The sequence below is a fragment of the Diabrotica virgifera genome, chromosome 6 (genome assembly GCF_917563875.1).
Source record: "Diabrotica virgifera virgifera chromosome 6, PGI_DIABVI_V3a".
NCBI classification, from domain to species: domain Eukaryota; kingdom Metazoa; phylum Arthropoda; class Insecta; order Coleoptera; family Chrysomelidae; genus Diabrotica; species Diabrotica virgifera.
In genome coordinates this window covers 176729848-176940621 of record NC_065448.1, presented here as the reverse complement: position 1 = coordinate 176940621, position 210774 = coordinate 176729848, and the positions used below count along the sequence as shown (strand labels likewise).

The 210774-nt window shown below is 33.6% G+C and overlaps 3 protein-coding genes across 3 annotated transcripts; 2 read left to right on the top strand and 1 right to left on the bottom strand.

Moving 5' to 3' along the window:
- Window positions 1–4445: 4445 nt before the first annotated feature.
- LOC114328621 (kxDL motif-containing protein CG10681) lies at window positions 4446–6518 on the top strand. Its single transcript, XM_028277511.2, has 2 exons — window positions 4446–4734; window positions 6083–6518. The coding sequence occupies exons 1-2, from the start codon at window positions 4589–4591 to the stop codon at window positions 6432–6434; spliced, it is 498 nt and encodes a 165-aa protein (XP_028133312.1). The 5' UTR covers window positions 4446–4588; the 3' UTR covers window positions 6435–6518.
- A 2619-nt stretch (window positions 6519–9137) lies between these two features.
- Window positions 9138–201438, bottom strand: LOC114328617 (unc-112-related protein). Its single transcript, XM_028277509.2, has 9 exons — window positions 201135–201438; window positions 60598–60760; window positions 54014–54347; window positions 46217–46422; window positions 31460–31670; window positions 24393–24583; window positions 23579–23816; window positions 17491–17703; window positions 9138–14219 (listed from the first exon to the last, which is right to left on the bottom strand). The coding sequence occupies exons 1-9, from the start codon at window positions 201274–201276 to the stop codon at window positions 13782–13784; spliced, it is 2136 nt and encodes a 711-aa protein (XP_028133310.1). The 5' UTR covers window positions 201277–201438; the 3' UTR covers window positions 9138–13781.
- Window positions 187658–191054, top strand: LOC126887034 (uncharacterized). The gene is made up of 2 exons (XM_050654340.1): window positions 187658–187972; window positions 188467–191054. Exons 1-2 carry the CDS (start codon window positions 187963–187965, stop codon window positions 190950–190952), a joined length of 2496 nt encoding a protein of 831 aa, XP_050510297.1. The 5' UTR covers window positions 187658–187962; the 3' UTR covers window positions 190953–191054.
- Window positions 201439–210774: the final 9336 nt, after the last annotated feature.

Genomic DNA, 210774 nt, shown 5'->3' with positions numbered 1-210774 from the left:
ATTATAGCGCCAACTAGGGTAAAAGCACCAGTTATTGGCCTCTTAAGGAGAGCACGTCAATATATCTATGAGATGTTTTGTCACTGTGGCCTATTATAACTATTTTTAACATCATGGAATTTTATTATTATTTCTACATATTGCAAAATTTTTATATGTGTTCTTTTGTAAATGTGCAAATGAACCAGTTATTGGCCACCCTGTTCCAGTTATTGACACCATATGTGTTAGTGATTGGCCATCATTTTTTAAAGTGATATTCTACCAAATAATTCGTAAGTTAAAATAGGTAGATAGATAGGTGTTTGGGTAAGCAAGGATTTTGTGTTGAGTGTGGACACAAAAAAAGATAATTCAAAGTAAACTTTTATTTTTTATTCTGACAAGATTCGCAAACATATACTTGATCTGTGTCGCCATAGAATCTTGTTAGGCAAGTTACATGATATTACGTTCTAAGACACATTTGGCATCTAATGCCTTCCTTACACTCTGTGGCATAGTACACATATAAATAACACACACCTTTAGAAACTTTTTGCTTTTTAAAATGTGATCGAATGTTTGATACCAAGTTTGTATGTATTTTTAAAACGCGGAAAAACATTTGATACCAAGTTTAGATTTTCGAAGTGTGAAGGAATATTTGATAATAAATTATTAGACAAAATTGTAATTTTTCTTGAGGACTGATTTGTATTATCATCAAATAATTTCCGTTTGGGTACAATTTTTTTCTCAGGGCTTGGAGATTTAGTGTGAGCGAGAAATATTTTCGGACATAATCTCAAATCCGCTTCTGGTGTAGGTGAATGCTTAAAAATGTCAATATTATCTTGGTTATTTACAGAGCTTGATGATTTTGTGTGAGAATGAAATTCTGGTGTAGGAACTTTGACAAATTCAGGTAGTGGTGGCTCAAAAACCTCAGTATTGTTACTTCTACTTTCCTGGTTTAGAGGAGAACACATTTTCAATGCTTTTTTTGTCTTTTCTTGATATTTTTCAAAAGGAAAGTAAACTTTGAAACCTTTTTTTAATTTTTGCCAACTATTTCACAACATTGTTTATAAGAAATTATTGTATTTGGATCAATAAGTGTTGGTAAATCATTGGGCTCATCCAGATTATCTTCAGTTTCAAATTCTTTCCCAAGACATTTTGAATAGTCAAGAGCAGAAGAATTCCAAGGAAATATACCGCATGCCCTAAACCCACTTCTCATAACATCTGGATTTAACCTATCTATAGCAGATTTTAAAAGAGGGGCAAGCTGTACTTTCGTTAACACTTTTTGGGGGCTGTCTCTCCTAAACTGAAGCACAGATTTGTTCCAAAATGTTTTTAGAGGCTTAAATGCAGTCACATCCGCTGGTTTCATTAATCTCGTGGCATTAGGATATAAAGCCACCTACTAAAATAGTTTTCAAATCTGTACAAAGGTGACTTGTACAGTTAAATGGGTTTTATGCTCATCAACAAAAAGTATCACCAGACGTGTAATATTATCTCGATCTAAATAAGGGTTAAATATATTTCCAATATATTCATAGAAGTTTTTGTTGTCCATCCATCCATTTTCTTTTAAACCAATACCCCACGAATTCGGCACAGCACTTAATATATCATTTGGCAATCTTTTATGGGGATAAATTATCATAGGAGGTAAAATATTGCCTATTGCAGAAAATGTGAACATAACTGTTAAGTTAACCTTTGGGTTATATTCAATTTCATAGACGTTTCTGGAACCCTTCATAGCCAAAACCTTTTTATTTTTGGGACATAAATAAAAACATGTCTTGTCACCATTGAAGATTCTTGTTGGTTCTTGAAGAACGTCTGAAATTCTTTTTTTATCTAGTTAAGATTTTATGTCGTCAAACCATTTGGTAATATCTATTTGATTAATGTTTGAACTTGCTAAAGACATTCCTCTGAAGTCCTTAGCGAAATGTTGGGATTGCGCTTTAGAAATGCTGATAGCCATGTTCTAGCTGGTCTATTTTCAACAAATGGATTACCTCTAGGGTTACTCTCTAAAAATGATTTAACGGAGTTCTTAATGTCGTCAACACGAAAGGAAATCCTCTATTTTGACAATGAAAAATCCAGCGTTTCAGTTGTTCCTCTTCATCCTTCGAAAGAAATGGATCTGGTCCATGCGTTATCTTGTTATGAAATTTTTCACTTTTCCGGTAATCTATGGTGTCTCTGGGAATATTAAAAATTCTTAAGGCTTCTCGCTCACTCATACCATTTTTAATTAACTCTAACGCTTTTTTAACATAGTCTTCGGAATACTTTTTTTGTAATTGTTTTCAGTTTTAGATCGTTTTCACATATTTTCTAAAACAATTTATAATAACTAGTTATTGGCCACACATAAAACACTAGTTATTAACATATGTCAATCACTAGATTCTTACAAAATCTAATGTTTCAGTTATTGGCCATCGAGGCCAATATCTGATACATTGATAATTTCATGCATTAGTAGTTGGCCACCTTAAAATTTACGTTATTTGAATAAATAACGTTATATTCGTTATGCAGTTTGTAGCAGGACATACACTATATTCTCACAAAAACATAAAATATAAAGTAGAAAGTGAATTGCAGTATATAGTACTTACCGACCAACGCAGGTTTTTCTAGGTAAATAACAAAATTTCGGTTGCACACTAGCGGCACAGAACAGTGTCTCGTTCAACATAGAATACTGACCAAAATGTAATGGTTACCTTGAAACTAGATGTGTCATACTCTAGGAGACAAGTTTCCAAACTTAAAAAGAGTAGTTAGAATTAACAAAATACCAACATTTTCCTAATTCTAATCAAAACATATTAGTAGGCCAATAACTAGCACATGGCCAACAACTGGTGCATTTACCCTATCCATAATTCGAAAAAATGTCTTGAATAAAAGTTACTTATTATGACGTAAGGTAGCCAAATCTCCAATAAAAAATGGGGACTCCCATTTAAGATTTAAGATTTTAAAGTACCTCCCACCCATCCTCACCTGTGTGGGGTCGTGTTTGGTGTCATTCGATAGATTTTTCAAAAATATTGAATACGTGTGTTTTTCAGTTTTTCGATCTGATGTTTATTTCGCGAAATATCGCGGCGTTCCTATCTCCTATTTTTAATTTACCCGCCACCCCTCTCCGTGAGACGTCGCGTCGTGTTTGGTATAATTCGATAGATTTTTGAAAAATATTGAAAACGTATTTTTTAGTTTTTTGATCTGACGTTCATTTCGCGAAATATTAGTTTCTTTGTGAAATTCTGTGACTCACCCATCTCTCAAATCGTTAGATTTTTGAAATATGCACTGTTCTGGATATATTTAACTTACCCTATCTTAATCTGACAATTTCGAGTTTTTCTAAGGATATATTTTTTCGGATTCCCTTTCACGAACTCCCCTCTACTAAGACCCAATATATGGTTGAGGTACATTTACACGGTATAAGATTTCTCCCCGTGTGATTTTCTGGCGCACTCGAGTAATTGCAAAAATTCCCGCTTGGGCTCCTCTGCCATAAAGGTTGGTAAAACAATCTTTAGTCACTGACAATGTATTAATTTTAATTATACCTATACAATACATTTATTTGCAGTACTATCCACCAATTTTGGGGCATATGTCTAAAGTATAGTCTTGAACAGAATCATATAGACTTCTCAATCGATGTGTTATTTCTCATATGGATCATACGACTCCGTTTTAAAATAAACACTAAAATAAAGTGAAATTAACTAAATTATATAACTACATACTAAAAATAAAACTTTAATGCTTGGTTGCACCAACAAATTTTAAGGTCCAGCTTAGCCCAGCTCAGCTTATATACCCATAATTTTCGCTTTTATCTAAGCACGTCTTAACTGAGACGTAGTTTAAGATGCAATCCATGTTGCAATCCATTGTGGCAAGCTGAAAATTGATCTAAGACTCAATGGTGCAACGTGCACGTTTAGTAAGCTGAGCTTAAGGCACGTCTTAAGCTTAAAATCTGTTGGTGCAACCAAGCATTAATTACTTACATAAGAACACACCCGTTAGCGAATTGTTTACTTAACTCACTACGCTATAACACGCCTGTTAGCAAAATGCTCAAACAACGCGATTTATTTCCACAAGGAATAACGGTAGACTAGTTTGACCTACCTACGAGCATACTATAGGGTAGGTATAGGATTGAGGAGAGGAATACTCAGCATCACGACTCTTCTTTTACACGAACAATATAATTATTTTAAGAATTTCTGGAATTGCGGCAAGGTGCCGCGGGTGCGTGTAATTGCGTGTTAATTATGCCACATTTTAGTAAATCGTGTGGCAGTGAACGTGTTAGAAAATATTCTTCACGATTATAGTTGGCGACACTGCTACTACTCTATAACTGTCAGACGTCACTGACACTGATGTCATGTCAGTGATATCTCAGTGTCAGTCAAATTTGACGTTTGACGTGACGTAAATTTGTTTATAAATATTAGAATCCTTTCATTTTTCATTAATTTTAATTACTATTAAGGATACAAAAACTTATCCGTATTTATTAGTGTATGTCGTAATGGATGAAAGTAAAGGTACACCAGAAAGCGATTTCAGTATAGAATGTTTTCAGAATTACTCTGCACCAGAAGTTTTCATACAAGGATTAGCTGGAATAGTAGACCAACAAGATGTAGAAATAATGATCAGAGCTCAAAAACAAATGTATGTTGAACACTGTTTTTATTAAATACAATTATAAATATTCAATGATCAACATTTACAATAATTTTCATCTTGTTATTGTAATGCCTTTTTCTGTTTGGCCATAAACTGGCCATATGCTCACTCTCATTTGAGGCACTCAGAGCAACAGTGGCCTAACTCCAGATAAATGCAATATTTGCATTCATATTTAAATTATGCTTATGGTATGGCGCTACAAATTATGTAGCGCCATTTAGCCAAATAAGAGATAGGTTGTGTAGACCCTTGTTAATCCCAAGATTTAATGTTGCTGCTTTTATTGATATATTAATTTAAAAATGCTTAATTTGTGGCTTAGGTCACTGTTGCTCTGAGCGCCTCATTTTATTTATGTATTATTTTATACAGTAGACTCTCTCGAAAACACACAGGGGTATTAGGAGGTTTCGCTTATAATTAGGTACATTAGATGGACATCTATTTCATGAAATTCCTATTGAACTATAACACCTATAAAGAGGGGTATTTGGTTATAATGAGGAAAAATGAAATCAAAAAACATGTTTCTTTGCCTGTTTTTGGCATAGTGATGGCTATAAATAAATACCCCAATTGCATGTATACAGTAATGCCCAAAATATGTGTACCAGTGATGTAATAAACTCCACCGCCTGTAATAAACTTTTTCCTGTTTATCGAACAACCGATATTGAATATTGTAGGAAATTTACAATTTATGATGGTGAAGTGTCATTGTCAAGGTACTACCGACACTTAATAAACTACCTAAGAGGCATTAAAAACATTTCAGTGGTGAGGAACCTCATTTCACAGTTGCCTTTCAACATAGATGTTTATCGTTTGTTTCCTCATTGTTTTGAAACTTGTATTACACAGATTACACAGTATGACTTCTAAAAGAAAGGCATTTACTTTAGAAGAAAAAATTGACATCCTTAAAAATCGTACAGATCCTTAAAAACCGTAAACAGAAAGCAGAAGTTTGCTGTTAAAAAGGAATTTCAAGTTTCACTCTATCTACCATGCTGAAGAATAAAGGATAATATTTTCGAAGTAGGTTCGTCTTTTTCCAGTAAATCGAAAAAACTATGTGTCACAACTAATAAGGACTCTATACTGCAATGGTTAAGTGGTTTTCCCTAAACAGGTCTGTGAATATTCTAATAAGTGGACCACTACTACAAGAAACGCATCACAGTTTTGCAGGCGCTAGGTTGCCAGGCATGAAATTACTTGTGGAAAAATTTGCACTGAAGAGAAATGAGAGTCAAAAATATTGAGTTATGTTGTCATAACTGTGAGTATATTTTTATAATTTATCCTAATTTTGTATTGTATTTTCAAGGTTGCAACGTTTTGAAAAAACAAATGAAATGCTTACAAATTGCAATGCATTGAGTATATCAAGACTCAAGACTGTCGGGCCAGAATTCAAAAAACACATCCAACTCCTGACAGAAACAAAGAAAGATCTGGATTATATATTTAAGAAAATTAGAGTGATTAAAACAAAACTCTCAGCACAATATCCAGATGCATTTGCTGAAGCAGTCAGGAGTAGTTTTGCTGAAGAATGTGAAGAAGATATAAACGAAGAAAAGGGTAAGCAAAAGCCAGAGGATAATAGAAGGAGTCTAAATATTAAAAGTGATGAAGTACAAGCCCAAATTGATGCTAGTAGAAGAGCATCAGAGTAGGAAGCAATTATTGCATTGTTAATGTATATTAATTTATTTTGTAAATTGTTAAAGTTTTGTTATAATAAAATACTGTTTTATTTATCAATGTCATATATTTCAAAGGACACCACCCTATTGCCTTGACACTGAGTTGTTTTTTTTTCTCTACCAGAGTAGAGGTGTAAAATTATCAATAGGAACCTATAAATTTACATTACATTACACAGTTTCCCACATTTAGATGTCTGTGACAGTTGTCATACTCCTCTGATACAGCTAACGGTGGGAAAGTATGTAATGTAAATTTGTAGGTTCCTATCCATAATTGTATATCTCTACTAGTTTCATCTCTTTTTATTTCACATGTTGTTTCCATCTTTTGTGTTATTTTGCCGGTTATTATCGCACTCATCACTGTATATATCACTGTATTCTTTTTCTCATTTTTTCCATTTCTTTCTAACGCATTAAATTGCATGTGACAGAAAAAAAGGCACGTCCGAGATTACAGACATTTACAAATACAAATCAAAGAAAATACCATTTTATAAATGCAAGAAACACATTTGATTTGTTTTTATTCCAAATTGAAAAGAAAATGTGACAACTGTCAGATTTAACTAAAATGTCATGTTAGAATAAATGTCATAAATGTGTATTATCACGGACTTACCCTTTTTCCTATCATTTGTTACGCACTGAAAAATGCTCATGAAAAGGACAATACAGTAGTTACATTGGCTGGTTAACGTTTAAAGTCGGACTGTAGAGTGTACTATTTTTAGACATCCTTCTGTATGAACTAGAACCCTATATTCGTGGTTATCCTTGCTAAAACCTTCTTTCATTTTTCTGACTGTAGTAATTATCGTCCTGGATAAACTGCGTTTCTGCTTGGCGTGTCGTCTTTTTTTATTAAAAGTTGATTTGCTACATGCAATCAATAGATAAAAATTATAAGCTTGTTTTTTGTTTGACCAGTTTGTTCGATTATTATTGAAATGTACCTTTAACGCTAAGTACTTCACTGCTGCTGCTTAGAAGAACCTATATGGTAGCTCTAATGGTTTGTGCCTATTCAGTCTCCAAGTCTGTTCACTATTATCCAGCAGGTTTAGTGCAAGATTGTTTGGGTGGTTTTCCAATTTTATCAAATAGGGGCTGCTGTATTCACTTAATATTTCCTTAACTGTGGCTACTTGGAGATCGTCTAGATTTCCCTGTTTTGTATAAACCAAGCTGCATTTGTTATGATCCGTAGTACCTTCGACTGAAAGCGTTCCAGTATCTCTGTTTGAGTTTGCAGCCGTACTCCATAAGTTCATATTGGTTTTAAAGCTACTTTGTAAACCAATAAATTGTTTTGACTGTCTTCCTAATAGCCAATAGCATTTGCCGAGTTTCAAGCCAAGTTGTTATCTTTTATTGAAAATGTGGTTTCTCCAGGTAAGTCCTCTGTCCTAGTGCATCCCTAAATACTTAACGCTGTCAGATTGAGGCAGATTTTGTCCATTTAGTGGACACAGTTGGCACTATACCTCTGCATTTGGTAAATGTAACCTGCATGGTTTTACTTCATTGACTTTGATTGTCCAATTCTGAATTTTCACTAAATGTTGTTGGCGAATTCTTACAGCTATGACTGGGTCTTTGTGTTTGACCATGATCGCTTTATCATCTCCACAATAAGCTCTGATTATTACAATTAAGCTCTTACAGCTATGACTGGGTCTTTGTGTTTGACCATGATCGCTTTATCATCACAATAAGCTCTGATTGTTTGGTTGTTTACTGGAAGGTCAACTGTGTACATAATATAGAGAAGTGGACCAAGAACACTGCCCTGTGGCACCCCTGCCTTTATCAGTGTGATTTCTGATGTTGTCTGTCCATACTAGTGATGTTGAAAAAGTAACTATTCGTTACAAAGTAATCGTTACTTACGAATACCGAAAGTAACCATTACTATACAGAGAGGCAAATCGTTACTTTAATTACTTCGTACCAATCATACCAGAGTGAGTACCTATTTTGAGTATTGTATCCACAATCGGTTGATATCGGAATCGGACCGGTATTCCACGAATGTTCGGTATCAGTACAGTTAACTAAAATTTTATCTGTTTTGGAGGGCGAAGGCTATTAAGAGTTTTACAGGGCGCCGAGAAGTAGCTGAAACAGAGGGAGGTATATCATTTAACAAAGCATGCACCCAGAAGATGTCTATACGATTTGTCGAGGTAGATCGGTGAAGGTCGTTAGTCGTTGTTATATTATCGGATCTTATACTTATACGAAATACTGAGAAATGAGATTCTCGATATGATTACCGGTACTCAAATACAAAAATAATCATAGTAATAAATGTATCCTACTAATATTAATACAAAATATGTACTGAGAAATGCGATTCTCGATATGATTACCGGTACTCAAATACAAAAGTAATCAAAGTAACGAATACTGTAAATGATTACTTTATACAAAAGTAACGATTTGTAATGAATACTCGGTAACTATAATTAACATCACTAGTCCGTACCACACAGTAAAATATCTTTCTGTTGGGTAGGATTCCATAATGTACAGTGTGTGGGGGAGTGATTTTTTTAATTTAAAGAGTAGACCAGCATACCAAACCTTATCAAAAGCTCGACTCACATCTAAGAAAGCAGTCGTGCAGTAACCTTCTATCTTTGTATGAAAATAAATAAAACACCATTAAACTGTTATACTTTATTAATAACTTTTGTACATAAATCAATTTATATAAAATAGTATATGTACTGTATAGTATTGCATGTAATTTTTTAAAAGTTAAAATATAAACGTGGTAAAAATAGTGTCTAGAATATTTAGTAACATTAATATATACGTAATATATAACATGAAAGGCAACAAATTCGACAGTGTAAATATATAAGCATTACAATTATATTACAATAAATATAATCCAATTAAAAGATTTTAACCTCGAGCGAGTCAAATTCAATATAGTATTACAAAAAAAGACACATTAGTTTCATGGGCTATTTTTATTTGGCGGTGTAAAGCAATATATCTTTAATAAATAATAGCAATTAAAGCGCACAATTTGCTCTCTCTGCAGAAACCCTAACAAGGGTTGAAAGTAGTTAGAGTGCTTTTGGCGCTCTCTAAACTAACTAAAATAAAACGGCTCTTGTTTCATTTCACAACGAAATGATTATTTATTATTTTTATTATAGTCCAAGAGGCAGCGCTGAAAAATCTCTTTGAATTTACTAAAGCTAGATTTTTCACAGTTGATTACTGTGATTGTGTAGAGAAACATACTGCGGTCGGTCAAGCGAAACATAGAACAGGGGTTACTGAGAGGGTATCAAAGTTGCTTTCCTACGAAGGTAATTAAATCCATTTACCAAGGCTGAAATTCAGTACACACATTCTAAATTAAATATAAATAAAAGTTATTATAGTCGTTCAGCTGTATGACGGGACAGAGCCGGTCGGTCGGCCCCAGTGAATGTACAGGGTTATTCACTATATTTTGACCCCCTTGTAAACTGCTTTATTTACAGAACTAGAAAAAATGTAAAATACAAAAGTTATTCAATTTTTAAATTATGATTTTTTGACATATATATCGTACTAATGACGTCATCCATTTGGGCGTGATGACGTAATCGACTATTTTTTTAAATGGGATAGGGGTCGAGTGCTAGCTTATTTGAAAGGTTATTCAATTCCCTATTCAGTAATATATACGTTAACATGATTAATTATACAGGATGTCCAAAAAAATTTTTTTAATTAAATTAATTGTTTAATTAATACAGTAGAGCGTCGATAATTCGAACCCTGGTAATCCGAACGATCGCTAATCCGAACGCAAAAAAAATTATAAAATTAAAAAATATGATCACGGACCGAATTTTTGGATGACAATATGGGCAAAATATGACCGCGGATTTTTGTTTTGTTTATGCAGAAATACATACAATATATTTGTTTATTATGCAGTTGTTTTATGCCTTGTAACTAAAACGTATGTACATAATATGTACTATGTTTATGAGCTTTGTATGGATATTTTGAACATATGTTCGATAATCCGAACTACCCCTGTACCAATTAGTTCGGATTATTGACGCTCTACTGTAGTTCAAAAAAATTTTTGGACACCCTGTATAAATAATGATCTTATTGTTTATAGTACTGTATAGAGAATTGAATAACCTTTCAAATGAGCTAGCACACGACCCCTATTCTCATTTAAAAAAAATAGTCGATTACATCATCACGCCCAGATGGATGACGTCACTAGTACGATATATATGTCAAAAATCATAATTAAAAAATCGAATAACTTTTGTGTTTTACATTTTTTTCTAATTCTGTAAATAAAGCAGTTTACAAGGGGGTCAAAATATTGTGAATAACGCTGTACATTCATTGGGTACGACCGACCGGCTCTGTCCCGTCATACAGCTGACCGACTATAATAACTTTTATTTATATTTAATTTAGAATGTGTGTACTGATTTTCAGCCTTATTAAATGGATTTAATTACCTTCGTAGGAAAGCAACTTTGATACCCTCTCAGTAACCCCTGTTCTACGTTTTGCTTGACCGACCGCAGTATGTTTGTTTACACAATCATAGTAATCAACTGTGAAAAATTTAGCTTTAGTAAATTCAAATAGATTTTTCAGCGCTGCCTCTCCGTCTATTAGTTCCATTCCTATTCTGAGTATTGGGAACTAATCTTTGTTGGAATTTTACCGTGCTGGACAGGCGGGTAGTGAGATGCAACCTGACAGATCTCTCTCGGCCTTCTTAGCACGAATGGTGTAACCATAAGATTAGTTCTAGTAAAGTTTTAGTTTTAATATTGTTACTATTAAAAGTAAAACTTTCGTTTGTCAATATATTTTTATATTATCAATCAAGACTTCCCTATTGTTGTAACACTGTAGCTCTGTCCATTACTGCATTGCAAAACTTTCATTTTTGAAAAAAAAATTATAGGTACAGGTACAATTAAACGTCTCTGTTGAACTTCGAGCTAATCAAGCAGGCTTTAGACCAGAATCCTCCTGCATACACCACATTAATACTGTGAGAGTGATAGTGGAACAATCGATTTAATGAAACACGCGCCTATATAATGGTTTTTGTCGATTTCTAGCGTGCCTTTGACAGCGTATCTCATGCTGCTATATGGAAAATTTTAGAACTAAGAAACATCCCCCGCAAAAAATAATTTCCATTATAAAAGCACTGTATGCTGAGGCGAAATGCAGCGGGACAAACAATGGGATCAGCAGTGACGAATTTAACGTACTTACTGGAGTCAGACAGGGATGCGTACTTTCTCCGCTTCTTTTTAACATAGCTGTAACTATGTTCTCTCTTTTGCCAATCTAGACTCCGACACAAGAGAGATACAATGGATGTTAACTACACGCCTAAGCGATCTAGAATACGCTAACGATATCTGCCTCTTAGGACAAAGGTTCCAAGATGTGGCTGATCAATTGGAAACCACTGAATTTCCACTGAAGCGAATAACAAATTTGAAAATCAGTATCAATAAAGTATGTTAAATATTATCTATCTGGAAATATTTCGATCGCCTTTTTTATTTTACTACAACCCAAACAGTGTAAAATAAAAAGGCATTACATTTGCTCTAAAGGCACATCCAATTAATTACAGATAAAATATTTTTTTACTTTAACATATTTTATGTACCTATATTGGCCAATCTAGACGGGTACCCCAGCGAAATTAGTCGAAATGACAACTGCAAATATAACGTTTGAAATAATCGCAGGTGTCAGACATCTTTATACACTTTAAACTACAATTCTTCGGTCTCAACAGGCTTCAACATTACGAACTCTGACTTAGCCCCGAAACAGACGAGCCACTCTGCAGCGCTACTCTGTGGCGCCACGGAGTGGCATAGACAGGCGATTTTGTAGCGCCAACGATTTTTTTAACGTCAACAGACGATAGTGGCTGGCCACTATCGCTCGTCTGGAATGGCACGTTTAATTTACATAACAATTTACGGCTAATCATCGGAAGCTACTTTGCGGCGCCACAGAGTAGCGCTGCAGAATGGTTCGTCTGTTTCTGCGCTTATGCAACAATTATTACATACTGATATATCATAATTATGTAAAAATATTGATGCGATAGTCGATTCTACAGCTATATATATTAAAAAACATACTGAATTCCACTCGACTCGTCCGAAATACTGACAATATTATTTACAAAAATCAACATATAAAACAATTCCAAAGTAAGCAAATCTGGGTCAATTATTATTAAAACTATTAACTTGAATTAAGTTTATTAATGTTTTAATCTTACACAAAAATTACAATAGATCGTCTTATTAGAAGATAACAAATTCTTTTTTAAAAATACAAAAAATACATTTTAACGGTGTAAGTCGAAAATACTTTTCAGTATAGTAAACTATATAAATAGTGTTGGAAAATATTTGTCCTGAAAATGCTTTTTGCTCCGATTAATTAACGTTAATACTAAAATTTTAGCATTTTTTTGTCCAATCTGTATATAACTTTCATAAGAATTGTATTTACCACTTCGAGAACTGCGTCTTAAAATCTGCCAAGAGAATAAGCATAATCTAAATGTTTATTTACACTGCCATGATGCCAGATTCCTCTAACGAGATCTGTCCTGTCCTTCTAGAGATATTGGTCCTCTAGCGGGCGAACAATTTCGTTTGTCCGCCATGAGAAAAGGACTGGAGTTAGAAGGTTGTGTGATTTTATTGTTGAGGAGCTATAATATGGTTTTCTTAATTTCTGGCAATATGGCATTTCCCTTAATGCCATGGTTTCCTATGACAACTTTAGTGTGGAACATCTGGAAAGCAGTTCATCCATTTATTCGTCATTAAATGGTAAATTCAGACACCCCCTTGGGTTAATTTTTACGTTGCACAAAATAGCACTCAATTTCTGTACTCCTTTTACCCATACAGTGGCACGTATGTGACAAAACTTGTGCCCAGGATCAATAATAGTAGTGATAATATAATAAGATGGAAGACCTAATTATGGAACTGAAACATGCAAGTTGAAACTTTATTGAATCTTAAAGACACGTCAACCGTTTTAAAATATTTGGTTTGTTAATCTATCATTTCTAAAATGAAAAATATCTATAAACCGACGTAATAGACTATTTGGCACCTATACTTATTGTGTGGTATATCATTGACAACTTATTGTATTGTAAGAGATTCAATAATCTTAATAATAAGAAGATCTACTGAGAGAAGCGTGCTCTAAAAATATTAATTGACACATTTCATTAAAGGCACTAATTTTTATAATCTACGACCACCCCCCTGTTAATTTATGGAATAACTCCTCGTTAAGCGTTTGGCTGGCATCTTTCGACCGAGTCGACAAGAATATGTACCCTCCGATAAACTCATGGATGACCTTGCAATCTGCCGATAAGCAACTAAAAATTATGTTTTCTTCTTCAAATTGGACCATCATGTGTTTGTGTTCCCAGTTGACGTTCCAGGCTTTCATCGTGTTAAATCTCCACGTCTTTTGGTGGTCTCCTGTGTTGATGTCCATCTTCATAATGCGGTTGTAGCCGACTCCTAATAGTTCTTCCTTCTTGGAGTTCATGAACTTAACGACGAACAGGCTGATTCCGAATTCTGGGAGGAGTTGCCAGGCTTTAATGTAGTTCATTTTGGCGTCGATAAGGCTGAGATCCTTAACGTTGGCATGGGCTTCTAGGATTCTCTGAGTCAACTAAAATAAAAAACAATGTTATAAGCATGACAAAATTATAAGCAAAACAAAATTATAAGCATGTTTTTTGTTTGTGCAAAAGGGTGTATGTATAAATTCGGAATTGTTATCCAGTGATAACAAAAACTCCACTAGTCTCTTTGATTGTTGAAATGTGCCTTTAACGCTAAGTACTTCACTGCACTTCACTTCACTGCTGCTTAGAACCTATGTGGTAACTCCAATGGTTTGTGCTTCTTCAGTCTCCGAGTTTACTCACTATTATCTAGCAAGTTTAGTGCAAGATTGTTTGGGTGGTTTTCCCACCCAAACAAGTGGTTTGGGGAATTTTACCAAATATCGACTGCTGTATTCACTTACTATTTCCTTAACTGTGGCTACTTGGAGATCGTCTCGGATTTCTCTGTTTGGTATACACCAAGGTGCATTTGTTATGGTCCGTAGTACCTTCGACTGAAAGCGTTCCAATATCTCTGTTTGAATGTTGAATGGGTTGCATATGTGAGTTCTTTTTAAATGAAGTAAAGAAACACAGACTTACTCACAATCATGCGGTTTATGACTATTTGTTAAATTAAGTTAAGTTTTAAAATTATTAAAAATTTCTAAAAAACTAAAAAACTATATAATTTTGATCCACTTACATGCCGTTACAAGGGATGCTTTGTAAGTTCATCGATAACATGTTTAAACGTCCAAATTATGCTAATAGGATAGCTAATAGGTGAGGGACTGGGTAAGCGGACATGCTTCGTAGGTCAAAACACAGTGAATTGGAATGGACCCTGAAGGCAGATGTGTTATGTGAAACAGAGACAGATGTATTAGTTATGAGAAAGACATCGTTCGGGTGGGAATGTTCATAAATGCAGCTAAGGTGTAAATTGACTTATTGTAAACACTTGTACGATTGTGAAGGTCTTTGCTCTTAGGTGTTTTGAGCTATGGGCAGAGGTCGAAGTAAGGAAAATGACAAATAGGAATAAATTTCAAGTTTGCATTGTTCCCGGTCACAGAACTACGGGATGTCAGCTAGTTTGTATCATTGTAGGTGCCTAACACTAGGAAATCTATGAAATGTAGAGAACTATAAGAAAATTAATTAGATAAAAATAATGTCAAATTAAAATTGGTTGAAAAACTGTAGAATATTAAAGGTGATCTGAGAAAGGAAGGGGTTTGTTTAAACTATTGTATGATAGTGTATGTTCAGAAAGAAATATTGAATAGAAATAAAAATATTCAATATTTCTATCTGAACATACACATACAATAGCTTAAACAAACCCCTTCCTTTCTCAGATCACCTTTAATATTCTACAGTTTTTCAACCAATTTTAATTCGACATTCTTTTTATCTAATTAATTTTCTTATAGTTCTCTACATTTCATAGATTTCCTAGTGTTAGGCACCTACAATGATACAAACTAACTGACATCCCGTAGTCCTGTGACCGGGAACAATACAAACTTGAAATTTATTCCTATTTGTCATTTTCCTTTCTTCGACCTCTGCCCATAGCTCAAAACACCTAAGAGCAAAGACCTTCACAATCGTACAAGTGTTTACAATAAGTCAATTTACATCTTAGCTGCATTTATAAACATTCCCACCCGAACGTTGTCTTTCTCATAACTAATACATCTGTCTCTGTTTCACATCACACATCTGCCTTCAGGATCCATTCCAATTCACTGTGTTTTGATCTACGAAGCATGTCCGCTTACCCAGTCCCTCACCTAGCTATCCTATTAGCATAATCTGGACGTTTAAACACGTTATCGATGAACTTACAAAGCATCCCTTGTAACGGCATGTAAGTGGATCAAAATTATATAGTTTTTTAGAAATTTTTAATAATTTTAAAACTTAATTTAACAAATAGTCATAAACCGCATGCATCTATGTACGTAAGCGTGCTTATGAGTACCTGTTTCTCATATGTGTGCATACGTATGTCCAGTTTGTTGTTCTGAAATGTCAACAGTTGCATACCTTTCAAAATGTTTGGGCTTTCTATTTGCAATTTGATACAACCAGACAATGTTCTAACTCTGGCTTTCTTTAATTGTACCATTTAACTACTTGTAACGCGGACCTGAAGATTATCGGAATAGTGTAGAGATCGAAACCGGTCGTCGAAGTATTATTAAATGATTGTGAGTAAGTCTGTGTTTCTTTACTTCATCTCTGTTTGAGTTTGCGGCCGTACCCCATAGTTGTACACCATAGGTCCATATTGGTTTTAAGGCTACTTTATAAACCAAAAATTTGTTTTTCAAGCTAAGTTTTGACTGCCGTCCCAATAGCCAATAGTATTTGCTGAGTTTCAAGCCAAGTTATTTTCTTTTGTTGAAAATGTGTTGTTTGTTCCAGGTCCGTCCTTTGTCCAAGTGCATCCCTAAATACTTACCGCTGTCAGAATAAGGCAGATTTTGGCTGTTTAGTACATAACTGTGCCTCTACATTGGGTAAATGTAACCTGCACTGATTTTACTTCGTTGACTTCGATTCTCCAGTTTTTTGTCCAATCCTGAATTTTCACTAGATAAAAAAATAAAAACCTTATCTTGTAAAAGGTATATATTAAAATCCCTAAAAAGGGTTATGTCACAATAACACGTTTTCGGAATCAATACTCCATCATCAGTGTTATCATAGGTTTACATGTTTTAAGCCACCAAAATATACGGAAAAAACCCCTAGAGTTGTTTAAAATTGTTAAGGTTACATTATATTATAAGATTTTTAAAGGATGTTAAAAATATTTCCAGATTAACACCTGGCATCATCTGACATCAACCATACTGATTGGAACAGTTAAAGATATGGCTGACTTTACATGGCAGAGTTTAGGTGACAACATGCTTAGTTCTACTAGACTAACATCTACTTGCTTTGCAAACAACGTGATGGAAGAGTCTTACTGTGCCCAAGGGCCTAATTCTTTATAAATATTATCCATCCTATGGAATTTTAAGCAAATATGCGATTATAACATATTTTCATACCAATTTAAAGGGTTCACTCTGGTATTTCTTTGGTGGCTCAGCTTGCAATTAACCTGTTCTTAACACTGATGATGATTTTGTTAAAAATCGAAAACGTTCTGTGATATAGCCCTTAAAGGGATTTAAAAAAATTGTATACCTTTTACAAAGGTTTTTTCATTAAATTTTAAACACTCTTTACAGGGTAGTTCACTGACATGATGGCTGCTAAAAGTCCACCAAAATACTTCAGTTGTAATAAATTAAAATACGTTCTTACCTTTCCTCTAGACTTCTTCAGATATTTAGGAGCAATGTAATCCTCTATCTGCAGATCCAAGCCATTAGGATTCAGAACTGGTTGCTCTGAAGGCCTCTGTAAGTGGAGGAAATCCAATATGGTCTTCTTTTCGGTTTCATAAGAACTATCAGCTAAAGATCTACCCTTCGCTGCTAATCTACAGCAAGCCATCCATCTTGCGTATTGGGTTTCCTAAAATAAAAAATGGTCCATTATATTAAGTAGTCAGGTAGTATGCGTCTTCGAAAAGAGAAGACGAAATACACGCTTCTTCTTCTTCTTAGGGCGTCTGTCAGTTCCGAACGTTGGCGATCATTCTGGCTATGATGATTTTGTTGGTTGCTACACTAGACCAGGGCGGATCTGTTTTGAGGTGGATGTGAGAGGTGGCATTCGAATTTTTGCAGATAAAGTTAGGTGACAACTTCAATAATTATAATTGATTTATGCTCCTTCTCAAATATGCCCGGAACATTAATAAAAAAATTTAAATATTTAAAAATTTCGAAAAATATCGATTTTTTTCTACTTTCATTGCTTATAACTTTAAAACGATTCATTTTGGAAGAAAGTCGTAGAGAAAGAAAATAAAGATAATTGAATTTTGTATAACATACGACTGGTTTAAAATGTCTTAAATTATTATCCTTTCTGCAAAATAGCAATAAATACAAAATAAGGGGACAAAAAAGACTGTTTTTATTCAATGTTTTTCAACCACTTTGGTTGCACTTAGAACCTTCATAATTCGCTTAGAAAATTCTTACAACATACTTAAATCGTCCACCAAATTTCATTAAAATCGACCTAATAGATTTTGCATAATAATTCTACAATCTAAATTTTTTTAAAAAAGTTCAAATTTTTTAAAAACTTTCTGAACAAAAAGTAAACCATTTAGAAGTTTGATAATTTTTTTACATATAAAAAGGTTCTCTACCTATCTAATACACTTTACAGAATTAAAATAGGATTATTTAAGCGGTCTCAGCACTGTTTTAAAGTTATAAACAATTAGATCTGGATCCCGCGTATGAAAAAAAAGTTGATTAATAGCAAGCTGAAAATTTGTTAATAGCTTAAGGGTGTCTAGTCGGACTAACTTTGATATATGGGAACACTGGAACAGGGGAAGTTTTAAGTGTGGAACAGGATAAAAATTTGGAACTGTCAGACCACGAAAACGGCACAAACTGTGTTTGATGAGGTAATGAGTAGTAGATCATCTTGCCTCCAAATAAGTATTTTCGAAAGATTCAAGACAGCTGGGCAATTATAGACAAAAGTACTTTTGAACTGGCTTCCAAAGAAAGGGGTTCGTTTCTATTATCCTAGAGCCATGCAGAGGCGAGATAGATATGGATGTCTAAAGTTATCTATGCTATAAAGATGTGGTTGTTTCACAGCCAATTAATGTTCACAGCTTCGGAGCTGAAGGGAATTGTAAATCAGCGCTCTTCGCAGTCAGCGCATACTTGAGGGACTAGATACAAGCACCATTAGCTATTGAAGCGCCATTCAATGATTTCGACTTAGGAAACAGCTCCTTAACTACCCGCACCAAAGAAGTGCCATCGTAACGAGCCAAAAACTTCAAAAACACTTATGATATATATCTGAACATCTCATTCCGATGAGTCTTTTTGATGCCAGGATACTTCCAGAATCTAAAAGATTAATGGTTGCAGCTATGGAGAATCAAGCTGCTGAACACCCTCTAAAACGTCCTACTGATATGAAATCTTGTGCATTTTTGGAGAGCAAAGGTCTGGAGAAGCTTTTACTGTAAATTCCAAACAACTCTTCAACATGCTTGGACTTCTTGATGACTTTTTAAAAAGAGATCCGTTTTTTCAGAATGGAAAGATGATGGAAGTTTCAAGGCAGCTTAAAAGATGGTGAAGAATTTCGTGACGACAAATGATAAGACAGAAAGAGGAGTTGCACTAATTGAAGATCTTCTAGCACACAATCTTCTCAACAACCAACAAGCGAAGAGATTGAAGGGATGCGTGGACCTACCTAACCGATCCTGACAGAGCCTACAGCAGAGGAAGCTGCGCCTTCAATAGCGCCCAGCCATTGTGTTTTGTGCCAGTTTCAGTTTTCGTGCTCGCGTATCAGTGTATGTGCGCATCTCACCGGTAAACAAGCTAGTGTCGTGATGCTTTGGTCACTGGACCTTACATCTCTCTGTCATTGTAAAGACAAACAATTTTACTTATTGTTTTTATTGTAAAACAGATTGTAAAAAATCTTGGATGTTAATAAAAAAAATGTATGTTTTATATTTTACATTATTATATGTTTTTGTACACACTTATAACAACTGACTGAATGGGGAAAGAAAAGTATTTTTGAAGTGTGTAAAATGTATCAATTCCTAGCTGAGCGTTTTCGGCTTACAAAGCCATCTTCAGAGAATCTGCCGCTGCCGGTTGCTTCTACTTAAGATGGTAGGTTCTTAACTTTAGCATGATCAAAATATGTTTTAATGTGAATAATTTTTTGTGAAAGTCCTATGTGCTGTTTTTTAAGAATTAATAAATACACACTTTAAAAATACTTTTCTTTTCCCATTAATTCCGTTTTTAAACACATGAAAACAAACCTATGCCATTGTTTAAAAAGAATAGTTGGTCAACGCAATGAACAAATTTGTTCGATTTTAATTGAGGCAGTCACAAGATGTCACCACCATTTATGTCAGGCTCGCAACTACGATAAATCCAAAATGCATAGACACCAAGTTGGATACGATCATATTCATAACACACCAACTCGCATACATATTAGGAAAAATAAATAGATGGAAATAGTATATTACTTTATGAGCCGGAGAAGCATGACTTTTCTTGACGCGCCCGATATTACGCGCCGAACGAAGTGAGGCGCGTAATAGAGGGCAAGTCAAGAAAAGTCGTTTCTTTGCCGAATAAAGTATACTATTTTTTCTTCAAACGTAGCAATTTTCAACCATAAATAGTACAATTCATACGCTATTTTTACTCGAAATTAACTGTGACAACTATCAAAGTCGTCTGGATGTTAGAAATTAAAATAATTAAGTCGTCGGTGGGATTTGCGTCTCCCTGATTACAGTTGTTTGACAGTTGTTTGCAATTATTAAAGACAGCTTATTGTTATTGCAACCGCAAGCCCAAATTTAGTGCGAAAATGGAAAACCTAAACGAAATTGAGTCCGCGGCTAATGATGCAGTAGCACGTTTGGGGCCCTCCAAGTCCGGAATAAAGTATCGGTTAGCGTACAAGCACTTCCAAGAGTGGTGCGATACAAGAGGAGTACGGCAAGTTACCGAAGACGTTTTACTGGCATATTTTAATATAATGGAAAATGAAAATAAATGGAAATCTTCTACAATGTGGTCACGATACTCTATGATAAAATCCGAGTTAGTTATTAGAAAAAATGTGGATATAAGCAAATTTTTAAAGTTACGTGCCTTTCTGAAAAAGACAAGCGAAGGATATACTGCAAAGAAGTCTAAAGTTTTCACTAAAGACGAGTTTGATAAATTTTTGTTTGAAGCGCCAGATAAGTTGTATTTAGGATTAAAGGTAAAAAAAATTATATTGCAAAGCATGTAGTATACTCTACTAAATTATAAAAATATTTCAGATTGTTTTGTTAATTGGGGTTACCGGCGCCTGTCGATGCGACGAAATGGTAAAAATGAAGACTGTGGACATTGAGGATAAAGAAAATGTAATAATTATCAAAATCCCAGACAGTAAAACACGACAAATTAGATCTTTTACGATAATTGGTCAAAACTACATTAAACTGTATAAAAAGTATGCATCACTGCGGCCTGAAAATTTCACAGAAAACCGATTTTTTATCAAGTACCAAAATGGAAAGTGTTACCGAAGCGTCATGGGAATACATTCGATCAGCGCAGTAGCCCAAAAAGTAGCTAGTTATTTAAATTTAAACGATGCAAGCGCATACACGGGTCACTCTTTACGACGAACTTCAGCAACACTTTTAATTGATGGAGGCGGAAATCTAGAATGCCTCAAACGACATGGGGGCTGGAAATCAAGCACGGTTGCTGAAGGATATATAGAGGATTCAATAAGAAATAAGAACGATAATGCTCAAAAAATTTTAAACCCTCATGATTCGCCAACATCGGGAATGATTGCTGAAAGTTGTGCTCGACCATCAGTATCATCAACAATTACCAATGCGTATCAAGAGTCGGGAACATTTTTGCACGGTTTCAATTTTGAAAATGCCTCATTAACTAATTGTACTTTTAATATTACTATAAATAAAAATGATGTTTAATTGTTGTTAATGACATTTGTATTGTTGCTTTGTGACATGTTTCATATTGTTGCCATGACAACATTTTTCCCTCCGCCGTAAAGAAATGGGAAAAAAACTGCTGCCGGCGGAGACATCAAACTTTGACAGGATCAAGTTAGATAAGTAATGTCATCATTATTTGACGTTTGAAGAAGAAATATATTTATAGAAATTGAATTAATGATGTCATGCAATTATATATTATACATATCATTAATATGATGCATGACATCAATAATTCAATTTCTAAATATATTCTTCCATATATGTATTTTTCTTAATATGTATGCGAGTTGGTGTGTTATGAATAGGATCGTATCCAACTTAGTGCGCACCTACATTGGATCCGTTTTTCTCCGATCCGATCAGATCAGATCAGATCCGATCCGATCCGACAGGCGGCACCTACATAGGGCTTTTCATTCACAGTCATTTGTTTCGAGCTTCTGTCATATGTCGTATAATCCGTGTATATTAATTTATACACAGATTATACAACATATGACAGAAGCTCGAAACAAATGACAATCGATGAAAAGCCCTATTGGATTCGTATTTCTCCGATCAGATCAGATCCGATCAGACCGGTTTTCCGGCGAGGGTGCCTACATTGGTTCAGTAATCTTCCGACCACCGACAATGATGAAGATGTGTTATTAATTTGTTGGCTGTTGTTGGAAAACAACGTTCTTAAAAGACGCAGAAAAAAAACGTAGATGGATGCATACATTTAATAAACACAGATCCTTAGGAGAATTTGATATAAACAAAAATCTACGTAGCTATCCTGATAAATTTAAAATCCTATTTCCCATTTTTTCGTCACAAGAATGTAAAATAATTCATGAGAAAAGAAAAAATGTATTGATTTATTACAAACTAGTATCCATCCCAATAAAACTATTTACCTAGAGGCACAGAATAGGGTGTTTCCTATTCTGTGCGAGAGGTATTGTAAAGAGATTTTGTAACCATTATATTCAAGACAACATTATAAAATATCTATCTTGTAGAGATACATTATTACAAAATTTTAAGATTTGGAAACTATTTATTGTTGATTTATTTCATGAAATAATTAAAACAAAAAATTCAATTAATTATGTGCAAAAACCGGAATGAAACCAAACACTTCTCGATGAGAACAGGAGAAGCTACTCCCGACGTCGGCCGATATTGGATCTGATCTGTTCGGATCGGAGAAAAACGGATCCAATAGGGCTTTTCATCGATTGTCATTTGTTTCGAGCTTCTGTCAAATGTTGTATAATCTGTGTATAATATTAATATACACGGATTATACGACATATGACAGAAGCTCGAAACAAATGACTGTGAATGAAAAGCCCTATGTAGGCACTCCCATTTAATACTATGGGTTTATTTTTTATTCCGACGTCGGATCTGATCTGATCGGAGAATAACGGATCCAATGTAGGCACCCTCATTTAATACTATGGGTTTATTTTTTATTCCGACGTCGGATCTGATCTGATCTGATCGGAGAAAAACGGATTCAATGTAGGTGCAGCCTTAGTGTCTAAGCATTTTGGATTTATCGTAGTTACGCGTGACGTTGCGACCCTGACAGAAATGGTGGTGACATCTGGTCTGATGACTGTCTCAGTTAGAATTAAACAAATTTATTTATTGCGTTGACCAACTATTCTTTAAACTCTTACCAACTCTTTTTTAAACAATGCCTATTATATACACTGATATCATACTTACATCATCACAGCGTATATACATTTCGGACATTCCTTCAGGACTAGGTACTTCCAGTTTTATAACATATTTGTTTTGTGTAATGTTCACATCGGGAGTGACCTCGCAACCCTTCAAACTGGTTTTGAACACTTGATTCTGGGAGCTGAGCATATCGTCCCTAGTTTTATACATGAAGAGATGGAGGTCTCGACAAGTGAACCAGTATTTCTTGTAAGCCTTTAGAGTAAACCGCTTAGGCCTAAAATATTACATGGAACACCGTTACTAAACAGTCTAAAATTATCTTAATGACTTAAGAGCAAACAGTAGCGATCAACAGGTAGCAACAAACGCGTTCCAAGATTGCGGCTCTAATTTTGAATATTTTGTCGAGATATTTGGCACACATATTCGTAATATAATAAAGAATGGCGGCACAGAGCCCAATTTCAGAAATATGTTAGTATGTGGAAATTACTCCACAACTAAATAAAATATTGAAAAAAGGAACCTGTACCGCCATTAAGAAAGACAAAAAAAATACACTTTCTTCAAATAACTTTTTTATCCCGTGCCTAGATTTTGTGTCACATTGGAACTACTAAAAATCGATTTTTTTATAACAAGAAATCGAACGTCACTGACTTGGCAACATTTCTCGCCTATGTGTATAAAAATTATTGTTTTTGATAGTATAAACGTCACTGTCAGTGTCGAATTACCGACGCACTGTTGCCTCACTTTTGAAAGTTCGCAGAACTTTCGCAATCTTGGACTGCGTTTGTTGCTAGCTGTTGATTGCTACTGTGTGCTCTTAAGAATTATTTTTACGTACTTTAAGAACCGAAGTTGATCTCTCAATTCAGGCACTTGTGTGATGTCGTTAGAGTAAGTATTAAGACTGGACCCCTCTAAAGTTGTCTGAAGATTATTCAAAGCGGCATCTATATCGTCTTCTATAGGAGATGGAGCGCTTCCGTTATCCAAAGCAGGTTGCGGTTGATTTGCTTGTAACTTAATTTGCAACTGAAAAGGAAATATCTTTACTAGACAACTGTGTAACATAAATCTAAATCTCGAAGAACCCTCCGACTAACGGTCTTCCAGTAAAGCCATAGCACACCAAGGCTAAAAACCATGACCTGGCAGGCATCAGCCCTGCACGTGTATCTACCAGGTGAATCTAAAAGTGCATAGTTTAGGGGGAAAATAAACTTTCTCCTGTAAAGTTTAAATTTAAGTATGTGTTTGAGTAAGCATTTAGAAGAAATGGGCGCGTTCACCAGATGCAAACGTTGGCAATCAGTTTGCGCTTTATGCTTCTGAACGACTTGCTAACGTCAAACATGTTTGGAAAGCGGTCGCCATTTTTGCAAACATAAAATATTTAAGGCTATGGGTACATAATTCGCAAATATTTTACATGTATCCCTACTTTTTCTGTCTTTACACGGCAAATTACGTGTAGTAAAATGCACACTGGTATGGATATGTAAACATTACTAGAATGTCATTCTACTTGAAAATGTCATCATTAATTTAAAGAGATGGCTTTTGAATGTTCTTGGATAACTGTTATTTTTATAATTGCAAATTATTAATTCAGTTAATAATAAATGCGATAATTTTTTCACTAACTATGTATTCAGTGATTATAATAATTTATTTGTACAACAAAAACTAATACTCAATCGAGAAAAGAGGAAAAGTGTTAAAGTAATTTTTCAATAATATATTGTTATGGAACGCTTACAATTTTGAACATCTTTAACAACAAAATACTTGGATCACAGAATATATTATCCTGATGTATTCTCTGCTTGGATCTTGAACAAATAATACACAATAAATAACTTTTTATTAAGTTCACGTCTTAAATCAATTATTTATCAAATACACTATATATCAATAATATTTAATCAATAACTTAAAATATTCCCGATGCAATGTCAAATATTTAAAATTGTCACTGATTGTCAGTGTCTGACTGACAATATATGCTGACAATATTATATTCGGCTGAGTGCGTTGTAAGACAAAGATAGATTTGGAAAATATTACCACGGCATTGTGTTAATTTTTTTCGAATCCTGAAAAAACCAATAAATATTTTTGAAAAATTTTAACGCAGAATGAAAGATTAAATTATTACCGAGGGCCGAAAGTCCCTTAGAATAAATAAAAATTTTATTTTGAATGAGATATTTGAAATTAAAAATCACACTAAATTTTCGCTTAGTTTTTCACCCCTGTAACTTATTAAAATAAACATTATAGAAGTTCTCAGGGACTTTCGGCCCTCGCTAATAACGTAATCTTTCATTATGCGTTTAAATTTTTCAAAAATACTTATTAGTCGTCTCAGGATTCGAAAAAAATGAATCCCCATTTGAATAGCATTGCAGCCGAAAATACGTACCGATCCTCTTAAGTTGAACTTTGCAAACGTGTTGAATATTGAAAAAATATGGCGGGAATTTAAATTTTATATATTGTAGAATATATTGATAAGGGTTTTATATATAAATTAAAGGCTACTGAAGACATTCTGCTACGTTATTATCTATTAAATAAATTTTCTTTTTTCCTTTAATAAAAAAAAATAAATTCAAAAACGTATTTATTGAGAAAATTTATTTTAGGTTACGTTCAAACCAAGCAAGCAAAATGTCAAATTTTAACCTAAACAACCAACCGTTCAGCTCGCTGTCAACAAGTTTAGAATCAAAGCGCAAACATTTGTGAACGTGTTTGCATCTGGTGAACGCAGTCAATGTGTACAATGACAGGCGATTCTGAACAGCATAAGACCTTGCCAGGCGACGGGAAATATTAGGGGTTTTTCCTAAAATTATTTTTTTTTGCATCGAACAAATTAGGTTTTTTGAATCATTCCAAACAGAAAAGGTCTTTAGTGATTTTTTTCTTAGGTTAATAGTTTTTGTTATATAATCGATTAAAAATTTTGAAAATTGCGAAATCGGTCATTTTTCACCCTAAATCGGACATTTAACTAAAAATTTCAATGTTGCCAAGGTAGGTAGATATTCTTTAAACATTGATTGATGAAATCTAGAAGTTTTTTGCAATGCAATATCGAAAACCCCTTGTTTTTTTAATTGCTAATCAAGCGGACGCGACACTGTAGTATAAGTGAGGACGTGTGAGTTTGCATAAATTCATTATCTCGAGAAAGGGCAAATTTGAAGAGAAATCCTCAGACAGGTCGATTTTTATTCTTAAATTAGGACTTTTTGGCATATATTTAATACTAGTGACGTCATCCATCTAGGTGTGATGACGTAATCGATGATTTTTTTAAATGAGAGTAAGGGTTGTGTGATAGCTCATTTGAAAGGTTTCTATTCAGTAATATAAACATTAACATAATTATTTATAGAGTGTGTACAAAAAAAATTTTATTAAATTAATTTAGACAAAAAGAAGAAAAAAATTTTTTGTACACCCTGTATAAATAATTATGTTAACATTTATATTACTGAATAGAGAATTAAATAACCTTTAAAATGAGCTATCACACAACCCCTACTCTCATTTAAAAAAACCTTCGATTACGTCATCACGCCCAAATGGATGACGTCACTAATATTATATATATATAAATATGCCAAAAAGTCCTAATTTAAAAATAAAAATCGACCTGTCTGAGATTTCTCTTCAAATTTGTCCATTCTCGAGATAATGAATGTATGCAAACCCAAACGTCCTCACTTATACTACAGTGTCGCGCCCGCTTGATTAGCAATTAAAAAACAAAAGGGGTTTTCGATATTGTATTGCAAAAAACTCTTCGGGATTTCATCAGTCAATGTTTAATGAATAGCTACCTAACTTGGCAACATTGAAATTTTTAGTTAAATGTCCGATTTAGGGTTAAAAATGGCTGATTTCACCATTTTCAAAATTTTTAATCGCTTATATAACAAAAACTATTAACCTAAGAGAAAAATCACTGAAGACCTTTTCTGTTTGGAATGATTCAAAAAACCTAAAAAAACTGTATTCGATGCAAAAAAAATAATTTTAAGAAAAACCCCTAATCTTTCCCCTCGCCTGGCAATGTCTTATGCTCTTCAGAATCGCCTGTCATTGTACACATTTCTTCTAAATGACTTACTCAAACACATACTTAAATTTAAACTTTACAGGAGAAAGTTTATTTTTCCCCTAAAGTATGCACTTTTAGATTCACCTGGTAGATACACGTGCAGGGCTGATGCCTGCCAGGTCATGGTTTTTAGCCTTGGTGTGCTATGAATTATCACTATACAAATTTCTAGCCTTACAGGAAGACCATTAGTCGGAGGGTTCACTAGCTCTTAGACTAAATGCTGTTGAAATTAAATTTCAATTTATTTCTTAAGCCGACATCCGATGGAGTGTGGCGTGGCACTCGTCACCAGTTTACGTCGGCAAAGAAAAATAGAAAATATATAATAGTAAAAAAGAAAAAGAGCACAGTTGGCGCCCAACGTTACTCTGAAGTTAATAAATATTTCATCATCATCATAAGTGGCTCGACAAACCATTGTGGATCTTGGCATGCTCGCAAAGAAGTCGCCACACCTGTCGATTCCTCGCAACGTCCCTCTATCTTCTGACCCCTAGAATCTTTAGGTCTTCTTCCACATCATCAATATATCTTCTTCGTGGTCGCCCTCTGGTTTTAAAAATGTTAATTTCTTAGTATATTTGTGATCTGACAACGAATTTCACAATATCTGGATCGGTCTATAACTGGGGTGTGTGACAGTTTAAAGTGGTATCTTCGACACCATAGCCCATTTTGATTTACGGCCCAAAAATCTTTCTAAGAATTTTTTTCTCAAAAATAGCAAGAAGTCTTTCATCATTTTGAGATAAGGTCCACGTTTCAACACAATATGTATATCAAAACCTGTCTTGTATATATTGAGCTTAACTGCCCGTTTTATATTTTTATTTTTTAAATGTTTCTGGAGACCGTGAACAGTTCTGTTTTCTATTGTTATGTGTCTTTTTATTTCGTCCCTTGTCGTGTTTATTGAGTTTACTAACGATCCAGATATGTTGTAAACTTCTTGACTTGCTCAAAGCAAATTCTCTGTTGATATTTCGGGAGTTTCTAGAAACCAACATATAAGTACTTGGTTTTTTTCTCGTTTACCACAAGTCCTATTTCTCTCATACTTCTGCCCACTATAACGATATCGTCAGCGAATGCGAGAGTTTTCGTCGATCTATGAAAAATAGTTTCATTCATCATTCATTCTAATAGATATACGTAATAAATATTTCCTTTTTGATAAATTCGGTCGAACCGTTTCGAAGGAACGTGACCAATAGAGTATCAAGGGTATACCACCCGTGTTGGCTGATTTCCTTTGCACCGTATTCTATACCGATAAACGATGGGAGACTTTGCTCCGATCCACGCCGGCCATAAATAGAAGGTTCGGTCCTAGCCCAAGGATCTACTTCTTCAGCCTTAAGGAATCCAACTTTGGACATAGACCTCCCCCAGTTCAATCCAGTGTTTTCTAATCTGCGCCACTTGTTTCCAGTTGTGTCCTCCAATCTTCTTAATGTTATCAGCCCATCTCTGTGGCCTTCCTCTTCTTCTCCTTCCTAACCATGGTCTCCATTGTTGTAGTTCGTGGTTTCATATATTCTTCAGTCAGGCATTGTGTCCTGCGAAGCTCCATTTTAATTCCATTTATTTGTTTTCTTGTCTGTGTCTGTAAGCTTCACCCCGAGCATTGATCTTTCCATCGCTCTCTATGATTTTACTATCTTATCCATATTGGCCTTGGTGAGTGTCCATGTCTGTAAACCATACGTAAGTAGAGGGAGGATACACTGATCGTAAACTCTGGTTTTCAAATATTGTTCTATTTTAGTGTTTTTCAAGATCCAACTCAGTTTTCCAAATCCTCCCCATTCCAACCTTATTCTTCTGGTAATTTCGGCAGTTTGATTTTCTTTGTTAACTTTCATTATCTGTCCTAGGTAGATGTATTCGCTTACTGTGTCTAAATTTATGTCATTCAACGTTATTTTTCTAATGTTAGGTGCATTCGTCATTATTTTTGTTTTTTCCAAGTTTACCTTAAGACCTACTTTTTCCGAAGCTTGAAATAGTTGCGGCATCATGGTCTTCAATTCTTCAAAACTTGTAGCGAATATTACAATGTCGTCAGCATATCTCAAATGACTCAGTTTTCTTCCATTAACAGTTATTCCTTTATCTACCCAGTTAATGTCTTTGAACACGTCTTCCAGCCCCAGTGTGAATAGCTTCGGTGAAATAATGTCTCCCTGGCGAACTCCTCTGTCGATTGATATAACTTTGGTTTTCTCATCTATTTGTATTTTCATTGTAGCTTTTTTGTAAATATTATGTATGAGCATTCTGTATCGAGAATCTATCCTGCAGTTGTTCATAGCTCTATCTAGCGAAAGGATAGTAAATCACAAATTTTGAGGGAAATAACGCTATTTCATTGCGTTGATTCCCTTCTTTAGTTTTTATTACATACATATTTTCTATGTCTCTTGGTCACGCCACATTCTGCTGGATCCCAGCTTTAATATTCCCTCCGATGTTGGTAAGTATGTATATATATATATATATATATATATATATATATATATATATATATATATATATATAAGCAGTGGGGTTCCTACGGTCTCCTCCGCATCCCACATTTCGCTCGCTATCGTTTTCTATCCACCCATTCGTTTTCTTCAATAGCTCTATCTGCCATAGACTGTTCTATGCCTTTCTTCCATATTTCTGTAGGCCTTCCTTTTCTTCTTCTATTTATGGGTGTGTATTTTAATGCTCTTTTTGGCCATCTTTCCTCTGACATCCTCATAACATGATCATACCATAGCAATTTCTTTGTTTCTATATGGTCAACCGTGGAATATACACTCTTTGTCCGTCGTCTTATTTCCTCTTTTGGTACGTGTTCTAATCTAGATACCCTGCATGCTCTACGTAAGTAATCCATCTCCGCTACTTCTATATTTTTTCTTTCCTTTCCTGTGAGTTGCCAACACTCTGCTCCATAAGTTATAATAGGTTCCACAATTGTTCTGTAGATTGTTAATTTTGTGTCCAGATTCACCTTGTTAGATCATAGTAGACCATTTAAAATACGAGTTGCTTTCCTTCCTTGCTGTATCCTATGCTGTATGTCTCTTTTTGTAGTTCCTTCTTCCGGTATTATGCTTCCTAAATATCTATATTCCTTACATTTTCTTATACTTCTTAACTCTAGTTCCGGATCTTCGGTTTCCTCTCCTATTCTCAAATATTCCGTTTTCTCCATGTTCATACATAGTCCCCATTTTTCATATTCGATCTGTAACTTTCTTAGCATATAATCCATATCATGTTTATCGTTGGCCAGAATTACTTGGTCATCAGAAAAAAAAAGTTGTTAAGCAGTTTTCTTTAATCATTATTCCCATCTCAGCAACTGTTTTCCTCCATTGCTCCAGAGCTTTCTAGATGTCTATTTTAAATAGTGTTGGCGATACGCAGCACCCTTGCCTTAACCCTTTTGTAACAGGGAATGGTTTCGACATAGATTTTCCCTGTCTAAGACAGCTTTTCGGGTTTTGATGCATATTTTGAATTGCTCGCACATATGCTTCACTTATGCCTATGTCGTCAAAATTTCAAAGAGTTTATTTAAAGGTACCTTGTCGTAGCCTTTTTCCAGATCAATAAATGTTAGGTGAGTAGACAGATTTCTTGCTTTTCCTTTCTCTATTACTTGTTGCATCACGAATATGTTATCTGCGCACGATCTACCGGCGGTAGCGGTGCTGTTGGTAAGTAACCAGCTGAAAAAGAAAAGTAAATAGAAGAAATTGATTTATATTTACCTGTAATGCGGCGAACAACAACATTTCTTCCTCTGTACAATCAATTTCTTCGTTCAACAATTGCCATTTGGCTTGTTCAAAGATTTGATTGATCCTTGCAGCATCGTATTTAGGATTTAAGTCATAGAAGGAGTAGAACTTGAATTTTAAGCACAGTGTGTCATGTTCTCTAACTCCTTGCTCCATGATTGAGAGTGAGGAATCCAACCACCTAAAAGATAGACATCAATTCATATATGTAAAAAGTAGTGCATAGTTTTTATGTTTCAAATAGAACCAAACAACACAAACAAATAGAACACAATAGGTCAATATAATAAAGCGACGCAAGCTGTAACACTTCTTTCACATTATGAGACACCCTGAAAATATGATCTTTTACATCTGATCATTCAGGGAAAGATCCAAGGTAAACGTGGTCCTGGCGGAAGAACAACATAATAGCTGAAAAATCTAAGGCAATGGTATGGAAATCTACTACATCATTATTCAGAGCTGTTGTCAATAAAGTCACGATCGCGAATATGGTAGCCAACCAACGTAGCCAACATAATATCCAACGATCGATAACGGTCATGGAACTAGAAGTAGAAGAAGAAATAAAAATTGTTGAAAGACTGATAACTTATGTACACACTTGAATGAATGAGGAAAGTGAAAAAAGAAGTATATTAAAGTGTGTAAAAATATTTAATTTCCTTAGCTAAGCGCTTTCGACATATGTGTCATCATCAGAGCTAATGGTCAAAGTATATAAAAAAGTACCGGCTACTTCGGGTTGTAGGTGTTTGCATTACGAACATTGGTCTGCTGTGCAACTCCGGATGATGAAATATTACTTCTTTGATTACTGGATTTTATTTAAAAATAAATAATAAGACAGTAAGAACAACCACTTACACGTTACAAACATATAAATTTTGGTCATGGTACGGTATCACCGAACCATTTTTAAGTGATGCGAGCAGTTGACTGACTCGTCAGTTTTCTCAGGATTCGAAAAAAATTAATGCATTTAAAACACATTGGAGTGACATTTTGCGCCTATGCCCTTAGCCAAAATAAATTAATCAACTCTTGCCATTATTTATGTATTACCAATATAGCTAGGTAATTCATAATTTGTAGAATACATAAATTGGTAATTTTAGAATGTTCGACCATGAAAGAACCTAAACTACAGAGTAACATTCCCTGTGTTAGTACAAAATACTGAAAGGGATTTAGAGCCAAAACTGGAACAGTGGAGAAAAGCACATCAGGAAAAATATTTAAAACTTAGTAGGACAAAACTTAGTAGTAACTGTGAAGCAGAAGTTCGAAGACGTATTAATTGGTATGGCAAAAAATGCGATGAGTCGCCTAACTAAAGTTTGGAAAGAGAGATCGATCTCTCAAAATATCGAGATGAGACTGGTGAATGCATAGATATAACCCAAAAGATTAGGCCAGGTCCGAAAAATAGCGTAACGCGCAGCAGTTCGGGTCGGTGGTCTATCTATCTCTATCTACCGGCGCTTAGCTTTCTCTCTCTAGACTCTAGCATATGATGGCCGCTACCGCTGTGTCTGTGTCGTTCCATTACTCCCACCTCTTGGTAGATACGCTCACACTCGCACGACAGACAAAGATAGCTAGACCACCGTACTTGATATTGGCGTTACACCCCGATGCATTGATTGGCATATCCCTAGCCTGATCTATTGTTGACATATCTCTGGGTGAATGCCCTTGTATTCTCAATATTTCTATACGGAGCAGAGACTTGGACTCTTCGCGCATGCGAGCGCCAAAAATTGATGTCTTTGAGATGTGGTGCTGGAGAAGAATGCTGCGCATACCTTGGACAGATCATAGGACAAACGTTTTCATTCTAAACCAACTCAATATTAAAAAAGGCTGTCCACAATATGTCTGCAACGAATTCTGCAATTCTTTGGTCACGTGGTTCGCAGAGGTGACAGTTTGGAGATTAATTGTTTCTGGAAACGTTCCGGGGAGAAGATCAAGAGGACGATCACCAACTAGATAAAGCATTCAGCTGGAAACTCATTCTGCGAAGCTCTTAGAGCAGCTGAAGATAGAGACCAATGGAGAAACATTGTTAGGAATATTGGAAGAAATCACGATCCTCAGTAATGGGGAAGCGACAAGAGAGAGGGAGAGAGGACAAAACATAAAATTTGGAATGTTCGTTCAAAGATTTAGTTACTACAAATGACATGATAACTTTGGATGGTGAAATGATTTTGAAAACTACCCACAATCGATATTACAGATTAATAGGGAAATACATGGAGATATATAGTAGAATTAGGACGGGATGGATGAAGTGGAAGGAAACCAGTGGTATATGGTGTGACAGAAAGATTACTATGAAACCGAAGCAAACTGTCATAAGATCAGCTATAATGCAGAGGAAAGTCTACAGATATATGTAGTAAAATTAGGGTGGGATGGATGAACTGGTGTGAGGAGTGTCAGAAAGACACAAAGAACTGCCATAAGACCAGCTATGATGTAGAGGGAAGTCTAGAAGTGGCACCAATTCATGCCAAAATGACAAAGCATAGGTTAAGGTCGATCGGACATGTTCAACGTGCGTCGTGATGTTAATCACCCAATACCAAGAATAGCTGATTTACAATTTCCTGCTACGGGTAGCAGAGAACGACCAAAGAAGACCTGGGGGAGACGCTTAGGCAAGATATGTCAGTAAAAGGAATTGATATTGATATGTTCCGTTGGTGGTTTACGGAAACAATTAAATGCAATTAAAATACATAAGTGTAAGACAACGAACAATAATATATTTATTTATTTTTGGTTAAAAAGGCGTGTTTATATCTCGTAAGAGGGTTTGTTATTCTTTGCGGGACGAGGGTTGGTGTCAGACTGCTGTGGCTGAACTAAAAACATTAGTTTTATATTTCTGTGGTTTTTAAAGAAGTTGAAGACTGATTTATTGACAAAGGAGGCTGGCCCTTTATCGTCCCGTAATATATTATGGAATTTGCGTTTCCCATACATAAACTGAACAGGCCATCAACATCTGGTGTTTTAAAAGCTGAGAAGGCATTTTATCTGAATACTGATATATTTCGTTTCTTAAAATTTAACAAACCCTTTATGCATATGGTTTGTGAATTTTAAAATGCGACGTATTATTTCATTTTGAAAAAGTTATTAAAAATTAAAATTAGCAAAATAGTAATTGAAGCGTGTCGCCACAGATATGACTTAAAATAGAAACTTGTGGAAAAAATGTAATTAGGGAAGACCCCGCATAGATATAAAGGCAAAAAGAATGATACTATAATGATAATTGTTCAGTGTTAAAATTCAAGGTTACATGTGTTTTATTATTTGTTCCACCTCTGTAGGTCAATATTTTAGAGTTATTAATTTGTTATTAATTGGTCATAAACAAATCAAATTAGTTCTCATGAAACTAATGAAAAGATAAAACCTCAAAAATAATTTTTTTTAGTTTTGTTTAAAGTCGATAACCTGATAATTTTCTAATTATGTACAAGTAAATTTAATGAAAAAATTTGCTCTTAGTAAAAGGTATATTTATTTAAAACCCCTGTTATGGTTCACTTTTTATTTTTCAAATATTAAATAAATAAATAAAATCAGCCATAGAAAATAATAATAATCATTTAAAATAATAAATAAATTTCATTTATAATAGTAATGTTTAATTTAAAACGCTCAATCTTTTGCTCACGGCAAAAAGGTCTTTTCTGTTTGAACATTCAGTCAGCCACTTGACCATGACCCAACGAGGTAAATGTCAAAAATCCGTAACTTGACCTTTCAAGGCCGTTACAACAGGTGACTTCCGGCAGGTGAATCCATCTTGGTTTTGTCACGTTTTGGGCTTAAGTCGCATTGTAAAATTTTGATTTTTACCTTCGTATATTTTATGGATCTGTAGACTTAAGTGAGAAACAGATCAGGGATTTCCTGAAGATTACAGGATTAATGTTTTATGGATAAAAGTTCCCGATCGACATACCACATAGAGGTCACACACCATCTACGATAAGTCCTTCAGATTTATTCTACCGTAAAACTGTTAAAGCCACGGTTGTAACGACAAAGTGTATAACATTATTAATTCTTTTTAGACCTTTTCTTCTTTCTTCTCCTTCTTTTGGTTCCGATACCAACAACATTACCATACAAGATCATATGGGACACATGGTAAATTTCTGACAGCTTGTACTTTGGTCACCATCTTCCACCTTACGATAATATTTAAGTCCAATACCGTCTATGGTCGCAATGGACGACTTAGCTGTTCAAACGGGAGACTGAACAGGGAGCAAGGAATAAATCAATATATGTATAACCAACATCAGAAACTCAAGTAAGACCTTTCCTGTTTTCTTGATATAAACGTTACGAGATCTAAAGTGTATTGTTGTTCACTTACACAGTGAAAATCAGTGAGGAACATTTGGCTTACCTGGCAAATTATATCCTTATTTATTAACATCATATTTTATATTTTAACATCCTTATTTATAAACATATTCGAATCATACATCGAATTCATTTAGTCATAATATCAATATATAATCTACAATAGACCAGTGTAATCCCAAAAGTACTATGAGGAACATACCATATTCACATAACCTCCTTTTCGTATGTAAATAACACCATTAGGAATCAGGTATTATTGTCATTCTTCTAAGTACATAATATTATATATGTAAATTGTAATAATATAGATCATACGTTCAATTGAACTACAGTCTTTTACCCACCCACTCTCCGCGAATAAATAAATTCAATAATAGTCTAGCCGGTAGCATAAAACTTTTAAGATCCATCAATTTTATTTTGAATAATTTTCATTCTTCTTGCTACTTGCCTAGGAAATTTACCGAAGGTAAAAAGAGACCTCTAAACGTTCTGTGATATTTGTGGCTCTTTTAAGGGTTTTTATATAAATATACCTTTTACTAACAGAAATTTTTTTCATTAAATTTACTTGTAATTTAATGGTAGGTATACAGTCAGCTACAGGGAATTTTTGTTGTGGATTTTTCTAATTATTAATCTTTATATGCCCTGTACGTTTCAACATGTACACAACCTTTTGTGGTCACTGTTTAAATAGAAATTTAGTAAAGAACAAACTCGCATATTTATTTCTTTATCTTGCGCAATAAATTTAGTAATATTTATTCTTAGTTTCGCAAAATGTGTGATAACAATAAAATGTACAAATAATTATAAAAACCGCCGGTTTCGTAAATGACCAAGTTGGGAGAGTGATTTGTAATATAGGTATATGGTATTGAGGCTGAATTTTTAAAGACAGGCAAAATATAAGCTTGTTCAATTGAAACATATCGCTCATCTGGAAGAAAAGTGACATAACTCAAAAAATGCATAAATCGAGTAATTTTGTTAAATTCACTCCAAATATCCTATATTTTTATCAGGAAAAATGTCACATATATCGCACCCTCGGTAATATAGAGGCACAATTCAAAAAAGTAGATTTTTGGGAAATCGCGTTTAAAGATTCTGGTTTCCAACATTACAGCTATTTTTTCAAATAACATGCTTATTATTTAAATTATAAATGTGAAATTTGGCAGATTTGTTACTTGATAATTGCACTTTAAATAGCAATGAGAAAAAATATTAATAGTATAGTATAGTTGATCCAAAAGATGGCATAACCCAGACATCCAAAGTGAAAGTTATCCTTCAACACCAAATTGTTCTATATGGTCCACACAATGTCCAGAAAAAAGTCACACCATTTTGAGCGTCGGGTTTGGGGGGGAGAGGGGGGAGAAATCGGTAAATTCGTAGTTTTTTAAGTTTTTCGCCAATATTTATAAAACTATGCGGTTTAGCATGAACAACCCTCTATACAAAATTGTTCTACATTAAATTAGAAATAAAAAAGGCCCTATACATAATCTTTCTAAAATGAATGGTTCCAAAGTTACGGAGGTAGTATAGTATAACTGGTCCAAAAAAAGGCCTAACCCAAACATCCAAAGTAAAAGTTTTCCTCCAACACCAAAATGTTCTATATGGTCCACATATTGTTCAGTAAAAAGTTACACCATTTTGAGCGTCCGGTTTGGGAGGGAGATGGGAGAGAAGCCGGTAAATTAGTAGCTTTTTATGTTTTTCGTCAATATTTCTAAAACTATGCTTTAGCGTAAACAATGTTATATACCAAAATGTTCTACATGAAATTCAAAACAAAAAATATTCTATACATAATTGTTATAGAATCAACGGTTCCAGAGTTACGGAGGGTGAAAATCGAGGTTTTCGATACTTTTTATATTTTTTGGGCAATATTTATGATATAACTATACCAAAAACCCAGACATCCAAAGTGAAAGTTATCGTCCAACACCAAATTGTTCTACATGGTCCACATAATGTTCAGAAAAAAGTCACACCATTTTGAGCGTCGGGTTTGGGGGGGAGAGGGGGGAGAAATCGGTAAATATAAAAAGTATCGAAAACCTCCACTTTTCACCCTTCGTAACTCTGGAACCGTTGATTTTATAACAATTATGTATAGAAACTTTTTTATTTTAAATTTTATGTAGAACATTATTCTATAGAACATTCCTTACGCTAAAGCATAGTTTTAGAAATATTGACGAAAAACGTAAAAAAAACTACTAGTTTACCGATTTCTCCCCCATCTCCCTCCCGAACCGGACGCTTAAAATGGTGTAACTTTTTACTGAACAATATGTGGACCATATAGAACAATTTGGGCTTGAAGGAAAACTTTTACTTTGGATGTCTGGGTTAGGCCTTTTTTTGGACCAATTATACTATACTACCTCCGTAACTTTGGAACCGTTCATTTTAGAACGGTTATGCATAGGGCCTTTTTTGTTTCAAATTTAATGTAGAACAATTTTTTGTAAAGGGTTGTTCATGCTAAACCGCTTAGTTTTAGAAATATTGACGAAAAACGTAAAAAACTAAGAATTTGCAGATTTCTCCCCCCTCTCCCCCCAAACCCGACGCTCAAAATGGTGTGACTTTTTTCTGAACATTATGTGGACCATATAGAACAATTTGGTGTTGGAGGATAACTTTCACTTTGGATGTCTGGGTTTGGGTCTAACTATACCATACTATAATATAAATAAATCGATTTTATAAATAAAAGCGTTCTGGAGCTATTTAAGAAAAACTAACTTCATGGCGCCATCTTCAAAGAGCTCTAGCTCCCTTAAGAAGCATTTTCGGACTAGGTGAATTGGGTCTTAAAATTATCTGAGGAATCTCCTGTCTTCGTTTGTCGGTAGAGTTTCTGGACACCCTGTATTTTGCATAATATAACGGCTCAACTAAAAACTGTTCTATATAATACAAAATGTTAAAACACAAACTGACCAGGATTTTCGTCATAGAGAGCCATGTTATGGACTGCTCCCTTGTAGCAGTAAAAACCAGAGGTGACCGGGGAGAGAGTGAGAGAGAGACACAAATATATTTACCCAACCATTCATGTTCATTTTCTCTTTCTGTCAACGCTAACCGGTAGAGAATTTTATTCTGTGCCCATATCATTTAAAATCACAGTTAACACAAATTTTTTGTTGAGCCCTTATATTACTGAGGGTGCGATATGTTTATTTCCAACTTCGAAAGATGGCGGTAGTGTCATTATTCTGTTGGTGGTAAAATTAATATTTTTATTCCGGAACAATGACACTTTTCAGTTATGCTCTGACATTCGATGTGAACTTATCGTTATTTAACATAAAAACCGTTGTATTTCAAGAAGTGTCCTAGGTATTTTTCGTTAAGTTTAAAAAAGTGACTTCAAAAAAGTGAAATTCTTACTTTTTTTCTTTGTTAAATCAGATATCATAGTTTTTTTTTTTGTTTTTCCTCTTACACAATTAGAAACATTTACTTATCCACATTCTTCGTTTTTAATTTATAGCAGTTACCGTTTAAAACTTATAGTTAAATTAAGGTCTACAAAATATATTTTGTCTCCCCTGAAAAACGTGGCTTTTGAGTTGGGACACTGTTATTCCGGATGAGCGATATCTTTGGTCAGGTTAGCCTTGGAAACAACTACAGTAATCACTCAACTGACGTTCTGAAATGTTAATTATGTTTGTATACGTCACACTGATTCAGTTCTTATCATTTTTATGTGACTACTATTTTAAGCATAATAACTTCAAAATGGCGTTTGTTGTTAACAATCCCTCCAAATATAATAAGCGTGCGGCGATACCAATTTCAACCTTCTTCGGGCAAGGTCATGTTAACATGTTTTTTCAACCACGAAAGACCCTTGCTCATGAAGTTTTCGGAACCTAAAGTGCATATTAACGAAAACCTTTATAAGGAAACTTTAAACAAGGTTGATCAAGCCATATAATCAAAACTTCCAGAAAAGCTTGTTATTCTCCTGCACGACAATGCTCTGCTTTATGTACCCGAAGGAATGAAAAAATCTACAACGAAAGAAATGATGATATTTGATGGTAGGGGAGCCCAAGCGGGGATTTTTGCAGTTACTCGAGCGCGTCAGATTATCATATGGGGAGAAACCTGGTACCCTGTGGATGTACGTCTACCATATATTGGCTCTAAACACAGGGGAGTTCGTTAAGGGGGGCCCGAAAAAAAAATCTATCCTTAAAAAAACTCCAAATTGTCAGATTAAGATAAGGTAAGTTAAATACATGCAAAAGAGTGTATATTTTAAAAATCTGACGATTTGAGCCGGGCGTAAGGAAATGGGCGAGTCCCAAAGTTTCACAAGAAAAAAGCGAATATTTCGCGAAATAAATGACAGATCGAAAAATTAAAAAATTTGTGCTCAATATTTTTTCAAAATCTATCGAATGATACTATACACGACCTTCCATATCCCGCTATATTTCGCGAAATGAACAACAGATCGAAAAACTGTAAAATACACTTATTCAATATTTTTGAAAAATCTATAGAATGGCACCACACACGAGCTCCCACGGAGGTGGGGTGGGGGGTTTCCATATTTGGATTCCTTACTTAAAAATAAGTAACTTTTATGCGAAACATTTTTTCGAATTATGAATAGATGGCGTTATAATCAGAAAAAACGATTGTTGGAAATGGAAAATTAAATTAAAAAATGGCAAGCGCCCACTAAAATGAAAAACTTTACTTAACTTTTTTTGGTTTTGGGACCTACTCTTCACAACCCAATAGGTCCCAAAGCGCTCGAGTGACTGCACATTTAGCATACTTTGCTCCCCTACGTATCCACTCTATATTTCCAATTTATCGCTCTACGATTTTCACATCTTTGGGCCACTGAAAATGGCGTTAAAAGGTAATCGTTTTCAGATGAACAAATTACAGCGACAAAAATTCTTTAAACAGGGTATGCATTGTTTGGTAAAACCGATAAATTTTTCTGGATCAAAGATACGTTTCAATTGAACAAGCCTATTAAAAATGTACTGATGGAATTATTTTTTACCTATTTATCTTAATAATATCACTATAACAGGGCAATGTGTCCACGAAGTCCGCCAGACTTGGACCATAGTTCGGGGGCTATAAACAACTTTTTGCACGAGTTACATACAAAACCTAGGGCCGGCGTAGCTCAGGCGGCAGTATGCTTGGCTCGCGTGCTGGTAGGCCGGGGTTCAAATCCTAGCGCCGACAAGAACAACTAGACATTTTTAAAATGTCTATAGGCCCCAGGTCGACTCAGCCTGAATAAAATGAGTACCTTGGGTAAAACCAGGGGTAATAATAGGCGGTTGAAGCGTAGCACTGGACCTGTTACCTTCCTTGTATACCGTAGGCCCTAGATATAGCAGACTACCCTGCTATATTCCCAAAGCCGCGTCAGCGGTATAAAACGGGAGACTATTATTATTACATACAAAAGATAAAAGTATTGCATATAGTATATTATGCATATTATACTATGGTGCATATTACGCTGCCATGTATAAACCGAATTACAGACATTCGTTTCTGAATGATAGTTTAAAGATGCTGAGTGGTGCCTATTATTTTCTGTTATCCAAAATAGATGGCGCTACATAGCGGCATCACTCAATGATGGGAAATTTGCTTAAAAATCCTGTCTTTCTTTGAGTCTATCTTGGATCTGGCATTATCTGATGAGTCTCAAAAAAAAACGAAACATTACGAACACTACTGATATTTCTGGAAGATATAATCATTTGGAGTCTCATCATAACTCTGTACGTATTTAATGGTTTTCCAATCATCAGAACTTTGTGAGACTAGAGGTAAATAGAAATGAAACATTCACCTGGCCATTAGTATCAAATTAATAATGTGTCCGTGAAGGCTTGTAGTGAACTCTATAGCAAGAAACACGACGTCAAAAGATTTCTCGTCGACGGTGATTTAAGGAAATTGCAAAATGTGTGCCTGTTAATAGCTACAAGATGATGTTAAGAATGCACTAGCAGTTTACCCATACAAACAGTCACCTTCTTCACTATTTACGTAGTGCACCATCTCTCACCGCTTGTTTCTGCTGGTGTTATACAAAACCCTAATTTAAAAGAACCTAAGGGCGCCTATGCTAGTTTTGCAGACGGGCACCTTATGCCCTAGCGGCGGGACCGTTCTCCATCTTGCATCTCTGTCTCGTATACCTGTACTTCTAGCTCTGTATAGTGTCTTACCAACGATTTTTCTGAGGGTTTTTCCCTCTGCTGTTTCTAGCATTCTATTTTGTTCGCTCTGTGTCGGGTCGTCGCACTCGTTTCGTCCTTATTTATTTTCATTAGTCTTTGACTAGATAATAGCAAAACTACATAGGTAATAACATCCCTGGTGCTTAAGGTATTCTGATCATATAGAACATGCATAATAAGAAATACTGAAAGGTAAACAAAAGAAGAAAGACTGGAACAGTGGAGATAAGTTCTTGAAAGAAAAAGTATGAACCAAGATAGGAACTTATATAAAAATGTACATAGAGAAGACAACCCCTCATAGATTTAAGGGAAGTCTGTAACGTTACAAACGCCACATCTTTACTATTTTATTTTTAAATAATTATTTTATTGTATTTTCTTTAATATTTAATTAATAATTATCTTCTGTATTCGTTTTAACTTGTCTTCCCGTTAAAAACCTGTTTTGCGCCCTCTTTCGTTATCATCTACATATTTCCTATCTCTCTTTTCATCTAACATCTAAGTCATACTGAATACATTCCAGTATCTGATCTAATCTTGTGTTCCATGATCGTTATTTTAAATTTCATGTTCTGTGTTATATGTTTCGCTGACATGACAGTGAGACTTCATCCCCGCTCGCTGACACAAACTGAAAGTGGAAGGGAAGAATTAATTTATAAAAGCCATGGCTTTCAAATAAGGCCCCATTTATTCATCAGACCAACATCCCTTGGGGTAAGAATTCAATATTGTATTTTCTGGTATTCATTATTGTCCGATACATTCATAGTTTTTTTATAATCGTTTTTTGTTTTGTCTCTAACCTCCAAATCTCCAATCACGTGTGCTGTCTCCATATTTTAATTTTTAACTTACATATATGCACTCAGATAATTTAACTAGTAATCATCACTATTACTTTTATCTTATTCCTTTGCCATTTGCTACTTTTTACGATTATTTGGCAAAGCTCGTTTTGTTTTTACTTCTTGATGTTTGATATGTATTTTGTCTTCTAGGTTTTGGGAATAAAATCAACTTTTCTCCCTTCGGGAGCTTCAAGCCTTCATCGCCGGTGATGCCACTACAAGGCAGGACATAATGGATACATCTCCACTAGACTACAGCTAGACTGCAACGACGAACATCTTCAGCTGCAGGGATCTGAGGCCAAACGTCTGCCCAGGTCTACAAGAAGTCTACAGTAGTACCATTCGACATCAAGAAGTTACCATGGAACCAATAACTACCAAAAGCCATAAGTATAATCCAAAAATTGTTAGTTTTGGCAAGAATCTGAATATAGATTTGTTATTGAATTTACTAAGTCATATTTTATTATATATTTTTGAACAATAAACATGAATAGTTAAAGTATTGTTTTGTTTGCTTCCAATCCAGATTTCCATAGTTCATATTTAAGATTAGGACAAGACGAACACACACCTTGGGAGACTGAGCTAGGCCAGGGTGAACGATAGCTATCTTGGATGATTGAGGTATGATTATTCAATATTATTACAATTATCTGGGGTAGTTTACGTTATCGTTTCAAGTTATGGACCAAGAGCTAGCAACGTCGGAAAAAAAATCATTTTAAGACGGCTGATTCTTTCATATATTGTTCCCTATGCTTCCTCGAACACCGTACCGGCCATCTGGCTACTGATACAGGTTGCGTTCATTACTGCGCAGCACACTTGTACTGGTAAACATATCGAATTTAAAATTTATTGTAAGACGAAAAATTTTTTTGTCATTACTTTTTAAACATTATTAGAAATATGAACTGTAATTGCCAGACATTTCTGTGGTTTAAAAAGTAATGACAAAAAAATGTTTCGTCCTAAAATAATTTAAATTCAATATACAGGGTGATTGATGAGTGTGATAAAGCTCAGTAGATCCGCTATATAGTAATAGATAGCAATAAAAGTTAATAATAAAAATTGTGGCCAACTTTCAGCATCGCATTACGAAATTAGTTAGATTGTTACAGGGTGTTCGATAACATAGTGGCAGACCAAACTTATGTTTTTTTAATGGAACACCCTATATTTTATTTTATATTCGAAATCCTCTTAACTTATCCATCACAAAAATATAAAGGTTTGTTATATTATATAGGGCTTCTACAAAGTTATAACCAATTTTTTATGAAAATCGTAACAAGTTCAGCTCCCTGTATAAATAAAAAAAGCACAACAGCGATGGTTTATTGGTGCCATATTTTTTTGTTGATTGTGAAAATTTTAGAATTGTTGATATTGCTAATTTTCCTTATACCGAATACAGGGTGAGTCAAAACGCAAGTACATTCTTTTCTCAGAAATTTTAAATGGAACACCCTGTATTTTATATTACTATGAATATATCAAAAATATCATTACCGTACTCTAATTTTTGTATAATATTCCCTATGCCTAAATTTGTCAGTTTTCGACATATTGTCATTTTTCAGAGCAAGTTATTAATTAGGGTGTTCTATTTAAAATTACTGTGAAAATAATGTACTTGCGTTTTGACTCACCCTGTATTCGATATAAAGAAAATTAGCAATATCAACCATTTTTATACATTTTGACAATCAACAAAAAAATATGGCACCAATAAACCATTGCTGTTGTGCTTATTTTTATTTATACAGGGAGCTGAACTTATTACGATTTTCATAGAACATTGGTTATAACTTTGTAAATACCCTGTATAACATAACAAACCTTTATATTTTTGTGATGGGGAAGTTAAGAAGATTTCGAATATAAAATAAAATATGGGGTGTTCCATTTAAAAAAAACAAAAGTTTGGTCTGCCAATATGTTATCGAACACCCTGTAACATTCTCACTAATTTTGTAATGTGAAGCGCAAAGTTAGCTACAATTTTTGTTATTAACTTTTATTGCTATCTATTACTATAGCGGATCTACTAAGCTTTTTCACACTAATCAATCACCCTGATTTTGTGTTTACCTGTACAGGTGTGCTGCGCAGTAATGAACGCAACCTGTATCAGCAGCCAGATGGCCGGTACGGTGTTCGAGGGAGCATAGGGAACAATATATGAAAGAATCAGCCGTCTTAAAATGATTTCTCGAAAACGTTGTTAGCTCTTAGACCATTAAGGAGAAATATACAGTGAGGACGTTTGAGTTGGAATAAATTCATTATCTCGAGAATGAGTGAATTTAGAAAAAAAATGCGGAGACAGGTCGATTTTTATTTTTTAATTATGACTTTTTGGCATATATATCATACTAGTGACGTCATCCATACGGGCGTGAAGACGTAATCGATGATTTTTTTTAAATAAGAGTAGGGGTCGTGTGATAGCTCATTTGAAAGTTTAATAAATTCTCTATTCAGTAATATAAACAATACCCTAATTATTTATACAGGGTGGCCAAAAAATATTTTTTTTAATTAAATTAATTGACATAAAAAGAAGAATGTAAGCAATTTATTTATTTCACAATACATTTTACTGCTGTCAGAAAATAGATAAAAACGTTTATTTCACAAATAAAAGTTGCTTTTCGCTTAAATTCAATGTTCAAACTGCTAAGAGACAAGTGGGTTGCAGCTTTAACTTGAGTTTAAGCGAAAACAATATTTTTTGTCAAATAAACATTTCTTTCTGTTTTCTGACAGCACTAAAATGTATTTTGAATTAAATAAATTACATACATTCTTCTGTTTGTCTCAATTAATTTAATTCAAAATTAATTTTTTTGGACACCCTGTATAAATAATGATGTTAACGTGTATATTACTGAATAGAGAAATAAATAACCTTTCAAATAAGCTATCACATGACTCCCACTCTCATTTATAAAAAACATCGATTAAGTCATCACGCTCAAATGGATGACGTAACTAGTATGATTTATATGCCAAAAAGACATAATTTAAAAATAAAAATCGACCTGTTTCAGGATTTCTCTCCCAATTCGCTCATTCTCGAGATAATGAATTTATTCCAACTCAAACGTCCTCACTGTATATAAAATGATAGAAACTTTTATATGTCAAATAGTTAAAATATGAATACTTACGCAACATTCATTCGAGCCTTTTCTATTAATGATTTCGGTCTAATAAGATGCCTCTTGGCTTCTTGACTGGGTGATGGTGGACTGTGTGCTAAGGAATTATCAAAAGATCCATCAAGCTGTTCGAGACTTGCGCTATTAGGTACGTATCCAGAATAATTTAATGATCCATTCATGTCGTTGCCGAAACCATTTCTGTTCCATGTTCCCTAAAAATTACACAATAACACTTTATTCACAATACACAAATAAAAATACAATCAAATAATAACGATTGTCAATCTCAAAGTGAAACCACAAATTGTAAAACAAAATTTATTAAAACATTTCAGTAAATTTATTAAAAAGTTTCGGTGTATGTCATCTTCACCTTTATAAAATTAGGAGAAGTCTATCTAAAATGCGTAATATACTACTTTAATAAAGATTTTTAAGTATGTATACTAAATCATTTCAATGTCACTTGATTTGGCTCTACTATATAAGATTAAAGATTTCATAAGATTAGTTTTGAGTGTATAGATTCTGCCATTTGAACCAATTGATCATTATCATCATGCAATCTCATCCGTTTACTACTGGACATAGGTCTCTCTCATTTTTCGCCACTCTCCACGGTTCTGTGCGTCTTGTTGCCATTTCTTGGACATTCGTTTAATGTCGTCCAACCAGCGTGTTGGTGGTCGTCCTCTGCTGCGTTTGTCTTCTCTTGGGCGCCAGTCAATTAGATTTCTGGTCCATTAGTCTCGCTACGTGACCTGCCCAATTCCATTTCAGCATGGCTATGCGTTCGACGACATTAGTGATACCTGTTCTTTTCCTCAGGTCTTGGTTCCTTATTTTGTCTTTTTTTTTGTCACACCGAGAATCGGTCTTTCCATGCCCCTTTGCCCCACTCGCATTTTTAGTGCTGTTGTTTTTGCGAGCGTGAGAGTTTCTGCTCCGTATGTCTGAGTATGTCATAATAGGAAGAACGCATTGGTCAAATGTCTTCCATTTCATAGCTATCGGGATCTTGCTCTTAAAGATGTTCCTTTAGTGAACCATACGCCGCCCAAGCAAGTGTTATTAGTCGTTGAAATTCACAGGTCTGATTAGAGCTGTGCTGAGCATTGGAGCCTTACATTTATCCTGAACTAAAACTTGTAATATAGGTGAATAGAGCAGTTCAACTGAATCTCCTTACTAGATTTTTCCAGACTTCATTTGTGATGTTCATTAGGTGAGTTTCCACTTTTATCCTTTTATTATTATATATTTGACTAATTTATACTTTCGTTTACATTAGGTACTCGACCGGTCTTGTTACCAAGCTTACTTTAAGTAGATATACTGTAAGGGATGCGCTGGAATACAAAACAATTTATAAGAATTTAATACCTTACCACATCTATCATATGCTTCTTTTCATGAGCATTTTTCAGTGCGTCGCAAATGATAGAAAAAAAGGTAAGTCCGTGTTAATATACATTTTAGTAACATCACATTTTAGTTAAATCTGACAGTTGTCACATTTTATTTGCAATTTGGCATAAAATCAAATCAGTTGTGTTTATTGCATTTATAAAATGGTATTTTCTTTGATTTGTATAGTCTTATAAATTGTTCAGATTATATTCGTATGTCTATTATATAATTCGCAAATTATTTTATTTTCGATTATGACGCCATCTATTGACAACTAGAATAAATGTTATAAATGTTACCGACGAAAGGCAATCACCGACGTGCGTTTTCTTCTGTCACATACAATTTAATGCGTTAGAAAGAAATCGAAAAACTGTGACGCACTGAAAGATCCTCATGAGAAAAAGATTAGCATTAACTGTTACATTGCTCCAGTGCCCCATTGCCATTGGGAGACTTCTAAAAACACAAGATTAGCATTAACTGTTACATTGCTCCAGTGCCCCATTGCCATTGGGAGACTTCTAAAAACACTAACACTTTTAAACTATACCGTCAACGTCAAATTCAAAGTAATTTTGGTGTCCTATATAATAATAATAATTGCCTATACGCTGTGAGCTCGTACGTAGAGGGGATATTTATAAATTCGCGAGCGCCAGTAGTGGAAAGTCTGTAAACGTTTACCGGAAATTTGACATAAATGTCAAAGTGATTAATTTAAAATTAAAATTAAAAACATTTATTATAAAAAATATTAGTTGGTCAAAGCTGTGGTATATATTTTTACCTTAAATATACTTACGTTTTAAATACTGAATTTACGTTTTTTTAATGTTCCGTAATATGTAATTATAAATTATTCCATTAATCTTAGCGCCATCTACACGATAATTGTGAAAGTATCCGAAGTAAGAAATTCATATTTTATCAATAGAACGTCAAAATGATTAGCAAAATCTTAAAAAAATCGATTACAATTTAATTACTTTTTTGCGTTGTAAATATTAAACGATAAGAATTAAATAATAAATTTAAAAATTACCGGTGAAAGTTGAAATAGTAATCCGCCAGGAGCGACACCAGCGAAGCTCAGAGCGTATACGCTGTGAGCTCGTACGTAGAGGGGATATTTACAAATTCGCGAGCGCCAGTAGTGACAAGTCTGTAAACGTTTACCGGAAATTTGACATAAATGTCAAAGTGATTAATTTAAAATTAAAATTAAAAACATTAAATATAAAAAATATTAGTTGGTCAAAGCTGTGGTATATATTTTTACATTAAATATACTTACGTTTTAAATACTGAATTTAAGTTTTTTTAATGTTCCGTAATATGTAATTATAAATTAATCTATTAATCTTAGCGCCATTTACACGATAATTGTGAAAGTATCCGAAGTAAGAAATTCATATTGTATCAATAGAACGTCAAAATGATTAGCAAAATCTTAAAAAAATCGATTACAATTTAATTACTTTTTTGCGTTGTAAATATTAAACGATAAGAATTAAATAATAAATTTAAAAATTACCGGTGAAAGTTGAAATAGTAATCCGCCAGGAGCGACACCAGCGAAGCTCAGAGCGTATAATCTCTACAATTTAAGCGTTCTGTTTTAAAACATATCACACTATCAAACTACACATTTTGTTTTTTAACAGCTGATTGTCTTACATTTAGTTAATATCCATTAATTTTTTACATCAATTCCATATCCTTTTAATGTTATAATAATTAGTAACTGTATCGCCAAATAGTTTTGATACCGATTGTCAGTACGACTAAGATGACACTTGTCACTACGTACAAACTGTCACTGGTACAAACTTGTACATATTTTCAAAAGAGGTAGCGTACCAACTTGTAATTTTTTCAAAATGATACCCAAAGGAGTATGTTTGAAGTTGTTTGGGTTTCTAATAACCCAAATAATAAAATAAATAATAAAATTGTGTATTCCAGAGGTTCCTAAATGAATAGGGCTTTTCATCGATTGTCATTTGTTTCGAGCTTCTGCCATATGTTGTATAATCTGTGTATAATATTAATATACACGGATTATACGACATATGACAGAAGCTCGAAACAAATGACTGTGAATGAAAAGCCCTATGGCGAGGATATCGCAGCCACCCTCCCACTCTCTTTTAAACTAGATTCAGTCAGTATCAGTTTTTTCATTAGGAACGTTGTGTATAATAAACTCTTTCTTAAAGTTGTGTATTCTTACGAATTTCAGATATACATACTTCTAATTTTATATAGCTGAAGATGACATACAGTCGAAAAAAAAGAATACCCATGAACGATCACATCAATCACTTATTTTGTATTTGCTGTCTTTTTCTATAAATAACAAACGTTTGTTAGGTTATAGGCTCTGAGCTTCGCTGGTGGCGCTCCTGGCGGATTACTAATTCAACTTTCACCGGTAATTTTTAAATTTATTATTTAATTGTTATCGCTTAATATTTACAACGCAAAAAATTAATTAAATTGTACTCGATTTTTTTAAGATTTTGCTAATCATTTTGACGTTCTATTGATAAAATATGAATTTCTTACTTCGGATACTTTCACAATTATCGTGTAGATGGCGCTAAGATTACCGTTTATTTCAATCAACGATATTACGGAACATTAAAAAAACTTAAATTCAGTATTTAAAGCGTAAGTATATTTAAGGTCAAAATATATAACACAGCTTTGACCAACTAATATTTTTTATAATTAATGTTTTTACTTTTAATTTTAAATTAATCACTTTGACATTTATGTCAAATTTCCGGTAAACGTTTACAGACTTGCCACTACTGGCGTTCGCGAATTTGTAAATATCCCCTCTACGTACAAGCTCACAGCGTATACGTCATAGGTTATGAACGATCACATCAATCACTTATTTTGTATTTGCTGTCTTTTTCTATAAATAACAAACGTTTGTTATAGAAAAAGACAGTAAATACAAAATAAGTGATTGGCTTTTCATTCACAGTCATTTGTTTCGAGCTTCTGTCAAATGTCGTATAATCCCTGTATATTAATATTATACACAGATTATACAAAATATGACAGAAGCTCGAAACAAATGACAATCGATGAAAAGCCCTATTCTTTCATTTTTCCGACTGTACGTCGCGTCGGTCGAAAAGCCTCCTGAAATTTTTTAAAGATTTTTTTTACAATTTGTGGTTTTACTTTGAGATTAACAATCATTATTACATCACAAGCCACATTTTCATTATTAATACTTAATCACTTATTTATTATTAAAAACATTTAAAAAATTCAAGGTTTCCATATTTTAATGGTGAAAATAACAGGGATTTTGAATGTATTAAAATAAAAATATAATCTTCCCGCAAAACGGCAGTTTCCTTAAAAAAACCTCAGAACGCAGTATTTTTGTTTATTTTTAAGGAATAATTGATAATTAAAAGGTATTTAAATCACTCTCAAGTCACGTTACAACAAACATCAATCAAGTTGCATGACGTCACGTGTTCACAGATAAATACAATTTTAAATCACTTTTTAAAAACCTTTTGGCAGGCTTATTTGTTCTTATTAGTTAAATTATAAATGATTGATGGAAATAAAAAAATCTTTATCGTAACTAAATTAATTATAAATGATTAATGTATGAAAACTTTTATTATCAATACATAGGTCATTATGCAACAAAAGAAGTTATACTGGAAGTGGGAAACGAGTTTATCATCGCATCATCATCTGCCGTTTTCAGTCCACTGCTGAACATAGGCCTCCCATAGATAATTCCATTGCATCCAATCTGGGGCACCCTGAATCCAGTTGTGCTCGATGCGCTTGATATCCATATTTGAATCTGGCAACATGTCCCGCCCAGTTCCCGTAATACATAGTTTTAAGTTGCTTTTTTAGTTTTTGAACTCATGCATTTGTCGGCTCCCGCCAGGTAGCTGACAACTTTTTTAGTTATTGTTGACCTATAGGATGAAAACCTACATGTTTCCTGCCTAGAGTTCGCGTCCATTTTTTAATTATTAACAATTTTGTGCAATCAAAGCAGTAGCAGCCCCTTCACTTACCATGACTAGTCACCATTTGAACAACATTTTTAAAAATTCGAGTAAAATATCACCTTTTCGAATACGTAAAAAGATGTTTTCTAGGGACAATATTTTTAAAGTTATTTTAAATGTTTATAAACTAGGATTTTTTACTATAATAGATAATTTTTTATCTTTTATTAATACATTTTGATAGTATCACTTTTCTACTTTCATTTGGCATACGCAGAATTCTCCTATCTTCATTATTTTCTGTAATTTGTTATTGCAAAACAAAGGTCTCTGGGATAAACAAATAGAATAACTTTTAAACTAATTAATGGATCGGTCTCAAATTTTGAGGGTTTGTTATGTACCCCAATACCCAACTTTGAGTGAAACACTACAGGTCTAAGTTAGTTTTAGTAAAAGTTATTAATAAATAACGATATTCAGTTATTTTGCAGTTTACGAAGCAACAAATTAACTTTTTGACTTTCAAAAATCGTCATTTTGAAGATTTTTCAATGTTCTAAAAAAATAAATTTTGTAATTTTATGTCAACTATTTAGTTTTTTATTTGAGTGCAAAAAATGGAAATAATCGCGTTGATTGCACTAAATTGTTAATAATTAAAAAACGGACGCGAACTCTAGGCAGGAAACATGTAGGTTTTCATCCTTAAGGTCAACAGTCAACAATAACTAAAAAAGTAGTCAGCTACCTCGATATTTCAGTGTCCCGAACATGGTCTATTTCTTGCTTATCTACTTGTAATAATACAGTTTGAAAATCCCAACTCTAACTCGACGTCCTACTGTAGACAAATCAAATCTTTAGTTTCTGCAAAATGTACAATATTGAAGTGTTCAGTGGCCCACCGCCTTTGCCCAGCTGCCGTCGATCTAATAATCACTAAATTTATGACTTCCGTGCTTTTTGAATGAATAGTGTTAAGATAACAGAATGCTATGTTTGTTTTATTTTTGTTATGAATGCAATTTGTTTTATTCTATTTAGAAGTGAATGCCCACTTCTATTTCATTGATGGATGAACATACATACAATTCTTGTTATTCGATTTTAATTTTATATACAAATATTTTTTTGTACAGTATTTTCTCCGCCGTCTCACAATTTGCCGCCCTAGGCAACTGCCTATATTGCCTAATGGATAAAGCAGCCCTGGTCATAACTAACAAGAAAATTTTTGTTCTTGTCCTACACTAGCACTATGGTAGGGGAGCCCAAGCGGGGATTTTTGCAGTTACTCGAGCGCGTCAGATTAGCATATGGGAGAAACCTGGTACCCTGCAGATATACCTATACCATATATTGGCTCTTAACACAGGGGAGTTCGTTAAGGGGGGCCCGAAAAAAAAATCTATCCTTAAAAAAACTCGAAATTGTCAGATTAGGATAAGATAAGTTAAGTACATGCAAAAGAGTGTATATTTCAAAAATCTGATGATTTGAGCCGGGCGTAAGGAAATGGGTGAGTCCCAAAATTTCACAAGAAAAAAGCGAATATTTCGCGAATTGAACGACAGATCGAAAAACTAAAAAAAATGTGCTCAATATTTTTTAAAAATCTATCGAATAATACCAAACAAGACTTCCCACGGAGAGGGGTGGGGGCTAAATTTAATATTTTAAATACGAATCCCGCGATATTTCGCGAAATAAACATCAGATCGAAAAACTTTAAAATATACTTATTCAATATTTTTAAAAAATTTATCGAATGGCACCAAACACGACCCCCCACAGAGGTGGGGTGGGGGGTTACTTTAAAATTTTAAATAGGAACCCCCCATTTTTTATTACAGATTTGGATTTCTTACGTAAAAATAAGTAACTTTTATTCGAAACATTTTTTCGAATTATGGACAGATGGCGTTATAATCGGAAAAAACCATTATTGGAAATGGAAAATTAAATTAAAAAATGGCAAGCGCCCACTAAAATGGAAAACTTTACTTAACTTTTTTTGGTTTTAGAACCTACTCTTCACAACCCAATAGGTCCCCAAAGCGCTCGAGTGACTGCACATTTAGCATACTTCGCTCCCCTACTACTATTAAAATATATTAATTAACTTAGTACTACCGAAGTACTATTCCATAAGATTATTGATGTTGTACTGATACTAGTAATGGGGAGTTATTCTTCTATGACTGATAATACTTTAGGTTCCAACCTCAATATTATTATGTGATTTGTCTAGCTAGCAACTTCCACTGCCAGATCACTGTCATTAAATAATATTGTTAGGAACAGAAAAGGATACAGAAAAATCATTACTTATACTTTTGACAAAAACGATAAAAAAAATTAAAGCAAAACAAATACTTACATTTCCACTAGGACTATTTACAGGCGTTGAACTTTGCGGTCCTCTAGATGGAGTTACTGGAGCACACATGTAAGACTTATCCAAACTTCCGTTACTGCCTCCCGGACTGCTATTCGCTATAAACGTGTTGGTATCCGATGGAAGGTGTCCGTTCCTATTCGTTCCATTTTCGTATTTTTTCTTTGGCAGGTCTTTATAATTGTATTTTAAATGATTGGGTTCCAGTGGCTTCGAAAGAGACAATTCTTCTGGGTGCCTTAAGCCTAAATCTTTGCAAAGTTGAGCTACAGCGGAGAAAGTTTTGATTGAAAAGTCAACCCGCATATCCAAATACCTGAAAATGTATAACAAATTTATATATAACAACAAGCTACTTCTTAAGATAATTCTTAATAGAATCATGCAGAACTGTGAAGAGATAATGGGAAACAAACAATTCGGTTTTAGAGAAGGATTGGGAACAAGGGAAGCTTTGTTCTCAATGCTAACATTACTTCAACGATCATGGAAAGTACAGAACCCAATTTACGTCTGCTTTATAGATTTTAACAAGGCGTTTGATAGGGTTCAACATGATAGGCAGTTTGAATATATAGAAATGATTGGAATAGATGATAAAGATCTGAGACTTTTACAACATCTATACTGGAATCAAGAAGCTTCTATTCTGGTAGACGGCAAAGAAATAGACAAAATTTACATTCAAAGAGGTGTCAGACAGGGTTGTGTGCTATCCCGTGACCAGACATCTCGAAACGCGACAGTTCGTAACCGGACAACTGGTAATGGACAATTCGTAACAGCGACAGTTCGTAACGGCGACACTTCGTAACAACGACAGTTCGTAACTATACAAATTCGTAACGGACAATTCGTAACGTCCAAATTGAATTATTCTGTTTATTTTTGTTAACGTGGAAACTATTAACTGTTATTACAGTTATAATTGAAATTATGTTTATCAATTTAACGAATTAGTACCGGGATAAACATGTTTAACACATATTATGATTCGTGTTTTAGAATATATTAAAAGTCTTTAAAAACAAACAAATATTTAAATACGTACAAACTTTTAACAATATTTTTCTATTCTCATTCTATAATATATCAATTATGATGTCACTACCTGTATCATAATGAACTTCATTATGATACAGATTTTTAACCAATAGAATCGCGATATGGCATTCGCGATAAAGGTGGTACACGCGCAGTGACCAATGGCGAGTCAAATACATACGCTTTGACAGTTCTCAATATGTAAACAAACCGTCAAACTGACAAACTACTGAATTTATTTGTGTCATAGAAAAAATAGTGTATACAACTTGCATTTAATTATCATCATGAAGCTCGTACTCTGTACGAAACTCGCCCCATAAGGCTCGTTTCGTAACCCTCATACTCGCTTCATAATGATCAGCATTAAATGCTCGTTGCATAATATACTATTTTAAAAGTTTATCCCTCTTATTGTTCCTTAAATTTGCTTATACCTAGAAAAAGGAATAATGAAGTAATTCGTAAAATCTTTAACCCAACAACCGTCTTTAGATACTCCCAATTTTCTAGTAGTTTGTAAAGGAAAGATTGTAATTATTACCTGTTATTATAATAAACCTTGTGATTGGTTACAGCGTTGGGGTATTCAATCAACGATTATAGTTGATACGAGGGATGGCTTTTAATACTTTAATACTTGGTTTAAATACTTTGAATATACAGTACAACCTGCCATATCCGGACCTGTCATATCCGGACCTCCCCATATCCGGGCGGTTCTGCCGTCCACATCTACCGAAATATACCGAGAAAGTCAGTCCTGCTGTTGGACAACATCTCGACCCAAAATAACTAAAAGATGGCAAAATAATGTATAATAGAATCTATAAAACGTGTCTATCGACGAAAGTTATTGACGGCGTTGATTACTGGAATGTATGAAGGAGAAAACGTTTCAGTGACTTTAAAAGAAGTGGTCTTGATTGATATCCGGATTTTTTCATATCCGGATCGGTTTGTCGCCACATTGATCCGGATATGACAGGTTTTACTGTATTCTGAAACACGAAATATGAAATGCCTTAAAAATGTTTATCCTGATACTGATTCGTTAAATTGATAAACATAATTTCATTTATAACTGTAATAACATTTAGTTTCCACGTTAACAAAAATAAACAGAATAATTCAATTTGGACGTTACGAATTTGTATAGTTACGACCTGTTGCCGTTACGAACTGTCGCTGTTACGAATGGTCCGTTACCAGTTGTCCGGTTACGAACTGTCACGTTACGAGATGTCATGGAACCGTGCTATCCACAACTTTGTTTAACGTTTACTCAGAAATAATTTTTAACGAAGCCTTGGAAGGGCCAATATATAGTTCGAATCGGGGGAGAAACTATTGACAGTATCAGGTATGCAGATGACACCGCGGGCATAACTGAAAGTATCGAAGATATTCAATTCCTTATAGATCGAGTAACTAGAGAATGCTTTAATAACGGACTTAGCATAAATACAACAAAGAATAAGTTACTTGTAGTTAGTAAACAAGATGTCGCGCGTCGGCCTTATTCAATTAATTGTCAGTAATGAACCGATAACAAAAGTTAACCATTTCAAATACCTAGGATGTTGGATAAACGAGACACTATATCCAGGTGAAGAAATTAAAACTCGTATAGAATTTGCAAGAGGGGCATTTATGAAAGTTAGATCGATTCTGAGCAATAGATGTGAAACCTGGATCATGAAGGCTAACATGATGAACAAATTAGAAGCCTTCGAGTCCGTGTATGGAGAAGAGCAGCCATAGACAAGCAAAGGTGGAGGCAAAAAATAAAGGAGGCCAAGGCTCAATTTGGGCTGTAGTGCCGTAGAAGAAGAAGAGATGTGGTCACATCGTAGAATGCTCAGAACATCTTCGGTTCAACGCATTTCAAACAGAGAAGTCTTAAACAGAGTAGGTCAAGGCGAAGGTGACTTAATGAACATGATAAAAAAGAGAAAACTTGAATATCTGTGGCATATAATGAGAGGTAGCAGATACAGGATACTGCAGTTAATAGTCAACGGAAAGATCGGTGGAAAAAGAGGAATTGATAGGAAGAAATATTTATGACTCCGAAACTGGTTTATCAGCAGATCAATTGTTACATGCCGCGCAAGATCGAGAACGATATCGGCAAATTGTCATGGAAGCTACCCACGCCTAAAATTTGGGCCCGATACTTAAAGAAGAAGTTAGATTTTGCCTGAGAGTCTCTTACTGATCTTGTTTGTTTAGAACAGAATTATTTGTTCTATGGTCGGCCCATAGAATTCTCAACATTCTTCACGGTAGAACATTTCAGTGGAGTATATCGTTTTCCTTTCTGATTGTTTGAGTGTCCAAGATTCGCAGCCATATCAGTACTGGTACTGGAAATTTAAGGAGTTAATCAATCTCATTTTTAGAGTTTTTGAAATATTGTGGTCTTTTCATATTTTGGTCATCTTCCCCATAACGATCTTGGCTAGATCATATCTACTTATTTTCTCCTCATGGAGTGCCCCTGTGTTTGTGATCAATGATACCAGATACAACAATCAGTTTACATCATTCCGGGCAATTTTTAGTTTTTATATGTGGCTGATTGTTGTGTTGCCTATCCACTATCATGATCTTTGTCTTTGCTATATTTAATTCCAGACCAAACTTTTACTCTATTTTCAACCAGCCATATGAGATTCAGGTATTCTTGGTAGTTGACAAGAAGGGCTGTATAGTCGGCGAAGCGTAGATTGTTTATTTTTCGGCCATTTATTGTACTGCCTTTTTCCCATCCTTCAGGCGCTCTCCTCATAATATGTTCTCCGTATACAGGGTGTTTGGTAAAGAATGGGCCATAGCTTAACCTCAGGTTCCTGAGGTTAAAATAGGCTGATTTAAGCTAACTTACCTTAGTACAAAGTTTATAATAACCGAGATCCAGGGTGTCAAAGTTAAACTTTTTTTTTATTTATTATTGAATATTCCTGACAGGTATGAGATAACAACATGAAATTTGGTATGTGGTGATTTTTTGGGTCGAGAAAACTAAATTCCCTACCAAAAATTATGTATTGCTCAGAGGGCGCCACATACGCCTTTCAGCACTCATTTATTACGTTCAATTTTTTTTATCTCTTACTCTGTATAATTTTGACATTAAAATTTTTATTCTCCTATTAGTTTTACTTAAAAAAGGTATACTTCTTTCATCTCCCTAAACTCAACCGTTTTCGAGATAAACGCATTTTAAATCTGCGATACACCATCATTTTTAGCATAATATCATTGTAGTTACACCCGAAAAATAACTTAAAACCATAAAATTATCCAAAAATGTATCGCAAATTTCTTCAAATGGAATTTGCGATGCAATGAGATAAATTTGAGAACTGGCACAATTATTATGGTTTTTAGTTATTTTTCGCGTGTAACTACAATGATATTATGCTAAAAATGATGGTGTATCGCAGATTTAAAATGCGTTTATCTCGAAAACGGTTGAGCTTAGGGAGATGAAAGAAGTATACCATTTTTAAGTAAAACTAATAGGAGAATAAGAATTTTAATGTCAAAATTATACAGAGTGAGGGATAAAAAAAATTGTACGTAATAAATGAGGTCTGAAAAGCGTATGTGCCGCCCTCTGTGCAATACATAATTTTTGGTAGGGAATTTAGTTTTTTTCGACCCAAAAAACCCCCACATACCAAATTTCATGTTGTTATCTAATACCTGTCAGAAAATATTCAATAATAAATAAAAATAAATAAGTATTTGACACCCTGTATCTCGGTTATTATAAACTTTGTACTAAGGTAAGTTAACTTAAATCGGCCTATTTTAACCTCAGGAACCTGAGGTTAAGCTATGGGCCATTCTTTACCAAACACCTTGTATATTAAATAGTTGCGGATATAGTATCAATACGTGCCTGACACCTTATTCTGGATGGGTGTCATTTGAAAATGTGTCAAGTACTTTTACTGATCCCGTGGTATTGTTAGGTATATTAGTTATAAGAGAAATCAGGTGCGCTGTGGAAGGCCAGTTCTTTAAAGATCAGCCATAAATTATGCCATTTAGCTTTGTCGGGCGCCATGCGATAATCTATAAAGAAAATGTATAAAGGGATATTGAATTCTCTTGACTTCTTGATTATTTGTCTAATCGTGTTCTTGCGTACCTCTACCATTAGCAAATCCAGCCTGCTCTTCTGGTATTTCTTCTGGCCTCACATTGATAACTTGTAGCATTATCTTGCTGACATATGAGATAACAGAAATAGAGAATAAAAGGCCCGGCGCAAAATGAACCTAAGCGAGACACAACCTGCGCCGGCGGGACGGGTGACCCGTGCATTTATTTTTCTAGCGTGCCGCATATTGGACACAACCCAACCCAACCGTTGGCTATCGACGTGGATAATAGTGACGGGCAAAACCAGTGCGGACATGTAACGGTTACTTTTGATACCGGTTCTCAGTGGTACTGAGTACAAATACTGATTACAAAATACTTATGTATCTGATCCTTGTACTGAATTGAGTAGGCAACATAAAATCGGTATTTCCGTACTTGTAAGTAGTAACGTTTTAAAAATATCTTACACGTCCCTAGTAGTCGTAGCGGTATGACTTTCGAAAACATCGAATTTGATCATAAGCGGGTGCATAAAAAAATATCTTACACTGAGTATTTTATTTCTGCACATAATACCTACATATTTAAAATAATCCCTCAATCCCTCCGCTACTAATCGGTCATAAAAAATAACACTATCTGCATATTTCGTTTTTAATTTTTAAGCATAAACAAAAATGTAATATGCCGAAAAGTTTAATTTGAGGGTAATACGATATTTTTATCGATCACGGTTTTAAGTAACATGAATCATTTTTCACCTTATTTTTCTAATAATGTGTTATTGTAAACTTTGTTTATTAATTTCGTATCGCCGCTTATTTAGTCTACCAAAAGTTATCAGAATTTGATGACAAAGACAAAGCAGTTTTCATTTGAGGTTTTCACTATGCTAATATTTTTATTTATCACAATAAATTGTACTTCGGTACCATCCGTATTCATTTCAGATACGTCCATCTCGCAAACAAAAACAAGTAAAAATAAATATCTGGCAGTGAGTCATGCGTCCCACCACCCAAGAAAACTGTACACCGATGTGCAGTTTGATAGTAGGATGCGCAAAACTGTCTACGCAGTTCGCCGGAGCAGGTTGTGTCTCGCTTAGGATCAATTTGCGCCGGGGCTTAATTGATTAGTTTTCACAAATTTTAGCAGAAATTGTTTTTCAAATGTTTACATTTTGGCAAAAGCAGATTAATTATATGCTTATTTAAATAAAAAACCAAAATATATGTATTTTATATAAAAAAGGTCTATTAAATATGTGAAAATTTTAATACGATGGGTAATGCATAACTTTTGAAACTATGTGGATTTTTTTCATTTATCAGACATTTAGACATTTATCGATGACATCGAAGTTGAAAGTGAAGTTTCTCCTTTTCTTCATTGCTTACCTAAGATCGGGTAATTGTAGCCTGAGAATTTTGTGCATTGGAGTAAAATGAAGTAAGGCATCTGCGTGGACTCCGCATTGGTCGAGAGTAGATCTTGTTCTTGTCAGCCATATATTTTTATCGGGCCACCAAAGCGCATGGTCAGACCAATCCATTGAAATTTCTGAAAACAAAAAACATAATTTTAACAGATCGTCAAACGAGAGTCAAATCTTAAAAATATTGATCACAGCTAAAAAATAATATATAGATGAGTAAATTTAGACGCGAAATACAGTAAACCTGCCATATCCGGATCAATGTGATGACAGACCGATCCGGATATGAAAAAATCTGGAAATCAAGACCACTTCTCCTTCATACATTCGCGGGGAGGTCCGGGTATGACAGGTCCGGATATGGCAGGTTGTACTGTATTGACATATGCAATCAAGTTTCAACAAGATTCTTCATGATTCAAAGCCATTGTCCAACCTTCACAGCCATACAGCAAGACAGAGAAAACGTAACATCGTTAACGATGTACATCGTAACGTAAAAGTAACACGAAAAAAATGTTTTCACGTTCGTAAGTGTTTCCCTCGCTTGTTACATTCTTGATAGGATTTTACTGTACCTTCTGTACCTATAATTATTTTGTTACTATTATTTTTTTAATATTGTTTCTTGTCTCTTTCTGTGTCTACTTGTCATTTACTTCACTTTTTTATGGACATTAAAGGTGTCGCATAGATTTCCTGAAGGTGTTCAATTGCTAGGCATTTTGTTGACATCTAGTTTTATTTAGCTTCTCTGTACTTTTTCTAATGCTATTATTGGATTGTTTGTATTCTATTGAGTTTATTTTATGTTTTCATCGTTCGTGAGGTCCATGATATCTTGCGTTATCAATTCTTGTTTTCTGTTGTTGTCTTCTTCTTGTATGTTTTTATTTTCGTATGATTAGGTATATCTTATAATATATGCAGATCCATCTACATCTTAAAATATAGCAAAGAGGGACAAGAAGGTGGCCAATGGTTATGTTTTATGGCTTGGTTAAGATTGCAGCTATAAACTCATTAGGGAGCGTTCAAGTATTACGTAACGCATTTTTTGAGGATTTTTGACCCCCTCCCCTCCATGTAACGCACCGTAACGTTTTTCTGTACCCCCTCCCCCTACCTAAACGTTACGTAACACCCAAGTGGCCATTTGAACCTAAATGGAAAACGAGGTTGCGAAAAGTACCGGACACTCGGTAAAAGAACTTTCGTTATTATTTTAATGGCATCTGAGGTAATAATAAAAACTTACAATCATCATTCAGCCTTAAATGTCCACTGCTGAACATAGGCCTCCTCCCCTCGTTTCCAACCACGTCTATCCTGCGCCGCTCTCATCCAGTTTTTATTTAGCTTTCTTAAGTCGTCAGTCCATCTTGTAGGCGGTCGACCGACGTTTCTTTTGTCTTCGCTTGACCTTCATTCCAATAACCTTTTTGTCCATCTCCCATCTGTCATTCTGGCAATGTGTCCTGCCCATCTCCACTTCAACCTGGCTAGCCTTTCGATGACGTCAGTCACCTTTGTTCTTCTCCTGATTTCTTCGTTTTTGATTTTGTCTTGCAGAGTTATTCCTAACATTGAGCGCTCCATTCTTCTCTGCGTTACTCTTAGTTTGGTAGCCGAGGCTTTAGTTAAGGTAAGTGTTTCTGATCCGTACGTCAAGACTGGGAAGACGCACTGATCAAATACCTTTCTCTTTAGGCATGTGGGCTCACTTTTAAAAGTTTCTCTCAGTTTTCCAAATGATGCCCACCCAAGAACGATTCTTCTATTCAGTTCATGTGTCTGGTTACCCCTGCCACTCGTAATTTCATGTCCCATGACATGAAATATGTTCAAAACTTACAATAATAATCTTTTATTATTAATTTTACATTTACATTTAATTTACATTTACATTTTCCCTACTTGGCCCCATCCTTACATACATTTTTGGTTTCATTCTTTATTGTTCTTCTCATGCATTTTTCTATTTTATCTTTTTTAATAAAGGCTTAAAATAAAATAACATATTTATAATTTCAACATTTTATTTTGCTTAGTAAAAATTTTTGTATAACGAATAATATACGATGTTAATACCAGTAGTTTCGGAAAAATAGTGAAAAAAATGTGTAAAACTTTTTGTTCTTCAACGCCCTGTATAGTGAAACCAAAATTATTTAGTAAGCAAACCCCAATTATTTTTTAATTTTTCACCTATCCTAGAGATCGTGTTACCTTTTTCTGAAACACCTTGTATATATATAAGAAGGCACTTATGGAATAAAAATATTTCTGTCCTTAACGCTGGGACAGCTTAAAAAACGCTGGGACCCGTAGATTTTCATATATAAAAATGTGTGCTTTTTAAACATAAACTTAAATGTACAGGGTGATTCATGCAAGCCTAGCGTAGTCCATTATCTTTAATTTTAATTAAACACCCTGTATATTTTTGTTTTTAGAAGCTGCTTAACAACCTCATCTCCAAAATGTGTATTATGTAGAGTCTATTATGAATAATGCAAGGTGAAATTTTGAAATTATGTATAATTTTCGTAAAGATGTTAATCACATAAAACTTTGAAATTAATAATGCAGGATCACACAACTAAGTATCAATATAGTGGGTTTTGTATTGAATGCTTTTTATTTAAAGACATTTTAAAATAATTTGAAAATTTGCGTACATATTTAAAACATTAATGAATACTTACCTACTGCTGAAAACGATACTGCATGTTATGGACTTAAATTGCCCATTTCATTTTTACCAAAATATAAAAGTACCTACCTATCTATTCATCAGATAAACCCATAAATAACTCCGAGGGAACAGTTCCGAATAGTGGAAACATATGGTCTTTTGAAAAGAAAACAATTCTCAACGAAAGAATCCCTTTAGGTTAGGCACTTGACATCATTTTGACTTGACCCTGAAAATCCTATGTCGCTAAACCATCAAATATAATTTAGGTGAAGTGAAACGAAAGAAGATTATGCGCTGTTGGATGTTGAGCTTTGGGTTGTATAATATAAATGAGAAATGGTTTACATTTGAGCAATGAATTTTTTTTATTTTTTTTTTAGAGTTTTCGGTTGATTTTATACAGTTTTCAGTAGATAAGTAGATTGGAGTTCAAATCAGTAGGTTTTATACAGTTTTCAGTAGATCGGAGTTCAAATCAGTAGGTCTACTGAAAAATCAGTAGACAAATCATAATACAATTCAGGGTCTATGTAAAACATAAAAGAAATTATGTAGTTTTTTTTATTTAAGTTAAAAAAGAATGTTACGTAACGCGCTGTTCGAACCCCCCTCCTCCCCCATGTAACGCGCCGTAACGTTTTACAAAACCCACCTCCCCCCCAAACTGCGTTACGTTATACTTGAACGCTCCCTTACTAGTCTAGTCGCAACATAGGGGGTCCCGTGGGCAATTCTAGCTCGCCATGATTTGATGGTGGTATTATAGGTTTTTTGGGAAGCTGAATCCAATGGAAGTGGCCTGGAAGCCCAAAATGGTGAATTTAATTGTTATTAACAAATTATGGTAAAATTAGGTATTTTTCAGGAATTATTAGAAGCCCTGTAAATAAATTGATGATATTAAGGTCTTCTCTGGTGTATTTTTGGTCGCTGAATCGAATACGACTAGTCGCGATTACTCAAAATATGTTCTTATTCGCCGAAAAGCTCCAAATAATGCTCTATCTACAGCAAGTTTGTAGTCTTTTCATAGTATTTTTATACGCTAAATCGATTGCCACTACTCGTGATAGCTTAAAGCACGTTCCGACTTTGTTATTAATAAATTATTGCAAAAATAACGGTTTATAGTACGTTTACTCACGGTTTTTGCTCTAAATTTTAAAAAACAACTTGGATTGGCATACACGTAGCTAACATATCAAACAAAACAAGTGATATTGTACTGATCTGTGCTTTTATCATGGGGGTGAGTTTCACCCCTTTTCGGGGGTGAAAAAAGAACACCTTTAAAATAAGTCCGGAAGTGGATAAACTGATTTATTCTAAGCAACTTTTGTTCTATACAGTTTTTTCGCTAAGTCAATACTTTTCAAGTAATTTGCGAGCGAATATGTTCATTTTTTAACAAAAAACCCACGTTTTAGACGGTTTTTCGCAAATAACTCATACAGACTAAAAAGTGAAAAAAATGGTGTAATTGTGAGGTCCGTAGACCCAGTAGAAGCGGAGTTGTAGCTAATGAAAAACAGGTTCATATTTGTCAAATTTCCAATCGAATATTTCAACATAAAATGAGCACTTTTTGAGGAAAACTTATTACAACTTTTTTTAAATCTTGTAAAAAAACTTTATTCTTGTTTTTTGAAAAAATATTTAGTATATAAAAAAGCAAGTTACGCTTAAAACAAAATTGGTCCCTATTATTTAGAAAAAAAGCGGGAAAATCACCCCCTAATTAGCATCTCAAATGAAATTAATCGTTACCGCTTCCCAAGTTGCTTTACTTATGTCGTATTTATATGATCTGTAAGTTTCATCAGTTCGAAAGTGCTTATAAAACCACCAAAAACGTGGTTTTTTGTTGATAAATGAACATATTTACTCGCAAATAACTCGAAAAGTATTGACTTAGTGAAAAAACTGTATAGAACAAAAGTTGCTTAGAATTAATCAGTTTATCCATTTCTGGACTTATTTTAAAGGTTTCTTTTTTCACCCCCGAAAAGGGGTGAAACACCCCCATGGCAAAAGCACACATCAGTACAGTTTTGTTTGACATGTTAACTACGTGTATGCCAAATTTCATGTCAATCCAAGTGGTTTTTTAAAATTTAGAGCAAAAACCGTGAGTAAACGTACTATAACCCGTTATTTTTGCAATAATTTATTAATAACAAAGTCGGAACGTGGTTTAAGCTATCACGAGTAGTGGCAATCGATTTAGCGTATAAAAATACTATGAAAAAGACTACAAACTTGCTGTAGCTAGCGCATTATTTGAAGCTTTTCGGCGAATAAACAATTATTTTGTTATTAACAAAATAAGAACATATTTTGAGTAATCGCGACTAGTCGTATTCGATTCAGCGACCAAAAATACACCAGAGAAGACTTTAACACCATCAATTTATTTACAGGGCTTCAAATAATTCCTGAAAAATAACTAATTTTACCATAATTTGTTAATAACAATTAAACGCACCATTTTTGGGCTTCCAGGCCACTTCCATTGGATTCAGCGACCCAAAAAACCTATACCTAATACCACCATCAAATCACGGCGAGCTAGAATTGCCCACGGGAGCCCCCATGTTGCGACTAGACTACATTATACAGATCGAATAATACAAATGCAGAATTTCTATCTTCTCGTCGTTTGTTTCTGAAGTCTTTAGGAATTGCGTTAGTCCAGAAAAATATGAACATTTGAGTACGCATATACCGAGAACATCGCGGTTGCTTGCTGAAAAATTTTTGGAATTGAGCAAAGGACGCTGGCTTATCCAGCCTCAGGAAAACGGGGATGCTGTAAGTATGTATTGTAAAAAAGAAAAACTAGGTATTTTGCCAATTATGCAAAAACTGTTATGTACGAAACATACACGTATAAAAGCATGTTCTGCCGATTTTGTAAAATGAACGCCCCCTATTTTCTGTTCCCAATTTTTGAAGTGAATATCACTCGATACTTCGTCTCACTCGGTATGATGTTTTGCACGGGCCCGAAATCCTATTTAGCATCATTCGAAAAAAAGTGACGCGTGCAGTTACCTCGCGGTATAAAGTAATACAGAGTTGGGATAAAGTATGGAACCAAGCAAATATCTTTGAAACGAAAAGAACAATATTTATGAAACTTTGCATGCAAGTACAGTGACGCAAAAGGCATCTGATGCCATATTTTTTGTTACTACTCCACTTCCGGTTTCACCGGAAATACCCTTAACTTATTTACTTTAAATGGGACACCCTGTATATTTTTGCATATTTTAAAAGAACTTGTTATTTTTAATTCATACATACCAAGAGTTAATAAATAGGTTAATTTATTTACGTTAGACCAATTTTCAACATTTGAAAATAATTTCAAATGTTGAAAATGTTTGCTGTTCACCTCCTGACAACGTGCAAGCCTATAAATAAATTCGTGAGTCACTTTTTGCAAGATTTCTCCACGTATTAGTTCACACTCATCAATTATTATTCTTTGTCTCAAATCCTGCAAGCATGTTGGTCGCCTAACGTAAACACGTAATTTTAGATAACCCAAAGAAAAAAATCTAACGGGTTGAGGTCCGGAGAACGAGCGGGCCACTCTATGAATCCTCTACGTCCAATCCATGGATTTGGAAAATTCACTTCCAAAAAATGAAAATTCATCATAACCGATTATCATCAAGATTTCAATACGATCTTTTCCACTTAATGAACCTTTTTTAATACAACTTATTTCTGTCAATTAGTTCAGTAACAGTTTTACCTACTATACTAAATTCAAATAAGTCATGCAGTGCATGTAAACAACAATTTTAGTCTACAGTCACAGTATAAAGAGGGACAGTAAAACCACTCTCCGAAAAATTGGAAGTAAAATCTGTAGTCGCGCATGGCGACCGCGCAATGTCCTTAAACGCTTTTGCCCCACTCTCGCATTGCTAGTCGCATAGAAACGTACGGGTTTTAACAGGGAAAACCCGCATCCACCACTGGTGAATTATCAAATGCGTACTGCCGGTATTACTTCTTGAGATCAAAGTGCCGACAGAGAAGTGGTTTTACTGTCCCTCTTTATACTGTGCTACAGTATAGATGGTACTCGTTTATTTCCTATTACGTTGTATTAATACAAAAAATTATCTACAGACACTTTTTAACAAATTTTCTCTACCAAATTTGGTATGTATGAATTAAAAATAAGTTCTTTTAAAATCCGCAAAAATATACAGGGTGTCCCATTTAAATCAAATAATTTAGGGGTATTTCCGGTGAAACCGGAAGTGGAATAGTAACAAAAAATATGGCAACAGATGCCTTTTGCGTCACTGGACTTGCGTGTAAAGTTTCATAAATATTGTTCTTTTCGTTTCAAAGATATTTGCTTGGTTCCATACTTTATCCCAACCAACCCAGTATACATAATTCTATACATGCATTCATATACACTTTATAATTTTTTATATATTTTTTATAACAACTTGAGAACAACTGGATCGATTTGACTAATTTTGGTTTTAAAATGTTTGTGTAAATAAAATAAATTAAATAAAATTAAAAAAATAAATAAAATTAAATAAAATAAAATCAAATCGAAACGAATCGAATAAAATATAATTTTATTATAATTATAAGAAGTATTCACTTGTGTCGGCACTCCCCAAATGCCACGCTCTTTTTTTAATTTCAATATTTAGTTTTTTCTTCTTTTACTGTAAGTATGTAGAGTAATAATATTGTTTTTTATTAGTTTTCTTTTTATTTCGCCGTTTATTAATTTTTTTATTAAACTCTTGTAAAAAACTAAAAATTTTGGTACAAAATTAAATCAGTAGATCAGTTTCCTTAACCTTTAACTACACGCGCTGGCGTACTTTGTACGCCAGATATAAGAAGTCTACTGGAAATATATTTAAAAATTTAATTTTTGACCTTGCTTATTTTTCTAACCTATCACTGGAATGTGCTTTACAATTTGGTTTTAGTTTCGTTATAATCGGCGTTCTGGAAAGATCGTAATTTACATTTTATTATTTGTTGTTTCCGGTGGTGGACAATATACCCCAGGATTATATTACTATAAGTCGTAATATAAGTAAATATTTTAATTGTTTTTTAGTCATTATGGCAAAAAATATATTTTTCTTTGTAAACAATACTTTTTCTCCTGTAAAAAATCACATTTAAAAAATTTTTTATTAGTAATTTTATTTATCATGGAATCCAGTTATTCTATGATTCCAGTTATAAATCCCAATTGGCTTACTGAAAAGGAACTCCAAGTATTCACTGATGCCGAATAAGGTTTATAACAAACAACTAAGTGTATTTTTTCAAAAAAAATTAAACAAATCCGCTGTTTTTAAGTGTATTTTCTTGTGGCGTACAAAGTACGCCACGCGTGTAGTTATGTTATAACTTGATGCGCGGGTAGTTAAAGGTTAAAAATATTTAAAAAAATAATAATAGATTTTTAACTTTATTTTTGTTCTAATTATGGCTGCCTCGTACTTCTTCTGTAGTAGAAAAACATTCATTTAATTAACCAAAATCGTCTTATCAAACTTCCATTTTTGCAAAAAAATCTCGCATCAATAATAATTAAGTAAGTACTCGTTTATTTAATTATTATAAAATTCCTGTCAAGGCCGACTGCTTTCAGAAAAGTAGCGAATTACAGCGACAGAAATAATTATATAAATGTCAATATTTATTTTAAGATTAAAACACTAATTAGCATACGAAACTGGAGACTTGTTTGTTTTATAATTTCTCAAATTAGAATTCGCTCTGTTGCCAAGCCGCATTGTGAAATTTAAAAACCGAGTCAGCACGAATCTAGACAAAATAAATAAAACTTTGTAAAAGCTGGAAACAAAGGAGTCTGGGTCGATTTATTTTCGGCACTTTTGAATAACTCGTGTGTTGTAAATTTGTAAACAAGTGGAAATAGCGAAATAGCGGCTTTAATCTATTTAATAGATTAGAACAGGGCATTTAGCACTAAAAACAGCGGAATAAATCGATTTAAATACAGCAACCTATGGCCGTTTTCACCAACGACAAATAGTATTTTATTCTATGATTAAAGTTATTCGACCAATAAACTGACATTTCTCCATTTTACTAACGTCAAATAAGACTTATTTTATTTATTTATCAAATAAATATTTACTCTTCTGATAAATTGGCAAGTTAATCTCGTTGTAAATACAGTGGAACCCCGATAAGTCGGCCCTAGATAACCCGGAAGTCCGGCTAACCCAGACCGATTTTCATCAGACAAACATTTCAACAATAAAAATGTATGTAATATAATATTTGAGATATAATGGGTATTTGTGTAATTTGAACTACATATACGATATGTAAAAATGACTCATGGCACACGGCGACGTTTATTGTCGTGTTATCGGAAACAACAGGCACCTGTAGTATCCTTTATTTATTTCAAACTGTTTAAGCATTGTTTAAAAAAACTAAAAGGCTATTAAAAAATTCTATGGGCTTAGTCTTCACTGTTATTAAATAACATAATATCGTTGCGATTGAGACCGTATTGTGTGTAGTACAGTCTTATTGTTCGCTTCCGTTCTGTAATCATTCGTAAATCTATTCAGATTTTGTGTTTGCGTCTGCAACAAAACGTAAAAATGTTGTAGTGACAATATAAAAAAAGCTAGAAGCATTAGGTTGAATTGATAAAGGCGTAATTGATACGTAATTTAGATGTGTACTGTGCATATCATGTTATTTCAATTATAACGGAGTTTATCTGTAAGTATGCCGCATTTTATTAATTTTTACCATATTCTCCGGCTAACCCGGATTTTCGATAACCCGGACAGATTTCATTAGATTAGAATATAGATTGCAATGGGCTGGACATGTGATAAGAATGGGAGAGGATAGGCTACCAAAAAAGCACTGAACGCTAGAATGCAGGGAAAGAAACCAGTTGGAAAGCGCTGGGAAGATACAGTATACAGTATACAGTAAGCAGCGACGCCCTAGCCCTTTTAGAAGTCCGAGTATGGAGAAGAGCAGCCACAGAGAAACAAGGGGGAGGCAAAAAATAAAGGAGGCCAAGGCTCAATTATTTGGGCTGTTGTGCCGTAGAAGAAGAAGAAATTACAAATATGTAAAACGATTTATTGACTTTTTTACACTTTTGTGTTTTTCTTTGATTGCTTTGCTTATTGCTTTGTTGAAATGCAATGTTTAAATTATTAGACAAATATTAAAACTCCGTTAGCAGAAAAAAGTCATTTCCTCTTCAAAGAAAACAATATGTAGTTGTCGGAATTGTAGGATGTTTGTCTTGAGAGATAATTACTGGCGTCAGCTTAAATGATTCACAGTCGCTGCGAAGATATTATGTCCGTCTTTAATTAGTCACTGATAGGTGAAGCGAAGACCATATACGGTTTATTATAAATACAATATAATAGGCATTGTTATTCCAAAAAAAGATTTCATTATCGCATTTATATGTTTTATACATTTCTTGAAAGTTGTGGCTGTAGGAATTTATGACGAATAACAACGAATTTGAAAGTTTCTAATAAGCGAAGAGCGAAGACTGATAACAATAACCACAAATTATTATTTAAACAACGTAGTAAATATAGGATGATTGTAAACATTGGAAATTTTTCGACAATATTGAGTACGTTGCTGTTGTCTCTGTCCTTTTATTATTTTAGTTTTGCGTATTTTCTACTTACTTTTTTATAATTTCCGTAAAGTTTTTACCGTTATGATAAAGTATTCTTTGCCAGTCATGGTTTTCTTTATTATGTTTTCTGGCGTGATCCTTCCTATTTTTTACCAGCTCTTCTCTTTCCTGACTGAATTGACTACGTACAAAAACTCAATGTTTGCGTCATCAGTCCTCAAACACCCCACATATTACGCATCGATCGTCATTTGTTTTTTTTTTAATTCTAGGTATAAGTAAAAGTCCTAAAAGACCTCCTAACAAGTCCTACACTAGCTCTGAGACTGTGTCACACTATTTTTTCTGCATCTTCTGTATGTCCCCCTTTCCCTTATTATACATAGTCACTCTCTCCTTTACCATTAACTGGATTGGTACAACACCTGCTATCACTAGTATAGTCGGTTCGCTAAACTCAGACAGAACTGGCTAGTGATTTTAGTAGATTTTTTTTTTTCGTCTTTGCCAATTTTGCCAAAATTACTAACTATTTACTTACTTATGAATTCCTCTTCACTCCATGCGGAGGGCGTCAACTGTCTGCCTCCATTCTGTCCTATGCTTTGCACTAATCTTTATTTCTGCCCAGGTTTTCCCAATAGCATTAATTTCTTTCTCCACACTTCTTTTCCACGTTTCTACGGGTCTACCTGGTCTTCTTTTGCCATGTGGTGTGGTGTGTATTCTAGGGCTTGCCTCGCTATGTCTGTATCAGGTCTTCTTAGTGTGTGCCCCATCCAACTTCATTTCCTTTTGCATATTGTCTTAGATAGAGGTACCTGGTTAGTTCTTGTCCATAACTCTTGGTTTGATATGCGGTTTGGCCAGTAAATGTTAAGAATCTTCCTTAGGCATTTATTTATAAACACTTGCATCTGTCCGATACATTTTCTTGACACTTTCCAAGTTTCTGCTCCGTATAATAACACAGTCTTCACGTTGCTGTTGAATAATCTTATCTTGGTTTTACTTGTCATCTGACGTGACGACCACATTTTCCTTATAGTCCAGGGCGGATCTGTTTTGAGATGGGCGTTGAGAGGTGACTCAAATTTTTTTGCAGAAATTGCTTGAAAATAAATCAAATAATAATATTTGAGTTATCCTCCCTCTCAAAAAGGTCCGGAACATTGTTTAAATAATCAAAATGTCAAAAATTGAAGGAAAAATTCGATTTTTTTCTTCGTTTTTTGATTATAACTTTAAAAGTATTCATTTCCGAGAGAAGTTGTATTGACATAAAAGTTGCGTATTTAAATTTCCTACAATATAAAATTGGTTAAAAATTTAAAAAATAGTCACCCTAGTTGCAAAATAGCAATAATTGCGAAAAAAACATACAAAAACAACTATTCGAATTTTACGTTTTTCAGCCATTTATGCTACACTTAGGACCTTCATATTTCACCCAGAAAAACTTTATGATACAGTAAAACAATACTGTAAATTTCTTTAAGATCGGTTTAATAGATTTTGCAAAATAAATTTTGCAATCCAGCTTTCGCAAAAAAAATTCATTTTTTCAAAATGTTACAGGACTGGAAATAAAGCAGATAGCAAGTTAATTTTTTTTTGCTTATAGAAGTATACTGTACCTTTCATATGCAATTTTCAAAATTAAAATCGATTAATTACCACGGCGTCAGAAAATTTTTTAAATTAACAATAATTTTTGGTGCTACGCGCAGGACAGCGGTGTTCGATTCACACAAGTTGATTTCCACCAAAATTTCTTCCAATCTTTATCTAATATATTATTTTCTTACTCTATATTTTGTTGTATTTTAATATTTTAATTCAACAAAAATCAAACTAATTTTATTATTGTTTGTGAAATATTGTTTAAACAATTGCATATGTTTAAAAATAATAAACTTTTATTATTTAAGTTAAAATATATGAACAAATAAAGTTTTTGCTAATAGAAGTGTTATTTCAAAGGATAGAGTATGTGTTTTTATTTTGCAATAAACAAATTTATTTATTTATATCGAAATGTAATAAAAATTAAAATGTATCAATCATTATCAAAGGTCATTGCAATGCCCAATCAGAGCAAACTATCCGCTGTCCTGCGCGTAGCACCAATAATTAATGTTTATTTAAAAAAATTCATGACGCCGTGGTGTTAATCGATTTTAATTTTGCAAAATTGCGAATGAAAGGTACAGTACACTTCTATATGCAAAAAAATTTTCAACTTGCTATCTGCTTTATTTTCAGTCCTGTAACATTTTGAAAAAATGAATATTTTTTACGAAAGCTGGATTGCAAAATTTATTTTGCAAAATCTATTTAACCGATCTTAATAAAATTTACAGTGTTATTTTATTACGTTATAAGGTTTTTCTGGGTCAAACATGAAGGTCGAAAGGATAGCATAAATGGTTGAAAAACGTAAAATGCGAATACTTGTTTTTGTATGGTTTTTTTCGCAATTATTGCTATTTTGCAACAAGGGTAACTATTTTTTAAATTTTTAACCAATTCTATATTGTAGTAAATTTAATTACGCAACTTTTATGTCAGTACAACTTTTCTTGAAAATGAATACTTTTAAAGTTATAATCAAAAAACCAAGAAAAAAATCGAATTTTTCCTTAATTTTTTGACATTTTGATTATTTAAACAATGTTCCGGACCTTTTTGAGAGGGAGGATAACTCAAATATTATTATTTGATTTATTTTCAAGCAATTTCTACAAAAAAAAATTGAGTCACCTCTCAACGTCCAAATGTACTACTATTTTTACAGATGAGCCCTGGTCTATTAGCATATTGAATGCGTTTTGAGCTATTCCTATTCTCCGTTTTACGTCCTCCTCCGTCTCTCCTTTGAGCTTTGTTGTTCAAAATACTGCCTAAGTAGTTAAATTTCTCTACCGTTTCTAATTCCGTGCCTCCCAGTGATATTCCCATTTCTCTTGGTGTATTTATTTTCATTATCTTAGTTTTTCTGACGTTTATGTTAAGTCCGACCTACTTCCCTGCCTCTGCTACTTTTTCAGTTTTGCGTTGCATGTGTTGTCTTTTTTCTGTTAAAAGGCATATGTCATCTGCAAATTCCACGCCCTCAAGTTGGTTAAAAACATTCCATCTTATTTCAGTTTTATTACTAGTAGCCTTAGACATGATCCAGTCGATTACTATCAGGAATAAGGTTGGAGAGAGCACACAGCCTTGCCTTACTCCTGTACCAATATCTAATTGTTCTGTTAACTTGCCTTCGTGGACTCTGCGTGCTGTGGACCCTTCGTAGAACAGTTTTATAATTCTGATATACTTGGGAGGCATTCCGTATTTCTCTAGCAATTTCCATAAGGCTTTGCGATCTACACAATCAAACGCTTTCTCGAAGTCTATAAAGTTCACATATAGCTTATTCTGTCACTCTATTGATTGCTCTATAATCGTTCTCATCGTACAAATGTGGTCAATGCAGGATCTTCGTGCCCGGAATCCAACTTGGTTTTCTCTTACAACTTTATCAAATTCCTTCTTCATTCTTTCAAGCATGATTCGGGTCATTATTTTGCTTGTGCATAGCTTGTTCACAGACAGACAGACATGGATAATTTAAGGTTTTCAGCATTTTTTTTAGTTGTAGGTGGTTGTAGGTTGTAGTTGTTTCATGTTTCACCTTTTTTTGTGTTGTGAAATCAATATTTTATTTTTGCATCGTAACCACTGTTTCATATCATATTTTAGATGCGGACGTAAGACATTTTTCAGATGTCAAATGATTTCAATTCCAAATTTTGTTATTAATTCTTTATCAATAACAACACTTCGTGGTAGTACGGGATCCGATTATAGGTCGATATGTACCCATTTACTTGCCGGATTAAATATTGTTTTTATTAAATTTTATACATAGACAAATATTTCTAGCACGGGTTGCCTATCAAAATCGTGTCATAACTATCCTTAAGGGGAGCCGTAGGGGTTAAAATCAATATTTCAAGCACTTTGTTTTTGGTAGTTTTTAATTTGTAAATTAAAATTTTCTACCATACTTACAAAAAAATGTGCTTGAAATATTGATTTCACCCCTACGACACCCCCTTAGGAATAGCTATGACAAGATTTTGATAGGCAGACTTAAATGTTTGACTACGTCACAAGTATACACAAGCCCATATTTTTAAATGATTTTCGATCACTGAATGTGTATTATAGTGTATGTATGTGTATTATTTGTGTTATTATTTATGTTATACAGGGTGTCTGCGTAACTTGGAACCATATGGTTAATATCAATTTTACGAAAAAAAGTCATTCTTTATAAAGTGCTCCGCATAGTCTAAATCCTAAGATGCAATCATCAGATATCAAATTTTGTCAACAGTATACGAGGTATGTCAAAAAATATGAATTTCGTTCAAGAGCAAACTACCTTTATATTTCAAAATATTAAAAAATTTTATTATGAAAAGTTATTTGTAATTAAAAACCATATTCAAATATGCAATAACAGCCTTCTACTTGAAAAAAAAATTTCTGAAATTTTCCTAAATTACCGATTCCGAACATCATTTTTAATTATTAGACATGTAATAACTCTTTTATTAATAATTTTAGGAAAAAAAGTTATTCTTCATAAAAATCTGTGCATGGTCTAAACCTCAAGATGCAACCATCAGTTATCCAAGTTTGTTAATTTTATGCGAGGTGTGTCGAATAATATGAATTTAGAAAGAATTCTAGAATTCATATTATTTGACACACCTCGTACAAAATTAACAAACTTGGATAACTGATGGTTGCATCTTAAGGTTTAGACCATGCACAGATTTTTATGAAGAATAACTTTTTTTCCTAAAGTTATTAATAAAAGAGTTATTACATGTCTAATAAATAAAAATGATGTTCGGAATCGGTAATTTAGGAAAATTTCAGAATTTTTTTTTTTCAAGTAGAAGGCTGTTATTGCATATTTGAATATGGTTTTTAATTACAAATATCTTTTCATAATAAAATTTTTTAATATTTTGAAATATAAAGGTAGTTTGCTCTTGAGCGAAATACATATTTTTTGACATACCTCGTATACTGTTGACAAAATTTGATATCTGATGATTGCATCTTAGGTTTTAGACTATGCAAAGCACTTTATAAAGAATGACTTTTTTTCGTAAAATTGATATTAAAAAAGTTTCCCATGTGGTTCCAAGTTACGCAGACACCCTGTATATCCTAGTTTATTTTATATTTTTGTATTTGTAATTATGGTGTTGTTTCCCGTAAAAACTTATTTTTAATTATTTACAGTGAGGGAAATGAAAGATTACCCATGAGCGATCATATTAAACACATATTTTCTATGTTCCAGAAAACAATGAACCAGTACCAGTATTATAATAACAGTGTATTATATAATTATTACATGTACTTGCGCTGGCCAATTATTTTTTGTGACACGGTGATAGAAAAATACAGCGTGTTTTATAAATATGTTCGTTCATGGGTAATCTTTCATTTTGCCTACTACATGAAGCTATTTATTATATTATTATGTAGTTGTACATCGGACGTATTGTAGGAGCTTTAATAAGAATATATATTTATAAGTTAGGAAAACGTTAAAATTTCATTATGTATTAACGTAATAATAATGTTGATGACATTTTAGAATGCCAGGTATAGGCTGTAGTGTGGCCAAATTTATTATCTATTAGTTAAATTCTTACAATAAATTATGCAAGTATTTCTAATTCACATAATCATATCTGACCTCTAAGGACGGTATGTATTCAATAGTTAATCCAGTATTAATGGAAATTCAGCGACAAATTTTCAGTGGAGAATGGAAATTGAAGTCTTAGATTTCCGTAAATATTGCATTAATTGTTGCATAAATATCAACAGTTTTCCATAATTACATAGGTATTATAATCCACTAAACATCTTTATTTCTTAACTGTTTTTATTATTTTCCTGTGTATTCTTACTATGTATTGTTTTTACATCAAAGACATAAGAATACCGATTAATCATATTACGATTCAAATTACAGTACCCATACTCGTGACGTAATCGCGCCCTTAATGTTCATTAGTTAGTCGATCCAGACAACCGTAGTAAAGTCTAAGCACCGCGACCCATGCCAGAAATAATTGTCTATGTATGAAATTTAATAAAAATAGCTATTTCCACCTACCTCTACCGAAAGTATACTTTTCCGGACCTGAATGTAGGGAGCAAAGTTGTACTTTTCCTCCCTAGGGAGGAAAATATTTTTCCTCCCTAGGGAGGAAAAGTAAAAGTGACGTCATGGTATTTCATTCATGAAATATAACTTATTGACGCCCTGTATAATATCTATATTCTATTACGAAGTATCTACACATTTTAACGTTTATTTATAAAACATCCTGTATTTTGCAGAATGGTAAAAAACAGTAAATGGTTATTTTGATTTAACAATGTTTACATTAATAATTTGACTTATATTTGACAGTTGACAGTTATATTGTACCTACTTGTTTTTGTAGTTCTAATAAATTTTGTTGGTTAGTTACATAAATAAATTAAGTAAAAATGAAAAAATAACTTGTTATTTGAGGAAGGTGGAAAAACCATATGTATAACATGGGAGTAAAGTGCCTTTTCCTCCCTTGAATGATTACTGCCCTCCGCTACGCGTCGGGCAGTAAACTTCATTCTCGGGAGGAAAAGTTACACTTTCCTCCCTTGTTATACAAATAGCTATTTGTATAACAAGGGAGGAAAGTGCTACTTTTCCTCCCGAGAATGAAGTTTACTGCCCGACGCGTAGCGGAGGGCAGTAATCATTCAAGGGAAGAAAAGGCACTTTAAGGCTGATTCTCACTAGCATGCAAGGCAAGTGCTCGGCATGGGCAAGGCATCGGCTCGGTAAGATACATTTTACATAAAATCTTATGTACTTCACGGGATGTAATTCACACTATGCGTGCCAGGCACCGGCAAGCGACGACGGGCTTTGCATGCGACGTTCTTTTCGAAACAATCTTTGCCGAGCATGTGCCTTGCCGTTGCCGATCCGGTTCCTTGCACGTCTAATGAGAATCGGGCTTTACTCCCATGTTATACATATGGTTTCTCCACCTTCCTCAAATAACAAGTAATTTAAAAAAAATCAATGGGAAAGTCCCCGTAGCTGGCTGTATACCATAGTTAAAAAACCATACAGAAGTAAAAACTTCTTTTGTATATTGGTATAAAAAGTTTTATTAAAAAACATAAAAGTCCTCCAAATGGATTTGCAAAACGTTTTCAATCTGAATCAGATCATCCTCAGTGCCTAGAACGAAGTATTTCCACGTTAAAATGAATGCAAAAGGTTAAAATTGTGACTAGGTTAAAGAAAAATGTGGCAATACTTACGTTCTGCTTCGTAAAAGAAACTAGCAACTTTTTGAAAAAGGTTACATCGATATTAATGGTTTACATAATAATTAAGTGATATTTGTAGCGACTCCAAGTCGATGTTACAAGATGAAATGTGCTAGGAGTGCTCAAAGGGCAACATGGTAAGTAATTTTTTCATTTTTACTTAATTTATTTATGTAACTAACCAACAACATTTATTAACACTAAAACTAACAAGTAGGTACAATATAACTGTCAACTGTCAAATATAAGTCAAATTATTAATGTAAACATTGTTAAATGAAAATAACAATTTACTGTTTTTTACCATTCTGCAAAATACAGGGTGTTTTATAAATAATCGTTAAAATGTATAGATACTTACGTAATAGAAAATAAATATTGTACAGGGCGTCAATAAGTTATATTTCATGAATGAAATACCATGACGTCACTTTTACTTTTCCTCCCTAGGGAGGAAAAGTACAACTTTGCTCCCTACAATCCGGTCCGGAAAAGTATACTTTCGGTAGAGGTAGGTGGAAAACAATGTTTTATCCGGCAAGCAGATGGGTACAGTACAGATCGATCTATATTCGGATCTTAGACTATGGTATATTAAGTACATAAATTATGTATAAGTTTGGTCTGAAGAAATTTCCTGTAGTTGACAAAATTTAAGTTATCCGGAATATTACTTGACTTAGTTTTAGACTTAAAACTAAGTCAGAGTTAAAAGAAAGAGAATCCTTTGGTATGAAACGTTTGGTTTTCGATATTGAACCACTCCATAGATTTCAATCTATCATTAACTGACTCATACTTTTAAGATCTACATCTATACGATTTATTTTACATATCTGAAAATGTACCTCTACCATATATTGGCTCTTAATGCAGGGTAGTTCGTTAAGGGGGGGCCGAAAAAAAATCTATCCTTAGAAAAACTCGAAATCGTCAGATTAAGATAAGTTAAGTGAATACCTACATGCAAAACAGTGTATTTTTTTTAAAATCTGACGATTTTAGCGGGGCGTAAAGAAATGGGTGAGTCCCAAAGTTTCACATGAAAAAAGCGAATATTTCGCGAAATTAATGACAGATCGAAAAACTAAAAAATACTTACTCAGTATCTTTCAAAAATCTATCGAACGATACCAAATACGACTTCCCACTGAGAGGGGTGGGGGGTAAATTTAATATTTTAAATACGAATCCCGCGATATTTCGCGAAATGAACATCAGATCGAAACACTGAAAAATACACTTATTCAATATTTTTGAAAAATCTATCGAATGGCACCTAACACGACCCCCCACGAAGGTGAGGTAGGGGATTACTTTAAAATCTTAAATGGGAGCCCCCATTTTTATTGCAGATTTGGATTCCTTACGAAGAAATAAGTAACCTTTATTCGAGACATTTTTTCGAATTGTGGATAGATGGCGCTATAATAAAAAAAAGATTGTTGGAAATGGAAAATTAAATTAAAAATGAAAAGTCCCAACTAAAATGGAAACCTTTACTTAACTTTTTTTGGTTTTAGGACCTACTCTTCACAACCCAATAGGTCCCCAAAGCGCTCGAGTGACTGCACATTTAGCATACTTTGGTCCCCTACCATAATGATTAAATGTTTTTCTACACTCTATAGTTTATGAACAAAATAGTTGATGACTATTTTTAATTCAGTTAAACATTGGACCATTAGTTTACTATTTTTATATTCCTTTATAATTTTCATTACTTATATTTTTACCAGTTTGGGACTTTAAAAGGACTTTTACAAGAAAAGAAGTAATTCACTTATAGTTTTAAGTTAAGAATAGTTCGTATCTCCCTGTATACCAAAGAACAAAGTCGCATTTTGTAAATACTGTGAAAAGTGTGAGGTTATCGCTATCGTTGGCAAGATTGTGGTTTCAATTGTTGTCATGATGACGCCGTAAATTCAAACCGGATATCCGACGGGCTTTTTAGGTATACCATCGTATACACAATGATATTATTACAAGCCCGTGGCGCTATTATTAATAATAAATTATGCATGCCCATCCTGAACGTTGTATGTTTTTACGAGGTGAAAAAACCGATTATTTACATGATAGCTGCACTATAAAATGTTATACTTGATTGGAAAATGTATGATAAGTTGGTTCTGAGTATTATTAAGAGGAAATCTGTAAAAACATAACATCAGTTTAAACTACTAATGTAGATATTTACTAATAAACAAAACTAATTACTTAATAATACTTTTAATGACCGCTTTTATACCTACACATTGTAATGCTACGTGCTACGCCAGAGAAATAAGGTAAAAATATACCATGTTCAGGACACTTGAGCAGCCAGGTTGCAAATGGGGTTTTTGAGTACATACTACAGAACCGAAATAATTGGGGGAGATGCCGTTTCGGATAACAAGAATTTCGGTTAAAAATAACATTGTTTTTTGTATTCTTCTTGTATCAAATTACATAGTATTGGAGAGATATAGCTGCAAAACATCTTTGTCAAAGGAAAACACACACAAGAACATTTGAAGATTTCTTTAAAGAACACTTTAAACATGTTAATTTTCCTTAATTGTATTGCTTTTTTTAAATTTACTTTTTATTAACGAAATTATTGAAACTGTCCGCCATTTCGGTTAAACGATGTTTCGGTTAAAAAGGTTTCGGTTAAAGGTTTTACTGTATATACCTAATACATTATAAATACAAAAATGCCCGTCACAGTTCATACGAGAATTTTAGTTATTAACAAATAAGTGTCAAAAATGGCAGTTTTTTCGTTTAAATCGCCACAGGTAAAAATAGGGTAATTAAATATCTTATTTATAGTATAAATTTTTTAGTAGATGAGCAAAAGTTTAAAATGGCAGTTCTTGAATTTTGGTCTGATCATTTTTTGTTGCTTCAAAAATTTCAAAATAAAACTAAAATTTCGAAAATAAAAAATTTGCTATTACTTTTGCGAAAATGACCTTAAGACTTTCATATTACACGAAAAGTTGAGCCAAACAGTCCACATAATGTACAAAAAAATTTAAGACGATTCGTCAATTAGTTTAAATTTTATTCAATTTGTTTATCCCAAAGATTTGCAATGATATTGTTCAGAAAATAATAATGAAATAGCAATTCTGTGAAAACCGCGTGAAAGAACAATAGTTATATTTTCAAAGTATATAAAAAAATCATTAAAAAGTAATTTTTATCATTCCGAAAACATTTTACTTAAGTAGAGTCATTTTTGGCTTATAAAAACAATTTGAGTAACTTTGTTAATATTGACTCTAGACTAAAACTACTTTGGGATTTGAAAAGCTGGTATTTTTACACGAATTTTCAAAAAAAAAACTTTTCGCCTAGGTTAATTACAGTCAAAGTTGGCCACTTTTTTTTATTTAATTCACAGCTACTTTATTTATATCAATTAAGCAACCTAACTAGCGCCAATGTACTCGTAGTCTTGTAGAGTACGTTATGTATACATATCCCCACCTAACATTACAAAATGTTAGGGGGAACCCACCTTATCACTCAGCGATATGAAAAATAGATTACGACCGATTCTAAGACCTACCAAATATACATAAGGGGCTGTCCATTAATCACGTGAGGTTCGAAAGGGGGGTCCATAAAAAATCACGAAACATCACAAGGGGGAGGGGGTCTAGTAATAATATCACGTGTATTTGTTTTTTAAGGAAAATGCCCGAAACTTAACTGAAAAGTCGCGTTACATGTATTTAATTTTTCGTCAAATGCACACAAAAATCGAAAGTGGTGACTGATAAAAAAATCATTTCTCATTCTAATATTATATAAACTAACAACACATTAATTTTCTTTGGTTCCAGCCAAATTTCTGTAGCGACACGGGATACTTTACATGGTAATTATTTTAAGTGCCTAAGATAAGAAAGGACTCTAGGAATTCTTTTGTTTTGAATGCACCACCAGATGTTTCCGCTTAGGAATACTGGTCAGGACTCTGCCGTGTTCGATATGGTTTTTATGTTAGCTCTGCTTTCAGTCTTAACATTATATGTATTATACCTACTATCTGCTAAATTGGTAAAGTGGTGGGAGTTATTCTGTTGTTTTGGTACTGAATATCTACGAATCTATGTAAAAATTGGAGGTACAAATCTTCTTGAATCGCGTTGAGAGAAGAATGGCACCTTTCAGCTGGGAATTATCTGGACTTACAATTTCGCATGATTCTTATGTAACCCATTTGGATGAACAAGGGAGAACAAAAGATCATGACCTTGAAAAAAAAACTTTCAGAAGGCTGGTGAAGTTCTCTCAGAAGTATGGAGTAATATGCTTATTGACGGCCATAGCGTCGTAGCAGGGTATTTCAAGCCAGATAACATTGTTGACAAGTTTTATTCCCAGCAGTGGTATTCCCTGTCTTCCCAGCAGTGGTATAGCGAGCATGTGTGAAAAAGTCAATATTTGCTTTAGGTATATAATATGCGGAGTTCTATACGATTCATTCTTTCGGAACGCTTCGTTATGCCCCGTTACCCGATTGTGCAGTCGTCCGGTGGCCTATATATTCCAGAGCCTCAAGAGCATGATCACAAGATCCATCATGCTCCATTTCTTCTGCGACGGTCTCTCGAAATTAGTCCAACCTGCAAAGTAGCCTGCAAAAGGATCATCAGATACTTTTGAAAGGACATGTCAGCGGTGTGCACTGGACTTCTGTACAAAGAAAAAAGCTAAAGCGCATGTGAATACTTGTCACAAGCAACTGAATCTGAGCAATAACATTCTAGAGATTCACAATGTTCGTCCTTCCTGCATCCTCACGCGACGATCGAACGGTAGATCGAGATTCTCTACGTAGTGCGCGAAAATAATGACGCCTAGTGGCTTGATGAAACTGATGTTGATCTTCAACAAAGCACTGTGCCAACAACTGACTTGCTAGATGCTTATCCAGTTATTGGTGTTGAAGAAAGTCTTGCTCATTAGTGATCCGAAGATACCGTACATTAAATATAATGTTTATGTATAATACATTTAGTATTTAATACTAATTTAGTACAAAAATGGTTTTCGCATTTTTTTCATTATTTTTGTCAGTCAAAAACAACCTGCAACCTTTCTATCTACCTTTAAACGTTATTATTGTAGTCTTTAATTTTTTATAAAAAAATTTGATGATACTTATCTACCCACTATACGTGTATTTTATAGATATTAAAAAAATAGATTTTTTGTAGATTCTAAAAAATACACGTGATATGGGGGGTTGGGGGGGGGGGGGGTAAGTCTTAAATCTCACCATGTATCACACCAATGGGGAGGGGTGGTTAAAAAATGCCAAAAAAAACATCACGTCGGCCCCTAATTTCATAAAAATCGGTCAAGCGGTATTGGAGGAGTACTGCAACTAACACTGTGACAGGAGAATTTTATAGATGTAAATATATAGATGTAAATATATAGATGTAAATATATAGATGCCTATTAAAAAATAGGGGTTGGTGATAAAAGAGTGAAAATTAAGGGTTGTATGTATTTTTTAATTCTACACCATATAAAATTAAGGGAGGGGGTATGGTTTGAAATCAACATATCAATCACATTTTCGTGAATTTTTTTCGAAGCTATGGTAGAATTATTTTATTTTTAAATTAAATAAACATATTAAGTACAATTCGAAGAATATTTAAGAAAAAATTCAATCGAAAATATTGAAAAATAAGCCATTGGTGACAAATTTTTTGGCAGGCAGCTCAAAAAAAATGTATTTTGCGGTGGACATCAGAACTCATCACTGGATCATACGAAACAAAAAATTCAAAAAGATTTAATTAGCTTATGAGTTTCACGAGGTAACAACGTCGAGTTTTTTTATTTTTAATGATTTTTGATTTTTTGGTATCACTCAGAAGTCAAAAATACGAAATTTTTGATAAAAATTTTGTGAAAACCAACAGATTTAATATTGTTGAACAAAAAATAAGCACAAAACGAAAAATATCTCGACGTTGTTACCTCACGAAATGTCTAAAGAAAATCTATGCAAAATTTCAGGTAGATCGGTCAAGTAGTTTTTCAGTTACAATGTCCACCGCATTTGAAAAATCAGTTTTGAGAAAAATGCGTTTTTAAGTTTTGACAACTGCATCTTCATCTTCTTATTTGTCTGCCAAATCGTAAAGTGATGAACATTGGAATATGTTTTTTGAATTGCGGAGTAATCTACAAAAGAGAAGGCAAACAGGTGTTTAACATTTCTCACTACGCTCAAGCGTGCTGACGCGAAGCCGCGCCAAAGCGAGTCAAAGGTAGTTATATTCAACACTCTGTATATCGGGTAATTTTACTCCGATCAATCTGAAATTTTTAGAGAGTATTCTTGAAAGTATGCACTTTTATTTGAAATAATAAAAAAAATTTAATATTTCAAACCATACCCCCCCCCCCCTTAAGGTAGATATTTTTGTCCAAAAAGATAAAAAAAAATGTCAGGGGGGTAACCCCCTTATAATTTATGGGTATGAAAAATAGATTGAAACATTTTCTCAGTCCTACAGGATATACGTGAAAAATTTCATAAAAATCGGTCAATCCGTTTCGGTGGAGTATGATATTTAACAATCAAAATGAAAATACATTTTCGAGCCACATAATATTCCTATCAGCTCTTTGTAGCTGTAGCTGGTTAAGTGAATTCACAAGAACGATAACAAAAATCAGGACGCGGACCCTAAACATTGTTTCGCGTTCCCATCCTTTTACAATAATTATCACCTGAACCCACAATTACGGGTCTGATGTCTGCCATTAAACAAGTCTTCACGACCGATTATTAAAAACCCAAATGTAAATAAGCTCCATTGAAGACATTTTCATTGAACGCCTACTTTGTAACCGTTCATGTATTCAGCGCCCACCGTGTTTGCGAATGTATAATACAGGTGGGTTGAAAAGAAACTAAAAATATACACTCAGTCTGTTATTACTAGTTCCGGTCGGGGAAAGTGGAGTATTCTATTCTATTTGATTGTTGAGATCCGGATTTGTCTTATCTAGAGCACACAAAAATAGATAAGGGTTGATGGATCGATATACCTTGAACACCTTGATACGTAACGGTGTCTATCGGATGAGGAAATAACGTATGTATTTGGCTGCTTTAATAAAACTACATATTACTATCTATCAATCAACGGTTATTAACAGTAGGCCAGGAACTGAAACTTTTCACCTCGCAATTTTTACAGAATGGATCAATTTGCTTGAAAATTTGAGAATAAGTAGTGGATAGTCCAACGATCAAAATCTATATGATGCCGAAAGGCGCTTTTACCATGGGGGTGGTTGCCACCTCATCTCGGGGGTGGAAATTTTTTATTATATTTTGACCGCAAAGTTGATAAAATCATTCATTCTAAGAAAAAAATGTTTTATACATTTTTTTGATAAAATTAATAGTTTTCGATTTATTCGCTATCGAAAGTGTTAGTTTTGTATAGATAAAATCAATATTTTTAAATAAATAAGAATGAATAAGGCCAATGACTAAAAACACCGCTAACTTACATTATTATGCTTCCAATTGGATTTCCCCTTTTTTTTTCCAAAAAATTTATTGATTTTTTAACCGTAACATTTTTATTTTTTATTTTAGAAAGTTTGGTAAAAAATAATTTGATAGGTTTTTACAAGATCTATAAGACTAAATCTTTTTAAAATCCTCAGTCGCAAAAAGAGGTGACTTTGAAAGGGTTGGTAAAGGTGGTTTTTGCATGTTATTACAAGTTGTAATTGTTAATAGCTCACTCAATTTTTATCGTAAAAAAATTGTTTGCAAACTATGTTCTTGGGAATTAAATAAGCTACACTTTCATATTTAAACATTTTTTCGTATCTCTGATGCTAATCTTGCTATTCTGAAGAAAAGGCCATTTTTTTCCAAACTACAAAAATTCGTCATTCACTTTTAAATCCAGTTTTTTTAAAACTAATTCTAAGCCAATCAAACTTCTAGAACTTATTATTAATACATAAATGAAAAAGACCAAATAAGGTCAATGACTAATTTTAATTAGGGTGGTGATTAGGGGGTTGCTTGCGATCACTTTTTCGCTGAAAAAAATAGGGACTGACATTCTTTTCATTATAAGTCACTTAATTTTTAAGCTATAGACTTTTTTTATTTCTGGAGATAAATATTTTTAAGTTCTTTAAATTAGTTTGAACAAGTTATTCTCGAAAAATGCATGGTTTTTCCGTCTTTTGACTTTGAAACTAGAATATTTAACATTTGACGAAGAAGAGACATCATAATAAAGTATAGCTCGATTACTATTGGTCTTAAATAAAATTTAAAAAAAAACGGTTTTGTTTATTTTTTCAAAAGGTACATTTTTGTTAAGTAAAGTTGTTTTGATAAAACGAAAACTTTTGGAGTTATTAGCAGAAAACTTATTAAACATTGATTTTTTCGATATAAAACTAATACTTTCGATAGCGAATAAATCGAAAACTATCAATTTTATCAAAAAAATATATAGAACGTTTTTTACTTAGAATGAACGTTTTTACCAACTTTTGCGATTAAAATATAAGAACAAATTTCCACCCCCGAGATGGGATGGCAACCACCCCCATGGTGAAAGCGCCTTTCGGCATGATATAGATTTTGATCCTTGGACTATCCACTACTTATTCTCAAATTGTCAAGCAAATCGATCCATTCTGTAAAAATTGCGAGGTTTTGTCCTATTTTAAGCTTCATTACTTGGACTTTGGACTACAGTTAATTTTCCATATAACATAGTGCACACCTTTCGATAATACGTTAGCTTCCCCAGAACAATTATACCTAGTGTGACCAACTCCAATTTAGCCGAATCCGGGACAAGGCTGAAAAAAATACCTGAAATCCGGGACTTTTCAATGAAAATCGGGCCATTTTTTTTTCAGAAGACGATAATTAATATACATAAACGAAAAAAGTCCACCGTCCACCGATATAAAATGCATGCGTTTTGGATGTGGTATTAGAATTAAACTCTAGAAATTGTCGACTTTTTTTCGTCCCACCAATTCAATTTAATATGAATTAGAAGAATAACGTATTCAAAATTTCAAAATAGAATTTTACTACAACGTTGAAAATTCGGATGGCCCGGAAGCCTTGGCCGGGACGCCGGGACACGACTTCGTAATTCGGGCCATGTCCCGGATTTTTCGGGCTAGTTGGTCACACTAATTATACCTAATTTTAAAATATCTATTGGGTAATACCTGGAACAAGAAATATACATGGAGCATTGTTTAAGTACGTAACGAACAAATTGTATAAACATCTTCGGCAACTATTTCAAGAATGCATAAACACAAGCGAAATCCCTATTATATGGAATGGAAAACATGTCAGTATTATAAATAACAAGCTGAAAATGCGAGCATTATCATAACGAAAACTTTGTTTATATACGTATTTAAATTCATAATATAGAAAATTGCTATTACGAAAAGAAGTTTAGAATTAATAATTATGTTTTAATGTGCAATTATATCATTCTAATTTAAATGTTATGAACTATAAAGGTAGTTTACTCTTGATCGAAATTCATATTTTTTATATACCTCGTATAAAATTAATAAAATTTTATACAAGGTGTCCCAAAAGTAGTGGAACGGTCGAATATTTCGCGAACTGAACATCGGATCGAAAAACTGAAAAATACGTGTCCAATCATTTTCAAAAATCTATCCAATGACACCAAACACCAACCTCCACTACACCCCCTGGAGGTGGGGTGGGGGGTAACTTTAAAATCTCAAATGGAAACCCCTAGATTTTCTTGCAGATTTGGATTACGTAAAAGTAAGCAACTTTTATTCAAGACATTTTTTCGAACTGTGGATAGATGGCGCTATAATTGGGAAAAACGATTTATCCTGATACCATGGGTAAATTATAGAAACGGTCTAATATCTCGAGAAATACACTTCCAAATGAGAAACCAAACAAATTTTTTTAATACTTTTCGAAAACCTATCGAATAAAACTAAACATGACCCTCCAACCCACCCCCCTGGAGGTGGGGTGGGGGGTAACTTTAAAATATTAAATAGCAACCCCCACTTTTTATTACAGATTCGGATTTGTCATGAAAAACTAAGCAACATTTATTCGAAACATTTTTTAGAATTATTGATAGATGGCGCTTTAATTGGAAAAATACGATTTATTAGCGCCATCTATCAGCATTTTTAAAAAATATTTCGAATAAATGTTGTTTAATTTTTCATGACGAATTCGAATCTGCAATAAAAAGTGGGGGTTGCTATTTAAGATTTTAAAGTTACCTCCCACCCTACCTCCAGGGGGTGGGTTGGAGGGTCGTCTTTAGTGTTTATCGATAGGTTTTCGAAAAATATTAAAAACCTGTTTTTTGGTTTCTTATTTGGAAGTGTATTTCTCGAGATATTAGACCGTTTCTATAATTTACCTATGGTATCAGGATAAATCGTTTTTCCCAATTATAGCGCCATCTATCCACAGTTCGAAAAAATGTCTTGCATAAAAGTTGCTTACTTTTACGTAACGAATGCAAATCTGCAAGAAAAACTAGGGGTTTCCATTTAAGATTTTAAAGTTACCCCCCACCCCACCTCCAGGGGGTGTAGTGGGAGTTGGTGTTTGGTGTCATTGGATAGATTTTTGAAAATGATTGAACACGTATTTTTCAGGTTTTCCATCCGATGTTTAGTTCGCGAAATATTCGACCGTTCCCCTACTTTTGGGACACGGTTGCATCATAAATCTTAGAACAAGAAGAGCTTTTTATGAAGAATAACTTTTATTTGTCAAATTAAAAATAAAAGAGTTATAAATGAAAAGGTTCTTGGTATCCATAATTTGAGAAAAATCTTCAAATATTTTTTTCCATTAGAAGGATGTACACAGACACAATACTGGCTAGTGATTTTAGTCAATAATTTTGCCAATTCGACAAAAAAATAATTTCTAAATAGTTAATAATTATTACTATATAATTAGTAATTTTGCCAATTTCGGCAAAATTCTCAAAAAACAAAAAAAAATACCTTCTACAATCACTATCCAGTTGTGTCGAGTTTAGGGAACGACTAGGTATACATAATATTTTAATTTTATAGCAAATGGAACAGTCCATTTATTATAAAGGGGAGGCCGTATTTATACTGGTATAAACCTTTTTAAAACTGTTAATAAATTATTGCTTTTAAAATATTTATACTCAAATTGTATTTTTGAACATCTTATTTATTTTATATAATAATTAAGTTCACTATCAAATGTCATTGATGTTTTATTAATACTTAATTTAAAATTTAGTTTGACATTCACGAAGTGTCAAACTCAAATGTAAATAACCTATGCTTGGCAAATCGAGATTTAAAAAAAAGTAGCCTACTTCCTAATCAACCATTTGAGCTGACGTTTATTGCGTCTGTAGGAGATAACCGGATTGTGACGTCACATTTTAGATTTTGAGGTCGATTATTTCGAAGACGGTTAGATATATCGAAATGCAGTTTTCAGATTTGGATTCAGAAGGCAAAACTACATAAGAATCCATCGATACACCTGCTCTAAGTATTGCAGGAGCGGCAACGCAATAACACACAGACTTTTGCAAATTTATAAACGAAAAGTTTTCGTTGAAAAGGGAGATAAAAACAATTGTGAAAATTACCGAGGAATAGCTGTAACCGAATCTATGAGTAGAATATAATATGGGAAGGTTTTGAAGCATCGAATCGAGAAAGAATATTTAGATTCTGAAGCAGAACAAGTAGGATTTCGGTCCACTATTGACTACATTTTCTCCTTCCCAGATAACAGAAAAAAATATGGCACGGAATTAAGGAAGTTTTATGTTGTTGGTCGATCTACGGAAAGCAGTGGAAAGTGCTTTAAAAAGATGGAAACACAAATTTAGAACAATAGGGATACCATTCACCAACACTATGGTATATAGTATATACGCTCAACATTGCAGACGATCAAGTAATAATGATGGATCGATATATCTGTGAAAAATATGGACTAAAATTTAATATAAAAAAGACCAAATACATGCTAATAACAAAGAAAACATTTACATGGTGTTTGGTAAAGAATGGGCCATAGCTTAACCTTAGATTCCTGAGGTTAAAATAGGTCGATTTCTAACTTAATACCTTAGTACAAAAGTTGATAATAACCGAAATACAGGGTGTCAAAGTTAAACTTTTATTTTATTTATTTTTTAATATTTCCTGACAGGCATGGGACAACAACACGAAATTTGGTAAGTGGTGCTGGTACTGTACACCCTACTAAATTATGTTAAACAAACGTTTCTGGCTACTACCAGAGGCGTACGACGGGGGAACGTGAATGGTTGACCCTTCCCAAATTCTACGCCACTGGCGGAATTGCTATTTTAGTGCAATTTTTTTATTCTTTAATACTATATATGTAAATAACATACTCTTCATTCGTAACGATAAAGCCATTAGTTTTCGAGATATTTGAAGCTAAAACGAAGGAGCATAATACATTAATCAAAATCAGTGTGCCTTTTCATTTTTAACTTCAAATATATCGAAAACTAATGACTTATTCGTTACGAATGAAGAGTATATTATTTGCATAGAAAGTATTGGAGAATCTAAAAATTATGCTAAAATAGCAGTTTCATCAGTGGCGTAGAATTTGGGAAGGGTCAACCATTCACTGTCCCCTGTCGTACGCCTCTGGTAGTAGCCAGAAACGATTATTTAACATAATTTAGTAGGATGTACAGCACCTACACTTTCTGCCAAGTATCATAAGGATATGTCAAATAGTTTTATAGTACCGGACACACATACAGTTCTTTAAAATTTAAATAAAGAATCAATTATTAAAAAAAAGAATACTTTAAAATAATTTGACATATCCGTGTCATACCTGGCAGAAAGTGTAGGCACTGTACACTCTACTAAATTATGGTAAATAATCGTTTCTGGCTACTAACAGAGGCGTATGACAGGGGAAAGTGAATGGTTGACTCTTCCCAAATTCTACGCCACTGATAAAACTGCTATTTTATCATAATTTTTAGATTCTCCAATACTTTCTATGCAAATAATATAGTTTTCATTCGTAACCATAGTCATTAGTTTTCGAGATATTTGAAGTTAAAAATCAAAAGGCACACTTATTTTGATTAATGTTTTATGCTCCTTCGTTTTCAGCTTCAAATATCTCGAAAACTAATGGCTTTATCGTTACGAATGAAGAGTATGTTATTTACATAGAAAGTATTGGAGAATCAAAAAATTGTACTAAAATAGCAATTCCGCCAGTGGCGTAGAATTTGGGAAGAGTCAACCATTCACGTTCCCCCGTCGTACGCCTCTGGTACTAGCCAGAAACGTTTGTTTAATATCATTTAGTAGGGTGTACAGTACCAGCACTACTTACCAAATTTCATGTTGTTGTCCCATTCCTGTCAGGAAATATTAAAAAATAAATAAAATAAAAGTTTAACTTTGACACCCAGTATTTCGGATATTATCAACTTTTGTACTAAGGTAAGTTAGCTTAAATCGACCTATTTTTACCTCGGGAATCTGAGGTTAAGCTATGGCCCATTCTTTACCAAACACCCTGTATATTAACATACATTTGGGAAATGTACCTAGGAACCTGTATTTCTGACAATAATGATCAAACAACAGAAATAAGGGCAAAATAGCAAAAAATGACTTTATAAAAATGAAAACAAATCTCTGCAACAAAGACCTTAGATTAGAACTGAGAGCAAGAGCTTTGAGATATGTAAATCTTTTCAATACTGCAATATGGACTGGAAAGCTGGACATTGAAGCAAGAACACGTAAATAAGATACAGTCCTTTAAAATGTGGTGTTAGAGGAGGATGCTTAGAATAACTTGGACACAGAAGAAAACTAATATGGAAGTATTGCGAGAAATGGACAAAGAATACTGTTATAATACAATATAATGTTATAAACACAACAAAACTAAGAAAGTTACAATATCTGGGACACGTAATGAGGGGACAGCGATATGAACTGCTAAGACTGATCATACAGGGAAAGATAAGAGGAGGAAGGAGTATAGGAAGAAGGAGAGTGTCATGGTTGAAGAATTTAAGGGACGGGTTCAAATGCAGTTCTATAGAACTCTTCAGAGAAGCGGTAGATAGAGTAAAGATAGTGATGATGATATCCAACCTCCGATTGGGAGATGCCACTTAAAGAAGAAGAAAAAGTAATAATGGCTCTAGATTACGACGACTTAATAGACAAAGCCATAAGAAAAAGAAATACGGTAGGTAGAAAATGTCATCACAATGCTAAACAGTATTTTATGGGATCAATCCATCAGCTAAGAAAATAAAAAGAGGATATATATGAGGCTATAGTGAAAAGTGAGAAGTAAATATCACTCTACACAGCTGTAAGGTAGTAAGATATGGCCACTGAAAGAAAACACTAGCAATGCTAAGAGCAACGGAAATGGATTTTTGGAGAAAAGCAGCAGGAAGATCTAGAAGACAAAGAGTTACCAATGAACGTATTAGAGAAATAATAAGAATCAAAAGAGCAATGACAGATAACTTATCAACAAAACAACTTATCTGGTTTGGACATATATACAAATAATGGACGAACAACGAATACCAAAGGATATACTAAAATGGCAACCAGAAGGAAAGAGTAAACGAGATAGACCGAGAAAAAGAAACATAGAAAAGGATCTATGGAACAACCGACATAATAAAGTGTCGACCAAAATGGCGTTGTCAAAAATACAGTGCTGAATAAGAGAAAATAACCTCTAATCTCAGAACATTTAGTATCCCAAAGTTTAGAAGACAAAAAGGGACACAGACACAGAATACGAGATATCAACAACCAGTTCTACACCCTTTGTATTATTTACGAGCCACAAATAGTCGGGGGTGCATTGTGATCTGCAAAGTCTGCATATTTCGAGGTGTTCCCAATTCTGTATTTTCCTACATTCACGAAGTGTGTCGTTATCTGTCTTTATACCCCATTTAATGAGGTTCTGTTTTGCAGAGGCATAGTAAGTGCGTATGTGGTTGAGTCTCTATCAGGCTCTCCAGTCCAGGTTCATTCCATTAGGTCGTTTTGGATGTAGGGGGAACAAACAGTTCAAGAGGTTCGACGCGCATAAACCTTTTCCTTGATTTAAGCCGGCTGGTCGCTGGCGGTCTGTCAAACCCGTATAATTGGTGCCTTTCCTGGAAAACTTGTCTGAACTTCTCCTCATATACTCAAAAAAATTTAGTTCGTAATATTGATTAACAGTGATTATTGAATAGTATTTCGTTCTCACAACAATTTAATTTGTTGTTTCAACGAACTTTTGGACATTAACGAATGTACTTGGTTATTGTCACAATGATTGAATAATAATTGTGAGAATAACTACAGTACATTAATCAATAACACTCAATTTATTCAGCCAATAACTTAGTTTCGTATATTTAATAAATACTGTTAATTGTGGCAGCAACTCACGTTCTTGATTTCGTAGATGACAAGCAATTACCTTGGTTTATCGTGACAACGTACAGATTTCATTAAAACAATGTACAAATGTTGTTAATATAGAGTAATATATGATTATTGAATAGATGTACACTGATTGTTGTGCCAACGAATGCATTCATTAATCTACGACTGCCTTTAATTCCCACAATCAATGCGTTAATTGTGACAATAATCGTGGTTGTTGAGACAATAAATGTTTTGCTTGACCATTTGAAATGTAACGGCTTTTCCTTGAAAGTTCCGAATAATAATTGCATTTTGTTTCCAAGTGTAGTCCGTAGAATTAGGAAGATAAGGATAAGATATTACTTATTTTTTATATTTGAATAAAAGTAAGTTTTTTCTGATAAGGTAAATACGGGAGAATATTCTAATTAAAAATAAACTTGTCAGTGTCTTATGTTTGTGTTTACTTTTAATATTGTCTTGTGATGTTATTTATAAGATGAACTGAAAATGAATTTTCGAATCCTGAATGAAAAAAAAAAATTAGTATTTTTGAAAATTTAAACGCAGAATAAAATATTAGAGTATTATCGAGGGTCTGACGTCCCTGAGAACTTCTATAATGATTATTTTAATAAGTCACAGGGGTGAAAAATAGAAAATTTAGTATGATTTTTTTATTTCAAATATACTATTCAAAAGAAACTTTTTGTTTATTCTAAGGGACTTTCAGCCCTCAGTAATAATGTAGTCTTTTATTCTGCTGTTAAATTTTTCAAAAATACTTACTTATTAGTTTTCTCAGGATTCCAAAAAAATTAATGCGTTTAAAAATAATTCGATCGAAATTTTGCCCCTGCGCTCTCAAAAATGATTAAAGTGTTATACATTTTTGAAATCAACATTTCAAACACTTTTAAATGAGCTGTCACATGATGTACTTTCCCATTAAAAAAAATCAAAGTTACGCCTGTCACCTGAACAGGGATCGTGTAAAGTTCGAAACATTGATGTTATAATATACTTTGATAATTTTAAAAATTGACCTGTCTGAGCGTTTTGCTTATGTACTAAAAATAAATAAGTTAATAAGGGGGGGGGAGTGTAACACTTATTCCAGTGCACTGTATAAGCGATATAATAATTATGAGAAATCACACAGTGTAAAGTCCTAAAGGTTAAGGACAAAAAAGGGGGATTTAAAAAATGATTATTAATCAATTAATATGATACATTGGGCTAATGCATTCAGTAATTATTAATATAAAATACGTTCATAGCAGGAATGAACGAAACTGATTGTAAGAATGAATAGAATTGCTTGTAAGAATAACCGTATTTATTGTGCCAATGAACGGAATTAATTGTAACAATAAACGGAAATAATTGTAGAAATAAACGAAATACGTTAGGAGAAATAACACTGTTATTGGCACAACGAATGGTCTTCGTCGGTCAATTAACGACGTTGTTGTTTCAATAAATAGTGTTCGTTGACTCAATGAACTGAGTTCGTAATATCAATAAAATGATATTATGGTATACATAATGAATGTTCGTCCATTCAATAAACGTAATACATTGGCTCAACTAACGAAAATAATGAATTGATGAACATCGTTTTGTTGTTCCAATAAAACCAAAAATTGGACAAATTTTAAGAATTGCGTTTGTTGTCTGAATTAACATTTTTATTGATATTACGTACCTTTTTCGTTGAGTGTATTGCGAAGCGCATCTACAGTCTTCTTGTGATGAGAAACCAGCTGCCCGGTACAGTAGGGATAGAGGGGTAGATTTCATACAACTGGTAGGTATTCTACATGTTTCATTTAATGCAGCAGTGACTTAATGGACGTGTCTAGATCTACTTCACACGGTACAGGCATATTACAATGTTGAGAAACAAAGCATCAGCTGTTGACTTTAGGATCTGTGGGTTTACACACCATTTGCTCAGGGTTGTTTTGTTTTAAACATTTTGTTTTAAACAACTGTTTTAAACATGTTTAAAACACTTAAATTAAACAAGCGTTTTTTTTTCATTTTTTTTTGTGAATAATACATAAATATGAAAAAAGTCTTATACATTATCTGATTTAGCCATACGGCTCACACTCCCTCTAAGGGGAAAATTGACTCATCCCAGATACCTACGGTATCAAAAGGATTGAGCTCTGGTGGGACTCTTTCCGTGTTATCGAGCCCTAGGTGACTTGGAATGCAGGTGTATCTCCCAAAAATTTTCGTACACTTCTGGCCGTCGCAAGTAGTACAGCTTTCTGCATGGTCTTATAAAGATGTTCATTGAGACCCAGCTTTTTTATGCTTTCGAGGAGGGTCTTCGGAATGACTCCAGTAGTAGATATAACAATAGGTATCGTCTGGGTACTTTGCATTCTCCATTGTCTCCGTATTTGAATTTCCAGATCTCTATACTTGGCGATCTTTTCAGTAAATTTACTACGTAGATTATTGTTGTTAGGTATCGCCACATCAATTAGTGTTGTTTGTCTTGTTAATTTATTAACTAGTACGAGATCTGGTCTATTATGTGCCACTGTTTGGTCTGTGAGCACACTGCGGTCCCAGTATAGCTTGTAGTTGCCATCCTCAAGCATACTCTCAGGAACGTATTGATAATATGGGAGATGGTCCATTTGGAGAAGTCCCAACTTGTTAGCTATCTCTTGATGAAGGATTTTTCCCACTGCGTCATGCCGTTCCTTATATTCAGTTGCAGCAAATGCCTGGCAGCCCCCTGTAATATGTTGGATGGTTTCTTGGGCTTGACATCCATATCGGCATCTGTCGTTTTGAACCTGAGGGTCTTTGACGATATATTTCAGGTAATTTCTGGTTGGTATAACCTGATCCTGAATGGCCAGTAATGAACCCTCCGTTTCAGGGAACATCTTTCCTGATGTCAACCAATAGTTCGACGCTGTATTGTCGACATAGTCTTGGCTGACCTCATTGGGATGTCGCCCGTGCAGAGGTTTACCCATCCAGGCGCGCAGTTTTTCGTCCTTAGTAAGGTGGTTTAAGCGCATTTCTGGTTCCCTCAGTTTGATCGGTGTTGTGTCATCTACTGCGAAAATTGCGCGGTGTAGAGTAGATGTCTCAGCCTGCATCTGAAAATAAGTTCTTAAATTAGCAATTTGTTTATCTAATTGCTCACATATATCCATAAGTCCTCTTCCTCCTAAATACCGGGGTAATGTCGTTCGTTCTACTGCACTTTTAGGGTGGTGTTTTTGTGCCTTTGTGAGGTGTGTTCGTACTTTTCGCTGAAGATTTTCTATATCCGTTTTTGTCCACTTAACAATACCAAATGAATAGCTAAGCGCGGAACAAGCGTAGGTGTTTAGTGCCTTAAACAAATTTTTACTGTTAAGCTGTGAACGAAGCAGCTGTTTTACCCTTCTTATAAACTCAGTAGTTATCTCAGTTTTCATTTGCTTATGGTCAATTTTCCGCGCCTGCTTTACTCCAAGATATTTGTACATATCGTTGTCGCCCATAGCCTCGATGTTCTGGCCATTTTGCATATCGAATCCACCGGGCTGTACCTTTCCTCTGACTATATTCAAAACACGGCACTTGTCTAGACCGAACTGCATACTAATATCATTAGAGAATGTTTCTACAGTTTTTAGCATCTCTTCTAGGTTTTCTCGAGTGGAAGCCATTAATTTCAAATCATCCATATACAACAGATGATTGAGCTTCGCTACCACAGTATTATTGCTTTTAATGCTAAAACCTGAGTCAGTGGAGTTTAATAGCTGGGAAAGGGGGTTCAAAGCTAAACAGAACCACAGTGGACTCAACGAGTCTCCTTGAAATAGGCCCCGGTTGATTGCGATATTTTCGGTTTCGATATTGTTTTCACCAGGTATTTGGAGGTGAATTTTAGTCTTCCAATCTCTCATTATATGCCTTAAAAAGGTCACTATGTTATCATCGACTTTGAATATTTTCAATATATCTATTAGCCATTCATGCGGTTTTGAATCAAAGGCCTTTTTATAGTCAATAAAAGCAGTAAAAAGGTTCCTTTTTTTAGTGAATGCCTGGTTAGAAATGACTGAGTCGATGATAAGCTGTTCTTTGCAACCCATGGAACCCTTAGCGCATCCTTTCTGTTGAGGCTCTATGATATTGTTTAGAGCACAATGTTGGTAGATACGCCGGGTTACACAGGATGTGACCAATTTATACAAAGTTGGAAGACAAGTAATTGGGCGGTACTTGGATGGATCTTGGGTGTTATTTTGATCCTTGGGTATTAAATAAGTAGTTCCCTGAGTTAGAAATGATGGTAATTCCTGCGGATTAGAAATAACATGATTAATTAATGTTGATAAGCACTCATGAATACTCCAAAACTTTTTAAGCCAGAAGTTCTGAACTCCGTCTGGTCCAGGAGATTTCCAGTTATGAAGCTCTTTGATGACATTTGAGACTTCTTCAGTCGTGAATGGTTCGTAGTTAGCAGTGACGTAGTGGTGAGAGTTGTGCGTCGTATCTTCTATCCAGCCAGCATTGTTGTTAAAAACAGCTGATGTGGAAAGTTGATTTCCCCAAAACTCATGAATTTCTTCTTGGCTTGGGTAAGACTTGTCGACACTTTCTACGGTGGAATTGAGTTTTCGGTAGAACGCCTTCTCAGAGTTCTCAAAAAGTGCATTGTCACATTTTCGGTTGTTACTAACTTTATACCTTCTTAATCGTCCTGAATAGACGGAGAGTTTTTGTTTTAATGTATCCAGACACTGTTGGGCTGTGTTATTTTCTGGATCGTATCTCGAGTGTCTTGCAGTGCTCCGCATTATTTCTTCAGCTCTCTTAATGACCTTTCTACTTGTTACACCTCTTACATATTCTGTAACTTGACCAATATCCCTACGCAGTAATTCAATTTTTCCGAGAAGTCTTTTTTCCCAGGGTGCAGTTCTGTTACCAGTCCTTCCGTTATTAGTACCCCGTCGTGTTCTGATCTTAACGCCCATTACATTAGCAATTGCTGTTGCTGCACAGTAGATTAGCATATGCAGATATTCCAATGTGTGGGCTTCTACGATATAATTGGGTAGGACTTCAGTGTTCACAATTTGTAACAGCGCACCTAGTTTCTTACAAGAGTTTATTCGTGGTAGCGGTGGTCTGCTAAGTGGATTTGTTCCATTAAACTCTTGTACGGCACGAGCCATTTCGTTTGCTAGACTATCGCGCAACTCGTTGTTTTCCTGCTGTGTATTGTCAGGTTGAGTTTCTGGTATGGGAATATCAGGGATCTGCTCATCAAGGATTTCATTAGGGACTTGATCTAAAACTAGCCCTTGGTTGTTAATCTCCCGTTCGACTTCGCTTTTGATCGTATTGCGTCTAGCCTCTGGGATAAGGTTGTTTCTTATGATTACCCGGTATTGATCTGATACTCTTTGCTCCGATACTTGAATATCTGGGTACTCCCTGCAAAATTCGGCATACAGCTGTTGTCTGTAGCCGATCGTTTCTTGACCGAAGTTTGTCACCTTATAATAGGAGCGCAAAATGCTTTCGTTAATGGACACAGTCCATTTCATGCGCTGCCTCGGTCGTCCCGCTTGAGTGAGCGCCGGCTGATGTTCCAGCGCAGCACCTTCAGCGGGTGGAGCTCTTGCTGTTGTTTGGCTCGCTTGAGGTTGTTGTTGTTGTTGGGCTGTAGCTGATTGTATGACAGGGGCCCGTCTACTCAACACCCTGCCACCGACGTCCCGCATGCTGTCACGTCCAGCGCCGGCTCCAGACGTGCCCTGGCGATCCCCAGGCAGCGATCCTAAACATAAATTATTATTCTCCATTCTCATGGGTGTGCATTTTATACCTACTGCCAGGTGTCAGTTTTTGTTCCACGGCAAGTATCCTGCTACTCTCTGGGTACTGGCGCTACGAATACCCAGAAAGCATCCCCCATTCGCAGGGGGCCGCGCCTGATAGAAGAACTGACAAAAAACTCCCACAGGCTACACAGGTGACAAAAAACTACATATTATTATTATTATTATTATACAGACTTTGTAACAAATATATTTTTATTTATTAATAATGGGAACACAACAAAAATTGGAAAACTCAAAACGTTTTGCATACAAGAATTAATAATTTTCTCAAATTGTTTTAGTCTCATAGTAATCTTGTAATCTAAGTCATCAATTTTATCAGCCACGTGATCACTTCTATAATTAAGCTCTTTAAAAATTGAAACTTAGCAGCTTTGACATTGCCTAGCCGGTTACATAGTTTGGAATTGACTAAAGCGTATGATGAGAAGAGTTTTTTTTATGTTGTATGACCATAGAACGCCACCATGCCAATGGTTGTACATTAGATGTTTAGAAAATATATATGGATTAAAGGGTACACACTTTGCCTGGTAATTAATAATAATCGGCAATGCTTCTGGATGTGAAGTGAAGTTTCTACATATTCCGTACCAGTTTTTATTTGCTCTTGACTAAATTTACTTCCACTAAAGCGATGAGCAAGCAAACTTGTCAAGAAATGAGCCAGGATCAAAGCCATTTTCATAAGCTCCTTGACTTTATTCGTATCATTTACCAAAAATTCGCCATTTGCGTGTTCAGTCTCGAATGCTTCCAGAAATTCTAGCCATATCTCTGTAGCCTCTCCTTTAGTGCAAGTATTTGTTTGGACTTTGTCCCTGCACTGCAATATACTTTAATTTTTATAAATACCTAGTCTTTGGCATTTGCCTTTAACTTTGTATCATTTACAAGCTTTGTTACATCTTTATCAATACTTATTCTAAAAAATCCACAAGGAAAAGAAAATGTTTTTCCTGTAGTTGGCTGTATACCATCAATCACAAAATTGGAAAGAAATCCTTTGTAAAAGGAATACATTTTTTTTATTAAAATCCCTTAAAAGGGCTACATCACAACAAAACGTTTTCGATTTTTATAAAAAATCATCATCAGTGTTAGATAAACTGGATGTTAGCTGACCCACAAAAGAAAAAGAAAAATATCCGGGTAAAAACCCTTTACATGTAATATAGATGCCTTAAAAGTGCATACTTCAATAAAAAGCCCTGTGATGGTCACATGGCAACCAGGATAATGCCCTGAGGTAATGTATTGAAATTTCTCAACACGTGGGATCCAAATTGAGTTGTTTACATTTCAATCACTTAATGGCAACTGAAGGCGAAATGAGTGATGTTTCTGAAAAAAAGTACCTCAGGGCATTATCCTGGTTGCCATGTGATGTAGCCCTTTTAAGGGATTTGAATAAAAAAAAATTTATACCTTTTACAAAGGATTTTTTTCCAATTTTTTTAATACTTATTCTATTGTTTAGAACAAATGTGAAATAATATTGGCCAGTTTTTCAACTAACTTTCTAAGCATTCCGATAAAGTATTCCAACAAACATCCTAATGCAATAAAAGAGCAGAACCACCAGCTTCTCGGAATTTTGCGCTAGCAAAATGTACATTTCTGAAATATTTGCAATTTTTTGACTGTTCTTTATTCCTGGCACTTCTATATCGTGGGCAAGTAAGTTCATAATATGGGCTGAACAGCCATAAGTTATTATATGTATCTGTGCTGCCTAATTCCTCAAACAGATCCTTCTCATTGTAAGAAATATGATTTAAACAATGTTTTTTTCTACGTTTTATTTGTTTAAAACACGTAATTTAAAAACGAAAAATAAAACATGTTTAAAACAAAAAAAACCGTTTAAAACAAAAAAAACGTTTGTTTTGTATAAAATAAAAAAAACATGTTTTTTTTCAACCCTGCATTTGCTCCCTACAAGTTTCCGGTGAAGGTTGTTTATCTTAGTAACCTTTTGTTTTGTACTCTGATGAACTCTAACTTAAGAATACCCTTATAAATACTGGTAAAACCCTGGTAAAATAAAATTCCTACAAATTTAATATTATCTGACTCATTCATATTGACAATTCAGACTACTTATATACATTTTAAAATAGATGAGTTTAAAATGATATTGTCAATATTTTTGAGTTGCTTTCTTGGGACGACTTTATTGGAAGATAGTTCATTCGATTACATGAAATTACTTCATTTTAAGAATACCCTTATAGAAGACCAAGGAAAAGGAAAGAAATGGATTGTCAGACTCTTACCTTGATCTCTCCTACATAAAGTACTACCCACTGAATCTACATATTTAAATAATTCTCAATTTATCAATGATCGGTTTTGCATCGCTATAATTGGCCAATTACGTATTTTTCTTGGAAGTGACAGGTGAATGAACGTAAAATAGTTATATACAAACCACAACTAACAGTTACAAGGGTTGGGCCTATCTCCAAATAGAATATAAGTATGGAAATTTGATGTACGTACCTATGACGGTGAATTTTTACATAAATATCAGAGAGGTACTAAATTAGAATGCCAATAACTAAGTCGTTTAACGTAAAAAATTGATAAACTCCAAAAAGGAATTGAATAATAAATCTCAGCAAAATATAAACAACGGGATAAGCTAAATATCTCCAGGGTTTAGCTATTAAAAAGTGTTAAGCAAAGTGATTTTTGTTCTATGGCGACATAATGATTCCACCTCTTCTGTAACGACGTTGTTTTTGACTAGGTATGAGTAAACCTGACAACCAATTTATAAAATATTTGACCTCAAGCAACTTTAATTTACCATTGGCCAAAGATATTTTGTGGGTGTTTTTATGTTTCCCGAGACAACTACCAAATATGAGCACCCGATGCGGTTACACAGCAAAATGCTTAATTGATAAGAAAAGGATAAATAGAAGCGAATGTAATAGCAGGAAAAGACAGCATCGATCTTAGTTGGGGAAATATTAAATTGACCATGTACTTAATACAACAACTGTAAATAGAGGCAGCAGAAATATATGTATATAAAATCGAATCGATAGAATGTGAATCATCGGACCTGGGCAATACAAACACCTATGCAAGAGATGAGCTATTATAGAATTTGGTGCGAGTGGCCATAGTCATAGTTGCCGAGCACGTAAATGTATATAAAAAAATTACTAGTTTGTAATTGAACATGATTTAGTCATACTAAACGTAGGAAACAAACCATATTTAGTATCTTCACGACGAAAATATAAGGTAATTGATATAACACTGTCCACGAGGCAAATGGCTAGAACTGTTAAAAAATGACATCTGTCAGAAGACGTGCCTTGTTCAAACCATGGACATATAGGTTTTGAAATAGCGGGTAATGGGTCTATCAAGGAAACTTATCGTAACCATCGTAAAACAAACTTGGAGGAATATCAAGCAGACCTGGAATATTGTTTTTGGCAAGGTCAAAGGGGTATTCTTCTTTTTCATGTACCATGCCCTTTCAGAACGTTGGTTACCATCATAGCTATCATAACTTTATTCACTGCTACCCTAAATAGCATGCTTGTATCAGTACCATACCGATATCGCAAGTTCTTCAACTATGATGTCCTTCTTCGTCCTTGACTCCGCTTGCCTGTTATTTTACCTTGCACAATATTTTGTATCAACCTATATTTGGGACCTCCCATTACATGTCTGAAATACTCCAGCTTTCTCTTCTTGATGCTGTTTATAATCTCAGTAGTCTTTCTAAGACGTTCTAGTATTGTGGAGTTTCGAATCTTCTCCACCCAAGAACCATTAAAAAAAAATTATAGACCCAAATTTCGAAAGCCTATAGGCGATTTAGATCAATTTTATTCACAGTCCAAGACTCGATAACATAGACCGAGAACACGTAGCAGCGAAGTAGGCGGATCCTCAATGCCAATTTTAGGTCTCTGTTAAATAATACCTTGAACATCCAAGCGACATTCTAAAAGCGGATCTAGCCAGCTCTATTTATTCTGGATCTAATTTCACCTTGACTCTCTGCGTTACAATTTAACTGATATCTAAGGTTAACAATTTGAACAACTTGCTCAAGTTTGGTATTATTTACATATAGACGGTTTTAAATTATTTTGTTTACTTATTACGAGTATTTTGGTTTTCCGTACGTACAGATCCACACCTGCTTCCTCACAGCTCTCAATGCCACTATAAAGAAATAAGAAATGTTTTCAGATCTTCTTGCTGAGAGGAGCTTGTAGTACTATGTCGTCCGCATATCGCAAATTATTGACGAGTTCACCGTTCACAATTATTATTCTTTCTTCTTTTTCAGAAAGTGCATTTCTGAAAGTTCTTTCGGAGTAAACGCTGAAAACAGGGACGACAAGAGGCATTCTTGCCGTACTCCTTTTTAATATTACGAGCCTGTGATTCCAAACCGTCTAATAAAACTGTCATCCTAGCCAATATCTCTTAGAACTTCGCTCAAAATAGCAATAAATTGTAGCTTTGGAAACTGCTGCACGAATAAGACAATAAGGTCGATGACTGGGTATTAAAAATAGCAAAAAATGGAAAAACATATTCACAAGATGCGAGAAGAATAATTATTAATGGAGAGAATCCCTTCGGATTTCTTCGGATCGTGAGTCGTCCCCGAAAGAGGTGCAATAATGACCTAAACACAGGGAGGTCAAGTAAATAATGATAAAAAGGCAATTTACCTAAAAATCAAGAAGGGAGAAGAAGATTAAGGTATTATTTATTGCCAATCTCTGAGTTGTAGATTCTATGTAGATCTAGACCTTAAAATATTGAGATTAAAACCAAATCACTTAAATAATATGTGACTTCTTACAGAGTTACAGGCTGTTTTATTTAAAAATTTAAAAACTATTTTTACCCAGTACTTTAAAACTATTTAACATAATCCTTGTCATACTTGGCAGAAAGTGTAGGTATTGTACACGCTACTAAATTATGACAAATAAACGTTTCTGGCTACTACCAGAGGCGGACGACAGGGGACAGTAAATTGTTGACCCTTTCCAAATTCTACGCCACTGGCGGAATTGCTATTTTAGCGTAATTTTTAGATTCTCCAATACCCTTTATGTAGATAATATACTCTTCATTCGTAACGATAAAGTCATTAGTTTTCGAGATATTTGAAGTTAAACATGTAACGGCACAGTTATTTTGATTCATGTATTGTGCCGCTTAATTTTTAACTTGAAATACCTCGAAAACTAATGATTTTATCGTTACGAGTGAAGAGTATATTATTTACATAGAAAGTATTGGAGAATCTAAAAATTATGCTAAAATTGCAATTCCGTCAGTGGCGTAGAATTTGGAAAGGGTAAACCAGTCAGTCTCCCCTGTCGTACGCCTCTGGTAGTAGCCAGAAACGTTCATTTAACACAATTTAGTAGAGTTTACAGTACTTACACTTTCTGCCAAGTAAGATAAGGATATGTCAAATAGTTTTAAAGTAGGTACTGTTAAGTTTAATTTGAAGTTAAAAATTAAGTGGCACAATACGAGTACATTAATCAAAATAAATGTGCCGTTACATGTTTAACTTCAAATATCTCGAAAACTAATGACTTTATCATTACATACTAATGAAGAGTATATTATTTACATAGAGAGTATTGGAGAATCGAAAATTTACGCTAAAATAGCAATTTCGCCAGTAGCGTAGAATTGGGGAAGGGGCGACTATTCACTGTCCCCTGTCGTACGCCTTACCTACACTTTCTGCCAAGTATGACAAGGATATCTCAAATAGTTTTAAAGTGCTGGGTACAAATACACTGTAACTCAAAACACACTGTAACTCAATAAGGAGACATATTTCATTTAAGTGATTTGAATTTAATCTTAATATTTTGAGGTCTGGAATTTGCATCTCAGAGATTGAATATTTTTAATCTATCACCCTGTATAAATGCAGTATCGACATTCATCATCATAACAGCATACTATGTAATTTGATAAAACAACAAAACGTAGCGATATTTGACGTGCACAGAATGGCGACAATATTTTTTATTAATGCAAACCAGCATATGGTTTGATGACGTCAGAAGTTTAGGCGGATATATTACATTTTAATGGTAACATAAATGCAACCAAAGAAAGAGTGTCGCTTTTATGGATAAATATGTCATCGTGGGCAGGTTTTGTAATCAATCTTTAGTATTTGTTATGTATTTCTGAAACATTCACGCACTTTCTAGGCCAACCCTCAGAATACCCACGTACATATTAGTACGAATTATATACCGGGCAGGCAAAATAAGAAGGAATAAAAAATGTGCAATTGAAATACACATAATATAGTCTTTGAAAGTAGCCACTTAACAACATGAAAGTTAATAGTATTGAAAGATCCAAGTACCTACATACTTCGAAAAACTAAACATACAGGGTGATTGATTAGTAGGGTAAAGCTCAATAGCTCCTCTATAGTAATAGATAGCAATAAAAGTTAATAACGAGAATTTTAGCCACCTTTGAGCTTCACATTACAAAATTAGTTAGAATGTTACAGAGTGTTCGATAACACAGTGGCAGACCAAACCTATTTTTTTTTAAATGGAACACCCTATATTTTATTTTAAATTCGAAATCCTGTTAACTTCTCCAGCACAAAAATATAAAGGTTTGTTATGTTATACAGTGTATTTACAAAGTTATAACCAATTTTATACGAAAATCGTAACAAGTTCAACTACCTGTATAAATAAAAATAAGCAAAACAACAATGGTTTATTAATGCCATATTTTTTAACGTATTGTAAAAATTTTCAAGAATGGTCGATATTGCTAATTTTCTTTATATCAAATACAGGGTGAGTCAAAACGCAAGTACATTATTTTCTCAGTAATTTTAAATGGAACACCCTGTATTTTATATCACTATTGAAAAGTACCATTACCGTACGCATCTAAACATTCCGTATATGTATTTGGACCATAGGAGTTTTCTATTGGTTCGTTGCAGCACGCGGTAATATTTTAACCAATAGGCGGCGAGGTTCCAGATGCATATACGGAATGTTAGTCGGTCCCAAATTCATATACGGAATGTTAAATATCGTACACCGAAAAAGATAAGTTTTTTTTAGAATCTTTTAAAAGGAGATTGATTTTAAAATACTTGTTACTGTATTATTAAATAAAAATAAAACAATTATAGTATTTCGAATGTTATTTGGTGCGAAATTCATATGCGGAATGTTAATTATTCGTAGACCAAAATAAATATATAAACCAGAATAAATAATATTTAAAACACAACCGCAAACGTTATAACCAAGTTAACATTTATTTTCGTCTGATAGCACAAAGCCCTAAACTTCAACAGAATTGAATTGAATAGCTGAAACAGATCTAAACATACTTAACAACACATGCAAGTCATTAAAAATTCTGAGAAAGCGAAACCTTAGTCAAATAAAGAAATATGTCTCTCAAATCTATACCATCCCATTTATGAATTTCGCACCAAATCGGTACCTAATCATTGTTTTATGTTTCTTTAATAATACATCAATAAAATAGGTATTCTAAAATCAGTCTCCTTTAACTGATTAAAAAGTCCCATTTTTGGTCTACGATTAATAACATTCCGCATATGAATTTCGCACCAAATAACATTCGAAATACTATAATTGTTTTATTTTTATTTAATAATACAGTAACAAGTATTTTAAAATCAATCTCCTTTTAAAAGACTCTAAAAAAACTTATCTTTTTCGGTGTACGATAAATATTTAACATTCCGTATATGAATTTGGGACCGACTAACATTCCGTATATGCATCTGGAACCTCGCCGCCTATTGGTTAAAATATTACCGCGTGCTGCAACGAACCAATAGAAAACTCCTATGGTCCAAATACATATACGGAATGTTTAGATGCTTACCGTACTTTAATTTTTAGATAACATTCCTTATGTCTAAATTTATTAGTTTTCGAGATATTTTCATTTTTCAATGGACCAGTAGCTTGGCCACCCAAATCACCAGAATTTAATAAACTGGACTGATTTTTTTGGGGTTACGTTAATAATGAAGTTTATAAAATATGTACCTCCAACAACAAGGGATGAGATGAAAAATAGAATACAAAGTGTATTTCAATGTGTTAATTTACAAATGCTCCGTAGAGTAAGTAGCTCATTCAATGATCGTTTTTAGGCGTACATAAATGTGTTAAGAGATAATTTTGAACACCTTATGTAATTAAATATTAAAAATATTTTATTAAAAGTAGCTTCTAATTTTTCAAACATGTTTTTTTGCAAAATGTATTACTGATAAATTATGTTTCGTTCTTTATTTGTTACATTGTTACATTTACATACAAAAGTAGTGTTTAATTGTCTTCACAAAATATTATATTTTGTGTTTGTGTGTTTTTTTGTAAAATTATTACTAATTTTCTTTGTTTATTTGTTGCATTTACATAAAAAGATAGTTGTTTTTAATTGTTTCAAAAATGCTGTATGTAGTGGTTGTATTTTTGTTTGTAAAATGTATTACTGATACATTATGTTTATTTCTTTATTTGCTACAGTGTTACATTGATTACCGGATTAATAATCGGTAATCTTCAATTGTCAATTCAGTCATGGCTTATTTAAAATTTAGATAAATTTAAACACCTAAAAATAATTTGCTCTGAAAAATGAAAATATCTCGAAAACTAATAAATTTGGGCATAGGGAATGTTATATAAAAATTAAAGTACGTTAATGTTACTTTTCAATAATGATATAAAATACAGGGTGTTCCATTTAACATTACTGAGAAAATAATGTACTTGCGTTTTGACTCACCCCGTATTTGATATAAAGAAAATTAGCAATATCAATAATTCTTAAAAATTTTGACAATAAATAAAAAATATAGCATTAATAAACCATTGCTGTTGTGCTTATTTTTATTTATACAGGGAGTTGAACTTGTTACGATTTTCATACTAAATTGGTTATAACTTTGTAAATACCCTGTATAACATTACAAACCTTTATATTTTTGTGATGGAGAAGTTAACAGGATTTCGAATATAAAATAAAATATAGGGTGTTCCATTTAAAAAAACATAAGTTAGGTCTGCCACTGTGTTATCGAACACCCTGTAACATTCTAATTCTAACTAATTTTGTAATGTGAAGCTCAAAGGTGGCTAAAATTTTTGTTATTAACTTTTTTTGCTATCTATTACTATAGCGGAGCTATTGAGCTTTACCCTACTAATCAATCACCCTGTAGAGTCTCTAGAAGTCCAAAACACAAAATGGCTGTATAAAAGACGTTTAAAACAAAGATTTGAGATGTCTGAAGGAGTGAATGAGACGTAGGCAAAAATAGAATAGGTATATTACAAGCCGCAAAAGAAAGCATAGGGGTCAGAAAAATTAACCTGAATGCAACAAAAATATCAAAGCCTTGTTTCAATGCTGAAATAAGAGAGATCCAGCGTACGAGAAGAGGAAAGCATACCTACAATACTGCAGTAACAAAACACCAAACAATTACCAACCAAACAGAGATACAAGAAATTACATCAATTCTAAGATAAGAAATATCAAAATAGAATATTGGGCACGCTTTACCAATGAATGGAACACGATTTGTATGGGGCGCAAAGAAAAGTTTAGAAAATCCTCAAACGTAGGAAAAAACCATTAACGAATATAGAAGTTTAAATAAAGTAGAAGCAAAACGAAGGACCGCCTATACAGGGTGTTTCATTGGGAAACGGAAATACTTTAATGGTGAATAGAGATCACCGAGGCGGTTCTAGATGTATTACATTTTTTGCTCTACCGACTTGCATAACTGAGTTACGCGGTGTTTTATCGATTTTGCTCATTCCTTTTCTAAGCCATAACTTTAGAAACACCCTGTATATTTTTTTTAAATTTGGTACACATATGTCTCATTCTAAACCCAAACGACCGACATACTAATCACTGAAAAAATCCTGGTCCGGATTAACAAAAAATTATAAAGTAATTGTGACCTTAAAACAACACTCTGTATATTGAAATTTTGAAAATCTGTTTGCATATTTGAATAGAGCACAAAAAACTAAGGTTATTGGTTCACTTCATGTTTTCGGCCAGACAATTTTTTGACTTTAATTTTGAAATTATATTAATTTTTTTAAGAACTCTGACATTCAAAAGCAGGTATTATTAACTTTTAATTATAAATTATTAAAGTTAATGAATAATTACTCATTTTAAAAATACTCATTAATTGTTTACTACTTTGGAACGACCCAATTACTAATGACAAGAAAAATTCAGGTCCGGATTAACAACAAAATATAAAGTAATTGTGACCTTGAACCAACACTCTGTATATTGAAACTTTGAAAATTTGTCTGCGCATTTTAAAAGAGCATAAAAAACTGTGATTAAAGGTTCATTTTAATTTTTTGTGCAGATGATGTAATTACATCAATTTTGAAATTATATTGAAATTTAAAGAACTTTTAAAAAAGATTTGGAATCGATTTTCTAATTATGTACAGCCGGTTCCTAAAAAAACTGATACGACTCTTAGTAAGATTTCATCATGTTGAGCAGTGTATTTGATTGATCTGACATTATATTTATTATGACAGACGAATAATAAAATAAACAAAAACAAACAACTGATTCATGAAAAAACTAATAAGTATTTTAGAAAAATTTAAACGCAGGATGAAAGATTACATTATTACCGAGGGCGGAAAGCCCCTTAGAATAAACAAGCAGTTTCTATTGAATGAAATATTTGAAATTAAATATCACACTTTTTTTATTTTCAGCCCTGTAACTTATCAAAATAAATATTATAGAAGTTTTCACGGACTTTCAGCCCTCGGTAATAATGTAGTCTTTCATTCTGAGTTTAAATTTTTCAAAAATATTTATTAGCTTTCTCAGGATTCGAAAAAAAAATGAATACAATTAAAATACATTGAGAATTTTGACATGCGTTACAATTTTGCATTAACTCAGTGTAAAATCCTAACCTGTTGAATTCCAGCTTCCCTAATTATTTGACATCAAAAGACATTAGAAACTATTTGTAGATGATTCAAATCTGTATTGAAAACAACTGTTAAAATTGGTCTACGTAATTAAACATATTCCAAAATTTTGTAAAAATGTAATACATTTCAGTTTTCAGCCCAAACTTAGGCTACACACAATGCAATAATGTTCACATTTTTGAACTGTCAATATTTTTATTTTATCATCTATTGTTTAAAAACAATACAGTTGATAAGATACCCTCAGTTGCGGAGAAAGTATTAATAATAAAGATTAATAATAAAGTCTAATAACCGTGGAACAGAATAAGCTATCTAACAAATTTTAAGATTTGGCAGTGACATTGACAGTATGTAAATATTAAGTATTTATCCTTCAAAATACACTGCTCAATTTTCTACAAAATACGCGTCAAGAGTCGTATCAGTTTTTTTTGGAACCAGGTGTACCTTAATTTTCTTGGCAGTTTCTTGTCACCGTGACAGAATTAATCAATATGATTTCAAAATTGCCGTAATTAAATTATCTGCGCAAAAATTTGACATGCACGTTTTAACGCAGTTGTTTATTCTCTTTTAAAATATGCAAACAAATTTTCAAAATTTCAATATACAGAGTGTTGTTTCAATGGCACAATTACTCTATATATTTTTGTTAATAATTGGGTAGTTCCAATGTGGTAAATAAGTATTGATTATTTTTAAAATGGGTATTTCTTTATTAACTTTAATAATTTATAACTAAAAGTTAATAATACCAGCTTTTTAATGTCAGAGTTCTTAAAAAATTCAATACAACGTACCATCAATGCAAGACTATCACAACCCAAAACTTGCCATTTTTTGTTTTTTATGAATCTGTAATGGTAATGGGTGGTCTAACATAATGCAAGAGTATTATAACTTAACATTAATATTGTTTAATAATGTCTTATATTAAATTTTGAGTTATAATACTCTTTCATTATGTTAGACTACCCATTACCATTACAGATTCATAAAAAACAAAAAATGGCAATTTTTGAGTTGTGGTAGTCTTGCATTGATGGTGCGATAATTTCAAAATTAAAGTCATAAAATTGTCTGGCCGAAAAATTGAAACGAACCATTACATTTAGTTTTTTGTGCTCTTTTCAAATATGCAAACAGATTTTCAAAATTTCAATATACAGGGTGTTGTTTTAAGGTCACAATTACTTTATAATTTTTGTTAATCCGGACCTCGATTTTTCTTATGGTTAGTATGTCGGTCGTTTGGGTTTTGAATGAGACATATGTGTAAAAAAATATACAGGGTTGTTCCAAAGTTATGGCTTGGGAAAGAAATGGGCAATATCGATAAAATATCCTGTAACTCGGATATAAAAGTCGGTAGGGCAAAAAATGTAGTATGTATATCTAGAACCGGCTCGGTGACCTCTATTCACCATTAAAGTATTTCCGTTTCCCAATGAAACACCCTGTATAGAAAAACTGTATGAGAAAGATACTATAACACCTGAAAAATGGGAAGAAACAGGAAATGAAGATGAATCCAACATAGACGCAGAACTAGAAATCGCAAAAGAAGAAATAAGGAATATCATACGTGAATTAAAAAACAGAAAAGCCCCATGACCCGATGGGATACCAAATGAACTCCTAAAATACGGAGGAGAAACGTTAATCGAAAACATAGAGATTTCTGGTTATTGTAGTGAATCACCCAAGTAGCACAATAAAAATATTTTAGTTTTATTTAAGGTTTATAAAGGTTTTATTGTGGTAGATAAGAAGATAATGGTTTTAAAGTTACCTTGTATATGTACTGCCAGAACTTTAAAACTGTTAAGCATTTGTCACTAGTTTTAAAGTATCTAATAAGAGTATCAAATGAGACTAATTAATCTTAATAGATAATTTATCTTATTGTAGTTTTAAAATGGTTTATTCTGAGTTCACTTTAAAACTAATCAGTTTTATTAAGAACTTCCGGACTTTTTGGTTTTATTAGATTCTAGTTTGTGATTTTTTATTTTTATTGCAGTTTTAAAGATTCTCCTAATATGACTAATAAAACCTTTTATTAAAACTACTTGATCTTAAGACTATCATGTCAGTAAAACATGTGCCCTAAAACTATTTTTTTAGCTTTTTTTTAAAGTTGCTTTCTTAAAAGCAATTAGTAGGCTATATTAAAAACAAACGCTCGTAACTGAATCAATTTGGTTATCGTAAAGACTAAACTATGCTTTTTGTTAGAAACAATAAAACTAAACTCATCCCCTCTTGTTTCATGTCCAAAAGGGTCGGCCATTTGTTTTAGAGCGAAACAGTGGTGTAGCGTGTTGTAAAAAGTAGAAGTACAGTTAGTATGGAAGAAATAAGTCGCAAGTACTTAAAATATAAACAAACTGGTCATTTTAAAAGAAAAATATAATACACACACAACACTATGACGCCTTGATTATAGGTTAGATTCACATTAAAAGCGAGTGGCATTATTAACAGTAGCATTAAAACTAAACGGTTTTAATTCCCAGGCAAACTTGCTTTTATGTAGGATATATGCTCTTGGAAAGGTATAAAATAAAACCATTTGATCTTAACAATTCTCTGTCAATAAACTAAATAGTTTTATTTGGAATTCAGCCATATTGCTTTCTGGAGATGCTGAAAGCCATGATAGATTACAATACCGGGTGTCCACTTATATTTTCCCCCATTTTAACTGCCTATAACTTCTAAACGGCTCAAGATAGAAATATGCGGTTTTCACTGAAATGTCTTATTTTAGTAAAAGTTTTGTCTGAATGGATTGAATTTTTTATATCGCTTTCAAATACGAAAAAATATGGCGGATTTTTGAAGAAAACGTTGTTGACTTTTTTTAATGGAACACCCAGTATATTTTTTTTGTAAATTGGGAGAAAGGTCATTCACCTATCCAGCGATATAAAGTTTTTCAAAATCGGTCGTCAAATCACTGAGTAAATAATTTTTAAAATGAGGGGTGCAACGTGGATATCACATACCTAAATAACATAACTGAGCAAAATGATATTATGTTATGTGATTTCCACATTGCATCTCTCATTTTAAAAATTAATTGCTCAGTCATTTGGCAAGCTGTTTTAAAAAATTTTATATCGCTGGATAGGTAAATGGCCGTTTTTTTCATAATACAAAAAAATATACTGGGTGTTTTAATAAAAAAAGTCAACGTTTTTTTTTTCAAAAATCCTACATTTTTTATTTAAAAGCGATATAAAAAATGGTCACTTACTTAAAAACTTGAAAAAACGGTCATTTATCTATCCAGCGATATAAATTTTTTTAAAATCGGTTGTCAAATGACTGAGCAATTAATTTTTAAAATGAAAGATGCAATGTGGAAATCACATAACTTCGTTATTGAAGTTATTTAGGTATGTGATATTCAAGATTTTGAAAAACTTTATATCGCTTGATAGGTGAATGACCTTTCTTTCAATTTAAAAAAGAATATACTGGGTGTTCCATTAAAAAAAGTCAACAACGTTTTTTCCAAAAATCCGCCATATTTTATTTCTTATTTGAAAACGATATAAAAAATTCAATCCATTCAGACAAAACTTTTACTAAAATAAAAAATTTCAGTGAAAACCGCATATTTTTATCTTGAGCCGTTTAGAAGTTATAGGCAGTTAAAATGGGGGAAAATATAAGTGGACACCCGTTATAAGACTTACCTAAAAATTATAAATAAGCGACTTACAGACATAAATTCGATTTATTTTAACATTAAAACATTAAAATTGTAGATACAATTATTTTTCTTTCAAATTAATATTTTTCGGATTTGAATTTATTTATTGTTTTTATTTTTTAATCGCCAAAAATTAAGAAATTTTAGGGCGCGTCAGTTATTTAGACCTAATTTTGTTAACATTATCAATAAAGTTGGGTGCGCAAGTGTTTTTCTACCTTGACAGTCCCAAATAACCAAGTATTGTTCATTATTTTATGGTTGCAAATACGTATCTACCTATCATAAGACATGTAAAAATTTGTTGGCCTATATGGAGTATATGGGTTTAAAGAATCATTTAATATGGTAAATTGTCTTTAAGAGTGTCCATTTAAGAAACCTTTATAAGTTTGCTATAAAACTGCCTGCACTTAAAGTGTCTTTTAACATGGTTTTTAAAGCACCTTCACAGCAGCTTTAAAACTAGTTACTTAAGAAAACAAAGTTTTAAGAAGCTTTTTATTTTTGGTTTTATTGACCTCTTTCAGAGTGGGCACTTTTATGCTGAATGCGGTTTTATTGCAACCTTAAGGTTTACTTAAAAACCAAATGGTTTTAATTTTAATTTTATTCTACAGTTTTAAAGCATCCTTAAAAACTTAATAAACCCGTTCGGTGCTACTTGGGCAGGTTGGGCATTTTTCAGCCAGGAAATCCTTCGCTTTTCTGGTCTTCGTTTTCCTCCTTATTCCTGTCAAATTAGATGCGGCCATCTATATCTTTCACTGTTCCTCATAATGTGAGGTATTCAATTTTTGCTGTTTTTATTATCTGCTCTTTTTCTTTTTGTGTTCTTAATAAGACGTCCTGATTAGTAACGTGGTCGGTATAAGATATCTTCAGGATTTGACGATAAAGCCACATTTCGAGAGCCTCAATTTTCTTACAGGCATCGTCTGTGAGAGTCAACGACTCAACTTTGTACAACAGTGTAGGGAAAATATATAACATCGCAGTTAGAATGGTCCCAATTTTCATTGACGTTCGTACCAAGGCAGGTGTATGTTTTTACCATTTCTATTTAATGAGCGTTTACACCGATTCGTCCAAATTGCTGTTCCTTACTCAACGTAAAAATTATCATTTTTACGAATGATATCTAACGAATGATATAAAACAAAAAACGATTATATGCAATCGCACAGCTTTTACATATTTGTCGGAACAAACATTAAAATCAAAGTCAGTTTCTCTTATTAGCAGGGTAGGTTTTTGTCCCTAACAACAGAGGGTAAATAATATAATGATTCTTTTGTTTTGACTATTGAATTCAGAGGGAACTAAAATATAAAAGAACGGCCTATAGAAGGTTTAACTCATTTGTCGTCTTTTGTCTTTAAACATTGAATATATGAGGGAGTTAACTCTCCCCTCCGATTTATTCAATACATTTTAAGCATTTTAACACTTGATGCCGCAGTTTTATTTGAATACAAACATGTTAGGGAAATTGATATAAAGAGAGCAGTAAGACAGGGTTGTGTTCTGTCGCCGCTACTGTTTAACCTGTACAGTGAAGCCATATTTCAGGAAGCGATAGCGGAGCTAAGTGATGGAATCTCTATAAATGGAAGAATAGTAAATAACATAAGATTCCCTGGTGACACCGTTATAATGACGGACACCCTGGAATCGCTACAAGAATTGCTAAATAGAATTAACGATTATTGCATTCGATACGGACTAAAAATAACAAGAAAAAAACTAAATTTATGATTGTCTCAAAAACAGAACATGGAAATGAAAGGTTAATGATAGAGCAAACCCAAATAGAAAAAGTTAAGACATACAAATATCTGGGAACCTGGGTTGATGACAAAAATGGCCAAAGCAAAGAAATTAAAGTCCGAATTGAAACTGCAAGGGCATTTATAAAAATGAAGACACTGCTTACAAACAAAGACCTTCAGTTGCCTCTCAGATTGAGGGCTCTAAGATGCTACATATTTTCTATATTGCTATACGGAATGGAAGCTTGGACATTGAAGAGACAACGCATAAAAAGAATAGAAGCGTTCGAAATGTGGTGTTGACAGAAGAATATTGAAAATGCAGTGGGTTCAAAGGATTACCAATGTTGAAGTGCTACGACGCACATAGGGGTATTTCGCCGATCTGGCTGGCCAAAAGTCAATTTTGTCAAACATCTTTTGGGATAAAATAATCTACGTGTTCTATTAGCCCGATAGTTGCTACACACTGGGCAAACTCTTTCCCGGTCCCACGCTATCGCCTACTCAGGCAATAACCAGTCAAAACTTGACCATCATCGTTCATAGTGTAAACGATTTTCGCTATTAAAATGTGATCCCTAAGTTTGACATTAAATACTATTTACTGGGTGATTGTTACAGTGTAAACAATTATGGATCTGGAAAATACAGGTAAGATCACATATTAATGTGTGTAATTTTATACTATATTTGTAGAATGCGGTTTCTAAGCAGCGTATTGAACTTGATCATTTTTTATATTCTAAAAGAAATTAGTTATACTTCAGGGTGCTTCCCGGTCATATTTTTTATCGGGATTAATTTGATAGACCTCTTGAAATATGATGGTAAAGAAATCACCTGCTATTTTCTGCTCTTTTTCGTTATATTTACATTTTAATTGAGGTAGTCGTAAGAACCAAATTGCACAAACCTAATTTTTTTTTTTAGCTTTAACACAACTCTTGTTTATTTTAGACATGCCAAGTGGTTCAAATTACAGAGTAGTTTCAAGAAAAAGATTATACTACGATAAAATGCAAGAAAAAAACTTGCCGAATTTGAAGAAAAAATAAATTATTTATAAAATGAACTTTTAACACATGAAGATTAGAGTCAAGCCCAAATAAAAGAGTTGAAGCGTAAAAGCGACTTTATAAGATGGTCAAAAGCTAATAGACAGCCAGCCAAATTCGTAGAAGCCACAGAAGCCCGAAATAAACATTTCAGGATGTTCCGTAACAGCTTTGCACGACAATTTTCAAGGGTGGAATGCAATCGAGACTTCTGTTAAGCTCTGATCCTTTAATAACTTGTTTAAGACCAAAACAGACAAAATCCTCAAAATCTTTTTCAAAGGAAACTATCGAAATGTTCATTCCAGCTGATTTAGACGAAAATGTTAATAAACTCGGACTCCGAAGAACTAGTTGAAGATGAAGCAGATGACTCAGAAGAAGAACCCTGGAATTCATCGTCCAGTTGATGTTATTTCAATTTAATTACAATTTTTTATTACATTTACAATTGCAATTTTTTTTATTTTTGCTTGTACATAAAAATATTCTATATCTACTCGTTTTTTTTTTAATAAACTATCAGAGATAATTTCCTTTCATACAAAATATTAAAAGAAACATTAAAATTAAATAATAACGCGATAAATCATTTTGGCCAGCCAGATTGATGAAATACCCCTATGTGCGACGTTTAAATAAGAAGTTAGAAATTATGAAAAGTATAAAAACTAGAAAACTGGAATATTTGGGTCACATTACCAGAGGAGAAAAATATGAATTGCTGAGAATTATTATGCAAGGAAAGATCCAAGGAAGAAGAAGCATAGGAAGAAGACGCATCTCCTGGCTGAGAACCTTAGAGAATGGTTTAACTGTAGTTCATTACAACTATTCAGAGCAGCAGCCAACAAAGTGACCATAGCCATTATGATATCCAACCTCCGATAGGAGAGGGAACTTTAAGGGCCGATTTCTCATATCGAGTTCAACTCCAGTTTAACCTGAACTTTTAGTGAACGTCAGTTTAAAGTCAAAATCGTCTTTCTCAATTCACGTTCAACCGATGGCAGTTTAAACTTGAACGATGCTTGAACGGTGGAATTCGGCCGTTCAAAGATTTCTGAACCCAGTTCAGATGATTTCATGGATTACGCATGCGTTGTATTAACACGAACCGCTGTCATAATATAAATATATCCTATTTTATTATATTAAGCCTAACGATAAACGATAACATTATTTTTGTTTTTGTAACATTTATTTATAATTATTAAACTGACTATTTGACTATAAATACTTAAATTTAACTTTATTCAAAAACAGCATAAAAACGGTAGTTCAAAATGGCGACAGTTTTTTACCGTTTGCCATCTATTGGCATTTCTCGAAAGCTGTACAACGTGCACTGACATGAACGCGCAATGAGAAATGCATTCCAAACAAAACGGTAGTTCACCAGTGAACCGGGTTCAACTGAACCATAGATTACCGCAGGTATGAGAAATCGACCCTAAGAAGAAGAAGACAAACATGTTCTCTCTACAACCCCCAAAATTCCTACGATTATGACATCTTTTATAAGATAAAGTAAAGTACAGGCAAAAGATCAGTAGGAAGACGTGGCTGAAGCTGAAGGACCCGAGAAGATGGTTTGACCGCTCATCTACAGAAATTTTTCGTGCAGCAGTTTCGAAAGCTACAACTGCCATTTGTATCGGCAACCTTCGAAAAGAGAGGCGCAATAAGAAGAAGAATGTTTTCTGTTTTCTGATTCTCTGTGTTTTCTTTGTGGACTGAGGATTATTATAATATTAATATTCATGTCATCGAGTAATGTTATCTACACAGTTAATCAATTTAAATATTAAATACTGCACGAATATACCTAAACATTCTAGCACAAAAATTGTGATAAAACTAATTAAAATGAAAGCTCAACAAGATATTTATAACCATCCAGGTCTCTGGACAGTCGCTAAATTAACGTAACTAATTTTTGCAGGAATGAATACACTCGACATAAAAAATTTGATGGTCACACGCAATTTCATAAAATTTAACTCGGACGCGCTCGGAAATAAACCCAAGGACGATTTAATAAAATGGACGAGTCTATGTATTCCACCAATTTAAAGGCGTCAGAGACATATGAAAAACTATCGATTCATTTATTCTCTCCGACAGACATCTTTTGATCTAGTTGTGGCCTATTTATACACCTCACCTCAAATTTCGGTTTAAAGCCTGACCCAAATATCTTTAATCGTTTCCGCTTGTTGTGTAAAGATAGCCAATTACAAGAGATTGCGAAAGTCTACATCTTTATACGTGACCCGTCAAAATAGCCCGGTCAAAATAGCCCCGTCAAAATAACCCAGACACAAAATAGCCTCGACAAAATAGCCCGCAAACAAAATAGCCCCAACAAAATAGATCGCACACAAAATAGCCCCGGTCAAAACAGCCCCGGCTAAAACAGTCTCGTAGAAAACATTCCAATAAAAAGTTTTACCTTTTAACGGAGTACCATTTATTTTAAATTGCTATTCTAATTGGGAAATAAGCCACAATTTACTTAAAAAAAATATTTTATTAACGTTTCGACTTCCACTTCGGACGTCTAGGCGAAGAAAAACAACAGCACAATGAAGATATAGAATATCGCACAGACGACGAAGAACTGAGTAAAGAAACGGAATGGATTCGAGTCCAAAATTCAAAAAAAAGGAAGATAAGCAACTCCCCAAAGGAAGTACAGCCCCACTCCCACCAACAGAGAAGTAAACCAGATGAGACACAAACGGCACGTAAACCACCACCAGTCATTATAAACAAATTGGAAAAATACGACACCCTAGTCAGCCACTTATCAGGTAAGCAAATATCTTAGGCTTGTTCCAACTCGACACAAAACCGTTCTTGAACGGTTCGTGAACCGCGCAGTAACGAAAAATGTGTTACTGCGCATAATTGTTCGTTATTGCGCATGAGCGTGGCGGTTCAAGAACGGTTTTGTGTCGAGTTGGAACAAGCCTCTTATCAAACTAGCATGCTTGCAGGTGGAAATATAAAAATTAATGTCAAAGACGAAAATAGCTACAGAAACCTAACCAAGACTCTAAATGACACAAATCTCGAATGGTATTCGTTTGAAGATAAACAAAATAGACCTCTAAAAGTGGTTGCAAGAAAACTGCATCAAACTTGCCAAGTTAAGAACATAACGGAAGACCTAAAAAATAAGGGATATAAAATAGAAAACGTAACCCAATTACTAAGAGGAAAGGACAAATCGCCACTGCCACTTTTTGCACTTACTTTTAGTAAAGAGGAAAATACAAAAAAAGTGTATGAAATTACGGAAATTTTAAACATGAAAGTGACGATAGAAGCTTTCAGAAAACCGAATTTGATTCCACAATGTAAACGGTGTCAAGAGTACGGACATACACAAAATTATTGCAGAAGAGAACCGAGATGCGTAAAATGCATCGGAAAACATTTAACAAAAGATTGTAAGAAGCCACAAGATAAAGAACCCAAATGCATACACTGTGGTGGTGCCCACCCAGCTAGTTATAGAGGTTGCACCACTGCTATATCTCTTCAAAAATTACGGAACAAACAGAGACCTACAACCAAACTACAAAACAAGGCAGCAGACATGGAGAATCCTACGCAAATCCATCCAAGAGAGGTTAACCAAAACCAAACATATGCCCAAATAGCCTCTAACCAGCCAAAACAACCAGTAGAGAATGCTCTCAATTCGATATCAAACATGCTACACATACTAATAGAACGCATGAACAATCAAGAAGAATTCAATAAAAAAATCCTAGAAAGATTAAATAGCATAGAAACTAGTAGACGATAAAATGGCGGAAGAGTTAAGAATTTTACATTGGAACGCAAAAGGCCTCTTGCAACATCAGCAGGAGATGCTGTTTACCTTAAATAACCAAAAAATCGATATATGTTTAATATCAGAGACACACTTCACTAAACAAACATATATTAAACTGAGAGGATATCAAATATATCAAGCTCTTCACCCTAGAAACACAGCTAGTGGAGGAGCAGCAATAATCGTTAAGAGTAATCTAATTCACCTCGAAAGAGAAAATATAGAGACTGAAGCCATCCAGGCAGCTAGTATAAGTGTCAAAACAAAAAAATATGAAGTAACAATAGCAGCTGCATATTTTCCACCCAAACACAATCTAAAAAAAGAAAATTATGTCCATTTGCTTAACACGCTTGGAGAAAAATTTATTATTGGTGCAGACTTTAATGCTAAAAACACTGTATGGGGTTCAAGGTTAACCAATACAAAGGGTAGAGAACTACATGCAGCAATAGAAAAGATAAACGGTAAATGGCACTCAACTGGAAAACCAACATTTTGGCCCACTGATCAAAATAAAATACCAGACTTAATTGACTTTTTCATTTCAAGAAAAGTTGCAACAAATTTTATGAAAATAGAAGAAGTTGATGGTCCCAGTTCTGATCACTCTCTAATACTACTCACAATCAGTGAGCATATAATACTAAGAGAAAATAACCCAACATTAACCAATAAGAGAACGGACTGGTCTAGCTTTAGACAGGAGTTAAGTGACAGAATTGAGCTTAATGTACCAATCAAAACTAATGAACAACTTGATGAAGAAACAGAGACACTAACCATAAATATACAACAAGCAGCTTGGAATAATACCAAACAAATTATAAGAAAAACCAAAGGACAAAATTATCCCAAAGAAATTCGAGAACTGGTGCAAAGAAAAAGAAAAGCCAGGAAGACATGGCAAAAAAGCAGAACTGCAGAAAATAAAAATATATTAAACAACCTCACCCAACAGTTAAGAAGGGAAATAGATTTAATTAAAAATGAATCAGTAAACCAATACCTAAATGATCTGACAGATGACCAAACCACTGACTACTCGTTGTGGAAATGTACAAAAAGAATAAATAGACCAACGCAACAGATTCCGCCGATTAGAAAAGAAAATGGAACATGGGCAAGAGATGGAAAACAAAAAGCAAATCTTTTCGCTTTATACTTGGAAAATGTATTCCAAAATAACGAAATGGGAAATAATCATCAAGCCGAAAACGAAGATGATCAAAGCACTGAAATTGATTTGAACAATACTGATCAAGACATAATAAAGCCTACTACTCCTAAAGAGGTTACCAACGTAATCAAAAACAATATCAATCCCAAAAAGGCTCCAGGATTTGACTTAATAACAGGAGAAATACTACAACAATTACCTAGAAAGGCCATCGTAAAAGTCACAAACCTTATAAATGCAGTATTCAGGTTGCAATATGTACCAATAACGTGGAAAACATCTGAATTAATCATGATTCCCAAACCAGGGAAATCGACCAACAAGGTAGAATCATACAGACCAATATCTCTGCTACCAATTTTATCCAAACTATTTGAGAGGATATTGCTAGCACGAATGCAACCTATACTCGACCACAGGGAAATTGTTCCTTCCCACCAATTTGGATTTCGCAATAAACATTCAACAATAGACCAAATTCATCGAATAACAGATATTATAGAGAGATCTCTGGAGGAGAATAAAATATGCTCAGCTATTTTTCTAGACATAGCAAAAGCATTTGACAAAGTGTGGCACAAAGGCTTGTTACTAAAATTAAAAAGATATCTTCCCATCCAATTTGTACATCTAATACAATCATATTTGGAAGATAGAACTTTTAGAGTTAAACAGGAAGGCGAATATTCAGAATTACGGCCAATTAAAGCAGGAATCCCACAGGGCAGTGTTCTGGGACCCATACTATATTTATTATATACTTGTGACATACCTGTTACAGAAAATATTAAACTGGCAACATTTGCAGACGACACTGCAATACTAGCAGTCGGTGAAACATTCGAAGAAACAACTAGACACCTGCAAAATGCAGTAAACAAAATAAACACCTGGAATAATAAATGGCGCATAAAAATCAATGAAGGGAAATCTGCCCATATCGATTTCACCTACAAAAGAATAAATAGTCACCCAGTTAGAATAAACAATAAAATCGTTCCGTACAAGAAAACAGTTAAATATCTAGGGCTACATTTGGATAGCAAATTAAAGTGGCAGGAACATATCAGAAAGAAAACCGAAGAACTAAAACTGAAGTACAAGAAGTTATATTGGTTATTAGGTAGAAGCTCACAACTTACAATCAAAAACAAAGTATTAGTTTACAAACAAATGCTCCAATCAGTATGGTCCTATGGTCTACAGTTATGGGGCTGTACTAGTGAGAGTAACTATGCTTGCCTTCAAAGAGTCCAAAACCGAATACTAAGAAACATAGTCAACGCTCCATGGTATATCCGCAACAAAGACCTACATCGGGAACTTCGTATAGCAACAATCAAAGAAGAAATAAAGAAGATTGCCAAGGGTCACGAAAAACGACTCCACAACCATACAAACAGGGAAGTGTTAGAACTTTTAGATAATCAAAACCTAGTCCGCAGGCTCAAACGCACCAAACCTTTTGAACTTGTGTGATAGTGATAAATCTATAAAAATGTCAGTGTCAGTTTAAATTCGGACAGTGAACCTAGCCACAACAGTGATGTGTGCAACAATAATTATTAATTTCTAAGGTGAACCGTTGGGAATACCTAGGACAGTAGTCCTAGGATGCTGGTTAGTCTTAAGATTAGGTGCATTGTTAATTTAATAAATAATAAAAAAAAAAACTTCGGACGTCGTTGTCAAAATACAAAATATTAATAAATTAAACAAAAATGTAGGTGTTCAGTAAAAAAATTCTTTTAATAATTTAATTTAGTCTGACTCATTCATATCGGCAATTCAGACGTACAGTATGGTGCAAATGGAAGGAATAAATTCGTTATTTCGTAAACACGCGACGTTAAGGAAAAATCCTGAAATAGATCGATTTTTATTTTTAAATTACGATATTCTGTTATATGTCATACTAGTGACATCATCCATCTGGGCGTGATGACGTAATCGATTATTTTTTTAAAAGAGAATAGGGGTCGTGTGTTAGCTCATTTGAAAGGTTATTTAATTCTCTATTTAGTAATATAAACACTTACATAATTATTTATACAAGGTGTCCAAAAACTTTTTTTAATGTAAATTATTTGACAAAAAAAAGAATGTATGTAATTTATTTAATTTAAAATGCATTTTACTGTTGCCCGAAAACAGACAAAAATGTTTATATCACAAATAAACATTGATTTTCGCTTAAATTAAATGTTCAAACTTCCAAGAGGCAGAGAAGACAGGACTCGAGTTCTCTGAAAAGACCATTTTTATTCAATGAGGTTAGGATAAACATCTGAATAGAGGATAATTACCATTTCCGAAAAAATGTATTTTTAAGGGATTATTTCATAATGAATTCTGAAGGGAGCTTTTTTGTCGAGGCTATTTTGTCGGCGGGGTATTATTCCGCGGCTATTTTGTCTGCAGGCTATTTTGTCGGAGCTATTTTGTGTGCGGGATATTATGTCGGGGCTATTTTGTCGGAGCTTTTTTGACGGGGCTATTTTGACGGGGTACCATCTTTATAGGACCAATAGGAAATTAATTGAAATATTTTATTGTTTAATAAGGTTCTGAAATGTTTTCTTGTGGCATGTCTAAGTTAAATACTTATCTAACAATAAAACACTGAAAACGTTTGTTTTCTATATTTCCACAAAATTTATTATAACTATGTGACTACAGCTGTTTCGGCAGAGTGCCTTTCTCAAGTGATTTAGTTTGCTATGGGTTTGCCTTTTTAAAGTCTTTAACTGAAGAGGTTGAGGAGTGGGGAGCTGTTTGTCTCGAGTTGGTCATTCAGAATTATATCTGTATTTTTTAATTTATTAGTTTCCATACATTCTAATAAAGATAGCTTAAGGCCTTTATTTTGAATATGCAGAATTTGAAACTCTTCATTAAAATAATGATTATGATTTAGAAGGTGAAGTGCGTATGTAGAAGTGTCTGTTTTTCTATTGTTGAAAGCCATTTTGTGTTCTGCTATCCATTTGTGAAAGGTTCTGCCAGTTTGACCGATGTAAGTTTTCGGACAGTCACCACAAGTTAGTTTGTAGACACCACTCTGTAGTTGTTTTCTCTTTCGGCTCTTATTGTTCTTAATATATTTGCTTAAGTTGTTAGTTCTGAAGGCTGGTGTTATTCCTTTCTTTTTTATGTATCTGGCTATTTTTGTTGTTATCTTGACAGTATATGTGATAGAGTAGAAGGTACTGGGTTCTTTCTGTGGTGGTGGATAGACTAATTTCAGGGCTTTCTTATAGAGTTTTTGGTTTAAAATTTTATTAATTGTTTGTTTGTTATAGCCATTATTTACTGCTATTTGTTTAATGATGTTCAGTTCTATTTCGAAGTTATTTTTTGACATGGGAATTTCTGTCAGTCTATGTATCATGCTATGGTAGGTTGCTAATTTGTGTTGTGTACGATGGGATGATGAATTGTGTATAGTTGTGTCAGTATCGGTAGGTTTATGATATACGCAGAACTCATGTTTGTTGTGTAGTCTGTTTTGATCGGTTAGGAAACATTTTTGACTTAACTGATTTGTGGATTTACCCAGTTATCAGCGAAATCCTCACTAGCGAAAAGACTGACGGAGTCATAAAAAAGAATATCATGTAATTGATTCATTTAATTTGTAATTTGGGTATTGATTACATTATGTTTCTCACGTTTCTTATCTCTTTGAATGTTTTGGTTAATAATATATGATAATAATATGTATTTAATCATTGTGCCCTGCTTTTTTATTTTTGGCTTGCGATTCTAAAAATAGAAACTCTAAAAGCACGGTATCATTTATCATTACCTATTTAAATTGAAATTTAATCCAGAGCCCTGAATAAGAACAAAAATTATTTACATAAAAAATGCGGTGGTGGCATAACTGAACGTGTAAATAGGTGTAAATACATTTCAACGAATTTCGTTTGGCTTATCCGCTTATCGCAATGCTCAAACAAAATGAATTGATGACTAAATTTTTACTTCTGTAGTCAATATATTATAAGCTGTTTAGACGCTGCGATATATTGTCGAAATTGATTATAAACTGAAACAACTCGGTCGTTACAATAAATTGATGCAATCCGATACCAACTCCAATCCTATTACTATTCCAATTCCGATAAATCGCTGCGATGTACCGTTTACACATAATGATAAATTGAAGCAACTCGATTGATATCGATAAATTGCTGATAAACCTGCTCACCTATATACTCGTATTCTAAGCGGTCTCTTTCATAATATAAACGACAATCCTATTTATAGGTAGGACCCATCATTCATAAAAATGTATTACGAAAGAAAAGTCTTGGATGGACTACACGTCATGTCTATTATAGCCAATCAAATTGGCCATGTCGGCTCTAATATGAATAGTTCAATGACCTGAAATATTGCAGTGATCTATTTCCTTGATGCGCGAACTAGATTTCACATCAATTAGTATTTATAGGTCAAAACGCGAAACCTATAAATCCAACCGTGATTTTAAAAATATTCTAAAGATTGGATACACTCTTAAAAATAAATCCGGATTTATATTTCAATATTTCGTGTAGACTGTGGGTCTTATTCAGGGGTGGGGTAAAAACAAAAGTTTAACATGAACATCACCGAAATCCTGCAAAGTATCAATAATTATTGTATTAATATTATAATCCATAATTAGTACTAAAATGTAGTACTTACCCATAATTAGTACTTTATGATCAAATTTTCGACCTGGTCTTAAATTATCAGATTTCGATTCCAAAGAGTGAAAAAAGGCTTATGTTATCAATTCATAAAAAGAGAAACAAAACAGAATATGCTGACCATATACAGGGTGTTAGTAAATAAGTATGAAAAACTTTAAGGGCTTTAAACTATATGAAAAAATAATGGCAGTTTGCTCTATAAACGTATGTCCGCCAATGCTTTGTTTTCGAGATACAGGGTGTTGAAATTTTTATTTCAAACTGCCAATTTTTTTATTGCTCTAAGACTGGCTGAGATATGAAAATTACATTTGGTGGGTTTCAAGAATTGTGCATTTTTTGGCAAACAAATAACAATTTAATATTCATCATTGGCGCGCCTATGGGTAATCGTCTGAATTTTTTAAAGAAAAAAATGGTGCCCCACTGAGATATTTCAAATTAAAAATTATTTTTCTATTCCACGTTTAATTTAAGAAAAATAACCTGTCTTGTATTTTTTTCCTATGGTGCACCGTTTTTATGCGAAAAAATAAAACATCTTCGAGCGTATTTTTCATTTCTTAATACATTATCAAGAACTCTCTAATACAGCGATTCTCAATCTGTGGTACATGTACCACTGGTGGTACATATCATAATTTGCGGTGGTACACTAAATGCAAAACAGCCATAATCAGCACCACTATTATAGTTGTTTAGATTACCTAGCTAGATAGGTATTTCAGTTGAGTGGTACCAAAAATAATAAAAAGTATTTTGTGGTACATGACTCAAACAGATTGAGAACCACTGCTCTAATATAATAATACCAAAGTAGAACAATAACAGAAAATACTACTAAAAAGATTTTAACTAGGTGCAAAGCTACAACAAATGTGCAAACTTACCTCCTTTAAAAGTGACAGAATAATTTTATATTCACCATTGGCGCCCGTACAGGTAAAGGTCTGAATTTTTTAAAGAAAAAATATAGTACGCCACTGAGAAACGTCAAATTAAAAATCATTTTTGAATTCCTTGTTTTTTTTTTTCATATGCGGCGCCGTTTTTATACAAAAAAATAAAACATCTTAACGCTTACAAATTATTTGAGGTATATTCCATGCATATTATGCATAGAAACTTATTTCAAATACTTAAACTGTAAACGTTAAGATATTTTATTTTTTTGCATAAAAACGGCGCCTCATATCAAAAGAAGACAAAAACGATTTTTTGTCGTAAATTGTACGAAGAATTCAAAAATGATTTTTAATTTGACATATCTCAGTGGCCCACTATTTTTTTCTTTAAAAAATTCGGGCCATTACCCGTACGCGCGCCAATGGTGAATATAAAATTACTGTCACCTTTAAAGGAGGTAATTTTGAACATTTGTTGTAGCATTGCATATAGTTAAAATCTTTTTAGAAATATTTTCTGTTATTATTCTAGTTTGGCATTATTATATTGGAGAGTTCTTGATAATGTAGTACGAAATGCAAAATACGCGCGAAGATGTTTTATTTTTTTGCATAAAAACGGTGCACCATATGAAAAAAAGACAAGAAAGGTTTTTTATCATAAATTAAACGTGGAAAACAAAAATAATTTTTAATTTGAAATGTATCAGTGGCGTACTACTTTGTTCTTTTAAAAAATTCAGACCATTACCTGTAGGCACGCCAATGATGAATATAAAATTGTTATTTGTCTTCCAAAAAATGCGCCTAACTACCTAAACTACCTCTTGAAACGCACCAAATTTAATTTTCATAGCTTAAAAGGTCTTACGGCAATCAAAAAATTCGCAGTTTGAAAAAAAATTTCAACACCCCGTATCTTGGAAACGAAGCATTTGCTGACGTACGTTTATAGAGCAAATTGTCATTATCTTTTCATGTAGAATTACCCTTTAAAGTTTTTCATACTTATTTACTAACACCCTGTATGAATGATAATGAATATTTGACAAGTTTTTAACAGTAGAGGAAAAACTATAGTTTGTATACCACAATAAATAGTCTGGTAGTTTCGATTTTGCTCGTGCTAAAACGTTGCTCTTTAGTGAGTGCATTGAAAATATTGTTTGTATTATAAAACGACGTCAACTAACTTTGCAAGAGATGAATAGGACTGTAGGCCTTCTTCAAGGTGACATGCGGGAAACTAATGTAGCTGAGCGCATGGGAGTCTCCTGAAGTGTTTTTGTTACACTGGAGGTCCAGTCGAACGTCATCCAGGACGTAAGCGTGCTACAACTTCAGCTCAAGATCGATATTTACTGTTAACCGCTGTAACGGTATTTACCAAAGTTATTTGAAATTTTGATCCAGTTTACATTTGTAACACTTTCGTTACACCCTATATGTTAGAATCGTTGAATTCATATTTGTTTTCAGAGATTGTTGAGTTCTCGCAGATCTATCGCTTTAGAGTATGTAGGTATGACGTAATTCATTTCTCACGATGTAAAATGTGTATTTTGTCGATCGTAGGATTCTTAGGATTCTAGCGTAAATATAATAGCTATTTTGATCTGAGGGACTTTGTATACGTTATCTTTTGCCGTCAAAGAAATTAGAGCCATAAATATTTCAGTAAATTGTTTTTACCGACAGAAAGTCGGGGTTTTATTTATTTTAGAGTTGGAATGTCGATAAGAGCCTTTGAGTGTGTTTATATAATCCAACAAGTGTTCTTTCTGATGACGCATATGAGAACGGGCCTTGGCTGTGAATGCGTCCAAATCAGCGTTTTTTTGTGAGAAAAGAGGCTGTACGAAATATTGAGATCTGCTTGTTTGTTTTTTTTGTGATTGGTGGAGCTGTTTTGGTATACGCCAGAGGGTTCAACTTGAAGCGTAAATTGCAACTTCTTATTGGCAAAGATTTAATTGATTAAGTGTTTTGAATCTGTAATTGGTCGTTGGATTGTCGATGGGAAAGATCGTGTGATGATTTTGGATAGGGCGTTTTGGTTAGAGTCTGAGGAGAGAAGATTAAGTTCCATCTGGTCCGTCTTCAAGTTCAGTTCTGTTATAGTCGTCATGAAGTGAAGTTCCAGTTAGTTTCCAGTGAAGTTAAAATGTAGTTACAAGTTTTTCCGACCGGCTGGCTAAAGCTCTGAGAGTTTGGCTCAGTCCGGCGACACATGGCGGACAGAGTACGTGAACTCCGGCAATTTTAGCTGTTGTTAGGCTATTGTCGATATTTGTTTACAACTTTTGGTATCAGTTTTTTTACATGCAGTCAGATCCAGGAATTATGCAGAAGAAGTTTTCGTTTTGTGTTACTAGATTCAACACCCTAGTTAAAGCATGAAGTTTGCTTCCATTCTAATATTTTTTGATTCCGTTTAGTGAACTATAAAACAAATCACTTTTAATATTTTTGTTCGAGTAGAACTAATTTGTTTTTGAGAATGCAGAATGCATACAATGCTGAATTTTTCTATAAACATTTTTCTATGAACTATGGTTTCATCAATTATGTACTGTTGCTGTATCAATCATTTATAAAGTGACTTTAAAGTGAAGTGAAATCGCGCCTTGGACTTAACAACCACCAAACCAAGAAGAACCAGGACAATGATTGTAACACAAGGTATAATTTTTTGTTATGTAGAACTTTTCTTTCATTTTTTTTTTGGTTGGTAATCTCGATCTCAATTTGTAACATCATGAGATCACAGGTTCATAAATTCACCTTTTTGTGCTAATAAATAAGGTTTGATCTTTACAATACAAATTTATTATTTCTCTTTTCCTTCTCACTTGTATCGTAAGAACAATAAAGAATTGGCTGAGTATAGCGTAGATAAGGTAAGTCACGATATATTTGTTTTCACACCATATTTGTTTTCATATAAAAGTAATTTATATATTTTTTATTTGACTATAGTTTAGTTTTATTTTGATTTAACTATCTTTCTTTTAATATTTCTATTTTTTGTATATTTTTGGTTCCCATAAAGTAACCAGTGGCGCCTAGTATTTTATTTTTTAATTTGACATCCTTATTTTGATTTTTCTAATTTTTTTTTCATTTCTAAGCTAATAAGAGTATACTCGTAACATCCCTTAAAAATCCACCCCACATCTCTTCCGATTCTGAGCTACTGAGGCCATGTTCTTCATTGTGTAACATCCCCTTATATGGCATAATAACATCTTGTCAAAATTCTATTCCCTTTTCATGTTATACAAAAATGTCACCTTCTTTTGGGTCATGTTACACCGCTAGAAAGACAACCAACAATTACAGCACCCTGACTTGGTTAGCGACTTACAGCGGGCACACCAGGTAACCCGAGGCCATAATACTGTATAAAATGATCTCCATGAAGCAAATCTCCACATTCGAAGGCCATTGAGATGGTTACCTATCTCAAGAGAAAATCGTGCTGCAAGATTAGAGTGGTGTCAAGAATATCATAACTGGATGCAAATGATTGGCTACAGTTTTATTATTTATAATAAATGTACATTTAATTGTACTTAAGGACTTCTCGTTAGTTTTGACATTTCAACAAATTTTAAATTTTAAATACAAATTTTAAATACTACTAATCACTACCAATTGATTATTATTCTATGCCATTTCGTTCGTTGCAATCCGGGACTGTACGCTGGTGTTTGTTTTGGTTGGATCGGGGAGAGCAGCATATGTGCCTCCTGATGAGAGACTAATAAGTTTCGAAACCGGTAGGGGTGCTTGCAGCACTCTCTGATTGGACTAGAATATGGTTCGGCTGTGTTTTCGTTTTGCAACGCAATTGAAAATGGTTATTCATTTTTGATTTACATTTACTCTGTGTGGAGTATCAAGGGAACCATTCTCGTTGGAACTTTACCGCGCTGAGCAGATGGGACGTGAATTGTAAATTGTAGAATTCCCTCATCTTCCTTAGTCTCAGAATCCGTATGGCTTGCAAATTGTAGAAGCCTCGGAGGTATAACCAGAGAAGGTTCCCATTGTTTTCATTCTGGTGGTGTGTAGAATAGCATTATGTTGTCTTATATGCCATTAGAGTGAAAACTTAGTCTTTTGCTAGCAGTTGCCGCTAGGGCATCTATGCCATTTCGTTCGTTGCAATCCGGGACTGCACGCTGGTGTTTGTTTTGGTTGGATCGGGGAGAGCAGCATATGTGCCTCCTGATGAGAGACTAATAAGTTTCGAAACCGGTAGGGGTGCTTGCAGCACTCTCTGATTGGACTAGAATATGGTTCGGCTGTGTTTTCGTTTTGCAACGAAATTGAAAATGGTTATTCATTTTTGATTTACATTTACTCTGTGTGGAGTATCAAGGGAACCATTCTCGTTGGAACTTTACCGCGCTGAGCAGATGGGACGTGAATTGTAAATTGTAGAATTCCCTCATCTTCCTTAGTCTCAGAATCCGTATGGCTTGCAAATTGTAGAAGCCTCGGAGGTGTAACCAGAGAAGGTTCCCATTGTTTTCATTCTGGTGGTGTGTAGAATAGCATTATGTTGTCTTATATGCCATTAGAGTGAAAACTTAGTCTTTTGCTAGCAGTTGCCGCTAGGGCATCTATGCCATTTCGTTCGTTGCAATCCGGGACTGCACGCTGGTGTTTGTTTTGGTTGGATCGGGGAGAGCAGCATATGTGCCTCCTGATGAGAGACTAATAAGTTTCGAAACCGGTAGGGGTGCTTGCAGCACTCTCTGATTGGACTAGAATATGGTTCGGCTGTGTTTTCGTTTTGCAACGAAATTTTTTTTTGATTATTATTTATCTAAAACAACTAAGAAGAAATTACGTTTCTTTCTAAAAATATCCCTAAACGTTTGCGGTGTGTATAATATGTTACAGTTCAAGTTGATTATCCCTAGTTCGAGTCAACTCAAACGGCTGGTTTTAGTAAAAGTTGATTATAAATATATAATATGAAGATTTTTATTCAACATTTACTAGTAAAAGTAGACTCCAACTAGAAAAAGTATACTCTTCCCAATGCCATTTAGTAAAAGTTGATTCACACAAACAACCGATTCTTAGAAATTAAATGTTACTGGATATGTTCAAATCGTGATAAGTAGTTGAAACGGTCAAAACAAAGAGACGCACACTCATCAAAAAAGCACGTGATATTCTACTCGTATAATCTACATTTACTGAATAGATCCAGGAATAGTCAACTCAAACTAGTAAGAGTTGATTTTATTTTTCCCGCGATCTACTTTTACAAGAGTTAGGAAGAGTCTACTTCAACTAGTAAAAGTTGAATTAAATTTTTCAAGTCAACTCTTATTGCTCGTTTTAGTTGGAGTTCACTCGAACTAGGAATAGTCAACTCTAACTTAGAATCAACTTGAACTGTAACATATACGTACTATATACTATACTATTTACTATACACCTCGACGTACGTTTCACTTTATGTTTTGATTTAATTTGTTTGAAAATGAATCATGACGCATGGGAAAAGTTAAAATGGAACAACTACACTCACCGTGGCAAAATTCCGCCACTCAAAATTTTTGATTAAGTTTGACAATCTATAACTTTCTATTTGTACTCCCATTTTCAAGATTCTTACATTAGTTTTTAGGTATGGTTTGTTCAACAGTAAATGGTTTGAATTCAATTAGTGCGGTCGTAAATATTATTAAATTTATCTGACCTGGCCCATTGTTAAGACCCACCCGGAGCGATAAGCCACCGAGGTAGACGGTGTACCGTCAAAAGGACGCGGAAAAAAGGACGCGCGACAAAAGGACGCGGACAAAAGGACGCGTGACAAAAAGACGCCTAGGGAATAAGGACGCGCGACAAAAGGACGCGTACCAAAAATGGACCTGTGGTCAAATACCTCTCTCACTCTAATACCCGAAAGTTAAGTTAGGACCGAAGGGTTAGGTCTTCCTCCTTTCCCTGACCGCTGCGCGCAATTGCAGTCTGCCCGATGTATTATACCCTCGTTATTGTTGTATATCGAGTAAACGACCGAGTCAAGATTTACTATAACATTCTTGGAAGAAAGTAAATCCTAATTATTGCTGTAATATAATAAGCAACTGGGAGATTTCGGTAGAATTTAAGTTTTTCTATTACATAAGTACATAAATATCCATGCTACATTTACATTTTTGATACGCGTCCTTATTTCATAGGCGCCTTTTTGTCGCGCGTCCTTTTTTCCGCGTCCTTTTATCGCGCGTCCTTTTTTCCGCGTCCTTTTGACGTAGATTCGAGGTAGACAGAGTTGGTCTTTTGCAATTAACACTGACTAGACGGTACTCCCATAATAAAGCCTAAAATAAATTTTACCTGAAACCGGGCCTTTTATACTATTATCGGTTAATCCGGGCTGTTTATAGTGGTTAACTAATTGAACTTAACCATTTACTGTTTAACATACCATACATGTATTGATGTCGTTTGTTATTATTCCGGTAACAAATTTTTGGCTTAAATGGCATTATACGAGGGTGAATGGAAGCGTTGTATTTTCTCATAACTTTAAAAAATTCTGTGGAAAAATTGGAGGGCTGATTTTGTTTCACACTCGTTTTGTATTATCCTGGAGGTATCACTAAGGTTTTGGTGTTTGAATTGTCCGAATATCTCTTTTCTTGTAAGAGCTGTAAATAAAAACACTTCTTTGAAGGTTTTTTAAATTAAATATATCAACCGCACTAAAATTAACAAAACTAAACAAAATTAGGACAACAAAACAAAACAATTCAATAGCGGGTAAGTCCACCTCTTGCAGCAACGACTGCTCGCAATCTGTTTGGCATCGAATAAAGATGTGTTATCCTTGCCTGGGGAATAGTCCTCTATTTTTAAAGTCCATCAGTGTTTTTATTTACAAAAAATGGAACAGCTCTTACAAGAAAAGAGGTACATATTCCGATAATTCAAAAAACAAAATTTTAGTGATGCCTCCGGGATGATATGACAGGACTATGAAAAAAAATCAGCTTTTCCATTTTCCACAGAATTTTTTAAAGTTAGGAAAAAATACAACGCTTCCATTCACCCCTGTATAATGCTATGCAAGCAAAATTTTTGTGTTACCGGAATAATACCAAACGATATTAATACATCTACCTACAAGTATCTTTGCAGTAGTGGTGCAAGAATCTTAAAAATCGGAGCACAAATAATAAAGTTATAAATTATCAAACTTAATCAAAAATTTTGGGTGGCGGAATTTTGTGCCGGTGAGTGTATATCTAATACGCATGATACTGTACCTGTGTAAATTAAGACGAGATATCTTCCCATAGGAGACGAAACATCGAACACTCACCTGAAAAAAAAATAATAAACGATTTTGATATATAGTGACAAACTAGTGGTTGCTTAAAACTACATAAATTTTTTAGTCGCTGTAGGAAAAAAGAAGAAATACAACACATAATGAATCAGTTATTAATAGAATCACTTTACTGTTTTTATTTACTGTTAGCTTAATAATTATTGTAGTTTGTGAAAAAATAATCATATTAATAATTTATGCGATTAAACAAGTAACAAAAGCCATCTCTAAGTTAATGATGACAATGTCATTGTCAACTAATCTCCATACCAGTCAGAATTTGGACATCTTGGATATTAGTGCACCCTTAATATGTCTGTGTAGATTGTGGCATTGGATCCGACCGTCACTTGTAACACCGTTGCCGTATCCTCTATTTTTTCATACTATCACGTTACAATTTTTTGTGATATTATACACGAGCGCGACACCCTCAAAAAAGCGCTCAGTTTTAGAGATACTGACCACGGAGGGGTGAATGGCTACTTTTATTCATACTTTATATTTTAGAGGGTGCTGAAAACAAAAATGAGGTTTATTTTGAATTTTATGTGGTGGCACATTGTCAAAATCGCAATTTTAACCTAAAAATAAAAAAAAATGAAATCACGTTTTTTGCGTTTACCTCGCTACAACTCTGTTCCACTTTAATATTTTTTTCTGAAATTTTTACAGTATATAGCTCTAACATTTCTGAAGACATAGGTACCTGCTTCAAGTTTTTATTCTTATCATGATAAAGGTTATGAATTTTTCAAAGAAAAAAAGTGCGGATTTGTGCATTGTAAAGTTTAATCGCAAAAGTTGTGTGACGAAGTTAAAAATTTAGCTTCTTAATCACGTTTATTTGAAAGTAGAGAGTACAAAGAAGTTTTCTGGTGAGTTTTAGATCAAAATGTTTTATAGAAAAAAAAATAGTACAACTTTTAATGTCGACATTAGAAATCCCCAATATAACGCTTATTTTTTGGGGGTCAGACAATCTAGGTCTAATTTCTCACCTTTAGTACTATCCTTGGATTATAAGCTTTCATCTGACACCTCATTTGTCATTCTACCTAGTATAATGATGGAGAAGTAAACGTTCTTATTCTATTATTCTTGTAGGTACATTTAACATTGATTGAAATTATGAAAGAAATGGCATGGCAACACTGTGACGCACAAACGTAAGATTCAGACGTGCGTTTACATAGGGTGCACTAATATCCAAGATGTCCGAATTTTACTACACGTAATTTGCCATGTAAAGAAAGTAGGGATAGACGTAAAATATTTGCGCCTACGCTCTTAAATGGACATTTAAATAATGAAAATGAAGCCACACAATAATAAAAAGTAGTAAGCATAATATATTAGAGAAATAAAAATATACCAGATTTACTCCTGACGATAATAAAAAAATCCTTCTGTATTTTTAAAATTTACGAGAACATGTTACATAAAATTTTATGTATTCAAATATAAAACAATTAACTCCCTATTGACTATTTTAAAACCCCTTTTTATAGTTTACTTTACACACCCATTCGTCACCGAATGAACTTTAAGGGAGTTAACACTTCGTAAATATAAACACAAGAAGAATAAACTACAAACAAAAAATACAAAGGGTGTCTTAATAGACTTCTGTTAGATTTTGTGGTGTAAAAATCGTCTAGATAAAAGTTATCTTTTTAGGGACACAAAAATTGGTTTTAGTGAGTAGATTCATCTTTTGCGCTTTTGAAAAGTTTTATTAATGTCATTTGTTGTTTTTTTACCGTAATTATAAACAAGAATAAAAAAAACACTAAACGCGGTAAAAATGAGTGGCACATACAATATTCCAGCTACAAAAGAGCTTATACCAATATTATGTGGCGCGAAAATGTATTTTCATTTTAATGAAAAATAAAATTCTAGTTTTATTTTAAAAGATTTTTTCCATAAATTTGCTAAATTTGAAGTAAAACGCGCCACAAAAGAGTAACTTTGTTATAGTTTGCATTTTGAGGATCTTTTGTGGAGCGTTTTACTTCAAATTTAGCAAGAGCCCAAAAGAGGGCTACAATCACTCCGCTAGGAGTGTAGACTGTAGATGCCATGATGGTGATGTATAAGGTACAGAATCACACTTTTCCTTTCATTAAAAATGTTTTGTGTGCCCCTGTTGGAGTGAAACCGTGTCACTATTTTTTAATGCATTTTTAAAAATTTTAGTTGCCACGTTACTATTTATTGGAACGCCAATGTTATGTCTGTCACCATATTTATACTACATATATTATTATATGCTATAAACTAAACGATTTTCTAGATTTTTTCGTGCTATGAACAATTTTTCATACAGTGCGCGGGAATTAGTGTTACCCCCCCCCCCCATTTCCTTATTTATTTTTAGCACATAAGCAAAACGCTCGGACAGGTCGGTTTTTAAAATAATCAAAGTACATATATTATAACATCAATGTTTCGAACTTACGCGATCCCTCTTCAGGTGACAGGCACAACTTTGATTTTTTTAAATGGGAAAGTACATCACGTGTCAACTCATTTAAAAGCGTTTGAAATACTGACTATAAAAATGTATAATACTTTAATCCTTTTTGAGAGCATAGGCGCAAAATTTCGATCGAATTATTTTTAAACGCATTCATTTTCTTCGAATCCTGAGAAAACTAATAAGTATTTTTAAAAAATTTAAACGCAGAATAAAAGACTACAATATTACCGAGGGCTGACAGTTGCTTAGAATAAACAAAAAGTGTTTTCGAATGATATATTTGAAATTAAAAATCTTACTAAATTTTCTCTTTTTTTTTTCATCCCTGTGACCTATTAAAATATTCATTACAGAAGTTCTCAGGGACTCTAGACCCTCGATAATACTGTAATATTTTATGTAATAATTTTTCAAAAATACTTATTATTTTTGTCAGGATTCGAAGAAAATGAAAGCGTTTAAAAATAAATCGACCGAAATTTTGCGGCTACGCTCTCAAAAAGGATTAGAGTATGTATGTATACAAAAAGGATTAGAGTACATAAGGGTAATGTATATTGAAATTTTGCTGATATTTAAGCTAGATTATGGTAATTTATTGGTATACATTAGGTTATTAATATTGTATTGAGATCTTGCTGATATTTAAGCTAGATTATGGTAATTTATTGGTATACATTATAGAAGGGTTAATGTATATTGAGATCTTGTTGATATTTAAGCTAGATTATGGTAATTTATTGGTATACATTTTAGAAGGGGTAATGTATATTGAAATTTTGTTGATATTTAAGCTAGATTATGGTAATTTATTGGTATACATTTTAGAAGGGGTAATGTATATTGAAATTTTGCTGTAATTTTTGCACATTTTTGTAATCAGTATTTCAAAAAAGGTTCAATGATATGTCAGCTCTCAAAAAGGATTAGAGTATGTATACATTTTTGTAATCAGTATTTCAAAAAATGTTCAATGATATGTCACATGATGTACTTTCCCATGTAAAAAAAATCAAAGTTCGAAAACATTGATGCTTATACTTTGATTATTTTAAAAATCGACCTGTCCGAGCGTTTTGCTTATGTGCTGAAAATAAATAAATTAGTAAGGGGGGGGGGGGGGCGGGTAACACTTATTCCAGTGCACTGTATAATTGTCCGCTCGACTTAAATTTGAAGAAATTAACATTCCTTGAACCTCGATATGATCAATGATAGCCACCAGTGGAGAAGTGCATTGCTTATAGAGACGATAACATCAGTTTAATTAATAAAAGACTATCAAAGGCGATAAAATAATATAATTTTATTTCTCTTTCACGATCAATAAAAACAAAAAAAATCATTCTTCGAATTCTTCAGAACCGCATAGCATCACTTAATGCTCGTCTTGAAAATAGCTTCTCAAATAAACAAGAAAAAGCCAACGATAAAATCAACCCAAGGAATTTCACCTGAGTGAATCTAAATTTAACCTTAAGTAAATAAAACACATCAACAGTATACTGAGCTCCCATGCATGCATTATCTTCCGGGATATTTTAGAGGAGATTAGCATTGCGGTATTAAATTTTTATCAAAAGAGGATGAGTGATGTTTAAAAACCATTTCCTTCCGTGGGTCCCAAATGGGGATTAAATTAATTTTTATATTTTCCCACCGGAAAAGTTTAAGGTAAACGAAGTAATCAAGATAATACAAAATATTAACTCGAAAAAGTGTACAGGCTACCTTATAACAAGCAAAATTAATAAAGAACTACACAGGAAAGGAATTATGTATCTGACTCAATTATTCAATGCAGTATTAAGAACCGCAGATTTCCCTCGCATCTGGAAAGTCGCAAAAATTATAGTAATTCCGAAACCAGGTCAGCCTCTGGAAGATGTCAAATCATATCGACCTACAAGTTTGCTGCCGATATTGTCAAAGATGATAGAGAAACTGATACTCTCAAGAATTCAACAACTCCTATCATATTGAGAACTAATCCCTGCCTGCCAGTTTGAATTCAGATCCCAACATGGAACCATAGAACAGGTTTATCGGATATGTAGAACTGTGGTGAATCGAGCATTGGAAGACAAAATGTCCTGTACTGCCGCCTTTCTAGACATCTCGCAAGCATTCGATAAAGTCTGGCACACAAGCCTTATATACAAATTAAAAAAATGCTCTCACTCATTTCCTAATTCTAAAATCATACCTGCATGACCGTTACTTTTTTGTGCAACATAGTGATGAGCTTCTCTTTATGTTTATCTTCTTCATATCATAATGGCTATGGTCACTTTGTTGGCTGCTGCTCTGAATAGTTGTCATGAACTACACCATTCTCTAAGGTTCCTCAGCCAGAAGATGCGTCTTCTTCCTTGGATCCTTCCTTGCATAATAATTCTCAGCAACTCATATTTTCTCCTCTGGTTATGTGACCCAAATATTACAGTTTTCTTGTTTGTATACTGTTCATAATTTCTAACTCCTTATTTAAACGTCGTAGCACTTCAACATTGGTAATCCTTTGAGCCCACTGAATTTTCAATATTCTTCTGTAACACCACATTTCGAATGCTTCTATTTTTCTTATGTGTTGTCTCTTCAATGTCCAAGCTTTCATTACGTATAGTAATATAGAAAGTATGTAGCATCTTAGAGCCCTCAACCTAAGAGGCAACTGAAGGTCTTTGTTTGAAACCATTGTCTTCATTTTTATAAATGCTTGCCTTGCAGTTTCAATTCGGAATTTAATTTCTTTGCTTTGGTCATTTTTGTCATCAACCCAGGTTCCCAGATATTTTTATGTCTTTACTTTTTCTATTTGGGTTTACTCTATCATTAACCTTTCATTTCCATGTTGCGTTTTTGAGATAATCATAAATTTAGTTTTTTTCTTGTAGAAATGTGTGTTTTGTGTTTTATTGGCACTGGTTTTCACAACCAACTTACCAATCAATTTCATAACGATTTTTTAGACTATAACAGGGGAGCAATGTGTAGTGTGTGGAGTAAGTGTCTTGTTACTTTGCAAAGTCGACGTCATTCTCTTTGCAAAGAGACGCTAATTGTATCCGAGCGTCTGCGGTCCCTCCGGTGAGTACCGACCCCACAAGGACAGAACCTTTTTCTTGTAGAAAGAGGTGTCTACAAGAAAAAACGCATATTGTCATAAAGATGAGCGCACGTCACTATTTCCGGGGATTCTTCGCACCCTCTCTCCATTTAAAAGGTGACCCGGACTGAGGGCCATTTTCTTGTTTTCGTCTACCATTTAGATTTTTGGGAAATATAATGGGGTTGTTTTCCCCATTATGTTTCCCATTAATCATCATTTTGGATGAATGCGACATGATATCTTTCAGTAAGGAATTGAGAGCAAAGATAAAATTTAAAAATGCCAAAAGAAAATATAATAAGAACAGTATTTATCATTAGATATTTCAGAGCGGTGATTAAGAAAATACGAATAGCTGTGATGATATCCAATCTCGATAAGGAAAGAGTAATAACATAATAGATAGAATGAGGAATAGTTTTTCTAAAGGTAGGTACATGTAGGTACCTAGGTACGAGTAAAGAAAAATATTTTTTTTGTTGATAGGTATTATTTATAAGATTTTTACGTTATAATTCCATAACGAGTCGACCATTCGACTGTTGATAAAACTGAAGGTTACGAACAGATTCATCATTATCATCCAAAAAAAGAAACCGATAAGGTTGCGTATTTTCCAGTTATTTTCTAAAAGTGGTTGAGATAATTACTCATAATCAACAGCAAATTTGCAAATATCACATTTTATAGAAACATAATTCATGAATGGTCTGTTGTTTTTTGAATTAGCGATAACCATTAGTCGAATAATGTCCTATTTAATATGATTTTAATTTTTGTGCACCAATCGGCACAAAAAAGTAAATGCCGATAAGAATGACCTACAATAGATATTACATACTTACAATAGATATTAATACTTCTCGCTTTCGAGTCGTCATCGTTTTCTATTGTTTCAGTCTCATTCATCGGAAAGTCCTTTACATTCAACTTCGGTGTGGATGTTTGAAATCCATCTTTTTCTTGGCCTCTCTCGTTTATTTCTTTGTGCTGATATTCATTTCCAAACCTTTAAAGATGCCCTCCCTTTGTTCATTCGTTTCAGGTGTTCATACCGCTTTAACTGTTTTGAGCTGTATCCTCCATTATCGTGTTTTTTACTTTCCACAAGGAAGAAATTCCTGTAGCTGCCTGTATACCATTAAATTACAAGTAAAATTTAATAAAAAATTTTTTGTCCTGGTAAAAGGTATATCAGTTTAAAAAGCCCCTATAGAGCTACAAACATATAAACAAAACGTTTTCACTGTGTAGATACCTTTGTATTTTTGGGTGGCTCACTATGTGCTTGTAACACTGATGATACTTTTGTTACAGAGCGAAAACGTTTTGTTTCTATGTTTGTAGCCCTACAGGGGCTTTTTAAACTAATATACCTTTTACCAGGACAAAAATTTTTTATTAAATTTTACTTTTTTACTTTCATTATTTCTCTAATGGCCCCATATCTTACATGGTCAATTTTAAACAAATGTTATGATTATATGGGATTAGCCAGAGTTAGATTGTGATGACAAGTACCAACTTGTTTTACCTAAGAATACTTAACGTGGTACAACCATGTGGAAATTGAAACGTTATTTTATCTAAGTATTCTTAGATAAAATATATAATTGTCATTACAACTGGCTCATCCCACATAAACATAAGATTTAACTGTAACATGCCACATGCCACAAGCCAACAGTTATAGATCCCTATCAATTGTAAACATTCAACAATAGGCAACAACAGCAACATTTTAAACATATAAGACGGAAACAAACGAAGAAAACAATCACACACATGGAAAAACTAGAAATAACAAACTAAAATTGAATAGATAAATATAGCGAATAATCAATGAGATAATTAATGTTATTATAAACAAAGTGGCAAATTACACCAATTAAAAATACTAGAATGAACTTTTGAAACGGCTGAATTTGTGCAATATTCTTATTTTGTAAATGACCGATTGATATTAGGTTTGTTCTAGCAAACAGTCAAACTAGTCAGAAACCGTCAGCAAACAGTTGGTCAGTAAGAGAACATAATACAGTCACCAGTGCTATCCCCTCTACTCGCGCTGGTCGACTATTCGCTGATGGTTTCAAACCGTTTAAAACTGATGCTAGAACAAACCTATTATGAATATAAGTGTCGTAAATAAATAAAAATTAATCAACGCAATTTATGTATATAGTTAAGGCGAGATCTATTACCATAATGGACATTTTTCATATGAGTCCACTTTTATGCTTAAATCGCTTCAGGATATATCTTGTATCAATAATAATAGGTCTGGATCCCGCGTATGAAAAAAGAAGTTGATTAATAGCAAGCTGGAAATTTGTTAATAGCTTAAGGGTGTCTCGTCGGACAAACTTTGATATATGGAAACACTGGAACAGGGGCAGTTTTAATTGTGGAACAGGTTAAAAATTTGGAACGGTCAGACCACGAAAACGGCACATTTATTTTGTCCGACAGAACAGACTTAAACTCTCCGAACAGGAACAGAGCTTAAACTCTCATGGAAAAATCAGACTACTATTTATCACCAAATGGGCGTTTTAATGAGTGGAACATGTAGAATATGTCAAATGACAGGGATTATGACAGGTGATAAATAGCAGTCTGATTTTTGCATGAGAGTTTAATCTCTGTTCGGAGAGTTTAAGTCTGTTCGGTCGGACAAAATAAATGCGCCATTTTCGTAGTCTGACCGTTCCAAATTTTTAACCTGTTCCACAATTAAAAGTGCCCCTGTTCCAGTGTTCCCATATATCAAAGTTTACCCGACTAGACACCCTTAAGCTATTAACAAATTTTCAGCTTGCTATTAATCAACTTTTTTTTCATACGCGGAATCCAGACCTATAATCATCTATGCCAGTCGCAAACCTTATGCTTAATTTGTTATTTAACAAAATCTGAAAAAAATCGAAAATTGTTGCTTTTTGTGCCCATATTTTCGCCTATAACTCGATAGATATTGCTCCTGCAAAAAAATTATAGAAGGAAAAATCGTTTTTCAATATTCATAATATTTGATTAGCTAGAAATTGAAAACTTAATATTTATTAAAAATTCACAAGGAAGAAATGCCTGTAGCTGGCTGTATACCATTAATTACAAGTAAAATTTAATAAAAAATTTTGTCCTGGTAAAAGGTATATGTATTAGTTTAAAAAGAACCTATAGGGCTACAAACATATAAACAAAACGTTTTCGCTCTGTAACAAGAGCATCATCAGTGTTACAAGCACATGGTGAGCCACCCAAAAATACAAATTTGAAACCTTTTACAAATAGACTAAAAGTCTTATATAAATATACACATCCTAAAATCCAAATGATGGATAAAATTCCTATGGATACGGCTTTAGGGCAACATATGACTCCCACAGGTGGTAAGTGGGTCAATTAATTAGGTCATTGTGATATAAGAGGTGACAGGCAACTGAGTTGCCATCACAATGACCTAATTAATTGACCCACTTACCACCTGTGGGAGTCATATGTTGCCCTAAAGCCGCATCCATAGGAATTTTATCCATCCTTTGGATTTTAGAATGTCTATATTTATATTTTATATTGCTGAGCCAGATGAGGCAAGAAATTAAAGAAGATATTCTGGAAAGCAAAACAGAGATTAAAGATGAAATCAAGGATATGAAAAACGAACTGGAAGATATTAAGCAGAAGCTTAAGCAAAACAAAGCAGAAACAGAAAATTTAAAAAGAGAAGTAGAAAAAAAGGAACAAAAATGGGAGAAAGAAAATGAAGAACTCAAAAAAGCGTTAACACTCATGGAGAATAGATTAGAGAAGATCGATAAAGAAAAAATACGCAATAAATTAATCATAACAGGAATTCAGGTAGATCTGGAAGATGAAGTTAGACTAAGAGAAAACATACAAAAAATGATGGAAACAGAGCTGCAACTGAAAATAGAAGTTAAAAGTGCGTTTAAGATAGGATACAAGAAATGTATAATAGAAACGAAGAGCTGGGAAGACAAACAGAAAATACTGCAAGAAAAAGGTAAACTCAAATACACAAGAGACTGTAGAGAAATATACATAGATGCAGCGCTGACGTTCAAGGAAGCAAAGATACAAAAAGAAATCAGAGACATAGCAAAACAACAGAGAAGCAAAGGAGCAAAAGTAAAAATCAGATACCAGAAATTAGAAATAAATGACAAAGTGCTAAAATGGAATGCAAGAGAAAATAAACTTATAGAAATTGAAAATGTCCCAAAAAACTAGACAAAAGAGAACGGATGGATGAAAAGGAAACAGACAATGCAAACGAAGAGGTAAATGAGTCACGGTATATTCAAAATAATAAGAAAAATACAAAAAAAAAAAGGAAGAGAATAAAAAAAATGACAAAAAAAATTGGAACATGGAACGTCAGGACACTGCTAGAAGAAGGAAAAATGGAAGAGCTAGCGACACAGTTGAAACAATACAATATAGATATTGCAGGAATTCAAGAAACCAGGTGGGGGGGACATGGAAAAATCGAAAAAGAAAATTATACAGTATGGTATGCTGGAGAAGAAAAACAAGGATATGGAGGAACTGCTTTTATTGTGTTAGGGGAAATGAGGCATAAAGTTATGGAATTTAAACCCATAAGTCAAAGATTATCATACATAAGAGTAAACAGCAAACCGAACAAGTTGTCCATAATAAATGTCTATGCACCCACAGAAAACAGTGATGACTTAATAAAACAACAGTTCTATGAAACACTAGAAGAAAATGCCGAAAAAATCCCGGGAGAAGATATATTAATTATTATAGGCGATTTCAACGCACAAATAGGTAAAGAAAAATGCTTTAGGGAGGTTGCAGGGGAAAACTCATTACATAGCACAACAAACAATAATGGAGAAAGATTATGTAATTTAGCAGCGGCATTAAACATGGACATAAGTAGCACGAGATATAAACACAAAAACATACACAAGATAACATGGATGAGACCAGGCAGTCTGGAGGGGAATCAAATAGACCATGTACTTATTAAAAAGTCACACAAACAGTCGATAAATGACGTGAGATCTCACAGAGGGACAAACATCGATCCGGACCATATGCTAGTGATTGCAAAATGTAAAATAAAAACAACAAAGAATGAAAGACGAAAAGCACAGGGAAGATGGGACGTAGATAAATTGAAAGATAAAGGAGTAAAAAGAAGATTTGTAAAAGAAGTAAATGTAGAGATGCAGTTCAAGGAGGAACAAGAAATGGAGGAGCAGTGGAAAAAAATCAAACAAGGAATAAACAATGCAGCAGAGAAAGTAGTTGGAAAAATGCAAAAAGAAAGAAGAAACAATTGGTTTGACGAAGAGTGCAAACTAGCAGTGGACGAAAAGAATAAAACAAGATTGAAATGGCTAAGCACAGGTAAAGAAGAGGAACGAGAAAAATACCAAGATCAAAGGAAAAAGACAAAGAAATTGTTTAAATCAAAGAAAAATAAAAAAGTAGACGAAATTATGAACGAGATCGAAACAGAAAATAAGAGACACAATTCAAAACCACTGTACCAATACTTAAAGCTAGGTAGTAGAAAACGGACAGCTAATGTAGCCATAGAAGCAGAAACATGGCAGAAGTATTTCGAAGAAATGTATCAAGAAACGGATGTAGAAGAAGAAAGAGAAAGAATAATGAACCCGGAACAAGGTGAAGAAGAAGAATTGACCTATACAGAAGTAAAAGATACAATATGCAAACTGAAAAACGGGAAAACAGCGGGAGACGACGGAATATGTGCAGAACTTATAAAATACGGTGGTGAAGCACTATACACAAAGATTTATGAACTAATACAGAATATATGGAATAAGGAAACAATGCCCGAAGAATGGAAGAAAGGAATTATTGTGACAATCCCAAAACAAGGAGACCACAGGATATGTAAAAACTACCGAGCAATTAATTTACTGAATGTAACATATAAAGTACTGACTGGTATAATTAGAGACAGACTAACAATATACACAGAACAAAGCATAGGAGACTACCAGTACGGTTTCAGAAAAGGAAGATCCACGATAGATGCTATCCATACACTAAAACAAGCGATAGAGAAAACATACGAGTACGACGGAGAAGCACATATACTTTTTCTAGACTTTAAACAGGCTTTTGACAAACTAAGTAGAAGAAAAATGATCCAAGACTTACAAGAGAGCAAAATACCAAATAAAATTATAAGAATGATAGAAATGACAATGCGAGATTCCCAAGCAACAATAGACACCGGAAGAGAGAGAACAGAAATAATAAAAATTAAAAATGGAGTAAGACAAGGAGATGCGCTCTCAACTGTACTATTTATTCTATCATTAGATAAGATAATAAAAAAGTTGTCAAACGCAGGAACTATAAATAAAAATACAGTACAAATAATTGGTTATGCGGACGATATAACCATAGTAGCAACAGATAAAAAGGCATTAAAGAAAACCTTTCAAGAAATAGAAAACGAATCCAAACTAAGAGGACTGGAAATAAATGAAAATAAAACAAAATACATGAATGTAAGTAAAAAAAAGAAGACGCAACTGACAGAAATGACAATAGACGCACACAGCTTCGAAGAGGTTGAAACATTCAAATATTTGGGAGTATTAGTCAATAGAAGAAATGAAAGTGTAGATATGAAAAGAAGAATTCAAGCAGGAAACAAAGCATTCTACAGAAATAAAAAAATTTTCAAAGATAAGAAGATAAGCCGAAATACAAAAATGAAAATCTACAAAACGACCATAAGACCAATAGTGCTATATGCTTTGGAGACATTCACATTAACAGCAAGAGAAGAAGAGCAGCTGAAAGTTTTTGAGAGAAAAATTATGAGAAAAATTCTGGGACCAAAGAGGGAAAACGAAGAGGATGCAAGGCAATGGATGAACCACGAAATACAAGAATGGATGGGTCAAGAGAACATAGTAAGAGCAACAAAAGCACAGAGAATTAGATGGTATGGACACATAATGAGAAGAGAGAAGAACAATCCGTTAAGAGTTATAACCGAATGGATACCACCAGGTACAAAAACCAGAGGCAGGCCTAAACTCAGATGGAGACAACAAGTGGAAGAAGACTTACGAAGTATGGAAATTAGAAATATAGGAAGCAAAATCAGAGAGAGAGAAGAATGGAGAAAGGTAGTGGAAACAGCGAAGTCACACCAGCAATTGTAAAACCAAAGTCAGAATGGGATGATCCCCCACAAAAAGGATCTTCAAGTGCAAACAGCTTCAGCTTCCTCGGGAGCGTACAGCTTGTATATATATATATATATATATATATATATATATATATATATATATATATATATTTATATAAGACTTTTAGTCTATTTGTAAAAGGTTTCAACCTTTGTATTTTTGGGTGACTCACCATGTGCTTGTACCTAACACTGATGATGCTCTTGTTATAGATCGAAAACGTTTTGTTTATATGTTTGTAGCCCTATAGGGGCTTTTTAAACTAATACTTATACCTTTTACCAGGACAAAATTTTTTATTTAATATTTATTGTTTAAAAAGTAGCAATAACTAAGAAACAAATTGCAAAAAATTGAGTTTTTCCTTTAAATTCTTTGGATCCCTAAATATAAAAAAAACTCCCATTGGAGTACGAGGGGATCCATTCTCGTTGGAACTTTACCGCGCTGAGCAGATGGGACGTGAATTATAAATTGTAAAATTCCCTCATCTTCCTTAGTCTCAGCATCCGCTATGGCTTGCAAATTGTAGAAGCCTCGGAGGTGTTACTAGAGAAGGTTCCCATTGTTTTCAGTCTGATAGGATGTAGAATGACATTTTCTGATGTTTTTTTATGTGCTATTAGATTGAAAACTTAGTTTTTTGATAGCAGTTGCCGCTAGGGCATCCCTGCCATTTCGTTCGTTGCAATCCGTGGCTGCACGCCGGGGTTTGTCCTAGTTGGGTCAGAGAGAGCAGCATATGTGCTTCCTGATGAGAGACTAATAAGTTTCGAAACCGGTAGAGGTGCTTGCTGCACTCTCTGATTGAACTGGAATAATGATGCGGCTGTAGTTTCGTGTTGCAACGAAATTGAAAATGGTTATTCATTTTTGATTTATGTTTACTCCCATCGGAGTACGAGGGGAACCATTCTCGTTGGAACTTTACCGCGCTGAGCAGATGGGACGTGAATTATAAATTGTAAAATTCCCTCATCTTCCTTAGTCTCAGCATCCGTTATGGCTTGCAAATTGTAGAAGCCTCGGAGGTGCTACCAGAGAAGGTTCCCATTGTTTTCAGTCTGATAGGATGTAGATTGACATTTTCTGATGTTTTTTTATGTGCTATTAGATTGAAAACTTAGTTTTTTGATAACAGTTGCCGCTAGGGCATCCCTGCCATTTCGTTCGTTGCAATCCGTGAATGGACGCCGGGGTTTGTGTTAGTTGGGTCAGAGAGAGCAGCATATGTGCCTCCTGATGAGAGACTAATAAGTTTCGAAACCGGTAGAGGTGCACTCTCTGATTGAACTGGAATAATGATGCGGCTGTAGTTTCGTGTTGCAACGAAATTGAAAATGGTTATTCATTTTTGATTTATGTTTACTCCCATTGGAGTACGAGGGGAAGCATTCTCGTTGGAACTTTACCGCGCTGAGCAGATGGGACGTGAATTATAAATTGTAAAATTCCCTCATCTTCCTTAGTCTCAGCATCCGTTATGGCTTGCAAATTGTAGAAGCCTCGGAGGTGTTACCAGAGAAGGTTCCCATTGTTTTCAGTCTGGTAGGATGTAGAATGACATTTTTTGATGCTGTTTTATGTGCTATTGATTGAAAACTTAGTTTTTTGATAGCAGTTGCCGCTAGGGCATCCCTGCCATTTCGTTCGTTGCAATCCGTGACTGCACGCCGGGGTTTGTCCTAGAAGTTTCGAAACCGGTAGAGGTGCTTGCTGCACTCTCTGATTGAACTGGAATAATGATGCGGCTGTAGTTTAGTGTTGCAACGAAATTGAAAATGGTTATTCATTTTCCCTAAATATAACTTACACCTTGCAGCCTTCGTATTCCGCTTAGGAAAACTTTATAATACGACTGAAACGCAGGCTTAAAATCGTTAAGGCGGATATACATCAATAACAATAATTTATGTTGTATTTGACGCAAATTTGTTCGTGTGTGCTGAAATTTTTGTTGATGTGGACGGTGCGCCGCATAGATTAACGGAAAAATATTTTCGTAACGAACAACGCACGTTGTCCGTCGTGCTGTCGGTTTTTCAGTCGACTCCAAAGAAATTTGCGCCGCACAGCAATGTTAGTGTGCACTTGATTATCCACTTGTCGTTAAGTGGATTCGGAAATACAACACACGAACTAAATATTTACGTCGTAAAAATACTTGACCAGATTTAAATTTGTGCCGCAAATGTTTTTTCGGTATCAACACATACACAAATTTTTATTGATGTGGATCCGCCTTTAGGATCGATTTAATATTTTTTGCATAATAATTTTGCAATCCAGGATTCGCAAAAAATTGCAAATTTGCAAAATTAGGCTGGGCCCAAAATAAGCACTTTTTGGTCGAATTTTTGTTTGCATATAAAAAATGCTCAAGCTTTCAAACACACTTTCAAACGAAAAAGAAAATTTAGTGTGATTTTTAATTTCAAATATCTCATTCAAAAGAAACTTTTTATTTATTCTAAGAAACTTTCGGCCCTCGGTAATAAAGTAGTCTTTCATTCTGCGTTTAAATTTTTCAAAAATATTTATTAGTTTTTTCGGGATTCGAAAAAAATTAACACCATGTCCGAGGTTATATTTTCCAAATCGAACATTCGCTATCTTTGTCATACAACGCACTCAGTCGAACAGAATGTGGTGACAAGACAGTGACAAACAAAACTACTAAATGTTTGAAAAGGCTTCAGGAATATTTTGAGTTGTTTATTAAATAATATTGATAGTGTATTTGATAAATAATAATTGATTTAAGACGTGAAATTAAACTCAACGAAAAAGGTCCGTAATATTAATAAAAATGTTAATTCAGACAACAAAAGCAATACTTAAAATTTGTCCAATTCTTGGTTTAATTGGAACAACAAAGCGATGTTCATTAATTCATTGTTTTTGTTAGTTGATCCAATGTATTACGTTTATTGATATTGCGAACACTGTTCACTGAATCAACGAACACTATTCATTGAAACAACAACGTCGTTAATTGACCGACGAAGACTATTCGTTGTGCCAATAACAGTGTTATTTCTCCTAACGTATACTGCTTTATGCATCCAACAAATTTCGTTTATTTCTACAATTATTTCTGTTTATTCTTACAATTAATTCAGTTTATTCCCACAATAAATACGGTTATTCTTACAAGCAATTCTATTCATTCCTACAGTTTCGTTCATTCCTACTATGAACGTATTTTATATTCGAACTTTACGCGATCCCTCTTCAGGCGACAGGCACACCTTTGATTTTTTTTAAATGGGAAGGTACATCATGTGGCAGCTCATTTAAAAGCGTTTGAAATAGTGATTCCAAAAATGTATAACACTTTAATCCGTTTTGAGAGCGCAGGTGCAAAATTTCGATCGAATTCTTTTTAAACGAATTCATTTTTTTGGAATCCTGAGAAAACTAATAAGTATTTTTGAAAAATTTAGACGCAGAATAAAAGATTACATTATTACCGAGGGCTGAAAGTGCCTTACAATAAACAAAAAGTTTCTTTTGAATGGTATACATATTTGAAATTAAAAATCATACTAAATTTTCTTTTTTTCACCCCTGTGACTTATTAAAATAATCATTATAGAAGTTCTCAGGGACTTCAGACAATCGATAATACTGTAATATTTTATTCTGTGTTTAAATTTTTCAAAAATACTAATTAGTTTTCTCAGGATTCGAAAAAAAATGAATACGATAATAGACACACGAAAACTTCCTTCCAGTACGGAAACGAAATGAAATTATTCGGCACTTCGGCAGAGGTAACAGAGAAGCTCGGGGTATCACGACAAGGAAAAGCCGTTACATTTCAATTAGTCAAGCAAAACATTTATTGTTTCAACAACTGCGTTTATTGTTACCATGAACGCATTGATTGTGGTTATTAAACGCAGTAGTAGATTGATTAATGCATTTGTTGTCACAACAATCAGTTTCATCTATGGAATAATCAAATATTACTCTATAATAACAACATGTGTACATTGTTTTAATGAAATCTGTACGTTGTCACGATAAACCCATATCATCTACGAAATCAAGAAAGTGAGTTGCTGCCAGAATTAACATTATTTATTAAATATACGAAACTAACTTATTGGCTGAATAAATTGAATGTTATTGATTAATGTACTCTAGTTATTTTCACAATTATTATTCAATCATTGTGACAATAGTGCGGCAGATTCGTGCAAATACTATAAGAATTGTGCATTTAATGAGAGAAGCATATAATTTGGACCACATATACCTACTACACATATAAAGGTTCAAAATTAGATAGGAGACCATCTCAGATTTTGCCTTTTACAAAAATGGCGGGATTCAAATTGGCGACTATAAATATGTGACTAATAGCACGATAACTTTTGAACGAGACTTCAGATTTCAACCAAATTTGGTACATAGGTTCTTTTTTTGATGTATAAGATCGAGGTCTTGAACCGGAAGAATCGGTTTACCAGAAGTTGTGTTTTTCCTGGTTTTTATGTAAAAATATGTTGTTTTTTTTTTCAATTATTTCACCCTGTATGTATTAATTTTTTAAATAGTTAATACGGCCATTAAAAAGAGCGTAAAAATATTTCTTAGGAAATATTTTTAACTTTTTAGTTATGTTAATTACCATTTATTAAGTGCAAAACGTATCTTCACATGTACCTATTTGCGGCAGATTCGTGCAAATATTATAAGAATTCATACAGAAGTAAAAAACAACGTGTATTCTGGTATAAAATCGTTTATTAAAAACTATTTAAAAGTCATCCAAATAGATTGCAAAACGTTTTCGTTCTAATTCAGAACATCTTCAGTGCCTAGAATAAAGTATTTCCACGTTAAATTAAAGCAAAAAGGTTAAAATTGTGACTGTTAGGGCCAATTTCTCATATCGAGTTCAACTCCAGTTTAACCTGAACTTTAAGTAAACGTCAGTTTAAAGTCAAAATCGTCTTTCTCAATTCCCGTTCAACCGATGGCAGTTTAAACTTGAACGATGCTTGAACGGTGGAATTAGGCCGTTCAAAGATTTCAGAACTCAGTTCAGATGATTTCATGGACTACGCATGCGTTGTATTAACACGAAACGCTGTCATAATATAAATATATCCTATTTTATTATATTAAGCCTAACGATAAACGATAACATTATTTGCGTTTTTATAATATTTAGTTATAATTATTAAAATGACTATTTGACTATAAATACTTAAATTTAACTTTATTCAAAAACAGCATAAAAAAGGTAGTTCAAAATGGCGACAGTTTTTTGCCTTTTGCCATCTATTGGCATTTCTCGAAAGCTGTAGAACGAGCACTGACATGAACGCGCAATGAGAAATGCATTCCAAACAGAACCGGAGATCACCCGTGAACCCGGTTCAACTGAACCATAGATTAACGCAGGTATGAGAAATCGACCCTTAGAAAGAAAAAACATGTGGGAATACTTACATTCTGCTGAGTAGTTTGAAACTAGCACACTATTTGCACTTTAAATCCAATAATCACTGTTAATCAATATTACGAACTACATTTTTTGAGTGTAATAAAACGTTATTTATTATTTATGAAAGTTTCAAGCAGAGAATACACCAGAATATATTCTGTGATCCAATTATCTAAGTCTTCCATATAACAATATATTATTAAAAAAATCACTTTATCCCTTTTTTTCTTTTCTCGATTATTAGTTTTTATTGATAGTACATATAAATTATTGTAATCACTGAAAACATAGTTAGTGAAAAAAATAATCATATTCATTAACTGAATTAATAATTTAAGCGATTATACAAGTAACGGTTATCCAAGAACATTCAAAAGCCATCTCAAATTTAATGATGACAATGTCATTGTCAACTAATGTTTACATCTCTATACCAGTGAGAATTTTACTGCACGTAATTTGCCGTGTAAAGAAAAAAAAACTAGGGATAGCCGTAAAATATTTGGGCCTAAGCTCTTCTTCTGTTCAATTTATAGCTAGCCACATTTAATGTAAAATTGAAATACAAAACTGTTACTTTATAAACTTTTTTGTAGGGGCAATATCTCTCGAGTTATAGGCGAAAATATGGGCGCAACAAGTAACAATTTTAGATTTTTTTCAGATTTTGTTAAATAAAACGTTAGGCACAATGTTTGTGACTGGCGCATATCGGTATTATTGTTTGGTAGGGGAGCCCAAGCGGGGATTTTTGCAGTAACTCGAGCGCGAGCGCGTCAGATTATCATATGGGAAGAAAGCTGGTACCCTGTAGATGTACCTCTACCATATATTGGCTCTAAACAAAGGGGCGTTCGTTAAGGGGGGGGCCGAAAACAAAAATCTATTCTTAGAAAAACTCGAAATCGTCAGATTAAGATAAGGTAAGTTAAGTAGATACATGCAAAACAGTGTATATTTTAAAAATCTGACGATTTGGGCGGGACGTAAGGAAATGGGCGAGTCACAAAGTTTCACAAGAAAAAAGCGAATATTTCGCGAAATGAACAATACATCTAAAAACTAAAAAATACGTGATCAATATTTGTCAAAAATCTATCGAATGATACCAAACACGAGACTAGCCACGGAGAGGGGTGGGGGTAAATTTAAAATTTTAAATACGAATCCAGCGATATTTCGCGAAATGAACATCAGATCGAAAAACTGAAAAATACACTTATTCAATATGTTTGAAAAATCTATCGAATGGCACCAAACACGACCCCCCACAGATGTGGGATGGGGGGTTACTTTAAAATTTTAAATAGGAGCCCCCATTTTTCATTGCATTTCTTAAGTATTCCTTACGTAGAAATAAGTAACTTTTATTTGAAACATGTTTTCGAATTATGGATAAATGGCGCTATAATCGGAAAAAACTATTGTTGGAAATGGAAAATTAAATTAAAAATGAAAAGTCTCCACTAAAATGGAAAACTTTACTTAACTTTTTTCGGTTTTAGAACCTACTCTTCACAACCCAATAGGTCCCCAAAGCGCTCGAGTGACTGCACATTTAGCATACTTTCCTCCCCTACTATTACAAGGTACATCCTGAAATGATTCCAGCAAAAACTAGACTCCTAGGAAAATTGTCCAATTAAAAACAGATCCAAAGCTAGGAAAAAACAAAATTAAATTAATTGCCAATGCCAGTTAGTAGGCCCTCATCGATAATTTCCAATAAATATTTAACCCTCTCTAATATAAAGAGGGCAGTATCTAACCAATAGAGGCAATTAAACCCCATCAACTTTAATTTAGATATAAGTAGATCTTCCCATTAAATGATAAAAGATAACCGAACAGAAGAATCTACTTGCCGGGTTGATACTTTTGTTTTTGATCTCTAGATCGACATTAACTTTATGGCTCTCTTAACTATAGAAGCAGAAATAATATTTCCTGTATACAGGGAGACTTCAAACGTTCCTGTGTAAAATATGGTTTGGTTCTTGGAGTAAGATACATTTTTAGACCAAAAATTAATTACCTACATTTGTGTAAAACCTTAAATTTTCTTTGACCGCCTATATTCATACTCCTTACATGTCCATATCATCTCAAACTCTTGCAAAAACTCATAATTTCTTATTTTGCCGCGAAATCTACAGCAATGTCTCCAAAACACCATTTTCATTGACAGTAGCTTTTTTCTTAAACATTTTGTAATTTGAGGGGATTACGAGTAGATGCTAACGGGTACAAGTGACAAAATATTGTAAACTGATTTAAGTGTACAAAATAATACTTCTTCTTCTTCATGTGCCATCTCCTCTAAGAAGGTTGGCAACCATCACGGCAATTCGCACTTTCGATACCGCTGCTCTAAAGAGATCAGCAGAAGTGCAATTAAACCAAGCTCTCAAATTGTTTAACCAGGAGATGCGTCTTCTTCCGCGACTCCTTCTACCCTGTATTCTTCCTTGCATTATCAATTGTAACAAGTTATAACGCTCGCCCCTCATAACATGTCCCAGATATTGCAGTTTTCTGACTTTAATTGTATTTAAAACCTCTTTATCTTTTCCCTAATACTAAAATAATACTAGATAGTACTAAAAATTTAGTGGCAAAGAGATACAGGTGAATTAACCTACTGGTGGCGACATATCGCAGGTTCTAGTTTGACTATTTACGATATATTTAAAAACAGTTTGCAGTTTGCAGCAAACAGGTATAACTTCACTTGTATCCCTTTTCCTGTAAAGTGTTGGATATTATTTTTGGTGAATCGTTTAGTATCTTTGCAAATCAAGCCCATTAAAAAGGTATTCAAAATAAGTGAAATAATAACACAAAATGTACCAAGTAATGTTTCATAAATAAAAACGTTTAATTTTTACGTAATTTTTTATTTATTTTAGTTTAAGAATTTAAGAAATTCGTAAGGTACTTAAGTGGCAAAGAGAAAAAAGTGCAAAATTTGAAGCAGAGGGGTACAAGTGCGAAAGTTTTTTTCCAAATTTCAAATATTTTGAATGAAAATAAACACTAACTTTACAAAAGATTTTACAATTAGATAAATAAAAGGTATACAATTAATTCAAAATAAGTCCATAAGTAATTAATTCGCTGTAAAATTTACTATGTAAATTTAACTTTGACTTCGTTTTTCCCAATTAAACCATTTTATCACTTGTACCCCTTAGCATCTAATCCCCTCATTTAAGAGTAATAGAAAGCAAAGAGCAAAATATTTTGGTGAGTATTGATCAGATGAAAATGATAAAATAATAGTTTACGAAATGGATGTCAAAAAACGATAGAAAAGTTTTCGACAGTTTATTAAATGAAAAATTTTAAAATTCAGTAACTTTTCGTTTATCTAAGTCTCTTTAACTGCTTTTGTTCTATTTCCTTCCTGATAACTCTATATATCTGTTTGTACATTTCTTTATATGTATTCTTTCACATTTCTTTCATTAATATAATATAATCTATCTTCATTCAGCTTTGATTGATTTACCTTTTTTGTTTATGACTTAAAAATTAAGACGTTTTTAAGTAATAATACTTTCAACAAATCCATAAATTTTTAATAACAAATGTTTGTAAATTGTTGTGGATTCATGCATGTATAATAATCTAATATACTTGCAGCACCCATAATCATTGTATATAGGAGCATTATAGGAGGACACTCTGTACATCTGTTTTATTTCATTTAAAATGCTGTCTGCTTGTTTATTTTGATACTTTAATGAAGAGTAATGGATATGCTTTCAGTACACGACCAGTCGTTGAATACAAAGTAATTCGATTGGAATTTTATGTATCAAAGTTTATCCACGCACACTCATATTAATTAATGTGCAGATAAATCTGAATAGTTGAAGAATAGTTAGTTATTCAATTAGCCTTGGGTTTTATGCGCAGTTCGGCTTATATATTACTCCAGGGAAATAAGTTTTTCTCAGGACTTAGCAATAGCGAATTTTTCCAATAATATAATATATACCTATTGTAAGCAAACCTCTTACCTGTCTACAAAATATTAGTACCTGTCTACAAAAACAAGGGAGACATACAATAATGCACAAACTACAGGGCTATAAAACTACTTAGCCACACCATGAAAATATGGGAGAGAGTAATTGATAGACGGATACGTGAAGAAACCGAAATATCCGATAATCAATTTGGCTTTATGCAGGGCAGATCAACAACAGATGCAATTTTCATTGTAAGGCAACTGATGGAAAAATACAGGAATAAAGAGACCAACGCTCATATTGTATTCATTGATCTTGAGAAAGCATATGATAGAGTTCCTCGAGAGATTCTGTGGTGGGCACTCAATAAGAAAGGAGTCCCTGGCGAATATGTAAAGATTGTGAGAGATATGTATGAGGGAGTAACGACTAGTGTTAGAACAGGTGTGGGAGAGACTGATAAATTTAAGGTGAAAGTAGGATTGCACCAAGGCTCGGTGCTTAGTCCTTATTTATTTTCATTAGTTTTGAACCAGATAACAGCGAAACTAAAGGGTAGTATTCCATGGTGCCTAATGTATGCTGATGATGTAGTGTTAATAAGAAATAGTGAAAGAGACTTAGAACAAAAACTGGAACAGTGGAGACAAGCTCTGGAGGAAAAAGGTTTAAAACTTAGTAGGACAAAAACAGAGTATTTGGAATGTTCATTTAAAGATGGAGTTACTACAAATCAAATAAAATGGTATCTTTGGATGGTGAAGTGATTGTGAAAAGCAATAGTTTTAAGTACCTAGGATCGGTATTACAGAGTAATGGAGAAATATATGGAGATGCATGCAGTAGAATTAGGGCTGGATGGATGAAGTGGAAAGAAGCGAGTGGTGTGTTGTGTGACAGAAAAATTCCAATGAAGCTGAAGTGAAAATTCTATAAAACAGCCAAAAGACCGGCTATGATGCACGGAACTGAATGTTGGGCAGTGAAAAAGAAAGAGGAACAACGAATGCATGTGGAGGAAATAAGAATGCTTAGATGGATGAGTGGAGTGACAAAGAAGGATAAAATTAGAAATGAGTATATTAGGGGAAGTCTAGGTGTGGCACCAATTGATGCCAAAATGAGAGAGCATAGGTTAAGATGGTTTGGTCATGTTCAACGTCGAGACGTTAATCACCCAATACGAAGAATAGCTGAAGTGCAGATTCCTGGAAGGAGTAGAAGAGGAAGACCAAAGAAGACCTGGGGGGAGACGATAAGGCAGGACATGTTAGTAAAGGGGATTAGCATTATATGACCCAAGATAGAATTGTGTGGAGAAATCCAATTAGGGAAGCCGACCCCGCATAGAGATAAGGCAAAGAGAATGGTGATGTAAGCAAACCTCTATGTTTTTTTGCAAAAATTTCGGCATTTTTTTTAATTATTAACAATTTAGTGCGAAAATGGCACAATTTTCTTTTACCATTAATAAGTTATTGTTGATGTTTGTTTGGGTTTATATGACATTAAAAAGGTATCTGTTTATACCGGGTGTCCACTTATATTTTCCCCCATTTTAACTGCCTATAACTTCTATCCAGGTCATTTATCTATCCAGCGATATAATTATTTTTAAAATCGGTTGTCAAATGACTGAGCAATTAATTTTTAAAATAAGAGATGCAATGTGGAAATCACATAACATAATATCAATTTGCTTGGTTATGTTATTTAGGTATGTGATATCCACGTTGCACCTCTCATTTCAAAAATTAATTACTCAGTGATTTGACAACCGATTTTGAAAAACTTTACATCGATGGATAGGTGAATGAATTTTCTTTCAACTTACAGAAAAATATACTGGGTGTTCCATTAAAAAAAATCAACAACGTTTTTTTCAAAAATCCGCCATTTTTATTTTCGTATTTAAAAGCGATATAAAAAATTCAATCCATTCAGTCAAAACTTTTACTAAAGTAAAACATTTCAGCGAAAACCGCATATTTCTATCTTGAGCCGTTTAGAAGTTATAGGCAGTTAAAATGGGGGAAAATATAAGTGGACACCCGCTACTTAAATAACATTGTATCTGTTAGTAGATAACCTTTAAAATGGCACATTTCCAATTTTTTTTAAATCAATGTTCTTATCAATCAATCATTGCTCTTAAACCAACAAAATAAGTCGAAATCGTTAAATGTTTATATCTTTTGTAAATTAAATTACATTTTTATGATTTCAAAGGGTAGTTTAAATTTATTGGAATTTAAATTTTTAAATTACCTATGTTGATGATTTCAACGGATTGCTCAATATAGCTGTCCGCCACCGATGTGGATTTCCATCGAAAAGGCGATATTTTGAACTTTTCTTTGTCCATTCTGATACCTAATTCGTGAAAAACTTTTGCGTTGTACAATTTTGTGGCCAAAGATTATATATTTTTTGAAAATTTCGTAATATTTCCCTGTGATTGTAAATTTTCATGTAAATTTCCTTGTTGTGTGCGCATCTCTTATCGTTACTAAAGGACTTAAGACAACCTCATAGACATCATTTTGTTCCAATTTGTGTAATTCGTGTCTACCGCACGCTCCCACCTATATGTGGAGTAATTCTTTCGTTGAAGCGTGTCCCAAACAAATTCGATAGGATTCAGGTCGAGGTATTGTGCTGGTCAAGTCAACACGTCCATACCTTCGATGGTAAGCCAGTCTGTCACTAGGAGTGCGACATGTGGACGAGCATTATCATGCATGAGGTGGAAGTTTTGACCAACGGCACCAGCAAACGGTCGAACGATGTGTTGAACAATGGTGTCGAGGTAATGCTGGGCTTTAAGAAAGCGATTTGAAAAAACGAGATCCATTCTGCCACCGATTATTATTCCACACCATACCATTAATCCATTAATGTGCCACCTCTGTATGTGTTAACTTCCTTGACATGTTTTATGCGTTCTACATTTCCAGATTTTCTCCACACTCTTACTCGACGAGAATCTGGATGAAATTCAAATCTAGATTCGTCAAAGAATAAAACTGTAGCCCAATCATTTGCATTCCAGTTTTGATATTCTTTACACCACTCTAATCTTGCATCGCGATTACTTCTTGAGGTAGTTGGACATCTCAATGGCATTCGACTGTCGAGATTGGCTTTATAGAGATGATTTCTTACAGTATCACGGTCTATGGTTAGGTACCTGGTGTGCCTTCTGCAAGTTGATAACCAATTCAGGTGCTATAATTGTTGGTTGTCTTCTAGCGGTTAACACTAAAAATCGATCTTGAGCTGCAGTTGAAGAGTGCTCACGTCCAGGACAATGTATGAGTCCGACTGCAATTCTAGTGTCACAAAAATGCCGCCACAGTAGACTTATAATACTTTGGGAGACTCATTTGCGCTCAGCTACATTAGTTTGCCGCATGTCACCTTGAAGAAAGCCTACGCCCTATTCACTTCATCCAAAGTTAAATGACGTCGTTTCATGATAAAAAACAATATTTTCAATGCAGTAACTACGAATACGAATAAAATCGAAACTACCCTAATATTTACTGCAGTATAAAAACTAGTTTTTTCCTCTCCTGTTAAAAATATTGTCAAATATTCGCTATCACTTTTGTCGTTCTGTTTTACTCACCAAAGTCTACAGTCTACAGGATGAGCACACGAATTTATTTATATTAATTTTTCTATACAAACGTGTTAAAAATGCAATTTATCTACTCTATGTCATATTATGTATAAGTTTTTAGTTTGTGAAAACTGTCATTATAGCAGTGCGTGAAGGGTTTAAAGTGTGCGTGAAGTAACAATGTATTTTAAATGGGATTTACTTTTTCGCACTGTTTTTTGGCACACTTTCATATAATCGAATATCCTTAACTTTTGAGTTGTCATGGTGATGACGTAATGAGCAATAAATTACAACAAAAGTTTTGACAGTTTTGTGGTTTGAAAGAAGTTACAATTTTTAAATGTCAAAGTTCTAAAAATTGTAGAATAGAAATGAATTCCAATGACGAAATGTTACAGTTTTTTTTATTTGTAAATATTGTATGAAACTGTACGAGAAATACTTTTTGCGAACTTACGCTGTCGCTCGTGCTCTCAACATCGCGTGCGTTCGCAAAAAGCATACTTCACGAAATGTTTCATAAATAACTATTTTAACACTCCATAGGAGCCTTAAAAATGTCACTTTAGCACTGGGTGCTTTAAAATTTTTAAGGCTGAAACTATCTCCTTTCAATGTATTAAAGGTTTTTTTTAAATTTAATTTAAACTGTACTATTACATTTTTAACACGTTTGTAGAAAAAATATTGTATGCTATACGTGTTAAAAGTACATTTTTAAGACACTCATGTGAATTGCAGAATTCGTTTCGCTCATTCTGCAAACCTTCACATGCGTACCTTAAAATTGTACTTTTAACACTTATATTATAAATAAAATAACTATTATGTTATAAAAATATCCCTAGACTTTTGCGATGTGTGTAAAAGGGTTGGGTAAATATTTTTCAAAATCGTAGTTATACGAGTATGCCCATCTATGTTGTCCCCAATTATTGTACTAAAAGCTCCTAGCCGATCATTTGTATAAATTTCCATTGCAAGTTATTGCAGCTGTCGTATACAAATACTACAACAGTAAAAGGAACGCACTGAAATAACAGTGAAAGCCTTTAAAGGGAAGTAGGTGTTTTGCATAAACAATACTCGAAATATCGGCCAAAGTAGAGTTCCGTTATTTTGAGAGTTAACAGAATACCTGAAGAGAAGACAAAGCAAGGAGTAAACATCCGCAAGCTGTATTTTACTCCTTATAGGAATGATTGCTTAAGCTAAACTTGACCTGTTCTATTAAATTTTGGTGAAAGATATTTACCTATCCTATTCGTAGAAATAATGTCAAAACCAAAGGATATATTATGTACTACAATATCTCATAAAAGAAATAAGAATATTTAAGTATTTGATGAGTATGTATGTACTATTTGAAAAACTAGAGCTGATACAAAGAAAATGTTTGTAAACACACCGGCAAAATTAACCGTCCATCTTGTATTTCTTTCAATTCGCAGATATTGTCAATCTTGGATCGCATTTTATGAATGATACGGTGAAAACTACCTTTGAGGAAAAGAAAACAATACAATTAATGAAAAAAAAAGTCATTTATTACGGGATGCTTATAGTATTAGCAAAAATCCAATGTTTAAAAATCTTAGAAAAAAATGCAAACAAACATAATTTTGAAAATCATATTCTAATTAAAAAAAAATTATGAGTACAGTATTTCTCATGATCATCTTTCAGTGCGTCACAGTTTTTCGATTTCTTTCTAACGCATTAAATTGTATGTGACAGAAAAAAGGCACGTCGGTGATTACATTTCGTCGGTGACATTTTTATAACATTTCTTCTAGTTATTCTAGTTGTCGATAGATGGCGCCATAATAAAAAAATATTTTTTTTTTAAATTAGATAATAATATTACAAATATAATCTGTATAATTTATAAGACTATACAAATCAAAGAAAATACCATTTTATAAATGCAAGAAACACATTTGATTTGTTTTTATTCCAAATTGAAAATAAAATGTGACAACTGTCAGATTTAACTAAAATGTTATGTTAGAATAAATGTCATAAATGTGTATTATCACGGACTTACCCTTTTTCCTATCATTTGTTACGCACTCACTGAAAAATGATCATGAAAAGGACAATACTATTATATGTAATAATGGACGTTACCGCCTCTGGTCCTTAGGACTTGTTGGAGCCGGTTCGGCAATCCATTCATGATATGCTGGATATCCGATTGAGGATATTGTGCCACTCCTCTACCGCAGTAGTCTAGAGCAGGGGTCACCAATTGGCGGACCGCGGTCCGCATCCGGACCGTGAGCTAGTTTTGTGCGGACCGCCATTGAATTCAGAATATAGTGCTGGGCAATTTTGAAAATGTTTGGCCATGAAATTGTGTACTACGTTAGTCTCAACTTTTGTTTGCGAAGCCGCTTTATCAAAAATGAACTTTATTAAAAATCGGTACAGATCTCAGCTGTACAACAGATGAACATCTTAACTCCCTAATAAGAATCAGTTGCACTAAACTTACTCAAAACTTCAGACAGGTTGTACATAATAAAAAAATGTCATTTTTCTCATTGATAATTTAATTTTGTTAAAGAGTTTTCCCTTATTGTTATACATACTTATTACAATCATTAATTTTGAATTTAAGTAAACTGCTATATAAAATTGTCACGTGCGTTTTTTATATTCATTTCCTCTCTACTAAAGTAGATTTAACTGGAAATACTTTTCAGCTGTGCATTTAATTGAAATAGTTCTCAGATTTAATAAGTTTGCAACAGACAGCTTGCATTGAAACTAATGTAGAAAAGATAACATGTTGTCATTTTGTACTATGATTATTTATTTTAAATTTCTCAGTTTCAATAGCTGGATTTAAAGAAAGTTAATAACTATGTACAAAACTGAAGATGTCTAAAAACTTGAGAAAGACGTCATTAACATTCACAATATAAATTCTTAACCTTTAAAATATTACTGTGTTGCTGTGTTCAAAATATTTATCTGATTCTTTTTTTTTGCGGATTCCTGTTCAAATATGCCCCCTAAACAAATCAGAAGGGTGCCGGATGAAACAATTTTTTTAAACAAATTCAAAATTACCTTTCTGCCTTTTTTGGGTCATTTTAAACTAAAAAGGTCTCTTGTCATATTTCTGAAAAGTTAATATTTTTCGAGTTTTAAGCGATTTAAAATCTGAAAAATAAATCTGAAAAATGCGAAAATAGGCCTTTTCGATAGGTACTTGAAAACTAATCTGTAAATTATTAGTTTTCAGGTGACCAAGTACCTAAATTGAAGTTTAATCATTCAATTTCAAGATTCTAATGAGTAAGTGGGGCTTCTTTCACACGAATTATCGCGCATAATTAACAATTAAAAAAAAAACGGTCTAAATAATTGAAAGAAGCCCCAATTAATCATTAGAATCTTGAAATTGAATGTTTAAATTTCAATTTTGGCACTTGACAACCGCAAAAATAATAATTTAATATGAGTTTTCAAGCTTCAAAAATCAAATTTTCCCATTTTTCAGATTGTAAATCACTTAAAACCCGAAATCTGTCAAGTTTTGAAAAAATGACAGATTATTTTGTTTAAGATGACCCAAAAATGCTAATAACATATTTTCGGGGGCAAAAAAAGGTGATGTTTTGAAGTTATTAAAAAAAATTGTTAAACAATTTCTGCCCAAAAATTTCGCCAGCACTCTTCTGGTTTGTTTATAGGGGATATTTTTTAGCACGAATCAGCAAAAAAAACGAATCGGAACAACCAGACACAGGTAGCATTAAATCCGGATCCTGGAATTGCCATAAGTTTTCCTAACGGACCCCCAGGGAAACTAATTGGTGACCCCTGGTCTAGAGTCTAGGATACATAATTTCTGAAAATTGAAAGAAATACCAGGTGGGCAGTGAATAGTGCCGGTGATTGTATTTTTGGAATCAGCACAGTTTAATTAATCACCCGTGTTGAGCTGGCCCCCCCCCCCACTTGCAAAAATTAAAAAACAAATAGCCCTGATTTATGAGCTATTTATGAGCTCTCATATTCCGCAAACTAAAAATTTTGAGCTCGTTCCACTGAGCAGGAATTTAATACCCTAGTGGGGGGCTGAGTCAGCCCCCTCCCACTTGAAATTATATAGTTTCGATTTTTGAGCTCATCCCCTTCACCCCCAAACAACCCTTTAATTGATTTAACTTAAGAGAAAGATGCTGAGAAAACTTAAAATATATCGTATTGCGGATATAATTCATATAGCTTATATACTCTAAGAATAAACTATTAAATCAAGAGCATTTCGATTATTGAGCTACAACCCCTTCGCAAGAAAACCACCCTATCTTCCCGGCTTAAGAGAAAGTTTTACTTAAAATGCATTAAACTAATTATTTGGCGACTACATATCATTTAATAATTTATAACCTTCCAAATTACGCGCATTTAGATCAGTAAATTGCAATTTATTTTGTATAGTGCAGTCACTGAAGGTAAAAATCAACGATTACCTTCAATTTCGGTGAACCTTCATCGATTTTCACAAAAATTGGTCAGTAGTTAGAGGATACGTCAAGAAACAAAGGTGACATGGCACCACCTTGCGCCTTTACCCTGAGGGTGGATACCGCCCCTTCTCGGGGGTGAAAATTATTTTATAAAAAATAAATGCACAAATCAATAAAAGAACAAATTAAAAGCAAAATTCATTATATAAAGTTAATAAAATAAGTCAATACTTTTTAAGTTATTAAAGATCAAAGATTTTAATTATTTGTGAAAAAATGCATGTTTTGGAGAGGTTTTTTGTAAATCACTGAAAAACTTTAAGTTTTTACAAAAAAGTTAATAATAGTTTAATTCGTATAGCTTATATTCTAAGAATAAACTCTTAAATCACGCGTCTTTCGATTATAGAGCTACAACCCCTTCGCAAGAAAACGACCCCATATTCCCGGCTTAAGAGAGAGTTGTTCTTAAAATAATTTAAATTAATTATTTTTCGACTACATATCGTTTAATAATTTATGAGCTTGCAAAATATACGCATCTCAATTATTGAATTGCCATTTTCTTTCTATAGTGCAGTCACTGAAGGTAAAAATCAACTATTACCTTCGATTTCGGTAAATCGCCATTTATTTTCACGAATTGACAATAACAACTTGGGGTTTTAGCCTGGGGTATATGTCACCCCTTCTCGGGAGTGAAAATTACTTTATTAAAAATAACCCCACAAATCGAGAGAGGGACAAATTGTAAGCAAAATTTGTTATATAATGTGATTAAAATAAATCAATACTTTTTGAGTTATTAAAGATCAAATATTTTAATTTTTGGAAAGAAAATGCATGCTTTAGAGCGATTTTTCATAAATGACTCAAAAACTGTAAGTTTTTACAAAAAAGTTTTCATCACTAAAATTGAAGCTAATAAAAAATATAATAAATTGCTTACTTGAAAAACCCTTTAATGTTAATTTAAAATAAGTTATTGGTAATTAAATGTATATTTTTTTCCGCGACTGTTCAAATCTAAGGGTTCAAGCTTAAATAACGGGAAAGAGATGCATTTTATAACACTTAGGTACTAAATACTTGTCGAAGTACTTAGAAATACCTATGAAAAATAAGATCCAGAAAAAGTTGATAGTATCAAAATCCGCTCAAAAATTTTCGTGAAAATGAATGGAGATTTACCGAAATCGAAGGTCATAGTTGATTTTTACCTTCAGTGATTGCACTATAGAAAGAAAATGGCAATTCAATAATTGAGATGCGTATATTTTGCGAGCTCATAAATTATTAAACAATATATAGTCGACAAATAATTAATTTAAATTATTTTAAGTACAACCCTCTCTTAAGCCGGGAATATGGGATGGTTTTCTTGCGAAGGGGTTGTAGTTCAATAATCGAGGGGCGCGTGATTTTAGAGTTTATTTTTAGAATATAAGCTATACGAATTAAACTACTATTAACTTTTTTGTAAAAACTTACAGTTTTTTAGTGATTTACAAAAAACCTCTTCAAAACATGCATTTTTTTCACAAATAATTAAAATCTTTGATCTTTAATAACTTAAAAAGTATTTACTATTTTATTAACTTTATATAATAAATTTTGCTTTTAATTTGTTCTTTTATTGATTTGTGCAGTTATTTTTTATAAAATAATTTTCCCCCCGAGAAGGAGCGGTATCCACCCTCAGGGTAAAGGCGCAAGGTGGTACCATGTCACCTTTGTTTCTTGACGTATCCTCTAACCACTGACCAATTTTCGTGAAAATCGATGAAGGTTCACCGAAATTGAAGGTAATCGTTTATTTTTACCTTCAGTGACTGCACTATACAAAATAAATTGCAATTTACTGATCTAAATGCGCGTAATTTGGAAGCTTATAAATTATTAAATGATATGTAGTCGCCAAATAATTAGTTTAACGCATTTTAAGTACAACTTTCTCTTAAGCCGGGAAGATAGGGTGGTTTTCTGGCGAAGGGGTTGTAGCTCAATAATCGAAATGCTCTTGATATAATAGTTTATTCTTAGAGTATATAAGCTATAGGAATTATATTCGCAATACGATATATTTTAAGTTTTCTCAGCATCTTTCTCTTAAGTTAAATCAATTAAAGGGTTGTTTGGGGGTGAAGGGGATGAGCTCAAAAATCGAAACTATATAATTTCAAGAGCTCATAAATAGCTCGTAATTCTGCCGCAAAAACCGATTCAATATTCCTATTTTTAAGTAGTGGGGGGGGGGGGCTGACTCAGCCCCCCCCCCACTAGGGTATTAAATTCCTGCTCAGTGGAACGAGCTCAAAATTTTTAGTTTGCGGAATATGAGAGCTCATAAATAGCTCATAAATCAGGGCTATTTGTTTTTTAATTTATGCAAGTGGGGGGGGGGGGCAGCTCAACACGGGTTAATTAATCAAAATCAGTTGCTTTTTTTCAGCAGCAAGACATTTTTTTTGTTGGACTGTATTATCGATACCAAAATAAATATTATCGACATCAAATTTCAAACAATTATTTATTCTATTTTTAGGTCTATCTATAGATAATAATACTGGGCCAATGTATTCTTTCTTCTCCCACGCAAAATATTTAGTGATCACCCAGTTGGCGGCCGCATTGTGGATTGTGGTCGTGGTCATTGCAACAGAAGTTTCTATTGTCAGCTGCCAACTGCCAGCCCTGTGAAAGACAGGGTCATCGAATTCTTGAGGAACCAGCAGGGGTGAGCAACCTGCAAGGCCGCCAACTGATTCTAAAGGCCATTCCGTCGGCGAAGTCGATAACAATCGGAATTGACCATGTTTAACTTTATTCAGAGATGGATTCAGAGCAGCTAAACCTCTTACAATTTATTAATATATTATTTATGCAATATATGAGGGTCCTAGTAACAAAGTCGGCAATCTCCATCATTTTGACTTTTGAGTAACACGCAAAACAATGATATGCCTTTATTTTAGGTGATATCGAAACAAATATAGTTTAATTTATACGACAATGGCAAATAACAACAAATAGTGAAGAAACTTTACCTTAATTATTAACAGTTTTTTAAATAGAAAAAAAATAATGGAGAATGCCGGTTTTGATACTAAAAGGTGTATATTGCCGGTTTTGATACTAAAATTCGGCAAGAAAATAATAAAAGGTTTTTATGTTACCTTGGAGAGTAGGGTGGTTCAAAAAAAACTTTTTTTTTATTTCAGATCGCTATAGTGCGCAAAAGTTGCCATTGGTATAGACTTGAAAAAAGCACTAATTATTATTTTTTTATTAATTTGTCTTCCGGTCGCGCAATGCCATCGAAGTTAGCAAAAATTGTGATAAACCTTAATTTTTCATATTTTTTTTAAACAGGCCAGATGGTTTTAATTGCGTTCCTATACCATGAATTAACTACTAAAAGTATGTAAAATCAATATACATAAATGCACTTATTATACATTTGTTTCATATCTTCCGGTCGCGCAGCATAATAAAAAATGAGTAAAATTAGTAGTTTTTGCAAAATTTCAAAGTTTGACTGTTTAGTACAATTTAATCATACGACTTTTAGAGATGCTATAGTTTAATTCAATTACAATAATATATTTAAAATCCAAGCATATAAGATAAATTTTGATATTCAAGTGGAAATTGGGTCGCGCAGCTTCGTCAAAAATAGCAGACTACCGAGAGGTGAGGCGAAAGTGACGAATGCCAGCGAAGCGCGCGCAGCCACAAATAGAGATACATGTGGGAAGACCTCTACAATGGAGTATTTGTCTTCTCCATTACAACGAACTGCCATTCCGCCGCCTATTCCAAAACTTAGATGGAGATACAACAGGCACAATAGGATATCCGGACCGATTGGAAAGGCGCTACCTGATTGTGAAAGACTACCAGGTGTTGATTTTAATCTTATCGATTGTGAGATTAAAAAAGTTGCAAAGCGTATTCATAGCAAGGACCGATTGTACTTGCTTGAGATATCAGAAGTCGTCAAGTTAGGACATTGTTCAGAAGACTTTTTTAGTACGTGATCCTGGCCCAATGTCAAAGTTGGCATCGCTGAGCGGTGCAATAATGTGGTTCTAATATAGCCGTCTTGGAACTGTGTCCACACACTTTACTTGAAGCATCGGTCACTAGCTTAACACATCTTTCAACTGCCTGTGTATGGCATGGGAAAGTATCTATACTCATAAAAGGCTTGAAGTCATTGCCCACATACTGTTTTATCTCTCCATTAGTCAATGTTCTTATCAGTGGAGGGGAGTAAGTGTACTGGTGTTCCATTTGATAATTTCGTAATACTATTTAGCTTCAAAGTTTAAGTTTGGTAGTTTAAAGATTCTGATAGAGTCACGTTCAGATATTGCTTGCTTTTCTTCATGATACGCCTAAAGTCCAGCTCTCGGATATGGTTTCTTTCATCAGTTACCATAGCCAAAAGTAAATTTTCGGGATGGGCAAAGTAAGCATTCCGTTGTAAAACGGGATCAACAAGTAAGTACCTTGTCCCTCTTCTGGTAAGTACCTTGAAGATTCAATGATTTTGTAATCATGTCTAGGCCCATCTGTGAATTTGTGGTTTATTTTTGTAGCAAACCACATAGGCATATTATAGCATTTGAGAATTAATGTGACAATCTCTCTCAGATTTTCAGAAGGGTTGGACATGCTGATGTAGAAACGCAAAACTCGGTTTGCAGTAGTAAGCCATCTTGAATGTGACGTTGGGCTAGGATCACGTACCCACTACAAAGTCTTCTGAACAATGTCCTGACTTGATGACTTCTGATATCTCAAGAAAGTACAATTATTGGTGCTTGCTAAGAATACGCTTGTCAACTTTTGGAATCTCACAATCAATAGGATTAAAATCAATAAGTGGTAGTCTTTCACAATCAGGTAGGGCCTTTCCAATTGGTCCAGAATATCCTATTGGGCCTGTTGTATTTTCATCTAAGTGTTGGAAAAGGTGGTGGAATGGCAGTTCGTTGTAATAGAGAAGACAAATACTCCATTGTAGAGATATTCCCACATGTATGTATCTTTATTTGAGGCTGCGCGCGCTTCGCTGGCATTCGTCACTTTCGCCTCACCTCTCGGTAGTCTGCTGTTTTTGACAAAGCTGCGAGACCGAATTCCACTTGAATATCAAAATTGATCTTATATGCTTGGATTTTAAATATATTATTGTAATTGAATTAGATTATAGCATCTCTAAAAGTATGATTAAATTGTACCAAACAGTCAAACTTTGAAATTTTGCAAAAAAACTACTAATTTTACTCTTTTTGTATTATGTTGCGCGACCAGAAGATATGAAACAAATGTATAATAACTGCCTTTATATTGATTTTACATACTTTTAGTAGTTAATTCATGGTATAGGAACGCAATTAAAACCATCTGGCCTGTTTAAAAAAAATATGAAAAATTAAGGTTTTTCACAATTTTTGCTAACTTCGATAGCATTGCGTGACCGGAAGACAAATTAATAAAGAAATAATAATAAGCGTTTTTTTCAAGTCTATACCAATGGCAACTTTTGCGCACTATAGCGATCTGAAATAAAAAAAAAAAAGTTTTTTTCGAACCACCCTATTGGAGAGTTTTATAGAAAATTTTATTTACGATAGTTCATAAAAAATAAAACAGCCACATGTTGTTTTCAAAATTACAATAACAACTCCAACCGACTCCTAGTGGTATATTGCATGGTCGCTGCGAGGATTCTCATTGGTCAAAGAAGGACATTGCCGACTTTGATTCTAAACCGTTCATGAAGATTGCAGTGTTTGATTCTTAGTCTAAATTGATATGCTATTTTATAGGCGGATAATGCCGTTTTTGATTCTAATTCTCTTTATTTTAAAACTAGAGATTGCCGACTTTGTTACTAGTCATTCATATTATAAAGACGTCTTTGCTGTATTTATTGACTATGAAAAGGCCTATGATTGTGTACGCTGTACAGAATAACAAATTAATTAAAATATTAAAGGATAAAGGAGTTGATACTCAAGACGTACGGATCATAGAAAAATTATATTGGCGTCAAACAGCGACGGCTTGCATAAATGGAAAATCAACAGAAATATGTAAGATTCAAAGAGGTGTCAGACAGGGTTGTATACTGTCCCCACTGTTATTTAATTTATGTTAGAATATAATATTTACAGAAGCACTGCATAATTTGGAATGGGACGTGAAAGTTAACGTGAAGGTTAATGGAATTCTGAAAACTACAATCAGATATGACGACGATACAGTTATTTGAAGTGATGACATGAATGAATTGCAATGACTTTTAAATGCCACTGACACAGTGGGAAGAGAGTTTGGCCTAAACATAAACTGTTCAAAAACAAAATACATGGTCTTTACCCGTTTGGCACATCAAGATTCACGGTTATATGTTGATGGTCATATAATTCAAAGAGTACCCAGTTTTAAATAACTTGGTTGCCATATTACTGAACAACTAGATCCAGATAAAGAGATACAATGTAGAACCGAGATAGCCCGCACAATATTTTTAAAAATGAGGTCATTCTTCTGTAACGATAACTGGATAACTTGCAACTTCAACTTCGAAAGCGCATGATTAAATGTTACAGTTGGTGAGTCATCTTATTCGGTGTCAAAGCATGGACATTAAAAATAACCACCATTAATCGTTTGGAAGCCTTTGAAATGTGGTTGCACAGACGTACACTAAAAATACCATGGACGGCTACGCTGACCAATGTGGCAGTCCTTAATAGAGCATATGCTGCTCGCGAGCTGCTATAATATCAAATGTAGAAAGATGGCATATTTTGGACACGTAGTAAGGGGAGACCGATATAATATTCTTCAACTTAATAGGACGGGTAAAATCGAAGGACGCAGAGGAATTGGTAGAAAACCGGCCTCTTGGTTGAGGAATATCAGGGAGTGGAGAGGAATAAAGAAAACAGAACTATTTAGAATAGCTCAAGACAGAGACAGTCTCGCCATGTTAATCGCCAACGTCACATAGATAGGGACTTGATAGATCACGTTAAGAAAAAGACTTTTGTCACATATAGTAATAAAACAACTTGTTTAAAGCAGCGGTTGTTAAAAAGGTTGTCTAAAAAGTTATTTTAATTTGCTTTTAGCCCTTGACTGAGTTGTCATAGTCTGCACTCTTCTCCGACATTAGGCAGACATTTGATGAAATTCTGAACGAAGGTTTGCTCTTAAAAATAAAAATGGCACTATCAGAGTAATTAAATGACGTTCGTTCATTTATTTTTATACCTAGTTTCTGCGTTTAACGTATCCTAAACTGAAATGATTTTTAAACCTATTGGTGTTAAATCCTATATTATCGACATATTGAGGCAAAACATCGACATAGTACGGCAATTAAGTACACCGTTTTGGGTAGTGTTTCATTGAAAGTACCATTTGTCAAGTACTACAAATAATAAAAACTTACTTTGTATATTGCTTAGTCTCAACAAATACATCGTAAATATGTAAAGTCTGAACCGATCAAATGCTAATAAGTCAATCGTAAGTAATTGCTACACCTTGCATTAAATCTGCAGCTTTCTAAAGAAATAAACATGATCATATTAACTCCTATGCACCAAGATATTATCGTTACCAACAATATATAGTCCACGCTGTGTGCTCGCCCCCGTTAGGTAAATTATTACGATTCTTTTCTTTTTACACAAACTTACTCAAAAAGAGGTCCTTATAACAAATCCACAAGGTGCCAGGAGATACGGCGGTCGGAAAATTGTTTAAACAATTTTTGTTAAACAAATTCAAAATACCAATACCAAATACCAATACCGAACAATTGTTTTCAGATTGTGGTCGAGTTATACGCGATGCAAAATTTGAAAAACGGGAAAATGGCCATTTTTCAGGCATAATAACTCGGTTAAAAATTATTATTATGAAAGTCAGAAAGTGACCAAATCAAAGTTTAACGCCCCCTACAAGACCCCGAAGAAATTTTTTGTCATTATTTTATTACTAAGCTGTTCTTTTAAATTATTAACAATGAGCTCTAAACGCGTATTAGCCGGTCGTCAATGATGAGTGCGAAAGGGATGCACTATTCCGGCCGTCCAATACTGCATCTCAGTCGCACTCACCATTGACGACCGGCTTAATACGCGTTTAGCGCTCATTGTTGATTAGTGTTGCCCAAAATCGGTCTTGGTCTTGTTCTTGCGTTTTTGCAAGACCAAGACCGTCTAATTTGAGCAAGACCAAGACCAAGACTTACCGTGCAAGATTTGAGCAAGAACAAGACTAAGCCTGCAAGACTCTTGCGTCTTGCAGTTACAACTGAGGGTCGTTTTAGAGAGTATATTAGTTCAGGTATACCTATTCTTAGATACTCTATGAGAGGCAAAAAATGTTTAACAAAAATTTGGAAAATTGGACTTATACGCATTACGAACAATACCACAAACTCATATAGCGAATCAAAATATCTATTAACCCTTAAACTCCCAACCTTTTTTAGGTTCCATGTACGCCCAAGGGTGGGTAAAAAATGTCCACCTCGAAAATAGCTAATATATTTATTGAGAATTGTTGGAAATGGATTAAACTTAAGAATCTTATGCTTAATAAACACAGCATCTTCTAAAATATTAATATAAACAATTTACAAACCTTACAACAAAATTACAATGTACATCAAAATTAACATACCAGTAAAAGCCAGTAATTCAGATTTGTCGATTTTCTCCACATTCTTTCTTTCAGCCTCTTCATTGGAGGATAAATATGTGGATTATGTAATTATACGTCGATAATTATATGGATTATGTTCCTACCAACGAGAAATTAAATAGAAACCTTTAGTAACAAGTTTTACCAAGTGTGTACTTTTTATGCCCACTCATATTTAACTCAAGATATTACTTTTATTTTCAAGAATATCGGTAGAACCAATTTAAGATTCGATAAAAGGCTGTCTTTTTAACAATAAATAATTTTTGGAAAATTTTTAAACACGTAATAAATATGTTACAAGGGAATACGCATTAGGTGGACATTTTTTAACCACCCTTGGGCGTTTAAGGGTTAAAATAACACTTGACACATTTGACACGTACTCAGAGATCATTATTACAATGCAAAAATAAAATATTTTTATAATCTTTCCCAGCAGACGACTTCTTCGCTCCGAAATTAATGGTCCAGATTTTGAGAATAGCCGGCATTTATTCATAAATAATTAATATTCGTACGTTGCGACCTTGCGATGCCGACAATAATGTCGTTAAAAATTTGTAGCTGATAAAAAATATACCTTTAAGTAGATAATTAATTTTTTTCCTTATTAGTTTTCTAGGAATTTAAACATCACAGATCCTATCGGTATAGAGAATAGTAAGACTATTAAGTATATTTTTTCTGTTGATTGTGCAATGACCTCATTCAGTTAGACAAAATTTGCTGAAAGAATGCGGCTAATACTTAAAAGTATTAATAACCAGACACATTAATGCAGATAATGCCAGCTGTACATAACGTGTAAACCAAATAACGAAATATTTAACAACGATATACTGTCTACCGAACCGAGGCAAGACAAAACCGAAGACAAAACCGAACCGAGGCAAGACGTATGCAAGACAAAAGCACATTTATAGCGGTTTTTTCTGTAGTTAAATTAAATTGGTCATTTGTTTTATCAATCGACTGTTTTTTTGTTACTCTTTGTGTTTGGTGATATACACTACTCCAAGAAATTAACGCACCACCTTAAAAACTGGTCATTTTTGATGTCTTGAATTTCCTAAACCTGTTGTCCCATTAAAGTGATTTGTTAGTATGCTATAGCCTTATTCTTTAACAATATCGCTGTAATAATACTATTGCTAGGCAGGTAAATTGTCATTGTATACCGGGTGTACCAATCAAACTGTGTTTTTTTTCTCAAAGTTCGCATCACGCTATGGAATATTCTAGCTTATAAAATATTAAAATTAAAACCCAACTATAGCCTCATATTTTCTTAACATTTTGTTTTTTGATTCATTCGCTTATGTTGGATGATAAAAAGTTAGGTACTTTTTTAGCTAGCCATCTTTTTCATCAATGCAGGGAGTTTTTAATTAAATAAGTATGGCAAACTTTAAGGGGTAATTACTCTGCACGAAAAAGTAATGACAGTTTGCTTTTAAACGTACATATTAAGTTGTTACGGAATAAACGTTGTTAAGGAATAAATAATTCAAGCTTAAAATTTACCTACTCTGTTACGTTGTTCTAAGATATGTAATAGGCTAATGGGCAACTGCGAGACTTGCAACACTCTTGCTGCAAGACCAAGACCAAGACCTGGAGCGCAATACCAAGACCAAGACCAGGTGTACTGATGCAAGACCAAGACTGTCTAAGTCTCGTCTTGGTCTTGCATTTGGGCAACACTAATTGTTGATAATTAAAAATAACAGCTTAGTAATAAAATAATGACAGAATTTTTTTCAGGATCTTGTAGGGGGGTTTTAAACTATGATTTGGTCACTTTCTCACTTTCATAATAATAATTTTTAACCAAGTTATTAAGCCTTGAAAATGGCCATTTTAGCGTTTTTCAAATTTTGAATCGCGTATAACTCGACAACAATCAATTCTAGAGCAAAATCACAAGCGACCTTTTTTGCTTATAATGACCCAAAGAATCTAAAAAAATTGTCCAAAGTGATAAAATTGATATTTTTAATTTGCTTAAAAAAATTGTTTAAACAATTTTCCGACCGCAGAACCTCCTGGCACCCTGTGGATTTTTTATAAGGACCTCTTTTTGAGTAAGCTTGTGCAAAAAAAAACGAATTGAAATAATTTACCTAACGGGGGCGAGCATGTAGCCTGGACTAATATGTTAACTGCACAGAATTGAATCAATTCGGTGAGTCAGAGTTATCACACAATATAATACATGTCTGTAGATGTAAATTTGCTTTTCGCCTTTTTTAGCCTTCTCTAGCTGTTTATAAACATATTTGAATTTATGATTGGAAAGTACCTACCTGGGTGTGAGCTAAAAAAGTAAACTGTTTATTCGTAAATTAGAGCTCAGGAAAGTTAAACATGCCGTTAAAAATGGTGATGTAAAGGGCATCGACCCTCTTCTCTTACAAAGGTGTCTTGTGTATTAAAGATAAGAATTGAGATAAATTCTGGTATAGCACCTTCCATATTAATTTGAAAAATCCAACATTTTTAAAGAAATCAAAAGGCGATTGTTCAGGTTTATTAGAAAAAAGGAACTGAGCAGGATTGGAAAGGTCGTTATCTACGATAAATGAATAGTGGCCGAGCTAAGTGATCTAAGTGTCAAAATTAAAAATTGCCAGATATCAAAGAAAACTTGACCTTCTTCTTCTTTAGGGGCCGTGTCTTTATTCAGACGTTGGCCGGTTGGCCATCATCATATTTACAATTTCCTGAAACCTTTCTCTATCAGCTGCTGCGCGAAATAATTCTTCTTCTGTGGAGCCACACCATGAAAACTTGACCAAACCAGAAAAATAAAACAAATATATTAAGGTCTGGACTGAGATATTCTTTTTCACGTTTTGATCGACTGTAGTGTAGTGATGTTGATTATACATAGTTACTTTCGAGTATTCGTTACAAATCGTTACTTTTGTATAAAGTAATCATTTACAGTATTCGTTACTTTGATTACTATGATTACTTTTGTTACTTTTGTATTTGAGTACCGGTAATCATATCGAAAATCGTATTTCTCAGTAGGTAGGTATTTTGTATAAAGTAATCATTTACAGTATTCGTTACTTTGATTACTATGATTACTTTTGTATTTGAGTCTTGAGTGCCGGTAATCATATCGAGAATCGTATTTTTCAGTAGGTAGGTATTTTGTATAGGTATTCCGGTATAACAACGACCTTCACCGATCTGTTTAAAGAATAAAAATGATTTGATTACCATGATTACTTTTGTTACTTTTTTATTTGAGTACCGGTAATCATATCGAGAATCGTATTTCTCAGTAGGTAGGTATTTTGTATAGTAATTCCGGTATAACAACGACCTTCACCGATCTGTTTAAGGGATAAAATGATTTGATTACTATGATTACTTTTGTTACTTTTTTATTTGAGTACCGGTAATAATATCGAGAATCGTATTTTTCAGTAGGTAAGTCTGTATAGGTATTCCGATATAACAGCAACCTTCACCAATCTATTTAAGAGATAAAAATGATTTGATTACTATGATTACTTTTGTATTTGGGCACCGGTAATCATATCGAGAATCGTATTTCTCAGTAGGTAGGTATTTTGTATAGGTATTCCGATATAATAACGACCTTCACGAAGTACAAAGTAATCAGAGTAGATACAATAGTCGTTACTCGCTCTGATACGATTGGTACGAAGTAATCAGAGTAATAAAAGTAATCAAAGTAGATACAATAGTCGTTACTCGCTCTGATACGATTGGTACGAAGTAATCAGAGTAATAAAAGTAATCAAAGTAGATACAATAGTCGTTACTCGCTCTGATACGATTGGTACGAAGTAATCAGAGTAATCAAAGTAATCAAAGTAGATACAATAGTCGTTACTTGCTCTGATACGATTGGTACGAAGTAATCAGAGTAATCAAAGTAGATAAAATAGTCGTTACTCGCTCTAATACGATTGGTATGAAGTAACGAAGTAATCAGAGTAATCAAAGTAGATACAATAGTCGTTACTCGCTCTGATACGATTGGTACGAAGTAATCAGAGTAACCAAAGTAACGATTTGCCTCTCGATATAGTAATCGTTACTTTCGGTATTCGTAAGTAATGAATACTTTGTAACGAATAGTTACTTTTTCAACATCACTACTGTAGTGGCTCTTGTCCTTCGGGAAGCTATTGATGTGATCTTTACCATCTATCTATCATGAAGAATGTGCTTATATTTTTTAACACTGGCACTTAGATCAATACACAAAGGACATGATGTCGGACTTACAGGCGGCTCACCTTTGGGCTTCGTTTGCAACCACTAGAATGAAGTTGGCACATAGATCTCATAGGAAGACATTGATATAGGAATATAGATCATATTGATTGAAACAAAAACAAAATTTGACAAATAGATGACATCACTTTTTATTTAATTTTACAAACAAAATATCAAAACACAGATTTGTTGGATGTCTTTCGCCATTTTTCTCTCTACCCTCAAGGACTTGCCCATATGCTTGTTAACCTATGCAGCATTGTCCGTCTATCCAATTAAATCCCTATTAGCATAATTTGAACAATAAATCATGTTATTGAAGACTATAGAAATAACTCCTTGTAACGGCATGTAAGTAAAACACATTTACATTGCATAATCACAGACTGCATAAATTTGCATTTGTTTGCGGGCATATGACTGTTTTGTTTTGCCAATATGTGTGCATACATTTAATGTATTTGTCTGTGGTTTTAATTTATATATTTTTAAATATTGGCTTGATCTTATAGAATCTTTTTACAACCAGACAATGTTGTAACTCTGGCTTTTATTTGAAGCATTTAGTTTATTTGTAACCGTTGACCTGATGATGCTCTGCATATTGTAGAGAGCGAAACCGGTCGTCGCGCGTCGGAAGAAATGATTGCGATTAGGTAGGTACGTGTTTTTTACTACATTCAAAATGAACTCACATATGCAACCCACTCAACATTTCATAATTATTCTATTGCATACAAGATCGAGGCCAAGTAAGCAAACATCAATTTTGAAAAACATAACTTACTACTTAATAACTTGTTTGTTATACATTTTAGAAGAATTTTTACAATAAAGTTTCTAATAACTATTTCCGGAGTCGAAATGGAAACGTTAAACATTAGTTGGTAAGAAATGTAATTTTCATTGGCTTAATTCCATATAAACATAATAGGTCTGGATCCCGCGTATGAAAAAAAAGTTGATTAATAGCAAGCTGAAAATTTGTTAATAGCTTAAGGGTGTCTAGTCGGACAACAGGTCTGGAACAGGGAAAGTTTTAATTGTGGAACAGGTTAAAAATTTGGAACGGTCAGACCACGAAAACGGCACATGTATTTTGTCCGACAGAACAGACTTAAACTCTCCGAACAGAGATTAAACTCTCATGCAAAAATCAGACTGCTATTTATCACCAAATGGGCGTTTTAATGAGTGGAACATGTAGAATATGTCAAGTGACAGGAATTATGACAGGTGATAAATAGTAGTCTCATTTGATCATGAGAGTTTGATCTCTGTTCGGAGAGTTTAAGTCAATTCTGTCGGACAAAATAAATGTGCCGTTTTCGTGGTCTGACCGTTCCAAATTTTTAACCTGTTCCACAATTAAAACTGCCCATGTTCCAGTGTTCTCATATATCAAAGTTTATCCGACTAGACACCCTTAAGCTATTAACACATTTTCAGCTTGCTATTAATCAACTTTTTTTTAATACGCGGGATCCAGACCTATAAACAAGCAGGGATACCACAGCTATATGTACTGCTTGATTTACCTTACATAAGAAGTTCATAAGGTCATATTAAATCCAATTGTTGTTTTCTTCTTCGATATAAATTATGTAGGAATGTAAAATACAATCATCAGCTCTTTTTGAACATTTTTAAGCGGTGTCAAGGTCAACATTTTTTTGTTTATACGTTCATCGCTTTTGCATAATCTTTAAATTCACTTCAACATAAAAAAATATGTATGTAGGCCATCGAGTATCCAGTTGCTTTTTGTTAAAATTCTAGAGCGGCGCCTGTTTGATGTAGGGCATAGGCGTACCGAAGGATCATTACCAATAGGATCAATGATAAAGCGTAGTTTATGATGTTTACGAGAACTAACAATTACATTGGAACAAATTAAAAATATGCATAATTCAGACAGTTGACAGTTTATTTTTGTCTATTAATGTATTTTCATGTACTAGTGAGCAATTTTTAAGTCGTTGAATATTAATAATAGTAGGTTCAACTATGATTTGTTTTTAAACCAGGAGGAGTAAACTAAAAAGACAGATTCACACCTAAGAAACTCACTAGAAAAATCACCAAATATGTACATCTTCTTTTTGGAATCATATTCGCCTTCGACGGTAGGTAATCCATAAAGATTATATTATACTAAAGCAGGAAACCCATTACGAACGTCCGGCACGGCACAGGACAGTCCAAATTCATTTGTATAGTTTTAAATGCAACTTAACCCATTAATTAGTGTGACCAACTAGCCCGAAAAAGCCGGGACATGGCCCGAATTACGAAGTCGTGTCCCGGCGTCCCGGACCAGGCTTCCGGGTCATCATCCGAATTTTCAACGTTTTGGTAAAATTCTGTTTTGAAATTTTGAATACATTATTCTTCTTATTAGAAATAGCAGATAATAAAAGGTACAAATAATACTAAACAAACTATTTATTTTAACCGAACCGTATTATAATAATATACAAACAAAGAAATTAAGATGTGTCTTCTACAACGTATACTTCGAGACTACTGTAAAAATATCAAACACAAAACTACTAACATCGCTCTCACATCCATATGTCTTGTAACACGATACTTTCATGTAATCCTATGTAAGAGTTTTCGACCTAAAAGGTTCGGGGAATCAGCCCGCCCACTTAGACTGCATATGTCCATTTTAACACTAATAAGAATAGCATAATTTATAGTTGAATATATTCTATCACTTCTAAGAATTCACATCAAACTGAATTGGTTGGACGAAAAAAAGTCGACAATTTCTAGAGTGCAATACCACATTCAAAACGCATGCATTTTATATCGTGGTACTATAGTTCTACGAAAACTCAAACTCTGGACTTTTTCCCGTTTCTGTATTTTAATTATCGTCTTCTGAAAAGAAGATTCAAAAACATGAATATCAAATAATGATAATTATATTTTTATATTAACCTTAGGTTCTATTTACATGGAAATTCAACATCAGTTGATTTTCTAATTTGTCCTTTTTGAGAACAATTTCCGTGTTGGAGTCGAAACGTCAAAAATTAACAAAAATGTAATTATCATTACAACCCATCCTGTCATCCTGTTAAAAAATTTTTAATGTTGTTTATCGCGGCCGATCCGGGTTATCGAAAATCCGGGTTAGCCGGAGAATATGGTAAAAATTAATAAAATACGGTATACTTACAGATAAACTCCGTTAAAATTGAAATAACATGAAATATATAATATGCAAAGTACCTACACATCTAAATGACTAACACGCAAACACAAACCTAAGCAAACGGAAGCGAACAATACAAGACTGTACTACACACAATACAGTCACAATCGGAATGATGTTGTGTTATTTAAGAACAGTGAAAACTAAGACCATTGTTTAAAAAAGAATTTTTTAAATAGTCTTTTAGTCTTTTTTAAACAATGCTAAGACAGTTTGAAATTAATAAAGGAATACTGCAGGTGCCTGTTGTTTCCGATAATCTGAGAAAAATCAACGTTGCTCTGCCGCCGTGTGCCATGAGTAATTTTTACTATCGCATAGTTCAAATTACACAAATACACATTATCTCTCAAATATTATATTACATACATTTTTATTGTTGAAATGTTTGTTGAAAATCGGTCCGGGTCAGCCGGACTTCCGGGTTATCGAGGGCCGACTTAACGGGGTTCAACTGTGTTATACTTATGTAAAACAAATGTCCCGATTTTCAATGAAAAGTCCCGAATTTTTGGTATTTTTTTCAGCACTGTCCCGAATTCGACTGAATTGGAGTTGGTCACACTAACCATTAACCATTAACCCATTATGAGCGGCCAGCTCGGCCCGGCACAGTCCAGCACGCAAACGGAACGGCCAAAATTCTCCGAGGAGAATAAAATCCGTTGAAGTCGAACGGCCAGTCGGCGCCAGTGCGTCATAATTGTTGGTAATAAGCAGATATATTGTTGATTTTTTAATTGAAAGCGCGTTGTTTGTTTTGAAATATGGAAATATAAAATTTGGTTTGAGACATTCGAAAATATCTGAGAAATTTTGGATCATCTTTATGCGGGAAAAGATGATGAAAATCGCCATATTCTCTTCTTTTTTTAATATTTCGTGAACCCAAAATCGATGTTTCCGTCGTAATTTTGCATTTTCGTCTGTTTCAATCTCAGCACAAATTTCACTTACTATTATAACCTCTTCTTCTGACGAGGTCTCCATGGCAAATGATCATTTTTCCGGTGCCGTGCCGTGCCGGCCGTTACAAATGGGTTTTTGGACGTGCCGGGCGTTCATAATGGGTTTCCTGCTTTATACGTCGCTAAAGAGTTCTAAAAATAAGTGTTTTGTATTAAAGTCAATAGTGTCAAAAATTCATAATTTAGTGCTTATTCAGCCGTAATTAAGTTATATCAGCGATTTTTTGTGATTTCTGCGTTATTACTTTAAGTCTTAAGTTTTTAGTCTTCTTTTATATAAAAAGCAGTTTTTTTCAGAACTCTTTAGCGACGTATTAATATAATATAATATGTATGGATTACCGTCGAAGGAACATAGCAGATCTTCAACAACTTGTCACTATAATCGGAGAATACAGTAAGCGAATGGAATTAGAGATTAATACCAAAAAGACCAAATTCATGATCATCTCCAGAAACTTGGATGCATTTGAAAACTCCACCATAACACTGAATACTAAGTCCATTGAGAGAGTGAGCAAATTCAAATACCTAGGAACGTGGCTTTTTGAAGACTGGGCATCAATCGGACAGGGAAGTAAAATGTCGCATTGAGCAAGCTCGACAAATTTCGTAAAATTCAGGAAGGTACTGACCTGCTCAGAGTTCGACCTTACACTGAGACTAAGGTTTACTAAATGCTACGTGCGGTCGGTGCTGCTATATGGCATAGAGGGCTGGACACTCAAAACGAGGGATATAAACAGATTAGAAGCCTTCGAAATGTGGCTTTATCGCCGTATCCTAAAGATACCATGGACGGCTAAAGTCACAAATGTGGATGTCCTTAAAAGAATCAACCAAGAACGGCAGCTTTTCGAAAACACCAAGAAAAGAAAAACGGCGTATTTGGGTCACATCATGCGAAACGAAAAATACCAGTTCCTTCAACTTATAATCCAGGGTAAAATTGAAGGCAAGAGAGGAATAGGACGCAAGAAAATGTCCTGGCTCCGAAACATAAGGCAATGGACAGGGATTAACGACATACAATCTCTGATACACATTGCAAGAAACAGAGAGTTAATGGAAATTGTGATCGCCAACATCCATTAGTGGATTTGCATTTGAAGAAGAAGAAGACCGTCGAAAGCCGATATGATCAACAAAAAAAGAAGATGTATTTGATTATTTTTCTAGTGACTTTATTGGGTGTGAATCTGTCTTTTTAGTTTACTCCTCCTGGTTTTAAAACAAACCATAAATAAAAAAGAGTAGGTATGTGTACTTAGTACGCACGTAAAGAGTTTTATGATTACATAATATTATAATTTCAACGAAATACATATATTTTAAATAGTTAAATTATTGTATTTTTATTTAAATATTATGCTAATTTTAATACTTAAAATAATACCAAAATTTAAAAGTAACGTTAATACGTCATTTTTTATAAACTGTAGCCTTCCCGCAAATACTTTTGCCTTGATGAATCGTCAGAAATCTAAAAAACGTCAGATTTTCTAATCAAATTTTTAATTTTCTTTTCATTACATTTTAATACTAATTATCCTACTCCCAACGAAGACACATTCAAATACACAGAAATTATAATATGTAAATATATTTACTAAAAACATCAATATATTTTTTTCACACTTCATTTGCATTGATACATACGTAACTTGAAAGATTTAGCAACTAACTTTATACAGTCGATATAGCGTACGTACTTCATACTGTCGTTTTTATAAAAATTCACCATCAACATTTTTCCCAAACGCACCTAACGAATAGAAGTATAACTTCAATAACTTAAAAAAGGTTCAAAAATGAATGTTGCATTACCGATTTAAGCTTTATTTAAAAATATTATAGTCATTGAAGTTACAAAATGAGGATTTTCAGAGTTTTATGAAAACAGTGAATGACTTGTGGGGGATCCTGTTTGTTTTTTTTCTATTAGCAAAATATCACCTTGTTTTTATCCTTTCTCTACTTATGCAATTGTAAACGAATGCTTGCCAGACATGAATGAGAAAGCTATAGAACGGTAAAACATACAGCTGGGTTGAAAACTATTCATAAGTTATAAATAACATATGATGTAAACTTCAAGGCGCCTAATACTGTGGCTAATAACTTTGGTTTGCTAGGTATGTTGTAGTATTTATTAATAGAATATTAGATTGGACGCAAAACAATAATTTAGAGTAAGACTCATAAAATGTACACAAACCTATGGACGCATTGAAACAGGAGAGTACTTATGTTTTATTTTTTTTAGTTTATTTATGGCAAGTTTATTTATAACAGTTATAACAAAATAATGTTTTTCTGAAGCTATTTCCTTGCGGCATTTTTATACTTAACTATTTAGATGGGAAATAAGCCACAATTAAATTGAAAAAATAATTTTATTAACGTTTCGACGCCCAAATCGGGTGTCGATGTCAAAATACAAAATACTACTAAATTAAACAAAAATGTTGTTGTTTAGTAAAAAATTCTTCTAATAATTTTTTTAATCTGACTCATTTATATCCGCAATTCAGACATATTCAGTGTGTCCACGGATGGGGTGCCCAAGAGGAAAAACCCTTTTATTTTCAATTTTAGCGAAAAATGTTATTCCTGATAAAAAGTTTTGCTTGTTCTAAAACCCCATAGAACGAAGTAAAATTCAAGTTTTTCGAAACCTGCTTAATTTTTTAGCCAATTTTATGTAAACCCTATAAATTTTTGCACTAAGTGCGAAATTGTAACAATAATCTAGTGTTGCTAAGCTACAATGTAACTTAATAGCTGTCAACTCCGATAAATAATTTGCGAATTGTCATTGTTTTTCGACAAGACAATGTTAAGCATTCAACAAAGAATTTATCTTAAAAATATTGAAGATTTGAAACAAGCAATCGTTAATGCCGCAGAAGAATCACCCCAGACATGCTAATAAACGCTTATGTTGGTGGAGGCTACGTCGAATACTTGTTTTATTTAGGTACTGTTAGTTTTCCTAGTTGCCTTTATTATTTTTTTGTTTTTTTTTATAGGGTTTTGGAACAAGCAAAATATTTATCAAGAATGACAATTCACAAGATAAATTCTATATTGAACGACTTTCATTGTCGAAAAAAAAATGACAATTCGCAAAATTATTTATCGGACTTGGCAGTTACTAAGTTACAATGTAGCTTAGCAACACTGCATTATGTATTGTTACGATATTGAACTTAGTGCAAAAATGTATAGGTATTTAAATGAAATTGGCTACAAAACTTGAATTGTAGGTTCTACAAAACTTGAATTTTATTTCGTTTTATCGGGTTTTAGAACAAGCAAAACTTTTTATCAAAAATGACATTTTTCGCAAAAATTGAAAATAAAAAAGTTTTTCCTCTTGGGCACCCCAACCGTGGACACTGTATTACCTATACATTTTAAAGTATTTATGAGTTGCGTTTCTGGGACGACTTTACTGAAAGATAGTTCATTCGATTACATGAAATCAACCCAAACCAAGAATATCCGACACAAAAAATCATAGCATGTGATCAATCTTTAAAAAGACAACCAAATGCAACGGTGATAGTAAAATTGTCGCGTTAGAGATTCCATAGGATATTCTTGGGTTGGGGTTGATTTCATGTAGTCGAATGAACTATCTTTCAGTAAAGTCGTCCCAGGAACGCAACTCATAAATATTGGCAATATCATTTTATAGTCTTCTACTTTAAAATGTATAATATATGTCTGAATTGCCGATATAAATGAGTCAAATTAAATAAATTATTAGAAGAATTTTTTACTAAGCCACAACATTTTTGTTTAATTTAGTAGTATTTTGTATTTTGACAACGAAACCCGATTTGGGCGTCGAAACGTTAATAAAATAATGTTTTTTCAATTTAATTGTGGCTTATTTTCCATCTAAGTAAATAGTTAATTATAAAATAATGTTTATGTCATTTGTTGTTGGTATTAATAGAATAGCAAAACTGAAACGGAACTGGGCAGGTCACGTGGCTCGAATGGCAGATAACAGATGGACAAAGCGGATACTGGAATGGAGACCAATAGATGATGTCTACCGAAGCAGAGATCGTCCACCAACACGTTGCACTGATGATCTAAAACTTTGTGATAGGAATTGGATGCCACATGCACAAGATCGAAATAGATGGAAAATTATAAGGGAGATCTATATCCAGCAGTGGACAAGCGAAAATTGAATGATGATTAATAAAATAAAATCCACAAGGAACAAATTTTTCCTGTAATTGGCTGTATATTATCAATCACCAAAAAAAATTTAATTGAAAAATCCTTTATAAAAGGTATAAAATTTATTAAAACCCGATCGAACGTTTTCGATATTTAAAATATCATCATCAGTGTTTAGAACTGGCTAAACAGGTGGATTTGTCTCTGCACGAGGAATGTTAGATGGCAACTAACATTGCTACAGAATGACAACACAATAGCAGGATGTCTGAACAGCACAATATAACAAAACAAATATCGTCACTTGAATGCAGAACTATCCTAACTCAAAAAAAATTTTTTTTTCGTTTATTCCTTATAAAGGTAATACATATCGTATATTTTCATGCAGAACAATCTTAAGTTCATAACTTTAAATTTACTAATAGAAATTCTATATAGAACATCATAATCCTAACTAGCAAATCATTATTTTATCAATGCAGAATAATCCTAAGTAAATACAAATACAGTTAGGATTGTTCTGCATTTTCAATAACAATGCGCGCCAACATTATTTTTGTTATCTTCTATTTACATAGGATAATTCAACGGCTATCGGTTAGTCATTTCCATCGTCTTGTTGGATATTCACGTTTGTTCTTTTGCCAAATAGAGTTGCAGTGAGTGTGAATTTTAACAACAATAATGAAACGAGGTAAGTTTTAATAATAAATATGCTTTATTAGTAGTTTTTTATCTATTAAGTGAATCTAATTTTTATCTAATAAGTGAATTAATAAAACTGTGAATCTTGTTTTTAAGATGCTTTTGGTAGAAAGTAGGTACGCATTAAAGGGCTGTGTTTTTATTCTGCCACGTGCTATAAATTGTATATAACTATTAGGCACGTGTTGAATTTCACAATATTTTATGATATATTTGAGAAAATATCGCAGAATTACTAACCACACATACATATTTCGTTATTAAATAATATATAATTCTTTATATTGAACAATGCGTTGCTACAGACGGCAGTTTGGGGATACATTATTATTGGGACAAAAATTGTAAATTTGAACAAGTGAAATAAGGTTTAACGTACGTCCTGGTTTCTGAGTATTTTAATTTGTATCAATTAATTTTAAATGTCTGCAATTAATATGTTCTTGTTATGCTGACTGTAAGCTCATTGTAAATTTGTTGCAGGTGCGTTAATGGTAAAAATGGCCATGTCTATGAATCCAACACAACATGAGAATTCTGGAGAATCAAGTAATGATACGGCAGGTAGTCCCATATCTATAGCTACGGTAGAAAGCCCTTCCACATTGTATACTAACCAGCAGTACTACGGAGATCTAGGTGAATTAAGATGTCTACACTCTCCCGTACACCAAGAACAACAGTATTGCCAGCTCGAGACACCGATAGAACAGCAGTTTTCCCAACATTATAATCAATATTACGACTTACCAATACCTACCTCCATAAGCCTACTAGTACCTGAAGCAGAGCAGTATCGCCAATCTCCGAATAATTGTTTGGGTTATTGTTCACCTCTAGATAACGTCATAGATCTTCAAACATCCATCGAACAACCACGGTTGCAGCAACGTGATGAAGCTAAAGATTCCCATAATCCTACACCTAGCGTTGTAAATTTTGCAACACGTGTCCTTCAAGAGCAGGTCCTTCAGCACCAAGATGATATTACGCGTCCATCCACATCTACCGGTAAGCTTTTACCGACCATCTCACATCAAACTGATGAAAATAGTGACCCATATGCTACAGATGGAAGCTCAGATGTTGATTTTAATCCAAATGATTTTGATTTAGACCAGCAGGATGCCCTAGTGTCTGAGGAAAAAATACCAGATATCACCAAGTCTCGTAAGCGAAAAAGAAACCCAGATAATTGGAGGAGAAATAGAATAAAGAAATTACGAAACTCCGGCAAGGCCTATGTAAATTGGAAGTCTAAACAGGTTTCAGAAAGGATTATGAAACCGCCATGTCCCACAACATGCAGACTTAAATGTCAAACGAAATTTCAGGAAAAACATCGCGTCCAGATTTTTCAAGATTTTTGGAAATTGGGAGATATTAATTATCAGAGAGAATTTGTTTTGCGGAACTTAACTGTGAAGCCTACAAAACACCCCAGAAAAAAGAAGGATGCAGTTGAGCTTCCAGAAGGTGATACTTGTGAAAGTCGTAGAAAGCTGTCGTATTTTTATACTTTTCCACAAGAGAATTGTCCAGTCAACACAATCAAGGTATGTCAAACATTTTTCTTAAATACCCTGGGAATAAGTCATCAAATCGTCAAAACAGTAGTTAAAAAAACTCATCATTCAAATTCAATATCGCCACAAGCAGATTTACGAGGTAAAGTACAATGTAATTCTCGATTGCCAAAACATTTTAAGGATTCAGTACGACATCATATTAAGTCATTTGCTTTGATTGAAAGCCATTATTGCAGAAAAAATAGCACTAAAAAATATTTGCCACCTGACCTCAATATCAGCAAAATGTACCGTTTATATAAAACATATTGCAGTGATAACAATATAAATACCATAGCTTCTTATGCTATATATAGAGAGGTATTTAACAATGAATTTAATTTGGGTTTTTTCATTCCCAAAAAAGACCAGTGCGATTTTTGCAACAAATTGTCTAATTCTTCTCCGTCAGAAAAGGAAGAACTTCGTTCTGCAATGGAAGCTCATCTTAAAAACAAGGACTTATCTAGAGCAAATAAAGAACTAGATAAAGAGAGGGCTAAAACTGATAATTCGTTTTGCATGGCTATATACGACTTACAAAAAACATTGTTATGTCCTAAAGCTGAAGTATCTCTCCTCTACTATAGACGTAAGCTTGCATGTTACAATCTGACTGTGTACGATGCTGCTAACAAACAGGGATACTGCTACATGTGGCCAGAATCGCTAGCATGTAGGGGTGCTTGTGAAATCGGTAGTTGCATATTAAGTTTCATTGACGAAATGGTACGAAATGGAATTAAGGAATTCAGTTTCTATAGTGACAACTGCACTGGACAAAATCGCAATCGATTTATATATTGTCTGTACATGTATTGTGCCGCCAAATATGGTGTTAAAATTACTCACAGTTTTCTAGAAAAGGGACATACACAAAATGAGTGCGACTCCGTACATGGGGTTATCGAAAGAGCTGCAAAAAAAATCCCTATATTTAGTCCACAGCAGTGGTACACATTAGCAAGGACTGCGTGTAAAGTGCGACCTTATAAAATTAAAGAAATGGCTCAGGCGGACTTTTACGATTTAAAGGACCTGTTAGCCAAAACTACAAAAAATTGGGATAAAACTGAACTTGGTTGCAAAGTCATATTTAATAATTTGAAAGTTATTATGGTTGACCCAAAATGCCCAAACCAACTTAACGTTAAATATAGTTTTGAAGAAGATTTTATAAAAATTAATACTCTGGAATTGAAAAGGAGCCACCAAAAGTTAGACTCATTAGAGACCTATCAACTTAGAATGTTAAGAAGCTCACCAGTTCCAATTCCTGCCGCGAAATATAAAGACTTATTATTTTTGTGTGAAAACAAGGTTATACCTACGGAATACCATAACTTTTTCACTAATCTTCAAGCTAGTAACATTCCCGAACAGGAAACTGACGAAGATTAATTTAATATGTTAGTTTAATAATTTGACCATTTCATAGTATTCTTTGGTATTTTGATTTTGAGTTGTAAATCTTTAATAAAAATTAAAAAGTTTTAAATTTTACCGATTTTGTTTTTATTTGTATCCTATGTTAATCTTAAATTTATTCTAAGCTTGAAATGTATTAATGCAGAAGTAGCTTATGTACCAAACATCGCACTTACAATAGTTCTGCAGTAGAATTTATAAGTCAGTAGTATCCTAAGTCACACTTTTTATAAAAAAATTATCATTAATCCGTCTCATTCCTAATAACACATTTAAAAGGTTCCTAATATACTATACTGAGATAATTTCACCATTTAACCAAATACTGTTTAAATTATGACACATTGAAACATTAAAATCGCTCTCCTGTAAAATATCTTAAATGTGAGTTAAGCTAGTTCTGCATTCAGGTGACGATATGTCACAATGGAAACGAAAACTAGGATACATAAATCAGATAAGACCGATAATTATGTATATATTATTTATTATGAACAAGAAAGAATACGGCTAAAACACGAAGATTATTGAAGAAAGCAGAAATGAAGTTTTTACGAAAAATAATAATCCAAACGCTAAGAGGTAGAGTAAGAAATGAGGAAATAAGAGCTAGATGTGAAATAGAAGCAATAAATATGTGGAGCAATATAAGAAACATAGCAAGGAATCGACATATAGAAAGAATGACAAAAAAACATTAAAAATGGCAAGAGATAGATCGTCAATCGGAAAAAGTGGTCCGACAATATCAGTTGAGGCTAAAAATCGAAGCAAAAAGGCGCGCCCATACCCATCGGCAGGCCCTGGCTATTCGGGTGCTTTAAATTATATATGGTTATCCAAAGTGTACAAAATATAATGTGCAACATCTTCACGTTGCCCCCCCTCTAAAAATTTTTATATGGGCGCCCGTGCATGAGCATATCAATAAATAAGAAAGAAGAATCACATTAGTTTAATATAATAAGTATAAAAAATACACTTAAAACTATGGTACTAATTTGGTAATAATCCTGGTGCCACATGCTGGAAATTAAAGAAAACTGAATTTTTGTCTCCTTCCCTTACCAATTAAAAGGTTTATTATTGAATGCTTGCGTGGAAGTCACTTATTAAACTACCTGATTAACTTTTCTTTTTTTCCTTTTTTTGGGCAACTTTTTTGGAAGCTTTTGAAAAACACGTTAAGGGACCTGAAAATATTTTGCTAACACGAGACAAATAATTGTCACAAATTCCTTCCTAGAATAAACGAATTGTAATTATACAGGGTGTTTCATTGGGAAAGTAACATACGTTAACTGTAGATAGAGGACACTTAGGCGGTCTCAAAAATACCATACTTAATGGGTCTTACTCCATTAATAACAAAGATACTTAGTGTTTTATCTATTTTGCCATTTTCTTAATTGGTTCATAACTTTTTAACCACACTGTATATTTATCCTATATTTGACACGCAAATATCATTTAAGGTGTCAAATAAATGAATTTATTTACAATTGTAAAAAGTCCAGGTCCGGATTAAAAAATATTGGAAAAATATTCCGACCCAAAAACAACACCCTGTAAATTCAATTTTTTTAAAATGGATTTTTCAGTTGAAAATAGGATGAAAACTAAATTTAGTGGTATACTTTGAATTTTTGGCAAAATGATTTTTCTGGTCAAATTTTGAATTTGAATTCTGAAATTATGTGAATTTCCTGAGCTCTAAATAGAAAAAAATTGAAATACAGCTTACAACTTGTCAACCGCACTGTACATTTATTTTATATTTAACACGCGAATATTCTTTTAGGTGTCCAATCAATTAATTTATATACAATTATAAAAAATCCAGGTCCGGATTAAAAAATATTGTATAAATGTTCCGACCCAAAAAAAAACACCCTGTATATTAAGTTTTTTAAAATGGATTTTGCATTTGAAAAGAGGATGAAAAAGTAAATTTAGTGGTATATCTTGAATTTTCGGCAAAATAATTTTTCCGGCAAAATTTTGAATTTGAATGCTGAAATTATGTGAATTGCGAAGCCCAAAGTAAAAAAAATTAAAATATGACTTAATTTTAATTAATACCATTATTTAATCTAAATTGGTAAAATATTAACATTTTGACACATAACAATAATTGTTGATGGTGGTAATTTTGAATAGTTAATATGCTGCAAATTTTCTCTGTTTTGTTATAATTTTTAGATACTTTGTTTATTAAAGTGATGTATTCTTTATTGACTCTTTATTATTAGAGAGATTTTGCACCTCTTAAAATAACCGCTGATTTTGGCTCCGCTATGGTTAACTTTATTAAGCATAACGATTACGGCAACGCTAAAAAGCAGAGTTTTTGCAGCTTGTCAAGTAGGTTTTTCGTGTCATCGTTATCGTTATTTAAACATAACCTCACTTCACAACGTTATTGTAATTTTAAGCATATACTTTAACAATTTTTGATATTTTAATTTATAGGTAATCAAAATTAGAATCTATGTAAATGTAATTTTACTGATTTTTTTACATTCTGGCAACAAAGCAATTTAACCATTACTATAACGATAACGATAAGCACTACTTTAAACCTCCGTAAATTACGGAATCCCTTATGTTTAATAACGATAACGGATCATAATACAATCGCTACTGCGCAGACGTAGTATAACGATAACCATAACGGAATTGCAAAATAAGAGGTGCAAAATCTCTCTATTTATTCATTATTTAAAGATGAATATTCGCCATAACCTATTTGTCACACATAATAAAAAACACTGAAATGTTTTAACATTTTACCAATTTAAATTAAATAATGGTATTAATTAAAATTTAGTCGCATTTTAATTTTTTCTACTTAGAGCTCTCGCAATTGACATAATTTCAGAATTCAAATTCAAAATTTTATCAGAAAAATCATTTTGCCGAAAATTGAAAGTATATTACTAAATTTAGTTTTTCATGATCTTTTCAAATGCAAAATCCATTTTAAAAAAATTTAATATACAGGGTGTTTTTTGGGTCGGAACATTTTTACAATATTTTTTAATCCGGACCTGGATTTTTTATAATTGTAAATAAAATAATTGATTGGACACCTAAAAGAATATTCGCGTGTTAAATATAAAATAAATATGCAGTGCGGTTGACAAGCTGTTAGCTGTATTTCAATTTTTTCTACTTACGAGTTCTCGAAATTCACATAATTTCAGAATTCAAATTCAAAATTTGACCAGAAAAATCATTTTGCCGAAAATTCAAAGTATACCACTAAATTTAGTTTTTCATCCTCTTTTCAACTGAAAAATCCGTATTAAAAAAATTTAATGTACAGGGTGTTGTTTTTGGGTCGGAACATTTTTCCAATATTTTTTAATCCGGGCCTGGATTTTTTACAATTGTAAATAAATTGATTTATTGTAAACCTTAAAGGATATTTGCGTGCCAAATATAAAATAAATATACGGTGTGGTTAAAAAGTTATGAACCAAATAAAAAAATGGCAAAATAGATGAAACACCCAGTATCTTTGTTATTAATGGAGTAAGACCCATTAAGTATGGTATTTTTGAGACCGCCTAAATGTCCTCTTTCTACAGTTAACGTATGTTACTTTACCAATGAAACACCCTGTATTAAAAGCTTAAACAATACATTTGCAAATATAAAATTGTTAAAAGCTACTAAAGCAGGGGCATAGCCTGGTTTTTATTATCAACAAGAGATAACAAAAATATAAATAGGAAGTGCTTCGAATTATCCAATTTAAAATTGTACTAAATAATTGACAGCGAAACGAGATAGGTAATATTGAACTTTCATAATAATCAATATTAATGTTGACACCTAATATTATATCACTTTTAGATAAGATATAGCACCTGATAAACTAATCAAAAACTATTAAAGTAGATTAAAACAACGTAAGTATTTTATTATGTATTTTTTAATGTTTGATAATAGCATGCCTCAATCTGGTACTATAATTTAATAATGTCCACAAGTTAGCATAATATATCCATTTCATAAGGTCGAATTCAGGCAGTGGCGGATCTACTGGGACGGAAAATGAAGAAAATCCCCCCCCCCCCCCCAACATGGTCCAAACGAAAGAAAAAACTGGTTGAAACATAAAAATATATTAGCTGACATAAAGGTAAGTTAATGCATATAGGTTATTATTTATGTATTTTATGTAGTTTAAGTTTATCTCTTTTAAGTATGTCTTTTGGATGGTGTTTCATTGGAAGTTCTCCCCCTAAGGCAAATTTCCCCGCTCAAAGTAAATGTCTAGTCTAAATCCACCACTAAATTAAAAAATATTGCTCTAGCTTGTAGCCGTTTCCTAGCATCAATGGGTATGCTAACTTTACAGTAAAACTAATAGTGCCATAGCTATATCTCGGCAACGGAAAGGGCTACAGGGCCCATCGTAGCGGGATATTTTATTGCTAATTGTTTGCTGTGGCTTGGTACATTGACCAACTTCCAATAACTACCTCATCATACCCTCGTGCAAAACTCACCTCCGGTGCCAAAAACTATGAAACTAATGGATGCACTAATGGTTGCACCAACAGAGTACCATCTTGTGAGAATAAGAGCAAAACATAAACTAAACGTATTTTAAATGTTTGTTTAACCCGGGAGCAGTCGCGCCGTGAGAAAAAATCTCACATTTTATCCTTTTCCGTGATAACTTGATGAAAAGTTTTACAACATTGCTTTCCACTCGTAAGTGCCTCGAGGAGAATCGTAGTAATGCGTGGAATTTTTTTTTTATTTTTTTTTGTGGAATTTATGGCTTTGGTGAGAATTAGTTTTAAAATTGTTAGAAATAGATATTTTTAACATAACAAGTAAATAAAAATATTATAAAATAGAAATTTGTTTTAAATTCGTATTTAAATTTGTATTGTGAGATTTTTTCTCTACCCACGACTACTTACGTGACAGAAGTGAGCGCGACTGCTCTCACTCTTGCGAATTTAAAATGTTTGAAACTTACGACAAAAATTGGCAACCTCGCACAGACGCTGTCATAATTCAATGCAAATGTCATAATAAAGATAGCAAATTATTACAATCAGCAAAATTTATTATTTCCTTGAATATCAAGCACTATATTTTTGTAAGCCGTCCCCCCACGTGCGATAAATTCAGTTCTTTTTCTTCACTGTTTTCTTACCTTAGTAATGAAATTCACCTCTTCTTTTCAACCAGATCCTTCGGAAACACAATCCCTTTTTCACTATAGTGTTTACAATCCGGGCAAAGCACATTACCTTTTTTATTATATAACATACAATGGTTCACAAAAGTTCCTAACCTTTGCTTAGTGAATATCACTAAAAAACCGTATTTCGTAGAAATTTAAGACCGAATTATTGTGATATATTATCTTTAAAACACTATAATTAAGCAGAAAAAGCATCAGAGAAAGCAAAATTTCAACTTTATAGGAATTGAAAAGGCCTGGAATTGGGCAAATCCTGGCTTTTCAACTTTTGTTTACAAATAATATGATAGTCGTGACGTCACACGGCTGCCAGTCTTGAAATCTCTTCGTATGTTTCTATATTTAATATTTAGACTAGGTACATTATGTATTACTTACATCAGACATTTTTTTACCATATAGAGTATTTATTTCTAATAATGTATTAATACATTAGCACAAAATTAATGGTAAAATTTTAAGTAATCTCTTCTCTTGTTTTTGTAAATCACAGAAAAAGCATACCTATATATACATAAGATCGTCCCCTACGACGTCAGAATGTACCACGTGACATATAATCATAATAATTAACGCTCCCATCGTTTTTTTATCATTAAATGAAATGTTTACATTTGTATATCGGACTCGACTCCCCTTGTTGAGTAAATTTACTCTTCCATCTATTTCACGTGTCGTGACGATTTTTTGTTTTACTATAGAAAAAAATTAATATAAGGTCACTGTTAAAGCTTCATTTCAAAAACTGAATAAGCTTAGTATACAGTGTGGAAGGCACTTATGGAATAAATTTATTTCTGTCCTTGTTTCAAAAAATTATAAAAAACGCTCAGACCCGTCGATTTTTAAATAAAAATTTGCACTTTTTAAACATAAATTTAAATATACAGGGTGATCCTTGCAAGTCTAGCAGAGCCCACATGCTTATTAATGGAACACCCCATATATTCTTATATTTTTAAAAGCTGCTTAACAACCTGATTTTAATAAACTACCTATATCATGTAGGGTGTATTATGAACAATACAGGGTGAAATTTTGAAATTATCAAGTATGGAAACCACTTATGGAATAAAATTGTTTGTGTCCTTATTTTAAAAAATTATACAAAATACTGGCATACGTCAACTTTTAAACTCAAATGGGCGCTTTACAAACATAAATTTAAATATACAGGGTGATTCACGCAAGTACAGTATAGTCCATGATCTTTAGTTTTAGTGGATCACCCTGTATATTTTTAGAATCTGCTAAACAACCTCATCTCAAAAAAGTGTGTTATGTTGGGTTTATTATGAATAATACAAGGTGAAATTTTGAAATTATTTATAAATTTTGTCAGGACATTAAATACAAAACCCAATAGATTTAATACTTAGTTTAGAAAATGTATGCCTTTATTTAGCTAATTTAAAAAATAATACTGTTATTTAAAGCATGATAAATTATTAATTTCAAAATTTTATGTATTTACCTAATATCCTGACGAAAATTATAAATAATTTTAACATTTCACCTTGTATTATTCATAATAGATCCTACATCATAGTTGTACACTTTTTTAAATGAGGTTGTTTAGCAGATTCTAAAAATATAAAAATATACAGGGTGATCCATTAAAACTAAAGATCATTAACTATGCCATACTTGCGTGAATCACCCTGTATATTTTAATTTATGTTTGTAGAACGCCCATTTGAATTTAAAAGTTGACATGTCCCAGTATTTTTTATAATTTTTTCAAATAAGAACACAAATAATTTTATTCCATAATTGGTTTCCATACTTGTTACTTTCAAAATTTCACCCTGTAGTATTCATAATATATCCTGCATGATATAGTTCGTTGAAATCAGGTTGCTAAGCAGCTTTTAAAAATATAAGAATATACAGGGTGTTCCATTAAAAATAAATCTTATGGACTCCGCTAGACTTGCAAGGATCACCCTGTACATTTAAATTTATGTTTAAAAAGTGCACATTTTTATTTAAAAATCGACGGGTCTCAGCATTTTTTATAATTTTTTGAAACAAGGACAGAAATAATTTTATTCCATGTCATTCCACACTGTATTATGTTAGTAACAGTAATTTATACACAGAAAGCTACTAGGTAGATTAGTTTATAAATAAAATCGCAAAGTTATTTTAAAACATGATATAATTTCATTTGAATGGTCATTTTAAGCATGAAAAAGGGAGTGTCAAGTGTACATACACAAAAGTTTGTTAAACATGTCATTAATAGCAGGTGAAGAATACACAATGCACTGGAGCAAAACGAAAAATATTAAAAATGTACATTGAACTAATAATTAAAGGAGCAAAGTTTATCTAATTGCAGTGGCGCATCTAGACATTTGCCTTGGGAGTGGAAATTTGCCTTAGGGGGACTTACATTAAAACACAAACCAAAAACCATAAAAAAGATAAACCCAAATTAAATAAAAGACCTAAATACACTCCTGGTCAAAAAAATCAGGACACCTTAAAAATGGGTCCTTTTGATGTTTTCAATTTCCTAAACCTGTTGTCCGATTTAAGTAAGTTTTTTTGAATGTTATTGTTATAGTCTTATTCTTTAACAATATCGCTGTAATAATATTGTTGCTAGACAGGTAAATTGTCATTGTAGGTATACTGGGTGTATAGTCCGTTTGCTAAACTCAGGACACAATTGCCTAGTAATTTTAGAAAATAATTTTGCCAATTTGATAAAATTGGCAAAAAAAATAATTACTAAATAGTTAATAATTACTAAATAGTTAGTAATTTTGCCAATTTTGGCAAAATTGGCCAAAAACAAAAAAATTACCCACTAAAATCACTAGCCAGTAAAGTTGTGTCTGAGTTTAGCGAACAAACTATACCAATCAAACTGTGTTTTTTTCTCAAAGTTCGCCACACCTTGTGGAATATTCTAGCATTTATAAAAAACTCAAATTAAAGCCAGTGGTGTCATGGCAAAATTAGCAGTGTGGGAACGCAGTGCCGGATCGCACTGCTAATTTTTGTTTACAAAACCTAAATTCTCTATTATTTTTTTTTCTTTTCTTAACCAGTGCGGGAACGGCGTTCCCACGCGTTCCCACACCATGACACCACTGTAAAGCCCAACTATAGCCTCAGGATTTCTTAACATTCTGTTTTTTATTCAGTTGCTTATCTTGGATAATAAAAAAGTTAGGTACCTACTTTAACATAACAACTAATAGTCATATTTTTCATAAATACTGGGTGTTTTTAAATAAGTATGACAAATTTTAAGGAGAAATTTTTCGTTTTATGTTCGCAAATTCTTCATTTCCGAGATACGGAGTGTTGAAATTTTTCTTACATTTTTCTTTCAAAGTGATGATTTATGTACCTATTGCTCTAAAACCGGTTGAGATATGCAAATGAAATTTGGTGGATTTATTTTAAAGGGTAGTTATTGCGATTTTTGGACATATAACTAAGAATTTTATATTTGATTATATCTGATTTTTTTACAGGAAAAATAAGTACGCCACTGAGATATTTCAAATTCATTAGATTAAAAACTTAGTCTTTTGTAACTCAAATACTTTGTAAGCCTTAAGATGTTTTATTTTTTTGCATAAAAACGGCACCTCATATGAAAAAGACAAGAAAGAGTTTTTGTTGTAAATTGAAGGAGGAATTAAAAAATGATTTTTAATTTGAAATACCTCAGTGGCGTACTTTTGTTTTCTTAAAAAATTCAGACCATTACCCATACAGGTCATATTACCCGTATGCGCGCCAATGCTGAATATAAAATTCTTAATTGTGTGTCAAAAAATGCGCAATAATTACCTCTTAAAACCCACCAAATTTCATTTGCATAATATATTAACCGGTTTTAGAACAATACATAAATCATAATAATCAGTTTGTAATAAGAAAAATTTCAACACCCTGTATCTCGGAAACGAAGCATTTGCGGACATATGTTTATAAACCAAAATGTCATTACTTTTCATGCAGAATTACCCCTTAAAGTTTGTCATATTTATTTAAAAACACCCTGTATTGATGAAAATGGCTAGTTGTTAAAGTACCTAACTCTTTTATTATCCAACATAAGCCAATGAATCAAAAAACAGAATGTTAAGAAAACCTGAGGGTAGAGTTGGGTTTTAATTTCAATATTTTATAAATGCTAGAATATTCCACAGGGTGCGGCGAACTTTGAGAAAAAACACAGTTTGATTGGTACACCCGGTATACAATGACATTATTACAGCAATATAATATGGTTAAAGAATAAGGCTATAATATATTAAAAAAATCACTTAAATCGGACAACAGGTTTAGGAAATTCAAGGCATCAAAAATGGCCCATTTTTAAGATGTCCGGATTTATTTGACCAGGAGTGAATTCTAATAACTTATACTATGCATTAAGTTCCTTTAATTTTCCTAACCTAACGTATCGGTTTTATTGAGATGACTTTCATCTCAGCTAATATTTTTATGTTTTAACAATTTTTTTCTTTGATTTTGGACCTTGTTAGGTTAGGGGGAGAATATCCCCATTTTTCCTCCCCGTAGATCCGCCACTGTCTAATTGTAAACAATTATGAACTACAACTACAAATCATAATATAAAAAATTGTAAATAAACAGAAATCAAAACACAGGTTAAATTTTCCCATGAGTAATTCACTTTTATTTAGACTACGTCAGAGGTGTCCCGCCTACAAAAGATCATTTTACATGTCCTTTTGAGGTTATGATTATTGTTGGAATTCATTACATCATATCAACATTCAATAATATTTAAAATAAAGTGCTACAAAAACAATATATTCACTTTTTCTCTATACTTACGAGAGTAAGCATGGACCGTCGTAAACTTGTCATATGTTTGTTGTTAATGTTTGGTTTAAGTGGGCATATGAAACAAAATAAGTACAAACCTAGGTCCTCGACCAGCCTCAACATCACTCCGCCAATGTGGACATCTCCTTTTACGCGAATCAACCTCTCCGTTTGTAGATCTGTGACAAAAACCCGAAGGTCCCAGGTACCATCACCTACTACCTGTCCGTTCGCAAACATTGTTTATTATTTTAAGTATTTCACTTCACTATCACAAGAAACTTTTTGATTTTTAAGGTTAAAAAGCACTCAATCACATATTGTTTATTCCAGAAAACACGTCAATTTTTGGAAGACTGCTGGACGATCGCAACACTGACTATCGCTCTCGAAATTCAAAGTCATAATAAAATTAAAAATCGGATAGGATCGTTGAAGGAGAATTTAGACCGAAGTCTTTCTGCGTGCGCATTTAAATGGAATGGTTGTAATCGACAGGATCGGACTAACCCATCATGGGTTTAGTGTATAATTTCAGAACTGCAATACTTTGGGAACGGTTCATCAATTTTTTTAGGTTGTTAACTTTAACTGTAATTAGTGTTCTCCATAAAATTAACTGTCCTAGCAACTACAACGGCTGAAAAGGCACAGTGGACACGTGTAACCGCTGGTCTGGATCATCGAGACGGTATAAAATTCTAGAACAACTTCAAAATCCTAACCAAGCAAAAATCTAAACCTCACTTACATCTCATAGTCAACGACAACATTCTTAATAATCCTCTAGATAAGGCTGACACTTCACAAGCTCACTTCAGGTTCACCCGATAACCCCAATTTTAATGAGCGACACAGACATGATACCAAAATGAGAGTGGAAGAAACACTCCGTACATGCACCCTACCCTCACCCGATACAAAATCCCCTCCAGCACATGGCAACCTACCCTCACCCGATGGTGGCTCCTGTGCAGGAGGAAACCGTTAGGCACATGTGTAATATTGGAAAAAACATATTTCCTGGCCATAATGGCATCTATCGAAGATGCCTCAAAAAACTTCCAGAAAGTATTATCCGTGCTTACCGAAACAATCAATGCTTGCCTTAAGTTGAACTACTTTCCAACCTCATGGAAAGTAGCCAACACAGTCATGATTCCTAAGCCTAGAAATCCCCCCACCAGCAGAGAATCCTATAGACCAATATCTCTTCTAAACACTCTAGGTAAAGTCTACGAGTGGATTCTTAAGAACAGACTCGTAGAATTCCTCGACATAAACCACATTCTTCCCAGAATGTGGATTCAGAGCTCATTCCACAAACAATGCATTGATTGAAGCAGCCACTTTCATCTCCCAAACTATCAATGAGTAACATATATATGCGGTAGGCATTTTCCTAGATGTTCAGAAGGCTTTTGATCAGGCCTGGCACACAGGACTGATCGAAAAACTCCACCGTTCTGAACTGCGTTCATCAAAATCATACATTCCTCTCTCTCGTATCATACAGTACGCGTCAAAGCCACCAACCAATTATCCACACCATTCACTCCATAAGGTGGAGTCCCACAAGGTTCAATTTTAGCCCCAATAGTTACACAGTCTACAACAGTGACGTCCCCCACCCCATTAATCGAACCGAGTCCATCCTACTATATGCCGACGATACTGCCCTTCTTACTGCAAGCACTGCATATGGTACACAGGGCGTCCTTCTGTATTCGACAGGGCACAAACCCAGTTAAACAAAATGGTCAAGTGGTGTAACAAATGGAGAGTTACCCTCAATCCTAAAAAAACTCAAATGATTGCCTTCAGACATTCTAAAAGCACCAACAACGAATGGGCTAGGATAGCCCTTCAGGGAGAACGACTCGAATTCCGTTCATCGGTGGTCTATCTGGGAGTTCCCTTTAGCAGGACTCTCAACTGGAACACTAATATCAAAAACACCTTAGACAAGGTAAGGAACAGAGCCGGTCTTCTGGGAGCGCTCTCTGGAGGGTTTGGAGGCACATCGAGCCGAACTCTCCTACACAGTTATAAAACCTATATAAGGCCTATTGTCGACTACAGGGCGTGTCTTTACGCATCACTCAATACCAGATGCAACAATATCATTGCTTCTACAGAGCGTAGAGGTCTCATAAAGTGCCTCAGGAAGCATTGGCGGTATCCGTCGGTATTGGTACATGCACTCGCTAAAATTCCCTCTGTATAGGAGAGAATTCGTTCTATCGATAGGAAATACGTACTACGTACGATCAATGGCTCAAAAACCAGAACTAAAAATGACCTTAAAACGCATTGCAATAGATTTGGCAACAGAGTCACCAGAAAACCCAAGAAAAAAGTTTCATTCCAGCCAATCTTCTACAATTGGCCAAAAACGAACTTCCTGATTAGTATTACGACATACTAGACCAATAATTCTCCCTAATATATCGCAGATAATAACAAGCTGCATCCCCAAACGCTGATCCAAGAGCCGTTTCCAAGTAAAGCTCGTAGCATCGTGGTTACTTGGCTGATTAGGCTATAAGGTTGCTCACAACATTCTTTCACTAACACTCCTTAGCTTCTGCGCTAATAAATAAACTCAACCACCTTCTAAAGTCCCCGCTTCTCTAGCAGATTTGCTTCTCCACCTGCATTACTCTTAAATGCCATCCCCACGACCCCGAAAGGGAAAGTCCGTACCCTAAAGAGGCTTAAGCCTAAACGGGGACAAAACAACGAGTCTTATCAATGTACAAACTACAAGCTTTAAACTGTTAAACTGTTTAAACACATGGTGAAAATATAGAAGAGAGATTAATAGACGGATACGTGAAGAATCCGAAATATCCGAAAACCAGTTTGAATTGGGAAGGCAGCTGATGGAAAATAATAGGAATAAGGAAACAAACACTCATATGCTATTAATCTTGAGAAATCATATCATCGAGTTCCTGATACCTCCTTCCTTCCTATTGTCTGCGATTCTACGGATCATCACGCACAGCCGACGACCACGCACGGCAACGCACCGCCCTCAGAACTCTTTCGCGATATCTGCATCACCAAAAAGTTTATAGAGTTCGAAATTATATCGCTTTCTCCACAGACCCTGTTGGTTAACTCCGCCATATGGTCCTCAATATATTTTTTTAAAGATTCATATACAAATTTACTGCAAATTAGTAAAATGGGTAGAAAATGAAAACTGCACAATAAACAACTGTAAAAATTTATTTATTTAAAAAATAATACAAGTTATTTACTTATTTTTAAGTGGTGCAACGTATCAACTAGCATGAGAACTAAGTATGAAGAGCGCATTTCAAATGTAAGTTAGACTATTCCTGTTGCATACGTGTATATACTAAGGATTTCCACAGTGTTCATTCTATTCCTTCACTTAACCGTCCTCTCCAGTTCTTTCTGTTTTGCTAGTCCCCTTTCTGCAGATTTCTTCTTTCCATTGTTTCGTCCACTTCATCTCTGAAAGATCTTCGGGTCTGTCTCTCTTCATTCTTTCTATCGGGATCCACTCTGTTATTCTGTTTATCCAACGTATTCTGCCTGCTCTTCTGACATGTCCTTACCAGATTAATCCCTTCTGTTCCATGTAGTCTATTATATATGAGTTCATTCCAATTCTTTTCTTAATCTCTATGGTATTTATTCTATCTCTTCTTGTTACTCTGCAGCTTTTCCTTAGAAATTCCATCTTTGTTGCTCTTATTTTATTTTTGGTTTTCTTAGTTATTATCCAATTTTCACACCCTTTAGTCAGGATACTTCTTGCCATGGTGTTATTTATACAGGGTGATTGATTAGTGTGAGGAAGCTCAGTAGATCTGTTATAGTAAAAATTACAAAAAAATTATTGACAAAAATTGTAGGCAGCTTTAAACTCCACATTTTAAAATTAGCTACAATCTTACAAGGTGTTCCATAAGATGGTGGCAGACCAAACTTATGTTTTTTTAAATGAAACATCCTGTATTTTATTTTAAATTTGAAATCTGCTTCACTTTCACATCACGACAATGTAAGGTTTTATTATGTTATACCGGGTATTTAAAAAGTTATAACCAATATTACCTGAAAATCGTATCAAGTTTAACTCCCTGTATAATTAAAAAGGAGTATAGGAACATTGATCTATTGCAACTATCGTTTTTTAATAATTGTTAAAAATTATAAAACATATTCGTTTTCATAATATTTGTTAAATCAAATACAGGGTAAGTCAAAATGCAAGTACAATATTTTTTTGGTAATTTTAAATAGAACACCCTGTATTTTATATCACTATCGAAAAGTACTAATATCGTACTTCAAATTTTATGAAGTACTCCCTATACCTAAAGTTATCAGTTTTCTAGATATTTTTATTTTTCCATCAAAGTATTAATTTGGTAGATATTTTAACGTTTACCAATAATTATTGTGAGTTGGCCATGATTGATGTGTCAGAAACTGACAGTTTGACATTATTGTTTATTAATTCAGTAACGAAATAACGGCCCAGAAATGAAAACAATTTATTTCAAATAAAATTTATAAAAAATAACCGACGGAAAATTAAAAAAAATAACAACACATAGAAAATAAAAAACAACAGTAATTTTAACTTATCTTACTTAACCCATCAAAGACTGGCGTTGCCATATGGCAACGCAAAACACTATTTAAAATACTAATTCTTACACGAAAATTTTGAGACCGAAAAATCGAGATGGCGCTACTAGTTAGTACGTTAACGTTGTTAAATTGGTTGTCTAATTAATGGTGTCGCTAAATCCAAAATTAGTTTCGTAAATCAGTTGTTTCTGACAGCGTTTGTGAAATTGTTACTTCAAGATGGACGTTAGATTTGCGTAAGTAAAATAATAATATTAAAATTCCTTATAAGTGTTTGATTTTTATATAATATAAAGTCAAAATAACGTGTTTAAAATACTTCACATTGTGAGACTGATTCTTTTTGTTTTTATTTGTCATATTACATCCTAAATATCAGTGTTGCCATATGGCAACGCTAGGACGCGCTATTACCGACTTTTGTAATATTATACTGTTTTTTTTTTAGAAAATGCTTCACACTTGAGGAGGCATTACAAATTGCGTACGATGATGACATAGACGTGAACCAAATCTACATTGAGCCTCCAGAGGGTGATCTGACAGATGAGGACTCTGGCGAGGAAGACGGTGGCGGACTTGTCGATAACTTGTCAAGAAATCAACTTCTCGCACAGGCCGATGTTGTTCTTTCTAGCAAGGATGACACAGACGAAGAGCGAATGGGGATCAAAGATGATCTGTTTGATGAGATAGATTTTGAAAGTGTCGAGAATGAAGAATACTTAAAAGTTGATTCGACAAAAGTCATTTGGATTCGTGGCGATATTGAAGCGACAATCAAACCTTTTCCACAACCTACTTATGAAAACTTTAAAACTTTAACACCTACGGAAATGTTCGAGCTATTTTTCGACGATGACAGTAAAATTTTTGATAACGGAAACTGAAAGGTATGCAAAACAGACAAATATTTTCGATCTCAACACCAGTATTGAAGAAATGCGAGTTTTTCTTGCCATTCTAATTTTATCAGGTTACAACACTCTTCCTGGTAAAAAATTTTATTGGGACTCCTGTGGAGATATGGGTAACATGTTGGTCAAAGAAGCCATGCGAAGAGACAGATTTCTGACTATTTTCCGGTACTTCCACTGTGCGGATAATGACAATTTAAATCCTGGTGACAAATTTGCCAAACTACGACCCCTAATTAAAAAGTTACAGGATAAGTTTATGCAATATTATGTTCCTGAACAAGAACTGTGCTACGATGAATCCATGATAAAGTATTATGGAAAGCATTCATGCAAACAATTTATTAGGGACAAACCTATAAGGTTTGGATATAAAGTCTGGAGTTTAAACACAAAATCTGGCTATTTAGTAAATTTTATGCCATATCAAGGAACTGATCCCAATATTAATCCTAAATATCACCCAGTGTTTGGTAAAGCAGCTTCTCCTTTAATTTGCATGCTAAAAAATTTGCCCGAAGACAAACAAAAATTGCGCTACTCCCTGTACTTTGACAATCTCTTTACAGGTTTCAGTTTACTTTGGCATCTAAAACAAATGGGATATGCTGCTACAGGTACCATTAGAGATAATCGTCTACCGAAAAATTGCCCTCTGATGTCAAAGGCCGAGATGAAAAAAAAAAGAAAAGAGGTGAGTTTGATTTAGCAGTTGAACAGGAAAACGGGATAATATTAGTAAGGTGGGCAGATAACAGCATAGTGACCGTCGCATCAACCTTATATGGGGTTTCACCTGTGAATGAAGTAAAGCGCTATTCCCAGGCCGATAAAAAGAACATACAGATAGGCAGACCTAAAGTTATTGCAAAATATAATTCCGCAATGGGAGGCACTGATCTTATGGATGAAAACATATCCAGATATCATATAGGAATCCGTGGAAAAAAATGGTGGTGGTGCGTTTTTACTTGGTTAATTGATTGTTCAGTGCAAAACAGTTGGAATTTAAAAATAAAATCAGGTGATACTATGACGCAGCTTCAGTTCAAGCGAGATATTCTGAAAACATATTTGTCAAGGGTACAGAATCCGGCAAGGCAGGGAGGTCGTCCAAGTTTAAGTATCTCCAGTAGATCGTTTAGCAGAGTTTCCGATGACGTGCGTTTTGACAATATAGGACATTTATTAACAAACATCCCTGATGGAAAAAAGAAGAGATGTGCCGCTGAAAACTGCAAATCTATCATGCGCACAATGTGTACTAAATGCAAGGTTGGACTATGTATAAGCTACAACGTTAATTTTCACACACGAGTTTAATTTAAAATTTACTTTTGTAACTAATTAAAATAAATTCATATTTTTTGGCATGTGATTATTTTTTGATCCTACAGGAGACTAGCGTTGCCATATGGCAACATACTGTTTTAAGAAAAATAAATAAAATACATAATTATTTCTTGTTGTTTTATGCATAACTAACAATTTACTTAATAAATTTGTTTAAAATTATTCTAATTTCAAAAATTTTTAAACTCCGTCCTTGATGGGTTAAGGTGTTCAAAATGAACTCCCAAAACATCTATGCATACTTGAAAGCGGTCATTGAAAGAGTTGATTACATTACTAAGCATTTCTAAAGAAATATTTTGAAATGCAATTCGGATTCTATGTTTCATATCATCCCTTGTTGTTTGAGGTATTTTATATACTTCGTTCTTAACGTAACCCCAAAAAATGAGTCCATTTTATTGAAATCTGGTGACCTTGGGGGCCACCTTACCGGTCCATCCCTTCAGATCCATCTTTCACCAAACTGATCATTAAGTTCACCACGTACAACCACGTACTAATTCGTTGTGGTGCGCAGGAGCACCGTCATGTAGAGACCACATTTTGTTCGCGTATATTAAGTGGAACCTTTTCTAATAATATCGGTAACTGATTTAAGATCTAAATAAATCTCACCATTTAAATTATCTTCAAAAAAATATGGTCCTACTACATGGTTACCGACGATACCTCCCCACACATTTAGAGGCCATCTTGTTTGACTATGTGTTACTATGTGGTACTGATTACTTGTTGAATAGTAGTGAAAGCGCCTATTAACAGAACCGTTTCGATGGAATGTAGCTTCATCACCAAATAGGACATAATCAAAAAAATCTTTCTGCTCATTAATTTTTTCTAAGGCCCATTCCCAAAATACTATCTATCAGGTTGCCGCCTATCAGGAAACCGTTCTTGATAAATTCTAGCTGATAGTAATGAATTTTTATTGCATTCCCCCAAAATCCGGATCATATCTACAATTTCATCAGTAGTAAAATTCATTATTGCTAATTTAAATTGAATTAATTACTGAATTACTAAATAATAATTGTTGCTAATTTAAGGTGTACCCCAATAGGGCTTTTCATTCACAGTCATTTGTTTCGAGCTTCTCTCATGTGTCACATAATATTAATATATCTACGTCATACGTTATTGATATATACCAATGATACAAATCAAAGACGTATGGCGTAGATATATTAATATTATGTGACACATGACAGAAGCTCGAAACAAATGACAGTCGATGAAAAGCCCTATACTGAATTAATAAACAATAATGTCAAACTGTCAGTTTCTGATAAATCAATCATGGCCAACTCACAATAATTATTGGTAAACGTTAAAATATCTACCAAATTAATACTTTGATGGAAAAATAAAAATATCTAGAAAACTGATAACTTTAGGTATAGGAAGTACTTCATAAAATTTGAAGTACGATAGTAGTACTTTTCGATAGAGATAAAGATATAAAATACAGGGTGTTCTATTTAAAATTACCAAGAAAATAATGTACTTGCATTTTGACTTACCCTGTATTTGATTTAACGAATATTATGAAAACAAATATGTTGTATAATTTTTAACAATTATTAAAATACTATGGTTGCAATAGATCAATGTTCCTATACTCCTTTTTAATTATACAGAGAGTTAAACTTAATACGATTTTCAGGTAATATTGGTTATAACTTTTTAAATACCCGGTATAACATAATAAAACTTTACATTGTTGTGATGTGGAAGTGAAGCAGATTTCAAATTTAAAATAAAATACAGGGTGTTCCATTTAAAAAAACAAAAGTTTGGTCTGCCACCATCTTATGGAACACCCTGTTAGATTGTAACTAATTTTAAAATGTGGAGTTTAAAGCTGCCTACAATTTTTGTCAATAACTTTTTTTTGTTATTTTTACTATAACAGATCTACTGAGCTTCCTCACACTAATCAATCACCCTGTATAATATTCCAGATCTAGAAGTCTCGCAGGAATGTAACTTAATTGTAATTAAGAATTGTTTTCAGTTAACTGGGTCTCGGTTTCTTCTGATTTAAAGAACCCAGTAATTTGTTTTGCATTTTTTGACTATCATTCTCGTTGTTGTTTTCTTTTACGATTTTGATGCGCTGAAATATTTTTGAGGTATTATAACAGTTCTATTAGGCTGAAATTATATTAATAGATATGATATCTTACCATTAATTTAATTATTAATTTAAATTATTTATTAGGTGGATACTAGGTAGGTACTTACCGAAATTTATGTAAAGTAAAACTAATAACAATTAATTAATTGCACAACGAATACCTACCTAAATAAGAAAGCTTTTTTATATTTTACTTTAAACCACTCACGGCAAGTGTTGTTAAGACAAAGTTAGGAGAAAAGCAAAATTGTTTAATAAGTAGAGTTAGTATAGGCGGCAGTACCTATCTAAATAGTATCACTGACTATTCATAATTTTGTTGATATTTGCAATTTATAAATTTGATAATAGTTTTTAAGTAGATTGTTGTGATAGGTACGTGATACTGATTACAAATTATCTTTAAAAATAAGCTTTTTAGCGATTAAAAAGCATTTATCAGCATCATTGTTGTGTGTAACCATAAAAATTCTAGGTTTTATTATTTGAGATTTAGCCACACACTCTCTCACATTCCCTCTAAGGGGAAAATTGACTCATCCCAGATACCTACGGTATCAAAAGGATCGAGCTCTGGTGGGAATTTTTCCGTGTAATCGAGCCCTAGGTGACTTGGTATGCAGGTATATCTCCCAAAAATTTTCGTACACATCTGGCAGTTGCGAGTAGTACAGCTTTCTGCATGGTCTT

Excerpts from the sequence above, each read along its gene's own strand:
- LOC114328617 (XM_028277509.2), bottom strand. The coding sequence starts at position 201,276 with ATGTTTGCGAACGGACAGGTAGTAGGTGATGGTACCTGGGACCTTCGG. Across the intron at positions 54,348-60,597 it reads CTACAATTACCCGATCTTAG|GTATTTGGATATGCGGGTTG; the intron begins GTAAGCAATGAA and ends ATACATTTTCAG. Across the intron at positions 23,817-24,392 it reads GATCAACTTCGGTTCTTAAA|GCCTAAGCGGTTTACTCTAA; the intron begins GTACGTAAAAAT and ends GTAATATTTTAG.
- LOC114328621 (XM_028277511.2), top strand. The coding sequence starts at position 4,589 with ATGGATGAAAGTAAAGGTACACCAGAAAGCGATTTCAGTATAGAATGT. Across the intron at positions 4,735-6,082 it reads ATCAGAGCTCAAAAACAAAT|GTTGCAACGTTTTGAAAAAA; the intron begins GTATGTTGAACA and ends TGTATTTTCAAG.